At 48.0% G+C, this 288,358-nt stretch overlaps 2 protein-coding genes and 1 pseudogene across 2 annotated transcripts; 2 read left to right on the forward strand and 1 right to left on the reverse strand.

The window, feature by feature from the left end:
* Nucleotides 1-9,233: 9,233 nt before the first annotated feature.
* Nucleotides 9,234-143,384, reverse strand: SHB (SH2 domain containing adaptor protein B). The gene is given in 7 exon segments (XM_052645214.1): nucleotides 9,234-9,614; nucleotides 30,284-30,403; nucleotides 37,050-37,221; nucleotides 55,813-56,028; nucleotides 93,441-93,561; nucleotides 142,222-143,122; nucleotides 143,124-143,384. Coding segments are annotated over 7 exon segments (1,791 nt in total). The 5' UTR covers nucleotides 143,201-143,384; the 3' UTR covers nucleotides 9,234-9,430.
* A 73-nt stretch (nucleotides 143,385-143,457) lies between these two features.
* On the forward strand, nucleotides 143,458-144,027 carry LOC128052070 (translation initiation factor IF-2-like). Its single transcript, XM_052644533.1, has one exon. The coding sequence runs from the start codon at nucleotides 143,458-143,460 to the stop codon at nucleotides 144,025-144,027; it is 570 nt and encodes a 189-aa protein (XP_052500493.1).
* Nucleotides 144,028-186,160: 42,133 nt separating this feature from the next.
* On the forward strand, nucleotides 186,161-187,892 carry LOC128052543 (high mobility group protein B3-like; annotated as a pseudogene).
* The last annotated feature ends 100,466 nt before the right edge of the window (nucleotides 187,893-288,358 follow it).

A 288,358-nucleotide genomic window follows, 5' to 3' on the forward strand; every position in this document is an offset into this window, starting at 1 on the left:
CCATGGGGTCGCAAAGAGTTGGACACAACTGAACGACTTCACTTTCAGCTTAAAAACTTCTAAGGGCCCCATCTTGTTTCCGCAACAAATCCAAACTCCTTAACTTGGCTCATGGGTTCTTGGTGTCCTGCCCCTTTACTATCTGTCCACCTCATCTCTAGCTTCATTCTGTGCTTCGGCGTTGCGCAGTCTCTCAGTGTGTTGCAAACCCTTGTTTCTTAAACCGTTCTCCCTCTTTCATCATTGACTTTCAGTAGTCAAACATGTTAACCATTTAAGGCCCTCTGCCTTCTCCCGGGAAAAGCATGTCTTATTAACCTGGGCAGACATGGTTGCCCTTGCCCTGCCCATCGCACACAGTTTGGGGCACTTCTAATATCTGTTTATGTGACAATCATTTGTGAAGGTGTCTCCCTTTTCTGCTAGGGCACAGCTGTCTGACGTTTCTGACCCTCCAATTCAGTGCTTGACATAAAGGGTGTTTCCCCAAATGAAATGCTGGTGCAGAGGGTCTGGGTTCTTGGAAAAAGGGCCTTGGGAGTGTTGCCGATGAATCTTTGCTTAAGCACCCTCTACTCCCCCTGCAACCTCCCATTAAAATGCTTTCTATAAACTTGTCTAGTGTGCTTATGGGCCCTTCAGTTCAGTTCAGTTCAGTCGCTCAGTCGTGTCCGACTCTTTGCGACCCCATGAATCGCAGCAAGCCAGGCCTCCCTGTCCATCACCGACTCCCGGAGTTCACTCAGACTCCTGTTCATCGAGTCCGTGATGCCATCCAGCCATCTCATCCTCGGTCATCCCCTTCTTCTCCTGCCCTCAATCCCTCCCCGCATCAGAGTCTTTTCCAATGAGTCAACTCTTCTCATGAGGTGGCCAAAGTACTGGAGTTTCAGCTTTAGCATCATTCCTTCCAAAGAAATCCCAGGGTTGATCTCCTTCAGAATGGACTGGTTGGATCTCCTTGCAGCCCAAGGGACTCTCAAGAGTCTTCTCCAACACCACAGTTCAAAAGCATCAATTCTTTGGCGCTCAGCTTTCTTCACAGTCCAACTCTCACATCCATACATGACTGCTGGAAAAACCATAGCCTTGACTAGTATGTCCACAAAAATGGCTTTATGCAAGCTGTCATCAGTGATGCCTTGGCTACCTGGAGAGGCTCTGCACAGATATGGTGACCAGCTCTGTCCCTAGCAAGGGGTCAGTGACTTTTCTTTCCCTTTCTGGCCACTCCCCTACACATCCCCAGGCTCCAGCCACAGGCCAGCCACTTCTGGGTCCCTTCCCTGAACTTTCACCTCCCTGCATTCTTTGACTTGTCTTAGAACCATGTACATTTTGTCCTTTGCTCCTTAAAGGCTCTGCCTGCTTCATGACAAGGTTGTATTCACCCGTCACTGCTCAGCTTATGCAGAGGCTTCTTGCTGCTCTTTCTGACCTCACTACCTGACATAGAGCTCCCTCACAGGGCTGTCCTTTGTGACTTGTATGCATTTTGCAGATCAAAAAGTTAGATCCTAGCAGATGCACTATGAAATCAGAATTTCCAGGGGAGAGGCTTGTTGGCCTCTCTAGCTCAAACACAAGCCTCAGGTGGTTCTTTTTAGACACGTTAGAGAAACAACAGCTCTAAACTGATATTCTGACCCATAATAGTAACTTAAAGTTTGAAAATTTTAGTAACCTAAAGTTTGAATTCCCCAATGGCAGGGCTCAGGAATGCAGCCCAGAGAGGAAATTGGGGTTTAGTCTTAACAAGAAATGAGCAGGGCTTGAAACAGACATATTGAAACAAACACTGTGAATGTCCATAGAAGAATGAAAATGCCCTAGTTACAATCAGGGAAGGCTACCTGGAAGAGATGACCCACAAAACATAACTAGGACTTAAAACAAGGTGGGCTCCAGAAAAAGCATGGGACAGGAAGGAGTGTGTAAGGAAGGAGACAGCAGGTTTCTCATTCTTCTTGACCTCATCCCTGTCCCCCAGCTTTGCTTTTCTCCCAGTCACATCTCCAAGCAGAGCCTATGGTCCCTGGTAGCCCTCAGAGCTCAGAACATTGTTGACCTTGGGGTGGGATCCTGGGACACCTTACTTTGTATCTAAGTGACACATACTTGTGAAATACAAACACATTTCTATCTGGCAAGGGCTGAGTCAATAAAACAACATCAAACATTTGCACAACAGTCTTCGAGTTTTCCAAGCAGTGACGCGATAGCTATCCCCTCTGGTTTTCATGTAATTTGTGTACGCAGGGAAGTCCTGTGACCTGCTTAAGTTTAGTAGGTATCAAGAGGTGAGGTTGGGCGGCACCACCTCCCACCATCTTTGAGAACAGAAGCACTGTTGAGTAACTTGTGCCTGGCACTTGGGGAAGAATCTATGGATGGTGAGCTGCAGAGCAGCAAGGAGACTGGCCCTTCACCCAGGACACTCTAATCATAAGACACCTGAGTAGCTTGTTACCAACACAGGCTCCTGGTGCCCGTCAAGGCCTACTGGCTCAAACTCTCCCAAAAGAAGGGCTTGCTGCTGCTGCTGCTGCTGCTAAGTCGCTTCAGTTGTGTCCGACTCTGCGACCCCATAGATGGCAGCCCACCAGGCTCCCCCATCCCTGGGATTCTCCAGGCAAGAACACTGGAGTTGATTGCCATTTCCTTCTCCAATGCATGAAAGTGAAAAGTAAAAGTGAAGTCGCTCAGTTGTGTCCGACTCTTAGCGACCCCATGGACTGCAGCCCACACGGCTCCTCCATCCGTGGGATTTTTCAGGCAAGAGTACTGGAGCGGGGTGCCATTGCCTTCTCCAAAAGATGGGCTTAGGAATTTGTAATTTACAAGAAGCCTGAGTGAACTATATGACAAGGCAAAGGTGGGACCCACTGAAGCAGATGTGGCAGGTTGCAAGATCAGCAGACCCAGGTTTGAGTCCTAGACCTACACGCCTACAGACTGGTGTGTGCACAACGTGAAGGGCACACACAGTAAACCCCCCGTATATGGGAAGTTTTATCATTGTTATGTCATTTAACAAATACTTATCAAGCACCTACTATGTGTCAGGAGCTCTCCTCGACCTCTGCTTGTGTGGAGTCCACATTCTAGTGGGTAGAGACAGATAAATAATGGACATGATATATGTTTAATAAACAGTCAAGACACTGCATGGATTTGATACTTAAACAGTAAAGACAATAAATGTGATGTGATAACTATTTAAATGGTAAACACAACAGCTGCTTATTATTTAGATAATATAGTATGGTAGCATTAATTTAAATACACAAAGATGGGACAGCAGAAGATGCAGAGGTAGGGGAATGAAGAGAGCAATTCTGGACTTCAGTCCGGACAAGAAAATGATCTTGAGCACTGATCCTTCGTGATGTTCAGTAGTGCTAGGGCACTTTTAATTTGTAAAGTGGACTCCTCTGTCACCTCCTACAGGAAGCCTTCCTAGAACCCCAGATCCTCTTTCCTTTGAAATTCTGTGGCTGTAGTGAACGCTGCCTTTGCTGAAAACACACCTTGTTCTCAGCTGATGCTGTCTGTAGGTTGACGAAAGCTAAGACATGTGAATGGTGTTTATCCAACATTGCATGTAATATTTGCAGTAACCCCGTGAGGTCACTTCTCATGCCACTTTACAGTGGAGAAAATGGAAGCTTTTTACACCTTGCTCAGGTCACACAGCTGGAAAGCACAAGAGCCTGGGCTTTAGTTTCTGTCTGCGTAACAGGCCAGTCGACTTGGAGCTGCCTTCCCTTCCCGCTGAGACTGGCTGCGATGCTGAAGATAACCACACGAGGGCGCCAAAACCACACTGGTGACATCCTGCCACCCAGCCAGATCATGGTCCCTTCAAAATTGTCCCCCAAAGCCAGAGATGATACTAGTAAATGCAGGCTGGGACGCTCCCACTCAGGAGGGAGCAAGAGAGAAGGAACCGGCTCACAAACTGTCCTAGAAAAACCCCCACCCCTACCCCAGTCTTCCCAGAGCTGCTACACCAGCCAAGGTAACGCTCTGAGCCGGCCACCCTCAAACACTCGTGGCATGTGGAGATGGACTCGCTGTGTGGCTCTGAGTGGCCCCCTATCCCTCTCTGAACCTCAGTCTCTGGCCCTTGATGCTGGTCCCTGTGCAGAGATGCAGGGAGGCAGGCGTCAGTTCGCCCACCATTTCCTGTCGACCAGTTAAGGAACATGTTACCTGCGCTCACCTTGCTCCTGCTCACCAGCTCTTTCCAGGTCCTGTTTTATCCTCAATGTTTGTTAAACTGAACCAAAACAGAAATTTAAAAACTCCCCCAAACATGAAATAGGCATTTAGAAGTGACCACCAGAGACATTTTCTCCTCTCTTCAGGAAATATCCCTGGTTTCAGAGCACTGGGGTTCGCCAGTGTTGGGCCCGGGGACATGCCAGGGCTTTGCCCTCCCTTGAACATGGGCCTCCCACCGCAAGCCCTGCATGTGTGTGGTGGGGAGGGGTGTGCTCTGATGGGCTCAGGAGTTGGACCTGGGGATTGGAATATGGAATCAAGGCCTGAGACCTGGGGGAGCAGTGGTGGAGGAAGCAGCCTGCTAGGGGACAGAGGGCCACACCTTTGGGAGGGAGGGAGAGGTAGGGAGTTCCCGAGGGCCAGGTGGGGGTGGGGCTCCTCTCCAGAGCAGGCTTCCAGGCGAGCTGGGGTGGGAGGTGTGGGGTGGGGAGGTCCCTGGCCTCCTCAGGTGACCTGTGAGGGAGGAAGGAGCTCGGGCTGCAGACCCTCTAGGCCTCCGCGTCTCAGGCTGCGTAAGGACGTCATCACGATCATGACACGGGAACAAACAATGGGAGACTGAATGCCAGTCATGCCCTACCTGCCTCTCCCGGAATGCAAAATGTGTGAGTGCTAGTCGCTCAGTTGTGTCCGACTCTGTGATCCCACGGGTTGTAGCCCGCCAGGCTCCTCTATCCATGAAATCCTCTAAGTGGGAATACCGGAGTGGGTTGCTATTCCCTTTTCCAGGTGATCTTCCTGACCCATGGATCAAACCCAGGTCTCTCGCATTGCAGGCAGGTTCTTGACTGCCCGAGTCACCAGGGAAGCCCTCGGCGGGCCAGCATCTCTCAGTCTTCAGGAAGACCAAGAATGGCTTCCTGCCACGAGCGATGAACGCCCCTCTCCTTGCCTCCACAGGATGAAGCCCTCAGAGGCCCAGAGGCCTCGCCATCTCCTACTATGCAGGCTGCGCTACACTGTGACCCCCACCTGTTACCTCTGCTGGGATTACCAGGCTTTCAGGCTCATCCTCCAAGGCACAACTTTTCCTGACTGCTGCAAACAGACTCAATCGCCCTGCATCTGCCCCCCACCCCCAGCCCACCTCTATTGCATCACGTGTAGTTGCCTGTTTTCCCCCACACGGGACACTTCGTGAGGGCAGGGGTTGGGTTCTGTTCTCCTCTGTAGCCACCAGGCCCAAGGACTCAACAAATGTTTGCTGAACAAATTAATTTGTTTTCACTTAACGAGCTCATTAGGGCTCTAGCTTCCTCCTAATTAGGAAGCAAGAAGTTTCCTTTTTTTCCTGTAACGATCCACCTTTGGGGAATGATGGCAGAACTTCAACTTCGGCAAGAAGAAGGCAATCAGACTAGACCCCCGGCACACGTTTGCATTTGAAAGAAAGAAAACATGCAGGCTCAGGGAGGTACAGTTTAAACAAAACACGTGTGTATTAAAAGGTTCACACTAAATATACATTATCACACAGTTCATCACACAGAATTAGATCTTTACAGGACACTTTCAGCAGGAGGTGGTGGTCACGAGGCTCCCGGCAGTGACACAACAGCTCCGAGGAGAAGGGGAGACGCTGGCGGCTGTCCATGCCCAGGGGGTGCCTGAGTGGGTCTCTGTGGGGTTCTGGAAGGTGCTCCTGCATCTGGGCTCTGGGTTGTGCTGGTTTCACTGGACAACTTGCCCCATTTGTCTCCGTCAGTAATCGCTGGTGGAAGGTAAAAGAACAGGTGTGGCAGCTTGCTGGATGACCATCTGATCCTGCCAGGACCCTTCACGGGCATCGATGGGCCAACTCCAAACGCCAGCCTGCCCTGTCTGCCCGTTTCTGCAGGCACTGTCCTTGGGGTCTGGGAGAGCACATGGTAAGCCTGGCTGTCTGTCCCTGCTGGGCCCTTGATCAAGTGACATCAACTGCTTCCCTGAGTGTGTATTGGAGAGCTGGTCAGAGTTCGGTGTTCTGAATCTTAAAAAGGCAACCTCCGGGGCCTGTGACTGCAGAAGCAGAACATCCACCAAGGGCTCCACCTGTTGATTCCCAGGCCCCCGCTGGAAGATGGCCCTCTGTCTGCCCACCAGAGCCGCTCTGGGAGGGGAGGCACAGCTCAGCTGGGATTGGCCCAGCCTTCTGAAGAGGGGCCTTTTCACCTCTTTCTTTAGAAGGGTGGCTCTGTGAGCCTGTCTCCTAACAGGCAGGTGGGCCCTCTCTCCCCACAAAGCCTCCTTTCTTTCTGGGTCGCCATCTTGCTCTGGAGGGGCTGCCCAAAAGGCCTTGACTCCTCGGGGCTCAAGGACATTACTGCTGAAGTGGTTGGGGCATTATGGTCAATAATGAAGCCAGCAATGGAGGGAAAGAAAAGGGGGAAAAAAGCCCCAACAGTCCTGTGGCTCTGAGCAATGCAGCCTGTTAGGGGTTGGAGGCTGTGCTCTGAGACAAAATGCTGAGGCGGGATATTGTGTGGCAGGGAGCTTTTTTTTTTTTCCCCTCTAAGAAATCCAGCTCATTTTCCCCCTCATTAATTGGCAGCAGATGAAAAAAAAAAAAAAAGCCAAAACAAAACCCAAACCAACGCCAATAACCTGAATGTGAGTGTTTCTGAAAGGGAAAAGCTGTTTCAATTGTTAGATGTCCAAGAAAACATGAATACACGCCGCCAGAGGAAACAGTCACAATTAGAGGAAGAAGAGGGAGAGGTTCATAAAATTAAGGAAAAAAATTCCTTTTAGCAGCTCCCATCCTGTCAACTGGCTCCTCTGCCGACCTCAGTCCCCAAGGGGAGCTGGAGGCTGGGCCTCCCAGGGAAACCTCAGGGAGATGGAGGCAGGGCCCAGGAATCCCTTAAAAGAGTAAAGGCAAGAACAGAGGGTGAAGCAGCCTTTTTTCCCTCAGACCATGCGGTGGAGCCTTTTCTGAGAAGTCTGTTCGGTGAGAATGCTCGTGGGCTCCTGTACTGCCTGACCTGTGGGTCTTAGGAAGGGCCCTGGAGGAAATCTGGATTTGCTGGTGGAGGAGGGGCTGCTGTGAGGTTCATCCCCACGCCCTACTCCGCGGGCTACCTCCCCTGTCTCCAATCTCTAACTGGGTCCTAGGGATCCACTCTCCTTTGGCACCTCTGTTTGGACAAGTGCCAACACTTCACTCATTTTCTCACTCACTAGGGAAAAAAAAAAAGAGGAAAGCGTGAACCACTCTAGGTACTGTAGCCTCAAAGGATGTTTTGGAAAGAGCAAAGGAAAGGTCAGGGTTGAAGTGTTGGAGACTAGGCCCAGGTCACAGGCAATGAGGCAATCATGAGGTGGATGGACCTGTGGGATTTATGGATGGGAGGGGCTGGGGCTGCCTGGACTGAGACAAGGATTCAGGAGACTGACCTGATTGGCTGAACTGGGCGGGAAGCAGGTGCTAAGGGAACAGCTTTGGCCATAGCCTGCTAAAATCCACCAGACACCTAAAGGGACATGGCTGGCTTCTAGTCCTGCTTTGCACTGGCTTAACGGGCAGCCAGGGCAAGTCCTCTCCTCTCATGAGGCCTCCATCTCTTATCTGAACAGTGAGTCAGGAGCATCTCGAAGGCCTGGCAGTGCTGGTGATGTTCAAGCTGAATTCAGCCCCCTCCTACTGGAGACGATGGTGACCAGACTTCCATTCCTCTTAGCCCATTGGCAGGCAGGATGACATGAGCTTGGTGAAGGTGCTGAAACTCGTGATGTATCTGGACCCCTCGCACCTCCTTCAGTAGGTGAGAGCCATGCCTTTCATGCTGTTCCACGAGCTTGTTTCTTCCATTGCTTTTAACTGTGGTATGGGGGTGGGTGGGTCAGAGGAAAAGGAAAGGTAAGAGTAACAGCAACCTCACTGTCTGCTCTGTCTTGAAGGATCTGGCTTCTGTGAAGGGCGGGGGCAAGATGGCGGTGGAGTGTGGGTGTGTGTGAAGATGCTCCTCTGTGTGGAGGTAGTGCAGATGGCCAAGAGGACTCCATGTCCCCAGAGACGTCAGGATTTGCCCTCCTCCAGGAGCAGGGTGACAGCAAGAGACAAAGAACTGGCTCCAGGGCCTCCTCTGCTTGTGGACTGTGAACTTGGACAAAGCACTCTCCTTCTCTGAGCCTCCCTATCCCCTCATGGGGTAGCACTGACCCCAGTTAACGGTGAGAGCACTTTATGAACTGCTGGGTGCTGTGCACCTGTGGGGTTAACACACACTTGCCATCACGGGGTGGCTGTATGCAGAGGGAGCGTGGATGCTGGGTCAACATTGGAGGCTACCACTGCTGGAGCCTGAATGCCCCTTCCTATAGATTGACTCTCAAGGGTGCAAAGAAAACCCCTCTGCCCTGAGCTGGGGGCTCTGCCTCCTTCCCACGTGCCCAGAGGAGTTGCACCTTGCTCTGGGAACGAAACTCACAGGTAAGCACTTAACCCCCCTCAGAGACCCACTGCAATATATTTAAAAAAAAAAAAAAGGGATAAGAATATATATTAAATGACTATTTTATTTACATACCCTATTCATAAATAATTGAATCCTTTTTTGACTGCACAACGATCCCTTGGAGATCTCCTAATGATTACACTGAGTGACTAGAAGTGGATTAGCGGGCTTACATCTGTGTGTGGTCGTGTTCTCCCACCAATGTGCTCACACGCGCGCATACACACACACACACACTGACACACACACACCAGAAGGGAGGTGGGACTCCGGGGCCTTCTGGGCTCTCAAAACATCAGCACTTGGCTCCCAGCACCAGGAGGGGCCCGGTGGGAAAAACGGGGGCCCGGTACACAGGTGTGAATTCCTGATGGCCGGAGAACAAAGAGCCGCGACCTGGAAGTTGCCGCCCCCGCCCCTCGGAGCTGCTCTCCTTTGTTCATCCTGGAAGGCATCTCTTTGGATTTGCAAATATTTTAATTCACAGAAACTCGAGGAGGGGGTTGGGGGGTGGGGGCTGGGGTGGCGCGCTGGCTGTCCTTCAGTCTTTATCCAGGCCTTCTCCAGCCCCCCGCGAGTGGCGACAGCATTCTAAGACATGCAGTGGTGTGCTAGTACCATACACACGACACAAACTGAACACGGCTGGCAATAGCGGCCGGGGGCCACCGGCTCCACGTCTGCGCCCCGGCTCGGTGGGGCGGGGCTCACAGGGTCCGCACAGCCACGGGGTAGAGGAGGGACAAGTGCTCGGCGCCTTTGATGGGCAGCTTCCTGGTGGTGTAGTAGTGGATGACCTCTGGGACACTGTCGAACGGGGGGCTGTTCTGACCCAGGACGTATTTCTCTTTGGTTTTGGCCAGTTTCATGTGCATGAAGCCCTGGTTGCTCCTGTGAACAAAGCGCAGAGGTGGTTAGGATACGCAGAATGAGGAAGTTCCGAGGCCGCCACGCTGCTCGGGGGGAGGGAGGGCCGAGGGTCCCTCAGGAGAGCAGTTCCCTGAACCAGTTTGTTATGAATTCACACTCATTACCCGAGAGGGCTCTCCCTCTGGCCAACCTCCTGTTGAGGTGTGGAAGACTCCTTGCTGCCTGGGACAGACAAGAAACAGCCCTGAGCTGCCCCTCTCCCAGCCAGGAATGGAGCCCAGGCCCAGCTGAAATGTGGCCTCACCCGAGGGCCCCTCAATCCTAGCAACAGACACGGCTGCAGGAGAGTCGTCAAAACTCAGGAGATTTTGAGGGACTTCCTCAGGAAAACAAGCGAACCCCCAAACTTGGCTCCTCTCCCTATTACTGATGCAGAGGAGAATTTAAAAAGCCTTGCCTGGCAAGCACCGTGTCAGGGGTTATCTCTCCCAATTTACAGTGTGGCAGGATGACAGGTGAATTGTTTCCAAAAAACTGATGCTCTCCTTTCAATAATACGAAGTGTCAGCAGGAAGGGGCTGCCCAGCCTGAGACTACATTTCCCAGCCTCCCTTGCACCCACTGCTGTCATGTGACTAGTTGTAGCCAATGGAATGTGGGGAGGTGTGCTCCCCAGCTTTTCCCCAACGCTGGCAATCTCCTCTTGGTGCTTCCTCTCTCTGCTCAGTAAACCCTGCCTGCCTCCTCCAAGGCCCAGCCTGAATGTCTCCTCTGCCAGGAAGTCTTCCAAGTTCCCACTGGCAGAGCTCCTTCCTTCCTCCAATGGCACCGAGGATATAATGCCTCCATCAGCACTTGCCTTCCTGAACTGTAATTACTTATCCATCTTCTCGATTCCCCTGGGAGCTCCAGAGCAGGGTGCAGGCTCTGTGCCCACCATGCTTAGCTTCTGCTGAAACGGGCAGTGGGTGGGTTCCTCGGAGATCAAAGCAGAGCCCTGAGCCCGTGACATGCATGCTGGGTGGGGTGCCACTTCTGCCTGGCCCAAGTGGACCTCTCCTACCTTCCACTGAGGACTCTGCCCACATCGGGTCACTAACCCCCAGTTAACCCACCTTTGCTTAGGCTGCCCTTTCCCTGCTCACTTAGCTCCAAGCCTGGCCTAGCCACCACACCTGTGGATGCCTGGTTTCCAAAACACAGTCCAAATTTACTGAGTCACTTAGTGAGAAAGCTAGGGCTCTGACCTCCTGTGCCTTCTCCAGAGCCCATCCTTTGTGAGCAGCCCTAGGGGCAGGCTTCCAGGAGACCAAGCCCATCCCAGGCGAGGCCAAGAGCGCTGTGTGGACACAGGTGTGCAGCCTGCAGCCCTTCTGAGCTTTGGTTCTCGTTTCAGCTGTTCCCACATCTCTTCCATCCAGGACTGGGTTCTCCTCCCTTACCAGTGCCTGCTCTATTAATGCATCAATTTGGACTCCAGGACCATTTTCAGATGGGGAGAGCAAATGCTTAATGAAGTGCAGGCACTGAGTAATACATCTGCTCATAATAATGTATTTAGAGATGTCACCCTCAGCTTAAAGGAAATCGTTCGGAGAGCAATTATGTTTCAAGAGAGAATAATTCCTGTAAAGAACTGAAATTTAAATCAAGATTTTTTAAGGCTGACAATGTTCTAATTACAGAGCCTGTGGCAAGCTCTGCTCCTCAGTGAAGGGTCATTTCACTGGAGAATTGCCTCATCTGAGAAGCAGGAGGCGCACTTGCTTAAGCCGGTGCGCGCTTTAAAATACAAGCAACTCCCTCTGAGCCCAAGACTCAGCTACCTGCTACCCACCTCCGTGGAGAGACAGCAAATCTGTGCTGGCCTAGAAGAGTCTGTAACTGCTTGAATGCAGGGCTGAAATTGTATGGCTAATAAAACTGGGGACAGTTAAGAAGCCTTGTAGTCTTGGAGGCCACGTGCTCAGTTTTACCTGAAAAAGGGGTGGGTGGGTATGGGGGCAACAGGGCTGGAGCAGAGGTGAGTGACCTGGGTAGGTGGGTGTGGCCTCGGATATGTCATGCCCTCTGCCTGGGTGATATTTTGGGCTTTGCAGCTGGTGCTGCAAAGCACAGGGTGTGTTAGATCTCAACAACTAGCTGTGAGCTGGCCTGAACGCCAAAGCTTTCATGGCATTGTGGGTATGAGGTCGCTAGGGGAACCGATTTACTATCTAAGGAGGTTAAAGAAAATAACTCATATGGGTTAACAGGATATTTTCACACCAGTTGTTCTGAAAACATTCAGTGAGGAAAGTGGGCAGGGATGCTGGCAACAGGACAGAGCCAGAAAAGGAGGCTGAAGCTCCTCTGTTCCCAGATCGAAGGCTCTCAAGTTCACCGCATACTAGGAACTCCACACTCTCAACAGACATGGGCAGGCACTGGGACCTCCCTGCAGTCCTTCCTGACTCTCCAGGCCCACTGGTTTTTCCTCTGATGCTGGTATTTCAATACATACTAGTTTATAACCCTGAGCTGGGCTATGCTGAGGGGTAGGCGGTCACAAAGTTCAGAGCTCAAGGCAGCGAACTCAGGCCTGTGACCCTGGAATCCAGGGCCTGACTGTCCCCGGCAGAGGGAGAAAGGCCCATGAGCTGGCCCTCAGGCTGGAGTCCCTGCAGGAACAGCCCTTCCCCTTGGGCTCATGCACTGCACCCTCTGGTCCTCTGGACCTCAGGCTCTCCTTGGGCCCTGCTGGGCTCTGTCTCTACCCATACTGGACACAAGGGAAGGCTAACTGCATGGCCTCTGAGGGCGCTTCTAGACCTAAGGTCCTACATTCCATGTCTATGAGCATAATCTGCTGCCCATGAGGTGAGGGCTTCCTGCAGGAAGGGATCAAGTCAGCCTCATGCCCCCTCCACTGCTGCTCTTGGCCTCCAGTCCCATTCTCACAGGGCGTTGGCCTGGATGGCTCTCAGGGCTGATGTTTCCTGGGCACTTCCTGTGAGCCAGGCCATGTGCCCAGCACTGAAGCTCCAGACAGGAGGTAGCTGACTGGGGGTCACGCAGCCATCAGCTGCTGCTGCTTCCCTCCCCAGGGGCCTTTCCCAGAACCCATGCTCCTGACCTCAGCACTGTGAGCTCCAGAAGAGGGCCCAACCTAGCCCCCAACACTCCCCGTGAGGCCAGCCAGGGGGCGAGTGAGAGGCATCAGACCCTGAGCAGGTGACTTCTTGACTGCCAGCCTCAGTTCCCATGGCACCCATCCTGCCGGTAACAGTGGATCAGAGCAGCACAGGGGCTGGCAGTAAATGGCCGTCCCGGGGACCGGGGATGGTGTGTCCTGACCAGTCGAGTCCCCAGCCACGGAGGGACCATCATAGAGTTGGTGGGCCTCGAAAGGTGAGCGGGGCTCTCTTTCTGAGACAATCTGTCAAACCCCGACTTAACACAAACGATGGGCAGAGCCTTGTCAACACACACCCAGGAGGTGTGATGCAGTGATATATCCTGATCGGTCACAAGGTCCCCACAAGTGAGATGCCACCTAACGACAGCTGAAGATTTAAAAACAGCTGCCAGGGATGATTTTAATAACTGCCAACTCAGAGGAGGAAATCCAGCACAAGATTGAAATTCTTGGAGGATGGAGGGTACATCGGATGCCCAGCATGCACGGGGATGTGTGGGGCTTTAGGAGCAAGAAGTAGCCTAGGGACCATGCATCCAGGACTGGTTCCAGGCCTGGCCACCTCCCCGTCATGGCTTCTGAGAAGACATGGGTCCCTGGGGAGCTCAGACAGGCTGCCACCTCCTGCCAAGCTCCTGCGTCAGTCCTGTCTCCTTTGATAGGACATCCTGCGAGAGCTAAGTCACAATTAGGGGTGTCTCCAGCGGGTGACCTGTCTAATGAGTCTTGTAAGGCTGGTGGAGGCTGGGGATGCTGGGGCTGTCAGGGTGTTCAGATCGCTCATTACCATCACAAAAAGCACCTCCTTGTAACCGGGATTATCAAACGTGCCTGGCGCGTCAGGCCTAATAACAGGCCCCACCTCGTCTCATAATCATGGGCTTTAATAAAACATCACTCAGCCCGCAGCTGCCGGCCCGAGCAGGGTGCGAGGCCTCACCTCACGCTTTTAGACCTAATTGCTTGATGCATATTTCATGAAGAATCTTGGGTAATAGTTATGTTAAATCGCTTCTTTTCATGATGAAATGACTTAAAAAATACTTGATATAATATTTATGTGGGAGAAGTCGAGGAAATTGTCCTTTGGGATTAGTGTGTAGGACCTGGTTACAGGAATCCACGCTCAGAGGTGTGATCCCAGGGCTACCTCTTTTGAAAGGTAGTTGGCGAGCTGCTCTCTTCATGGAGATGCTCCAGGACATTGTCCCTCAGCTCAAGAGCATCCAGGGGTGTCCTTGGGACCCTGCAGAATAAAGGCTCAACCCCACTGTGCACCGAGCTGCCGCCACAGGCTATCTCATTTAAGCCTGCAGCAAGGCTGACACTTTGCTTGGTGTAACTACCGTTGTTGACAGAGGGGGAAACCAAGGCTGAAGGAGGCTGTGTGCCTCTATGGGCACCTCGGGGCCTACATTACAGGTACTTCCTGAGGCAACGCTGCCTCAGCAAATCTGCTCTCTGACCTCCAGGGAGATGTCTACAGAGAAAAGTGTCTACAGAGAAGACACTTTTCCTCCTCATCACACCTGTGAGCAAGCCTCTCCAGAAACACTCTTGAGTGTCTGCAGAGAAGCATGCTCCACGGAGCTGCTGTGGGAGAAACCACCCAGACCTCCAGTGATGGGGGCCTTCAGGGGAAAGGCACTGGGGTGACATCTCCTGAGGACTTTGCGCGTGCAGGTTGGCCCTGCACAAGCTTTGAACTTCCTGCTTGGGGCCAGGGAGCCTGGCAGAACAAATATGTGCAACGTGATTGTCACTGCCCTTGGTCGGTGACTGGACCAACCTGTGGTTTCACAAAAAAGCTGGGAGGGCTGACATTATCTGCAAGAACACCAAGGGCCAGAGGGAGAAGCAATCTGCCTGAATTGCAGTGAGAGGACACCAGGGCTTTCTGAGTCCTTATAGCCATGTGGTGGGGTTCTCCAGCTGTGCCATGCATGGGGTGGGGGGCATGAAGGCCCCTTCCAGCTGAGACATTCTAGGGGTTGAGGGAGCTGGGGGAAGGGGTTTACGAGGTCACACGCCTTCTGAAATCGCCTTCAGGGGGACAAGCCAAAAACACATGCACCAAGTTATAGAGCACAAACATCTAAATATGAACACCACTGAGCCAAATGACTTGATTTACAACCAAATAATCAGACTTTCAATAAATGCATTGGCAGTGACTAGCCTCCCCAAGAAGCCCAGGCATTTCTCAAGCTCTAAGTTGGCGGCTCAGGGTGAGATCTTCAGTAAATCACGATGAAAAGCCATCTCCAGGGGGAAGGAGAGCCAGCCGGTGCCTTTTGCAGCAAGGGTTGTTTTGTGCCACAAAATGCAACAGGTGGGTCAGAATGAACCCATCGGGGGCAATTTTCTCAAGAGTAGACTAATAAAGTGTTAGACAGGAAGACTGCAATGATCCAGACAGCTGAGGAAGTGAGCCTCCCATCGCTGGAGGTGTGTGACTGGGAGGGTAATGATGTTTGGATGACTTTTGTAATTCCTCTGGTTGGTGTCCCTACATAGGCTTCAGCAAGAGCACACGAAAACTACAAGGGGAGATGTGGATGCAGAGCGAAGGGTGACATGTGAAATGTTTCAGAGCTTTAGGAAGAGGAAAGAGGACTTTCCTAGGGATACGAACACCCTTTAGTGTTTGAAGCACATCGGGTTGATGGTGATGGCTGGACTGAAGTCAGATGCCTGGGTTCAAACTCTGATCCCACTTATGTCATTGGCTGGGCAGGTCCGCTCTCCCTGGGCCTCAGCATGCTTGTCTGGAAAAGGTAGAGGGGGGTTCCTCCAGCGCGGAAGTTCTCAAGCCAGTGAGAGACGTCACAGGGGCGTGGGGAGCTGCACCAGCGCTGCCAGTGGCACTGGTATACTCACACAGGGATAGCCAGTTTCCGGGCTTGGGGAGAGCACAGTGGCAAAAGCAGGCTTCTTAGCATCTGTGCCAATGGGATGGACAGAAAGCATTCAGGCCTGGGGGAATGGGGTGGGGGGTGTCTCCTTCTACAGGACAAGCCCCTCTCTACCCATACTCTCCCTGGGGCACTGGTTGTCAATGGGGCAAGTTTACCTCCTTCCTGGGGGCACTTGACAATGTCTGGAGACAGGGGAGCCGCTGGCATCCCTAGGTGGAGGTCAAGGACGGTGCAGAGGACAGAGCCACAGCATAGAATAACCCAGCCCAAACTTCAACAGCGGCAACTCATGGGTCACCAGTGCCTCAAATCCTTCATCTGTGAAGTGGGGCTAACAAGAACAGATGCGAGGGAGAAGCGAGAATGTGTCTGTGAAGGAAGCAAGAACACCTGACAGAGGTTAGTCGTCCGGCTCCTCATTCAAGGGCTGAAGACGTGGCACAGAATTTGCCAAAGGGATGCAGAGGCTCCAGGCTGTCTCCAAGGACAAAGCCCGCACCGTCACTCCAACCAGCAGGTGCGGGGGAACACGAAGCACCTGAAGGCGGGTCCAGAACAGGGGTCGGGCAGGTGCTGGGCAAAGGCAGTTGTTGAGGCAAGCACCAGCTGCTGCGGAGAGGACTTGGAGGGCGCAGTGGTTTTCATAGGCAAAAGGGGAGCTGGAAACCTGAGGCTGAGCCAGGTGATGCTGAGGAGATGAGGGGAGCACTCCAGGGTGAGGAAGGTCAGACGAGGGCAAAGGGATCACTGCCTGCAGGTCCAGACGGACCCAGACCTGGGCTGAGTCTCCCAGATTGCCACTTCTGAGCTGTGCCTCTCTTGGAGCCTCAGTTTCCTCACTGGAGCTTTCACTGCCCACCCGGAAGGACTGTCCTGAGGTCCCAGCTGGGTGGGGCATGGCTTTGTTTGCACCCACACACTGCAGGAGCCCTCGTAGAAGGTGCTGCCCCGGCTGAGTGTGCCAAGTGTGCCCCGCCCTCTGCCTGGTCTGCCGTTTGTGGCCGTGTTGCCAGCGGGCCCACCTCCTCCAGCGGGGCAGCCTGCCTGGCTGAAGTGGGAGGCCTGGCTTCTGGCCCCAGCTCTGTCACCAGATGACAATGGGCATGGCGTTTACATCCCCGAGATCAATTTTCCCAAACATCGAGTGGTATTTCTCAACACTCTCAAAAGCACATTGTTACACACCAGGGTCCATATGAAAACAGAATGGGAATGATGAGGAAAAGAGCCCTCTCTGCTTAAAAAATCCTGGTCTAAGGCAGTACTGTGGGGATTGCTTTGCAGTCAACATTTCTGATGGACACAAGACACCAAGCAGAGGCTTTTGAGGCCATGTCTTTCCCTGACTTTATTTTACAGATGACATGAGACCCAGAAAGGGGTGGAGGATTGCTCCCATTCTCCAGTGAACCCAATATGGCCCCCACTTTGTGCCATCAGCCACAGGGCACTGTCCATCGCCTCTGCATGCCCTGCGAAGGCAGTGATGCTCTACAAGGTGCAGCGTGGAGGTAGGCATGCAGGGAGGGGGGGAGGCAGCAATCCACCTGAACCCCAGTTCTCACCTTTGTCCTTAAAGCACAGTGCTTACCCTCATTATCCTACAGACCCACCTCCTTTCCTGGTGGGGCTTTCCTTGCTAACTGAGCAACTGATTCATTAGCACAGCAAAGAAGGGGACGCCCACAAAGCATCTGATCCAACTCACAGTTTTACTTAAAAAAACAAGTAAAGAAGGAAAATCCAGAAAGGTCTTTAAAAACTGCAGACTAAAACAGATCTATTTGCTCAGCAGCCCTGCCTCTAACCTGAGGATCCAATCTTTCTCCCTGGAATTTCAAAGGCACACACTTGACTCTAAACCAAAGTGGCCCTGGCCAAAGGCCTTTTGCAAATCATGTGAAAGACAGTTATTGGTGGTTTTCAGTGGAAAAGCTCCCAATAAGCCTTGGGGATCTGGGCCACAGTCTCTTCATCTGTGAAATGGGGAGATCTTTATGACATTCCCTAACCTCACTGAAAGCAAGGGAAAAGAGTCCTGAGCAGGAAGTCGAGACCTGGTCCCACCCCTGGTTCCTGCCCTCTTGGGCCTTGGTTTTCCCATCTACACAACAGAGGGAGAGGCCAAGGTGATCACTGAGGTCCCACAAACTTCTAAACCTTTGAAACTTAGCACATAGAAGATGCTCACACCATGCGATCAGGAAAGAATGACTTCAGATATTAAACAAAACGATTGACCTTCACTGCAGATGCCCCAGAGTTCCAGGGCTGGAAGAGAAGTACAGGTTTCTCAAACACAGAGTTTCTTCAAACAAGCCCCGGAATGCCTACATCAAGGTCCCCGGGGATTTGCTAAGCCTGTGGCTTCCTGGACTTCTCTGGAACTAGACCACAGCCTTTAACATGCTCTTCAAGAGATTCTGATGCCCATTCAAGTCTGAGAACCACCATTCTAGTTCTTATCTGGTGAGGCAAAGTCCACCTTCACATTTCACGTCCAGCATTTTCTTTTTGCTCACCCACAGCGCTAGGCTAGCTCACTCCTTACAGGGACAACCTTTTTCGACCTTTGATGGCTCTCCCCATGAGAAAGTCCTTCTACGTTCTGAGCTGAACTGTGACTTAGCACAGTCCTGCAGGCCACGGCTGCTCCACCTGCCCTGGGAAGGCCCGCCTGAAGAGCAGGGCACACAGCAGGTAGAGACCCGAGGCTGCTCCTCTCTCCAGAGGTCCTCAGAGGGCAGAAGCTCCCATCCTTTCCCATTCTGGTCCCCCCTGCTGCTCACAATCTCTCATATGCTGGCGCTGCAACTGGACAGTGTCTCCCATGGGTCTATCCCACTTGGCTATTAGTCCAGCTGTCTGGACATGACTCCATCACCAAGTGCACACCCCAAGCCTTCGCTGAACTTCTTTCTGGTGTCTGCTGACCTCCAGAGTCCACTCTGTCTTCCTCCTCCTCCTGATCCCAAAGGATAGGATCTCATTGGCTTTAGAGTGTTAGTGGGTCAGACAACACGCACCTCTTGACCCAAACCAAAAAGGGCACCAGCCCAAGAACAAGAAGAAGCAAAAGCCCACTGGCTATAGCCACACTTGGAAGGTTTGCAAATGTAATTTTAAAAGGTCACTGTCAGCCCTTCGTAATTTGGGCTCTGGAGGACAAATCCTCTCATGTCGGGCATCCATTCTGGCAGCTTCTTGACAACCTCTGTCCACAGGGTAGAGCGTTCTCTCAAAATTAAATCGCTGGCTCTTTGCTCCCTAATGAAATTGATTTCGGCCTTGATACACAACAGAGCTTTCATTTTATTATTTGGCTAGGGTTTGACCACATTAATTACAGTTTTTTTTCAGCATGGCTGCAAGTAATTGAGTTCCAAAAAGTTACTGACTATTGGAACTGATGGCTTTTTAAAAGCATAACTACCACAGAAGTGAAACGGTCAACTCTCATTTTGTCACAGAAGATTTCTGGGGGGTAAGATTGGAACAATTCAGGACAGGAAGAAGCATTTTTCTGGTTTGAAAATCTGAACTCAAAATGGGATTGTGCTCATGTTTGGAGCCTGTTTGTGAAATGTGGGTGTGCCCGGCACACACTGCCTCACGCACCTGCCGCCCCAGTGGCTTGGTCATCACCTGTGTCAGAACGCACAAACTGCCCCAAGCTTTTAATCATTGTTATTGGCACAAGTCTACCTACCTTAGAGGACACGCTGTGGAAGCCTCTTCAAATCAGTTTCTAACACCAGGTACCAGGGATTGCAAAGTGCCTACCTGGCACTGTGTAAATGTGTTTTCCCCTGGGAGGCTGTGTTCAGCCAGGGCGGGCTATACACCTTAGTGTCAGGTGGAAATGATGGGCACACAACTACTCTGAGCAAGTTGGGGGGTGGGGAAGAATTGTGCAAGAGAGAAAGGGCCAGAAATGCAGAAAGCTGTGGGGAGAGAGAAAGAGAGCTGACCAGGACTTCAGAGTTTATAAGGCACAGCTTTGTCCACCTGGGCCAAATGTTTAGTCACCTTGACCAAGGGGGGGCTGATATGGTGGCACCACAGGGAGAGGGGACACTGCAGGGACCTCTCCTCTAATGCCAAACCTAATCGTCCTTCTACCTTGCTGTTACTTCACAATACATTATTATCCTTCTAGGCCCTGCTCACACGCCACCTCCTCCAGGAAGCCTTCCAAGATGCCACCAGTCAGACTCACTTTCTTCTTCCCTTATTTATTCCCTGCCACACTTCCCTCCACCACACCCCTCACCTATTCTTGTCCCTCTGTCTCCCTATCCAGCTGGAGGCCTGGTGCCCAGCGGGAATGCAGCAGTGACACCTAGGCAGCTGACCTGTCACCCCTGCCCTGAATGTCTGTGCTGAGAATGTGACAGGCTGATCCCCAAACCGTCTGGAGCTGTGAGCAGCATGTGGATTTTCAAAAGGAAAATAGCGGAAAAAAAAAAAAGTTCTAATTAAAGCATTTCTAATAAGCCAGCTTTGCCAAAACCAATTGTTTCTTATATTCCTCCTGGGTGAAGCAATCTTTTTTTAAAAAGGCATTAAAAGTGGCAGAAAGCACCCTAGGCTGGAAGGAGGTCGGCGGCTGCTCACTGTTGGGGGGTGGGGCGCGCTCAGCAAAGGGCGGGTTTGAGGCACAAAATGTGTGCATGTGTGAGTGTGACACACACTCAGACACAGCAAAACATCATTTTTATAGCTTTAGAATTTGAACTGTGGGAGCAAAGACGAGGGCTATAAAATCTGACATCCGATTTTATAAATCTGCCGCAAATACCAAGAACGTTTATGCAGAAAATGAGAGAAGAAAATATAGTGCTACGGGGCTTCAGAAGGGTAATAACCCTGGGATGGGAGTCGAGACATCTGGGCTCCGCCAGCAACTTGCTGCGGGACCTCGGGAAGGTCCTTTTCCCTTCCTGTGCCTGTTTCTCTCATCCGAAAGCCAGGGTCTTGACCTGGATGATTCAAGACTCTTCTGGTTGCAAGGGCCTGAGGATGTGGGGAATAGGAAACCTTGAGATTTTACTGAATGAAGCTGGGTGCTTCAAGCCCCACCAAATGCCTCAATAAGGGGGCTGGTTATATTTCCTCTGGGGACCATCCAGTTATTTACTTAGCTATTAGCAAAATAAGACCCCCAATACTTCCCTGGGGAAGGCACAAGTCTCTATAAATAACCCCACCTGCATTTATACAGCCACTCGGGGTTTACAAGATCTCCCTTCCGCTGTGTCCCTGAGCCTCAGGGGTGAGGCTCAGAGACGTGAAATAATTCGCTGAGTGACCCCCACAGCCGGTGGAAGCAGTGGGATTCAGGCCCTGGTCCCCTGGCCCCTGACTGCGTCCCTTCTCTGTCCCTTCTCTGATGGCAGGTACGAGGTCTGTTATCTGTCAACACGGCCTGGGCCTGCAGTACCCACGTGCCCTCCCAAGTTCCCAAACAAACCATTCACAGATGGCTTTTGCAAAAATATTGTTAAATAAATCCTATTAACAAGATGTTACAAATGTGACTGGAAAGAAATGTTTTTCACCATTTTGAGACCAGTGCCTCAGAAAGGAAACTGTCCCAGGGCATGAGAGGCTTCCTGGCGATGGAAGGGCAGTTGGAATGGCCCCCCCCACCCCCCGCTACAACCCCGCTCCCCCTCTGCCACCCGGCAGGCGAGCCACACGGCAGATTTATGTAGCTGATACAAGATAATTAAAAACCAGCTGGAAATGTAATCAGGGTGGCTCAGACACTGGAGATGACTAGGGAGCTCTCGGGGGAGTAAAGGGCAACGCTGTGTGCCTGGCTCGGAGGGGAGATGCGGCAGGTCAGAAAGGGAAACCCCAGCCCATCAGTGGGCACCTTGGGCGCTGCCAGGCTGGCAGGTGCTCTGGACAACGGGCTGGCAGTGTGAGTGCAGGCACCTCTTGCCTCTGGGTTTGGGGCAGCAATTGGGGCAGGGATGAAAACTCGTCCTGAGTTAGGATGAGTTTCCTGCGTTTTTCAAAACTGACAGTTCCAGGTCTGTGTTGCAGCTGACAGAGCCACCACTCACCCCCCCGTTCAGAAATCGGAACAAGGCCCCAGGCTCCTTGCTCTTTCTCATCCTCTTCAGTTCTACCAAGACACGACCTCTGTTTACTCCCACTGCCTGAGTCCTTCGCTGAACTGTTGCAGCCTCCTCGGCAGCCAGCCCTCCACCCCGACCTACCTTCCAGATTCAGCCACTGTCAGATGGGGCTTCTGAAAACCTCTATCTCTAAAGTTCACTGTTTTCATTTCGTCTCCTGCACAGAATGTTTGAGGAGCCTCTTGTTTTGCCTACAGCAGTAGCTCCTAATTGCACCATTTCCTTTAAACCTTGTAGAGAAGGCGAAAACACGCTGTCCACTAATTGAGCAGAAAGTTCATTTTCGCTCCATCACCCCTGAAAGGATGTGAAACCCTCCGTGTAGCAAGAGCAGAGATGCAGATATCCCCGTCCCCTGCTTGCTCTTTGTCTCAGGCTGACACAAATGCTGCCAAAACACAGGGCCTGGCTGAGAAGCTAGGAGGCAGACAAGCTTCTTCCTCTCTCTGGCCTTAGTTCTGCATGCCTGTTAAGGTGGCCATCATCTTCAGGAGCTGATGAGAAACTGGCAGATCAGAGAGGTAAGTGACCTACTCAAGGTCACACAGTCATCAAGAGGGCAGCCTGGATTTAGCATGGGCTCTCAGCTCTCAGTGACTTGTCTCAGTCACAGCAATGCAGGATTTTCTCAAGTGGCAGCCTGTATGAACTCTAAGATCCTATCACCATAAAGGGGAGTGGATGTGGGCATGGACAGTCAGGTAATTCTCAAGGTACTGAACCACACCAAGCTCTTTTCTCAATAACCCATAGCTGTAGCAAAGTCTGTAACAAAGACAGTGAGCTACCACTAACTTACTGCCTGCTGGGCACAGGCCAAGCACTTCACGTATATCATCTCTTAATGAGTATCTCTGTAAAACCCATTTTATAGGTGAGGAAACCGAGGCTCAGAGATGTTAAGTCCCTTTGTCCAAGACCATCCTGCTAGTAAGTGGCAGAGCTGCGGTTCAAAAGCCCGTGCCAGATTGATCCAGAGCTCACGTCTTCTGCTACACCAAGCTGTCTATTCTGGGGAGATGGGGGGGACGTTAGTGATTGGATCGACTGAAAACTGGGTTGGAAAGTAGGCAGCTTCTCTCCTGGTCTGCTGTTTCCTCAGCATGGGCAGCTCCTCACCCTACCCATCCCCAACTGTCTCAGCCCTCCTCATTCCCCAAGGCCCAGGTCAAAATCCTTCCTTGCCCCACCCTCTCCTGCCATCACTGCCTGCCTGGAATCAGCCAGCTACCTCTGTGCCAGTTTGTCTGACCCCTGCCTCTCTTTCTTTGGTATCCCCCTCTTCCAGCCCCCACACCCACCTGGCAGCTCACAGAGGTACAGAGTAAGGGGGTCGTGGGGGCAAACAGCCAGGAAACTAGGGCCCCGGTCATCAGAGCTGGGCAGTGCCCTGGGCGGTACATACCTGCCTTCCTTGAAGCCCTCAGGGGTAGGCTAGGGAGGAGGGCATGTGGTGACAGAGTCCCACATTCTGGGGCAGGAGGTCATGCTGGGTAGGGAAGCCCACAGTGGCTGGGAAGCCTCCACTGTGGTCTGGGACACCACCCTGGGGGGTGAGACTACCCTGGGGGCTCGCCCAGGGGAGCAGCCACTGTGGGGCTAAGAGAATGAAGCCTCAGACGCCCACTCAACCAGGGGTGCTCAGACGGCAGAAGGAAGTGACGTCCGTGCTCCCTCTGATGATCGAAGGGTGAGCAGTCTTTCCGCGTTCCCCCACCTCTCCCCACCCCACAAACTGTTATTATTTCTTGCTCCTGGCTGTCAGCAGCAACAAACTAAGATTAATCACTTGCCTGCCTGCCTAGACCCAGACATGCCTACTGTTTGAAAACTCTCTCCTTTACCATATAAATCAATGAGGGGAGAGAAGAAAGAAAAACAACCCTAACAGAAATGCGCCCCCAGCATCCCTGGAACATAGCCCATCACCTCCTCTGGCCCCGCCACACGCACCGCCCTCCCGGGGAGCATCTGTTGGATGAAGACTGGCTGCCCAGCGGTCAGCACAACCTCCCAGCTCCAGGCAGGAACCTGAAGGGCCTCGTTTGGCAATCAGACCAGGAGGCATTTTCTTGATAAATCGTCCCGCCCCCTCCTCCCCACCTGAAGAAGGAGGTGGGGCCTTCCCACTGTCCTTAGGACAGAGCAGAAAGAGAAAAGCTTGTCCTGACCATGAAGAGAGACCTTGACCTGGACGCAAATTTACGAATCAAACGCTGGACCCTCTTTCTATGGGCACTGGGGGTGGGGACAAAGACACCGGCGCAAGTCATCCAGAGGCAGCTACAGCCCAGACACACCCCCAGGGTGTGTGACCCGGTGCACCCTTGTCACCATGCTGGCTCCGTGGCCATTCCTAAAGGCTCTGGGAAGGCTGGGAGGAGTGGAGACCGGCATATGCCGAGTACTTGCTGTGGGCCGGACCTGCTGGGCTGTGTTAATTTTTACAAGAACGTCACGAGAGTGGCCTACACAGCTTTCCAAGTGATGATCAGGGAGGTAAATTCATGTGGCTAGAACCACAGAGAAGTTAAGAGTGGAGCAAGGATTCGAACCCACGTATCTCACTGGTTGCAGAGCCCACGCTTTTCACTCTACATCTTCACTTTTTTAAAAAAGCAAATCTTGGCCACACTATGCAGCATGTGCGGAGAAGGCAGTGGCGCCCCCTCCAGGACTCTTGCCTGGAGAATCCCATGGGCGGAGGAGCCTGGTGGGCTGCAGTCCATGGGGTCGCTAAGAGTCAGACATGACTGAGCGACTCCACTTTCACTTTTCACTTTCATGCACTGCAGAAGGAAATGGCAACCCACTCCAGTGCTCTTGCCTGGAGAATCCCAGGGACAGGGGAGCCTGGTGGGCTGCCGTCTATGGGGTCGCACAGAGTCGGACACGACTGAAGTGACTTAGCAAGCAGCAGCAGCAGCAGCAGCAGCAGCAGCAGCAGCAGCAGCATGCAACATGTGGGATCTTAGTTTCTGACCAGGGATTGAACCCGAGCCCCTTGCATTGGGAGTGCAGAATCTTAACCATTGGACTGCTGGGAAGTCCCTCCCTCTACATCTTTAAAAGTGACCTCCCCCGGGACTCCCACCCACTTCTTGGACTGTGCTAGCTTTGGTGGCATGTCTGTGGACATGCGAGGGCACAGGGAGGCAGTGATGCTCCACTCGACACGCGGTTCATGAATGGTTCTAGAGCACGGCTCTGGGGACATGACTGCAACCCTGCTCAAAACCCTCAGGAATGTTCCCTGATGCACAGGATAGAGCCCCAATTCCTCAGCTGGATGATCAGTGCCGCCTTTCTCCTTGGCTCCCGCCAATGTTACTTGCTATTCTTACCAAGCTCTGCATTTTCCTGTCTCTGTGCCATCTTCTCTGCCTGGCTATCTTCTCCGCCCTGTCCACAGTCTAAGACCTGCCCAGCCTTCCAACACCCCCTCTTCTTGTTCCTTCCCTCTTGCACGGACCTGAGCACTTTCTGCCTTGAAAAGTGAAAAAGTGAAAGTGTTAGTCACTCAGTTGTGTCTGACTCTTTGCAACCTTATGGACTGTAGCCCGCCAAGCTCCTCTGCCCATGGAATTCTTCAGGCAAGAATACTGGAGTGGGTAGCCGTTCCCTTCTCCAGGGGGTCTTCCAGACCCAGGGATTAAGCCCGGGTCTCCTACCGTCTGAGCCATCAGGGGAAGCCCACTTTCTGCCTTAGGTAGCCTTAAACATGTTCTGTGAGTATTTGAGTTACCAGTGTAAATGCCACTTCTTCCCCACTTGGGCTATGAACTCCTGGAGACTAGAGCCCAGTAATTGACAAGAAGCTGAAGGGACAGAGCTTATGGGCCGAGGAAGACTCTTGAGAGATCGGGGCTGAGTTGCAATCTGATGGAAAGGTCAGAAATGTCTCTTGAGAACGGAATCTGGGCCACATTTGCAAGGTTGTTGTGCAGTTTGCCTGTGGGGATTTGAAAGCTGAAGGCACCTTTCGAGGCCTCCCTGGGGCTGTGTACCCTACTGGGGATGGCAGCTCAGGGCCTAAAGAGAGCTGGGCTGGGCCCAGGTCAAAGCAGCAGGGGCATCTCTGTGAGGCCAGGAGGGTCACTCTGTCTGTCCCCTTCCCAAGCATACGAGGAGGCCCTGGTGCTCTCCCTACCTCCCAGCTGAAAACCCTCCAGTCTTTGAAGTCCTGTTTCCCTCATCTTGTCCAGATTCCTTTCCAAAAACTCATGAAACTAGAACTTGCAAAGAGTCATTCATAGTCCAAAGTGCCTAAAGAACCTTTTTAATGAGTTTTTTTTTTTTAATCCCTTTCTCCCACTGCTTGCCTTTCCAGACAGGAAACTGTGTAAGAGGGTGATGTTTTCTTGCCAGCTTCTAAGAGCTCAACCTTTTGCTTTCCTGAGGCTACAGTGAGTGTACCAGGGGTCAATGGTGTGTGCTGGGGGGTCAATGGTGTGTGCTGGCGGCCAATGGCCCAGTGCCCTGCTGGGTCAGGCTGGAGATGGGAAGACGGAGAGTTCTGCAGAAGGGGTTGAGGACAGTGTTGAAAAGTGACGAGGCAGGACCTCTGTGAGACTGCTTCATGGTGGGGGCTGCTGCTGTGGAGGGATGTGAGAAAATGAGGCAGGCACCGTCTTGGATTACCATGGGTGCAGGGAAAGGTTTTTGGTGAAGGGACAGGTGGGTGGCTGCTTGGCCTGGTCCAGGGATCTGACTGGTCCCCACAATGGGATGCAGACACCATCTCTATTGACTGTGTGGTCACTTGTAGCTGGGTAGCTGGGTTGGTCGTGAGTCCCCTCCGGGTCTCAGCCTCCCTGGCCACAAAGCCAAGGGACTGGACCAGCTGGGCATCTAAGGTCACTAGAGGTTCGACATTGATGACGAGGGTGGTGATATCTACCCTGACCACCCCGTGGGGCTGTCCTGACATCAACCTGCAGGTTTTCTAAATTGTGAAGTACTGCGAGTACTCAGGGTGGAAGTGAGGTTTAAGCATACAGATGGATGCCTGAGGGTGGCCCCATCACTAAGAACTGAGTATCAGCTCCTCTGTGGGGCTTGAGCCCTGCCTAGGCTCTTCTGCATCTCCAGGGCTTTGCCTAGAGTGTCCCTTCTACCTGAGATGCCCACCAACTGTCCCTTCCTAGGGAATACCTACCCTCTCCTTAAGGTTCAATGTACCTCTGCCCTGCGGCTTCTCCAGACCCTCCCACCCTTATGCCAGCTCCGGGCCCCAAGCCCTTTGCCAGCAACAAGGCCCAGACTGGGAGCTCTGCTGCTTGGGCCAGACTGTCCTCACCTCTGCTGCCCCCTCTGCCCAGCCTCGTGCCTGGTACCCAGGGCTCTGATAAGTATCTGCCAAAGGACGGATGGATGAGCCCTGTCCTCTGGGGTGGAGAGCCCTGTCCCCTGGGGCCACACTCCCCCAAACTCTCTCTCTTCCCCAGAACACCCTCGCAGCAGGGCCCAAGGCTCACATGATAACATAGCCAGAATTCCAATGTCAATATGCACCGCAATCCTGATAATGGCACTCCCCACCCCACCCCTGCGAGGCAGCCTTCGGCATCAGAGACCCCAAACCTCCATGGTGGCTGGCAAAGCTGGCACCTGCCCCAAGCAGCTGGGACATTCAGTACCAGGGCAGTTCCATTTGGGGTTGAGGTGATGAATGCCAGGTGTCTCTCCCTGGATGGCAGCCTGGCTGGCTACTGGGGTTGCTCTGGAAAACAAGCCCAACTCCCCTTAGTAGGTTGCCTTGATCAGCCATGGACCGCCCAACCCTCCTCCCTACTTCTGGCCTCCTTTGAGGGAAAGCTGACCAGGTAAGACCACCCCTCTGGCGTTTGGGATCTAATGGCTCTAGACAAGCATGCAGAACTGAACCCTCTACCTCAGCACCCGTGGGCAGAGACCAGTCATCCAGACTGCACTTCCTGATAATGAGGACAGACAGGACGGGTGCAGGAAGACAAACCCGGGCCTGCTGGCAGAGTGCTCTGGTCGAGGTCCCAGCACAGGCCCCCCTGAACTGCGCCCCCCACCTTCTCCCCTTGCCCGGGAGGTGCAAGGGATCTGGCCACAGCAAGCCAGGGGAAATCCGGAGAGCCAGGGACACTGAGGGGCCTCTCCGTCTATATGGAGAACAGCATTGCCTCTCGTGCACAGGGGAGGACACAGGCTCAGAAAGCTGACACAGCTGCCGAGGCCACAAGGTCGGGGAGTGGGAAAGCCCGGCCCCTGGACTGTAAGCCTGTGACAGAGCAGGAGGGTCCGGGGAAGGGAGCAAACCCGGGACAAAAAGGGAACTACGCCCTTAGAACCGCGACACACACACTCTTCTGAAGTGTGAGCCAGCATTTGCATCTGTCCGCATGACGGATGTCATGGGCTCAGGGTGCTGGGGAACGGACCCTGCGGGCCCTGCTGTTGTGAGTCGTTCCCACCCCTGGTTCAAGGTTCCTCCTGTGCTCCCAGTGAATAAACAGTGAATAAACGGAGGCGCGATGGGCCCCTGCCATGCACAGGAATGACTGGGCTGGAGTGGGGTGCCCCACCCGCTCTTCTGTGCCTTCAATCAGTCCTCTAGGGAAGATGCCTCTGGCCCAGTCCCAGATGACGGAATCCCAGGAGGAATGAAATACACTGCGGAGCTCAGAGACGGCCAGTGTGATGAGTGTGAGGAAGACCAGGGAGTAGGCAGTCTATCCAGGTCAGCAAGGAAGGACGGATGGTGACTTAGAGTCCCATCTCTGAGGTCACTCACCTCTCCCACCTCCTGCAGCCCAGAAAGGCACAGTTCACCTTGAGGCAGGCAGGTGAAGATCTGGAAGCATCATTCATGGGCACCCGGGTTGCTAGGTTACCTCGAACAGTGGGGGCGGGAAGGGGCGGCATGGAGCAGTGGGGAGTTCCAGACCCCTGACCCTGGCAGCACAGCAGTGGTGTGCCCCTCTCCCCGCTGTTGCCCTCTCCCCTAGGCAGAGACAGCCCTTTGACTTTGGCTGCCACCAGCCCAGCTACAGTTTAGCGTACTGAATTCTCCTTGGCTGCAATAAAACCTGCCTGATTCTAAGCTGTCAGGCCTGATGGTGGACAATGAAGTGTCCATGTGCCGCTTGCTCTGAGTGCCCTCCCAGAGGCTCAGAAATCCCCTCGATGTCCTCCCTGGCAAGGCAGCTGTCCAGCTCCTGGTTGCACATCCCCAGTGATCAGACACTCACTACCTTCTGAGGCAGCTCTGATTCCTGATAGGCTTGAAGGGTTAGAGAACCGCACCTCTCGCTGACCTGGAATCCACATGCCCATAATGCCCCATCTACCACTTCTGCCCTGATGTCCTTGAGAGATCTGTGGTTCCTCCATGTCGCCACACATCCTCCCTTCTCCAGGCAGACTTCCAGTGCCTCTGTTTCCTGCCCAGGCTCTGCTCTGCAGTTTGTCACAGTCCCTTGCAGGTGGGGTCAGTCGTGAGCAGAGAGCCCAGGCCAGTCTCTGCTTGTGTGCACCGACCCCACTGACTTCACGGCTGGCCTGCACAGGGCTCTTCTGATGTGTCCTAGCAGTTCTCTCTGTATCACCTGGCCTTGAGTAACAGCAAGCTGAGTAGAAAGAAAGCAGGCAGTTGCTTGCTTTCTGGTGGTCTGTGCTGGCTGAAGGACCTGGGTTTATATCTCAGTTCTGTCATTAAGTCTTTAAATCCCTTCTCTCTCTGAGCCTCACTTTTCCTATCTGTAAAATGGGTTTTAATCAATCTGTTGGGTTCCATCCTGCAACAGCATTGAAGGATGAAACCCTCAATCAAAAAACCCTTTTCTTATTTCAGGGGCACCTATCCTGAAAGCAATACAAAGCAGCTGTAGGCGATCATGTCAGCAAGATTCTTCCTGGCTCTCCGTGGGGTTCCTTACAACCTTCGTGCGACACATAAAAGGGAGACTTTCCGAAACAGTAGCCAAGAACATAAGGAAAGGGTGGTTCTCACGGGGGCAGTAGGAGCAGTGGGGCATCAAACACCCGGCCTCGAGTGCTGACCCAACCCCTCGGGTCAGCCCTGGCCCCTCTCGGAGCCTCAGTTTCCTCATCTGCACAACGGGGACAAGATGTTTCTCCTCGAAGGGCTGTTGTGAGGTTTGAAGGAGGGACAAGACACGCTAAGTGCTTCTATAGTCCCTGGCTCACGGGAGATGTGGAAGCTATTCTTGGATATTTAATATAAATCCTAGGAAAATGCCCCTCCTCTTCAAGGGAGGCAGAAATGGAGAATATAAAAACTCCTCTGTGTCCCAGGAGAATTAGATCAAATTGGAAAAGCAAGGCTTAAAATAACTCATGCTGGCAAGTTTCCCCAGGGGGACACTGGTGGGTCTTTCTGCCTCAGAGAGCCGGGCCAGGTTGCACATCGCGGGAGGCTGCCGAGGGCCAGGGGTGGCCGAGGTTACTCACTTCAGGGAGAGGGAGTAGTCGTGCCTGCTGGTCTGGCTGTTCCGGACAAGGTAGCTACACTCCTTACAGAGGCGCAGCAGGTTCTCAGCGTCGCCCCTGCTGATGGCTCCGTGATACCATCTGCGGAGAAGAGATGGGGTCAGAGTTCAGCAGGGATAGACCCCTACCATTGACATCCCGAATCCCATCTGCCCTGAGGAGGCTCAGCCCCACTGGAGGGCAGCTGTGGGCATCCTGGGCCTCCTTGTCACTAGGCAGCGTCCCTGTGCGTGCAGATGTCACGTGTGCCTGTGCGCGCGTGTGTGTGTTCAGTCATTCATTAGATATCGACAGAGCGCCTGCTGCATGCAGGTCTTGGGGAGAGTATGGTGAGCAAACCTGGCCTCCACACCGTGAAGCAGAGTCTAGTGTGGGTGCCACGAAGGACACGGAGCAGGGTCGCCTGGCTTGGAGCTGGCAGGAGGGACTGCTGTCTTAAGCAGCAGCAAGGGAAGCCTTCTGCAGGGCGTGACGTTTCAGTATGGACCTGAAGGAGCTGAGGGAAGATGCCACAAAGGAAGATGCTGGAAAACAGCCTATTTGGCAGAAGAAAGGCAGCCAAAGCAGGATGCCTGGCATGTTTTGGAAACAACAAGAAGGCCAGTGATGGCTAGATTGAGGCAAGGGGGCAGTGTGGGGGCTGAGGCCTAAGAGGCCCCGTGGCAGGGCTGCGCTGGGGGCCTTGCACACAAGGTGATGCGAGGACTCTGGTTTCTCTGAGAGACACGGAAGCCATCAGAGGGCGCTGACAGGCGGGACACATGCTGGCTCTGCGACATCTGCAGGACAGAGGGCGGTGCTCATCACTCAGGAAAGCAAGTGGTGGGGTGGGGTGGCCAAAGCAGTGCTCCCGCCAAGTGCATCTGGCATCGACCGGGCACGTGGGAAGCCCAGCAGTTCTGCTTCCGGGCAGCGCGTGGTGAGCGGCAGAATCACATGGGAGGGGTGCCGTGGCAGATGCCTGGCTAAGGCCCCGAGTGCAAGACAAAAGGGGGACGTGAGTTTTCAAGATTTGAAGAGTTGAAGGTAAAATTTCTGCAGCAGAGTGAAGACCTTGGATGCTGGTCAGTAGGTGTACTCAGAACAGGTCACTGCTTCCTTCCATTACGGTCTCTGAGGGATCGGATTAGTGGGAAGATGGCCAGAGATGTGGTTAGGAAGGGAACCAGAGGTGCCAGTGGTCAAGGACAGATCATGCTTTATCCGCGGAGGCACAGACCTGGCTCTGCCACTGGCCGGCTGGGAGTCTGGGGCAAGAAGCTAAATCTGGGTACATCTCAGTTTGCTAAGTTAGGGTCACTCTATTCCTGTTTTGGGGTTGTGAGGATTAAACAGAATGATGCATTGAAGGGCTGATGGAGAGCCTGCAATGGGGTGAGTTTCAGCATCAGCCAAAAGAGAAGTGAACTTGCAGACAGCCAAAGGTCACTTCCCCAACTACCAGTATTTCAGGCTGCTGCTGTGTAGACTGCATTTTAATTTTATACCTCCCGCAGGTGTATGGAGGAGCCTGCCTCCGGAACCTGGGCCAGGAGTGCCCTGTGAATAGTACCCGTGAGAGTTCTGATACAGACATCCTGCATGGAGAAAAGCATCACACTGCCTTTCTCTGCACGTTCTGCTATTTTATAAGGCAGTGTTCTAAACAGTTCGCAGCAGTGAAGATGACATAATTATAACCTAAAAAAAACCCCCAACTCAACCAGCTCTAGGAAAGCAAAGACTACAGAGTGAGAGAGATGTGAGTATCCCTGTCCATTGAGCTTGCGACAGAGTCACTGATGGCCCAAGGGGTGACCGCCCACACGTCAGACCCGGGGCTGGACATCTGGAGGGGGACTCGCTGAGGGAAAAGGCGAGGGGAAGTGTACACTGCAGACCCACCTTCCTGTCTATACTTACACAGAAACTAAGAGGATGTGACGCTGGGAATTGCATGGATTGCCATAATTACAACACTCCCAGAGATGTGACGGGCCAGTGTGTGTTTAAGAAAAGACACGTGAGTGTAACTGGGAGACGTGGTTAGACAAGGATGGAGCTGACTTTAGAGATGAGAGTTAACAGTTTGGCCAAGGTTGTTTTCCAGGAAATTTCACCTGCGTAACACAGCCCCAGTGAGCTGACAAAATGCTGTCTTATTAGCCAAGCAAATTTCAGCTATTTGAAGCAGAGCTGTCCTCAGGGAAGGCCAAGAAGTAGTCTCCAGGGAGGCGCTGCCTGAGCCCAACTCCCAGAGCACAGGACAAGTGGCTCTAAGGGAGGCGGTGGCAGATGGGTCTCGGGGGTTCTGGATCCTCGTTAAGGGTGATCCCTGGTGGGTAAATAGGATAAGCTGCTGGTTCCTTCCCCAGCTGCTCCAGCCATTCCACATGCAGAGAAAGGCAGGGGACTCGGGGTCGAAGATCAAAGGAAAAACAGGAGGAATTGGGGAGAGAAGAGGCAAAGGACACTCAACTGGGGGACGGGGAGAGGGCAGACTGTCAGGATGAGGATGGCTACCAGGAGACAGGATGGGCCTGGCTGGCAACCCCTGGGCCCAAGGAGGACCTGCCTGAACTGAAAGAATCCAGGCAGCAGGCCATCTTGGGGATGCACTGGACTTTGTAGAGCTGGCCACTCAGGCCTGAACCGTGGGAATTAAGAAGACTCCACCATCACCACCCAGTCCATCCAACACCCATGAGATCATGCAGTTATTTACTCACCACTTACTATATCCTTGTTCTCAAAGGGCTGATGCAGGCAGATAGAGAGTCAACCAACAGATTCAGGAAACAATTTCAGATAGTGACAACTGCTATATAGGAGTACTGGGTTTGTGATAAGGCAGTGACTGGGGTGGGGGAGGTGCCTACTATGGAATGAATGGACAAGGGGGCAACCCCGAGGAGATGACATTTGACCTGAGAATCTGCACGGAGAAGGAGCCAATCATGTGAAGAGCCAAAGAAAACACGTTCACCACAGAGGCGGCACCAAGTGCAAAGCTCCAGAAGCAGGAATGAGCGTGGGGTGTTCATGGAGCAAAAAGGCAGCAAGAATGGTTCAGTGCTGTGACTGCGGGAAGTGGGACAGGATGCGGGTGAACAGGAGGCGGGGCCCCGTTCCCCGAGGCCCTGTGGGCCACAGGAAGAAGTCTGATTTCATTGTAAGCATAGGGAAGGCAATGAGAGTTTTAAATATAGATGTTAAGAGATACTTGCTCTGGACGATTTTACAAAAGGAGAATGGCCAGAGGGGAAGTGAAGCAGGAGACAGGCGAGGAGGCTTCTGCAGGGGTCCAGATGGGAGGACCTGAGATGACAGGAATGGATGGAATCGGGATGTGTTTTGGATGGAAAACTGGCAGTTAGTAACGCACTAGATGCTGGTGTGACACCAACAAAGGAATCCAGATGATTTCAGGGCTGTGGCTTGAGCAATGTGGTAGATGTGATGCTGTTGGGTGGGGTGGGGAAGGCGGGCAAACTGGGGAGGAGCGGGTGTTCAGGAGATCAGGAGTCCAGTTTTGAACGTGTTAAATTTAAGATGCCCATTCGTCAGCTAAGTGGAGATGCCAAGAAGGCAGCTGGCCGTAGGAGTTAGGAGTTCTGGGAGAGGTGTGGGTTGGGGATGCGAACTGGTGACTCACCACCAGCATCCTGAGGAGACTACCCAGGGAGGGCACGTAGCTGGAAACCGAGCCCTGGACAGAATAACCTTCGGGTCAGCTTGAGGTGAGCAGCCGGCGGGGGAGGCAGAGGAAAGCCGGGAGCAGAGAGCGTTTTAGAAGGAGGGAGCCGTCTAATGTGCTGGCTCCCACAGGGGTCAGAAGAGGTCAGCTGGTTACCCGGGCAGAAAAGGGTAGCAGATTGGGGTGGATGAGAGAATGGGAGGTAATGGGAGGGAGAGCGAATGCGTTGACAGCTCTTTGGGGACTCTGTTCACCAAGGGGACAGCTACCTATTCACTGAGCACCTATTATGTGCCAGGCACCAATCTAGGCACTGGGCACACAATGGTGACCTCATGGAGGTTACGTTCCCAACAGGGGCTAGAGTCAGATGGGGATGTCTAGTCGAGATTTATTTATTTGTTTGTTTTAAGAAGTTCATAAAGAAGGCTGAGTGCCTAAGAATTGATGTTTTAGAACTGTGGTGCTGGAGAAGACGCTTGAAAGCCCCGCAGAGAGCAAGGAGATCAAACCACTCAATCCTAAAGGAAATCAAGCCTGAATATTCACTGGAAGGACTGATGTTGAAACTGAAGCCCCAAAACTTTGGCCACCTGATGCAAAGAGCTGACTCACTGGAAAAAACCCTGATGCTGGGAAAGACTGAGGGTAGGAGGAGGGGGTGACAGAGGATGAGATGGTTGGATGGCATTGATTCAGTGGACAGAGTTTGAGCAAGCTCCAGGAAATGGAAAGGGCAGGGAACCCTGGAGTGCTGCAGTCCATGGGGTCACAAAGAGTTGGACGTGACTGAGCGACTGAACACCACCAAGAAATTCATCACTAGGATATGTTTATGTGCTGACGGTAATAATAATGCAGAATGGAGCTGGTGGTGGGCTGCCTCTAGGAGGCTGGGGAGCAGTCGCCCCTTAGTACCTGAACAGCCTTTCCAGTGTCCCAGGAGGGCCAGCAAGTAGTTTGGGTGCCTGGGCAGAAGTGTGACTACCCATCCCTGACAACCCTCTAAGACTGCGGCACCTGCTCAGTGTGCCCACCTTCCCTCTCCCCTGCACTAGGGTGGGGAGAAGTCGAAAATTGGAAGCGCATACTAAATTCTGAGGCAGCATCAGCCCGGGTGGGATATAGTGAACCTCTCGGGCTGGTTCCTGGGTCCTAGGTCCTCAGGCTCTGCTGGAAGTGGAATCTTACCTAAGCCCACCACCCTACCTCTTGGGTGATTAGGCAGGCCTCTAGCAGGCTGGAATAATCCCAGGGAGATGAGATGATGGGGAGGAAAAGCCAGCCACGACTCTGGATTTGGCTGAGGGCCTTTCGGGTGGGAACAGGAAAGGAAAGGCAGACCTGCCCTCACAGGGCTCATGAAGTCCATCCGGGTGTGGGCAGAGGGGAGGCTGGGCCGCTGAGCCCAGGCAGACCTGGGTCAGGATGCACGCTGAATAGCTCCCAGGCTTCTCTGGATTATATTTTGTTTGTTGATTAAAAAGCACACAGTCTGATCAGAAATAAGCAAAACCTGCCACCCAATCTGTGTGGCTGTGAGACGTAAGAGATTAACACGACACCTGCTGGGAGCCTCCCCCACCCCCTCCCCCCATGTGCTCTGTGCAGCAGGCGCAGGGCTGTCACAAAGGAGGCTGCGGCACACGCTTAAAAAAGGGCACACAAGCACATGACATCATTCGGAAAACTCTGCACCCTGCTCAGCAAGGGAGCATTTCCTGTGAGGGATGCACTGCCGGCCGGGCGAGACCAGAATTCCCTGGGTGGAGGCTAATATAATACGTGATGCACTCGACGAGGTCTCACAAGGAACCTGCTGGGTGTCTGCTAATCTCCTGGCCTTACTGAGTGCCTACTCTGTGCTGGCCATGTGCTAAGGGTGAGGGAGAATTACATACAAGAGGGAAGTGAGAGGAAGGTGTGGGGTCGAGTCACAGCATTCGTATCCTGCCTCAGCACTCTGAGCCAGGAGATCCTAGCCAAGGCTCCACATCTCTTGGGGTCCCGATTTTCTCATTTTGCAATAAGATAACCCCACTGATCCCACATTCACTTGTGAAGAGGGCGATGCCCCTGATGGTATGAGCATGGGATCCAGGATGTGCTTTGTTAAGTTCCCGGAGAAACTTACTCTAGGGCAGGTATGTGGAACAATTCACAGAGTGAGTGGCAATTTTGGGAGGTGGGATTTTATCCTGGAGGCCATGGGGAGCCATGGAAGGTTTCAGAGCAGAGCAGGGACCCCAGACCCCAGCGGAGAAAGGAGACGACCATCTTGCTCGAGGGGATGGAGACAACACTGACCGGAGTGTTGTGGAGAAGCAGGGGGCAAGGGGCAGCAGGGATGGGACTTGGATGCTGATTAAAGCTGGGAACTCTCTGGGGGAAACCCAAATCAAGAGTGCCAAGGTCTTGCCCAACTAAGATCAAGCAGATGTGGGGCAAAAAGATCACTCCTACTATAAATAAAGCTAATAGGCAGCAGGATTTAGCATGTGTATGTGTTGGTCAGTCGTGTCCGACTCTTAGTGACCCCATGGACTGTAGCCTGCCAGGCTCCTCTGTCCATGGAATTCTCCAGGCCAGAGTACTGGAGTGGGGAGCTATTCTCTTCACCAGGGGATCTTCCCAATCCAGGGACCGAACCCGGGTGCTGTATGGCAGGCAGATTCTTTACTATCTGAGCTTCCAGGGATGTGGGGCAAAAACATCACTCCTACTATAAAATAAAACTAATATGCAATCACGCAGGAGGGTTTAATATACATTTAGCTTTTTAAAAGCTCACTTGCTGCATGATGAAACTAGAAAGGAGGATACAGAAGTAAGGAGAACACCATGTGGATGATCTCACTGTCCTTCCTACTAGCCATCCGAAGGCGGGCAGGTGATACGGAGGAGGGAGAGGAAGCATAGGGCCAGGAATCAGGAGAGGTATGCTTTAACCCCGACGGGGCAGACTCGGCCGTGGCCTTGGCCTTCTGTGAGCGTCGACAGTGACTCCGCGAACTGGCTGCTGAGACTGAGCTCTGCTCCCAGAGGACTCACATTTGCTTCTCCAGTGGCACAGCAGGGTCCACTCTCTCTCCCAGGATCCCACAGAACTCAGGGCTCCCATGTTTGATGGGCTTGAAGCCTCCTCCGGGAGCTCGAAGCTGGCGCCGCCGGTCCCGGGAAGGCGAGGGGGATGACTGCCGCTTCTCACTGCCATTAAACTGGGCTGTGGGGGAGAGAGAAAGAGCACAGTTACCCAGTTACCCAGAGCTCAGCCCAACAAGTTACTGGCGGCACATACTGGGGCCAGGAAATCAGCATGGTTGGTTGATGATTTATAATCTGCAGGCAGAAGAGCTCCAGGCAATGAACAAACATAGCTCAAAAGTTGTGGGCTTTCCAAACCAGGATGTGAGGTGCCGTCACAATCAGATGGTGCAATCGAGGGGCTGGTTGAATCTCCAGAGGACACTGAACTCAGCCTTATCCCCAAAGGAACCCTCCCGCAACCTCCATCAAAGAGGACATGGTACTCCCAGTGGGGGCTCTGCTCCCTAGACAGTTATCAGGGGCAAAGTTTTTCTTTATTTTGTGCCAAAAACCTGCCTCCAAGTGGCTCCTCTCCTCCTCCATTCTCTTACCCTCCCCCGAGCCCAGGGCTGCACTGGCCACATCTGTCCCCTTTCTCCTGGGACAACCAGAGAGATCCAGTCGAGGGGTGTGTTGCATCACAGCCGTCTGTTCCTCTATACTCACCCCACCGCGTGGGCCCTCCACACAGCCAGCCCCGTCCTGGATTAGCCCCCAGGTGAGGCTGGAGCAGTGCCCACCACAGTGGGATGAGCCCTACAATGTGCCTTCCTTCCAGCCCTGGACCTGCAGGAGCATCCTTCACCCATGGGCTGGGGAGGTACCTTTGGAGGGCAGGACCCTGGAGACACCCCACAAAGAGTGGAAAATACTGAGCTCAAACTGGAGTTCCCAGGACATCCCTGGTGGTCCAGTGGTTAAGAATTCACCTTCCAGTGCAGGGGATGCAGGTTTGATCCCTAGGCAGGGAACTAAGTTTCCCACATTCCTCGGGGCAACTAAGCCTGCATTCTGCAACTACTGAGCCCATGTGCTCTGGAGCCCTTGTGCCACAATGAAAGATCCTGCAGGCCGCAACTAAATACATAAGTATTTTAAAAACAAACAAAACTGGAGTTGCCAGAAGTGTTGGCAGAGACCAGTAGTCCACCTGCAAGTCATGTCTCTGGGCTTCCGGTTGCCTCATCTGAAAACTAGGGATGACGACTGTACCCAACTTTTGGGGCTGTTGTGAGGAGTCTGCCAGGGGGTTGACAGCCGTCTCGGCAGAGCGCCTGGCGTGCTCGGTAAATGCTATTATAAAGGTTTGCCTTCGTTACTCTGATCATGCCTACTCAATGTGGACACGTACTAAGTACTTCACAGAAGCCTCCGAACTGCCCTGAGTCCCACTCTGAAGTTGGCCATGACCAGCTGTGCACCTTGGCTAAGCCACTCCACTTCTCCGAAGCCCTATTTCTTATCATACCGACTGCTGTGGGAATCAGATGAGGGACTACAGTTGATTGGCCCAGCATATACTAAGGGCTGAGTAAACTGGGCCAGGGCCTGAGGAACCATGTACCACGTCCAGCTACAGGCCCACAGACACACAATGGTAGAAATCTCCCCAGCCCTAGCCAGTAAGCATGGATGTGGCGAGCCGTCCTCTGACCCCAGATACACAGCAATCAACCTCATGCTCACAGAAGGTGGTGGGAAACTCCTGCCCTGACGGTGGTGATGTGTGGTCTATGGACCACCGAGGATGGTGAATGAACTCGTGCGTCTCAGCTACGGAGCCAGATCATCCATCAGGGTGGTGGAGCATTTCCATCCCTCTGAGACAGGCTTCTCTAATAATCACTACAGAAAACAGCGGGGAGCGGGGTTCCTGCCAACGGAAGGCTCGAGACAGGTTGGATCCACGTGTCTGGTCACTCTCATGACTGCAGCAGGGTCTGGCAGGCTCTCCCTTCTAGCCTTTCGTCCATGTGGGCCAGGCATGGTTCACGGTTGGGGAAACAGCACTGAGCAAAACAGAAATCCCCACTTCAGGAGTTCAGGGTCTGAGAGACAACAAGTAAAGTCAGTCAGATCCACAGCACACCAGCTGGGGTAGCGCTCTGGAGAAAAGGAAAGCAGGACAAGGCAGGCCTCTCAAAGGACAGCATCTGAATAAACGCCTGGAGGAAGGGGGGCGAGCAGCGTGGACGTCTGGGGGAAGGACATTCTGGGGAGAAGGAAGAACAGATTGAAGGCCCTTGACTTTAGGAACGGGCTGAGGGTGACTGAGAAACAACACAGCCCAGGGCAACCGGAGTGGATTGAATTGGGTGGGATTTGAGGCCCAGGGGAGTGGGAGGGAGCAGGGCCGTGTGGCTGGGGGTTTTGTGGACCCTGGGAAGGACTTTGGTTTTATTCTGAGAGAAACGAAGAGCAATTCTGACTTCTGATGGGGAAAGCTTTCGACCTGGTACTCTTTAACAGGACTGCTGGGCTGAAAAGGGATGGAGGATGTGGGTCTATGGGAACTCTCCATAATTTCATCTCAGTTTTGCTGTGAACCTAAGACTATTCTTAAAAAACCAAAAGTTTGTTAATTAAAAAGAGAGAGAGAGTGAGATGGACGAGGCAAGCTCCTGTAGGACGGGCTGGCATTGGAGAGGTGGATGGAAGTGACTGAGAATCGGACTTGTGTATGTCTTCAGGATGGAGGGAGAGACAGAGGGTCAAGGTCACTACCGGCTTTCGGCCTGAGCACTGGAGGACAGGGCTGACAAGTCCAGGTGAAGAAGACTCACAGAAAACCCCAAGCTCCGTGAGAACACACGACAGAGGCCAAGCCCCAACCTCCAGACACCCACAGCCTATGATGCCAGGACTGGGGCAGAGTGAGGACCCTCCTGGGGGCTCCCTGCCCTCTTCTCTGGCTACAGTTCTGTCCTGTGTCCAGCCACGGGGACAGACAGCCAGGTGGCAATGACCTCAAGGCCCTTCTAGGGGACAGGTCCTGGGGTTGAATGTCTGAGAAACAAACATCCTCCACCATCTGGCTGACGCGCTGAGCTTTCACAGTGGTGATAAAAGGGTGATGTTTAGAGCAGGGGGCCCCCACACATATGTCCTTTCCCTGGATTCCCAGCAGCCCAGCTCCCCAGTCAAAGCTCGCAGGGAACCACACCAGCCCTCAGGGCAACCAATCAAATGGGGTACATGTCCTGGGAGGGGGTGTCAGGGAGAGGTGAAGCAGGTTCTGACCTGAGCCATCTAGCTTGCAAAGCCCTGGATGGGTGACGTTGGGCAGGGGCAAGCACTGGGATCAGGTAGACAGGTGAGGGCCTGCTCACCTTTCTAAAGAGCTGGGACTTGATGTTATGCATGGGTTGAATCAAGGAATGCCATCCTTCAGACTGGGCCTTAAAGACCTCTCTGACTGCTGATGGAGAGAGGGTTTAGGGGTGACCCTGGAGGCAGAGAGGTAGGGAAGGTGATGGAGGCTGAATCCCTCAGTGATGACAGGGATATGGGAGGTGCCTCCAACAGGACTTGACTACTTGCGGGGCAAGTCAGGGGAAGACTCCTGTGCAGTACTGCACTGCGATGGAGATCGGGGCACAGTGGGAGGTGGGGTCAGGGAGAACGGGACCAGTGTGCACTTTCCCACGCAGCCTCCTGTCTGCTGACTTTCTGGTTTTGGGGAATGGAGAGAATGGAGACAGGACAGTGCAGCAGGCCTCTGGCCCAAGTGGTGACTGGTGCCCCAGGGGTAGCAGAGTCGGGGTGTGGGAAGGGGTAGGTGGGAGACGAGGTTCTAGACTTAGTTCTGCCACAGGCAGATAAGAGTCAGAGACCAGATGAACTGTAAGGCAATTTCACCTCGGACAATCTGGGTGCTCCACTGGCTAAATCGGAATCTGGGAATTTCTGCCAGTATAAAATCCTACTGCACACCTCCTGGCCCAGAAGGTGAGAAGAGAGGCATGGAGCATGCAACACGATCATGGAAGGCATGCAGGTTCTCAAGACCAACCACCTGGCAACCTACCTAGTCTCAGGTCTCACCATGCCACCTTCCAGGCTGTGTTCTTTGTGTGACTCATCAGGACTCTTGCCTTTCTCCTCATCCACCTGACTGACTCCACTTGTTCCTTAGGAGTCACCTCTTCCAGGAAGCCCTGGCTTCACCCTCTTCCCAGATTCACCTTGATCTCAGCCTCAGTTCAGTTCAGTCACTCAGTTGTGTCTGACTCTTTGTGACCCCATGGACTGCAGCAGGCCAGGCTTCCCTATCTATCACCAACTCCTGGAGCTTACTCAAACTCATGTCCATTGAGTCAGTGATGCCATCCAACCATCTCATCCTCTATCGACCCCTTCTCTGGCCTTCAATTTTTCCCAGCATCAGGGTCTTTTCCAATGAGTCAGTTCTTTACATCAGGTGGCCAAAGTATTGGAGTTTCAGCTTCAGCATCAGTGCTTCCAACGAATGTTCAGGACTGATTTCCTTTAGGATCAACTGGTTGGATCTCCTTGCAGTACAAGAGACTCTGAAGAGTCTTTTCCAACACCACAATTCAAAAGCATCAATTCTTCGGTGCTCAGCTTTCTTTATAGTCCAACTCTCACATCCATACATGACTACTGGAAAAACCATAGCTTTGACTAGATGGACGTTTGTTGGCAAAGCAATGTCTCTGATTTTTAATACGCTGTCTAGGTTGGTCATAGTTTTTCTTCCAAGGAAAAAGTGTCTTTTAATTTCACGTCTGTGATTTTGGAGCCCAAGAAAATGAAGTCTCTCACTGCTTCCATTGTTTCCCCATCTATTTGCCATAAAGTGATGGGATCGAATGCCATGATCTTAGTTTTCTGATCTCAGCCTATGGTATCCTAATGGCCAGTTTCTTTGTTTGGCTCCCCATGAGCCCCTCAAGAGCAGAGGCTACACCTATTTGCCCCCATTCCCCCATCCTTAGTACATGACCACAACATAATAGGTGCTCAAAGAATGACTAAATGAAGAAACTTAATGAGCTGCTGTTTCATTTTACTGGGGGAAAATATCAGTTTTCAAACCAGATAAATTGGATAAAACCTAATAATGTTCCAGTCAACACTGCAATTCCCCACTGAATTAATTTATACATTCGCTTGCAAGCTTAATAATATAGGCATATATTTTAGAGGGAACAGGTGGTGATGAATGACAGGCTTAATTAGGCAAATCATTCCACCTAAAATAAGAATATACAAACTCCAAGTGAGTGATTCAGCAGCACAAGGGAAAAAAAAATGCTAAGAACAAAAGCTCCAAACACAACTGTTTTCATTCCTTCTAATTAAGTTTCTCTTTAATCTGCAATTTTAAAAGGCAATTCTTTTAGTGATTTTCTGTAAAAGATAATGGAAGACACAGCCCTCAAAAGAATATCTGCATTTAGAGAAAAAACATACCATCCCTGCGAGTTGTTAGAATGACAGTATCTAATTAATTCCACCTATAGGCAATTACAAACAGAAGTCAGGGTTCTGCTGGAGGGAGGGGAGACTCAGGCAGGCAGGGCCAGGCCTCTGGAGCCCTTCATCTTTGGTGCGATGACGGGACCAGAGCCCTGGTGGCAGTCGGAGAGGTGGTCCAGTTAGCGGCTCCACCAGCCTCTGTCTCCAAGGCAGGTGCGGTGACCCTTCGCGATGCCCTAAATGTCCTTCCACAGCTCTGATCTGATGAGATCTTTAAGACCCAGCTCAGATCTCCTGGGAGGCCTTTCCTCCATCCAGGTTAGCATTTGCTGTTGCTGGTCCCCTTCCTACTTGTATTATAGATTTCATATCAATTAGGCCTGAAGTTGGGTCAGTGTTAACAAGCACCCATGCTAGCTCTAACCCTCAAGACAACCCTGCCACCCTGTGAGTGAAGGGAGGGGGTTACCATCTGGATCTCAGAGCTAAGTGACAGGGCCGGCCAGGCAGGCATTGCATCTCCTTTATTTAGTCTTTGCAATGACCACCAACCGTATGATGTCTAGAAGCTGCCAAGGTCTGGCACAAAAGCCTGCCTTCCACAAAACCTCCCCATCCCCCCTTCTGAGAACTCCCCTCCTCCAGTATAGCTCACAGCACTCCACCCTTCTCTTGTATGTAGCTCAGCAAGCCCCCAGCCACTCCTCCCCTGACAGCCCATGGGGTTCTCTGGGGGACAGTACCTAGGACTTATTTTCCTCTCCAATATCTTGTCAGCCCCTAAACTGACTACAGTGCTTGGCATAGAGGAGGTGCTTAGTAAATGTTTGCTTAGATGAAATAAATGTGTTCCTTCTAGATCTGGCTCCTTCCTGTTTATCATTCAGGGCTAGCCAAAGAGATCAGGTTCCCAAATTCCCATAAGCCTCTAAAGCACAGCTCTCTGGGTCCAGAAACCCTTGCCAGCTCCTAGGTCCCCAGGACAGGAAAGGACAGAGAACTCACTCTGGTGCTTGACGCCCTCGGTGACTTGGTGACAACCCTTCTGGGTTGCACACCCACCCCTCGGCTCCAGTCACAAAGAATAGCTGGTCTCCCATCCCTCATCTCCCTGCTTCCAGGCCTCTGCTCTGCTGTGTCTGCCCTGGAGAATCCCTTTCTTCACTATCAATGGGTGCAAAAATCCTAGCCATTTTTCAAAGTTCAGCTTTCATGCTGCCTCCTGGGGGCAACTTTGGTCAAGACCACCCAAGGTGGAAGGCTTCCCAGGTGGCGCTAGTGGTAAAGAACCTGCCTGCCAATGAAGGAGACAAAAGCAGCATGGGTTGGATCCCTGGGTGGGGAAGATCCCCTGGAGGAGGGCATGGCAACCCACTCCAGCATTCTTGCCTGGAGAATCCCATGGACAGAGGAGCCTGGTGGGCTACAGTCCATGGGGTCACAAAGAGTCAGACACAACTGAAGCAACTTACACGTACACAGGGCCCAGAAGAAAGGACTTCCTTCCTCCCTTCCGGAACCCCGCCTCCCCTGTCTACGGCATTGTCTGACCCCACCGCAGTCCACAGGATAGTGCAGGGTACACTGGTGTCTTCTCAGAACCAGGTGGAGATGAGGCCTCATGCCTTAGCCTCTCCTGGAGTTCTCTGTGCCTGACACACAGTCCATGGGCTGCAACAAGGCCAGACAACAGAATTGCAGCGGCTCAGCTTCGTGGAGAGGGTATGGACTCTGGAGTTAGGAAGAGCCAGGTTTGAATCTTGCCTCTGCCACTACTGTGTGACTTTGGGTAAGTTTTTAAACCTCTCTGAGCCTTAGCTGCCACTTCTATAAAACAGGGCTGACAAGGCCTAAACCATAAAGGATTATGGAGGTGATTAGTAAGAGAGGACATACCAAAGTCCAGGCAGGGCCCTTCTCCCCATGGCCACATCCATGCTCAGAGCAGCTCCTTTTCTTTTACTCAGGAGGATTAAGTGCCTTGTATCAGAAACCACCTTCTCCAGCCTGAGCTGAAATTCCTAAGACTCCAAGAAGACAAGACATATTCTGTTTTTTTCAAAGCTGAATTCTCAGTGCCTAGGATAGTGCCTGATATCAGTGCTTAGACTCTATTGAGTGAATGAATCTCCACCCAAATTTATGGTCAGCAGGTCCAAAAAAAGACTCATTCATCAATCAAGAAAGGAAACTTAGGAGCTGGACTCCCCCTTCAAATCATTTTAAAATAGTTTTGAAAAATGACTTAACCTTTACTGAGTGCTTCCTGTTCACAGGTGGGCATATGTGAGGACCCAATGTGACATTCTCTGACACAACAAACTGAGGAGGTTGGTGGGACTTTATGTTTTTATGAGTGGGGCCTGGACCGGGCAAGTAGACTGCCCAGCAGAGAGGAGCAGGCCGTCACGCCAGGCAGGGGGCCCCAGCCCCCTGCCCCTGACCCTCTGCTTTGGGATGAAAGCCTGGGCAGCCTCCCCTTACCTAGGGGTGCTCTAGGAGTGCCTTTCTCTAGCCCAGGCAGGGAGAGAAGACTTGACAGTCTGCCAAACATCCCTGAGTCCTCCGGGCTGACCACGAGTATGGATGTTGGCCCCTAAGGATGGTTCATAGGGAATCGGAAGGAAGTGAAGGGGACCTAGGGCCTTGGGTCCCCAGGTGGAGCCTGTGGATCAGTGGCTGCATCTTTCTGGCTGGCCTCCAGCCTCCCCAGTTCTCCAGCACAGGACAGAGTCCCTTACGCAGGGGCAACAAGGATTAGAGAACTGAAAACAAAACCCTGTGCACAGAGCTTTCAGGTGCTGAAGAGGCCTTTTAAGGCCCCATGTGGATGAGGCGGGAACAAATATGGGGCTGACAGGAGGGGCCTGCAGTGTTCCAGGTCTGGTGTTTGTTCATGGACATCCTATTACTTTGAAAACACAAGGGCAGAGAGACCAGAACGAAGGTGCCCACAGCACCCTTTCTGCACAGTCTAGGGTGCTGATTCCTGCACACTGCTGGCCTTGACTCTGGCCGGTTTTTGGTAGAGGGGACAGGAGTGGAGTGGGGAGGGCAGGGGTGGAGAGGCATATAAGGGGCTGCAGCCCAGGTAGTCATGAGCCCCCAAGAGGGGGCAAGGAGGGAGACTGTGCACTGATTTGGGAGGGGGGCCCCCATGACCCAGAGTCTATGGAAGCTTTCATGACAATGCGCAAGCACTCCTACTTGACTAAAACTCTGTTCCCAACAATGGTACTCTGCTGCTTCAACTTTCTAAACATGCCTTCTGCATCATCTCGCTTGTTCCTCATAGACAAGCATTAGAATTTCCATTTTACAGGTGGAGAAACCAAGGCCCAGAGAGGTGAAGCCCCCTTCTCCCCTGCAGTTCAAGAGCAGGCCTCATTCTCTCCTCTCCCCAGGGAGTGAAGGCTGTACCTGCAGATAGGTTTTAAGACAATGGGCAGCTCAGCACATGTTTGGCTGGCTCTTTTAGGATCACCAACAACAGACCTCTGTGTTCCCCTCACAGGCACACGCAGGCCCCAGGACACCATGCTGCCATATCTCAAGGGCAGTGCCTGAGAACAGAAGTTCCTCATTATAAGAGGGGGTAGTGGTGACTTCCAGAGAAGCAGGGCACGGGGAAGCCTGTGAAGTGGGCGCCTAGAGGCCGCCTGGGCTCTAGGAATGCCATCTGGGTTCCAGGAATGCTGTCCATGCATGTACACCCAAGCCTGGACTGGGGAAGGAGGGGCTGGCATGAGTGAGCATGATGTGGCTGCCTGGTGCAAAGACCCCACCCCGAGGGCTGCTGCTTGGCTGCAGGAAAAGTAGGGATAAATCCTGATGAAAATGATAAAATGACCTAAATGCAGAGGCCTTTACAGCTGCCAAAGCAAGCCATCTCCACCATCATTACTCATTTTAGAAATGAGAAATGACCAGCTGCGAAAGGGACTGTCCCATGTCGACAGCTAGACTTGAACTTGAACCCATATCTTCTGAATCCCAGGGGCCTCTAACAAGTTCAGCACAAATCCTATCTACAGTGCAACAAGTTCTCAAAAACAGTAGTGATGATAAAGATACCAAAAGCTAGCATCCACTGAACACTCACTGTGCCCCCGACTTCTGGCACCGATTCCAATTACCACCTGGTTTTACAGATGAGGAAACAGGCCGTTTGACCCAGGTCACCCTGCTAGCAAGTGACAGCCCAGGGGTTTAAATCTAGACCCTGCAGCTCTGCTAGCTCTGGGCTGGGCTCCTGTCAGATGGAGAATGCCCACTCAGATCTAATGCAGTGTGTCTCCCAACACTTTCACCTGCAGATACCCACAGACACTTAGAATCAGTCCTAGGGCCTGGGAGAGGGACTTCCCTCATCCACAAGCCTCAGAGGATGTGCAGGAAGCAGGCTGGGCACTTGTAGAAATGAGTCTTCCCTCCCAGGAAGCCCCAAACCTCACCCAGCTGCTCATTGTTTCTGCTGCTGCCCATGCATAGATGGAATTACAGGAGAGGAATGACAGGATGGGACAGGTGCCTGGCTCTCAGGGCCCTGCTTGTCACCTACTGGCACACAGTCTCCCCACCCACAACCTGGCAGGCGGATTCATGGGCCAGTCCTCAAACATCCAGGGACACGCTCTCGGCTTCTAGTTCAGACCAATGGCAGCAACCGCAGCCATCGCCAGCCACTCACAAACGCCCCTCTTCCTCATTTGAAGAGAAGACAGGTGTACAGCTTGAAAAAGTGATGTGAAAACATACCATCTCTGTGTGAGCAGGCTATGTGATACCCCTCAAGAGAACTTGGGGTTGGTTTTCCTGAGACCTAATTTACTCAATAATTTAATAAATACTTGCGTGTTCATTACATGCCAGGCACTGATCGAAGGTGGGGACCTAGGTGTCAACAAGGCCCGCTGAGTCTCTGACCTCACAGAAATTAAAACCTCTATCCACACGAAGACCTCTGCCTTGTCTCATTCTACTAAACCTTTGGGTTTTTTTCCACACAGGAAACAAAGGCACTTGAAGAAGAAACATTTCTATCAACATAATTAGCAGGCAAGCCAAAGCTAAGAAACACCAGTGTTTTTCTTTTCTTTTTTTTTAAGGTTACTAAATGAATTCATTCATATGTCAAACAGAAAAACCAACTGGAAAAACCTGTCCCTCAGTAACATATCAGCCAAAGGAAGCAAGTGATCCCAGTTCTCTCGTTTAAACCCTCCCCCTCCTCTCTGCAGACCTGCTGTTCACACGTGTTAAACATTAATTACAACTGTTACTCATTACATAGCAAAAAGCTCCGAGTACCAACACAATTGTTAATTTCCTCCCAGGCCCAAGGCATTCTGGGAAGCTGAGCAGGGGGCAGGAAGCATGCTGGAGCCCCACTGGGGCCAATGGTGAGGAGGTGGCACGCGCAGGGTGAAGGTGATGGTGGCAGACTCCCCGTGGACTCTTCTGCCGAGGCTGAGCCTGTTTATTCTAAGCACACAGGCATGAGTCACAGGCTTGGTGGGAATAGCGAGCCTGGAGCAGGCGCTGACGCACTCAGTGTCAGCACCACCACCTTCAGAGCACTTGCGTTTCACGGTGACAAGTTGCCAGCTCAGTACGGAGTGGGCGCAGCGGCTTCTGCCTTAAGAAAAGCCACCTTGTAAAGTAATTAGCCTCCAATTAAAATAAATAAATTTATATTTAAAAAAAAGAAAAGAAAAGCCACCTTACCCCAGCACAGGTAAAGGGAAGGTTCAGACCTGCCCGAGCCATACTCACAATGTCAATGCAGCAGTGGGGAGAGCGCCTGACTCGACTTCATCAGCTGTGTGACTGTGGACAGGCTGCTCACCGTCTCTGAGCCCGAGTGGTGCCATCTGTGTGATGGCAGTGAAACCACACCATCCCTTGCAGGACTTCATAGGGTCAACCCACGCCAGCCTCATAACTGGGCCTCACTGTCTATTAACTTCCTGCCCCTCCTCCATCACCCCCTCACCTTCATGGGATTATCTTAAATTAGCCAACTGAGCTGGCTCAGGGACGACTCACAGATGTTTAGGAAATAGACATACCTGGGACCTCACTTTACCCTTCCTCTGCCCTTTGAGCCTCACTTGATGAGGCTGGGAAAATGTCAAAACTCAAGAGGGTGCCTGCCAAAGGGGTGACCAACACAGCAATAGCACCCCTTCAGCTGACAGTGACAAGGGAGTATCTGGCTGTTCCAGAATAAACCAATGCACATCCGCAGGGGATGTGGGGGGAGCACAGAGGGGCCCCAGCCCAAACTAGGACGGGGGTAGGGAAGGGAGTCATGTCAAGGGAGGCTTCCTGGAGGAGGTGGCACTGACACCCCCGAGCCAAGGTGTGATACCCCTTCCCTACCTCCTCCCTGGCCCCAGCATCTAACATATAGTAAGTACCGAGTATGCTGTAGGTTCGCAAAGTGGGGTCCCCAGATCAGCAGCCTCAGCAACACCTGGGATCCTGTTTGAGATGCAGATTCTCCAGCCTCATCTCTGGAACCTACTGAATCAGGAGCTCTGGGGGTGGGACCCTGTAATCTGTTTGACGCTTCTTGCAGGTGACTCTGCCACATGCTCTGAGCAAACCAACCAACAAACGAACATGTCACAGGTAGAATTGAGAGGGGTTTGGGGGAGATTGGCAGTGGAGACCCTCTCACACCTGGGGACCAGTGGCCTGGTCCTCGGGAGGGACTGAATAAAGGATGGAAGAACTGGGTGGTTCATGGTGAGAACTGTTGCTGGAATCGAGATGGGAGTATCTCCTACAGAAGTATTGTTTTCCACACTATCCATACCTCTCATTGCCTGCAGTAACTGGGAATGAATTTCATAAATGGGCCCTCTGTGCCCCCAAAGTAGCTTTTTATGCAGTACTGTTTTAATATATAAAATTAAATTTTATTGAATACAGCAAGCCTTCCCTGAGCACCAGTAACCATTCTCTCAGGCATGACCCTTTAGAGTTTATGAAGTCTTTTTTCAGTCTTCTCCCTTGATCACCACAGAGATCCAGTGTGATACAGTCTGTGACAATCCCTGTTTTACAGACAGGAAAACTGAAGCTCAGGAGGCTGAGAGCCTGAGACCCCACAGCTGGTGAGTGGTGGGGCTAGCGTGTGCACTTGGGCTTGTCTGATGCCAACTACTACCCAGTGGCGCCTGACACCAAGACACTGTGCTGAGCTTTCAAGGGCAGAGAAAGTGGCCGAGGAGCTTAGTAAGGAAGACAGATAAGTACTCAAAATAAGTATATTCAGCATTGAGTCATGTCTGTCTACTCTTTTCGCTAGAAGGCAGGCCCATTGCTGGCTGAACCCAGGACACTGCTTTAAAAGTAACTTCAATGGGGACAAATCTCCAGACAGTGAGTCAAAAACAAAATGACTTTGTTTCTCTGAAAAAATCTTTTTTTTTTAAAATTTGACCATGCCAGGTCTTAGTTGTAGTACGTGGATCTTTGATTTTCATTGCGGCATGCAAAATCTTTAGTTGTGGCATATGGGATCTAGTACCCTGACCAGGGATCAAACTTGGGCTTCCTGAATTGGGAGCAGGAAGTTTTACCCACTGGACCACCATGGTAGTCCCTCTCTGAAATATCACCTTCACCCACTCTCTTGCTGCCCGGCACCTTTAGTAAGCACTCTGATCACTTGCTTCTTCTTGGAGGCAACTGCAATCATTAAAAAACGTAGCTTTTAACTCAACCCACTGAATTAAAAAGAAATGTTGATCCATCCTCTGTGTATGGCCCAACTGGCTCTGCCATGAGGTCTCCAGCAGTTCCTGTTCCTTCCCTGGGCCTCAGTTTCCTTGGCTGGACAAGAAGGAGTGGGATGCCATGGTGCAGGGACCCCTCCCTGTGCAGAGCAGGGGCAGAGCATGACCAACCCATGGGATGGCTCTGGTCATCCCTGTGCAGTCACGAGCCTTCCAGAACTTGGGCTGCCATAGGCTCCTCAGCTGGAACCATTTTGAGTGGAAACCTACACCCCAGGCACATATCCTACTCACTGTAGACACAAGGAGAAATTGGTGACATTGCTAACAAGGTCTATCTAGTCAAAGCTATGGTTTCCAGTAGTCATAAATGAATGTGAGAGTTGGACCATTAAAGAAAGCTGAGCGCTGAAGAATTGATGCTTTTGAACTCTGGTGTTGGAGAGACTCTTGAGAGTCCCGTGGACAGCAAGGAGATCCAACCAGTCCATTCTAAAGGAAATCAGTCCTGAATATTCATTGGAAGGACTGATGCTGAAGCTGAAACTCCAAAACTTTGGCCACCTGATGCAAAGAACTGACTCAGTTGAAAAAACCCTGATGCTGGGAAAGATTGAAGGTGGGAGGAGAAGGGGATGACAGAGGATGAGATGGTTGGATGGCATCACCAACTTGATGGACAAGAGTTTGAGCAAACTCCAGGAGATGGTGAAGGACAGGGAAGCCTGGTGTGCTGCAGTCCGTGGGGTTGGAAAGAGTGGGACACAACTGAGCAACTGAACAACAACCCAGGGGCTCTGGGAGGGTGAGGGCTCCAGCACGTTACATGCAGTATCTTGGGTAGTGCCAGAGAATTGAGACATCAACAGGGTAAGGGCTTGGGTTCTAAGCAGGACTTCATAGGTTCAAATTCTGGCTCTGCAGCTGACTAGCTATAGGATCCTGGGCAACTGTTTCTTCTCTTTGGACTTCAATTTCTGTATCTGTAAAAGGACAAAACTAAGATCCCAGGAGGCAGCTGGGAGGATGAAATGAGATAATGCATGCTAAAGAGTTCTGCAAATACCAGCACTACCACTACAGTGTTCTGTAAGCCTCACCAGGACTCTCTGCAGCAGACACATTTCCCCAGAGAGAGCACAGGGGCCCCAGGAGAGGTTCTATCCTGGTCCTTCCAGTGGCCCCCAGAGATGTGGAGACTCCACATCCACACCCCTCCCGCCCCCTGAGCCAAAGTCTGCTTCTCTACGTTACCCACCCAGTCTTCAGCTGCCTCCCCGTGTGGCCACCTCCTGGGTAGGCTCTGTCCAACTTACAAAGCCCAGGGGCCGGTCAGACCCTCTGCACCAAGCTGTGCCACCCGAGACAGCATGGAATCACTCAGGGTACTTCTCTTGCCCCACACTGGGCAGGGGGCTGCATCAGTGAGGGGGTGGACCTGCTGCCAATGAAGTCTCTCGGGGGGTGAGTCAAAGCAGCGGGGGGAACCGAGTCCAGCCAGCTCTGAAGGCAGGTGAGTCTGCCGGGTGGGCAGGGGGCCGACAGCCTGGTCGTAAAACTGATAAGGCATCCGTTTTGGAGGTTGGGATGAACTCAGTCCAGGCATGTGTGCTGAGACTCCACTGCTGGGTGCGTGGGGGTGGGTATCCTGGCTGAGGCTATCAGCAGCTTCCCATAGGGAGGGCAGGCAGGAAACCTCCTTCACCTGCTATAGAACTCTGAGAGAAGGAAAGAATATCATTCCCAGGAAGTGAGGACCACCTCACACCCTGCAATAGCTGTTTTCACGACAACCAGGAAGTGATAATCGAGCCTTCCCGAAAGGCTGCACTGGCTGAGAAGGCCACCTTCTGTGGGGAATGCTGAACCACCCCTTACAAAAGCCTCCTTTCATGAATGCCGTGCAGGACAGCACTGTGAAGGGCAGAAAGCACTTTTGCTTCATAGACTGAATCACAGAGATAGTTCAGAGGGCTCCCCTTCCCCCAGCTTCCGGCCAGCATGCTGGGGTCCTGATGAAATGAAGCATAGAAGGAGCCTTGGAAGTGGGGAGTGGCAGGCTAACCTCCCGCTACAGGGCAAAGCCCTCTTGATACCAATGCTGCCTCACTCAAGCTTCTGCTGGCCAATCTCAGTGACAGGAAGCTCATGATACACTTTCAGGTGTACCACTCACCGGGACCGTATATCCCTATGGCTCCTCCTTGGTAGGTCCACCTCTGCCCTTTGGGGGTCCCCACACCATACACCTTTGGAAATCTGAAAACACTGCCCAGGTTCCTTCATGCGAGCTAAATAGGCAGAATCAGAATATAAGGGGTGGAAAGAGATGATGACAGTTTTGCCCAGTGGATTTTTAGCCCAGCTGCAGATCCTGTCCCCAGGCTCCCGTGGCCCGTCACAGCATCCAAGGGCCCAGAGAACTGGGCAGGGCACTTCAAACAGGTGTTGTGAAAACGAGGACGAGGCCCAGCTCAGCACTGCCTTGCTCCCTGACCACCAATGACGTGCTAAAGCGCCTGCTGCACACTCTACTCGTTCAGGCAGGAGGCGGGAGCCACCTTTGTTCCTGAGCAGCCACCCTTCCTGGTTTACAAACGGGGCTCTGGCAGCACTTCAGCTACCCAAACGAGCTGTTTCCACTCATTCTGGTTACCTGAGAGGTGGTGCATCCACCTCACTCCACCTGCACTCTGGGCTAGGAAACAGGAGGGTGCTCCTCACCTGACAATTTCTGTCCAGATGTGGGGAGAGGATTTGGTCAAAGACTCAAGACTGGTGCTCACAGCATCCCTCCAGCCAAGGGAAACAACTTCCTTATATGCCCCAGAAATCAGAACTGAGCCAAAAGCTTCTTGGAGAAAGCACAATCAGTATCCAGGGCTTCCCTGGGGGCTCAGCAGTAAAGAATCTACCTGCAATGCAGGAGAACTGGGTTTGATCCCTGGGTTGGGAAGATCCCCTGGAGCAGGGCATGGCAACCCACTCTAGTATTCTTGCCTAGAGAATCCCATGGACAGAGGAGCCTGGTGGGCTACAGTCCATGGGATTGCAAAGAGTTGGACACGACTGAGTGCCTTAGCACACACTCATAATGAGTATCCACTCCAGAGCAGGACACATAGTTGATGAGGTAAGTGACTTGATGAGACACAAGTGGGACAGGATTCTGCGTCTGCCTCCTAACAGCAGCCTAAGAAGTTGACCTACAATGACACATGTGACAGCAACTCAGCAACAGAAAACCAAATCCAGAATGGAGACCTGTGGCTCAGAAACTTATGTGGGGACCAGTTCTACCTGAGACCTTGTGATCCTTTGTGAAATGTATAGTAGTTCTAAAACCAGCTTTGGGCAGAATTGGGCAAGTTCTGGCCTGAGAGCCTTCTGAAGAGATGATGCCGTGAGGGGTAAGTGCTTTTCATTTTCACAAGCCTGAGAACCCCCTGGGGGTCTTTAAAACTTATTGACTCTGCAGGTCTGGGGGCTTCCTTCATGACTCAGATGGTAAAGAATGTGCCTCCAATGCAGGAGACCCAGGTTTGATCCCTGGGTTGGGAGGGCCCCCTGGAGAAGCGAATGGCTACCTGCTGCAGTATTCTTTCCTGGAGAATCCCATGAACAGAGGAGCCTGGCAAGCTACAGTCCAAGAGGTTGCCAAGAGTCAGACATGACTGAGCAACTCACACTTTCACTTTCTGCAGGTCTGGTCTGGGGCCCGAGACTCTGCGTTTCTCACCAGTTCCCAGGTGATGTGATGCTGCTGGTCCAGGGACCACATTTCGAGCAGTAAAGCATCAGACTAGACCAGAACATCAAAGGTAACATGACCTGCAAGGTGGTCAGTCCAGGAGAGGGTGAGATGCCACACCTACCTGTAGTGTCATCTCTTGCCATGGCCTCTTGGGATCTAGAACAGTTGTCACACGAAAAGTTTGGCCCTTTAATCAAACTGGTGTTTGCGAAGAGCCACCTCTGGAACAGCATCGGTCCCATTCTAGCTTCTCCCACACCCAGGATCAACCATGCCAGGGGACAGTCCTTGGCTTTCACTGTACCGAGGGTAGGAACGGCTGTGAAATGCACTGGGGAGATGTGAGGTGACCAAGGACCTCTCAGTTACCCAATTACTCTTAGCCCCGGCTCTTGGCTGGCACACACCGCCTGCCAGAAGGGCCCAGCACCTACAGCACTGACTCTACATGGTGAAAGAACTGCCCCACCAGGGCCATGAGCAGGAAGCTCTGCAGGCCTAGAGAGGCAGCAAGGAAGCCCGTGGGACGTGTGGATGTGCCAGGAGGGCTCACAGTGGTGGCAAAGGAAGTGCAGGACTTTCCCAGACAGGACACAGCTAGGAAGGGCACTTAGCAGAAGGCAGAGACTGCACAGAGTGCTGCATCCAGGGAACTGAGACATACATGCTAGAGTAGTCAGAACCTCAACTGAGGGAATCAAGACAAGCCCTGGATACTGATTGTGCTTTCTCCAAGAAGCTTTTGGCTCAGTTCTGATTTCTGGGGCATAGAACGGAGGGCGGAGGAGCCTGATTTCTGGGGCCACATCTGGAGGGCGGAGGCTTCACTTCTGAGCTCCAGAAAGGGAGGAACGGTCTAATTGTGCTTGAAAATGGGAGATTCTAAACAAAATGAATGTTAAAAATAAAAACTCTTCCTTTATGACCTTCAGTGTGATAAGAGTTAGTCACCCCATGTTTCTCTGTTCATATGCCAAAACTCTTAGAAGCATAGAAATTTTTTTGCATCTGACTTTCCCCTCTTAACATTAAACATAAGCATTTCCCGAGGCTGCTATACATAATAAACTCTTTGTCAACGTCACTTTTTAGTGGCTGCTCAATATTCCATTTAATCAATGGCCAATGCCAAACATCCAGGTCATTCCCCATCTCTCATCATGCCTTTTTCTGTGCTTTCGATCATAAGTTTAGATCCTAAGGACTGAGATTAGGATCAAAGGGTGTGAACATAGCTGAAGACAGGGGACACATATGGCACACTGCTTTTCAGAAGGCTGTGGAAGCAGAGAGGCACCTGAGCCATTCAAGGGGCTCCGGGCCAGGGGCGGGTGAGGTCAGCCCCGGAGGTCAGGACGTGCCCACAGCCTGTGCTCTGTGAACAGGCTTGTGCTGAATGAAGCTGGGACAGGAAATGCAGTGGCCCTGGATGCATGCAGGCCGTCGTAGCTGCATGACAGGATGGAGTCACTGGGATCCGCAAGGCCCGATAGGAGCCACTCTGCAGACTGATTTTCTTCTAGTTTTTAAAATTTCCTTCCAAAATCTTGGCTTCAGTGAACTTGAGCATTACCAACAGGACCAAGACAGAGTCAGACAATGAGATCATCTGGGCTGTCTAGATCCTGGCCTCCAGGATCTTCCTCATCTTTGAAGGGCTCATCTGCACTAGAAACCCTGTGGCTTACCTGAGCAGGCAGGGACCCGTGCACTTACTTCCTTTACACAGGCGAGTGCCATGCAGGTGAGCAGCCGCCTCTGAGTGGGGCCGCTGGCTCCTTACCTGCCAGAGCGGGGATAGTGACCCGGTTCCACTCCCATGGCTGATCGTACTCGTCGGCGGGCCTGTCGTCATCCTGGGGCAGCTTGCTCTCCCGCAGCCGGGGGCTGATCGTGCTCTCTGAGTCTGAGTCCACGCTTTGGCCCTCGGGTTCATAAGGGGTGTCGTATAACTGGATGCCTTTGTGCTGCGACCGGACGCTCTCCTGCCTCTGAAATTCTGCAGTCGAAAACGAAGGAAGCAGAGATGTATGTACGCACAGCACATGCCTCCTCACCTGGGACCTGCCGGATGATACCCATGGGAATTCAGAGCCGCCAGCCAGGGAGATGGGGACTGCACAGAACAGACCCCTCGTTGCGTTTAACTGCTGCCCTCCCCTCGAGGGCAGTGTCCATGGCTCAAGGCTTCCTCACAAAGATATCAAGTTCTGGACCAAACAACAGAACCAGAACACTCCCTGTCACCATCCGCTATCTTCAAGGGCAGAGTCCAGACACGAGTGTGATGTCCTGGGTGTGTTCCAACACCAGCCCAGGACACACAGAGCTCTCAGCAACCCCCAGCTTACAGATGGGGGGCGGGTGGTCTTCCCACTAGGGCAGCTCCCTGGTCTCTGGACTTTTAATTCTCCATCTATAAGATGAGGAAAATGAAAGTGAAAGTCGCTCTGTCATGTCTGACTTTTTGAAACCCCATGGACTATACAGTTCATAGGATTCTCCAGGCCAGAATCGTGAAGTGGGTAGCATTTTCCTTCTCCAGGGGATGTTCCCGACCTAGGAACTGAACCAGGGTCTCCTGCATTGCATAGGCGGATTCTTCACCAGCTGAACTACCAGAGGTAAGATGAGGAGACTGGGTCAAACGACCCTCAAGTTTCCACACAGCTCATATATTCATTTTACAGACCTAAGAAGCCAAGAACCACCTCCAGAGAACCCAGGGTCACTGATTTCTCCCCTACAAAGCCCCACGAGTGACCCTTTCCTTGCATTTCTACTTCCCTCAGGGCCTGCCTGTCTCCTAACACGCTGAATACAGCCAAGACACTGGAGAGCAGAGGTCCAGTTTCACTTCTGAATAAGGAAGGAAAGCTCTCAGTCTTCTGGAGAGGATGCCAGGGCCCGGCTCCAGTGTGGGCTGAGCAGCGGCCGCCCATCGAGATGAGGCCCCACACAGGGCACGATCCTGTCAGCGACTGCTCATTCCTGAGAATACAGTGGCGGCTGAATGACAAATACCAAGACACTATACTCAGGCTCTTCCTCATCAGAAAAGGGGGCATTTTTCTGGCTTTGATCATAAACACCCGCTGTGTGCAGGGGGACAGGCAGGGTTGCTGAGGCTGCTCTCAGCAACCTAAATTAGCATAATACTCTTTTCAGGAAGGGGTCTCCTGCAGGGCCCGTGAGGGATGAGGCAGGAGGAGAGATGATATTTGAACTGACAGCTCTGACAAGGGGAGGGATAGGACGAGGGACAGGATTCCCTGTGGTAGGACCAGGGCAAGCCAAGGCAGTACAGCTGGAGAAAAGGTGTTCACGGCCCACTTTCTTGTTTTATTTGTAAGAGATATATATATAGCATTTGCCATTTAACCATTCTTTAGCGTGCAAGTCAGTGACAAGAAGTATGTTCACACTGTCATGCAGCTATCACCACCATCCATCTCCAGAACTTTCTCATCACCCTAAACTGAAACTGTCCCCCACTAACCCCTCCATTTCCCCTCCTCCAGCCCCTGGCAACCACCATTCCCCTTTCAGTCTGTGAATCTGACTACCTAGGTACCTCATACAGTGGAGTCATATAAGGTACTTGGCTGGGGACACTTGGTCTTCTTTGACAGTCTTATTTCACTTACCACAATGACACATTGTAGCATGTGTCAGAAGTCCATTTCCTTTTAAGGCTGAATAATAGTCCATTATATGTATGTTTGGGGCTTCCCAGGGGGCACTAGTGGTAAAGAACCCGCCTGCCAATGTAGGAGACTATGAGAGATGGCGGTTCAATCCCTGGGTCAGGGAGATCCCCTGGAGCGGGGCATGGCAACTCGCTGCAGTATTTTTGCCTGAAGAATCCCATGACAGAGGAGCCTGATGGGCTACAGTCCGTGGGGTTGCTAAGAGTCAGACATGACTAAAGTGACTTAGCATACATGCAAATGTTTATTTACTGCCTACTTCTGCTGGAGCACCAGGTCCAAGGAGGTGGGAAGAAGGGAAATGGGGCTTGACACAGAAGTGGTGAGGGTTTTGAGAGTGAGCCGTTCAAATGGAGTTATGAGGTGTTCTCCAAATCAGAATTCCAGCACCACAGAGATACAATAGGAACCCATGGGAGTCAGACGTCTTGAAGAGCAGTTGACAAAACACAGAGATGATGTCAGCCCTTCCTAGGAACAGCAGTCTTTAGACTAGGCTTCATGATCCAATACCAGCTCACAGGGCCGACAAAAACTCCACCCTATGCATAGCACCTGATGCAACAGAAACTAACTGATGCTGGGCAGTGACCCTTGGTGTTTTAAATTAAACAGCACTATGGTGATATCTTTCAGTGTCACATCTTTTGGCCTCTTCATACTCATAAAGAAGGCTGAGCACTGGAGAATTGGTGCTTTTGAACTGTGGTGTTGGAGAAAACTCTTGAGAGTCCCTTGGACTGCAAGGAGATCAAACCACTCAATCCTAAAGGAAATCAATCCTGAATATTCATTGGAAGGACTGATGTTGAGGCTGAAGCTCCAATACTTTGGCCACCTGATGGGAAGAGCTGACTCATTGGAAAAGACCCTGATGCTGGGAAAGATTGAAGGCAGGAGGAGAAGGGGGCAATAGAGGATGAGATGGTTGGATGGCATCACCGACTCAATGGTCCTAAGTTTGAGCAAGCTCTGGGAGATGGTGAAGGACAGAGAAGCCTGGTGTGCTGCAGTCCATGGGGTTGCAGAGTTGGACATGACTGAGCAACTGAACAACATCAACACCAGGTGGTATCTCCCAAAGTTCACTGAGTTACACCCCAACTTCATGATTTTGCCGTTTTCTAGTACCACCTGGGTTATTATTTACCACTTTTTCTTGATGTTGCCTCATTTTTTAGAGTAAATAAATCCACTTAAAAAGGAAACTTTTAATTACCACCCCATAAACCATTACCTTTTACCGAAAAACAGATGCTAAACATAAAAAGAACAAACAAGAACAAAACCAGCTAGGTAGGTACATCTCCCAAAGCCCAAGGCTTGCTTTCTCTCTGCTGAAAAGGTGAACAGCAAGCACTGGAGAGCTGATGGGAGGGTGCAAGCAGCAAACCAATTAGCATCTTTGGCAAATAAGAATAACTTTCTCTTTTCAGAAAGAAAGAAAGTGAAGAGTGAAAACCTCACTATGTGGCTACCTAAGATCATGTTTCCTGAGATGTCCCACACTTTGGCAACACATGGCTTTATTGGGTCCCCTGAGTAAAGTGGGATGATTTATTAGTTTTGCGGATGATGCTTTCATTTTTATGGGGGATTAAGAGAGGAAGAGGTTTCCCAGGTGGCGCTAAAGGTAAAGAACTCCCCTGCCAATGCAGGAAACATGAGATCCGGGTTTGTCCCTGGATTGGGAAGATCCCCTGGAGAAGGGAATGGCAACTCACTCCAGTATTCTTGCTGGGAGAATCCCACGGACAGAGGAGCCTGGAGGGCTATGGTCCATGGGGTCACAAAGAGTCGGATATGACTGAGTGACTTAGTACACAAGAGGAGAAGAGAAGAGTTATAAGAGGAAGGACTTGGCCACTTCCAGGCAAAAACCAACTGGAAAGTACTGGAGACAACTCCGTAAATTAGGAAATCTATCAAGCTATTTGAGCAGTGTTTTGTGGGGTTGTCATCAACCGCATCACTGCCGTCCTGGTTCTAAAGACTGCAGTTTTACCTCCTGTTTTTGGAGAATTCCAAGGGCTTGGGACATTGGGAACGCAGCTGACAGGCACTGACCTAGGAAAACCACCTTCCACTTTGTCTTCTTTCACAAGGAGGACTGACAACCAGTAATATGTGCTCTATAGTATCCAAAGAACTTCGCATGAAAATTCGCCATTTAATCCTGGGCTTCAGAGCAACTCAAGGATGCTCTGTGGGCTGCCAGTTATCATGAACATCCTTGCTCATTTTCTATCTTAGAGTGCAGCTGCAAACAGATATTCCATGAACATGGGTGGGATAAATGAACAACAACTGACAGCCAGAAACTCCTCTTTACCCCAAATTCCAGTTAATTTATGAAAGTCTCTGACTGCAGGGTTAAGGTACCTGGAACAACATGAAAAATGAATATAGTCTAGTGTTACACAATATTCAGAAGAGATAGATATTCTGCATAAACACCAGCCTAAAAGGAAAACATGTGCAGGGAACAGGTTAGCTATTAAATCAGAGGGACTCATGCATACACCTCTCAGACAGGATTTATTGTTCTGAAAGCATCTGCGCCTTACCAAAGCTGAGTTAGTAATGGCATGCAGTCAGGGCAGAGGATGTTAGAATGGTAATCATTAAAACGAGCTTCCCCCTGTATTACATGGTGAATTCAAATTTTCATTAAGGCTCCAACAATAGGGAGCAGTTAAGTAAATTATGGCACGCTAACTGGATGGAATATTAAGCAGCCATTAAAATGATAAATCTGAAGATTATGTAGCTACAAGGAAAATCGTGCATGAAATTATGCTAAGTTAAAAAGTGAAATATAAGACTGTTTATGTGTTGAGCAGACCCTATCTTGTGGGCTTTCTAAACAAGTCCTGGGCAATGTGAACAAAGCCCCAAAGGAATTTTACTCCTTGTTTAGGAATTGCTGGATACTGTCATCACACATTTTGCCCATAATATCTAAACTCTGATGACAGCTATGTTGTAAGAACTGATACACATGAATAAAGGGTGGAAAATCTGATATGGGAAGGTAAACAGTTACTGTGTTTAGAGGGAGGAATTATTGCATAATAATTTTTGAAAGTTTTAAATAATGAATAAGGATGCTAGTAAAGAGAAAATGTAATTAAGAGAATCTCACATGAAAGTAAATGTGATTTTAAGCAGGTTGGGTTTATAGGAGCTGTGTGTTTCGGAAGCAGCTGCTTTTGCCTGAGAAAACACCCATTTAGGGAGCATCTCTGCTCCTATTTAGGAAACATCTCCTTTCCTCTTTCCAAGAGTCCCAGGAAATCAAGTGCTGTTGCACCATGCCAGCCCATCACTGTCCCCTGCCTAATGACCAGGTCCATCCTCCTTATAACTCTGACTGATCCATGACGGTCCAGAGACTGATCTAATAGGGAGCTGTAACCATATGTTTGAAGTCATGAGTTATATGGACATCACCATCTATAAACTCATGAAAAATGACCTTTCATATTGGGTGGCAGGCTGTGATTTTATGCCTCTTAGGCAGGGAGCAGAAACATTAAATTGACAGGGCAGGGATTTCTGTTGACCTCTGGAGTAGAAAGGTTTTCAAGCGCACTACACATGGAGGAAGCACACACACCAAGAGCACTTTCTTTTAGAATCAGAGACTGTTGAGGAAGCCACCCTGAGCACATTCACCAAGGGCATAGAGTCCAGAGGGTGAGGCTGGTGTGCTGACTAAGGACTGTAGCCCTGAGAGGCAAGGAGGGCCGGGGGTTCATCTGAGTGAGGAGCCCAGGACAGAGCTCGGTGCAAACCAGGGGCCTCCTAACTGGCTCTGAGAGTTCTGAGTTCCCCAAGTCCACGGGCAACAAGTTACACTTTGCTCTGGTGCTCACCAATTCTGTGCCTCCCCTTCACAGCTTTTTGTTTGTGTGTTTTTATTTTATTTCCTTTGTCTGTCTGTCAGAGTTAATTCTGATGCTTAACCGCAATGGCTCGATTAGCTTAGACATGGGTAGACTCGGGTTCACCTGCCCTTCCTTCTAGTATGTGTATCTTGATATCTATTATAGCAGCCTCATTATATACATTTCTTTGTATTACGCACAGCCTCAAATCTGTATTTTGAAAGCAGGTGGATATACATCTAATGAAAAAGACTAGAAGGGAAAAAACCAAACAAACATTTCTTTATCTCTTGACCTTCCTTTCAGGAACAGATACAAAAGGGCAGGGCTTGACTTCACCTTTCGGGAACAGTCTAAAAAAATCAGCGCACATCGCTGGTGTACCCAGCCTTCTCCAGGAGCATGGGTATCCCCCTGTCCTCACACCCAGTCAGCCATCTACTGAATGCCCAGCACGTGAGCAGATTGAGATGAAGCAGAACAGTCCTGGTCTTCAGGACTTGGTCCTAGGGGACAGAGGGTCAGAGCCCCCAACACAGACACAGGCGGCTTAGTGTCCTCAACAGGGGGCAGATGTGACCCTACAACTTAGTTGGGGGAAATCTGGGAAGGCCTTAATGAATTTAGACATGAGGGCATGCATGGTGGTGTCACAGGGAAAATGGGTGTTTGATGAAGGAAGGACAGAAGCAGGGGCACAGCAGCTGGAATCACGAGGTGAACATGGGGAAGGCAGGCCATCCAGGGGCTCAGGTGGAGAGCAAGCGGAGGCAGGTGGAAGTGGTTCTGGGTGGCCTTGAATGCTGTAGGACGGCACCCCCAGGACTGTCTGAGGAGAGGTGCCCTAGAACCTCTGGGCAGGTAGAGATGGATGGGGAGAGGCCGGCACAGACGTGCAGAAGCTGAGCTGGAAATGACAGATGCTGGCCTGCAGGCCCCTCATCTCTGATTTTGCCAGCTGGTTTGTCTGAGTATCCACACCAGATCCCAAATCATAGGGTAGCAGAGCTCAATAGAAATATGTGGCCAAGGAGGCCTCCATTCCCAGGCCCCACCATCATCTCTCAGCCCAAGAAACCTCTATTCAGACAATGGTGGGCATGCCTGACCTGCAGGCCTCCATGGTCTAGGGCTGTATAATTAGGACAGTGCAACTGCCACTGCCCGGGGCTGCCCCACACCAGCCACCTGGGAGACAAAGTCCAGGCTCCAGATAGTGGACAGGTGTGCTGGCTGAAACCACGGATCCCCCCAGACTGCTGGGGCTCAAGTTCTGACCCCAGTGGGGGACCCAGAGCAGGCTGCCCCAGTTTCCTCATCTCTGAGTGGGGGGCAATAGTATCCAGGATGTTATAAGGATTAAACGAATCCATGCACCTTCAGTGTTTAGGACAGTGCCTGGTCCACAGAAGGTGCTCTGGGAATATTGATTTCATTTCAGTTACCACTACCGGGGCATCTCTGGAATACCATGCCAAGACCCCTCCTTCTCTGAGATCACCCTTCATCCCCCAGAGCCACAGAAGTCCTGCTTACAAACTCTAACAAGCAACCCTGCATTGGAAATGGAAGGGTTTCATCACCTATCTATGAACCTTTCCTTTCTGGATCCACAGCTTCTGATTTTAGCTGCTGCTTTGGCAATCTATTGTTTCCACATGGGAGCTTTGCTCTCAGATCCACTCTTGCCCAGAACACAAAACACACAGGGAAAGGCTCTGTGCCCAGGAGTCTAATGACTACATTTTAAAACATCTTTTTATTTTATATTGGAGTATAGCCAACTAACAATGTTGTGATAGTTTCAGGTGGACAGCAAAAGGACTTGGCAATATATATGCATGTACTCTTTCACACCCAAACTCCTCACCCATTCAGGCTGCCACATAACATTGAGCAGAATTCCCTGTGCTATATAGTAGGTCCTTGGTGGTTATCCATTTTAAATATAGCAGTGTGTAAATGTCCATTCTAAACTCCCTAACTATCCCTTCCTCCCATCCTTCCCTTACCAACAACCACAAGTTCATTCTCCAAGTCTGAGTCTGTTTCGTAAATAAGTTCTTTTTGTATCATTTCTTTTTAGATTCCCCATATAAGGGATGTCATACGCTATTTCTCCTTCTCTAATGACCACAGTTTATAGATGGGGAACCTGAGGCCTGGGAAGGCATGAAGCTCTAGGTCCTCCAATTCCTAGACCAGGCTCTTCTTCCTGCCTTTCAGATGCTTCCTCACACCTCTTTTATCAGACTGTCTTGGCTGTAATCTTCTGAAGGAAGGGGCAACTACCTCGGTCAGGTCTGAGGTGTTAAAAGTCACACCCAGCACCACAGCCTGAGTGAGGCGTTCAACAGGAGGGGCGGGCGGCTGTTCCCAATTAGACACACAGCCCAAACCCAGCCAAGTTCCGGGCACCACATCAAAGGGAAGGAAGGGGATGCTCTCCTCATCTAAACTGTTAAAACATCTGCTAGAGAAAGACCCTCCTTCTAACCAGGGGTCTTCAGGGCTGGGCCTGAATTCAGGGGTCCCCTGGAGACCGAAGTGACAGCATGGGGCAGCAGGGGTCCTCGGGGTGGACGCCACCAGGCAGCAAGGGCAGGGCAGCTGGGAGACGGATCCTGGACGCAAACCCAACCCAACACAGCCAGAGGCCCCGCCCCCTCCTCCATCGAGTCTGGTTTCCGGAGCTGTGGAAAAGCCAGGCGACTGACTAATTGGTGTTCCCTTACCATCTCTTTTCCAGGCATGCACAGAAATACCCCAGAAAAAGGGTGAGCTCTGTGGAGCAGAGGTGTGGAAAAAGAACAATGGTCACAGCAGCGGGAGCAGTGTGGGCCTGTCACTGCCTGGCGGAACCTGCACTGCCCGCTCTTGGACGCTCAGCCCAAGCTTGAGGGGAAAGCTCTGCTCTGAGTCAGGGAGCTGGGTCTGCTCCCTTCCCCTGGTCATCTGTACAGGGATGGGTGTCTCCCCTAAAGGGCCCTGTTCTGGGGTCCCTGGAGGGAGACAGGCTTGCACACCTGGCGACACCGATTGTGCTTTGCTCACAATTTAAAAGGCCATGCAGGCCTCTTTGCAGGGCTCTTGGGAGCTGCCCGCAATTACGGCTGGCCCCTCAGCCCTGCCCGTCACTCTGCACTCTTCCGGTGACTGCCTTCGCGTGCAGAGACCTCTTTGAGCTGTATCGCCATCCCCTGTGGAGACTCACTGAGGTGAACTGGCCACTCCGGGGTCCCGGCTGCTCCGGGGCTCAATGCAGTACGTGAACGAGGCCCCGTATTGAGCAGCAGCCTCCTCAGGAGACAGCTCTCTTGCCTCCATGTCGGCGGAAGATCCACATTCAGAGGCAAGCAGGGAGCCTGTCTGCTTTTCTTCTTCAGACCCATCATCGAGTCCTCACTGGGTGCCAAGGTGGACCCCAGGCCAGTGCTGAGCACTCGCATGGTATGAGACAAGGCCCCTCAACCCCAAAGAACCCATGGCTCAGCAGGAGAACTGGGACACCAGCAACCATAAGCACTGAGTGGAAAACCATGGCAAGTTACAGAACGCCTGCTCGTGCCAGGCACAGTCCTTGGTGCTGGCTGCATGTCCTTCCTCATCCCCATGAGACAGAGAGACATGGGCGACTGGCAGCCTCAGAGCCTCAACAGGGGCCAGCCCAGTTCTAAAGTGGTACAGACGCTAGCAGTCCATGGAGGCAGAAAGCAAAGGCAGTCCCAGGGATTTCAAGAATCCTTAGGGAGGAGGTGGCACTTAAGAGGAGCCCAAGTCCTAGTGCAAAGAGGCCCCTCAAGGGCCACAGAAGCCAAGGGACCTCCCTGGCATCACAGACATTGAATGGGGAACCCAGGGTAGAATGCACGTGTGAGTACTCAGTCGTGTCTGACTCTTTGTGACCCTATGGACTAGAGCCCACCAGGCTCCTCTGTCCGTGGGATTCCCTAGGCAAGAATACTGGAGTGGGTTGCCATGCCCTCCTCCTCGGGGATCTTCCCAACCCAGGGATCGAAACCGCATCTCCTATGGGTCCTACACTGCAGGTGGATTCTCTACCACTGAACCACAGGGGAAGCCCCTCAGGGACGAGTGTGCTAAAGAAAAGGAGAAAGATTCGGACGGGCGAAGACAAGGCCTCAGGAGAAAGGGCAACGGGGGCAGGGTGAACACAGGCCAAGTCATGGATGGAGCAGAGATGGAGAGATTGTGAGGCAGAATCAGAGACTGTGAGCTGTCTGAGCCCAGGGCTCCCGAGGAAAGGATGTGGGGCGTGGCTAGAAAAGGAAACTGGGGCTGGGCTATGGAGGGCCCCGAATGCCAGGAGGAGGGGTAGGAAACTGGAAAATGTGGCCAGCAGTCTTCATCAGGTTTGCGCTTTCAGGGGAGAAAAAAAAAAGCCTTTATAGAAGCTGGCAGGAAACACCAGGGCGTGGTGATCAGCTGCTGATGACCTGAAGGTCTGCCCCTCCGAACAATTAGGGCTCTACCCATTCAAAAAGTGGAGGATGCCCAGGGCTCCAGAAGGAAAAACACACTCCAGTGAACAGTTCCCAAAAGGGGAAAAGCAAGCATTTCCACTGGGCTAACAGGCAGAGGTCGGGGTGGTACAAGCACCTTCAGGTCAACCTTGAGGGGGCGGGCGTCTGCTGATCCCTGTGCTGTGGACAGAGGCTGGGGACCCCCGGGGACTGCCAGGGGCCTCAGACGTTAGCCAGCCGTGATTCAGTCATGATCCAGCCGTGTGTCTTTTGAGTACTGACGGCCTGTACTTAAAGAGAGGGCTTGCCAGCCCCTCTGGCGAGAGATCTTCCAGTCTGCTGGGCATGACGGTGGTCTCAGCTTCTAGAGAGGCCTCAGGCCACAGTCTAATGAGATAAAGCCACGGGGGACAGGCTTTCATGCCAGACCAGCTGGGCTACACCCCTCACCAAGCACCATCATTTACCCTTTCTCAGGGAACCTCCCAGAGTGAGCCTTGGAGGAACCATGACCACACCCAAGCCCCCTCCCTACCTCACTGATGTGAAATCTGCAACTCAGATAGGCTGTGTGGTTCAGCCAAGGTCTGGGAGACTCAGCTCTCAGTAGTATACTTTAAGAGTGCTTAGTGTGTGTGATGTACCAGGGTCTGTGCTAAGTCCAGTGCCTCCAGGTTCTCATTTAATTCTCACACTTCTGTACAGGGGTGATGGCGGTATTACTACTTTAAATTTGGTCACACAGCAAGCCAGTTGATAGAGGCAGCCTGGCTCCAAAGCTCATGCTTTTAACTATGCAGCTGTCTATGCCACCTTTCCAACACTAGTTGGTACTCCCTCCCCTCCACCAGGTACAAAATAATACAAACATGTTTGGGTCTGCAGGGGAAGAAAGCAAGCACTGGAAGAGGCGAGTCCTAGCTCCGGCTAACTTGCTCCTGGCTTCACCATGCTGAGTGATGCCAGGCAAGTTACTTCCTCCTTCTGGTTACCACTTTGCTCTTTAGTCAGGGTAACTCAAGTCATCCTGGGTTTTATCTGACAGGTCAACATACAGGTCCCTAGAAGAATTGTTAGGAAAGCAAAGGGTGATATCAGGAGGAAGAGAGCTGGCCATTGAGGAGGTATTAATAAACACATTCTAGAGCTTTAGAGGGGTGGCCAATGCATGTGGCTGGTCCCAGGCTGGCTGGATCTAAGCAAGTGGTTACAAACTGGCAACGGTTGCAGGGTGCCAGCCTCCCAGGGCAGAACCAGGGCCCCCTACCAAGCATGACCCTTCACTCCATCTGTATCTAACAGCCCCCCTTGCCACGTGTCAGGTTTGCAGCCAAATTGGTCAAACCCCACACGCACCCATCTGGTGGAGGCGGCAGTCCTGGGGCTGGTCATGGCTCATGCTGGGGGGTGTTGCTGGCGTTGTGTCCCATGCCCAGCACAGCTGTCTGGCCGGAAGCAACTTGCTGAGATCTGGCACGCTCTCTGCCCCAGCCTTCCTTGCTTTTGGAACTGCTTCAAGAGAGGAACTAATGTCCCTGGGGACTTGTAGACAACCTCAGCCTTCTGGATGGTGATGATGAGGCTGCTGGCCTGGGACCAGCCTGGCCCTCTGCTCACTGGCTTTGTGACCTAGGTCCGCTGCCTCATCCACTGGGGTCTAAGATTTCTTGCAGGCAAGGCAGAAGCCAGTAAAGGAGATGGTCTTGGAGACCTTTCTGGCTCCAGAGTCCTCAGTCTGACTCTATGAAGACTGGATGCTCACACAGGCTTCTTGCTCCACCGCTGCGGCTCCAGCACGTGAAGGAAGAGGGGACATACACAAGAGCACCCATCCTACAGTGGGCAGGTTCCCTGACCTCGGCATCCTAACCACTCTCCAGCAAACCCTCCCAAATTCAAGCCCAATATGCAGTTAGAATCCTCTGCAGTCAGAAGCTCTACCAACACAAAATTGTATTTTCCTGCCTGTGATTAATTTTAGGTGTCCATTTGAGTGGGCCACAGGGTACCCAGATACCTGGTCAAACATTATTCTGGTTATTCTGGGAAAGGTCTTTTTGAATGAGATTAACATTTAAATCTCTAAGTAAAGCAGATTGCTCTCCCCAACATAGTGGGCCTTGTCTAATCAGTTAATGATCCAAAAAAAAAAAAAAACCCAACCCTCCAATGATAAAGATAATTCTTCCTGCCTGAAAGAATTTGTACTGAGACATCAACTTTTTTTCTGCATTCAGACTCATAACTGAAATACTGGTTCTGCCTGGGTCTCGAGTCTGTTGGCTTTTAAGACTCAGGAACTACACCATCAGCTCTCCTGCTTCTCAGGCCTTCAGACCTGGACTGGAACTAAACCACTGGCGCTACGGGGTCTTCAGCTTGCTCACTCACCTGGGGACTTGCCAGCCTCTATAATCACATGAACCAGCTCCTTGTAATAAACCTCTCCTATTGGCCTGCTTCTCTGGAGAACCCTAACTTACACCTCTATGAAGAGTCCTTTCTCACATGTCTACCATGTGGTCCTAGTGTGGGCTGCTTGTCTGCTCCTTTTCTCAAACAGATCCTGCAAAGACTGTGTATCAAAACAGACAGCCAGGTCCTTATCACAATGCAGAGGGGACTTGCACTTTTCCTGACCCTGAAGAACAAGGGCTGCAGCCAAGCATCAGCTTCCTAAGAGGAAGATGCAGTGCCACGAAATTCCACCCTCAGGAGACCTCACAGTAGCAAAGCCATCACAAGACTGGTGATCTCAGCAGAGATCCCTACTTGGCCCAGGAATGACCACCTGCCAAGAGCCAACCCAAACTTAACAAAAAAGACCAACAGCAAGATTCCCTCGTTCCATATAGAACTTTCTGATCCACAAAGCCCTTTGTGCTATTTGGTTCTTATGACCTTCTGACTATAGACAGATTTTAATGGTCAGAGCCAGCATCCGCATTTAACAGGGCAAACAGGAAACACAGAATCAAAGTGATTTGCCAAAGTCAGAGTGAGAAATCTACAGGATTCCTACTGTACTCGTCTTTCCGACTTTACAATTTCATCTTGTACTTCATGGCACAAAGAAAACCCCAATGAAGTGTTTTTGTTTTGTTTGAAAGAGGAGTAGGGAAGGGGAAAGAGTGTGTGAGGTGCTACACACCAGAATTAGGAACCCGAAAGCTACCACTGTTGAGAACTGCCTTCAAGCGGCTCTTTCCTGTTGAGAGCTATCACAGATTACGCCATCCATACGACCATCTCAAGAATTTTTGGAAGGAAACATCTGGATAATGAATGCTTTCATACTGGGAAACGCATAAACAGCCCCTCCTGGGGCCCTAAAAAGGTGTCCTGAAGAGACTGCATACTGTGTGAAAGTTGCCATCAACACCTGGAACGCGAGAACAGAGGCGCTCTGTGATGCTGAGCGGAGACAGCCTTCTCACTGCTGGTGGCCTTTCCCAACCAGCTCCCCTCTGGAGGCCCCAAGCCCCAGTTCCTAGTTTCTGTTTGGGTTGGGACCCCACATATCAAACACTCACTGCGTGTTAGAGAACCCTTACTGTCCCTAGCACTTCCCTTCAAGGAGCTAGGGAGGTGCTCATCACGCCCACAATGTTATTGGTGAGGGTCCCTCAGCCCTGGGACCCTGAGACCCTACCACAGTTCTAGCCATCTGCATACTCAGCCCTCACTCCCATTCCAGCTTCTGAGGGCCGAGTTCAAGTCCAACCCATCCTGACACAGCCTCTGAGGGTCCTTTAACACAGAAGGAGGTTCTACAGACCCTCTGTAAATACTGGTGGAAAGAACAACATGCAGTCTTTTGCAAATTCAGAATTTAGCAGAGTGAAAAATATTTTTAAAACATCTGTTTACCTTAGTAAGGGAACTAGACTCATAGACTGATGGAGGGAGTATAAACTGGAAATGACCTTTCCAGAGGTAAAATTGGTGAATGTGACAAAAATTAAATACCCTTAGGCCTCCAGTTACACTTCTGAAAATCAATTCTACAGAAATACCCACAAGCAGAAATAAATGCACATGGCTGTTTGCTGCAGAATGTAAGAACAAAATACTTGACACGAGTTAAAAGTATATAAATAGGGGAACAACTGAATACGTTGTGTTACAGTCACATTATAGAACCAGTCAAAAGGTTCTAACCAGTCTAAAAGGTTCAGACTAATGACCTTGGACAAGATCTGTGATGCAAAACGATGTCTAGTAGGATAGCATTTGTGTAGGAAAAGAATTGCTGGTACTATGTAGAGATGTGTATTTTTGTAAGCCAGTGGGAAAAGGGCTAAAGGAATACAAAACAAATTATTGACAATTCTTGTCTCTGAAGAGACAGTTCATTTTTTATTTTCTATATGTTTTTCCTACCAGAGCACATGGTTTCTTTAATAGAATCGTTAAAAAAATCTTTTTAAAGGAAATTTCACGTGCAAACGTGGCACTTTATTATTATTGTTCGTGACAGCACTTGCTGAGGGTCTACTTTGAACCAGGCCTGGTGCCAGCAGCTTTATAGTAATTGCAGGACAGATGGGGAAACTGAGACTGCAACAGGAAGAACAGGTGAGTGAGGTCAGGGGCGGGACTGGGACTTGTCACATGTGCCTTCATCAGAGTCCATGAACGCTGTCCTTCTCGCTCCCTGCTGTTTCCCGGAAGCACCACGTTTGCAGAATTCCTGCATCTCCTACTTAACATTCCCGTGGAACAGGCTTCCAATCAACAGCTTTTGCTTCTGTAACTGTTTTTAAACAATTACCAGTTCGTGTCATGTTTACACATTTGAAGTTTAGGAAATAAGAGTTTAGAGGAGATCATGTTTTGGTTTCTAACACGGAGATGTACATTTTAATTATAACACAGCTCCCAGCTATGCCCTGGTCATCTGGGGAGCCACTCCATGTTTAAAGACACATTAAAGAACTGAGGTTACAGTCTCGGCAACCACAAACAATGAAAGCTTTCCTAAAACACAGCTACAAGGGCAGGCCTGATCACTATTTGGGACCCGTGGTTTCACTGCAAAGGGCCCCCACCCTCTTAGGGGCTTGTTATCTTTTCTTCCAAGTGATGAGTCAAGGTGATAATTCCCTTCAACCAACACTGCTCGGCAAGTGTTGGACCAAAATCAACCTGGGATGTGTGATAGCAAGCAGGCTGCCCTTTTTGGGGGAACAGATACTCAGGGAAGCAGGTCTAGACCTCGACGCCCAGCTGCAAAAAGAGGGTGCCTTCTGAAAGATGGCTCCTTGCCAAAGGTATCAGAAGGGATTACAAGCAGCCTGACAAGTTCTTATCCAGAGGAGTGACACAGGATTCTGGCTCCTCCAACACAAGAAAGGTGCTTCGGGAAGGGGAGTGAGATCCTGACACCATAAATCCACACGGCAAGTGGGCGAGGGTGAAGGTCTGGACACAACAACCTGCTTCACTGGTTCATTCTTTCACTTGCTCGCTCTCCCTACAGAGCCCCTGTATCATTGGTTTATACAGAAATACTGATCAGTCAAGCCCGGTCCTTGTCCTAAAGAAGCTCACAACCTAAAATACAGTCTTCTCTGGGGTTCTGTGTGTCACCTGCTTGAGTACCACCCAGGCGAAGAGGAGAGGCAACAGGGAGCCATCGAAGCCTTCTGAGGAGGCTAAGAGGTGAGCAGAGCCTCAGGTCTGCCCCACCTCACCTTATCCTGTGCCAGGAGGCTGGGCTAGTCAGCCCAGCGGTGTCATTTCCTCAAGTGTTAGATTGCGTTCTCACTGCTGCCTTGCCACTGCATGCAGGGGGGCATGAACTAAACAATGACAACATATTGTATCAACCATGGGTCCTACTGCAAGTGTCATCTGCGGGGTGCCCATGAGCCAGAATCAAATGCTACAGGTGCCAGAGATGGAGACAGGGTCTGGGGAGCACTGTGTGTGTACTTACATGTACAAATATCCACGCATACACATACATGTACACACACATGCACAGTCATGTGCTCACATGCGAGGCCCTCTAGCAGTCTGGCAGTCCCCCACGCCACTCTGGCCAGTAGGTTTTCTCTGCAGAGGTGGGGTGGGGGTGGAGTGCAGAGGTCCAGAGTATTTCCTATCAAGGGCACACGGGGTGAGTGATAGGTGAAGAGACTCTCAATAAAATGACAGGCAGCAGCCCATGTGACAAGAGATATTCTAGGCTTGCTGAAGACTCTTCTTCCTTTTTCCTGGAACAAAATAAGGCTTAGCACTTGCCTTTGGATTAAGTCTTAGGACCCAGTAAATGAGAGCTGGAGTTGGGGGGTGGAGTCAGAAAGAAAGCCTATTTGAGTGTGTAATAAATTCGAAGAAAAAAGAAATTACAGGAAGAAAAATGAACCAAGTTAAAAATAAGGTAGCTCCAACGTTATTGCTAGACAGAAAATATAACCCCTGTTAGGCAGGGAAGCCAAAGTGGTACGAAAGAGAAAATATAAAGTTCCCACCTAAAAATAACTGGCGGACTAACACAGACTCACCGTTGAGAAATATGGAATTTCTGAAATGAGCCCGAGATTGCAGTCTCACTTGGTAGGGAGGGGTTGCCACCATCTGGAATTTAAAGTTCTCTTCCAACTATGAAGCTGGCAATAGAGGACGGAGATCAGCTCGAGAGCATTCCTATCTGTTGGCTCAAAGACTCGCAGAAAACTCAGATAAGCCGGTGGGCAAGAGGCAGAACTTGGGCTGAAGGTCAAAAGCCTGGCAGAGCTCATGGCCAGTTAGACCCTGGGCTCCTTGCAGCTTCCACATCTGTAAAGTGACTCAACACTAGGTGCTGACTGGCCTCGCTTGTTCATTTGTTTACTAAATCACCCCTTTCCATACTGTTCCTTCCTTTCCACATTTTATACTTACATATGGTTGTATAATAGCAACCCAGTATCACAGAGAATAGAAAGCGTCTATGGGATCTGGATGTGACTCTTATATTCAGGCCACTTCCAAGCTGTGTGCCCTGGTGAGTCTTCCAACCTCTCTGAGCCTCCAGCTCCTCAAGAGCCAGAAGATGTCACTCAACCCAATGAGTTACAAGGGAAGAGTACTGCGCATGAAAACAGTATTGTCTTCTGCCTTCCCTGTCTTCTAGTGTGCTTCAAACCTCGACACTCCTGGAATCAATGCAAATGATTAGCCTTCCACTTCCCCCAATAATGCAGGTGTGTGGTGCACGCATGCTCAGTAGTGTCCGACCCTTTGTGATCCCATAGACTGTAGCTCGCCAGCCTTCTCTGTCCATGGGATTTTCCCAGAAAGAATACTGGAATGGGTTGCCATTCCCTTCTCCAGGGGATCTTCCTGACCCAGGGCTCGAACTTTCATCTCCTACATTTCAGGCAGATTCTTTACTGTCTGAGCCACCGAGGAAGCCCAATAATGCAGGTACTAAACTTCATGAGACCGACCAGTTGTACCATTTTGGAACCAGACTCAGCAGTCTTAGGTTCAAGACCTGGTTCTGCCATTTATCAGCTCACAGCCTTTTGGGCTCAACTTGCCCCAGTAGAGCCTCGGCATGCTCTGTTGTGGAGCACGGGAAATATTAATATCAATTCCACGAGCTGCTACAAAATAAAACCAGACAAAGGATATAAAGACAGCCTTATAAACCATAAAACTCTACGCAGACGTTACAGATTAGAGCAGCATATACAGATGTGTGCACACGTACACAGCCTTGTTTCTGCCTGACATCTGGTATAAATGACTCGCCATTCCATCAGTTTACATCCACAAGATGATGTCCCATTTCATTTTTCTTTTGTAATTTCAGCCATGTGCCAGGCCTCTCACTGGTGCTGAACAAACAGAATCAACTTCTACCTCACTATTCAATATTTTCCATTTTTATCCCCCAAAGGAAGACCCCTACCATGTGTGGCAAGATTCTGAAATGACATTATCTGATTCCAGGGTTCGAAACATGACACATATTTTGGCCTGGCACCTATCACCGAACAATTCAGAAACACTCTGGGGAAAGGAGTGCCTTGATGTTACAGAGAAAGGCCCCAGTAACTGGAACCGATGCTTTCTTCCTGAATGTTTCATTAAGTACATCATCTGCTCACGTTTGGCGCTTTTCCACTGGCTAGGAACCTACAAAATCTGATGTGGTATGACAGCTGAGTTGGTGCTGCCAGACAAGCTTCCTCCCTGGCTCGGAAATGGGGGTGGGGGGCGGCGAGAGGGGAAGGAGTTGGGAGGGGTGGGAGTGGCAGCTGTCACGTTACACGCTTGCACTTCAGATTTCTCTCACATCCCGCCAACAGAAGCACCGGCCACATGACCGCTAGGGCTCCACGCTCATCCATCCTGGTGAGACAAAGAGGCCGTGCCTCGCCAGGGATGTCCATGCTCCCGAGGCACTTCTCAACCCTTTCAGGGCAAGCTCTCCTCTGGCGTTTAAACCTGTTGGCCTCTGAGCCCGGTACCTCAACCATCTGCCCACCACTGACTCTGAACAGGCTCTGCAGTTCAGTCTTCCTGTCAACTCAGTGGGCTGGCCACTGCATCCTTCAGCCGGTTTGTAAAAACGCTCCCCTGAAGGCAGTGGTCATGGTGTGTTCTGAGCCTGAGGATCGGCCTCAGCAGGCCTTGGGGATCCTGCTGAGGTGCCTTCAGTTACCTAAGTCCATGTTCTGTCACCCAAGTTCATGAAAATCTCATTCATCCTCAGTCAGAGGAAGATTCCCTCCTCCTGGCCTGCTTTCCTCACTGACAAGGTTGGGGACATTAATAGTGGGAGTGACATTGCGGGGGGGGGGGTGGTGGCAAGGAAGGGGGAACAGAGAAACGGGTGCTTGAATTTTTCTCATCTGCTCTATAAGGAAGGTCGCTGCCATAGGACCCTCCATGGCACTCCCTTACATCTGCCAGAAGGAACAGCTCAAGACCAATTACTCTAAGAGCCAAATCATCATCCCAGACAGACGTTTTCTCAACATCCAACTGGCTCGTGTCCAACAAGTCTATACAATAGGTCAAATCATTCTGTTTCCTGGGGGTTTAATTTGCAACTAATTCCTCTTGCAGGGTTCACCAGAAAGCTCCCACTGTTTGAAACAAGATGTGCCGGGTACTTTATGGAGATTATTCTATGTGGTGGGCAACCTGACATCGCTGTTTTGAAAAATGCCTGAGCTGGAATGACCGCAGCCATTCTGTGTGCCTGCAGCCAGCCATGGTCCACAGGTGGGAGCAGACGCAGGGTGGGCCACCTGTCCACAGGCTTGATTGGCTGGCTCAGTTTTCAGGGGAATCTGAAGCTCACCTCTACTCTCATGCCCTAGAAGAGCTTCCTAGGTTCTTGTCTGCATTGACAGCCTTTGGGCTCAGCTGGGGCTCCCAGCGGAAGTCTGCTAAGGAGGGAGAAGGAACACGTTGGAAGAATAGCCTCGCAGGCTAACTCTGCATGGAGAGTCCCTAACCCAGGCCCCGTGGCCTGGCTGTGTGATTACGTGCATAGGTGCCAAGATGGCAGAAACCTGCTTTAAGGAATTTAATAGTGCAGCAGTTCTTTAAAAAACATACGGCAGGTCAGCTAACACTTAGGTGAGAGTCTGAAACATTCATTTCTACAAACACCAGCTGGCTCCCCATCTTCTGAATGCTGGGCACGTCCAGAATCACAGTTAGCATATGCACTTTGTGTCAGGCCTGCTCCCTACCCCATGCCCCCCACCAATAATCACCTCTCCTTTCAGCTCCCCGAGGCCTTCCAGACCAAGCTGAGCTCATCTTCTTCAAGTGCTGCCCTTGGATACCTCGGGGAGGCATTCTGCCCCTCTGTTGCCTACTCTAGCACTGATGACTCAGCCTATTCACGCGTCAGTCAATCAATGCAAGGCCTCAAGACATTTCTTCCAGTGCTGGTTTTAACTGCCACAGGACTCTGTGTCCCCAACTTCTTATCCTAGACTTAGTTTTCCAACTTGACCTCAGTTTTAGAGCAGAGGCTCAATGGGCTCAATCTGTGTGCCCCAAGGGGCCCACTGACCACCTGGTCCCAGTAGGTGCTCAACTGATACAGGGGAAAGATAAGCTGATGGGTGGGAAGTGGATAAAGGGTGGGTTACAGTTCAGTAACTCCCAACAGTCACTGAGGTAAAGCCCAAACTCCTTTCAGGGGCTCAGAAAGCCTCCTGGGGCCTGGCCATCAAGCACCCGCCAGCTGCCCATCTTCCCACATGCTCTCCACGAGCCTTGAAGCTGCAGCCACACCAGCCACTCGGGACTGCTCTCTTCACTCCCATGGTGGCACAGGCTGTCTCTCCCCCTCCCCCACATAGCACCCACCTCTGAGCTTCCTCAGGGCCCAGCTAAGCACCCATGAAACCACTGGTGGGTCCTCTCCCCCCAGCTGGCTCATCTGTCAAGACTTGGGTCAAGCTTCACCTCTTGGGAAGCCTTTCCTGCCTCTTTCCCTTGGAACCCGAGATATTGTGCCATCTTGGCGAGGACTGCCACCCAATGAAGTGAGGTCCAAGACACGTCGGTGCCTCGCAGGGTCTCATTTATGTCAGTGCTGCAAAATGACTGGTGCAAGGATGAAATGCTCCTGAAGTCCTGCCAGCCCACCCCCACCCCCCGCCACAGCCATCTTTTTATGGCTGACCCTAGAGGCCCAGAGGGCAATGTCTGATGCCACCCTCCTTTGGCCCCTCTAAGGCCCACAACCCCTCAGGATGGTTTCCGCCTGGTATCCATGCACCATAACAAAACCAACAGGGTTAGTAGACAGGGAAGCCATCTTGCCACATTTCGCTGGGGCAGAGCTTTTTTCCCTTGTAAAGTGATGCCCCGCTCACCTGCCTTCTTGTAAAGGGAAACATGTAAAGGGGATTTAGTGTTCCTCTTGCTCTGAGATCTCACCACTATGGTTTCAAGGCACTAGTGACCAGCAGCTGGCTGCTCGGAGGGACGAGGAGGCACAAGGGCCAAGGTCAGACCAGACTGTTACCCCACCAGCCTGGACCTCCAGACCACAAATGGCTCCATAAACTGTAAACTTCCCTGAGCCGCAGACACTCTGGAGACCCGTGATATCTCCCCCGGAGTAAGGCCAACTGTTTTCTGCATCGCCTGTTTTCATATTCAGGAGAATGTGTGCTCCGACAGCCTCAAAATCATTATTTCTCTGCAAATGTTCATTTTTCAGGGACAAACAGGAGCTCTAAGAACCCAACTGATGATTACGTTTGCGGCCATCACACCAACTTCAAAGGCAAGCCTCAGACGCGTGCAGAGGAAAGGCCTGTTTTCGTCCCATTTCGACAAGCTCTTCCCGAGTGCAGGGCCCCATGCTAGACTCTGGGGGACGACTCAGGCCTGGTCCAGGCTGCTGGAGGAAAGAAGGGCTCAGTTGAGACCCAGAGCAAGAACAGGAAAGAGGGAGTAGAAGCACTGTGTGAGTCCTGGCTGGGAGGGGGTGGGGTGGGGGCGGGGCGGCAGGGAGCCAGGGGTGGCTCCTGGGAGAAGGAGATTAAGGTGAGAACTGATGCAGGAGAGCACAGGTGTTGCTTGGAGTCTGGGGTCCCTGGGAGGGGCTGGGTGCAGAGGAAGGCATGGCTTGAGGAAGACCTGGAAAGCCTAGGTCTGTGGGGCTCGGTCAAAGTGTTTTAACAGGGGAGTAACATCATCGGGCCATGTCCAGGAAAATCATCTGGGGACAGCAAGAAGGAGGGATCTGGGAAGGGTGAGCGGGCAGGCTGGCCTGTGGCCCCTCACTTGATCCTCGACAGGTCCCTCCTCTCCCTGAGAGCTCCCCTGATGTGTGCCCTGGGGACACGTGGGACCCAGGAGCTCAAACACTCCTCCACTTTACGGGATGATGTACGTACAAAATGACAACCTTTTAAAATGCATATTTTAAAAGATTTTTTTTTTAAAGTAGGCATGGTGAAATCTGCTCCATTTGGAAGCAGGCCTCTCTGGAAAGACAGCCCCCAGGATCTCTGGTGTGGCTTGAGCTCTGGTTTGCAGGGTGAAACAGGCCGTGCGGAGGTCTGGTGGTGACTGGTGACAGAGAACAAAGGCTGCAGCCCTGCCTGCAGTGCCTGGGAGGGCATCTGTGCGGGGGGTCAAGTGCCGGGGCCAGAGGGCTCTGTGGGATTCCACTGTGTCTTATTGCTGCTACTGCCACCACCAATGGAGATTAGCACTTGAATCTCCTCATGACCAGGTCAGAGCTTTGACTTTAGAGATGGGAAAACTGAGGCCCACAGGGGCAGTGCCTTGCCCATGCTTAAACCAGGAGGCTGTGGAGCTGGAATGAGCTCCAGAGTCCTTCAGCTCACAATCCCCCACCAAACCACAAAATACCCTCTACTCTGGCCCTGTCTAATCCAGTCACTCACAGATTTCTAGCCATAAGGTCACAGCTCTGTGCAACTAACAGGATGAGTCTGCAAGGCTGTTCCCCTGCCACTGACAACTCCCAGAGGAGGGGTTTCTGCTCCTCTCTGCAGCTCCCAGTGCTCAGGACTTGCAAGGAGGGGTGGGGATGTCAGTAAGATGCCAGAATGGATGTCCATGCCCCTGCAGCAGAGGCAGAAAGAGGAGGCAAGAAGTCAAGGCGCACAATGCTGCTGGCAGACCAGACCAGAATGCCAGGAATTGAGACAGACTTCAGGTTAAAGTGAAGCCTCTCAAACCATGGGACCATCTGTCCCAGAGTCATGGAGCCAGCTATTAAAAGGCAGATCCCTGGGTCCCAGAGAGAGCGTATATTGGTGCAAGGCCGGGGAATCTGCATTTGCAACACCCACCTCCCCTGGCTTCCCATGTTGACTATGACACAAACTGACGTTGGAAGGCCCTGAACTCACATCTTCAGGGCGGCCTGCCCCTCATCTTGACCCAGGGTGGCGGGCAGGGTGTTGGACTGACACTCTTCATGTTCCAGAGATCAGCAGAGTTGAGGGGCCTTTTGGCCTCCAGAGGGCATACCTGGGGGCAGAGAGCGTGGGTGGGCGTTCCATGGAGCCTTCCTGTCTCCTGCACGCTCCTGCCCTGGTGGACCTGCTCTGAGGCAAGCAGGATGCTGTCTGCAACATGGGGCTAGCCTGTCATCTGGGGACTCCAGCATGGTTTGTCCTCCAGAGTCACTGCAGGCTGCCCTCATCACACCCCTCTAATGTGCAAGGTACTCTGGACCAGAATGGCTTCTCTTGCCCCCTGAGTGCCCCAGAGCACCAGGGGTGAAGAAGCTCCTGAGAATCACGGAAACTGCACTGTGTGTGCGGAAGCCAGGCTTATGGTCAGGTACCGGCCTCCAGTCCTGGTTTCCTGTGTGTTTTCAGGAAAGTGCCTTAACCTCTCTGAGTATTCATAGCCCCACCTACATAACAGGGATAAACACTACATGTCCTGTCCTGTCTACCTCCCTAGGGTGATATGAGAATCAAAGGAGCAAGGAAATGTTCAGGTCATAAACACAAGGGCTATTGTTATGTGGTTTTTTGCTATTCTTTTTTTAAGCATTAGGAAAAAGGTGTGTTCTTTTCTTCTAATGCTAGAGATCAAGTCAATGCGAGGTAAGTTGGCGTTTTTTTTTTCAGCAGCAGGCTTCCACCTGGCTGGCCACTTTCTCCAGGAAAAGAAGCCAGGGGTCCTTGTAGACAACTCTGAATGAGCCTTTCATAATTCTGAAATCCCAAGTGCGTGTGTGCTGTTTATGTCAGTACTTATAAAGGGAAATGGAACCACCCTTGTCAGGAGAGGAGATAATCGTCCAGTATGTCTCCCTGGCAGAGGCACTGTCGTGTAATTAAAGATGATAATTATAGCTCCGCGTCTAGTGTCAAACCCGGGGCTCTTTCCAGACGCAACTGTGCCTCTCCTCGCGCTGTGTGAGCAAAAACACACAGGCTGTGGATGGGAGGGCCCAGGCAGCCCTGTACCGGAGCCTTGGGCGGCTCCTGTGCAGCCAGTGCTTCAGACGGTGTGACCTGGAAACTTTGTCCAGGACAGCGGGGTCCTCTGCAGTTCAGCCGCACTGCAGGATGAGAACAGGTGTCTGGGGACATGGTCCCCAGACCTAAGAGCAGGAAGGAGGGCCGGCTGGCTCCAGAGGGAACCTGGGTTGGTTCCCTTGGAGGGCACATACTCCCTGGCACACAGAGCTCTCCCCTGGTGTCCACCAACAGAGTCCTCTGAACACTGACTTGAGCACTCAGTCTCCTCCTCTGTCCATGGGATTCTCCAGGCAAGAATACTGTTGTGGGTTCCCATGCCCTGCTCCAGGGATCGAACCTGGGTCTCCTGCATTGCAGGCAGATTATCTGGGCTTCCCAGGTGGTGCTAGTGGTAAAGAACCCGCCCACCAATGCAGGAGACACAGAGACTCAGGTTTGGTTGGTTTAGTTGCATGGAACCTTTGGGCTTCACAGCCTCCCCAGGACCTGGTGCCCACAGCTTGGAGTCCATTGGAAGTAGCGCTTCATCTGAAATCTGCCATCCATTTCTAGCTGACTTTGACCTGAACTCTGTGTGGTGTTATTGGAGACCGAGGTGACTCCTTGGTCTCAGCCTCAGAAAGAGAGTCTGCCCTTCTCCTGGGAATGTTCAGGACTGAGGCAGGGTAAGGGGCTGGGGCCCAGAGGGCAGCCGGGAACTTTCCATTTGCACTGGGAGCTTCGGGATTTACAGCAAATCTTTGTCCAGATGAAAATTAGTTTCAAGTCTAGGGGGTACACAGGCTGCGTGTATTAATAACAAACAAACCCTTCCTCCTAATTTCTGGGTGCAAATTATGAAAATCATAAAAACATCGCCTAGTTTCCTTTGAGGCTCAATTCAACAAGATTCCTTTGCATGAAAGCCTAGGCAAAGCTTTGGTAGAGGTGGGTTGCTGAGCTGGGGTAGAGGTGGGTTGAAGGCGGGGTAGAGGTTGGGGAGCCAAGAGCTGGGGCGACTGCCTTGGGTGGGTGTCTTTCACAATTCAGAGGCCTCCCTGCTGCCTGTGGGTCAGTCCTGCAGCTCCTCCTTCCAGGCCTCCCTGGCGCAGGGCTCAGCCACGTCCCCGCTGCCTCTGCTCCCACCACGCTTCTCAGCCCAGCCACCAGGTAGGGGAGTCTGTCCTAACCCATGCCACCCCCCAGCCCCAGCAGACCAGTCCATGCCCTCCTCTGCAGTCACCAGGAACGCACTTCTATGCCCACATCTGACATCCTCAACCCCTGACGCAGTTCCATGGCACGGGCCACCTCCCCCTGGAATGGTCTTCCAGGGGGCAGGCCCAGGTGCGTCCAAACTGCCAGCACTACAGGAGCTCCACAGGTGCTGGGCAAAACCCTCTCCTCAGCTCTACCCTGAAGGGTGGGGCTGCCCCTGCTCTACTTTATCGGGGCTGACACCACCAGCCCTACCCTCCAACCAACCCTCCCCCTCCCCTCATGAGCAGCTGGGCCGGCACTAACTCTTTTCCTAGCAGACTGTCCGCAGAAGCAGCTCTGAGCTAGGGAGTGGGAATAAAGCCCTGGAAGAGGCCAGGGAAGGCGGGGGCGGGGCTGGGGGGGTGGGGGTTGGAGTCGTCCACTGGCTGTTTTTCAGTTCTGCTCGCTTGCGCGGTTGTGTCTGGAGCACTGCATCTCCCGCTTTCAGCTTTCGGCTCCTTGTCACTGAGCGGGGTGGGAACGGACCCCCACAGATCCATCCAGTCTGACCTGACAACTGTCCATCCCTCTCCATCAGTCTCAGCCCAGGGTCCTCCCCCTGCCCCCCACCCCTGCCTGGCCTCTGGAACACAACTCCCAGGATGCCAGAAATCTCCCTCACGGCCCCTGGTAGTTACTCAAGGTTTTGTTTCTGGGCTTCCTAGCCAGTAAAATGGAAACAGCCCCAGGTACTGCCTCCCTGGGCCTTAGACAGGGTGAGGAGGGTGCTCTGCAGGACAAGGTTCCTGATGGAAGGCTGACCGGTCAGTTCTGAATTAGAAAGAAGCTGGTGGGTGGGATGGGAGGGCTTCAGGGGAGGGCGACCCTGAGCTGGCAGGCTGGGCTGGAGTCAGAAGGTGAGGCAGAGCGTGAGCAAAGCACCGAGTTAGAGTTGGAGCCCAGTGAAGAAAAGACAGACAGGAGCAGACTCTCCCCCACCTGGCACTGTGCCAGGCCCGCTGGCTGGCAGGGTCGGGTGGGTGAGGCCAAAGATGTCCCTGCTTCGGCAAGCAGGATGCTGGTGCTGAAGAAAGGTGTGAGGAAGGCTGGTCATGTGAGGGAAACCAGGGTTCAGACACTTGGGTGCCCAGCTAGACAGGGAGGGAGAGGGGCAGCTGGTGACACCCTGAGCCAAGGGCAGTGCAGACTGAAAGGGCTCCCAATCTGGAGGGCACTGCGGTCGGGGCCTGGGGACACAAGTGTCTGTGCTGGTCCCTGCATGGAGACCCAAGGCCTGGGAGTGAACCCACAGAGGCACAGGCAGTGGGCTGAGCCCGGGACTCAGTGACCAGGACCAAGGGGTGAGCTGGCCAGGGCGTGAGACCCAGCTCTGGACCTGGAAGCCTATAACCTTGGAGGGAGCGTTTACCAATTGTTTCACAACATTCCACGCGAACCAGCACATTCTGACCTGGGGACATTCTTCAACAGAAAGTTCCAGGCCAGTATCTCAAGCACTGGGTGCCAATAGTCTGACAGCAAGGCTTCCAAGCCCTGTGGTCCCTGTGGTCCCTGCCCTCCAGGGGCCCCCAACCCAGCAGATAAATTACAAAGCAATGTGTTAAGCTCTGTATCAGCGAGATTGCACAGAGTGATTGTGGAGCCCACGGAGGGGCTCGGGCCCCGGGAGGTGACCCCTTCTCCAGTACATCACTTTTCAGGCCGCCAGGTACAATTAGAAGCATGCAGTCTGGAAGGGAGGGAAATGAGACATCTTATTTATTTGTGCTCACACTGCCAGTTTCAGAAAAGGACCAAAAAGGAGGCAAAGTACCATGAAAACACACAGACCAAGCTAGGTGAGAGCTGAAAGGCAGGCTTCCCCAGGAGGAGAAGAGTGACGAGGTGGAGGAGGAATAGATCTCAGGCACCTGCCAAGCTGTCCCACAGACAGAAAGGTTGCATCAAAAAAAAATGGAAACCCACTGTTACTCAGCATCCTTCCCTCCAGCGGCCAGGCACTCACCCCGCAGGGAGAGGGGGCCTGGAATTGGGCACAATTCCAGGGAGCTTCCATGACTCAGCTTTCCCATCTGCAAGATGGAAATAATGGCACTGCTTCCTCCCGGGTGCCTTAAGGAGATTCTCGGCATAAACTGTAAAAGAGCCCTTTAAATACAGCACTCTGTCATTGTTACAAACTTGCAGAAAGCCAAGCTGAGCCCTAGTTAGAGGAGGGTATGAATTAATTAGTCAAATAATAGGGTGTCAGGGCAAATCACTAATCTCCCTCTTCAGGCTTCTGGAGGGGCAGAAGCTCCGGTGGGCAGTCTCCTTGGGTAGGCCCTGTCAAGCAGCTCCAAACACATGGAACGCAAAGGTGCCACGTCTGAACCCACCAAATCCTCCCCCGAGAAACTTCCTCCCCTTCTCGGATATGACAGGCCCCATTGGGTAACTGACACGCTCATCCTCCCACTCCCTAGGATCACAGCTCCTCCCTCCCTCTCAGCCACTGCACCCGACGGGCAGGCTCTTCTATCCCATCCACCTGCTCCCACCCACAGTACCCCACAGCTCCCGCCCTGGCTCCGGCCTCAGCCCCCTGGCCTGGATGACTGTCGCAGCCACAGGACCAAAGAACCAGTCGCCCTGCCTCTTGCTTCTCTTTGCTCTAATCCATCCTACACCCCCAGGCGGTGTGACTTCCTAAACAGCTTCCTAACCTGCCCAGGATGGGTGGTGTTTCCCCACAGCCTCCGTGCTCTGCCCACACCCGAGATACGCTGCTGGGTGGATAGGGGATGCAGGAGCTTTGCTGCCAGCTGCCCGGCGTCTACTTCCGGATAGCATTCCCATCAGTCTCCGTGCCTTCAGATCTTTTAATGTCTCTCGGGAATTCAAAAGGGCAAGAGGCAGGGGTGGGGAGGTGAGCTCCTTAATTTCACATTCCCATTCCTTCATTTCCACCTTTGGGAGGATGCCCGTTTCTCTCACAGCTGCCAGGAGACAGAGAGGAATTAGGTGCTGCGTTCCTGGGGTCTGGAACCTCACACCTATGAGGCTGGTGCCAGCACACAGGATGGGGCTTGCTGCTCTGGGAAAATTCATGACATCCCCTAGAGTTTGTGCTCCTGCCCTGAGGCCAAGAAGAGAGAGGAACACAGCAGCCAGCCCCTGAGCCAGACCTGTGCCCTTCTAACCCCAAAGACAGCACTGAGACCATCCTGCCTCCTGAAGGTGGCCAGGGCTCTGGGGACAAGTCTCCATTCTGCCCTTGACTTTGAGAAAGCCATTGAGCTGCAGTGCCCAGAGGCCGCAGAGTGTCTGTGAAACAGACCTCCCAGGACCAGAGTTCCCAGAAATGAGTTTATGGGAATCACGGTTATGTAACACTCCCCTTTGATCCTGCACCCAGAGCGAAAGCTTCACAAGAACAGGGACTCGGCTTGTTCACTGCTCAACCCCTAGAGCACAGAACGGTGCCAACGCATAGTGGATGCCTGCAAACATCCATCCAATGAACACACGCATTGCACATGGCTCCCTGACTCAGCCCTTGTGACTTCAGACAGCGGTTTCTCGGCAAAATAGAAAAAGTTGTTTATAGCAAGTAGCTGTTTACTGTTTGCTTTCTTTTCATTCATTGATTCTTCACCTAGACTTGTTCCTGGGCTCATTCATTCACCTGGCAAATAGGCACCGGGCCCAGAGGAGATGTGAGGATGGCTAACACCCAGTCCTCACCTTGAAAGAGCTCTCAGCCAGGGAGGGAGCAGAGGGAGGAGGCACCACCAGAGACCCCCGGGCGCCCCGCAGCACGGACACAGAACTGATCTCCAGGACAGAACAAGGAACCAAGCGTCTCCTGCCCGACTCCCACCCAAGGTCAAGCCAGCTCCTTCTCTGCCTCCCCACCAACTCAGCAACTGGTTAAACTGGGACTTCCAGATCTGTCACCCTTCAAGGAGGATGTGATGTCTCTGGGCTCCTGAGGGGGCCCCAGCATGTCTGTCACCCAGCCCCTGGTCCCTGGAATTAATTAACAGCCTTACACGTTCAATGACTATTTACTGAGTCCCGACTTTGTGCCACATACAACTTTAGCTACTGAGGTTACAGCAGGAACATAGCGGACATTTCTGCCCTTGTGAAACCCACATCTTAGTGGCAGACAGACTATAAATGGATGAAGTGTGTTAAACAGTGAGCGGAGTTAAGGAACAAAGTCAAGCAGAGAAGGAGAGGCAAGAGATGTTGCAGATGGGTTGAAATTTAAGGTAAGTGGCCAGGGAAGGCCTCAACGGGAAGAGAGTTTCAAGTCAAGATGTCAAATGTGGCTCTGCTTAGCAGCCCCTCGCCGTGCAGCCCACCCTGGTCTTCAGGAGCTCTTCCCACCCCTTCCTCTCTTCTCTTTTCAGTGTTTTCTTTTCAGTACTACAGCACCAGTGTTTGAGTCCTTGTCAAGCTCCCCATGCGACCAGGGGCCCCTGGAGGGCAGGGGCTGGGGTCTGGCACACAGCAGGAACGCCATCAGTGACTGTCGGCTGTCCATGGCCTGTCCCAGTCCTGTCGCAACTTTCCTGAAAAGCTGAACATGCTCAATGTCAAGGGTCGAAAGGGTAAGGGGCACGCAGGGTAAGAGAAGAGGAAGTGACTGCCAGTGTGGGCCTGCTGGTCACCATGGGAACCTGGACTTCCTGCTGTCCTCAGCAGCTCCTCTCCCCACCCGGCCTTCCCAGTCCTGGAGCTCAGCAGGTAAGCACCACTGGGTGTGTGTGAGCTGTGCTGTTTCTCAAGAACATGAAAGTCATTGGGTGACTAATCCAAAATCTATTTACACTTGATTATCTCCTTCCTGTCTGGTAGGTAAGTCATTCGGGTAAATGATAGACCAGCCAGCGAACTCTGCACAGTCCATGACCAAGCCTTCTATCTGTCAGGCAGGAGAGTGCCTGGGCAGGTTTCCAAACATTTCAAAACCAGGGCAGGAGCCCTGTGTTAGAAGTCGGGAGACCTGCTCTGTGGCTTGTGGCTGTGTGACTCTGGCCAGCTTGTGCCCCTCTCTGGGCCCCACGTGGAAAGAGGATGCTCAGCAGAAAGACTGCTCTTTAAGGGCAGCTCCACCTGCCATCCCCCAGCCATTGGAGACCTGTGACCCTCCCCCTCCCCAGGACAGGCTGGAGCCTGAGGCAACTAGGAGAGCAGGCAGGCTGGAAAGGAGCATGGGGCTTGTACAGGGTGAGGGGAATGAAGGGTGTGGAGTCTGTTCGGATAGCTGGGCTGTGGAGGAGGCCAGGTGAGAAGGAGAGACAAGTGCACAGATATCCTGGGAGCGGGGACCACGGGTGCTGCAGAGCTAGGAAGAGCCAGGCTCAGGAGCCCAGACAGAAAGGCCCTTTTCTTGCCCACTACTAAAAGGACAGGAAAATAGTGGCTATTACATAGAGAATAGATAAACAACAAGGTCCTACTGTATAGCGCAGGGAACTGTATTCACTACCTTGTGATAAACCATAATGGAAAAGAATATTTAAAAAAGAATGTATAGGTGTGTATAACTGAATCACTTTGCTGTGCAGCAGAACTTAACACATTGTAAATCAGCTATACTTCAATTAAAAAAAAAAAAAGGATTGCCTCAAGTGAGAGGGCAGGGACAACAGTGAACATATAAGGAGGGCAGAAATCTCGGGCAGGAGGCGGCCCCTCTCTCTGAACGCCAGGCAAGACTTAGAGGGCACCTTCTCTGAGAAGCATTTGCCAGTGTCTGGGGATTTCATTCTGGGATTCAAGAATAGCAGCTCCAGGAATGGCATCTGGAGGTGGCCGTCATGAGGGTGCAGACTTGAAGCTCCTGGGACGGTGCCATGCCAGCTCTTCTTCACAACCTGGCAAGACCTGGGCTGCTGCTAATGAGGGGGGCAGTGGCGGCGGGGTGGGGTGGGGGTGTCAGGCCTGTCCAGAGAAACCCAATGTGACCACAGAGGCAAGAAACCTAAGGGTTTATAACGACCCTCCTCGAGCCCAGGGAAGAAGGCAGAATCTGGTTTTTCAGATGAGGCAACTGAGGCCCAGAGAGGGGAAGCAACCTGCCTCAGGTCACACAGTAGACCAGAGCAGAGCCAGGGCTGGAGTCCACATTCCTGCCTCCTTCCTCCAGAAACAGGCCACCACTGGAACACTGAGACTTGAAAGTGGTACACAACCACCATTCTCTCAGAAAGCACATTGCCAGTAGAGGAGGCAATGCCAGAGGATAAGAAGATATGAAAGGATGCCCCCACCCGCACCTCCACCTTTAAAATCAGTGGCCTCCCTGGCAGTCCCGGGGCCAGACTCCCACACTTCCATGGCAGGGGGCACAGATTCCATCCCTGGTCCGGAATGCCATGGCCCAAAACAACAGCAATCAAATCAAATCAGTAACTGGCTTTACCTGGACAGTGCCCATGAGCACATGGAGTTTAAAAGAGCACAAGGCAAGTCGTGAGCACCAGGGCTCTGTGTGAAATGGTTTTCTTTTAATTTCCTCTTATTATGCTATAAAGTTGATTTTATAATAAAAACATGCTAAGGACTTTTTAATGTATAATTGCTTACATAGTAAAAATTATATGAAATGCTTGCAGCTAATGCTTATATGATTCATCCTGTGAGATGACACTTTGAACAATTTTATATAGGATGGGGGGTGGGTGGGGGGAGTAACAGTTCAAAATGAGGCCTAAGTAACTATAAAATTCCCAGTTATTTTTGCAGACCCTCTGGGAGTCCAGGACAGATGTGAGTGCATTTTAGCTAAAGGCAGGGGCTCTAGGGTGCTGCTTTTCCTGGTTCTGTTGCTTCCTTAACCTTTCTGAGACTTAGTGTTCTCATCTGTAAAATGGGGATGATAGTAGTACTTAAACCTCATAGGTTCCTTGGGAGGGCTAAATGAGCGCATCAGGGAAAGGGTTTGGAGCAGTGCCTGACACAGAGGAAAGCCCTCTAAAAACACAAACTACCACCTTCCTTGTCACCACCATCACCGTGGGCACCTCTGGGAATTCCTGGGGTTGAAGGCCTGGGAGGAAGGATCCCAGGTGAGAAATATTCTGTGCCTTTAGGCTAACAAGGGCCTGATGCTCTGATCCGCCTTTACATGCTCTTGCCCCATGCTTTTCCTATCAGGATCCTATCAGAAGCCTCATCTCCTGCCACTCCTCTCGGGCAGAGAGTTCCCACACCTCCATGCGTTTGTTCAAGCTCTTCCCTCTGCCTGGCTGCCAGGCCCAGCTCCCACACCCACCACTCTCACCTCCCACCCAACTGGGATGGCCCAACCGGAAGCTGCTGTCTCTGCTCTGAACTCCTGGAGGTTTACTGCTCACCTCCACACACCAACCAGCCCCCGGGTCCATGTCTGTCTCCGTGCTTCTCTGATATCCCAGAGGCAGAAGCAGTATTTGCCTAGGCTGCATGGTCCAGATGCCAGCACGGCAGGGCTTGGCAAGGGCTCCGGATACCAAGGGTACTGCCGAGGACCTGGGAACCAGCTGCTCCAGCGTCCTGCTCGTTTGGCCACCCACCTCCAAATGGGTTGGAGTTAGAAATGCAACTTGCTCCAGCATTCTTGCCTGGGAAATCCCATAACAGAGAAGCTTGGCTGGCTACGGTCCATAGCATTGCAGAATCGGACATGACTGAGCAACTGAGTATGCATGCATGCACTCCAAATGGGCAGGACCCCTATGCGGACTGGTCAGAGAATTCAGCAGCACAGAAAACCGCGTGAAGGACCAAACAGGCCCTCTGCCCCCAATATCAACAATCTCAAACACAAGTACGAAGTTTGTTCCTCCACCCAAGACTCACATCAGTGTTACATGCCTTGTTTTACAATGCGACCCCCAACATGCTAAGCACCCTGGCCCACACAGTCACCCCAGTGGGTCTGACTCAGCCCAACAGCCTTCCCTCTGCATCAGTAGGTGTCTCTGTGCATCTGGAGCTCTCAATTCCCAGCATCAAGCCTCAGGGAAGAAGGAGTGAACGGGCTGCAAAGCAGGGCTTTGGAGAGAGGTGGCCTGATTCTACCAGCTCAGTGGGAGCTGGGGGACACTAAAGGGGCAGGATGGACATCAAGAAGTGGTATGATCCTTCCTCTTCTGTGCATGCATGGAAAAGGTCAAAACCAGAACCTGACCTCAAGGGATGGGCCAAGGAAGAAGGAAAGGGGAACCAGGACTGAACAGCTGCTGTGAGTTAGGCTGGCACTGAGAAAGGAAGCTGCCATCCCTAACCAGATCCTCTCCTATTCAGAGCTGGTCTCCAGTGCTCCCTTTGTGGGACTGGTCCAAGGTGTCTAATGACAGGGCAGGGCACAGTGAATCAGGACACCCTGGAGCTCAGGCCTGGCACAGACCTAAGAGTAGCTTGAATCAGCCACACATTTGAGACTTCACTACTTTTGTGTCATCTCCCAGTGCTGGTTGTCTTGCCTCTGCTTGGATGCGTCTAGGGATGGGCAACTCAGTACTCCACAAAGTAGCTTCATATTTAACCAGAATGTTTAAAAAAATCTCAAAAGGACCATGACCTTTTTGAGCTTCAGTTTCCCCACCTATAAAAAGGAAAGCTGGGGCTGGGTCACTAGCTTTCCAACTGGGTTCCATAGAGCCCTAGGTGTTAACTCCTTAACACCTAGGTGTTATCTCCAGAGCTGCTGTTGGGGTGAGAGTGGTGATCAGGACAAAAAGTGAGGTCCAGGCATACATGGGTTCTGAGGCTCCATGGAGACCTGAGCCTCCATTTTGGAGCCACAACCTAAATCCTGTGGATGACACTAAGAGGAGCCAATGGGAGAGAGTAAGCTGAAGCAGACCAGAGGGAAGTGGGTGAGAGGAGCCCCTGGAAAAACTGACATGTTTCTCCACGCACTCCATCCTAGCTACAGCCAATGGGGTGGCCTGAGTTCTCTGTTCACCAAATCATACCTCCCACAAGCTCTCTACCACTTGCTGCACAGTGCCAAGACTGTAGAGAACAAAACCTTGCCAGTTAATCATAGGCCCCCTACTCCACATGGGCCATGATGAGGAGGCTGAAAATCAAGTTGGACAGACCATGGGAAGAAGTCCTATGTAGCTGTTAAACAGGGTGTTGGCAGACAGCACCCCCAACTGACTACCTGGCTATGTTGCCTTGGAGCAATTACTAAATATCTCTATGCCTTAGTTTATCAGGGCAATGGGCACCTACACTTCAAAGAGTAATGGTGAAGATCTGGCGAGAATTCACACCAAGTGCTGTAAACAAGTATGAGAGAGCTTGGCAATGGCCTCCACTGCTGCTGCTGTTATTACTGACCTATCCTTCCTTAAACCGGGAAAAACAAGAGCCACAGAATGTGCTACCCAGGGTCAAAACAGCTAGTTCACAGCCAAAAGCAGCTACAAGTACTACTTACTGTCCACTCTAAGGCACCTGCTTCTCAGTGAGAAACTGAGGCCCACTTGGTGGCAAGTGACCATCCCAGACCTGCTTGACATCAGCCTGGTCTCTTTTCAGACCAGTATAGAGAGGCACGCCATCTCAGGCACAGAGGCCGTGCTCATCCCAGGAGCATTAGTCTTACATACCAAAGAGACCTGCCCCGTTACTAGAAGCTACATGCACTCACACACATAAATGTTACAGCACCAAAAAGAGAAAGGCCACCCTAAAAGGCTGAACGTAAGCTTGTTCTGTGCCGCCCCTTGCTCGGCTGCCCTCCCTGGCACCCACCTCTGTCACCTCCCCTCGCATCCGAGCTTCACGGCAGCTCAGTGAGCTACTTCCTGGAACACTTATGCGGTGCTGGCTAACCCAGCCCCCAGCCCCGCCATCAGTCACTGCGGCGATGGTGATGTTACACACGAAGAATTCCAAGTCAAAGAGAGCCGCTGCAAGGTCATTACACCCAGAAAATGTCCAATTTAATCACCTATTTCCTTAAAAACATAAAAACGTGGGTAAATTTGAGCATAGTCTCCAAGGTACAAAGAAAGCACGGAGCAGAAAATAGAAGGCTGCTCCTTTGGAGAGAGAATGCCTGAGATCTGAACAGGTTTCTGGTAAACTCAAACTGCCCTGCGTTGGGCCTGGCCCCTGTGGGTGTGTCTCATTAAAAAGCCAAAGTCCCTCAGGACAGTTCCACCCGGCAAATCAGCTCCTCACCGCTGCAGTCCACGGCAGCACCCAGGAGGAGCCCGGCTCCACTCCAAAGACGCTGAGCAATTGCAGACTCTCCCCAAAGTCTGGCTCGCCACAGATGCTCCCACCCACCCCTGTCAGCTCCCCGCCCCCATGTTCTGAAGATGCAAGTCTGGATCTGTAATGCCTTCTCCCTTTTTTGCTGGTGGGACCCCAGGGAAGTGACTTGTCCAGAGTTTCCATCACCTGTGAAATGAGACAATACCTCCTTTGCAAGGACATGGTGAGGCTTAATGAGCATGTATGTCAGAGTGCCCACAGAGGCTGCTCTGCCAAGAGAGACCAGGAAGATGGGAGAGGGCCTAAAGGTGGCCCTCAGGAGTCTGACCAGTTGCTTCCTGCCTCAGCCCTTCACAAAGCAGCCAGGTGTTCTGGAGCCTACACAGGTAGCCAGAGTATTGCTTTCTGTGAGCAGGGAAGAACATGAGGCAGAGTCCTGGAAGCAGGGCCTGGACTCATACCCAAACTCTTCAGCAATTATCCTAGAGGGTCTCCGCATCCTGAGAGCAAACATTCAACACAGGCCCAGCGTGTGCTAAGAGCTCAGTAACTGGTGCTTCCTTTCCCTTTCTCCTCCTCCTCCTCCTCCTCCTTCTTCTCTTCAATATGTTCTTTTATTTTTTATTTTACTTTTTGGCCACACCAGATGCAGGATCTTAGTTTCCCAATCAGCAGAAGCACAGAGTCTTAACCATTGGACTGCCAGGGAAGTCCCTCCCTTCCTCCTTTAAATTCAGAAGGAATCAGGAGAACGTGCTCAAAAACATGAACACCAAATAAACAATAAGAGGGTCACAGAAGGAGGTACCTGAACCCCAAACCCTGAGACATACAGGGCACCAACTCAACAGGCTCAGAATTCAAGGCCACCATTCAGGAAGATGATCCAGGCAGGGAAGAACACTTGTGGGTTGGCCTGCTCTGCCCCTGCTCACATCACTGTCTTGCTCAGTCAGAGCAGGCCAACCCACAAGTGTTCTTCCATGCCTGGACCATCCTCCTGAGCAAGGGGGATCCTCATAGAGGGGTTCTCCCCTGCTTGTGATCTCCCTACCACCCACCCATGCCTGGGGTCTGTCAAGATGGCTGCTATCTGATATCTGTTCATTCTTTAAAGATGCTCTGGAGCTTCCCTGGTGATCCAATGGCTATGATTCTGTGCTCCTCAAGGCAGACGGCCGGCCCAGTTCGATCCTTGGTCTGGGAACTAGATCCCACATGCTGCAACTAAGGATCTCGCATACTGCAACAAAGACGGAAGATCCTGCATGCCACAATTAAGACCCAGTGCAGCCAAATAAATTTTTTTTAAGATGTTCCAAGTATTATTCTGGTGAAAACAGACCCCCCAGGATACCACATACCCGGCCACATTCTCCTGGGCCCCACACTGCTGCTCTGACCGGTTTCATCATCAAGGGCCAATAGGAAAACAGTTATAGGAGAAAAGTCTCTGTGTTTCCTATAAACCTGCCACAAAGACCATGGTGCTTTAAGCTGCTTCCTGTCCTAAAACAAAGATTTTCTTGGATGGGGGCAGGGATAACTTTGTCCTTAAAGACCTAGCCTGCCCCCTTCTACTAAGTAATAAAAGCAAGGTAACCCTGCCTGTTTCTCTTATTGCCCTGGTTGCTAGGAAGCTCCAAGCTTTCCATCTCAAAAGCTGTATCTTTTTTTAATTAGAAATTCCTAAGAGAAACTCCCCTCACCTCCCCACTTACTTCTTAGTCCCTCTCTTGATGAACTGAATTTAGTACCCTACTATCTCTGGACAATCACTGTGCCCTGCCGGGTTCTTCCTGAGGTCAGTGAAACCTGAACAGATAATCTGTGGTAAAGATTCAACACACTGCCATCCCCCCAACCACCACCTCCAAAGTACACACCTTCCCCTGCAGAGGCTGCGGATGACCACGTGACCCATCCACCTCCCTGCGGAGTTGCAAGTGCCTGTGCTTACCAGTCATGATCCTCTGGGCCTCATAGGGCTCCATGTAGCCTGTGCTCTCTCCCTTTCCTGCTTTGCTTTTGAGATCATTCTTGGCATCAAAGGGATCCGAGTAGTCATCAGCGATGGTCACCTGTAGGGAAGATGGCAAGGGTGTGAGTCCACTTGGAGCTTTCTACTTCACTTCTGTTCACAGCCAGGCTTTGCTCCAACAAATATAAACTGAGTCTGTGCCAGGTGGGCAAGGAAGGGGAGGTGGAGGCAGGAGTCTGAACTGGTGCCCACCAGCAGGGAGCTCTGATTCTTGCAGGGGTAACAGGGAACCCACGCTGCCGTGCTCCATCCTAAGGGAGGTTCCTGGGCCTGCACAGGCAGGATGGCTGCTCCAGGCACAGTGAAGTGAGAACAGAAGCACAGAGGCAAGAACCTGGAGGGCGTCTTCAGGGGATGTGACTTGCTTAGTGTAATGGAATGAATGGAAAGGGAGGAAAGTTGGAAAGGAGCTCGCAGAAAGCCCAGAAATGCTGACATGCTCCTGGTATTGGCTGAGGCATAGAAGAGTTTGTCTCGAGATAATTATGTCCAGCGTTCCACTTTCCCAAATCTGGAACACAACCATGCCTTGGGTAATCAGACAACAATTCGGTGAGATCAACGCTCTGCAAAGATGACTGAGGCCCCAGCCAGGCCCAGTGGAAAACACAAGAGCAGCTCGGGGATGGCCAGACAGACTGCTAAGGGCAGCAAGGGCCTTGGAAGCCACACATCAGAAGACTCTCCTGTGACAGATGCGGAAACTGAGGTCTAAAGCGGGCGGGGGCTGAACCGAGACCCTTGGCTGGCTCCTCTGCCTCCTTCCTGGACTCCTCATTTGTCTGTATTCCAGAAAACAACAAAAGTTCCACAACAAACAGCAGTCACCTGGGGCTAGGTGGTGGGAGCAGCCAAGGGAGTCCCCTGAGACCATAAAAAAAATCTGAGTTTTGAATACTTCAAAGCTTTCTCTTTTCCCAGGAGAAAGGTAAAAATTCCCAGTTGCAGGCTAAGAGCAAACACAGCAACTTTTCCTCTCATTGGAGGTGCCCCTCGGGGCACCCTCACCAGCGAGGAAAGCACAGGTCCCGTTTCAACGCACCCTCGCTCCACCAAAACTCACTGTGACTTGGGCTCCTTTGGTCCCACATCTGGCAAAGGGGGCAAGTCCTCAGCTTCCCAGCCAGGGCCACCCAGCTGCCTCTTTTGGGAGGAGGGGGGCAGGTTAGCCTGTCTCTCAACCCTTGGGGTTTCATGAATTGTTATTTAAATTGTAGGTTTAATTAGAAACCACAGGAGCCTCCATTCTCACCCAGCTCCTGGAATGTAAGGCATTTGAGGGGCCTATAAACCCAGGGGAAGGGAAAAACCCCCCTTTGTCTGCCGGTTAAGTGGCAGTTTGTGGCAGCAGCCCTGGTCGGGTGAGCAGAGTGACCTCCAGCTGCCCGGAATGTGATGCCCACGTTAGGACCGTGGGCAGCTGCCCTGTCACCAGCGTGCTGCCAGGAGGGCTGGCGGGAGGCATCGCACACAGCAGTCACTGCTCCCTGAACAAGGGCAGGCTTATCCGTGAAAGACCCAGGGCTGGAGCACCGTCTGAGCATGTGCGGCGCCCGCTGCCACCGCTCCGAAGCGGCTGTGGGTCAGGCTGTAGTCCCAGTGGAGGCGCTTCCAGATGCTGACATTGTAATCGTGGCCTTTCTGGGGACTCCCTGAGCTCAAATGACACCCGGCAGGGAGAGATTGGGGAGAGGAGCGGTAGGGCCTTTCATGTCTTCCGTATGATATTTCTACTCTACCATTTGCAGAACACATTAGGGAGAAAATTAGACACGTGAACCACTGTCCCTCAGAACAGCTCAGATGCAGATCTGGGGTGCACAGGGTTTTGTGTCTCAGAGTTCAAGGGGCCAGAAGTCCAATGGAGAAAATGATGAACCTGCTGTGGATGACATGTAATTTCATTTCTCTCGTCCTCGCCTTCCTTGCAGTCTCTTTTCTTCATGAACACCCTCCGACTATTCTGCAACAAGGAAGGGAGCAAATATTTCCCCAAGAGAACAAAATCACTTTGGGGGGATTAGCTGGGGAGGGTGCTGGGCTGCATAATCTAGAAATCAACATTCCAGCTCCTCCCGGAAGTGCTCAGTAATTTGCAAACACGGAAGCAAGCAGGATACAAACCAAATCTTTGTTCGCCCTGGGACGGGAGCTCTGGGAGGCCTTCGGTTCAGCAGGCGCTATCTGTATTTTCTAATTAAAATGAGATCTGAGCTCAGGCTGTCACGGGGGCCCTCAGGCTGCCTGCCCTGCTTGCTTCCGTTTCAATAAGAATTTACAAATCCTGAAACCAGGGAAAGCTCCTGGTCTCTGCTGACATATGGTTCTAGTTATACCTGCTGACAGTTTGAAAATCCTTCCGTTTACAAAAAAACAGTTTAGAATTCTGTTAGTTTAAGAAGCAAATCGGAAGGTTCCTAAAAATGTATAATATTTAATCAATTTCCTTTCAAACTTCAAAGTAAGGTTGGTAGAGGGGAGGGAATTTGAGGTTTAAGCAACGTGAAACTCGGCAAACACTAACTGAGCTGTCTGACCTTTCACAAAATCACGTCCTGGTTTTTGGAGTAAAAATTTAACCAAGAGTTAGGAGAGATGAGTGGGGAGCTTAGCCATGCAATGTGCCACCGGCCTCAAGCGTGGCCACTATCCAAGCTGCCCAGGGACACCGCTTTGCTTTAAAACGCCCCCGTTAGTGGACAAGTACCTTAAATCTAATTAAACAGTTCAAGCAAAAGGGAGCCAACCGGGACCCCTCTGTAGGTCAGGCCACTCAGGTATACGAGAAGCTTTCCTCGATTTTGATCTTGAATTGGCAAACACCCAACAGGGCACTGGACCCTTCAGATGGCCTGCCTGCCTTACACAGGGCAGGTGCAGAGCTGAGAGGGGAACCCAAGCCACTGGGCCCACCACTCCCCCAGGGAGGAGAGCAGCAGAAAGACGGCTGTTGAGTGTGGCTGCCTAACTAGATGTGGCTGCCTAATACATCTTCTTTCACGGTTTTGGCCTCCTGGGATGGGCGTACTGCCTGCCCCTATCTGAGAAAAGAAGCCAGGTATGGCTAAAACCCAGGCAAGCCTTTTCTTGCTTTCAAACAAAATTGGAGATTCCCAGGTTAGCCGGTGGCCCTGAAGGACTTTCATAGGCTTATAAAGCAGTGAAACTGGAGTGGGGTGGGGGCGGGGGGTGGGGGGGGTGCTGTCCTCAAGAGCCCTGTCCCAACCTCCCATTTTTGTACATGGCCTACAGCAGCCCCTGGTGGCTCAGACAGTAAAGAATCTGCCTGGAGTGTGGGAGACCCAGGTTCGATCCCTGGGTAGAGAAGAATCCCTGGGGAAGGAAATGGCAACCCATTCCAGTGTTCTTGTCTGGAAAATCCCATGAACGGAGGAGTCTGGCAGGCTACAGTCCATGGGGTCATGAAGAGTTGGACACGACTGAGTGACTTCACTTTCCTTTCCTTTCCACAGCAGTCCAGAGGATTCTAGAATCCCAGCACACTCAGTGCCTCTCTGACAAGGCTCTGGAGTTAGCTCCACAGGCCTCCTTTCTGCTTTGCACACACTGTTGGGTGGAACTGGTCCATCCCTGACAGCAGTCTGAAGCCTGGGTTTTCTTGAGGATTTAGTTTCATGATGGGAGGTAGTCTTTCAATTCACCCCCAAAGGGAAGCACTAGAGGAAAGTGGGTGTCTCCACTTGGCCACAGGCCCACATGCTTTAACGAGACAGTGGCACCTGTATGGAGAACCGGGTCCTCTCTCTCCACAGGCTCTGGGTGGAAAGGTAAATGGTAGAGCCACCGTGAAGGTTAACTTTGGGCAGAATCCACTAAACTCCAAAAATGCACGTGGTTTGACCCAACAGTCTCACTTCTCTGTATTCATTCCTAAATGTGCACAGAGAGACTTGGGCAAGGACGTTCACTAAAGCAAGTAATAAAGAGAAACTTCAAGAACCTTCTATGTCCATCAATAGGGGGATTGCTAACTGAACCGTGCCAGTTTCTACTAAGGAATATTATGTTTTAGATTAAAAAAAAAAAAGCAGTCACTCTAACGCTATTGCACCAACCCTGTGCTCCATGACATAGCTTTGAATGGAAAGAAAGCTGGTTGTAGAATGATAAATAAAAGATGATACCTGTTTATGAAAGTTAAACAGAAACTTGTATCTCTATTTAATGTAACAAAAATGTCTGGGGAGACAGACTCTTCAAACTGACAGCTCCTCTGGGAGGAGGGAGGGACTGGGATGGGGTGATGAGAGAAAATAAAAGGAGACTTGTCTGTAATATTAATACATTTTTCAAACAAGGAAAACTTATTACTCAATTATATGAGAAACTAAATTTTCCAAAGCACTCCTCTTCACAGGTTATTTTTGGTAGAAGGGATAAACTACTTCTTATACTAGCCTGAAGATAGGCGTGGCCTGGAATCCTTGTTTTATAAAACCCAGATTCTTAGCCCTAATAACTTGTATATTTCATAAGAAACCCAGGTGATTCTTATGAGGAAAGTTTGGGAAATCTTAAGTTAGAGCCAGCCCCCTCGCCCACCAATCTAAAGCTAAGCCTCTCGATATGACTCTGGAATTCCACCTTTCCCTGATGTTTCTCAGCCTTGTTCAATAAAGTGAAGCAAGAAGTCAGTGTAAAATGCAGCTTTCTCTTGCTTTCTTCCCTGTGGGTCAAGAGGAGTAAGAGATGATCCAACATGCCTTGATCCATCTCCAGGATCCAAGACGCGGGAGTGATGGCATCCTCTGTGCAATCCTGAGGGCTGGTCAGATTGAGCAACATGCCTGAGCTAGGGGGAGGCCAGACACTGCCCTGCCCCCTGAGGGGAGCCAGGGCCAAAGCTGGGCCCGGCTGTGAGGATGGGCAACGCTCTCTGTTCAAAGCATAGATCCTATCAGAACAAGACTACTGTTCAAACTCTCCAGGAAGGTTACCTGGCTCCAGGGAGGGCTGGTGGGACTGCGGAGAAGAGCTGAAATGCACAGGTATCCCTGCTAAAAGCACTCAAGCCTGCTGAAAAGAAGGGACACGAGACGGGCAGCTCCACCTTCCAGGAGTGGGTGGCCTGTGCTGTCCCCACTGCCCCACAGGCACCTCCTCCAAGCCATACAGGCACCTCCTATGCTCTGCTGCCTGTGGGAACTGGCAGCATCGGGCTGCCCCAGCTCAGCCACTTGCAGGATGAGGCAAGACCAGTTTCCACCACCCTCTGCTGCTTTCCTCTTCCTGGAAAGTGAGGGGGCGGCAACCCATGAGGCTCTGTGTCCTTTTCAGGCACATGGCTTTTGTCTGCTCTACTCTAAAGCAAACTGCATGTGAACACACCTGGGAATGTTCTACATGGTCCCAGTTGGACCATTCCTTATCAATTAACTGTGCTGGCTTTCTTCATGGTTTGGGCGTCATGGATCTCTTTGGGAATCTGGTAACTGATAAAGTTGTTGCTCCCTCCATCACATTCCTATATGCCTGCAAAGTGTCAGGCACTTCTCAAAAAGGTCAGGAGCCCCAGATTAAATGACTAAGCCTCCCCACTGCATTCGAACCACTTTAAAGAACAACTTAGGGGCTTCCCTGATGGCTCAGTGGTAAAAAAAAAAAATCCGCCTGCCAGCGCAGAAGACATGGGTTCGATCCTTGATCTGGGAAGATCCACATGCAACTAAGTCTGTGCCACAGCTACTAAGTCTGTGTTCTGGAAGCCTGGGGACTGCAACTAATGAGCCCATGAGCTGCAACTACTGAAGTCTGAGTGCCCCGGAGCCCGTGCTCTGCCATAAGAGAAGCCACCGCAATGAGAAGCCAGCTCACTGCAACAAAGAGTAGCCCCAACTCATGGCAATTAAAGAAAAGCCCATGTAGTACAGAAGACCCCCCAAATTAATCAATCAATCAATTTTATTTATTAATAAAGCCAAAAATAAAGAAATAAATAAGAGAGAGAGAATAGCTAAGACAAAAGGAGCTCTCTCTGCCTTAGGGAGGTGATGGGTGCTGACTCTAGCATAATTCAACATCCCTGGCTGAAAATACAGGCCAGTGTGTGACTGGCCTGCCTTTGGACTGTGCAGGGGCAGAGGGGCCATGGACAGCCTGGGGTTCTGAGTCTTGGCTTTCCAGCTTGCAACCCAGGAGCCACACGGGCAACCCGGCCCTCCCCTCTACTCTGGGGGTCAGGAGGGCTCCTTGAAGGTGAGTGAGCAGCATGCACGGCAGCAGCAGCCAGCGGCTCCCTGCTTCTGCCCCCATCAGGGGACTGGCAGGCAGGAGTCCTGGTCTTCCTCTGGGGCCCACCGTGACACAGGCCCTGGCAGGCCTGACATCCTCAAGAGGGAGACTCAGCTGCCATGCTGACCAAGAGATGGCATTAACAGAACAGGGATTTGGGGGTCTGGAGAGGGCTTCCAATGATGAGGGGCTGCCTGGAGAAGAGGAGGTGGACAGATGCTCTACACAGACCCAGACTATACAGGAGTAAGCTCGGTGAGTCAGGAAGGACATCTAACAGCCAGTGAAAGGAACAGCTGCCTGGGAACTGGAGCGCCTGCCACTCGGGTGCCCAAGCAGAGGCACTGGCGGCTGTCTGGTTTGGGTAGAGGTCAGAAAACTGGATACCACCTGTCTGTGCTTTGTTAGTTTGTGCAGTTTCAGCTGTTACACAGCAGAACACCGTCTTCAAGGAATACCCAGCTGGGCGGCTGTCTGCAGAACCCCAACCGTGATGGGTGGTATTTCCAAAGCTCCAGCAGCAGGCCAGAACTGTGCAAAAACACAGAAAAATGAGTGGCTCCATAGAAGGGACCCCACCAAGCAGAAACGTCCCAGACAGAGCGTTCTGGCCAGAAACGACTCTCTTCACCCTTGCTGGGTAACTTTGAGCAAGCTTCTTTTTATCTCTCCAAGCTTCAGCAATTCTTCCATGAAACAGGGCAAAACTATTTGCTTTCTCAACTTTACATGAGTTTCGCGAAGAGCAAATAATGTCATGATGGGGACGTGTCAGTAGTTTATAAAGAATAGGCTATGGTGGCACCTCCTGGGAGCCCGGGATCAAGCTGGGGTCTCTGTCCACGGGAAGCTGAAAATCTATTCAGGAAGACAAAACAAAGACCCAAGAAGAAACCCCAGAAAAGGCCCCAGTGATGATTACAGAGAGAAAATTGGCTGCAATTAGGCATGACAACAGCTGTCACATTTCTCAACCACAAGAAAAATGTGAATGATCCCTTTTTTCACCTTTTATGCTTTGGGGAGGATACACCTAGTCCGGGGACTTGGTTAAGAGGTAGAGAACCTCCAGGCCACCCTCCATGTGCTGACATGGCAGCGTGCTCTGGGTCTATGCCCACGTCCAGGGCTCAGAGGGGTCCACAAAACAGGCTGCAACACACGCAGGACTATGGGGACACCCCGCCCCCATGCGGAGATATAGGCAAGCAGTCCCTGCTCGCCACTCCCTGTCCCTGGCTTTGACCATCATAGACCACCTCTACTTATAGGCACACCAATAAATCATTTATGACATGGTAAGAAAATTAATTTGGGGAAGATTAATTAGCTACATTCAGGCGTTCAGCCGAAACTCCTGGAAATCAGATGGTGGGGAGAGTGCTTTTCTGCACCGACCTAGGACAGATTCCCTTTCTCTCCTCTAAGGTCTGACTCAGCCACGCAGAGTCACCTCGAAGTGCTAGGCCCCTCTTTCACTGATGGAGGTCAAGGGTTCTGCCCATAAGGCTCCAGGGAGCTCACAACCCTACAGTTCGGTCATTCAGGACAGCTGTCACTATCCAAGCAGCCGCCATCCGTTTCTTTGTGCAGACCTTGGGTGTTTTGTGGTTAAATGCTTCTCTACAGACCAGCCAGTTAGCTGGCCCGCATGTCAGGAGGCGGTGGTCTCCACTGGTCTTTCCGGTCCTGCCCCTCCCAAGGCCACAGCTGCTTGCCTAGACACCTGCAGGCTCCAACTTGTCAGAAAAAATGCATTCCAAATTACAGCCTTCGTCAGCGCCTCTCCAGCCCTGCTTGCTCGCCTCCCCCCTCCTCTCACACGCACACCTCACCCTCCTTCAGTTTCACCCCATGAAGAAGGCTGTGGGTCCTAGGTGGGAGGTTGTTGGAGTGGAGCCTGGCCTGGCCCTCTGTTTATTTACCCCAGAACCTTGCTGTTATGTGGTAGGGACCGGATTCTCAGCATCTCTCAAGCAGTGGGAGGTTCTACTGAACTCAGAGATAGCTCAATCCCAGTATTTTTTCATTGCTTTTAGCTAGAACCTATGGACAGAGAATTCAGTGCCTCCCTCCTGAGGACAGAAGCACCTGGGGGTCTGCAGAGTCACTACATGTGGGGTCAGAGTTCAGAGGGCCTCGGGAGACAGTCTAGTCCAGTGGATTTCAAACTTTTATGTGTATAAATTGTGCAAAGGAAATCTCACATGGAACCCCAACATGTTCCACTTTCCATAGCCTGAAAAGCACGAATGCACTGGGGAGCAGGAGGTCTTGGGGAACAGGGAGTGAAGGTCAGTGCCAGAAACAGATAACCAAATGTTTCTTCACTCCCAGGTCCACACGGTTTCTGTGATACCTGGAGGGCTATCTAATTTTTCTCTTAAAGTCTTTTTTAAAATTTTGGGGGCATATTTACCACAATCATGCCCCAGGACAAAACACACTAGCTCCTCTCACAAGAACCTTCATCCATCCCCGCAGACAGCTCCTTGTGGGAGGCAGCCCCAGGCCAGGCTCAGTCCACCTGGGGACACCCACTGGGCATCCCTTTGTCCTCCCCTGAGCTCTGGCTCAGCACGGCCCAGCCCTCCTGCAAACCCCAACCACCCGCACCCACCTTCCCAGATAGTCCTCTCTCCCAAGCTTCCTGCTCAAGAGGGGACAAGTGCCCCTCCTGGGTTTGGGGCCACTGCCTAGAAAGTGCTCTCAGATCAGACCCGGAACAGGAAGGCTAAAATGGGGATTTTCTTCTTCCCTGGCAGGGCTCTCTAGACTGGAAGTGTAGGAGGCGGCATCATCAGGAGCAGGGACAGGGGACGGTTCTGAAAGTCAGTCACCTCTCGGGGCCTTAGGCCCCTCGTCTATAAAATGACAGCGGGCTGGGGATAAAATGATCCCATCTGAGTGATATACTTAGAATGGGGCTGGCACATGGCGAGTCCTGAGAAATATCAGTTCTGATGATCATCATCTCAACCCATCATCCAGCTTGATGGAGTCCCTCCTCTTATTGAGGAGGAAACTGAGGCCTGGGGAGGGAGGGGAAGGGTCTTGCAAGTCACCTGGATGTCCAGTAACAGAATGCTCATTAGCAGAGTGACAGAACCAGACTTCTGGCAAATCCCGGCCGCACGCAAACCTAAGTCATTTGGTGACCTACATACATATTTATAGCCGCCTGCTTCCAAAATGGGTTTTAGATGGCTGAATTGGAGTCATTTTTTGGTCCCATCAGCTGTTTCCTTCCCAAGGAAGGATCAGGCATGCCCGTGGGGCTTTCTCACGGTAACAGGAGGCCATGTCCAATAAGAACAACTTCTCCAGTGGACTCAGAGGAAAAGTATGTAAAGCAAACGCAGTGTGCAAAGGAAAAGTATGTAAAGTAAAGAAGCCAAGGCCTTTCCCGAGGTCTCGGGCCCTTCTGAAAACCCCTGGAAACCAGGCCTCCAAGCTCCACGTAGCGCCCAGGAGAGAGCAGGGGTGGAGAACAAGGGGGCTTCTCCCATCAGCCCGTGCTCTGTGCTCACAGCTGGGTCAAGGGGAGATGGGGCCCAGGCTGGCACAGCGCATTCCAATAATCAGCAACAGTGGTGCAGGACCGTACTAAGTGAAGGGTCATTTTCTCTGAATGCAGCCCATTAGGATGATTCATGCACTTTTCCAACCTGGGAGCAGCAAGGCAGGCCAGGCCCCAGCGCCTCTAAGATGTGAGTACTAAACAGCGGCCCCCACCCCCATCCCCAAGTCACTGCCTGTTTATGGAGGACACGCAGCAGCATCGGCCATAATTACCACCACCATATTTGCAAGTTTCCAATTATATTCAGCTTAATAGTGGGTGCTCAATAAACGGTGATTCACTTTTGAAAACAATGCCATGTTCTCAAATCCTTCAGCAACCAAGCCTCAATTAACTCTTTCTCACATGCAGTCCTCTAAGTTAAGCAGCTGTCTTTGAAGCCCAAAGCACTTTTTCTTACATGTACTTGGCACCCACCCAAGGTACAGGAAAGTTACCAGGGACAGAACATTGCAATGTCATACCTGTCTGTAATGGTGTCAGTGGCTTGTTTAATCAGTTACTCTGTGCTCATGATGTGCTCTTTGCTGAGAGGCAGACTCGGGCAGGTCCTTCCATAAGGCAATCAGCCCCTGGGCACAGCAGGGGCCTCACAAGGTGCGCTGGGCAGGAGCAAGGGTGGGCGGGGATGTATACGGCAGTACTGAATTCAGGGACCTGACCTTCAGTGCTTTCTGGCTTCTCCCCAGGTGTGGCAGTCTGGGCACATCTCTTTCTCTTCTCTGAGCCTGAGCTCTCACCCCTTCACTGTGAAAACATCTTCCTCCAGGGGTGGGAAGAAACTGAGTCAACGGACCGAGGGATAACACCATACTGGCATGGGCGAAAACACTAGAGAACGGGGAAAGGATGTTGTTCCCACCTGAGATGCCACAGGCCAGGTATTTTAGTCTGGGTTCTCCCAGATGCAGAACCGGAAGCCAGGACTCAGGGGCAAGTGGTGTATTTGGGAGCTGACACTTAGGAAGGATGGGGAAATGGGTAGAGAGGGGATAGCAGCAGGAAAGCTGGGTAATCAAGTCAGCTACCAAGGTGGACCACCCAAACTCCACCCAATTTGGAAACTTTTGAACACTGTCTACATAAACCCACTGTTCAGAATCACTTTACCAAGGTGAGAAGGACAGGGGAACGAGACACCAACTAACTCTGGGAGGGCCCTTTGGAAGCTATTCTTGAGCCCTGACTTCTGGGCTGCCTCACGAGTGTGGGAAGGATGATCACCCCATTGCAAGTCCTGCACAAAGCCTCGGGGAGAGATGTAGGTACAAGCTAGCTGGAGGAAGCTGGACTGGTGAGTAGGAAGGATGTGGCGGAGGCTGACAGCATCTGCTGCTGGGGGCCAAGAAGAGCCTCACACCTGGTGAGTTTACCCCCAGCTGCAGCAACAGGAGGGCCCATCAGATGGCCCCAGACTCCTGTGCCACTTGGCCCCTAGCCTGCCCACACCACTGTTCTCCTCAGAATTTCAGGTTCCTCATCCATGCAATGGGAAGAAGGATCTCCAGGTCCCATCTCCTCCAAGGGTTCTGAGCAGATAATAATGGCTTTGAAAAGGTGGTGGAAACTGTACAGACTCATGGAAGCAGGCCATCCCTGGAAACCAGCCTCCCTAACACAAGCAATGTTCCCACACAAAGGCCCTGGGTGATTTTCTCCTGGGCGAGGGCCACTGTTCCAGGGAACAAGTAACCAGCACCTGGACAAAACCAAATGGGGACCCTGATGGGCCACTAGTCCCTTCAGAGGCCTGCAATGTCACCTGGCAGCTTCAGGGAGAGCTGAAGCTCCTGTTCAGTGGGTGGGCTGGTAGAGCACGTGAGCACCTGGAAAGGCCTTGGGGTCCACAGACCCCAGCAGGGTGAGCCTGTGTGCAGAGGGGCCACAGGCCCCCTTGACTGGCTGATGGAGCACCAGACCACTATGGGACCCACACTTCACCCACCCTGTAGCTGAGGACGCTGGCAGCCTGTGCCGGCTCCTGACCCCACAGGCAGAGAAGTGAGTGGCCTGCAGTGACACTGTTCTCAGTAGAGTCTAAAAATGCACCTCCTTGGTGCAGACATCTATGGCTCAGACCATAACCGAACGTGCAGAAGGAGAATATTCTGAACTGGCAGCTGGAGTTCTGACTTGTTCCAGGATTGGGTGAGCTGCCTGAGGACCCCCACTATGCAGCCAACAAAAGAGGGTAACAGAATCTTTTCAAAATTTATTTTTGATTTATTTATTTATTTTGGCTGTACCAGGAGGTCTTAGTGGCAGAATGTGGGATCTTCGATCTTTGTTGCAGCATGCAGAATCCAGTTTCCTGACCACGGAACCAAGGCACCCTGCATTGGGAGTATGGAGTCTTAGCCATCGAATCACCATGGAAGTCCCCAGAATCTTTACTGGTTAAAAAAAAAAAAGCCTTATCCTTGGCACTTCAGCAACTGACAAAAGTCTGATTTCAACATAGAAACTAGGAAGATTCAATTTTTCTAAAATATAACACCAAAAAAAAAAAAAGAGAGAGAGAGAGAGAAAGAAAGACGCATATTTAAGTACAAAAAAAAAAAAAAAAAGGACTGCAGGACTTCCCTGGCTAGTGGTCCAGTGGTTAAGACTCTGAGCTTCCAATGTAAGGAGTACAGGTTCGACCCCTGGTCTGGGAACTAAGATCCTACATTCTGTGTGGATCAGCCCCTGAAAAAAGGGGGGGGGGGACTGGAAGGAAATACAGTAAAATAAGCACACGTGGGCACTGCACACTTGCTCCCTCCATCCCATCACCCATGGCTCTACAAGACTTCTCTCTGATCAGGCCCTCCAGAGCCCGGGGGGTGGACTAGCGGGCTTAGGACCACTGAGTTTTCCAGGCTCGTGGACACACTTCCCCATTCTCTTTGCTCCTGGATCCCCTACCCAGAGGTGCCAGATTTGTAAATAAGTGAGTGATTTCAGGAAGAAGGTACTGCCACCCCACTCCAGTACTCTTGCCTGGAAAATCCCATGGGCAGAGGATCCTGGTGGGCTCTAGTCCATGGGGTTGCGAACAGTCTGACACGACTGAGCGACTTCACTTTCACTTTTCACTCTTGTGCATTGGAGAAGGAAATGGCAACCCACTCCAGTGTTCTTGCCTGGAGAATCCCAGGGACGGGGGAGCCTGGTAGGCTGCCATCTATGGGGTCGCACAGAGTCAGACACAACTGAAGTGACTTAGCAGCAGCAGCAGAGTGATTTCAGACCTGCAGCCTTTGCCCTGAGAACCCCAAGGTGAAGCCACAGTGCCCAAAGCTTTCAACACAGGGTGGTCCTATTGGCTCTGCCCATCTACATCCCAATGCCCAATCCCAGCCTGGCATAAAGGGGGCCAAGTAAATGCTAGATGGGTCAATGAGCTAATGAATCAATGGAGGGTTTGTTGGGCCATTCCTCTCCAGGGGGAAGCCTGAGTTCATGCCTATAAGGGGCCCCTTATGCTTAGGGTACTAGAAACAAGCACATTTTCACTCAAGCACCTGTACACTTTCTGGCTGGGCCATCAACAGGCTGCATGACCTTAGGCAAGCTACACAACTTACACTCTGTCCCAAGTTTCCTCATTTATAAAGTGGGAATACGAAGATTTACCTTAGGAGATTGTTACAAGAATTGTGTCTTAAATATTTGTCAAATGCTTAGAATCATGCAAATAGTACAAGGTAGACATCATTTAAGTGTTTAGTAAATAAAATAAGTAAATATATACACACATGCCTAGCATATGCACCTGCACTTAGACGTGAATGTACAAGCATGTCCATAAAGGCACAACACCCCCAGCCTCCCACATGCTCCAGGAGGCCAAGGACCTCAATTTTTTGGTTTTTTCCAGATAAGCTGTAAGGGTCAGATGTGTGCCCTCTACCACAGCCAATGGTCAAAGAGAGAAGGGCTCTGGTCTGCCCTAAACCAAAAAAAAAAAAAAATCCAACGAGCAAAGTGCAGTTAGGGCACTGACCGACAGCCGTGGCTGTGAACCTTGACCTTTCACGTCAGCTCAGCTATCTGCCTGAGCCAGGCTCCTATGACAGGTGACCTCAGCCCCCCTGGTCCTCAGTGATGTACAGTATCTCTCCCTGGAGATATGGCACCACCAGAACAAACACTAGCAGGTGAGATGGCAGGAAAAGCCCTGATCACCAGTCCACCTGTCCAGCCTTCTTCTTCCAGGTTTATAAGGGGCATTTCAGTTTTTTCAACACTGTTTTAAAAAATCAAGCCCTCCTTTGGATTTCAATGGTCTGGGATACATCCACTACTTAAAGGGGTTCGCTTTTCCTGCAGCTTACTCCAAGGGCACATTCCAGACCACCTAGAACTGGTTTCTATGAAATGCCAACACGGTGCAGGACAGTAACCTCATGAATCAAGCCGGAAGTGGCCTTAATTACTGGTGCACATTGTAAAATCACCTTCCAAACAAGGTCATAAATCCCTAGCCACTAGAAACGTTCTATCCTTAAAGAGAGGCAAAGGTATCTTGAACAGAGTTCCAGACTTATCAATTTCAAAAGAGTAAACTTTGATCCACTGTTGCTGTGTTAATCAAGCGATCACGGAGGCTGAGCGCCTCTCTGACAAGGCACCATCAGGAGACATCCCCAACGTGATATCCCGTCATCAGCTTCCTCGCTTCACACACTTCTCTGCCAGGAAGTGAGACCCTGCTCGACTCCCTGGGACGACCGCCTGGAAATGAGGTCCGCTGGTGCCAGGACCTGAGAACCTTAAACCAGACCCTCCAAGAGCCTGAGGGTGCTCGAGGATGAGAACCGGCAAGAGGCTCAGATGTGATGCTGAGGATGGAGGGAACACCCACTGTCAGGCAAGACTAAGATTTTAACACTGTCTTACTTCATCCTCCTAATTATATTGTTTTCAGAGGAGATAAATCAAAGCCCAGAGAGGTTTCCTAGTTTCTCCAAGGCCTCAGCGCACACGAAGTGTTGCAGGGTTCAACTCTGGCCAGCCTCCCTTCCAGTCTTTGACTCTCTGTGACACCCACAGCCTGCCGCCTGAGTTTCAAAAATCCTGGGTTCCTTCCCGACAGCAGAACGAAATCTCTGAAGGGAGGTTTGAAAGGAAGAAGAGGAAGCTCTGCCAATTTGGCTCAGATACACACCAAGCTGGGCAAGGGCCACCCCGACACTCCCTCATCAGCTGGGTGCTGGATGTCTCCCTTCCTCTTCCTCGGCCTACCCATGACTGGAACACACCTGCAACCTGCCAGGGCCACACCTGGGGAAGCAACCGCTTCTGCCTAGAGCTGTGCTCTGTGGCGGGCTTCTAGCAATTACTTCCCTCCATTGCTTACTGCCTCCTCCATCCTGCCCAGGATCCCACCTCCTCCTACTCCCCACAACCCACCGCCAAAAAATAGTGTAGGCATGTCCTTACACTAGAGGCAATGAGCGCCAGCGTTGTTATAAAGGTATTCACAGCAGCTGTGAGGCAGTAGAAAGATAAGGTCCCACTTCTGCACACAGAAGCATCAGTCAGCACAGGAGGGGGATGAGAGCCAGAAGGTGAACCTGAACACAGGCCCCTGCTTCATTAACAAGAATTAATAACTGGCTGTATTAACTTTGCCAACAAAGGTCCGTCTAGTCAAAGCTATGGTTTTTCCAGTAGTCATGTATGAATGTGAGAGCTGGACTATAAAGAAAGCTGAGTGCTGAAGAATTGATGCTTTTGAACTGTGGTGTTGGAGGAAACTGTTTTAGAGTCCCTTGGACTGCAAGGAGATCAAACCACTCAATCCTAAAGGAAATCACTCCTGCATGTTCACTGGAAGGACTGATGCTGAAGCTGAAATTCCAATACTTTGACCACCTGATGCGAAGAACTGACTCACTAGAAAAGATCCTGATGCTGGGAAAGACTGAAGACGGGAGGAGAAAGGGACGACAGAAGATGAGATGGTTGGATGGCATCACTGACTCAATGGACATGAGTTTGAGCAAGCTCCAGGAGCTGGTGATGGACAGGGAAGCCTAGGATGCTGCAGTCAATGGGGTCACAAAGAGCTGGACACGACTGAGCAACTGAACAATTTGGGGAGAAGGATACGAACCCCAGAAGGATGTACTCCCTGGGGACATTTAAACCATCACCCCAGCCGACCAGCCAATCTGAAGGGGCTCCACTTGAGTGGTGGACCTGAGTGGTCCACCTGAGTGGTCTGGCCCCACTTGCCCTCTCCACAGTTCCGTCATGCCCATCCTCTGATCTGTGAGCAACAGGTCTAAACGGATGGCCCTGAGCTCCCCATCATTCTGGATCCCCAAATTGGAGCTGTCCTGACCTGGCGGCGCTGGCTTAGGGACCAGCTTGAGTGAGCTGCTGCCTCTTTCCCAGCACCTCTGGCCAGCTGTGTCAGCTTGGTGAGTAAGGCAGGGAGGGCCCTCAAAAGCTGCCCACAGCCCCTTCCACCCAAGAAAAAATTAGCTCTAAAATATCGACACCCTCCACAGAACTGCCTCCTGGATTTAAGAAGGGGAGAGGTTGCTTGGCTTTAAAAAGGAAATTGGATTCCCATTCATGAACTTCCCACACCGGGACACCTAACAGGTAAAACGGGTTCTGCCATTGATTAATGAGCTGGGGTAATAATGGGGCTCACCCTTTTGCCATTAAGAATATTAACCTCGTTCCTGGCCCAGGGATGTCATAAACCCAGAGCCCACGAAGCTCTCTCACAACCACACTACACGTCTGCCAGGTGAGGGGGCTGGGTGCATGTCTCTGACCTCCAGAGTAAGCCAGGAAGGGACAGAGCCCTTTGGGAAGCCCACAGACACTCCACCAGGCCAGATGTGGGCAGAAGGAGAAATAATGCCGTAACTTGCCATAGATATGCGAGAACCCAGGGATCTCAGCTGCCTGGGACCTTTATAAAAGTGATGCTGTGCTCGCATGGCCTAATGGCTTCTCAAAAGCCAAGCTGCCCACTGGTGGCATTGACAGTGGTGTGACCTTATGACTTCCACCAGCAAGGAGGGACTGTCTCCCTCCATTCTGCACAAATCCAAGGGATGCTGGAGAATCACGTCCAGCTCTGGGCCCTGCACTTTAATTAAGAGCTGCCACCAGGATGATAAAGAGCCTGGACTCCATGTCTCATGAGCATAATTAAAGAGACTGAGAAGTGTGTATGTTCCAGATAAGATTTAGGGGCATGTGTGCACAGTGCAGGATGGTTAGTTAATTCCTGGAACCAGATGTAGACATGTTCTGTGGGGCCAGAGACAACAGAATGAGGACCAACTGGTGGAGGTTATAGAAAAGATTTCAACTCAAGGTTAGGAAGACTGTTTGATCAAACACAGCTGTTCAAAATAGCACAGGATTATTTTAGGAGGCAGTGAGCTGCCTGTCATAGGGATGTCTGGGCAGAACCTGGGTGAGCCAGCAGAAGGACCTAGACTAAGATCCTCTGCCACTGGGATCTCTGCTCCTTCTGTGATTTTTATGGTACCCCAAAGCAGGGGACTGGGGGTGGCAGAGGCAGCAGCTGGTCCAACCTTTTAGAAGTATAACCCCTTCTCTCACTTCCTCAAGAAGCCCCCCAGCTCTGCAGTACAACTGGCTCATTTCCTAAAAGTAGGTGAGGGTGGGAGACTACACAAGCCTGCCCGCTGAGAGGCAGCGTCACCATCCAGGAAAGAGATGAGACATATCTCCAGATTGGGACCAGGTTACTTAGTGGGGGAGGGTCTCAGCCTAAGCTAATCAGGGCCTCTTCTCCCAATTGATGGGCTGGGACTGACCCAGGCCACTTCTGTTTTGGAATTCAGCAACGCCCATGGTGATCTAGAAGGGGACAGAAGGACAAATAGCTCAGTGTCTGCCCTCAAAGAGGGGAAGAGTCTAGTGAGAGATGTCAGCAAATTTCTTCTGTAAAGAGCCAAACAGTGGATAACATTTTGATTAGCAAGATATACAGTTTCTGTGGCAACAACTCCACTCAATTGTCACTGTAATGCAAAAGCAGCCACATGTACAACTAAATAAATGTGCACAGCTGGGTGCCAATAAGACTTTATTTCAAAAAACAGGCAGCGGTTGGATTTGGCCCAAGGGCTGCAGTGTGCCCACCTCTGGGCTAGTCCTACGGTTCTCAACAAGTTGTGCTTTAGAATCCCTCAGGGAGTTTTCACAAAGCACCAATGCCTAGGTTCTGCCCCAAATAACATTGAAATGGTGTAAGGTGAGGTCTGGGGTCAGTGTTCTCTAAAAGCTCCCCCAGATGATGGTAACATGCAGTCAAGACTGAGAATCACTGATCTCTAGCAGAAGAGAACTACGTGAAATCCCACTATAATCTCACAATAATCCATAGGATTTGACAAACCCAGCCCAGGTGAAGTGACTGGCTCAGGCTCATAAGTGAGTCAAGAGGCAAGGAATCCCAGCCCATGAGCTTCCCCAGCACACAGCAGACAGCATGGGCACACACCCCCAACCCAGTGCTTGGGATGCAGGTGCTTTCTAGCGCATGACCCACAGTTCCAGGAAGACAAGACCCTGCAGACAGAAATCAATACCAAACATGTTCACAAGACACACTCTAATGCATGAAACTGGGCCCTCTCCCCAGACCAACCTCGATGACCTCGGACTAACAGGGGGACAGAAATCCCCAAACAACTTGTTTGTCTGTTTTTGAGAAGCAGCATTTAAACCAAATTTTAAACAGTTTATTAGCATCTGGGAAGAACAAAAGGGGACTATAAAAACTGTGTTTCCTCAATCCTAACAAGCGCAGCCACAGGAAACTCTTTACCAATGACACCACTGAGGACCTGCCAAAACGTGCTGCCTGCCTGGAGCTCTACCCACACAGGACTGGGGCACAAGGAACCCCCAGTTCCTGGGGAATGTTGCAAGAGCTTGGCTGAGGCTGCGCGGCCACTGGCAGCGATGATCTCAGCATCGATAGTGCAAACGCACTTGGTAGATGGGGCAAACCCAGGCATCCCTGGCCTTGCAGCAGCTCTGTGGGTGGCCAGAGAGCCTCTGAGCCCCAGACCTTCCCCTTCCACTGAGTCATGGGGTCAGTCAGGGGCTGGAGACAGCAAGGATGGGACAAGCATGATCATAAGACAATAAATACTGAGAGCAGAGACCAGGGGCTATGTGCAGTTCTTCTCATGTTCCCAACAACTCCTATAGAGCAGATTCACACGTTGTCCCCATTTTGCAGATGGAAAAACTGAGCAAGCGAGTAGTTGAGTAATGTGTCCACAGTCACCATGGCAGCAAGTTAGAGTCAGAATTCAAACCCAGCTCCTCTGTCCCAGATTCTGACTCTCAATGTTATGCTCCAAGGACTTAAAAGAGACTCCACTAAGGCAACTCTTTCCCTGCAGAGGTGATGAAACACAACCAGAGAGAGAAAGGGGCTGGCATGGGGCCACACATGGGGGGCTGGGGCAAAACCAGTTCCATGTACCACCCTTTCTCTCTGTAGAGAAGGGTCCTGCCAGTTTCTCTGAGGATGGGCTCACTAAGTTGCTGAGGGCCTGCAGAACTGGAGAAAAAGTCAGCTTGAGGGCTCCTGTCTGCTAGCCTGTGTGAAGGAAAGCCTGTGAGGAGACCCCACATCTCTCAGGATCTTCTGTTCCACCTGCGTGGCACAGAGGCCTGCTCGTCAGCCCCTCGCTGTCCACCACGGTCCACACTCAACTGCAGGAGTCACCAGCCAGCTTCCCAGTCATGGCTCTCTGCCCACCCAGTGCCCACCAAAGCCGCTCCATTCTCCAGTTACTGCACGTTCAAATTCTACCTAGGCTCCAAGGCACAGTCCTCGAGAACACGAGCTCCAGTTATAACTCCAGTAATAGCTGAGCTCACATCCTAGCTGTGTCACTTTGGGAAACCTGTTCAACCTCTCTGGGCCCCAGTTTCTTCATCTAGGAAGTGAGGATAATAATGGAGCCCACCTCAGGCTTGCAGCAGTAAAGGTTCTACTGTATTATCATCATCATGGTTCAACCTGCACGTACCTTCCTCTGAGAAACTCCCCCTCCATGGTTAGACGTGAGCTCTCCCTCCTCTGAGCCCCTAGTTCTGTCTGTACCCCCATTCAGCCCCCAGGGCTGACTCTGGGGCAGGTCCCATGCTGGGCTCTGGGACAAGCAGAGTGAGACACTACTTCAGTTCTCTAGGAGTTCCCAGACCAGTCTGGGGGACAGACACAGGCTCGCAAAGAGCTGTGAGAGCTAAGAAGTGACATTTCATATCCTGTGACACTCTAACAAGAACTTTTTTTTTTAATCTGGCTCACTTCCCACTGACTAAAGGCAGTTTCGCTAACTCCTGATGAGCTGTGTAAGAGTTTTAAAAAATCAGGTCAAATCACAATTGGAGAATTCCAAATGGCTCCCAGAATTTCCCCCTTCCCTTACTTTACAGTCTGGATTTAGCCATTCAGGTCCCTCCTTCTCCACCTCGGTACCCCCCATATATGTGTGACTAGGCCCAAGCATTCTACACACGCTAGGGCTTGGATGCCACAGAACAGGATGGGTGCATAGGCACCAGGCTTGAAGGGATCTCCAGACTCAAGAGTGGCGTTGTTCTGTTATTAAGACCTCCTAAATTGGGGTTCTAGGTCAAGGTTTACGCCTACTTATCTTTCTGGTATCTGTGTTTAACACAGCACCCAGCACATACTAAGGTGCTCAGTAAGTTAAAAAAAAAAAAAAAAAAATTACAAGTGGGGAACTGGTTCAGAGAGATTAAAAAATTTGCTCAAGGTCACACAGCAAAGGAAAACAGCTGATCTGCCCAAGGGCAAGGAGAAGCTGTGTGTAACAGAGCAGGACAGTGGGCAAGGGGCCATCCACCAGGGGCGGGTGAATGAAAGGTGGGGTGGAAAAAAGCAGATGAAGCTCCAGGAAGGGAGTGTCTGACCAAGAGAGGACAAAGACAAGCCCTGGGAGCAGGATGAGAGGGGCCAGAGGAAGTGAGGGGATGGAAGTTTCTGAGACAGACTGTCAGCCATGAAGAACAAGTTTCTGAACTCCTGAAGCTTATCAGGCAGGCTGGGCTGACGGGAGGGTGTGACAGCCCTGGACAATACAGCACAGGAAAGGGTTCTTTATAGCTGGCTTTATTCTTTTGAAAAATGTGGGTAATTTGTTGTTAGAATGATGAAAAGCTGTCTTAAGATAAAGTGCTCTGTCAAATGCCAGGCCATTTAGACCTCCAATACAGTCCCCAAACCAGGCAACGGGAGTCTTTAAAAACTTCAAAACTATTCCTGGCTTGTCACTGCATCTAAATAAGAAAATGAACAAGCTAGGCTCTTTTACCAAAAAAAAAAAAAAAGGTGCACTTTAAATGAAAAGCCCAAGAGAAAGCCAAGTGCAAGGCTTTATTATAGCCCTGGAATCACTCTGTCATCAGCCTATTTGCGCTACTGCAGATATCAGGGCTTCAAGATCCAGAGAAAGGGGGTCATGGCCCCTGGGCCAAAGACTCCATCCTATTTTTGCGGCCCAGAGGTGTGTGAATAAATGGATTCCATGATTCTTGGCTCAAACCTCCTGATATTACGATCCCCTGTCCCTCCCCCATCTACAGAGCTGAGGTCACAAAGCCACAAGGTTCCCTTGTAATGCTCCTTCCTGTAGATGCCCAGGCTGGCTTTCTGAACAACCTCTTTAATGTGACCATACAACCCGCATTTGTCCAGAAATGACTTTTACAAGAAACATCTCAGGGAAGCTCAGGCACCTCGCGAGTCCGAGACGTCTCTGGCTCGGGGCCTGCCATCAACCACTCGCCCTGGCAGGGGCCATGTCCATCAACTTGGTTCCAACAGCCCAAGAGCCCCACCCCTCCCTTGCCCAACCCCAGGGTAGCTCAGGGCTGACTGGAGCGGGGGCGAGGGAACAGGAGGAGGATTTCTGCCAGTGGCTCCTGACAGAGGATCTGGCCTTGCCCTGCTCTCCACAATCCCTGGGCCACATTCTTATTCTGAGCCAGAAAGGCTGATTGGGGTTCTGAGGTCATGTTCTAATGCTGCACCACAGACGGGAGTGTTGATAGCAGCCTGAGCCTCACAGAGTGATTATTCTCAGAGGACAAGACTTATTATCTATCCTCAGAAATTCCACCCTCTCCTCTCCTCCGAGTTCTCTCCTTGGAGGCTTAGCTCCCTTAGAGAAATGCAAAGAGTGACTGAACTTCCAGGTTCCGAAAGGCAGAGAGAGCCAGGAGAGATTGTGGTTCCCATCTGGGCCGCCGGCTGGCAGTGTGACTGACCTGGGTGAGGCTCAGCTACTTCTCAGGTAAAAGAGAAACCATGGTCACCTGAGGGCTGTCTCAGGCGGGAATGAGACCACGTGTGACGCTACACAATGGTTAGCAAGGCTGTTCTCACCGAAGCCGACTGCAGAAGGGTGGCCTCAGACGTGCATTAGCCCCTACGGAGTGGGAGGAGGGTGGAGATGGGGATGCAGAGAGGGGACCGGCCCACAGGCCCCAGCCACTCTGCTTAAGGAGATGAGACAAGGTCACCAGAGGGAGCGGGCAGGCAGGCGGCACTGGTGGGGGTCAGGTGGCCTCCTGGAGGAGGCGCATCTCCTGTGGGCTCAGGCGGGAATGACTGCACTTGAGGCGGGTGGACCAGTGGTAAGGCATCTGGAGGGGGCGTGGAAGTGAGGGAAGGAAGAGTAGTGATCAGGCTACACTGCTGAAGAGGTTGTACGGCGGGCGAATAACAAAGACATATAGAAATGGAGGTTTGGTGGGGGGTGGATTGAGGGCTCCGCTTTGGGGCTTTACTGTAAACAGAGAACGAGTTAACATTCTGAAGCAGAGAGGTAACCAGCAAGATGAGGGGTGATGGAGTGTGCAGGCTGGGAGGGGAATGCAGCTGTCCCAGGGAAAGGAGACAGTTTGATGTAGAAGATTCCTGCTCCACAGGTGCTTAGGGGGCAGTTAACTTCCAGAGGACTTGGCACTTGGGAGACTGGAACAGATGAGAGCCTATGACATTTATCCTCATTCGAAACCTCTCTTAGAACGTCCAGCTAGAGATGAAAGGCGTAAGTACAGTCACCACCAGGTTCACTGTTTTCTACACAATCAGAAATAAGCCCTTCATGCCTGATACCAAGAAAGCCCTTTTCGCTAACCAGGAACCTTCATCTGCCTTTGCCCACAAAGGCTCTATTTGCCCTGTCTTTCCCCTCACCATGCATACAGGTGAATCCATCACCCAGCCAGGAGCTCGGCACAGGGGAGCGGCAGTCGCAGCACCACACAATTACCTGTGAGGCAAGTCAGGCCATCACAAGCAAGGCCCAGAAGTATGACCCATGGTGGGGGCGGCAGGGTGAGGGAGCAGAATAAAGAGACTGTGTCCATGTTCTGCCAAGAGGCAAGATCTGAGCTGAACCCTGTATTTGCCAGACAGGATGGAGTGGTGGGAGGGAAGATGGGCATGCTAGCCTTGGAATAGCCAGGGGCAAAGCTCAGCGGGGTAAAAATTCAGTGAGTTTAGGTAAGGATGTTCCTGGCATATCAGGAAAAGGACTGGGGGACCACCTTGTAGGAGGCCTTGAATGCCAGGTTAAAGCAACTCCACATTACACCAAAAGGCAATGGGAAGCCACTGGAGGTTCTGAGAAGCCAATGACCAGGTAGGAATCGTGCTTTTACTGGAGTGACATGATGTCAGCTGTCCCCCATAACAGGGTGGTAGGTGGGGCTGGTACGGGATGCACCAAGGACAGCAGAGGAGACAGTTATGGCGGGAGCCAGCTAACTGTCAAAACGGAGGCGGCTGAAGTCGGCTTGCAAACATACTTGTTAAAAATAGCGCTTTGGGCCTTAGTGGAAACAACCTCATTCTATACCTATTTCCTTTCTCGTTCTTGAATATTCTCCGGAGCGTCTGAATATGCATCTCATGAGGAAGTCATTAGCAGAAGTTCAGTCTGTTCTAATTATAAAGCAGGCAAGGAGTCTGCTGAGGCCAATGAGGGGCACATGCCCGTCTGGCCTCACAGAGACACTAGGGCATGGGCTTAGAGCAGGCCCGGGGGTAGCACCATTAGGGCTCAAATGCCATGTCTGTCCTGTGCTGGGTTGTTATGCAAGTTACTCAAATTCCTGTGCCTCAGTTTCTACTCACTGGGGATTAAAAAAAAGTATCTACTGGGAACTTCCCTGGTGGCCCACAGTTAAGAATCCACCTGCCAATGCAGCAGACACAGGTTCTATCCCTAGTCAGGGAACTAGATCCCACATGACGCCAAACAACTCAGCCCACGCTCTGCAACAAGAGAAGACACCGCAACGAGAAGCTTGTGTACGAAGAGTAGCCCCAGCTTGCAGCAACTAGAGAAAGGCCGCTTGCAGCAACTTGAAGAACCAGCGCAGCCAGAAAATTTTTTAAAAGTACCCACTGACAAGGTTTGTCGCAAGAATGAAGCAAAAAAAAAAAAAAAAAAAAAGCTTAACACAGCACCTGGCACACAGTAGGAACTTTTAACATGTATTAAGTGAAGCCAAAAATCCCCCACCATTTTCAGCTGTCTAACTGCAAACCTCATCTCCTAACTGTGCCAATGCCCTTAAATTACTGAGGACTGTGCTGAGTGGTGAGTAATACACTGGGCTGGGAGTGGGGAGGCCCAGCCCTGTTCGGGGTAGGGTGGTTGGGCCTCCCTGACCTTGGGGGCGTGCTTCAAGCAGTTCACTTCCCCATCCCTAAAATGGGAACTGGAAATCCCCACCCCCACCTCCTGTGCTCTCTGCCTCCTGGAGCAGCTGAGGCAATACTAGTGTGAGGGCCCAGGGCAAACCAAGTGCCCGTGTGAGGGTCAGCACTCCCCTGCTCCACGGGAGTGGCCCTTCCGTCCTGCCCATCTGCTGGCTTGCCTCAGAAGTCACTGTGACAGGCTCTCTCAAGGCCAGCCCAAGCAAGCAGATGCCACAGCCAGAACAGCAGGGGCTCATTTCCAGCCTGGCCAAGCACGGGCTTTCCTGGGGTGACCAGGCCCAGCCTAGACGTCCAATTCCTGCTAATTCTCACCATGGGCCAGGCCCTAGGTTTTCCCCATGTCCCTGAGTGACAGAGGGACGCAGCCAGGGGTCCTTCAGACCCATTACTACAATACAGAACCGCCTGGCTAATTCTGCCCAGGCCCTCAGAGCCAATCAGAGGCCCCCATCGGCCAGATAACCCACAGCCCCACCTGTTCCAACTGTGTGCTCCAGCCCCATGACTTTCCCACCAGACGCCAGCTGTACTTGGTGACTTCCACGACTTTGGTCAAGCTGTACCCTCTGCCTATAGTTCTCAATCTTCCTGCAGCCACTTTTCAGGGCCAGACTGGAGCCTCCCTCGCACGCCCCCCAGTATCAATGCCCCTGTGACGCTGATAGTTTTGCTGTGTGGTGGAACGCTCTGTGCCTGTGGTCCTGCCCCCTAGCCTCTCTACCTACTCCACAATGCCCTGCTCTGCATACGTCACCATGCCCACACCAGGGGGCTCACCCAGTACACATGTAGGGACCTGAACCACTGAAACAGCCCCCTGTGAACAAGGTAATGGTTCTGCAGACTTAGATTCCAGGGACTGGTGTCTTTTTTATTTTTTCAGTTGGAGGACAATTGCTTTACAATACTGTGTTGGCCTCTGCCACATATCAACATGAATCAACCACAGGTATACATATGTCCCCTCCCTCCTGAACACCACCCCCCTCATCGGCCTCCCCACCCTACCCTTCTAGGTTGTCACAGAGCACTGGGCTGAGCTCCCTGTGTGTGTCACACAGCAAATTCCCCCTTGCTATCTGTTTTACATATGGTAATGTATGTGTTTCCATGCTCTTCGGTCAAGTCGTCCCACCCTCTCCTTCCCCCAGTGTGTTCACAAGTCTGTTCTTTATGTCTGCAGGACTGATGTCTTAACTGCATTTCCCAAGCTAAAAACAATGAGTTGCATCTTTCCTGGAAAAGTGGTCTCTGGGGGATGAGGGGGTGACAGCACTTAGCCGTGTGGCCAGCTGCCTTCAGAAGGGAGAAGCCCAAGGTGACCCAGCCTGGGAATGCAGAGCTGGACGAGTGGAAAGAAATCAAGAAGCAATGGTACTCCCTGCTCCCCTGCCACAAGAACCATCAACTGAGTCAGCAAGTCCTGGGAAGAGCCGGTCGGCTGCCTTTAATCCTCCCAAAACACGCTAGCAACAGGGAAAGCTCAGAGGGGCAGACCTTGCGTCAGGGCCGCAGCCCCTGTGCTGGAGCCAGCAAGCCAAGGCGGCGACATGGAGAGGCAGGCAAGTCCTGGCTCCACCTGGCAGCCCACTCCAACCTGCCACTACCCATGAATTACAGGGAGGAGGCTGTGGCCAACTGGCTTCAAGGCCGGCCCTACCTCTCTCGGGCACAAGGAAGCACTTTGTGCAGCCCAACACCTCATTATCTGGCATCTCGGCCACACCGGAAAGGGCAAATAATGGGGTAAGCGTGACACATGTTGCACAGGTGCCCCTCCCTGCACAAACCTGTCCTTGAGTCCCCACTGCCTACGGAGCAAGGGCTCAATTAATTCCTTAGTAAGGCATTTGTGGCCCTTCCATCTGGCCACAACAAATCCTTCCAGAAAAACCTCCTTCTAGTCTAATTCACTTATTCATTCAAAAAATATTTGTTGAGCACCTAGGTGCTGGGCACGATGATGAAAGAGCTGAAGGGTCCCTAAATCCTACCGCCCCGAGCCTGTGCAGATCACATGCAGGCCCCCAGCTGAGAGCTCTGCCTATGGAGGGTGCTCAAGGTTGGCTACCTGTTATGATCATCACCCCCACCTGTCCCTGAGGAGGGAGGAAGCTGCTCTTCTCACATGCCCACCTACTTGCCCTCCAGTGTCACCACCACACCAGAAAGGTGGGCACAAAAGTTACTCTGACTGTTGGAGGCCCAGCAGGTGCCATAATTTAGAATGTGCTGGCTGCTCTGGGGCTCACTGGGCTTTGGGGGTTTCCCTGTGCTGGAGTCACAGGAGGTCTGGAGACTCTGAGGGGTTTGGAGCACATTGGGTCCTCAATCAACCTCACTGAGGCCACTCATCTGACATGCATTTCTGGGTTCCTCCAGGTCGGGCCCTGTGTAAGGTGCTCCCACTGAGAAGGATGAAGAAGGTAAAGGTTAAAGGTGCACAACAGGTAAAGGGCATGGAGGTAAAGTCCTGGCAGAAGGCAAGTAGCTTCCAACCAGCTAGCCGGGAATCACGGAACAAGAGGGAAGCTTTCACAGAGGTAAGGGTCAGCTTGAACATCAAGCTATGAGTAAAGACATGGAGGCTATGGAGACTGTTTAAGCCATAACATGTCTGGAGTCACTTCTGAAAGACAGAAGATGAAGGACTCATCTGGGGCTTCCCAGGCAGCGCTAATGGTAAAGAACCCTCCTGCCAATGCAAAAGACATAAAGAGATTTGATCCCTGGGTCGGGACGATCCCTTGGAGAAGGAAATGGCAATCCACTCCAGTATTCTTGGCCTGGAAAAGCCCATGGACAGAAGAGCTTGGCAGGCTACAGTCCACAGGGTCGCAAAGAGTTGGATACAACTGAAGCGACTTAAAACAAAAGAGCGGCCAGAAAAGTCAAGACTCAAGCACTGTGGAATGTCAGGGGTGGAATTTCTCTTCTGACAGCATTTGAGAAACGTGTAAGAGTAAGCATCTGGGCACTCCACCAATTTCTTACATCTTTATAAAGAGCCAGACAATACAAGAGATCTCACATAGGGCTACACAGTTGGAGGTGAAAGTGATGCACTTTTAAAAGACATACTTTTTGACATGAGAATGTGGGCTACTTCTGTGCGACTAAATATTGATGAAAGCTCTCATAGCATGTTTAGGTCAGAGAGAGCTTGCAAGAAATCCATGAGTATGGGGAGGAGCGGTGGGTGGGGAACTTCTATACAATCAGGAGGTCAAAATAAGTATGTACAAAATACAGAAGGAACAAGTCAACATGGGCTGTGATTATGAAGAGATGTGCCTAACATTTTATGCCAGAGGTCCGCAAAGTTTTCTCTTTATTTATTTGTTTGATTATGCTGGGTCTTTGTTGCAGCACATGGAATTTTTTATCTTCACTGCAGCAAGTGGAATCTTTTTTTTTAGTTGTGGCATGGGAGATCTTTTAGTTGAGGCATATGGGATGGGATCTAGTTCCCTCCTGCATGGGGCGGAGGAGGGGGCGGCCACTGGACCACCAGGGAAGTCCCTGCAAAGTTTTGTTTGTATAAATAAAGTTTTATCGAAACACAGCCATGCCCATTCATTTGTATATTCTCTCCGGGCACTTTCTAACAACAAGGAAAAAACTGAGAAGCTGCATGTTGTCCCTCAAGCCTCAAATACTTACCACCTGGCCCTTCACAGAAAGTTTGCTCTGCGTGGGAATGGACACATGCAAGCAAGAACAAGAGCCTTCACCCCTACCCTGGGAGGAACAACCTTGTCCCCAAAGCCCCTCTGGGCTCCTCTCTGAGTAGGGCCCCCGGTGAAGGCCACATACTTCTTTGAACATCTTAGGGTGGTAAATCTTCCATCCTTTAGAGTGTATTTGATTTCTGGAAACTGCCCAAGGCTTTTCAAACCAATTCAGGTGAAAAGGTGGGTGATCACGCCAAGGAATGAAACACGAGAGCTTGCCAAGGGCAGGACGCGTGCCTTAAACACTGGGTGAATTGAAATGGTAGTGAGAAATGTGGTTTCATTATAAAGTTGAGTAACTTTATTTCTTGTGTCTCGTTAATTGGGGACAACAGTCATCTGCTGTTCGGGCCTCAGCCAGATAGTAAAAGACCTCTTACAAGACCAACCGCATTCCACAGGCATCTGCAGTCTGGGATGGCTGTCCTAAGTCTTTAACTTCTGGAAAGACCAAGCCTGGTATCAGAGAACGCCTGGCCATTACAGATGGAGACACTGTTGCCCAGAGAGGAGACGGGACTTGTCCAAGCCACCCAGCCATGGAGCCTCAAGGTTTAATTCATCCAGAATGGTTAGAGTGCTTCAAGCTTTGAGCCATGAGTTAAAAGTTTAAATCAGAAATGTGTACATCTGAACCCCTGGTCTCCAATGAGACAGGAATGTCAATAAAAACATGGAAATTGGACAGCCCTTGGCCATGTTCCCTGACCTGAGTCTGTTCTCTTATACAAAAAATGGACAATAAACTCCTTGTAGAGTTCCTGGAAGGATTACAGTTTAGTGATACACCTAAAACACTCAGCAGAGTACAACATACAGTGGGCTCTCAATACAAAGTAGCTCAGAATCTCTGATGCAAGGGCAAGTGCAATGGCAGCAACATTCCACCATCTTTACCCACAGTGGGTGTGCACACACACCCTCCCATACAGCAAACTCCAAGAGTGCACAGCTTCAGTGGGCCCTGCCCGTGCATGGCCTAGTTTGGCCTGCCTCCAGCAAGGAAGTTTACAGGGGGAAACTGCCATCTGCCTCTGGAGGAGCCATGTTCCTAGCTCGAGGGAACCATCCCCTCTTTCAGGGACTAACTCCCATCAGCAGGACCACAGTTGTAAACACAGCACAGACAAACAGGAATGAAAGCAGAGGAACAGCAGGTAACTCTGGCTTTTGGAGGAGGCCAAGATCGATGTCTTCTGAAGGGGCAAGGGAAAATCCCCACACCTCCCCTGGTGAAATAATGCCAGTGAATCCCTCCACGCTGGCCTCTCTCCTCACGTGTAATAGCCAAACATGCCAGCAGGTGTGCATTGCGGCTTCCGGTGCCTGGCTGCACAGTTCTGATAACAGGACTCTGCCCAGACGAGGGCTGTGACCACAGACACAGACAGACTATGTCCTGATCCGGCACCAAGGGCCAGCGCTGGCACCATCGAGCAAGACTGGTGAGCTTATATAACAAAGGGCTTGTCATCACTTCCTGTGAGCCTCATCGCCCACATTCCAACACAATGAGACGCTCTCTCTGCCCTGGCTTTGAAGTTCAACAGCTCATTCACAAGGCCGGGCAGAGTTCTGCTGGGAGGCAGAGAGCCTGCACTGGCTCACCTTCCCATTCCCCTTGCCTTTGCCATGTCATTAGTTTACTTGGGAAAAAAATGTACCTTTGTGATTAGTGTTTGTTTTTTAAAACTGAAAAATATCCAACCTTATAGTGACAACTACTATTCACACTTGGGTCTATTTACTTCTGGCCCTTTTTCTACCTTTGTAAGTGGGAATGGAGTAGAAGGAGAATACACGTATTTGGTTTTTTAATATCGTACTTTGAAAGTCTTCTGTAGTGAGCCTTTCCTCCACAGAAAGGCCTTTGACCCTTTGCAGTTGAGTTACTCAACCCAGCTTTGGATAGCCGCATTCCTTTCCACCATATGCGTGGGCCTTTCCCACAGCTGGATACTTAGGTGATTTCCGCTCTTTCATTTTTCCAAATGCTGTAGGATACTGGTAGCTAAATCACTGTGACTCTCTTCACTCTCTCCTTAGGATAACTCCTAGTGAGGCCACAGAGTAGCAGCTTCTGTGTGTTATCCCCTCAGTTTCCCATCACTCTTTCTGACCGGGAACCAAGTCTATAACATTTTTGAGGCAACTATGATTTATAAGGTCCTTGTGTGTGTATGCACACAGGCTAAGTTGCTTCAGTCATGTCTGACTCTTCTGGAAGCCCACCAGACTCTTCTGTCCATGGGATACTCCAGGCAAGAATACTGGAGTGAGTTGCCATTTCCTCCTCCAGGGGATTTCCCAACCCAGGGATCACACCTGCATCTCTCACATCTCCTGTACTGGCAGGGCGCTTCTTTACCACGAGTGCCATCCAGGAAGCCCCATGAGGTCCTTTTCAGCTCAGTTCAGTTCAGTCGCTCAGTCGTGTCCGACTCTTTGCGACCCCATGAATCGCAGCACACCAGGCCTCCCTGTCCATCACCAACTCCCAGAGTTCACTCAGACTCGCGTCCATCGAGTCGGTGATGCCATCCAGCCATCTCATCCTCTGTCGTCCCCTTCTCCTGCCCTCAATCCCTCCCAGCATCAGGGTCTTCTCCAATAGTCAACTCTTCACATGAGGTGGCCAAAGTATTGGAGTTTCAGCTTTAGCATCAGTCCTTCCAATGAACACCCAGGACTGATCTCCTTTAGGATGGACTGGTTGGATCTCCTTGCAGTCCAAGGGACTCTCAAGAGTCTTCTCCAACACCACAGTCCTTTTACATTGGGCTTATTGACTTACCTCATGATAGGGATGAACACCCTCATTTAAAAATAGGAAAATGGGCTCAGGGAGGTGAAATGACTTGCCCAAGGTCACAGGCCCTCAACTTGATCCCAGATGAAGCCTGAGCAGCCAGTGCTCCTTCACTGCTCCACACCGCTTCTCTCAGGCCCCCAGGCCAGGGTGACAGCAGGCATGACAGGCGTAGGTTAAAACTGAGTGCACGGTGATCTACAATACACACAGCTTGCTACAAATCCCAGGGTCCACCTGTCTATGCTTGTCAGTCTTGACCATCTAACCACAGACCAAAGAAGGGAAACATCCATAGTTCTTCGACCACAGGGTTCAAGCAGTCTTTTGTTCAGCAATGGGGAAGGTTCGTTTTTACCACTAAAGAACTAATGAGTAGAAAATGGCTACTAGTGGCTGCAGGGATAAACTTGATAATGGCAATCTAACTCACTTCTTCTTGATTTTTAGTTGTGAATGCCAGATGACCTTAGATTTAACATTCAAACAAATCTTTGAAATTCATAAACACAGATCCTCTAAAGAAGCCTGGCTTCTTCCTAGGAGGGATGCCCTGATTTCCCTTCTCAAAATTTTTTAAAGAAAAGTCTGGGGAGCACAAGATGGCATGAATTTATTTCATTTCAGTACCCTTTGCAGATGTAAAATCTCTTTCCTACCTATCAGCAATGTCCCAGACAAAATGATTCTCTGATTGAATGAAGGCATACAACTGATATTTACTTGCAGGATACGAAACATTTGAGCACAGACAGAACTACATCTGCCGAACTTGAAAAAAAATGCAGTGCTCCAAAGTACTTGCTATGTTGTAGAAAAATAGGTAAAACCAGAAGAAACCATCAAAAGCCAAAGGGGTTATGATATTTTCTGGAACAACCATTCCCCAAAGGATCTGACGTGAATTTTAAAAAGGCATTTCTAGGAGAGGAATTAAATAGTTGTGGTGTTGTTTAGTCACTAAGTCATGTCCTACTCTTTTGTGACACCATGGACTGCAGTCCACCAGGCTCCTCTGTCCACAGGATTTACCGGGCAAGAATACTGGAGTGGGTTGTCATTTCCTTCTTCAGGGGATGTTCCCAATCAAGGGATCAAATCCTTGTCTCCTGCATTGGCAGGTGGATTCTTTACCACTGAGCCACCAGGGAAGCCCAGTACTTCCCAACTGGGAAAAAAAAAAAAAAATCAAGAATGTTCCCTCACTCCCATCCACTGATTTCTTACTTCCAAACTCCTTATCCAGGGCTTCTCTGTAAGCTGTCACTATGAGCAATTTCTGCTTTCTCTGGAGGTTTCATGTCTGATCATTTAAAGGACTCTCAACACAAAGCGTTTACCTGGATGGAGAAGAGTTCCTCAGCTTTTTAAAAACCAGGCCCACTTCTGCCTCAGTCTGTGGGTGATAAAGAACCAGAATCAAGGGTGCAGACAAAACTCGACCCCAGACACACATCTAGGGTGGGGCTCTGCACTTTGACAATGCCAGGCCCAAGGCCTGCACGTCTGATCTGGGCCTTGACAGTGTTGTCAGCTGTCCTGCGGGTGATTCGGAAGTGATGACACCGATTCCCACCATCTTGTCACTTTACAGTCACGCCACAGATGGCTTTCAGACGGATCCTGAGCCCTGCAGAAGCTCAGTGAGCAGGAGCCGAGTGACAGCTGAATTCCCCAAGCGTGTGCCCCAAGCATGTGGCAAGAGCCCCCTGAGCTGGCCTGATGGCACATTATTCCTAGATCTTATTTACAAAGCATCTCTTTGGGAATTGGGAAGCATGCTCTGGGCCAGAGGGGCCCTCAGATTCAGCAGTGAATGAGGGAGGAATTGGCCAGGGATCCTCAGGGGGCCCTTCAACTGAGACCAGCAACATCTTCATCTTCAATGAAGCTAATGTTTCTTCCCCCCAGGGACTCAAAGGCTCCTGAGCACTTACTGCTTCTCAGATCTCCTCCCATGGGGGACGTCCTCTGAAGGTCAGCATCCCAGCAGTAGCCAGAGCACTGGCGCTCCCATGTCCCTTTTGCATTCCTTTCTTCTAAAGGCTCCAACTGAACCAGCAGCAACTTTACTGTGGCTCCTTTGACCTGCTACAGTGTTTGCCCGGACATCCTGGGATGCCTCCAGCTACCCCCCAACCCCCCCCCCCCCCAACCCAGTGTTCTCCCATCAGATGAGAGAGCTGAATCTTGGTCTCAAGGTCACGTGACTAGCTCTGCAGTGCCCCAGAACAAACACTGAGCGCTCCCCTACCTCCTTCACCATGCACAACTTCTCTCAACAAGTAGCTGAGGTGCTGTCTGGTTCATACAAGACCTCTACCCACCCAGCTCTCTGGAAAGGCACACATGGAGATGCCCCTCTGTTCCTGACCCAGGCCCTGGGACACACGATCCATCTGACTCTGACAGAACGTGGACGAACACTCTGCTGGCCTGGGTAACTTACAAACTTCACAGAGGGCACATTCCAGCTACTTATGACAGTGATTCAGAGGCTCTATTCCCTAGACTCAGTTGATTTCCTTCCATTGACCATTGTCATCTGAGAGCCCCTTGAAGGGTCAGTCACAGTCGTTCATGGCTGAAGGATGCAGACTGGGGCCAGGCCCTTGCTGCCTCTGCCTAAAGCATTTGATGTCCTCTTAACAGGGCTCCCCACCCTTAGACCCCACACTCACCCTCTCTAATCTGTCCTCTCTAATTCATTTTCTTAAGAAGCGAATGTCACTTCCCTGGCTCGGATGGTAAAGAATCTGTCTGCAATGCAGGAGACCCGGCTTTGATCCCTGGGTCTGGGTTGGGAAGATTCCCTGGAGAAGGGAATGGCTAACCACTCAGTATTCTTGCCTGGAGGATTCCATGGACAGTGGAGCCTGGTGGGCTACAGTCCATGGGGTTGAAAATAGTTAGACACGACTGAGCGACTAACACTTTTCAAGAAGCAGACAGATAGGTCTCCCTAAAGCAGAGATCTGATCTTATGTTCCACCATCTTTCACTACGCACAGAGGACAGACCCAATTCTGCTGCCCGGCCCTTCAGGCTTTCTGACACCTGGCTTCATCTCTCTATTGTGTCTTTTCCGTCTTCTCACAGCCTCTTCTTTATTCACTATGGACCACTCACAAGACCCCTCCCAGGAAGTCCTCACATCCACCAGTCTCTAAATATCCAGATCCTCTGTATCCAAGAAGGCCCGCCTCATGCAGCCCCTCCTCCATGAAGCCTTTCTGATGCTCCTTTGGCAGCATTATCCTGAGAAGACACATGGAGCGTACCTGGTCCAAAGCAGATGCTTTATCACCAGTAGAGAGTTACAGCTTTTAAGTGGCTCTGGCGTTGTGGTTTTGGGACCACCAAATAATACAAGAACTGACCTCTGTCACTGTTTTCTATAACTGTGCAGCACAGAGGTTATGGGCAGACAGAAGCCAAACTAACTTCCTGGGCTGTACACCTCCATCTGCAGCTCTGCCCATTACTAGCTATGCCACCTATGACAAGGTACTTAATAAAACAAACAAACAAACAAACACATCTGTTTGCCCCAGTTCCTCCATCTATAAAATGGGACTCTTAACAGAACTTGCATTCTGGGGTGTGTCACAAAGTTCAGTAAGTTAATATTCGTGAGCACTTAGAACAGAGTGGTAATCCAGGTAGATCCAGGTAGTTATTACTTCTACTGCCCCACTACAGAGAATCATGGATCAACCATAAACTGATTGTCAAGGACAGGGTCACTTTTTGAGGACAACCTCACCAGGCCAGAAAGGGAAGTCCCACTAGCTTGACTGGGGGTGTAGGAACCCCAGAGTTTGAGGCTGGGCTCAGGTCCAGAACAGCCTGTGGCCCGAAGAATTCATAAAGTTCTTTCCACACACCAAGCATTGTGCTTAGCCGTTTAAACAAATAATTTTATTATGACCTTATGTATTGCCCTTGAACCTCATCTCCAGAATGTTACCTCATCTGTAAAAAGGGGATTCTAATGGGACCACCTCAAAGACCAGCCCTGAGGCTCACACACAGAAAGTGTTCCACAGGTGCGAGGCACAGAGTGAGCAGTCAGGAAACACCACCTATTATTATTACACCCACGTCAGGACAAATGGGGCATTCCAGGCCTGAAGAAACTAATCACTTATCCCAAAGTACTAAGCTTCTGAGACCAGGAGCCAGGATTGGAGCCCAGACTTCTGACTCCAAAGCCAGTGCTCATTTCACATCGCCACAGTGGACATCACTAGGGTCCTGCCATGTCTGAATCAACAGCTCTGGGCACTTGTGGTGGGTAATGTCACTGGTGGTTACCTCCACAAAAGGAGAAGAACCTGGACCAATAATACTGGGTCCCCAGCACCACCCCACTCTCAGCTGGGCAGCTGCTGCTCCGCTTGCTGTCTGCTCAACACTGAGGTCCTGACGGCAAGATCCCCCTGGCCCCTGCTCCCCGGGAACACACTCCTGCCTGCTGCTTTCCTGTTCTCTTTGCCTTAAGAACCACCCCCCACCAACCCCCCTGCCCCACTGCCCTGCTCCTAATCCACCTGGGAATCGAATCCAACCATGCTCCACATTTAGTCACACTACGGCATGATTAACTCCTCAGTGTCGACCTCAGCCCACCCACTCAGAACCCGCTCTGCAGCCTGCCACTTCCTGCCCAGGAAGCTCCCGGACTGGGGTCCACCAACGCCTTCCACACTTGTGATGCTAAAGGGTACTGGCCCTCAGCAGTTGGTGTCCTGGCTGGGAATCCGGCTCTGTGGGGAAATAGTACAGCCTGCAGCTTCCGTCTGCCTTTGAAGATACACATCTGAGGGTCGTCATGTGGAAGATGTAAGGTTAGACTGGTTCTGCTTGACCTCAAAGAGCCCAAGTAAAACAATAACAGAATCCACAGAGAGAAACAAGTCAGCCAGCAGAGTGCCCATAAACACCAAGTACTCAACAAACCTGTACTAAATTGGAGGGGATAGCAGAAAAAACTTGAAGGCCCAGCTGTGCAAAGGAGTGTCTGGTTATATGACAAACCCTCTCATCACTGCACATATTCAGGCACGGGTGTAGGAGGGCTGCACCGGGTGATCTCCAAGCTCCCGGGGAACCCCAAACCAAGCCTAAGATAGCAACCTGTAACTTTAGCTCCATGGCAGAATCATTGGGGGACCTCTCAAAACTACTGATGTCCAGGCTCTGTCCCCAGAAACTGCGGTGTCATTAGTCTGGGGTGGAGCCCAAGCAACGAAAACTTTTGAGAAGTGCACTCCCAGTGATTCTAATAGGCTCAGGGCTGGTCTAGGTAGGGCCTGTTGACGTGGTGACACCCAGCATAGTGAATCAGGCAGATACTCTCAGCTCCTTAGAACCATAGGGATGTTATTTGGTGTTCCAAAATCTGCATTTTTTTTCCCCCTGATTTATTCACCATGAACACTCCTGGGTTTAATCTGTTCTGTCAACACTGATACATTAACGTCACAAACCCCATGGCAGACACTGCAGAATGGATTATCCCGACACTGACCTGAGCCAGGAAAAAGAACATGCCACAGAGATTGGGAAAGGCTCTCTCACTAACTGAAGACATAAGGACTTCTGGGTTGAGGGGACAGAAAAGGCTGGGGGTGGGGAAAGAACTCTGTAAATTCATGTTACTTGCACTGGAGTTGGGCGGGTGTGAAAAAAATTTATATGACTAAAATAATATAGTACCCACACGCCACATCTTTAAATTCTCCCCATCCTTCCAGTCTGAGCTCAGCTACTCAAGGTCTATGCTAAAAAATGTCTGCTGCACGAATGACTGAATGGGGTACACTTTCCCCACAAATGTCACCAGTGTGTAAAAGCTGAAACTGACACACTCAAATAAGGCTGCACAGGCAGGGCAGACAGTAAGTGGCTGCCCCAAAATACATCTAGGCAGCCAGCCCCCTGGTCCTGGAGAGGGAAACTGACTCCATCAGAGGTGAGGCGAAGGCTTCCTGGCCTCATCCCAGAAAAGCTCTGGCATCAGATCTGGCATCCAAAGTGAAGTGCTATTACCCAGTTACTCTCCTAAAGTGTGAGGAGTTGAATGTGTAATAAGTGCACGGGTATCTACAGATGAAATGTGTCATTTTATAAACACAGGTGAAATCATCATTATCATAATAGTTGATGAGAACATAACGCAGTCAGGGTGAGACAGAGTCAAAATATTGAAATCTAAAAAGGCACCTGAAGAAATACAGATAGCTGATAGAGCAAGCACAGAGGAGAAGATGTCCAGACATAGACTGGTCATTCAGAAAAATAAAATTACCTACCTTGTACTCTGAAATCAAACCCCAGATTAAAATGTCAACGTTAAAAAAGAGAAAGAAACCGTCCAACTACTAGAAGAAAATACACTGGAGTACAGAAAACTTCTCTAAGCAGCACACTGGTTACCCTTTGTTAAACATCAATAATGATCCAGGAATAGAAAACAAACAATTCAGTGTAAACAACCAAAGCAATCACTGGATACAGGGGGGGACGGCAAATTACAAACTTGTAAAAAATATCCTGCAATCTAAATGGCAGGTAAGGGGCTGCCATCCTTACTCCACAAAGAGCTCGTATAAATCAATAAAATGATAAACCCTATGGCAGAAACGACGGACAGACAGAAATACACAGTTTTGGAAAAGAGACACCAGTGGTAAACATGCATATGCGCTAGTAACCCAAGAAGCTGCAAATTAAACTCAACTGCATTACAGTAAAGCAGGCAAAACTTGTAAGGCCTTTCTAGAACACAATTTGAAAGCCTGTATCAAAATTTGTACCTTCCTACTCAATTCTCCTCTGGGAATCAATCCCAGGGAAATAATCACAGACTTATTTATGCAAAGAATTAAGTTACAAAGATGTTCATTACAGCACTGTTAAATTAGTGAAAACTAGGAAAAGCCTAAATAGGCAAATAGAATACTATACAGACATTAAATTCTTGTTGTTGAATGTTTAAAACAATGTAGACATCTTTCCATGTCATTAAGTGAAAAGTATGTAAATAGATACCTACAATATTGATTTTTGTGAAGGAAAATACATACATACATACAAGCACTGAAAAAGGTTAAATGGAAAAACAGTGAAATGTTAAAGCTGTTTCTTTGAATTGTAGAACTGAAGTTGGTTTCTATTTTAGTTTTGCTTATCTGCATTTTCTATACCAAACCTTGTCTTAGTTTTGTTGAAGGGGGAAGAAAAAAGTTAACACAAAGTTAAAAGAGTTGACATTGGTGGTGGTCTAGTCACTAAGTCATGTCCAACTCTTGCGACCCCAGACTCCTCTATCCATGGGATTTCCCAGGCAAGAATACTGGAGTAGGCTGCCATTTCCTTCTCCAGGGGATCGGTGATCGAACCCACGTTCTCCTGCAATGCAAGCAGATTCTTTACTGCTGAGCCACTGAAATTTATTTTAAAAATCCAAGCTTACTGTTCTGAGGAACTGCCCAGAACACAGGCAGCTGGTATGTGCCCCCAACAGGAGGGCAGGTAGGGACATCATCATTCTGAGAATGCCACGCAGGCCCCAAACCACATGCACGGCTTTGGAATGCACCGGGGGGATTACAAGGCTGTCTGGCTTTCTGAGAGTGCATGTCCCAAAAAGCAAAGCTTCACTTTGAAGAACTTTGGGGACATTTTCATTTTTAGAATTTAGCCTTGGCCTGGAGAAGCCAGGCAAGTTCCATTCCTCCTACTTCTGTTTGCCTCTCCCGCATAGCCCACGTCCTGGTGAGCCCCAGACAAGAAAGAACCTTCCCAGCAATCACAAATACCCTGCATTGAAATGTTCTGCTGAGCAAAACAGGCACGCTCCAGCTTCATATTCATCCTGCCCTAGTGCCGAGCTGAGGCAGACAACACCGCAGGTGGCCTCCTAGTTTAGAGAATTGGGGCAATTTTCAACCAGGAGAGGTGGCCCTTCACACCCAAGCCCCTGCCTCCTTTTATCACGAGCAATTCCACTAGGCAATCTGGAGGCTCTGGCCACACCTGCTTGAACCCAGCAAGGCTCCCTTCCCTATCGCAGTCACTGCAGACGGGACCCCTTCTGTCTGGGATGCCCCATGTGATGACCCAGCTCCCAGATGACTTCTTCTTTCTGGTGGTTCTTCCCAGCCCCTGACAGAGGCTACTATGCTTCAGAGCATTTACGGCTCTTAGTCCCGGACTCACTTGCTGGATCAACTCTAGCTGGACTGTGACTGCACCGCCGGGGTCCTATTCATCTTGGCTAATGGCAATTCATCCTTCTAAATGCTCAAGTTAAAACCTGGAGTCATCGGCGACTCTCCTCCCCCATCAGATCTCATACTTCCTCTGTCAGGAAACCCTTTAGGACGCGTCCTGAATCTGGTCTCCTCTCATCACCTATCACCAGTGCCCCAGTTCCTGTGGCTGAAGGTCACCTTAGTTGGCCCCCCGGCTGGTCTCCTCCCATCTATTCTCCACTAGGCCACCAGAGTGATCCTTTTGAACCCCAAAAGCCAGATCATGTCATTCCTCTGTTTAGAACCTCCACTGACTTTCCATCTCACTTAGAGTTAAAGCAAGAAACCCTTTCAGCACCTCCGAGACCCAAAGCTCTCAGCCTTCCCATCCCAGCTCATCTCAGACCTCTCATCTCCCCACTTCCTCCGCACCTGCTCCACTCAGTCATGCTGATCTCCCTGAAGCAGCCAGGCGTGCTCCTGCCTTGGACTTGTGCCCTGACTGTTCATTCTGCCTGGAATGTACTTCTCTCTGCGAGCCGTGTGAATCACACCATCACACCCTTTAGCAAAGCCCTCTGAGCATCCATCTGAAGCAGTTCTCCACCCCAAACTCAGGCCCACCCCAGTTTTACTCTTCTCTACACTCTACCCGACATACTATATTTGCTTGAATCCTCTCCTGAGAGGGCAAACTCAGGGGAGCATGAATGTTTATGTTTTCTCCACACTGTAGCCCCAGCATCTAAATAGAACAATACCCAGCACGTAACCTACTCTCACGGAGAAGGCAATGGCACCCCACTCCAGTACTCTTGCCTGGAAAATCCCATGGATGGAGAAGCCTGGTAGGCTGCAGTTCATGGGGTCACTAAGAGTCGGACACGACTGAGCAACTTCCCTTTCACTTTTCACTTTCATGCATTGGAGAAGGAAATGGCAACTCACTCTAGTGTTCTTGCCTGGACAATCCCAGGGACAGGGGAGCCTGGTGGGCTGCCGTCTATGGGGTCGCACAGAGTCGGACACGACTGAAGTGACTTAGCAGTAGCAGCAGCAGCAACCTACTCTCAACAATGTCTGTTGAATGAATGAAGAGAAAGGACTTGGCATGGCCTCTCATGGCCCAGCTGAGGACTTGGAGTCCAGCCTGTAAGTGAAGGCCCAGCAGTACACCAGAAGTACCCATCTCCCCGCCAACCCACCCACCTATCAAATCATTTTTCCACTCACTGGCCTTGGGAAACCCCTTTCTGACCATTACTCTAAAGTTTTGCTTGGAAAACTCAGGGCCTGAGTCATTCCCCAGGGCTCTGACTAATTCTCGCTCCATCCCTTGAACCCACCTCCAAGATCCTTCCTCTACAGCATAATGGGAAATCCAGAGAGAGTTCCCCTTGGAGAAAATGGAAAGGAACTGAATGATTTAGAGGAAAATTCAATTCTTCCTAGCTCATCAGTCGAGAAAGCGCAAACTCTCAGGAAGCCAGTGCCTCCGAAAGTGAAACATTAATAGAAATATTACTGGAAAATACCAAACAGGAAGAGAAGGAAAATTCCATTGTGGAAGCAAGGTCCTCTGTCGATGTTCCTTAATGGTCTCAGTTACTTGTTTCAGAATCAAAACACAGAAAGAGCCGGAAATCAATCAGGCTGTCACCCTTCCTCTGGACTGGAGCTTTGGCCAAAACATCTCCACATCACCCCGGCACAAAGGGCATTAGACTCAGAACACAATGTCAACAGCCTAGCCATTGCGTTGGCTAGTACCTGCTATGAGGCAGGGCAAGCTCCATTCCTTCTGGGACTCTCAATATTTCCATCTATAAAATGGGGGTTACAGCACCTTCCTCAAAGAGTAACTCTGACAATTAAATTAATTATGGGTGTGAAAGATTCTTTTAAGCTTTGGAATATTTATGCAAATGTAGGAATCTGTAGATCCTACAATGCTAACAGAGGAGATTTTTATAAGAGTTTAAGTCTAGCCACAAATAAAGCAGAGAAAATTAAGGCATGAGATTGTGCAGCCTGAGGTGGTATGGCACAGTGGTTCAAAACAAAGACCCTAAATCTGGCTTCAAGTCTCACCTCTGCCATTTACTGGCAAGGTGACCTTAGATAAGTTACTTAACCTCTCTGCCTCAGCTCTCTCATATGTAAAAGGGGAATGTCAGTAACATCTACTCAAAGGACTTTGGTGAGCAGTATGACTAATTCCGCTCTTGTGGAAAGCTCCTTCAACTCGAGTGACTACTCTTTCTTGATTCAAGTGCCTCCTCCTCCAAGAAGCCTTCCCTGCTTCTCTCAGTTGAAATGAACCTCCTCCTGACCCTGCTTCTCCTTTAGTTCCATGGAGTCAAGGTTCTGCTCAGGACAGCTTCTGTGCCAGGATGGCTCCCAGCTCACCCACACCACTCTGCTTACAGACAAACTGCCACACAGAGCTGTGTGGTCCCTGTGTCCTCACCAGAAGATAAGCTCCTTTTGGGCAGGCACTACCCCTCCCCTGCTCGTCCCTGTTATCCACACAGCTTCTGACAGTGGCCTGCATATGCAATTTCCCAGTCAACACAAGCCAAGCAAGGTATAAGGCAGGCAGGGTGGCAGATACTGCCGGCAGCCTGTCTCCATCCTGCAGGAACAGCCCCTGCTCAGAATGTGGGCGAGATGCCACCATCAGCCAGCCGGCAATTCAGCTTTCTGCTTCAAAGCCACAAATCCCAATTTATTTTCTAGGGCGCCGCCTGACCTCTCCCTTCACCACAGGCCACTACCACTTGGCTCTCCCATCACAAGAGGAGAAAGTCAACCCCAAGTGAAACTGCCCAAGGGAGCGCCTGACCACAGGCATGTTCAGCTTTGCTTAAATGACCAGAGGAACGCACACCTTTTCAAGTTTGCCTTTTAACCCCTATTTTATGGGTCAGAAATGCTTTGGGGCTGGGGAGAGGATGAGATCAAGGCTTGGGGTTAAGTCTGGGGAGATCAGTTATGTTCTGAGGTGGTCAGATTAGAAGACAGTCATCTGCTCTCCTTCAAGGACACTTAGATTCTTTGTTGACAAGGGCCAAGGTACTGGGTTTTGTTTTGTTTTTTCCTTAAAAAAGCGCACATGCAGGCTCGTCAGTCCTTCAATGAGAAGACACGACAGTTACAAGCCACACGTTTTGTGCAGCTGTCCCTTGGGAAGTGCCAACTCTGTGCCTGGAATTTCTCTATGAAATAACTCGGGTGCTGCATTAACATCTCATTTAGGGAACTCAGAGTGAGATGAGGGAAGGGGAGAGAAAAGCTGGCTCGGGGGCCCCTTTGGGGACCACCAAAGCCCAGACTGAAAGAGATGGGAATTGGGAGGGGGTGGTATAAGAGGAGGAACATTAAGGGGAGGAGGAGACATACAATGCACATTTCAGTAAATATCAGAGCTTTACTATCTCTATCTAAATCACTGAAAGGAGTTGAACAAATCGATAAAAAGCATACAGGCTTGTAATTCAGACTGAACAGCTGTAATTCTGGCCCTGTCACTTAGTAGTTTTGTGACATTAAGCAAATCAATACCTCTAAGCCTCAGTTTCTGTATCTATGAAATGGGGCAATAGTACCCATGGTAGAGGAATAGCACTGAACTCCCTGATTAATGGCCTGCCTGTATCCCTACCCTCTGCCACAGGACTTCACAGCTTCCCCTCTCTCCCTGAATACTGGCTGGCCTTCTAACTTGCTTTGGTCAACAGAATGCAGCAGAAGGAACAGTAGGCCAGTTTCTAACTTCAAGAAACTGTATGGGCTTCTGTAATTTCTTGGAACCCTGCCACCATCATATGAACAAGGCTAACTTGCTGGACGATGAGAGATCACATGGAACAGAGCTGAACTGAGGCAGCCAAGGCCATCCTAAACCAAACAAGTAAGACAGCCCAGCTAGGACTGGCAGGACTGCATACCCACTCTACACTGACCATAGATGCCTGGGTGAGCCAACTGAGGCCAGAAAAACTACTCAGTTGACTGGTGGGTTCATGGATAATAATAAGGACTTACCATTTAAATCAGGGGTTGGAAATTGCAGGCCACAGGCCAGCTGCCTATTTTTATAAATAAAGTTTTACTGGAACACAGCTATACTCTTTAATTTATATACTGTCTGTATGCTTTCAAGCTACAATGGCAGAGTTGAACAGTTGTGATGGGGGCTGTCTGGCCTACAAGCTAAAATTACTCACTAACTGATTCTTTTGCTAACCTCTCGTTTACAATCAACGACTTCGGAGTAACTTGTGATGCAGCGATAGCTAACAGATACAGTACCTAAACCCCTTCTAGGGTGACTGTGAAGATTAAATGATCAATTAAGTGGTCAGCCTGAAGCCTGGAGAATATATTTCTTTTCTGAGGAATTGATGGGAAAAACTGGATCTGATATGCAGCATTTCTCTCACACTACTTTCAACGGACAGGACTTCAAAGTGTTCCAAGAAAACCACAGCTACCAAGCTTGGTCCTTACTTTTTCAATCAATTACTTTCTAAGAACTGGAGAATGTGGCTATTAACCAAATGGAAAATGACTCTCAGCTTATGCTTCCCCCTGGCTTCAATCAAGCTACACATCAATGATTTGATGTGAAAAGGACAAAGAGACCCCAATTCCCAACTCCTCCAAAAGATACATGAGACATTCTCTTGTTTTGCGGCTCCAACCTCTCTCTACAATTCCCCCACCACACCCACCTTTCAGAGCCTCCATCCACTCTCTTGGCACCAGCTTCTACCTGGAGAAGCTCAAATGCCACCACCTCGTGAAAGCCCTCCTTGAATTCATAGACAGAGTTGTGAATTCCTCAGCCCTCTGCATGCACTGCTATTCTGGCATGCCTCACGCTGTGACACTGCTTCACTGCCCGACTGTCTCCCAGACGAGATCTTAAAAAGCTCATGTTCAACTGCAGACTGAGAAGCTTCCCTCTTGGAAAAACTCGCCACCACTTATTTCTCTGTGAGGTTCCCCCTACCTCACATGCTGCTCAGAAACTGTTTGCTGAGTATTAAAAAAAAAAAAGTTGAACGTGATATTATTTATTTCTTTGGAAGCATGTTATTTAACTCAACTCTGTGGATGCTGACAAAATACAAAGTGTTGGTACACATCAGCATGTATTTAAACTTGGGAAACTGATGTCATGGTGCATCTCAACTTTCTCAGTTGCAATGGAAACATTTACTTAATTATGATAAAAGAAACAAGACTTCAGCAGAAAACATAAGTGGATAACACTTGTCTGGCTGCACATAAGGAGACCTACCAAGTTACTGGCCTCTTTGTCATCATTATTTTTTTTTTTTATAAAGACAACCTGAGGGAATAATATTTCTACCTACTAAAGTTTTGTATTTCCTTCCCAGGAGCTCAGGCCCTCCCTGTCTCTCACTGGGACTATATTGTAATTGCCTCCCAACTCCAAACCCATCAACCCCAGATTGCAGTAGCTTATAGACTGGGATGCTCCTCAACCATGGCTCTGAATCTATCCTTTTCCTGATTCAACAGTCTTCCAGGCTTTCCCTGTGGGGCCCAAACTCAGGCCCCCACCTATCTCACACTGTCATCTCTCATTTCCCAAGTGAGGCCCACTGCAAGAAAGCTTTCATTTCCAAAAACACTCTCCCCGTTAAGGTTTTATATATATACATGCACACATACGCCAACACACAGACATACATGCATGCACACACAGATGCATGTACACAGCACATACACCTAAGGGCTCCCATAGGCTGCAGTCAGCCTTTCCTTGCACTGAAATTCCACTTCCAACCCTAAATCCAACTCAAAGCTGCCTCCTAGGTGAAGATCTCACTGAATTCCCAAAGACAAAAACACTGGGAAACAAATAATGAAAAGGTGACGGGTGTCAGCAGCCTTCAGAGGCTTAGGCCAAAAATTCTGCCAAGTCTTTTTGCAGCCTTTATTCCTTCCCCCTAGCTTGTCCTGGTACTGAGAGATCTCTGAGCGCAAAATATGTGCTGGGTAAAAGCTGGTTAAATTGAAAACAGACTCTGTCTTCCATGTGATTCTAAAAGGGAAACTACCCTAAACTGGAGACTGGTTGGTAGCAAGGTATATGTAGCCAGGTGTGTATGTGCCCCGGGATTCACCTAGGAGAACAGGAGGATGCCTAAGTATGTGTCAGAAGGGGGCACAGGTACTGAGGGGGGCAGAAGGGCCCCCAAGATAAAGATGGGTGGGGGTTGGCGATGGAGGCCCTGAAAGGAGGATTTGCGGACACAGCTCCTAGTCCCACGCCACAGTAACTCTCAACATAGGCTGACATTAAAACACAGGTCCCCACACAGCTGGGGCATTCAGCAGCCCTATGGGTACTTGTTCTATTCCCTAACAACTGATAAGAGGAAGCTGGGCCAGAGATTAAGTGGGCTAGGAGTATGTTATCCTGGATCCATGGGTGAGGGGCAGAAGGCGGACTCTAGTGTGTTCAGGGCTGGACCTGCAGTGTCCCTGACTTCCAAAAGCTGTCTGGCTGCAAATAATGTGAAAACCAGGCTACCGCCTGGCGGTTTGACCAGGAATGCAGGGTAGGTATTGGCCGCCAACTAGGTGGCAGCCCCACAGAGGAGAGAGATGAAGAGGGCACCCGGAGTCTCTGTATCCCAAAGCAACTCCAACCAGAAGACCCAGAGGGAGGGTTATGAAGCCACTGTTGCACTGGTGTGGTCCCAGGATCAGCTGCAAAAGATCACCTGAGAATTTGTTAAAGATACACCTTCTCAGGCCCCATGTGTTTTAACCAGTCCTTCAGGTGCTAGTTTGAGAACTACTGCATAGTATGACCCTCTCTGTTTCTTCCTCTTACTCGGAAGAAAGAACATCTGACAGTTGCAATCCCTCTGATTCTGAAGATGGCAACAACCTCTTAAAAGATCAAGGGGCTCAAAGTCACAATCTAGTAAGTGAAGTGCACTCCAGAGAGATATTTTTTAAAGAAACCATATCTGCTCATATGATTCAACAGCTAAATCTCCTCGCTGTGCTTAGGTAACAAGGTTCTCCCCGACCCAGGACCTCCTGCCCCTCTGGGGTCCTGCCCAACTCTAACCTTTCAATTCCTGCGACAAGGCCTTTACCTACAATCCCCTAGAGCACCAGGTTCTCTTCTGCAGCCAACCATAACAGTGGTCCTCCCTGGCCACCTCCCATTAAGCCCTGCCATCACAGCACTCAACATGTACACCGCAGCCTGAACCACAGTAGTCACTGGACCCTACTCCAGGGCCCAGCAGAGGGGAACAAAGAAGAACTGTAAGAAACATCTGGTGGAACAAAGCCAAGTTTTCAACACACTTAACACTCCAGCTATTAAACTTAGTACTCCTCAGTATTTGAAATAGTCCTATTTATAGTTAGGAAAAAACATTTACTAAAGTTTTGAAAACCATAAAGGAAGATTCTAGTGAGTAGGCAGAACCACAAGCAGCAGGAGAGAAAGGAGATTTGCCCACCTGGGAGGTGGTCATGGAATAACAAGGGAATGGTGGGATCTCTCTGGAGAGCTAGGTTAGGCCATCCTTCCATTTCCAGGGACTCCAGGTTCTCCCAGATCAGCACCTAGCCAAGCCTGGGCCACACAGAAGGCAGCAGGGAGCCTCTCTGTTGTTTCCTTTACAGATGGACCACAAACCCATAATCCTGGGGGCTCTCAGAGAAACCTCCTCTGCCCTCAAGGCAGCACCAAGGTGGCCACCCAGCTCCTAGCTCTTGTCATTTAGGTGTGGCACCCCAAGTGCTTAGGAAGCCCAGAGTCTATGCAGATGAGTCCTCAAACTGGCCCCAGAGGGAAGTGGAATCCATAGGTTACCCATGCTGCCTTCAACAGACCCAGCAGGAGGCAGAGGTATGCTAGGGGGACCTGGGACCCTGGGGAGAGGAAGTCAGGCAGAAAAATTCAGGAGGGGCACCGGCTTCCTTCTCCTGCCTGGAAAACAAAAAAGTTCCCTTCCCAAGCACCAGCTGGAAGGTAGGGGCCTGTCTTCCTCCTGTCTGGAAATCCAGTCCTAAAAGAAACTCAGACTCTACCAGTTTCCCCCAGCCCACATCTGGGTGAAAAGTTTACCTTTGGGAGAAAGCAGGGCGGTGCCGGAGAACGAGAGGGACAGCCGTCTGATAGCCATCACAGGGCAGTGGGCCTCAGATGTAATGAAAGCACTGCCTTCCACCAGAAGTAGACAGAACAAGTATTATTTTATGGGGGAAAGGAGGGTGTCACAGGAGTGTGAAGGGGGAGGAGAGGGCCCAGTCTGTAATTAACTAGACTGCTCCAAAGGTCCGGGGGATCAAGATAGTCTGATCTGTTAGGGAGGAGAGTGTACAAAATCGTCCCCCTCATCCTTGGGGCTGTAAAGGGTAAGGTCAGGAAGGAAGATGAGGATGGGAGGGGTGGTCTCCTTCCAGCTGGCCCGGTAGGCGTACCCCTCCCGGGCCGGGCTGGAGGAACTGACCGGTCGAAGTGGAGCGCTCTTGTAGACCAGGGCACTTCAACCGGAAAAGCACGCGTGGGGGTTGGAGGGTGGGGGGCGTGTTTCCCGGTACAGCTCCAGTACAAAAGGCTGCCCCATTTGGAAACCTGGCGCGGGGGGGGTGGGGCAGGGCAGGGCATTTAGAGGGATTTACATATATCCGTTCAGAGACAGCCGGTCTGGATCTGCCATCGAAAATGTGTAATATCCGGCGGGTCCCTTCCCAGCTCTAGACTTCAGTTCCCATCTATAAAGTCAGGGGCGGGAGGAACAGGGGTAGACAAGAATAAACACTCTCCTAAATACTTGGAGAAGGAAATGGCAACCCACTCCAGTATTCTTGCCTGGAAAATCCCATGGACGGAGGAGCCTGGCGGGCTACAGTGCATGGGGTCGCAAAGAGTCAGGCATGACTGAGCCACTTACACTTTAAATACGTAAGGGCTCTGACTCTGACTTTCCTCCTCGAGGGGCTGGTTGGCTGTCTCTTGGACCAGGCTGGGCAGAGAGCTCTCTGGTCAGGATACTTCCAAGAGGGCACCTGGCTGGGAAGCAGCAGCGTTAAGACACTGTCAGGAGGCCAATGATCGGGGACAAAGCGCGTGCAAGGAGGCAGAATTTGGTAGCATCGTGGGAGGCCTGACCTCGGGTCCTAGCCCGAAGTGGACGTAGGAACTCGAAACTAGAGCGGTGCCTCAGTTTCCCCGTGCGCACAGTGGCTCTGGAACCTCTAGTGAGGCCAAGGGCGCCTTACCTTGTCCTTCTTGCCGGCACCGCTCTCCTCCGAGGCTGAGGCGCCGCACTTGTTGAGCAGTTTCTTGCCTCCGCAGGCCGTTGGGCTCCAGGTGCGGCCGCCGGAGCAGGCGCCCCCTGGGGGGTCCCCGGCACAGCCCGCGGCGCTCTCCACCTTAATGAGGCGATGCTTCGGGGAGATGTAGCGCACTTCGGCCGGGGTGGTGGGCCGCCGCTCGCTGCTGCTGCGGTAGAGGTGCGGGGAGCCAGAGGACGAGGACGAGGACGCGGCGGCGCCCGCGCCGGAGGAGGCACAGCAGCAGCCCGCGGCGCCCGACGCGGACGAGGCGGAAAAGGCGCGCTGGCTCCCACCCGGCTCCCCGCCGCCGCAGTAGTCCAGCCGGCACATGGCGCGCAATTTGCGCAGCGACGAGCCGGGCCCGTTGTAGGGGTCCTCAAAGTCGCGCTCCTTCTGTGCGCGGTAGGCGCGGATGAGGTCGCTCGTGCTGCCGCTGTCGTCGGGCAGCGATCCCGACGAGGCCGAGAAGCAGGAGGCGGCGGCGGTACCGCAGGACGCGGAGGCAGCCGCGGGGGCCTGCGGCACGGCCTGGGGGGGCTGCGAGGGCCGCTCGCCTCGGCGCCGCTGCTCGCGGTAGTCGGGCCGCGGCGGTTGCGGGGGGCTCTTGGTCTTGCTGTTGCCCAAGCTGAAGTACTTGTTCAGCCACTTGGCCATGGCGAGAGGCCGCCTAGGGCCGCGGCGCGGGAGCCGGGTCCGCCGCCGCGGCCATTCGGGGGGCAGCGATGCCGCCCAGGTCCCTCGGCGCCCCGGCCCCGGCCCCGGCGAGGGGCGTCCGGGGCGCCCGCTCCCGACGCCAAGTTCAAGTTCTCTCCGCTGCCTCCTGCCGGCCGCTCCCCGGCTCCGTCAGCTGCAGCACCGCCCTCCGCCTCCGCCGCGCGCCGCCCGGGCTTTGGATCTCCTGCCCCTTGAGGGCGCGTCTCATGGGATCCCCGCCGCGGCCCCACGGATAGCAAAAGGCCCGGGCGCCCCCCGGCTCCTCAGACACTCTGGCCGTGCGCTCTGCCACGGAGCGCGCTCCTGTCCCGTCGGAACCGCAGCCTCCGCCTCGGCCGGGATCCGCGGCTGCTGCTGGAACTTGTCGGCGTCCTCAGCGTCCCCGGCCCCGACTTCCTTCCCGAGAGCGCTGGAGCGAGCTCGGCCCCTGGCCGGCGAGCAATCGGGCTGGAGAGCAAGCGAGCGATGGAGGGAGGGAGGCAGCCGGCGCCCGCCCGAGCCCGCGCGCCCGTGCCCGTCCCGGCGGCGCCTGCCGCTGCCGCTGTCGCCGCCTCCCGAACCGCCGCGTGTGTGACACTCGGGCCGCCAGAGCCCGCCCCGCCCCGCGGCCCCGCCCTCCCCGGGCCTGCGAGCGCCCCGCCCCCAGCCCGCCCTCTCAGACCCCGCCCCGCCCACCCCCACGCGCCCTGCAGCCAGACCTCGGCCCTGGCCCCGCCCTCTAGCGCCCCGGTTCTGGACAGCAGCAGCTCTCCCCTTCAGCACGCGCCACCTCCTGCGGACGCCTCGGCGCCAGCCCCTGGGTCGCGCCTGAGGGCGCCGGGGTCCCGCGGCGCAGCCAGCCCCGCCTCGCTTGCCGCCCGCCACCGCCTTGGGCGAGAGATTGCCAGCCTAAACCTGCAGCGTGTAGAGGCCAAACCTTGCTCACCCCGGCACTCGAGCGTTGTGTTCTCCAGGGATCCCCACTTTAGGGGACAAGGGGCATTTTTAGTCTACGGCGTGACCCTCTTAGAGGAAATGCGGTGCCGAGACCCTTAGGAACAGGGTGTCTATTCTCTGCTTAAACGGACGAAGACTTCGGTTCAACTCTCTGCCAGACCATCGGAGGATTCTTTATGCAAATGAGCTCTTTAGCCATCCGGACGACGAATGCGACCTGGATCGTCTGCAGGGGCCTGGCCCCTCACCAATTGGAAAGCCAAGCTAAGGGGAGATCGGAATGTTTGCTTACCTTTTCACCTCTGAGGAAGTCTTGGCTTTTACCCTGATCAGTGTCAACCTGGCAGAGCTAGCTGTGGGAATGTTTAATGCCTAAAATTGTAGGAGCTAGCAACACTCCATTTAATCCAGGGCCCTCATTTTACTGATGGAGAAATTGAGGCTCGGAAGGAGGTCACTCAGGTGGGTCTGGATGTCAGTTTCTGGTCTGGTGGTGCCAAAATTGTGTCATTTCCACTCGTCTCTACTTTGCAATTTAAGATCGTCCTCTGATAATTAAAATGAGGAAACTGAGGCCGAGGGAGGAGCACAGTTTGCTCAGGAAGGCTTTTCCTGAGAGGAGAATATGTTCTGAGGAGACAAAAGAGTTAACTGCCTCTAGAGCCGGTGCTCCTTTGCCGGTGCTCATTTGAATTTGGCTGATCAAGCCCCAGACTATGACATACAGTTAAGGTGTAAGACTGAGAAATTCTCAAAGAATGCTGATTTATTAGGATGATAGTCCAAATCATTATCTCCACTTGCAACCTGCATATTACAAATGGGCTTTGGGGAAATCTGTTTCCTGTATCGTGCAGGAAAAGCAGGACCTTTTAGGGCAGGGAGCAAGGTCAGTGGCTTCTCTGGCCAGGACTGGAGGTGGAGTTCAAAAGAGCAGTTTGAGGCTCTTGGGTAGGTAGGGCCTCTTCCCCTGCCTAAGGCCACAGTGGGGAAGTGGCAAAACCAGGAGTCCAACTGGAATCTTACTCTGAAGCCTGAGCTCTGTCCAGTCAGCCACCCACAGTAATCCAGTGGAACTGACTGCAAACTGTCCCTTTAGGATCAGGCTATTCACTCTTTCCCTCTGGTGAGACAGGACTGTAATCATCTATGAGCCAGTTAAATTTTACAATCCCAATATATGACACACAGCCATATATTACCAACTACACAGCCCCTTCATTGCCTGAGATCTACCTATTTGGAATTTCATAGGAAATAACCTAGGATGTGGGGTGTTTGTGTATGGTGTCTGGGGATGGTGGGAGGACCCAGAAGTTGACCTGGACTAAAATGTTTATTTTAAATGTCCCTGGATTTAACTATCTCAAATTACCCTTTAAATCATTCCTCTACTTTATAAGCACTTAATTCTCCCGCAAGTAAGGGAAGCTCAAATAGAAAACCTGAAAGGTGAGGATATCCTCATTGTGAATCCCACCTTTCAACCAACCACAAATCCTCTCCTACTCCCTCCCTTCCTATCTCTGCTTCCAGGTTTAGGAAGGAGCAATGGTCAGATGCTGGCAACAGACCAGGCCACCCTGGGCAAGACAGGCTTCTCCACCATCTAGAAACTTGTTCCCTGCATGTGGGTTGCACATGGAAGAATTATCTCTGCCTTTTCCAAAAGTTTAGGAAGAGAAGTTATATTTCACAACCTATTTTTTCCATTTCACTTTCAGTGGGCCATGGGGTCAGACCCACTTTTCCATGTGATGTCTCTGCTGGGGTATAATTTGCAAGCCAAAATTATTGTAATGCTATAGTATTATGCCAAAAACTTCCAGAGCACTTGTGTATCTGCTTAGCCCCTACACATTCTGTATATAATTAACCCTCCTCAGCATCCCTACAATCTGGTATTATTCCCAGTTTACAGATGGGGTAACTGGCCTAAAGTAGTATTTATTTCAAGCAGGCAAAAAAACCACATGGGTGTTTTTCTTCGGGAACTAATAGCGACATCTTACAAAACTCAGAGTCAGAAATAATCACTGTGAAAAGAAACAGAAAATTTCCTGAAAGATGATGTTGGAGAAGCACTGTGTCAAATGGCTAGAGGAGAGGGGAACTTGTAAGAAAAGGATCAGAGCACTACAGATGGTTAAGCTAGATTGACTCTTTTTAGAAAGCCAGTGACCCCATTTCACAGGGAGAATCCTGGGACCAATAAAGAGAAGAGATTGATTGAATCAGGAGGCATGACTGGGATTGACACCCAGTCTCTTTGGTATCACAAATTTAACCCTATGCCTGTCATCCTTGGCATTTTTTCCTTCAAATCCCCTTGCCTGCCTCCTTGTCCCCAATTTTCTTCTTGGAGGGGTTGAGTATGCTCCTGTTTCTGTTTCTGCCCTGTTTCAATTTCTCACTTTTCTCTGCACCCTCAATATCTGGAGGTATGCTCTGCCATTGGTAAAGGCCTGGAAAAATGGTGCCACCAACCCAACAGATTCATCTACTTTTTCAGTTCATTTCATCAAATGTTGCTATGTACCAGCCCAGGAGTCTGAGCTAGAAGCATGGATTCCAGAGTCATTAATCCTCAGTGAATATCTGAAACAAATCCCTCAGTCATTCTTGATACCTTTTTTTTACTGCTGCTCCATCCAACCATGAGCAAAGAATATGCAGAATCCTACCATGTTTCACCACCTCCACTGCTTCCATCCTGGTCCAACTCCTAAATCTCTTGACCGAATCATTGCAAGTATCTCTCACCCATTTCCCTGTTTCTCTCTCAGAACAGCAGCTGATAATCCCATTAAAAATGAATCTGGGGAGTTCCCTGGTGGTCCATTGGCTAAGACTCCATACTCCCAATGCAGGGAGCCTGGGTTTGATCCCTGGTCAGGGATCCCACATGCAGCAACTAAAAGATCCTGCATGCTACAACTAAGACTTGGCACAGTCAAATAAGTAAATAAAAATAAATATTTTTTAAATGTATAAAAAATGATTCTGATTATATCTCTCTTCTCTTCAATGAGTAATGAGTTTATGTGCTCAGTCATGTCCAGCTCTTTGCAACTCCATGACTGCAGCCCACCAGGCTCCTCTGTCTGTGGGATTTCCCAGGCAAGAATATTGGAGTGGGTTGCCTTTTCCTTCTCCAGGGGATCTTCCCAACCCAAGGATCAAACCCATGTCTCCTGCATGCAGGCATTCTTGACCTGCTGAGCCATTGGGAAAGTCCTCCGCTCAAATCTCCCATCAAATCCCCATTTCCCTAAGAATAAATGTCAAAATCCTTATAGTGGCCCATAAGACCTCAGATGACATAGTTCTCTTAAATTCCTGACTTCATCTTCTACTGTCCTCTCTCTTGCCCCAAACAGGTAGCCTCTTGGGTATTTCTTGAACATCTCTCGGGTTGGATCTTTGCACTACATCTCTGGCTGGAATGCTTCCTCCAGCTGGCCCCTGGTTCAACATTCATTCCCTTCTGGTCTTTATTTAAATGACAGTTGCTGTGAGACCTCCCCTAGGCACCATATCCAGAGTTGTCCCCACTCAACACTTTCTGTCCTCATCTCTGCTTTATTTTTCTTAGTATCACTCATTCCCTTTTCACATACAATGTATTTGATGTACCTTTCTTGTTTATTCTTTATCTTGCCCCACAATGGGGAAGGGATCTTTGCTTTTTGTTCTCTGTATAACTTCCGTGTCCAGAACAGGGTCTGACACATAGTAGACTTGTGATAAATATTTGCAGAATGAGTGAATGAACGTGAGTGGCTGATTGTGGAAGGTAGAATGGCAGAGGGCTAAAAGTACATCATCTCTCTGCCTCAGTCCTGGTGCTCCTGGCTTGGGCTTTGGTCTGGAGGTGGAAGCATGTCTGATTTGCTGCATTTTTAAAGCAAATGTGCCGGAGTGTTCTGTTCCCAGATGATGTCTCCTCCTTGAAGGAAGCAGAACGAGATTCGTCCCTGTTTTCCCAGCATCTGCAGGGGCCTCCAGGAAGGTTGTGGAGTCTGGGTAGCCTATTCCACACAAGTCCCAGTCATCCTGACACACAAGCCTGTCCGTGGTGTCGCTGAGCCGGCTCTGTTGTTCTCTCCACTTCAGGTACGACTAATCTTAGGAATCTCATTCCTGGTTGAAAGATAATCCTCTGTATCTAGATTAAAGGCTGTGTTTTGACCATTACTGCGCATTGAACATTGAGCCGACAGTTTAATTGAGCTGTTTATGCCGCTGCCTTGATCTCTTCCCAGAGAATTTACAACTAATTCCAAGTGTTTCTGTGAATTAAGTGGGCCTCTCCCAACATTCTCTGCCTGTCGTTTGCCTGTGCCAAATCCCACTTGTCCTTGTGTTACCCAATTATGGTCTGTCGCTCATAGCTGTATCTGGCCGGGACCACTTCCAGGCCGCTTCCTCCCTGAGATGGCCATTAATGACATGCCCTGAGCATGACTATACCCCAGGACAGCCTCTGTGGTATCTGCAGCAGTAGAAAGGGGGGTATAGGTGAGGACTGGGACAGTAGCAGAGAGGACATAAATCAGACTCAACCCTCTGAAGTCACCTCTAGGCGACTGATAATAACCCCCTAACAAGAGAAGGGTGTAAATGTCTTTAGCACAGTTCGGTGTGATGGAAGGAAAAGAATTCTAGATGGAGGTCAAGACTCCTTATTTCTTATCCTGGCTCTCTTCTGACTTCCTATATGACCTCTGGGGCCTTGGTGTTACTGTTTATACAATGGAAGCTGGCAGATCATTGTTTCTCATTCTATGTCATGGAGCATCTAAGGGCAGAGTTGCCAGAATTAGAAAAAAACAAAATAACAATCACAAAAATGGACATCTATGCAATGTTTGGAATATTCCTATAGTAAAATATTATTTGTTGTTTATTCAGAATTAAAATTTAACTGTGAAATGAAAGTCACTCAGTTGTGTCTGAAGACTCTTTGTGATCCCATGGATTGTAACCCACCAGGCTTCTCTGTCCCATGGAATTCTCCAGGCAAGAGTATTGAAGTGGGTTGCCATTCCCTTCTCCAGGGGAGCTTCCTGACCCAGGGATTGAACCTGGGTCTCTGGCATTGCAGGCAGATTCTTTACCATCTGAGCCACAGGGGAAGCCCCAAATTCACCTGAGTGTTCTATATTTTATCTGGTGATCTCAGGTAAGTGTACCCACAGAAGATAAAGGGGGCTCCCCATGCCTAGTGCAGCCTCTAGTGATGAAATGGACCAGAGCAGACTTCTCAACTCACGCTGAATATTAGAATCACCTACAAATCTTATACAGTGCCTAGTGTCCAGTCTCCTGTTGTTTAGTCCCTATGTTGTGTCTGACTCTTTTGCGACCCCATAGACTGTAGCCTGCCAGTCTCCTCTGTCCATGGGATTTTCCAAGCAAAGAATACTGCCGTTTCCTTCTCCAGGAATCTACCCAATTCCTGAATCTACGCTTCTCCTGCTTTACAGGCAAGTTCTTTACCACTGAGCCACCAGGGAACCTCCAGTGACACGTCTATTTCAGACCAGTTAAATCAGAATTCTGAGGGTGGACTCAGGCATTAGTCTATCTTTTTTTTTTTTAACTCCCCAGAGGAGTCCAATGTACAACCGAGTTTGAAAACCACTGAACTAGAGCAAGGATTCTTAAAGTGAGGTCCCTGGAGCTTTCCTTGTGGTCCAGTGGTTAAGAATCCACCTTCCAATGCAGCGGACACATTTTAGATCCCTGGTTAGGGAACTAAGATCCCACATTCCACAAGGCAACTAACCCCATGCACTGCAACCAGAGAAAGCCCATGTGCTGCAATAAAGACCCAGTGCAGCCAAAAAAAAAAAAAAAAAGCTGAGGTCCTTGGACCAGCATCAGCCTCAGCTGAGAACCTATTAGAAATACGAATTCTGATTTGCAGACCTTCAGAATCAGAAACTGGGTGTTGTGGTGCAGCAAGCCCGCCAGGACCTCTGCTGTAACTGAAGTTTTAGAGCCAGTTCAAAAGTTCCTTTGATGACAGTAGGGCACCTGATCAGCAAGTGGGTGCTAGGAAACGGAATTAGTTGAATTGCTTTGCAGTGATGCATCTTAATGGAGAAACTGCCTGAGCTCTGGCAATTGCAGCCTAAATTATGGCGTTTGCAACCTAGCAAGTACAGTGATTGTTTCAGTCTCAAACTTTGGTCTGATGACAGTCTTGGAGGCTACCACACCTGCCAGCATGTCAGACTGGGCCAGGAAATGCCATGAGTGGGCTGGAGAAGTCTGAGGGCATAAAATTCTGGGTCAGGAAGAAGAGGCTTGGAGCCTGTGGACAACGAGGAAGCAAAAAGTGTGACAGAAAAGAACCAGACAGGGTCAGAGAGGCCGGAGGTCAGTCCAGGTCCCAGAGAGGCCTTGAGACACAAGGATAGCTCCAGGGCTGGTTAGACTCAGGCACTACTTCTGCAAGGAGCCAGGGCCAGGGCAGGCCAGAGCTGAGCTCACCCGGAGGAGGTGGGGAAGGACGGCTGGTTTTGCTTTGTGTTAAGAAGCAAGTGATGATTCAGAACAGGGCAGCATTTTTCTGCTGCCGGGGAAGTCTAAAATGTAAGCCCACAAGCCCCGGCAGGCCTTTGTCCCACAGTCCCTGGTTGATCTGTTTTGGGGGTGCCAGGTGTCCAGGACATGTGACTCTCATGCCCTGGAGAGAATTCTGGAGGGCAAGGAACAGGGGCTGTGCGCAATCTATTGCTGCCCACTCCTAGGGTTCGCTGAGCGCCGGGCAAACGTTAGGCCCTGAGTGACTGTGTGTGGAATTGAATCCAATAGAGATTCAACAAAGCGGGGGTCTTAAATATGGATTATCACCTTGTGCCTTAATAAACCACACCGATGAGGAGCCACAGACATCCCACATCCAAAAGGGCACTTGTTACCCCTGGAGTATCATTGCGACTCTCCTCCTGGCTGGCTGCCTGCCTTTCTCCCTTCTCTCTGCTCAGCACCCTTCCTATACGAGGCTCCGCTCCACCACACTGCAGGGAACATTTGAAAAACAAGGCACACAGGCAGCAAACACTGAAACCTCCCAGGTGAAGCTTACCTGGATTCTAATGCCGATGATTTTGTGTGCCAAACTCTAAACCTGAGGTCTTTAATCTGATTCTCCTTATCTCCATAATACACTTTGGAGTTCCTGAAAAGGTACATGCGTGTGTGCGTGCCAAGTCGCTTCAGTCGTGTCCAACTCTTTGCAATCCCATGGACTGTAAAAGGTACAATATTACTTTAAGTCCTACAGTTGGGAAAGGGATTTATTTCTTCAATGTTAAACTGCACACACACACATGTTCTTCTGATGCAATTTCCATCCTTTCACTATGATTGTAATATTTAAAGACAATTTTTAAAAGTCACTTTCTTTCCATGCATAATTTTCTCCTGCTACATTTTATTTTTTTCTGGAATGAAAACGGTTGCCATGCTGCCATGTGAGACTTTTCTAGGGGGTGCATTGTTCTTAGCCAGAGCCAGGAAAGAGTTAAAGTTGTAAAGGACAGTCTGTCTTCTGTCTCAGTTTGAGGGTGGGGTGGGGGTGGAGACTACCCAATTGTCTGTCCTTCTTTTCCCCTCCCTGGGGCTGAGTGCAGGATGTTGAATCTCCCAAAATAACTCGGACCCTGTGAGTAAATGCCTGTCCAGAGCCTGCTTGGAATAGAAGATTCTCAGGGTCAGAGAAGAGCTTTCCCAATTAAATAATATGATCTCCTGGCTGGAAGGGAGAAGGGCCCAGCACCTTCCAAACCAGATGTCCGCTACCAAGTCGTCACTGGACCACAGGAAAACCAGGCGACCGTTGTCAACTGCTTTCCCCCAGGTGGCATCCCATAGAGGACTGTCCCCAAGGAGAGGTCTGCAAGGCCAGTGGGAGAGGTCCCATCAGACCCTGGGCAGAATCTAAGTGAGCCTCTCCATCACTGGAATTCCTGGAGATTTGGGGGTTTACATGATGCTGTAGGATCACCGCTTACTGCACATGCCCAGAAGTGGGAACGATTGGTTTTTGCGGCTTCCCAGAGTCACAGTGAGTGGACAGGCTCCTTCTGCCCAGGCCTTGAGCCCCCTCTGATCCCTCTCATCCCAGAGTTCAGACAGTTATGGACTCAGAACAGCGTTTCATTCATATACTTTGGAGTCTGGAGCTGGCAAAGCCCAGAGAGAAACATTGCTTTCCTTAGTGTCCTGCTTTTATCTTTATGCACAACTCCATTCATATTTCCATTTGTTCCCATTTGTGGACATTTTTGTGGCAGACATAAACATTTTATGTTATTATTAGGCTCTAACCACAAGAATCCACTTCTCCAGTGGACCAATTTAGCTATAAAGTAGCACGTTCACTGTGGCCACGATGTGGGTCAGAGGAGCTTAAACTCTTAAATGTGCCTTAGGGTCAGCTAGAAACTGTCTTAGAATTAGAGTGTGCACTGGCAACACATTGGCAAGAAGCTGACTCAGAGCCTCAGGGGCCCAAGAATCTGCATTTTTACATGAACCACAGCCGATTCTGCTCAGATGGGCCAACTGTCCCACTTTGAGAAGCTCATGGCTCCCACTTTGAGAAGTTCATGGCTAGTCTCTGAGTGCTGATCCATAGTGTAAACCGGCAAGTTGTGGGTAGAGGCATTTTTGACTTTTGTCCCCAAGACGCGATGTTCAGAGGGTTGGACTGCCTGTTTCTCATGCAATAAATGTCCCTGCAGGGTGCCATGTCACCTCAACTGTGCATTCTACAGGACACACAGTTGTTCTTATTTATACTGAGCAAATCTCCCTCAGTGGCCAGTATAATGGATTCTAAGAAGTGGGGCTTAGGCAGGAGGTAGGGAGGAGAACAAATGTGAGCACAGGATACAAGAGGATGCTGTGCCCAGCGGAGGACCTGAGGACTCAGGGGTCACAGGGCCAGTAAGTGCTGGACTCAGGTATGTTTGACTTAAAGCCCTTCTTTTTTCTATTCCTTGGTTGTTGTTGTTGTTGTTTGACTGAAATGGGTGCATTTTCAAACTTTGTCAACTTTTTTTGGGAAAAATTTCAAACTACAGGAAAATTGCAAGAATAGTACAATCAACTCCATAGACCCTTTAATTGTTAAGGTTTTGTTGCATCTGCACTCTCCCTACTGTTGGCAGAAACACAAAAACCAAAACCTCTTGACATGAGAGCTGTAAGTTCTGAAACTGGGGACTTACTGAGGACTATATCCCTGGAGACAGCCTCTCAGATAGCTCTGAGGAACTGCTCTGAAGAGGTTGGTGGTGGGGGTGGAGGGGGGGAGGTCATAGGATTTTGATGAAGGGGGTGCATGCAATTGAGAACACATCTCTACAGAAGGTTGCTGCTGGTCACAAGGAGCAAATGTCTCCATCAAGGATTACAGTGCTTTTCTAGCTATGAGAAGATGTAGGAAATCAGGTTTGTAAAATTTCCTCCTGAAAATATCTCACTCTCTGAAGGCCTGTTCTGCCAGTTTTCCAAGATCAGAGTGTCTCATTCCTGATCTCCATACTGAGCTCCTTTCAGGGTGTGTTAAAGGTCAGTGACTGCCGCAGCTAGTGACTTCATTCTTGTAGAGCCAGATGGTGAGCAACATTTTTCAGTTGTATCTATCCATCCATCTATACATCTGTCTATCAGTTATGCTAATCCATTTGAGAATGACTTGGAAGTATCTGATTTACTCTCAAATATTTCAGCTCATCTCCAAAGAGCAATGGCATTCTTCCACAAAACTACAATAAAATGATCCCACTTGGGAAGTTTAACATTAACACATGATATCTGGTTTACTTTAATAATTGTTTATAAAATGTGCTTTGTAGTATTTTTTTTTTTTAAGCATCCAATTCAGGATCATTCATTGTATTGAGCTGTTGCATTTCTTTAGTATCTTCTCGTCTAGAGCTTGGCTTTCCAGTCATGATTTTTTTGTCTTTTATAACACTGGCATGTTTTAAGAGACCAGGCCAGTTGTTTTGCAGAAATCCCTCCATTTGGATTTGTCACGTTGCTTCCTCATGATTATAATCTTCTTAAGGCTTCATGTCAGAGGGACACAGCCTTTGCCCTTTTGATTATTCTCCACTGCCTCTCACCAGGTGAGGGTCAAAGTTGGCCTTTTGTGCTGTTATAAGGACCAACGTTGGAAGAAAAGCAGCATAGAGTGGTGGAAATGAGTGCAGGCCTCGATGAACAATAGAATTGATGTTCAAGTCCTGGCTCTGGCCTCTAGCTGATTTACCTTGACATATCAGTCAATATTCCTGGCCCTTGGTTTTCTCAGTTGTAAATGTAAATGGTTCCTGCCTTGCAGGGTTTTATCTAACATAAATAAAAAATTTAGCAGATTATCTGATGTATGCTGCTGCTGCTGCTAAGTCGCTTCAGTCGTGTCCGACTTTGTGCGACCCCATAGACGGCAGCCCACCAGGCTCCCCCGTCCCTGGGATTCTCCAGGCAAGAACACTGGAGTGGGTTGCCATGTCCTTCTCCAATGCATGAAATGAAAAGTCAAAGTGAAGTCGCTCAGTCGTGTCCAAATCTTCACAACCCTATGGACTGTAGCCCACCAGGCTCCTCCATCCATGGGATTTTCCAGGCAAGAGTACTGGAGTAGAGTGCCATTGCCTTCTCCGTATCTGATTTATAATTAACTATAATTTTATAAATGGCAGCTATTATTAAGTCCTTAAATGTGACATACCAAAACACCTTATTTCCTTTTCCAGCACATCTTTCAGATGCACCTTTTTTGTGCTTTCACCTCTCTCCCATTTTAGGGCATCTCTGTTGTCACTGTCTCCTTTTGGTGCCCACACCCTGACTTGCCCCATAGATGCCACCACTGCTTGCCCTATAGTGTGGCCCTTGCCCTCATATTCGCCTGACTCCCTGTTTCTTCAGTGCCTGAAATCTGCATGCCTGGCATTCAGTGCCTCCCATCAGCTCACCTCATTCCACCCACCTGAACTTGCCTCCCACCAGTTTTCACAGGGAAATGTGGCTGCTCTTGATTGACTGCTAGCAAATTCTTCCTCTCCTCTGTCATCAGAGTTATAGATCCTATGCTATGCTCCACCCTTGGGGTGTATGCTTGTATTAGTTAGGATATGGTCATAAACAGGAACTCCTCAAGGTATTTTAAGAAGGAAAGGACTTAATAAATGACATTAGGTCCTTAAAAAAATCATTGGAAAGTCTGGACAAAGGTCAAGGAAGGCCACTAGCTTTTACAGATAGGAATTTGAAGGAACTCAGGAAACCAGGAGGAATGATCATAGCTGCCTCCCATCCTGAGGCCCGAGATTTTCAGGAAAATACTTAGAGACCACTGCAAAATGTCATGTCTGCCTAAGCCCAAAGTTTGACAGTGCCAGAGGCGGGATAATCTGGCTTCTGCCTTATTTTGCCTTTCACATCTTGATAACTGCTTCTCCTTGAAGAACTGCTGTCTCTGAAGGCAGGGATTCTGGGACATACCCCTCCCAGGCTTCTAGCCCATTGACAAAGGGAAGAGCATAGAAGGGTCAGGCTTCCCTGGTGGCTCAGCTGGTAAAGAATCCACCTGCAGTGTGGGAGACCTGGGTTTGATCACTGGGTTGGGAAGATCCCCTAGAGAAGGGAACGGCTGCCCACTCCAGTATTCTTGCCTGGAGAATCCCATGGACTGTATATCCATGGGGTCGCAAAGAGTCGGATGGGACTGAGTGGCTTTCAGTTCACTTTATAGAAGGGTTATTGCCTCCATCACCGGCCAGTGGAAGTCTTCCCTGGGGACTCTTCTGATGGAACTAGTGGGGAAGACTTCTAGGGTCACATCTAGAAGTACATGAAACTGGTTACCTTGAAGGCCATCGTCCCTGACTTTTAGAGGAAACCAAGCTATGGTAGAAGAGAATGAGGCCCTCAAAGAGTGGAAAAGGAGTGAAAAGTGAAAAACATAGGTGCAGATGGAGGGAGAGGGAGAACAGGAGGAGAGAGGAGGAAAGAGAGCAATGCTTGTGAAAGCTGATGACACTGGGACACTGTGTCAGCACTGGGTTTGGGCATACCCTTTGCCACTGCTGTCCATGTTCGCCTCAATTATTTCAATTCATACCTTTCGTTTTTGTCTAAGCTCATTTATGTTGCTGTTACTTGCAACCAATAGGGTCCTAATGAATAGCAGAAAAGAGATTAGTAAATATTACAGAGTCTGAGGGCAATGTATGCTCTGCAAAATGGTAGGAAAGTGCTGCTGCTGCTGCTAAGTCACTTCATTCATGTCCAACTCTGTGTGACCCCATAGACGGCAGCCCTCCAGGCTCCCCCATCCCTGGGATTCTCCAGGCAAGAACACTGGAGTGGGTTGCCATTTCCTTCTCCAATGCATGAAAAAGTGAGAAGTGAAAGTGAAGTTGCTCAGTCGTGCCCGACTCTTCACGACCCCATGGACTGCAGCCCACCAGGCTCCTCCATCCATGGGATTTTCCAGGCAAGAGTACTGAAGTGGGGTGCCATTGCCTTCTCCGAGGAAAGTGCTAACAGCGCCCAAAAAAGATAATAAGAGAGTGTATCTCTCTTTAGTCTTTTATCTTGGAAATATTGTTTTAGCCATAATTTTTTTCTTGGCTGTTACTTCGCTCCAGAATACTCTTCTTTTTTTCCTTCTTGTGATGCTATGATTTATAATAAGAAATACATATATATTTGGTCTTTGTCGTGTTCCTGCCACAGAGCTCCTAAATATCTTAAGTGTTATATCTTAAGTGTTAAGAGCACAAAAGTAAGATGGGTATCTTTTGTTATTCTCAAAAAGCTCGTTTCAATCACATCTGAGTTTATGTTAATGAGGTGACTTTTGAAAAGCTCCTCGGGCTGCAGACTGGTTGCCAGACGGACTAACCAGGTGATTAGAGTGTTGAAATTTTCAGCACCCCCTTCCAGAAAGGTGAGAAGAGCTGGAGGTTGAATTAATTATCAATGACAAGAAAATGGCAACCCACTTCAGTATTCTTGCCTGGCTAATCCCATGGGCAGAGGAGCCTGGCTGGCTATAGTACATGGGGTTGCAAAAGAGTAGAACACAATTTATTGGCTAAACAACAACAGCAATATTTAATCAGTCGTGCCTATGTAGTGAAAACTCCTTAAAAACTTGAAAGAATCGGGTTTGGAAAGCTTCTGGGTTAGTGAACACCTTTGCAAAGGCTAGTGACCTGGAGAAGGCATGGAAGCCCTGTGCCCCTTGCCCTATGTCTCTTCCATCTGGCTATTCCTGAGTTATAATATTCTTTTACAATAAACCAGTAATCTAGTAATTCCTGAGTTCTATGTGCTGTTTCTAGCAAATTAATCAAACCTGAGGAGGGGCCGTGGGAACCTCCAAGTTATAACTGGTCTGTCAGAAGCACAAGTAATTGGACTTGCAATTGACCATCTGAAGGGCTGTTCAGTCATTCAGTCTTTGCCACCCCATGGACCATGGCATGCCAGGCTTCCCTGTCCATCTGAAGGGGGAGGGGTACAATTTTGTGGGACTAAGCACTTAATTTATGGGATCTGATGGTGTCTCCTGGTAGAGTCAGAACTGAGTTAAATTGCTGGATACCTAGTTGTTGTCACAGAATTGCCTGATGTTTAGAAAACCCACACATCTGGTGCCAGACGTAGTGCAGTGGTAAAATGAGATTACAGGAGACACATAAGAGTATTTCCCTTTATTTTGTTTTTGGCTGCACTGTGCAGCTTGCAGGGTCTCAGTTCCCCAATCAGGGATTGAACCTGGGCCACGGCAGTGAAAGCCCAGAATCCAAACCATTAGGCCACTGGGAAACTCCCAGGAGTGTTTTTTCTTTACACTTTTGTTTCTGAAATACTTCCTGTCTTCTAAACATTAGTTCAAATCTGCTGTCTCCAGGGAGTCCTCAACTATTTGACCTCAGTTCTGAATTCTTGAAGTTCTTGGCACAGAATAGTTGAACATTAAATTATTAAAAATTTTTTGTGTATTTTGACTCTTTTTATTGATTCTGAACTCCTCAAGGTCATGGGCTACATCTTACATCCATTCTGTAATCCTCCATCTCCAGGCTTATCACCATTGACCTGTGCTCAATTAATACCAGGGAGTTGATGGAGTGATTGGACTGACTGCTCAATGAGGATGCTGAAGTTCCCATGGGCAATAGACTGGAAGAGTGGGCGTGGAGGAGATGAATCCTGTCCAGGTGCCAGCCATCCAGGAATAAAGAAGCGTTTCCAGAAAGAGTAATCAAGCTGACTCAAAAGTACTTGGCACACAGGTGTGGACCTTGAGTCCCAAGCAGCGCACCTCTTGTGGTGACCACAAGGGGGCGGCAGAGGGCACAGTCCAGGTATCAAGCTGTAGATAATGGCACCTGGTCAGCTAACAGCCCTGCTGGGAAGGAGATATTGGTCTATGTGATTTGCACAGGATAAAGTGGGCTTCTTACTAGAAGACCTGAAAGCAAGGTGCCTAGACCAAGGTTGGGAAAGCCAGAGGATGAACGAGTGGTTGGCAGACATCAATAACTAAGAATATGAGCTGGATTCTCCAAAATCAAAGCAGTGAGTGATCTTTAAAGATATCTAGATATTCTGCTGGAGAAGGCAATGGCACCCCACTCCAGTACTCTTGCCTGGAAAATCCCATGGACGGAGGAGCCTGGTAGGCTGCAGTCCATGGGGTCACAAAGAATTGGACACGACTGAGCGACTTCACTTTGACTTTTCACTTTCATGCATTGGAGAAGGAAATGGCAACCCACTCCAGTATTCTTGCCTAGAGAATCCCAGGGATGAGGGAGCCTGGTGGGCTGCCGTCTATGGGGTCGCACAGAGTTGGACATGACTGAAGCGACTTAGCAGTAGCAGCAGCAGCAGATATTCTACTAAGGATACAGGAACTGCCTCAGATTTGGCAAAGGAAAAAGGACATCCAGGCATGTTATCGTGGACAAGAAAAAGTCCAGGGGCGGGGGGAGGTAGTAGAGTCTCATCTCAAAGCCCCTAAGTCCTCAGCACTTGATGAATGCTATTGCTGTGTGACCTATGGGATGATCCACCCCTCTCTGAGCCTCCAGTATCTCTTCCTATACAAAGAAGATTGGTGTCTAGAGATTCAGAGACTGGGCGTGGTTTTACACTGGTTTCCACCACGGCCAGGGATCCTTCTAGCTTAGATGTTCTCTGGATTTACAAGAACAAAGAAGTTCAGTTGGCTACAAAAACTTTTATTACCGTGTCTGTGGCCACTTGTTTTCTTTACACATTTTGATGGGCCCCATGGGACCAAGGCTGTTTTCGTACCTTTGTGGGAGCCAAGCAGTCTAACCTTCAGAGGCACCACCCCATGTCATAGTACATACCAAAATTCCCCCAATATTGCACTATGAATGCAATTATTTTGCTTTAAAATAGTCTTGAGGGCATTTTTAATAATTCTGTTTTCAAGATTATTTTGCCCATTTAATTTTCAGTGACTGTGATTTCTCAGAAATCATTAGGGCAGTTTTAGGGATTCCTTGAAGTGAAATAATCCACTAATTGTTTTCAAATACTGTATAATAACATTTCTACAGATACCAAGTCAGACAATTTAGGGAGTTGACATAATAACTGTATTTCATGGCCATGTATTTAAATTTCCATTTTGGAATTTTCATTTTGTATCTTGGAGTTGATGAGAATGTTTGTGATGTGCAAGGATTTTTCTAGGGCCTTAAAAGGCTTGCATGTCCTCAATCCTGTGTCTGTGGCACCTGATGAATAAAACCCTCCTGCCTGCAGCAGCTGAGACAGGGTTGGGGGCGGGGGTGGCTTCTTTCAGTGATTGTGTTTTGTCTCGTATCTTCTGGCCTGGGAGCCTGAGCAGGCTTTGAGTGCCTTGACGAGAAAAGGACGCCTCCTCCCACTTCCCTTTAAGCTCACTGTTACCACTGTTTCTTTCAGCCGAGTCAGATAGGCAGGCTCCAAGGTGGCAGAGTCTCCCTGCTCGGGGATTTTTGTAGAGCGGCACCTCCCAGTCCTCCCAGACAGACCACATTCAAGCCAAACACCATCCCCATTGTCAGTGCTTCCATAGAAGTAGTTATCTCACAAGGGGCAATATCTCGCCAGAGAATTTGTTTTCTCTTGCTGATAATTTCTCTCCATAAACATTTTTGAGAGAGATGAATAGGTGTACCTTTCTGGAACAGCGGGCAGATGCTGGGGCGTGAAATGACTTTGTGAGGCATGTTTTATGGATGAGGGAGGGGAGAATCCTGAGAACCATCTTTTGTTTCCCCAGCCTCCAACTTGGTTGTGGATGGCCAGGTTCTTCTTCTGCAGGTGGTAATTCTCTTCACTCCACTGCTGCGCACCTGAAGATTTAAAGGCCCAGCTTGGGTGGAAGCTACAGAGAGAGACTCCCAAAGTGTTGGCACAAAAGGCCAGTAACACTCTGGGTCCACCATGGAGCCCTCGGTTCTCTTGGGACATTTCACAGCCAGGCCTATAGTCTTCAGATACTCTGTTATGCTGGTATTTAAAATTTCTTCCTGTCTCTTTTTTTTTTTTCTGTCTCTAACAGCAATGAAGGGGATGAATTCTTTTCCGTCATAGAGTTAATGAATCTCAAATGAAAAAAAAAAGAAGACATGATCTCAGAAAAATAAGGAAACTAACATAAAAACAGCAAACCCTGTGACCTTCAACAAAATGAACAAATGTGGGATTTTTCCATCATCTCTGTCTGGGAGATGGGGAGGGTGATTGTTGTTAACAAAGTGGCACCAAATGATTCACCAACAGCTCACTAGAGTCTCTTTGGAGCCCAGAGTCAAGAATGCCAAGTGACTCAGGAAGGTGGCAGACCACACACGGGTGAGGTGGGGCACAGCGTCCATAGCCCCAGGGCACAGACTTCCAAAGGGTTTATTTTCTCCCCAGGGTCAGGATGCCAGATTCAGCCAAAATAATATATGGCGCCCAGTTATATTTGAAGTTCAGGTAACAAATAGTTTTTAAGTATATTTGTGACATCCTTGTGCTAAAAATTTTTATGTTTATCTGAAATTCAAATTTAACTGAGAGTCCTTAGTTTTCCCTGGCAACCCTACCTCAGGGACACAATACTTCTCTTCATTTCCCAAGTACATACCTATGTCTAGGTTCAAGCTCCACTAGGAAGAGACTCTCTCCAGTCTCAGTGTCTTGAATTTTGTGCTGTCTTACAGGGTTCAGTTCAAAACCACACTTCTATGAAGACTTTCCCCCTAAATCAGCTCCTCCTTTCTCTCTGTCCCTTTGCCACAGAGCATTTTATTTCCTATTTTGGTTTATTTTCAGGTGCTTATAAGTCTGTTTCCCCCACTTGATGGGGAACAACTCAAGGGTACTTGGTCTAGAGTTTTTTTTTCATGGCCTTAGTATAACTTTATATAGTAGGTAGTCTGAATATTTGATGAGTGAACGACCATACCTAACATACTGTGAGTGCTGACCATACGGGCTTGGGTCTCAGCATTTTACATGGACATAAGTCCTTTTCTCTTTGAGTAGTCCTTTGAGGTAGGCATTCTCTTTATTTTCACTTTAGAGATGGTGAAATGGAGGCACAGAGAGGTTAAGTAACTTGCCCATGATCACACAGCTAGAAAGGGGCAAAGCTGGGATCTGAACCTAGATAGTATGACTCCAGAGTCTGTGCTTGTAACCTCTACAATGTCCGGAATGATTAGACGACTAGAGAAGGTGTGGAAGAGCGAGTGAAGGAATGCACGAGCAGAGGCAGCAGACAGGTGTTAAAACTGGAAGACAGAACGGTTGGGGATCAGAGTGGGTGACGAAGAGCAGAGGCTGGAGGGGTCGGAGAGATATCAAGAAACCGCGAAGGAACCGCGATGAATCAGTGACTTGCACTCGGAAGGCAGTGTGCAATCCGCAGTGGACGGGCTGATTTCTTCTGGTTGCTGCTTTGGAAATCAGTTCCTGATCTCTGCAGGGGCCTGACTGTGAGTCTTTTTCTACTGCACAGCCCTCTTCCCAGCGTGGAACCTACAGAAGAGTATTAGGAGGCTCAGCCCAGACAAATTCTGAGGCCAATCCTTTCTCCCCACCCCTCCGGGGCTGTCAGCTGGAAGTCAACAGACTTCATTCTTGGGCTCCAGTCCCTCCGTGTCTGGTGCACCTCTGCCTGGCTCTTGCCGTAAGTGTGGCCTGTGTGTTACACGGAGGAACTGATATGATCCAAGAAGGGTGATGGTGAACTCGAATGAGCGCGCTGCCCAGGTTATTATAGTAATGTAATAACTTTTCCTTGTCAAGTCTGTGGGAACGGTAGATAGTAACTTGCTAATGCCTTCAACCTAGTTATTTACTTATTTTCACAGTGGCTTTTTAAAAATAAAGGTTCTAGTATTTTATTTATCTATTTTTATATATTTTCTTGGCCATGCCACATGGCATGTGGGATCTTTGTTCCCTAACTGGAGATCCACCCCCATGCTCCCAGCTTTGGGACACAGAATCTTAATCACTGGATTTCCAGGCAAGTCCCTAGTCTTTTTGTTTTTAATTGTGGCTAAAAAAACAAACAAACACACATAACATAAAATTTACCATCTTAACCATTTTTAATTGTACAGTTCAGTAGTGTTAAATATGTTCACACTGATATGAAACTGATCTTCCGAACTTTTTCATCTTGTGAAATTGAAACTATACACATTAAATAACTCTCTTTCTCCCTCTCCCCCCAGACCCTGTTAACTACCATTTTATTTCTATGTCTATGAAATTTACTTCTCTACATACCTTTTTTTTTTTTTAAGATGGCCTTTTTTTTTTTTAAAGATTTATTTATTTATTTTTTGGCTGTGGTGGTTCTTCACTGCTGGGAATGCTTTCTCTAGTTGTGGTGAGCGAGGGCTATTTTTCATTGCAGAGCACAGACTTCTCATTGCGGTGGCTCCTCTCGCAGGGGAGCAGGGCTCTAGGACACACAGGCTTCAGTAGTTCCAGCCCACGGGCTCAGCAGTTGCGGTGCACAGGGTTCGTTTCTGCCTGGCATGTGGGACTTTCCTGGGCCGGGGCGATTCTTAACCAGTGGACCATCAGGGAAGCCCTAGATAGCTCTTATAAGTGGAATCGTGCAGAATTTGTCTTTTTGTGACTGGCTTACTTCACTTAGCAGAATGTCCTCAAGGGTCATCCATGTTGTAGCCTGTGTCCAAATTCCCTTTTTTTTGTTGTTGTTTTCAAGGCTGAAGAATATCCCATTGTATGTATAAACCACATTTTGTTTATCCGTATATCTGTTGAAAGGCATTTAGGTTGCTTCTCTATCTTGGCTTTTGTGTATAATAGTGAATAATATGTGTACAAATATTTATTCCAGTCCCTGCTTTCAATTGTTTTAGATATATATCCATAATTTGGATTGCTGGATCATATTCTATTTTTAATTTTTTGAGGAAACTCTATACTGTTTTCCATAGGTGTTGCATGCATCCCATCAACAGGGCTCCAGTTTCTCGAATCTTTATCAACACTTGTTATTTTCTGTTTTGTTTTTTGATAGTAGCCATCTTAATGGGTACGAGGCTGCCTGGAACCCAGTGTTTATTAGGAGGCTGTGTTTCTGAGGTGCCTTAGGACATTATTCACTGGCACTCAGCAACGGGGAAAACAGCACAGAGCTCTGGGCAGACAACCTGATAACCTGCAGATAGAGCATATCATAAATTCGCCAAAGACTTTGTGACTCTGGGAAAGTTATGCAAGCTCTTAATTTCTATCTGCCCACTGGGGACGAGGCTTTCTTGATGACTTAGCCTCCTCCCTCCTTTCCCCAATGTTTGCTCCAGGAAAAGACAGGAAGTGAGAGATGGGAAATGACTCGTAAGATAAGCACCTTCATCTCAGCTGCCGTCACCCTGAGTGGATTTTTTCCTGTCTTTTCATTATAAAAACAAGTCATGATTATTTTTAAAAAATTAGCTCAGAAAAGCCTTAGAATCAAGGAAGTTTTTATCCATCCCTGCATCACTTGGAAGCAACCCCTGATAATATTTCAATCTGTTTCTTGTAGTTTTTTTTTCCTAAATGAGGCAAACTTCTTTAATCTTTGAAAGTCCCTCTTTTCCTAGAGATGAGCACCTCATTTTCACAGCAATCAAAAGCAAAGTTAACTGAGCTCTCAATTTCTGAAATATATCTTTCTTTGTGTTATTTCACGTCTTAAATGTGTCACTTTGAGTGAAAGGCAATTAATTACAGTGGAAACGCTGCTTAGAGATGTCTTATGAAATTGTGTTAATATGTGTAGAGAGAGGGAAAGGAAGGGGAGAGGGAGCTGATGGGCAAAACTAGTTTAGTTAAATGGATAATTTCTCTCCCTTTCAAGTTTCAGAGTGGAGGGTCTCTTTATTAATGAAAGGATCAGAAAGTTATTATGGTTGTCCCAATTTGTCAAAATTAGTAAAACTCCATCGGAAAAGCAAAGTTGATCAACCAGTAAAAAGGTAACAAACAACAAAAAATATTTTAAAAAGAACACTATCAGTTCAGGAAAAAATCTGAAGATACAAAAAAGATGTAGTGTGGGACTTCCCTGGCAGGCCAATGGTTGAGACTCTGCATGTTCAATGCAGGGGATGAGATTTCAGTCCCTGGCCAGGGAACTAAGTTCCCACATGCCATGTGGTGTGGCCAAAAAAGAGGAAAAAAAAAAAAAAGGAAGGAAGGAAAAAGGTGGAATGTGGGAGAGCCTGGAAGGTAAGGCACTTTCTTAGGAATTTTTGACCTCAGGATATTATGCTTGAGGATCTTCTGGGCTGGTGTTGTCTAATGAAATTGGGCTGAGGGACTGTAGGAGACCTAGATGTTTCTGTCTTGGTAGCTTGGCATGACTGGGGCCACTGAGGATCACAGACCTGACTCCTAGGCTGGTAGAATAATGCATGAGAGGAGTTCAGTACCAGGCACAGAGGAAGTACTCAAGAACCGTTCTGTGTAATTGCTGTTATCTGGGGTGGAGGAGGAAGTGAGCTTTTGGATCTTCTTGGCAATGTGCTAGGGGTCAGAAAGTGTCATACTTGGAAGGCAGGCAATGGTGGCGAGTGGCCTGGTCCTTCATCTTCTTTCTGCATGCATGTGTGCTAAGTTGCTTCAGTCATATCATGCTTCAGACTCTTCGCGACCCTATGAAATGTAGTCCACCAGGCTCCTCTGTCCATGGGGATTCTCCAGGCAAGAATACTGGAGTGGGTTGCCATGCCCTCTTCCAGGGGATCTTCCCCACCCAGGAACTGAACCTGCCTCTCTTTTGTCTCCCGCATTGACAGGCAAGTTCTTTACCGCTAGCACCACCTGGGAAGCTCAACTTCTCATTCCTCTTTAATCTAGGCTTCCGGTTCCTGGTTGGGGAATGCACGTGTGCATATATGTGTGTGTGTTGGGCATGTAGGATGAGGAAGTCTCCAGGAAGTGGAAGAGTCAACTGATATAATTAAGCTATACACCAGACACCACATTCTAAGTGTTAAAAAGCCAAAAGACACCAATCTTGCAAGAGAGTTTAGGTAACTTGACTGCACATTTGGACCAGGCTTGTGGCTCAGAGTTTAAAGCATCTGCCTGCAATGTGGGAGACCTGGGTTCGATCCCTGGGTTGGGAAGATTCCCTGGAGAAGGAAATGGCAACCCACTCCAGTATTCTTGCCTGGTGAATCCCATGGACAGAGGAGCCTGGTGGGGTTGCAAAAAGTCGGACACAACTGAGTGACTTCACTTCACTTTGTCTGTCAGAACCTAAAGCTTGAGCAGAGACATTCTCTCCATTTTCCATTTTAGATAGATTTTTCTCCATTAAGTTTCAAGAGTTCAAGTCTAACCTTGCCTTGGGTAAGGTTGCAAGAGGCAGAAGTTTTCCCATTTGGGGAAAATCAGATTTGGGGAAATCAGAGGCTCTCCAGCTTGGGATGTTGAGGTTTTCTGCCAGTGACAAGGAACCACACCATTACTGGCTCCCATTAGCACTGAGGGCCTCTTTTCAAAGGGGCTGAGTGGGCTGTCCTGATATAGGCGTGCCAGAAACCTCCTCCTGGGCCATGTGGGAAACCAGGCAGCCCCTGCCTGGTCTGATGCAAGCCCTGGCTAGAAGGGAAGCAAGCTCCAGACTGCAGGCCAACCCTGGCACACAGTGGGGCAGCGGGCAAACAGCCATCCTTGGCGCCACTGGAGCCAAATTTCTTGCCAAATGGGCTTCAGTTTCAACGCGCTGGTAGAGCACAGGAGCCTAGGAGTGTAATTTTGCCATCGACCCTGATGTTGAGCCAAAGAAGACCCCAGAGAGTTAGCACAGTGGGTGGAAGGTATGGCATGGACACTGGGCTCTCGGGGACCCAGCCCTTCCTTGGGGAGTGTGTTATGCCATCCACCCCCAGGGACCTGCTATGACAGGGGTATGTCACACGCCATCCCAGGGTGGAGGTGGGCTTTCATCACCTGTTCTACCTGTGAAATCTTAGAACTTAGACTAGGAAGTTAATGATCTCCCATTCTTGTTCAGCCTGAATCAGGAAAGGAGGTGAACTATAATTAATAGATCTTTTTTTTTAAGAAAGCAAGACATTTTATAGTGTGCTTTATAAAGATTTACATTCAAAATGATTGTAGTTCTTAATTTATATCCAAACTAATGATAATTTTTAATATTTTGGCCAATGGAAAGCTTCAGTTATCAGCAAATTTCATTTAAGTGGAATGGAGAGTATCAGATTTTGCTGGGTAATGATAAGAGTCACATTGACTGAATGTTTACCATATCTCAGGCCCTATTTTAAGTGCTTTACTTGCATTAACTCCCTTGACCCATGTAACAACCCTATGCAATGGTATACATAGTCTTACTTTTGAAGGAGGAAACTGAAACACAGAGGAGTTTAGTAACTTATTCAAGGTCACACAGCTCATAAGTGGCATACTTGGATTTGAACCCAAGGAGTCTGGCTTATGAACCTATGCTCCTAAAGCACAGTTCTAACGTGTCCCAAATAATGAAGACTTTTCTTTGGATATTTTACTAAGTGATCATTTATGTAAAGTTTTCATGGGAATTTTCACAGCAACAGTTCAGGGGTCAGAACAAATTGGGAAGACTAGAAACTTGACATCTTAATCCCTTCCTGCCTCCCATGCAATATTACAAATGAGAAAATGAAAGCCCAGAGAGGTATTAGTGTAATCTAAGATTACACCATGAAATCTAACTGGAAGTTAGAACTTAACATCCAAGCTGAGTATTTCCCAACATATCATTCTTTGTGATTTTTTTTTTTTTTTGACCCCCCTGACCAGGCACTGAACTCGTGCCCCTTACAGCAGAAGCGTGGAGTCCTAATCACTAAAAGAAGGGAACCAACCAGGGAATTCCTTATCATTCTTTGTTCTGAATGATTTCTATGTCAGTTTCTTAGAGTTTTGAATTCTGCCCCGAGCCCCTCTTTTTCTCTCCTCTCTTTCACAGCCCAAGTTCTTGTCAACCAGAAAGTGTCTACACTTTCCTCTCCTGTACACGTAATCCCTCGTTCCGATTCCATCACAAACACTCCTGGAGTCCCCCATGTTGGTCCTGCCTGTTTTGCAGGGGCTGTGTCTGAAGGAAGAATACAAAGTCTATTTTCCTCTTAAAGTCAGGATCGAAACAGAGTGGCCAGGACAGGAACTTTAAGCAGTAAGGCCCAGACCACATGATTGGGTGATGGACACCAGGGCCTGGCGACAACAGCCACACCCATTACCCCATCAGCTCTTCCCTCAGCTGTTTATCACATCACTAACTCTGCTGAGATGCCACTGACTCAAAAGTACTAAAAGAAACCAAGATTTGAGGGTCATGGCTAGATGCTGGAAATACTGGAAGAGTTCTAGACTAGTAATCAGGAAGCCTGGCTTCCAGGCTTGGCTCTTCCACTAACCAGCGGTGTGGCTTTGGGCAAGTTGACGTGCCTCTCTGGGCTTCTTGTTTCTCATATGTTACATGGGTTAATGAGCTGCTTGTCCAACCTCACAGGATTTCTGTGAAGCTAGACTAAGAGAACAATAGTGCTTTGGAGATGACATTACAGTGTGAAGATGTAAGGAATTATTGTTGCTACACTGAACTAGATCCAAACGGCCCAAGGCCCCGGATTCCCTGCCCTGATGAAAAATAGTGGCATGAAAGACTTTATTCACTCTCATCTACCATATCAGGACTCGTTCCCTGGAAGGGATTTGGGAAGTAGAAAAACAGAGCCCAGTCTGGGGTTGCGTCCAATCCCACGGGTTAGTTCTTTGGAGCACCGTGCCAGGAGTCAGGAGCCGGGGCTCTGGACACCACCTGTGCGCCCCATGAGGCTCTTGGCCTCCCTGTGTCTTGGCTGGTTCTGAAACTCTGATGCTACATTGTCAGTTTGAATTCAGGGAGTTGGATCAACTCTAGGATCTGGGGAAGGAGGAAAATGGAAAAATATGCCTAGTAAGTGCCAGGTCCTTCCCATGTTATCTGTCCCCTTTCATTGACTCACCCCCTGATGGTGCCAGACTCTGTGCTAGAGGCTGGGATCAGCTGTCAGTAATCAAGACAGACCCAGCTTTCTGGCAATTCTGATGAAGCAAAAGAGTCAAGCATAAAGCCAAAGTGCACACAAATATCGAAAGAAAATTGGGAGAAAGGATAAGAAGGAAAATAACTATTGGGGAGACCAAACCAGCCCATTGTGGAGCTGAACTTGACAGAAAACAAGAAGATGGCCAGCTAGAAGGGGACAAAAGAATATGCCAAGGGAACAGGTGTGAAGGTCCTTAGGTTGAAAGGAGCATGGCATGGCCCAGAGACGGAGGGGCACGGCAAGTGTGACCAAGGAGCAGTGAGCGCGGGGTGGACTGTTGTTGGTGTGGATGCTCAGGAGCTGACCAAGCCCTTTCATACAGGCCATGGTCAGAAGCAGAGGTCTTGATCCAATTTTTGAATGTGAGCTCTTCTGACCTAGGTCTTCTGAATACAAGTAGAATTTCTTGTTTTCTGGACAATCTGACCGATCACATTCAACAAATTTAATAAACATTTACTGTCCTGTGCCCTAGAAAGACAGGACAAAAACAGAAGCTTTGTCTCTGTCCCTTGTGTTGCCATCTGGACCTCAGGCTGGGTACAGGGCAGCAGGACAGGACTACTTTATTAAGTAGCCATAAAGCAAGAGAGTCGGAGATGAGTGCCACAAAGGAAGTGCAAGGTCTAAGGTTCAATGAATAGAGCTGATAGGTATAGGAACTTATCATGTTAATGGCCACATCTTTGACATGCTTGTCACACTCATTGGGAGAGTTTCCAGGAAAAAGTATGATTTCAACTGAGCCTTGGACAATGGTAGGACTTAATATTTTTTTTCCAATTTAAAAATAATATATACTTCTTAAGGAAAATTTGAGAAATGCATAGACGAGTGAAGAAGATAATTATAACCACATCTAATCTGGAGAAACCATTGTAAATGTTTTAGTGAGTAAACTTCAAGGCTCCTTACCTGCGTTTTAACAGTGCTGCAAACATCATGTAGCTATAACTTGGCAGCTCTCCCTTTTTTCATTTCATGTGTTAAGTCTTTTCCTATGTCGTTAAATATTCTTCAAAAACATGATATGGAATGGCTGTTCAGTATTCGATTTTTTGGATTTGTGTAGCCAATTCATTATCATCGGATATTTTTGTAGTTTCTAAATTTGTTGCTTCTGTGAATAATGCTGGAGTGAGCATCCTCATACATGAAACCTATGACAGCACCTGGGTATTCCCTTAGGGCAGATCCTGAGAAGTAGAATTCCTGAGGGAAAAGGGTGTGAACATTTCTCTGGCTTTGGATTCACACTCCCACCAGTAACATAAGAGCTCTCCTATCTCACTGCATATTTGCCCAAACTAGTTTCTGATGCAAATCCTTACCATTTTGACGCGAGAAGGAGAGGAGCTGTGTTCTCTTGCTGTTTGAGATGATGCTGACCTTAGCCAGCAGAGGAGAGGGACTCAGGAGGTGGAGAAGAGCACAGAACAGCTTGAGGGAAGTCCTGGTAGGTCTCCTCCCCAAGCCACTCTTCAGAAGTGTCTGGAGTGTAAGGGAATCACACAAAGTTGCCTTGCTGTAACTCCTCCTCAGCTGTCTGTGGCCCATGAATCAGGATATTTCACCCAGAGGACAGGTGACTGCCTGAGACACTGTTTGTCCCAGGATTCACCCAGAAGGAAGTGCATCTTGTCCACACTGCTCCCCTACAGAACAGATCCCTCACCCCAAAATTTCCCCAGCGAGGAGAGAGTCTACTTTCGATCTCCATAAAAAGTGAAATAAGGTGAGGTGGGATGTGGGAGTAAAATTTTTTTGGCAAATGCCCTCAAATTTAGGACTTTATTTATAGACTTCTGCTGCTGCTGCTGCTGCTAAGTCGCTTCAGTCGTGTCCGACTCTGTGTGACCCCATAGACGGCAGCCCACCAGGCTCCCCTGTCCCTGGGATTCTCCAGGCAAGAACACTGGAGTGGGTTGCCATTTCCTTCTTCAATGCTTGAAAGTGAAAAGTGAAAGTGAAGTCACTCAGTCATGTCTGACTCTTTGTGACCCCATGGACTGCAGCCTACCAGGCTCCTCCATCCATGGGATTTTCCAGGCAAGAGTACTGGAGTGGGGTGCCATTGCCTTCTCTGTATAGACTCCTAGAGGAGCATAAATTAGTTCAACTCTTTTGGAGAGCAACTTGGTAATCAAATTGTAAAGTACGAGTACTCTTGAACTCAATAATTTTACTTTAAGAATGTGTCTGAGGAAATAAGGGGCTTCCCTGGTGGCTCAGTAGTAAAGAATCTGCCTGAGAATGCAGGAGACATGAGTTTAATACCTGAGTTGGGAAGATTCCCTGGAGAAGGAAAAGGCTGCCCACTCCAGTATTCTTGCCTGGAGAACCCCATGAACAGAGGAGCATGTCAGGCTATAGTCCACAGCGTTGCGAAAGACTCATATCAGTTCAGTTCAGTTTAGTTGCTCCATTGTGTCTGACTCTTCGCGACCCCATGGACTGCAGCATGTCAGGTCTCCCTGTCCAGCACCAACTCCTGGAGTTTACTCAAACTCATGTCCATTGAGTCAGTGATGCCATCCAGCCATCTCATCCTTGGTCGTCCCCTTCTCTCCTGCCCCCAGTCCCTCCCAGCATCAGGGTCTTTTTCAATGAGTTAGCTCTTTGCATCAGGTGGCCAAAGTACTGGAGTTTCAGCTTCAGCATCAGTCCTTCCAATGAGCACTCAGGGCTCATCTCCTTTAGGATGGACTGGTTGGATCTCCTTGCAGTCCAAGGGACTCTCAAGAGCCTTCTCCAACACTGCAGTTCAAAAGCATCCATTTTTTGGTACTCAGCTTTCTCTATAGTCCAACTCTCATATCCATACATGACTACTGGAAAAACCATAGCTTTGACTAAATGGATCTTTGTTGGCAAAGTAACGTCTCTGCTTTTTAATATGCCATCCAGCTTGGTCATAACTTTTCTTCCAAGGAACAAGTGTCTTTTAATTTCATGGCTGCAGTCACCATCTGCAGTGATTTTGGAGCCCCCCAAAATAAAGTCTCTCACTGTTTTCACTGTTTCCCCGTCTATTTGCCATGAAGTGATGGGACTGGATGCCATGTTCTTAGTTTTCTGAATGTTGAATTTTAAGCCAACTTTTTCACTCTCCACTTTCACTTTCATCAAGAGGCTCTTTAGTTCTTTTTTGCTTTCTGCCATAAGGGTGGTGTCATCCTCATATCTGAGGTTATTGATATTTCTCCCAGCAATCTTGATTCCAGCTTGTGCTTCCTCCAGCCCAGCATTTCTCATGATGTTCTCTGCATATAAATTAAATAAGCAGGATGACAATATACAGCCTTGACATACTCCTTTCCCTATTTGGAAGCAGTCTGTTGTTCCATGTCCAGTTCTAACTGTTGCTTCTTGAGCTGCATACAGATTTCTCAGGAGGCAGGTCAGGTGGTCCAGTATTCCCATCTCTTTAACCATTTTCCACAGTTTTTTGTGATTCACACAGTCAAAGGCTTTGGCACAGTCAATAAAGCAGATGTTTTTCTGGAACTCTTTTGCTTTTTTGGTGATCCAGTGGGTGTTGGCAATTTGATCTCTGATTCCTCTGCCCTTTTAAAATCCAGCTTGAACATCTGGAAGTTCATGGTTCACATACTGTTGAAGCCTGGCTTGGAGAATTCTGAGCATTACTTTGCTAGCATAAATTGTGTGGTAGTTTGAGCATTCTTTGGCATTGCCTTTCTTAAGGATTGGAATGAACACTGACCTTTTCTAGTCCTGTGGCCACTGCTGAGTTTTCCAAATATGCTGGCATATTGAGTACAGCACTTTCACAGCATCATCTTTCAGGATTTGTAATAAGTCAACTGGAATTCCATCACCTCCACTAGCTTTGTTCATAGTGATGCTTCCTAAGACCCACTTGACTTTGAATTCCAGGATGTCTGGCTCTAGGTGAGTGATCAGGCCATCGTGATTATCTGGGTTGTGAAGATCTATTTTGTATAGTTCTTCTGTGTATTCTTGCCACCTCTTCTTAATAGCTTCTGCTTCTGTTAGGTCCATACCATTTCTGTTCTTTATTGTGCCCATCTTTGCATGAAATGTTCCCTTGATATCTCTAATTTTCTTGAAGAGATCTCTAGTCTTTCCGATTCTGTTGTTTTCCTCTATTTCTTTGCATTGATCACTGAGGAATACTTACTTATCTCTCCTTGCTCTTCTTTGGAACTCTGCCTTCAAATGGGTATATCTTTCCTTTTCTCCTTTGCCTTTTGCTTCTCTTCTTTTCACAGCTATTTGTAAGGCTTCCTCAGGCAACCATTTTGCCTTTTTGCATGTCTTTTTCTTAGGGATGGTCTTGATCACTGCCTCCTGTACAATGTCACGAACCTCTGTCCGTAGTTCTTCAGGCATTCGATCAGATCTAATCCCTTGAATCTATTTGTCACTTCCACTGTATAATTGTAAGGGATTTGTTTAGGTTTTACCTGAAGGGAATGGCAAACCACTTCAGTTATCTTGCCTTGAGAACCCCATGAACAGTATGAAAAGAGTTGTATATGGTTTAGCAACTAAACAACAACAGCAACAACTGAGAAAACAAATAAATAAGAATTCAAAAACGAGTGCAGAGGGTTGGGCAGAGAAGGAGGTACTGTCGGTATTCATGAAAACAACCTGAGTGGGTATCTTCTCCATGCCTAAGAAATAGAGACATTTACATGAGAAATTTCATGGGAGTCTGAGTTGAGGAAGGGGCTGATGCCAGCTAAGAAAAAACATATCTGGAGACTATCTGCAGGATCCCCTGCCCAACGCCCAAGAGGTGTCCCTCCTCCCAGCATGGCACCTAATACGGTAGTCACACAATTCGGGAAGGGTACCAGGCTGGCTCACTTCGATCTGTGTCCATAAACAGGGAGAATAAGTCATTCTGCCAGGAAGGTGAGGGTCCTGTCAGGCTACAGTCCCTCCTGGTGCCTCTCAAGCTGCTGACATGGCCAATAGGAGAGCAGTTCATTCATCCTGAACTGAGATTCCAATAGGGAGTGGAATACCCCCTTATCAGGTGTCTTTCATGAGGTTAAAAACAATCCTAATCAGGGGATCAATTAGACTAAATGTCTTTTCTGGAAAGAGATACATCACAAAGAATAAAAGAAAAAAAATATTTAACTTCAAATGACAGCAAGCTTTGAGAGGACATCATTTATTCATTACAAAAAGTATGCAGGGACCCCCACCCTGTGCCATAGTCAACAAAGCAGGCACAGTCCCTGTCCTCATGGAGTTTCCTTCTAGGGGGGCAGTAGGTAACAAACGAGGAAGCAAGACATACGTGGTGGCTATGTGGAGTGCATGAACGGAGACCTGATGAGACCTGATTGAGAGTGCGCAGCCCTGTAGGCAAGGGTGCTCCAAGCAGAGGGCACGAGTCTTGGGACAAAACAGGGGCCAGTGTGGCTTCTGTGCGGGGCAGGGAGAGTAGTGTGGGCTGGGGGTGGGGTAGGGTGGGTCACAAAATGTCTGATTCAATCTGAAAGCAACTGGCAATTATTTGTTCAGCCGCTCAGTCATGTCCAACTCTTTTCGACCCCATGGACTGTAGCACACCAGGCTTCCTTGTCCTTCACTATCTCCCTGAGTTTGCTCAAACTCATGTCCAAGGAATCAGTAATACCATCTAACCATCTCATCCTCTGTCACCCCCTTCTCCTGCCCTCAATCTTTTCTAGCATCAGGGTCTTTTCCAATGAGTCAGCTCTTTGAATCAGGTGGCCACAGTATTGGAGCTTCAGCTTCAGAATCAGTCCTTCCAATGAATATTCAGGATTGATTTCCTTTCGGATTGACTGGTTTGACCTCCTTGCTCTCCAGGGGACTCTCAAGAGTCTTCCCCAGCACCACAGTTTGAAAGTATCAATTCTTCGGCGCTCAGCCTTCTTTATGGTCCAACATTCATATCTGTACATGACAACTGGAAAAACCATAGCTTTGACTATACAGACTTTTGCTGGCAAAGTAATGTCTCTGCTTTTTAAGATGCTGTGTAGTTTTAAATAGGAGAAGGAACAGATGACATTTTTTGCTGACCCTTTCCAACTGGCCAACAACAAGGGTCCTCCTCTCTGGTGTCATTCAAGCCCATAGAATGAGAGGAAGTTCAGTTCAGATGCAAAATTTTATTCTTTTCTTTTTCAAATTTATCCTTTAATTGAAGGAAAATTGCTTTACAATGTTGTGGTAGTTTCTGCCATACAACAATGCTATTCAGCCGTAATTATACATATATCACCGCCCTCCCCGCTGCAGCCCCTCTAGGTCTTCACACAGCTCCAGGCTGAGCTCCCTGTGTTATATAGCAACTTCTCGCCAGCTATTTGTTCTAGTCAAGTAATGCACAGCTGCAAGCCTATACTCTAGAGAACATGCTTCCCCAACAGGCTGAAAGATGTCCAGGGGGCTCTATCAGGTTATCAGTCAGTGGCGAGGGGGTGGAGTTCTCCTGAGGCAAGAGCAGCTGTACTGCTCACGCTCCAGGTCTGAGTGCTGGGTGCAGCGTCTCTGCACATGGCTCGCTGCCTCCATTTTGAATTGAGTGTCCTGTGCAGCTTCTGCATGTGGTCCTCCAAGCTGAGGTGTTGGCAGAGCCATTTTGTCCTTGGAACTTTGTTTTGAGGCATCAGGCGCAAGGTCTCTGCTGTTGTCCTATGAGCAAGTGAAACTAGACAAAGAACAAAGGAAAAAGAGGTTAGACTTTTTATCCAAATTCTAGGGTTTTTTTTGGACTGTGTTGCTCTGCATATGGGATCTTTGTTCCCCTGCTGCTGCTGCTGCTAAGTTGCTTCAGTTGTATCCGACTCTGTGACCCCATAGACAGCAGCCCACCAGGTTCCCCCATCCCTGGGATTCTCCAGGCAAGAACACTGGAGTGGGTTGCCATTTCCTTCTCCAATGCATGAAAGTGAAACGTGAAAGGGAAGTCGCTCAGTCATGTCCAACTCTTAGCGATGCCATGGAATGCAGCCCACCAGGCTCCTCCATCCATGGGATTTTCCAGGCAAGAGAACTGGAGTGTCTTGCCATTGCCTTCTCCTCAGTTCAGTTCAGTTCATTTCAGTCACTCAGTCATGTTCAGCTCTTTGTGATCCCATGAATTGCAGCACGCCAGGCGTCCCTGTCCATTACCAACTCCCGGAGTGCACTCAAACTCATGTCCAATGAGTCGGTGATGCCATCCAGCCATCTCATCCTCTGTCATCCCCTTCCCCTCCTGCCCCCAATGACTACTGGAAAAGCCATAGCCTTAACTAGATGGACCTTTGTTGGCAGTGTAATGTCTCTGCTTTTGAATATGTCATCTAGGTTGGTCATAACTTTCCTTCCAAGGAGTAAGCGTCTTTTAATTTCATGGCTGCAATAACCATCTGCAGTGATTTTGGTGCCCCCCAAAATAAAGTTTGACACTGTTTCCACTGTTCCTCCATCTATTTCCCATGAAGTGATGGGACCAGATGCCATGATCTTCGTTTTCTGAATGTTGAGCTTTAAGCCAACTTTTTCACTCTCCACTTTCACTTTCATCAAGAGGCTTTTTAGTTCTTCTTCGCTTTCTGCCATAAGGGTGGTGTCATCTGCATATCTGAGGTTATTGATATTTCTCCCGGCAATCTTGATTCCAGCTTGTGCTTCTTCCAGTCCAGCGTTCCTCATGATGTACTCTGCATATAAGTTAAATAAGAAGGGTGACAATATACAGCCTTGACGTACCAGTGGTCATGTATGGATGTGAGAGTTGGACTGTGAAGAAAGCTGAGCACCAAGGAATTGATGCTTTTGAACTGTGGTGTTGGAGAAGACTCTTGAGAGTCCCTTGGACTGCAAGGAGATCCAACCAGTCCATTCTGAAGGAGATCAGCCCTGGGATTTCTTTGGAGGGAATGATGGTGAAGCTGAAACTCCAGTACTTTGGCCACCTCATGCAGAGTTGACTCTTTGGAAAAGACTCTGATGCTGGGAGGGACTGGGAGCAGGAGGAGAAGGGGACGACAGAGGATGAGATGGCTCGATGGCATCACTGACTCAATGGCCGTGAGTCTGAGTGAACTCCAGGAGTTGGTGATGGACAGGGAGTTCTGGCGTGCTGCGATTCATGGGGTCGCAAAGAGTCGGACATGACTGAGTGACTGAACTGAACTGAACTGAACTGAACTGAGATACAATCTATTATATACATTTAGAATGCATAAGCAACACGGTCCTCCTGTATAGCACAGGGAATGGTATCCTTTCTCCTGGGATAAACCATAATAGTAAAGAAAAAAAATTTTTTTAAGAATGTATATACATATATATATATGTATAATAACTGAGTTACTTTGCTGTACACCAGAAATTAGCACAACATTGTAAATCAACTATACATCAATAACAATTTTAAAAAATTCACGCTTTAAAAGTGTGCAAGTCAGATGTTTCTATTGTATCACATATTTGTGCAGCCATCCCCATTGTCTATTTCTAGCACATTTTCACCACCCTAAAAAGAAACTTCATATCCAGTCACATAACTCTCAATTTCCCACTCCTGTCAGTCCTTAGCAAACACTAGTCTACATTTTATCCCTAGGAATTTACCTATTCTGAATATTTCCCAGAAACAGAATGATACAGTATGTGGCTTTTCTGACTGGCTTCTTCCATTTAACATGATTCCAAGTTCATCCATGTTGTAGCTCGTATCAGTACTTCATTCCTTTTTATGGCCAAATAATACTGTAGTGTATATAGACATACCACATTTCTCCTTTTCTCAATTGATGGATATTTGAGTTGTTTCCACATTTGGGCAATTATGAAGAATGCTGCTATGAGCATCATGTATGAGTCTTTGAATGAAGAACATACGAACATATGGTTTCCCTGAATAAGTGTTCCTTGGATTGCTGCAAGACTTTGATTAATTTTCAGAGTTCAGAAAAAGTAGATTTTGACAATTTTTGCCAGTTTTGACAATTCTCACTGCATGTATGGAGAGGATTTTTGGAGATCCTTACTCTGCCATTTTGCCAATGTCACTCTGAATCACTTCATTTTAAACCCTATATTACTATTTGATGAATCAAAATAAACTGAATTTTAAAGGTAAGTGACCCCAAAGGTTGTCTTCTAAGACCTGCCTCTGTTTTTAAATTTATTGTTTCTGATGGGCCAAATGTTGAGTGAAATAAGGGGCCAACTAAGCGAGTTAGACCTTCAGTCAGCCTCTGGGTAGGGCTTCAGGGCTGGGAACAGTGCAATTGTGTTTCTTGAAGAGATGGCCGGGTTCCCGCAGAGCAAGCTGCTGCATGCTCCACTCTGGGAAGGCCAAGGATTTCCAAGTTTTTATGGCAGCTCTTCAGGACTCTTGGTTGTTATGGGGACTCTTGGTTGCACGTGAGGACAATTTTGCACATCATAACTTCTGTAGAATTTCCTGTTCAGATAGGCTGGGGGTGTTGTCTGGCGGCAGCAGGATGTGTAAGTTGACCTCTGTTGTTCCCTGGGGATGGGGTATCGTCACTTCGCTTGGGTTGGCAGGAAAGCAGATATTCATGCCCATATGGAAGATGGAGGAGCTGAGGCCAGAGCAGGGCCAGACTATTTCAGCTGCCCCTCACTTGCCTCTAAGTCCTCAAAGGGGCTTGGCTGGAGCTCTTCGTGTTCCACTTTCCAACTGGTTAGTCCTGTAGATGGCCCCATGGCAGGGTGGAGTTTATCCAGGTCAATATCAAGTCTTACGCTTGGAGATAAAAATCCAATTGCAGAATTCTGGCTCAACAGAGGTAAATGAGAGACGGGCTAGGTGATGGAGTTGATGTGCTAATGAAATAATGTCTAGAAGGAGGGATGTTAAATTTCTACATACTCTGGGTTGCGTCAGACTTTCCTGGGGTTTTGTGTCCTGGAGTATGTCTAAGGTAGGGAGGGCAGCCTGGGAACTATATTGTGTTAGAACAAGTGAAGGATTAAAAACTGTCTAGCTGAAGAGGGACAGATTCAAGGGACATGGTCTACAGATCTCTAATGGGCTGTCCTGGGGCAGAGAAAGCCAATTAGAGAGAACCCTCTGAAGGCCAAGTTGGGTTCAGTGGGGGAAGTCGTAGGGAGGTAGCCTTAAGCTCAGCATTGAAAAGACCTCTGTAACAGGTTGAGTGTCCACATAGGCAAGCGTGGGTTCAAGTCTGTAGGCAGTAATCCCCCAGTCAGCCCTAAGGGGCCAGAACAAGAGAGTTCTAGAAAGTGTTCCGTACCACATCTGAAACAATATTCTCTTAAAAACATGTTGAAGCTGGGCGAGGTCATTGTACCTTCAGATCTAGCCTTCCTACATTCCAATCTCCAAAGGGATGTCCCTAACCCCTCCCCGCCACCCCCCATCCCCCACCAGTGTAGCATCGATCAGAAACCAGGCATTCTCTTAGACTGCTCCCCTTCTCCCACTCACGTCAATAGATCAGTCAGTCACCAGATTCTGATGGAGACAACCTCAGGATAGCTCTTTAACTCAGATTTTTATCATTTCTTGTCCTGTCCTTTGTTACAGATTCATGTCTGTTCAGGGGTAATCTTAACTGATGATCCTTAAATGCAGTCTGATCATTTTAGCACTTTGAAATATTTACCATCTCTCCATACTCTTAGGATAAAGCATAAACAGTTTAACATGATATTCAACCCACCTTTCTGGGACCACTCTTCTCCAGGTGCTTCATGCTCCAGCCACAGGTCATGACCACCCGGCCTTTGTTTATGCCGGCTTTTTGTATAAAATTCTCTTTCCTGGCTTTTTTTTTTTTTTTTTTGCTTGTTTGTTTTTTAGGTTTTCAGAAAGATTGATCAGAAAGTGCCAAGTTCTCACACACACACAACCCCCTCCAATTTCCCCTGTTATTTACATCTTGTGTTAGTGTAATATATTTTCCCGCAACTAATGAGCCAATGTTGATACATTATTATTAAGTCCATAGTTTACATTAGGGTTCACTCTGTGCTGTACATTCTGACAAATGCATGATGACATGTTTCCGCTATTACTGTATCATAGAAAAATTTCACTGCCCTAAAAAGCCCCTGTACTCTTCCCTCTAATCCCTCAAAACCAGATCAAAATCTATCCATCTTATAGGATCTTATGTAGATACTACCTCCTCCAGGAAACTTTCACTAATTCTATCAATTGAAAATATTTACTCTCTTCTCTTAATAATCAATAGCATATATGGCACATCTTTTCAGTCCTGGGTGCTATACCAATCCTCTCTCTCTCTTCCATATACCAACGCTGCTGGATAGATTCTAACTTCCATATGAAGACACAGAGGCTCCTTATTGAAATGACTTGCTTAAAACCTTACAACTAGCAAGTACGAAGACTGAGATGTGAACCCAGGTCTGTTTGCCTCCAAACCTGCCAAGAGGCCTTTTCAGTCCTTGACCTCATTCACTGTTTGGTTTCCACCCTGGACTGAGAACTTGAGTTCAGGTGCCATCTCTGGGTCCTTAGAATCCAGCACAGAGCCTAAAACAGATCAAGGTTTTAAGGTAAATGTGAACAGATTGAAAAGTATTGTGTTCATGGGAATTCTGATAAACTATTAGCTGGAAGTGCCAGAGGAAAAAACCCGAAGTCTTTGGTCTGTCTGCAGGAAAAATTTGCCCCATTCCCTCCAGCAAATGCTCTGGGCTGAGCCTCTTGAGTGAACCTGTTAATTCCAGTGACAATGACCTGAAGTTGTGTGTGAGTCTGTTAGTGTGGGAGATCCCTCTCCCGCACTCCTAGCACACTCTTAGGAGGGAAATGGACTCCTTTCATCTCAGCGTGGAGAGGGCTGGAGAGGCCCAGCCTTCCCGCTGGGCTCTGCTGGATATGGGCCAGGCCCCGAGTGTGCTCACGTGTGTGCACTTGAACTCCAGCATCTTCTCTTCTTCGAGATCACACCACCAGAAGCGTAGTTCTCTCTGCTAATGCAATTTATATGTCTGAACATGAACGGAGGATTTGTGAGCCTTCAAGGCTGGGGCTTTGGAAATTACCTCAGCAGGCCAGGGCTGCTGGGTAGAGACCTAGGGTTTTAGGAGACTTTGGGGGAATTATTTTTAAAGGTGCTGAGGCTCCTCCTGGTGGGAGGAAGGGCCATCCCCATTCCTAGGGTCCGTTTTGAAACAAACCCAATAAGACTTTCTGGTTTAACAGTGATCACAAGGGAGCTACACAACGTGGCAGAACAAAGGCTCATTTAACAGGTCAGCTGGGCAGGGAGTGAGGGGAAACGGGAGCGGGTTGAGCTTGGGCTCTCATCCAGCATTGGGCACTCACCAGCTGGAAGCGTCAGTAAAGTTTTAAATCTCTGCCTCAGCTCCTACCTGAGGAAGTTGAGAGGGATAAATAATGTACACCAGGAGGCTGTCTCATTTCGCAAAAAGATTCAGGCTTTTGTATTGGAAAAATTTGTGTGGTCTCAGGCAAGCTATTTCACCTCTCAGAGTCTCTTTTCTGTTATTTGTAAATTTGGAAATAATAATGGTAATAATAATGGTAATAATAATAATAATGCAGGATTTTTTTTTATTATTATTGTATTTAATTTTTCGGCTGCAGCACATGGGATCCTAGTTCCCTGACCAGGAATCACACCTGCACCCCTTGCAGTGTACGTGCAGAGTCTTAACCACTGGACCACCAAGGCGGTCCAGTGCAGCATTGCTTTGAGGGACTAAATGAGATAGTATGTAGGAAGTGCCCAGAGTAGCGCTGGTACCCAGTAAGGGTTCAGCATCAGCTGCCTTCTCTCTCTTTGGCATGTCAGTCGTGCTCTCCTACCCACTGCAGGGCCTCAGCCACCACCTCCGTCTGAAGTGCTTCTCACTCACCTCACACAGTGCTCCAACCCCCATCATCTCTCTTGACTGACAATCCTGAGTCTGTCGATTTTCTCCCCACTTGCAGGGACTTTATTGCCTTCTGTTCTGCCTACAAAAGGCTCTCTCTGAACCGTTTTGACCATGTCTTTTTCCTGCTTATAAAACCTCTTATGACTTCCCTTTGCCCTCACAATGAAACCTAACCTCCTTTCCACCTTTCACCTTTCCAGTCTTACTTTATCTCCCTTTAAGTAGATGTCATACTGCTGTATCAGGTCCAGTGACTGTGGCTCCCTGTGTTAAGCATCTGTTATCCCTGTTCCTTGGGTGTCATTGATCTTTCTCCCTCCCAAGTTGAGGATGGTTTCTGTACTGAATTTTGAAGATGATGATTGCTTGATCTAGTTTAAGAAAGTATTCTATGGAAAAACAAAACAGCAATTTTTTTCTTTATACCTCAGAAGCCACCTGAGTTTTGCCATGGATTTACTCACTGTTTTCCTATGAGCCAGCTGTAGAAAGATCAGGACATCCCATTTCTTTGTAATTTCCCTGTGCTGAGCTGCAGGCCTGGAAAATGATAGATGCCTAAAATTGATCAGGGTAATCGATGCTACGTGAAGTATTTACACATGATGGATGTATCATCTGCCAGATGTGAGTCTTGGCAATGGCTTGCTTGTTTATAAACCCCCTGAGATCTCATTTGTATTAGTGACTAATGTTTGCACATGGAGCTGTTTGCAGTGTTTTAGAAATGACTATTTATTCGACATGCCCACCTTTCTCCTTTACTTTCCCATTTATCACAAGCCTTGCTGCTCTTTCCTACATAACAAAATTAGGGTTTTCTTCAACCTTCTTTCTCCTTGACCTTGCTGATATATGGGGGTGTTTTTACTTTGCATTTCCAATTGGGCTTCCATTTCCCCTCTCCCTCTAATTAAAAACTTATGTGTTGTTGGTATTATCTCCTGAGGCTCTGACTACTCATTACCCATTGCTGTACCTACAAATAAACTCCAACACCCCTCATGTGGCATTTAGAATCCTCCCTAACCTGGCCTCTGCTGATCTTTCCAGCTGTATGTCTTACTGAGGATCCCAGCATTGGACAGGGATATTCCTATAAGTGACAGAAACGCAGCCTGCCCGACCAGCTTATACCCACAGAAGTATTTATTGAAAGATCCCCATCTATGAGGAAAAATCTGCCTGAATGAGCGCAGTTCTGGGAATCTCAAAGATAGGAACCAGGGTCTCCAAGACTGTCATTAACTACCGTAACCCCATTTCTGCTTCCTCTCGTTTTTGCTTGTCCTGTGTGTCATTCTCTCCTGCAGATAGGTTTTCCTGTACCTGGCAAGCAATAAGGCCACTGTCAGCTGAACTCCTCAGCTGGGAAAGTATACCTTTACCCAGTTGCCCTGGGGGAGGAACTCTGAATGGCCTGGCTTGGGCCCCCTATATTCCTGGGTGAGTCTCACTGTCTGGGGCATAGGGAGTGATAACTGGCCCAGCCCGCATTGCTGGCCTGACTCTGTGGCCAGGAGGGCAGTGCTGGCTCCTAGACAAAAGGGTGGGAGGGCACACTGGGCACACAGAACTCCAAGGCTACCATTCCTATTTCCTGGACTAGCTACAGCATGTAGTAACGACCATTCAGTAACGACCAGCGCTCTGCGCCAGGTGCCCAGCCCTTCTGTACCCTGAGCTCACAGTCTGGTGGAGGAAACAAATACTCAACAGGTCATTACAAGGTAGAGTGTAGTGTGTGGCGATGGAGACAGACTGAGAACGCTGTCAGAGCACAGGCGGGAGGCCTTGAACTCAACCTGTCTCAGGCAAGGAGAATTCTTTTGGAAGTGACAGGAACCTGAGAATACCAGATTCTTATAGAACAGCAAGAGGGTTGAGGTAATGAGGGAGGGAAGGGCATTCCAGGTGAACAGCTGCGTGAAGGCCTGAAATGGCAGACTGGTGCCCAGAAGTATAAGGGATTCAGGAAGGAGGAGCTGTGGTTATGGTGATGGGGGTGGAGGTTGGGAAAAGCGGGTAAGGCTCTCAAATGCTCACTTCTGGCTTTGTCTCCCCTCCTCCCCCTGAACTGAACTCCAACTTTCGCCTTAAAGATGAACTGCTAAAGCTGTCCTGTCTTTGAATCTGGAGACAGTGAACTACAGCTTATCCCAGCTTCCTTGGGGACTCTGCAGTGTCTCAGGCCCCTCTCTGCTAGGCTTCTGTTCTGCCTCCTTTCAGTTATTTATTTACATATCTGAGGTCCTTTACCACATCAAAAGACCCTTGGATGCAGTAACCCTGCCCTAAACGTCCTTCTCTCACACACAGCATGGCTTAGCACAGGTCCTTGTTCATTATCCAAAAAATAATTCTTGAATTGTGATCACTTGGCTAATTGGGCATTTTCCCCCTTGGGATCAACTAGCAAAATGCTATTGGCTTCATGTGAGTAGAAAGAATCTTTAAAATAATCTATCAACAGTTTCTCAGCATAGCCAGTTTTTTTTTCTTCTGCCAAAAAGAGCTTTATATATTTTAGTGATTATAAAGTTGATACATATGCATATATAATGTAAGTAATACATAAAAGCATTAGAATAAATTAAAAACTACACAAGATACCATCTCCCAAAGGCAACCACTGTTGATATTTCAGATAACAACTTTCCAGACATTTCTCTATAAATCCAGCTGTAATTAACATATCACTTCGTAAGAAGGTAGTGCAAAATACAACGTAAGCCGAAGTTTCAGAGTTATAAGTTTAAAATAATTTAATAGTTGAGTAAAATGTTTTTTTCTAGATTATCTAAATGAATTCTTGATGTTCTCTGAGGGATTAAGCAACCACTGAATATTTGTTTTGGAAAGTTCTACCTGTTCTTTCTCATTGAAGTATAATTTACATACCATAACATTCACCCTTTTAAAGTGTATAATTCAGTGGATTTTAGTAGGCTCACAGACTGTACAACTCTCACCAGAACATTTCATCATCCCCTATACCCTTTAGGCAATCACTCTCCATTCATCTCTCTCTTTCGCCCCTGGCAGCCACTAGTCTCTCTGTCTCTATGGATTTGCCTAGTTTGGACATGTCATAGAAATGGAATCCTATAATGTGCTGCACTTGGTGTCTAGTTTCTTTCATGTAGCATAAGTGTTCAAGGTTCATTGCGTTCTAACAAGAGTCAGTAGTTCAGCCCTTTTTAAGGCTGAACAATATCATATTGTATGGATATACCACATTTTGCTTATCCATTCATCAGTTGATGGACATTGGAGTTGTTTCTACTCTTCGGCTATTATGAATAACATTGTAGTGAACATTCATGCAAAAGTTTTTATCTGAACATATGTTTTCACTTCTCTTGGTGGTATACTTTTACATTTTACATTTTAGGAGTAGAGTATGTGGTCATATGGTAACTCTTCGCATAATGTTTTAAGAAACCGCCAAACTATTTTCTAAGGCAGTTGTATCCTTTTACATTCCCACTATCTATGTATAAGTTTATGATTTCTCTACACCCTCAACAACAGTTGTTATTGTCTGTCTTTTCTATTATGACCATTCTAGTGGTCATAATAGAAAAGACAGTGGGTATGAGGGGGCTTCTCCAGTGGCTCAGCTGGTAAAGAACCTGCCTGCTAATGCAGGAGATACAAGAGATGTGGGTTTGATTCCTGTGTCAGGAAGATCCCTTGGAGAAGGAAATAGCAACCCACTTCAGTATTCTTGGGGGCTTCCCTGGTGGCTCAGTTGGTAAAGAATCTGCCTGCAGTACAGAAGACCTGGGTTCAGTCCAGGGGTGGGGAAGATCCCGTGGAGAAAGGAACGGCAATACACTCCACTATTCTTGCCTGGGAAATCCCCTGGACAGAGGGGCTTGGCAGGCTACAATCCATGGGGTCGCAAAGAGTCAACATGACTGAGCCACTAACACCTTCACTTTGGGGGTACTCTGGGGGCTCAGATGGTAAAGAATTTGCCTGCAATGTGGGAGACCCAGGTTTGATCCCTGGGTTGGAAAAATCCCCTGGGGAAGGAATGGAAACCCACTCCAGTATTCTTGCCTTGAGAATTTCGTGGACAGAGGAGTCTAGTGGGCTACAGTCCATGGGATTGCAGAGTCGGACACGACTGAGTAGCTAACACACTCAGTATTCTTGCCTGGAAAATTCCATAAACCAGAGCAGCCTGGCAGGCTACATTCCACGAGCCCACAAAGAGTAGGACACAACTGAATGCACATGCGTGCACACACACACACACACACACACACAGAGTGAGTATGAAGTAGTATTTCCCTGTAGTGTTGATTTGCATTTCCCTAAGAATTAATAATATTCATGTGTTTATTGGCAATTTATATATCTTCTTTAGAGAAAAGTTTATTTCTTCAAGTCCTTTATCCGCTTTTTGTTTGGGATATTTATCTTTTTATTGGTGAGTTTTAAAAGTTCTTTAAATGTTCTGGATACTAGACCTTTATCAGATACAGGATTTGCAAATATTTTCTCCCATTCTGTGGCTTATCTCTTTAGTTTCTTGATACTGTCCTTTGAGAAGCAAACATTTTTAAGTTTGATGAATTCTAATTTGTTATTTTTCTTTTGTGGCTTGTGTTTTAAGTGCCATTCTAAGAAATCACTATCTAATACAAGGTCATGAAGATATACACCCATATTTTATTATAATTGTCTCACAGATTTCGCTTTTACATTTAGATATTTAGTCCATTATGAGTTAATTTTTGTATGTGGTATGAGAGAGAGGTCCAACTTCATTCTTTTACATATGGAGATCTTGTTCAAGGACCATTTGTTGGAAAGCTATTTTTTCCCCATTGAACTGTCTTGAGGAAAATCAGTTGATTATAAATATATGGGTTTATATCTGAACTCTCAATTCTACTGATCTATAGGTCTACCCTTATACTAGATCCAAGTCATCTTGATTAGTATAGCTTTGTCATAAATTTTAAAATTAGGAAGTATAAGTCCTCTCACATTTTTCTTCCTTTGCAAGATTGTTTTGTCTGTTCTGGATCTCTTACATTTCTCTATGAATTTAAGGATTAGATAGTTTCTTAAAAACAAACAAACAATCCAGCTAGATTTTGGCAGGGATTGAGCTGAATCTACAGATTAATTTTAAGAATATTGCTATTTTAAGTTCATGAACATGAGATTCTTTGTATTTATTTAGCTCTTAATTTCTTTTAATGATGTTTTAGAATTTCAGTGCATGGATCTTAAATTTCTGTCTTGAATTTATTCCTAAATGGTTTATTCTTTCAGTACAACTGCACATGGAGTTGTTTTCTGAATTTCATTTTTGGATTCTTCATTGCTAGTATACAGAAACGGAACAGTATTTTGTATATTGATCTTGTATCCCACAATCTTGTGGAATATATTAGTCTAAAATTGTGTGTCTGTGAATTTCTTAAGATTTCCTTTATATAAGACTAACCATCTGATAGTTTTACTTCTTTCTTTCCAGTCTGAATGTCTTTTATTTCATTTTCTTGCCTAATTGCCCTGGCTAAAAACTCCATTACAATGCTGTGAAGTATTAAGAGAAAATCCGGATCTTGGGAGAAGGCTTTCAGGCTCTCACCATGAAGACTTTTTCTCATTTTAATGTTTGGCAATTTCTTCAGATAAAAATCCTATTTCCTAAAAGTTTTCAGATTATCTGCATTTCAAATGTCTGGAGAGGCGGCTCCTGTGGAGGCAGCTAGCGCAAGGCTGTGGAGCACTGACCACGGGTTGTGCCCTGCGCTGCCCAGACTAGAAAACAATACAGTCAAGATGGCTAAAGGTGATCCCAAGAAACCAAAGGCAAGATGTCTGCTTATGCCTTCTTTGTGCAGACATGCAGAGAGGGACATAAGAAGAAAAACCCAGAGGTCCCTGTCAATTTTGCTGAATTTTCCAAGAAATGCTCTGAGAGGTGGAAGACCATGTCCGGGAAACAGAAGTAGAAATTCGATGAAATGGCAAAGGCGGATAAAGTGCACTATGATCAGGAAATGAAGGGTTACGGATCAGCTAAGGGAGGCAAGAAGAAGAAGGACCCTAATGCCCCCAAGAGACCACCGTCTGGATTCTTCCTATTCTGCTCTGAATTCCACCCCAAGATCAAGTCTACAAACCCTGGCGTCTCTTTTGGAGATGTGGCGAAGAAGCTGGGCGAGATGCGGAATAACTTAAGTGACAGTGAGAAGCAGCCATACATCAACAAGGCAGTGGAAGCTGATGAAGTATGAGAAGGATGTCGGAGACTCTAAGTCTAAAGGGAAGTTTGATGGCGCCAAGGGTCCTGCTAAAGTTGCCTGGAAAAAGGTGGAAGAGGAAGATGAAGAGGAGGAGGAGGGAGAGGGTGAATTAAAACAAAAAACTGTTGATCTGTCTCCTTGTGAATACCTTAGAATAGGGAGTGCCTTGATTGACACACCTCTCACCCAAGAGGTGTCTGTTGCCCTCATTATGTTTAATTACCCAGTTGGATCATGATCATATCCTAGTCTCTCAAAGTGCTCCAGCAACTGTCAGTGGTTTACGTTAAGTGGCCATGGGTGTCCAGAACACCTGGAAACTGTTTCCGAGTTGTACATATTTCCAAACGTTTTTAAAGTGAAAAGGCTTTCGTGTTCTCCTCACTCTGTGCACTTTGCTGTTGGTGTGACAAGGCATTTAAAGGTGTTTCTGGCTTTTTTTTTTTTTTCCTAAGGTGGTGTGTTAATTCTATGGTCATTGGCTAGAAATCCCGGGTTCTCAACTGTACGTATCTATAGTCTGTAAAAAGAACAAAGCAACCGAGACACACTCTTGATGCTCCTTGCTTGGTATGGAGGCTGTGGGGGCAATGCCTTCTGGAGGGGCCGTAGCTCAGGGCATGCACTGTGGGGCTGGACCTGTGGACACTGCAGCGGGTATCCATTTAGCTTCAGATTGTCTTGTTTTTATATACGGTGACATAGCATGTTGTCATTCTTAGCTGTATAAAAGGTGGGGGGCGGGAGGGGCGGTGGTCAGCAGGCATGAGAAGTGTTTTGGATCCTTCTTAGTTGAAGTGCGGTAGTTTTAAACATTTTTGTTTTTTTAAACAAACTGTAGAACTGTTCTTTGTCAGCAAAGCCAAGAGCCATTGCACCAGTGAAAGTTCAAGAACCTTCTGTACTAAGCACGATCTGCAACGTTGGTTTGTTTTTTTTTTTTTGTATGTTTAGAATGTTGAAGTGTTTTTGAAGTTAAATAAACAGTATTACATTGAAAAATAAATAAATAAACTGTCTGGAATCTTGAGGCTATAGCCTTGGTACTGCTGCCGCTCTCACTCCAGGGTCTGCTTGGTGACTGCCTCCTGCAAACAGTGCCGCTCCCCCCGCCCCTACACCCGCCGCCTGTCCTTGATGCTGTTCTCTAACTCAATCTGCTGCAGCTCGCTACTGAATCGACTCAAATACCTTTCAATTAATTCACAAGCATCTCTCTGAATATCCCGCTTTTTTGAGGTTCAAGATGATTTTGAAACCACCGCAGTTTTTCACCAATAAGGTTGAGATGCAACACCTTTTCATTCTTCAGTTTTCCCTTTTTTTCTTGTTTGTGGGCCTCTTAATTTGAGTTGCTTTTTTTACTGTATGTATGGATGACTTTTACCGTGTCAATGCAGGGACACGGTAAAAATACCTGCTCCAGGAAGATTCCACAGGCCTCGGGGCAACTAAGCCCACAAGTGGCAACTATTTAAGCCCCTGGACCCAGAGCCTGTGCTCGTGATAAAGTCCTCATGGTGAGGGACCTCTAGATCTCCGACTCACACGCCTGCACTCACCTTCGGTGGCAGCGGCAGTTCACAAGGTGACTCGCTCTTTTTAAACTCACTTTAAAAGAAATTTCTCTTCTTCAGTTGAATCATCTCAATTGACCTAACTGCAAGTTTGCTGATTCTTACTTCTGCCTGCTCAATTCCGCTGTTGAGTTCCTTCAGCAAATGTTTTTATTTTGGTTATAGTGTTAATACTTTTCAACCTCAAATTTCTATTTGTTTTGTCTTTATAATTTCTATCTCTTTATCGTTATTCTCTATTTGCTGAGACATTATTCTCATTATTTTATTTAATTCTTTAGATATGGTTTCTTTGCCTTCTTTGAACCTAATTGTGTGTGTGTGTGTTAGTTGCTTAGTTGTGTCCGACTCTTTGCAACCCCATAGACTATAGCCCACCAGGCCCCTCCGTCCATGGGATTCTCCAGGCAAGAACACTGGAGTGGGTTGCCATTTCTTTCTCCAAAAGAAACTATAGAAAGAAAGAAAGTCAAGTTGCTCAGCTGTGTCCGACTCTTTGCGATCCCATAAACTGCAGCCTACCAGGCTCCTCCATCCATGGAATTTTCCAGGCAAGAGTACTGGAGTGGGTTGCCATTTCCTTCTCCATGAACATAATTAAAAGAGCTAATTTAAAATAGCTGGGTTTCCTCAGGTAGAGTTTCTATTGATTGCTTTTCAATTGAAGCATATCATGTCATATGCTTCACTATATAACACAGTCTCTCTTTTTCTTTGCATATCTTCTATTTTTTTGTTGTTATTGAAAACTGGACATACCTAATAATTAAAACAGCGACTCTGGAAATCAGATTTTCCCCCCATCCTCAGACTTTGTTTCTGCTATTCCCTGGAGTGTGTCAGGGCACGTTTCCTGATAAGCCTTTGTATAGCTGATTGTTTGAGCCCTGCCCTAACTAGAGCTCTCATCTGCATTCTGACTCTCCCTTCTGAGTCTTGCAGGCAACCCAGGCACCGACAAATATTGGGATTTCTTGTTACCCAAGGTTCCTCTGTGGTTACAGCACATTTTCACACAAGACACTTTGGATTGACTTCAAGATTTGTCTTGACATTGGGCTGAAAACTGCCTCCAGCTTTGGCTTCTGTGACAAAGACTATTTACTCTCCCTCTACTTCTTTCCGCTCCTCTTTGAGTCTTTACTGGGCTCATGGTCTTGCTTGGGGTTTGCCATGCTCTCACTTTCCTCTTTCTCCTCTCTCCCAGTGTACCTAGTCTTCTTCAACTCTCTCCTCTCTGTAGCTCTTCCATGATGAAGCTGGAATGCAGTACTAATGAGAGTAAGCTTTGGAGTCAGCCAGACCTGGGTTTGATATCTGGCTTGGACATTTACAAGCTGGGGAATCTTGACAAATTTATTGACAGCTCCATTTCTCAGTTTCTCATCTATCCAATAAGGATAATAATTATACTGCCTCAAGGAGTTTCATGAGGCTTGAAACTTTCATGTGCTCATGATAGAGTAAGTGCTTCAAAAATTAGCTTTGGGGATCTACCGTCACTTAGACTCAGTCTATCCAAACCAAGCTCATAATTTCACTCCAAATAAACCCTTCTGTTTTCCATGCTCTCCAGCCCTCTAGTCTCCTCACTTTGTGAGTCACCTGTAATCTGGGCTTGTTCACTAAGGATGATGACTTCCCACATGGATCTAATATCACCAGAGCTTTTGAATGCCCAGTTTTTTGTTTTCTTTATTCTTGAAGCATCATTCACTTAATCCTGCTAACTTTTCCTTCAAACTATCCCTCTCCCCATCTTTTCTTTCTACCTTCACTGACTTTGCCCTAGCTCCACCCTCATTGAACTCTGAGTGGAGTGACACTCCCTGATACCACAGCTTCCTATCTGCCTCACAGGAGCTAGATTCCAGGCAGCTTCCTGTGGTCACTGTGGCTCTTGTCCTTTCTTCTGGCAAGGTGGAGCCACACACTAGCCAGCGAAACTATGGGAGGGGGTTAACTGTGGAATTTGAAGGCAGGAGTTCTTGATTCTAGACGAAGCTCTGCCATGGATTTACTAGAGAACCCAGGCAAGCCCTTCATGTTCTTTGGGTCTTGGTTTCCCCATCCATGCAGTGGGGATGCAGAATTGAACTGTTTTGAGTGCTCCTGCCAGCTCTGATGTATGCTGATTTATCACATGTGATTTCTTTCACATGCCAGGCTCATTCATGGGGCTTCTGGGATGTTGTTCTTCCTTCATTCTCTCTCTACTTTGATAGACTTGTCTTCTAAGGCAAATTCTCCTTTGCCAAGTTTTATTCAGACCTTGTTTCCTGCCCCTGACTCACTCTTGGCTTCTTCCTCTACCCTGCAGCCTAGGGTGTGTATGCTGATACACAAATTTACTCTGATTGTTGGCGCAGCTTCTACTTCTGTTGTCACTTGTCTTTCCAGAGAATCTCTGCAGTATGCCTCTCCTTTTCCATCCAGCTGCTACACTGATACATATCAGACTTCATATCTGATACATATCTGATACATATCAGCCACATATCTGGTGGCTCAGATGGTAAAGTGTCTGCCTGGAGTGCGGGAGACCTGGGTTCGATCCCTGGTTTGGAAGGATCCCCTGGAGAAGGGAATGGCAACCCACCCCAGTATTCTTGCCTGGAGAATTCCATGGACAGTGAAGGCTGGAGGGCTACAGTCCATGAGGTCACAAAGAGTAGGAGACGACTGAACAACTAAGCACACACACACTTGGCAGATAGGTGGTGCTCAGTAAACATTTGTTGAAAAACTGAATAATTTTTCTCAGGTTATCTGGCTTTAGACTCACTCCCCAACCAGGCTACTTGAGAGGCCACCTCCAATTCATCTATCATAGAAAGATCTTCCCAAAGGGCAGCTTGGTTTATCTGCTGCCGAACCCAACTCCTGTTCATCTACATTTAAACAAAGGAACAGGAAGAAGCAAGGATTAGTGCAAGATCCTCATCACTGAGTGCAGAGACACCTACTAGCATGGGGAACTCTGGTGGAATTCCCTGCCAGTGTGCACAAAAGCAAGTGGTTGATGATGTCCACAGCCAGGATATGCATTGGTTGAGCTGGGGAATCTGAACGTTTGGATCCTTCCAAATACTAGGTTGTCAGAGCTGGAGCTGGCCTTCGAGATCACCATGTCCAAATAGATGCAGAAGCTAAAGTCCCATGAAGGCTTCCCTAGGTCACACAGCAGGTTGGAGCAGGGCTGAGAAAGAAACCCAGGGCTCTCACTCCTAGGACTGAGCTCCTCACTCTCCACTAGGCTGTGAAGTTTTATAAGAATTGTTGTAACTCCTGAATGTCTTATTTCATGAACAGGGATTTTCCTAGAGCTGGATTAATATGACCTTGAAATTGGCACCAGTGCTTTAAATTGCAAGAGCAAAAACACTCATGGATGAGAGAGGGAGAGGGAGAGAGAGAGAGAGAGGAAGGGTGGGAGAGAAGAGAGAAGAGGCAGACAGAGAGAAATACAGAGGGAATGAGACATGGACAAAGAAAGAGACAGAGGCAGAAAGAGAGATGAAAATGATCAATGATCCACAGGCAAAGAGGCCAAAAGAGAGTCAGACAGAGACAGTGTGTGTGAGACAGAGGAAGCAGAGATGGAGGAAGGCTATGCAAACAGAGGCCTCCCTCTATTCTTCCTATCTCCTCCCTCTACCCAGCCCTGGGAAATGCTTCAAAGGTCAATACAGCTGTTTACACTTTGGGTTCTCTGAGACTTATAGGATGACATGGCCCCAGACATCCTAAGACTTCTTTATTGGGAGCTGTAGCTTCAGCTCTTTGGGTGGCATATGCATATGAGGTGAGGATTCAAGAAAAGTGTTGGGGTTTATCCAGTAGCTTCTTCCAGGTTTCCTGGGGCTGCAGAAAGAGCTCAGTGGAGCAGGGACGTCAAGAACTCTGGCTCTGGTTTGAGTTTGGCACTGGCTGGCTGGGTGTCTTGAGGTTTTCAACCCAGGCTTTGGACCAGCTGATCCCTGAGGCCTTCTAGTTATAAAATTCATGACTGAGCCTTTGGATTTAAAGATAAATGGTTCTAGCTCTTCTTGGATGCTCAGCCATTACTTTGGAATTGTGTTTGCCATCAAGGATGTGAAAAGAGAGGGATTATACATCCAAGGAGACAGACTCCACATGTTGATAGCTCCAACAACAACAACAACAAAATCTGCTTGGTAGAAATGTTAAGTTACAGACCATCAGAGCTGGAGAGCACCAGACACATCTTTACTCATTGCTCAGATGGGAGAGAGAGACACAGAAAGCTATTGTCAAAGTAGAAGCTAGAATTTAGATCTACTGGCTCCCAGCCATGTCCCAGGTGTCAGACTATATGTTGAGTGGCAGGGGGTGGGGGAGTTGGGAGAACACAACTTGGCAATGAGAATAGCCAAGGTGCCAGAAACATCCCCAGATTTTGGGTTGGGCAGCACTTCTTTACCCTTCCCACTACACACTTAAATTATGTTGCTATTCAGAGCTGGTTGTGTAGTCCCACATCATTGCTCTAGTAGCTGAGAGGCAACTGGCTGCACACTTACCCTTCATTCACAAAGAACTTGACTTGCAGCTCCTGTGTCTCAAAGCCTTGCCAACTGTTTCAGCACTATCTTGGAGGAGGTTGCTTCAAGCTTTGGAGAGTGCTTGACAGTGGTTGAAGAAGGTAGCAGATGGGATAGTTGGGAAGGTGAAAGGGATGTTAAAAAGATGAGGGCCAGTAAAAACTGATTTACATTACACACCACAAATCACCACGTGATGGAACTGACTTCCAAAGGCATGCTGGGGCTAACTTTTTCTTCATTCCCTTACTTAGTCATATACTTATTCATTCATTCATGTAACAAACCAGCCAGTCATTATTGATGTACATGCCCAGGAGTGTTGATGGTGGTGGAGATGGGTGGCACTGGTGGTGGTTGGTAGTGGTAGGGGGTGCTTTTACCGGTGGGTGGTATTGTTGGATGTTAGTAATTGTGGAGGTACTGATGTTGTGGTGGTAGTGGGTGGTAGTGATAGGTTGGTAGTGTTGGTAATGGTGGGTCCTGGTGATGAGAGAGGGGTGTTATTTGTGGGGGTATATTGATGGGCAGCGGTGATTGCAGTGTTGTTGATGGGCTAACAGTGGTGGTGCCGAATGGGTTGTGGTGGTGGTGAGGGGGTAGTAGTGACAGGTGTTGTTTTAGGATAAGGGTGTTTTTAATGGGGGTAATGGTAACTGATTTGTTGTTTATGATGATCATGGTTTTGGAGACGGTGATTGTGATGGTGTTTTTAAAACTAATTTTAAAACTGTGTTTATTTTGGCTGTGCTGGGTCTTCACTGCTGGGCAGGCTTTGCTCTGGTTGTGGTGAGCAGGGCCTACTCTCCAGTTGCCGAGCTCAGGCTTCTCATCACGGTGGCTTCTCTTGCTGCTGAGCATGGGCTCTCGGGCATGCAGGCTTCTGCCTTTGTGATTCCCAGGCTCTAGAGCACAGGCCCAATGGCTGTGGCATATGGACTTACCTGCTTCTCAGCATGTGGGGTCTTCCTGGACCAAGGATTGAACCTGTGTCTCCTGAACTGGCAGGTGGAGTCTTTACTACTAGCAGAGAAGCTGCCAGAGAAGCCTTGTGATGGTGTTTTTAATGATGATAACGGGGTGCTGTTTTGAGGGGTAGTGATGGTGGGCGAGTGGTTGTGACTGTGGCAGTATTGTGATGGAGGTTGTATTCTCTACTGCTGTCACAAGTTACCACAAATTTAGTGGCTCAAAGCAGCACAGAAGTATTGCCATATAGTTCTGTAGGTCAGAAATCCAATGCAGGGCTCCATAGGTTAAATGAAGGTGTCAGCCAACTGAGTTCCTCTCTGGGGGCTCTAAGGGAGAATCTGTTTCTGGCCTTTTCCAGCTCTTAGAGAACACCCGCATTCCTTGTCTCATGGCCCCCTACTTCCCTCTTCAAGGCCAGCAATATCACAGCTCTCCGACTCTCCTTTTATTGTCAATCTCTCTAACCACAGCCAGGAAAGAGTCTCTGTTTTTATGTACTCAATGGTTAGATTGAACCCACACAGATAACCCAGGATAAATTCCCCATTTCTAGGTCCTTGTCCTTAATCGCACCTACAAAGTTCTTTTGCTATGTAGGGTAATATATTTATAGGTCCCAGGGATTAGGCTGTGGAGCTCTTTGGTGAGTGACTGTTCTATCCTAGGGCTTATAGTCATGGGGGTGGTGATGGTGGTAGTGGTGATGATGGTGGTGGTAGTAACTCTGGTGGTTTTTGTTGACTGAGGTGTCAGTGATAGTGAGTGTCGTAATGGGGGTGGGTCACAGTGGTTGTAGTGATGGGGAAGAGGTGATGGTGATGATGGTCGCGGGCAGTGGGTGTGATACTGTGGGCAGGTGGTGGATGCGAGAGCGTATTTTTGAAAAGGGGAATGGTGGTGGTAGCAATGGAGATATTGGAGGTGGTGAGCTGGGCAGTGGAGATGAATCACCCAGTTTGGTTCTCAGTGCACTGGTAGTCTGGTTGGGAAGAGGGTGTGACCTGGCTGCAACACCATAACTGCAGATGTACAATGCTCAGGGATGTGGAGGGGGAAATGAAGAGCTTTGGGGGCTTGGGAGAAGTAGACGTTTTTGCTGTTTAGGGCTTAGGAACTTATTCTTGGATCCTGAAGTGTAAGTAGCCATAATTAAAGAAAAAACCCACATAAAAATAATAGTTTTCTTGCTTTTATGTTTGTAATGACTGCTAATTCAACAGAAACAAGATGTATAGAAAAGTACAAATGAGAAAAATTTTAAATTAACCCGAGTCTCACTTCCTAGACATGATGATGCGGGAGACAGGTCATTTTCACATTCGGAAATGGAGGTTTAGAGGTTCTGGACTCAGGACATTCCCTTCCAGATGGAAGAAGCAGTATGAGTGATGGCCTGAAAGTGCCAGAAGGTAGGGGTTTTTCCAGAGCAGCTGTGCCCATCATCAGGCGTGAGGATCCTGCCTTCCGCTGGGGAAGAAAGGGCACATGGGGCGATGAAAGTGGAGATGCTGCTGACAGAGTTGGACGGGGTGCTGGGGTAAGAGTGGAGCAGAATGCGCTCTCCCTCTCCCTGTCCTTTGTCCTGTGACCCGCCTGGGTGAGCAGATAAGCTTCGCGGACCATTGCGTTCTGTGTGTCACTCCTCAGGAGCGTATTGAAGTGTATCGAAGCAGGTTGCTGCAGCATCTCAATGAGCAAGGGAGATGTGGAAAGAAATAAGATCATAGTCCTTTTCTCTGCTCCGTTTGCACCAACCCCTCCCATTTTGTGCCCATAAACAGAGCCTCCCAGAATCCCTGACATTTCTGTTTATCTGTGGATCTGTATGATGTCAAAGGAACATGCTAAGCAATGACCTTGGGGAAAAAGATCTCTTTGGGTCCTACTGAGATTTAGGGTTACTTGGAAGTTTTCAGTGTGGTTTGAGAGAAAAAATGTGTCAGAATTTTAAGAGCCTTTAAAAAAATTATACATTTTTTAAAAATTGAGAGGACAGCATCATGTGGCATGTGGGACCTTAGTTCTCTGGCCAGGGATCAAACCCACTTCTCCTGCAGAGTCTTAACCACTGGACCCCAAGGAAGTCCCTTAAGAGCCTTTTAAGGGTGATCAAGACCAGATCTTTCCAGCCCTTCCATCCTTGTTATAAGTTGTGACAACCTTTTGTCAAGCAATATCTTCAGTGAAAATCCAACATGGAGAAGCCTCCAACAAAAAGGAGGCTTCTCTGGTTGAAGCAAAGGAAGAATTTCTTGCCTAGCTGAATCCTCGATCAACTCAACCCCAGCCAAGGATTGAAGTGTGAGATGGGGATGATCACATTTGTCTTTCAGGGCTGTAGGAGGATAGAATGTGATAATGCATGTAAAGCTCCCAGGATGATGTATGTAGAGCTCCTTGGCACTGTTCTAAGGCTTCCACATGATATCTCATTTGGTGCTCCAAAAACAAACTCTTCCAAGGCAATATTATTATCCTACCATTTTATACACGAGGAAAATATATCACAGAGAGGGTATGATTTGCCCAAGGTCACGCAGGTCCCAAGTAGCAGAGCTGGCATTTGATGTAGGCACCATTGCGCTAAGACCCACAACCAACAGGGCCTTCTCCATTCCGGAAATCTCAGTTGTCGCATCTCACTCCCTGGCTACAGCTCCCCTCTGCCCTTGCTCTTCCACTTTAGAGACACTTATAGGTGCTTTTGTATCCTTTCCCATTTCACCCCCTTCTATTAGCCCTTCTTATCTTCGCTTTATCATCTCAAATGCTTAGATTCATACTGGCAAACTCATCGGCTCTCTGAGCCCCAGACTTACTACCACGTCTGATGAAAATTTGACTTTGCCTATCTGGAATGAGACAAAAATCTCTTGTTTGATAGCTGGCTACTTTGGAACCTTCTAGAAGGACTGTCAAAGTCTTCTTCCAGGTAAAATTGCTCCTTTGCTCAGAGAAGCTCTTTTAAGAGCCTTTGGGTGAGACACAGGGGGTGGGTGGAGCTGGGGCTGTTGGGGGAGGTTACTCTCAGGTCATGACTTGTGTACCTCTAGGGGCCTACTCACAGTGCTTCTACTTAAACGGGACTCAGCACACTGTGGAGCATGTCCTGCTCCCTCCCGCCACCTGCACCCAGAAGAGCCTTAGCGGGAGAGATCACAAAGGGTGCTTTTCAACACTACCTCTGGAGTATGAGAGGAAGTTACACTCTTATTTTAAAATCCTCAACCATCTGTAAAATGGATTCCAGTGTCCTTACTTTGGACTCAAGGCCCTCCAAATCAGGTCCCTGCCTATCTCATAGGATCACACAGCTCTACCCACACCAACTTCCCATCTCCCCTCAAACACCAAGCATAAGACAGCCTCAGCCTCTGCCTTTGCACCTGTGTCCCCTCTGCTGGGCCACAGACCCCTAGATACCCAAATAGCCTGCTCCTTGATTTCATTGTCTTTGCTCAAATGTCACCTCCTCAGAAAGGCCTCCCCTGACCTGCCTAGCTAAAATTGCATGCTGTCACTTTCTAACTCCTCACTCTGCTTATATGTCCCTCAAGCCCTGATCATTATCTGATGTCAAAGTATAATTTCCAAAGAATCAAAAACATGACTTTCACACAAGCATCCAGTGGGATGTGCCAGTGATTTATTTAACTCACAGTGAGGGTATCGACAGGATGACAAAATTGATTCAGAGAAAGTATGAGAAACTGATATATGTGATCAATGGAGAAAGAGAGCTGGAATAAGATTGCAAAGTTAAGATACTAAGTTGGTTCATGTCTGATAACACAATGAAACTGCAACCTTTGGGGTTATCCTTTCCTCCAGACAGAGGAAAGGATACTTTCCCCAAGACAGAGGAAAGGATACTTTCCCTTTGCTTCTCTGCTGGACAAAAATCACTTGCTGCTTATCAATCTTCTTTAAGTTAGCATCATACTTCTTAGAGTCTGGGACCTAATCAATAGTAAATAGTAAGTCAAACAAAAGTTACTTTCCTAGAGCAGTGCTGTCCAAAAGGACTTTCTATTATGAAGGAAACATTCTGTTCAATATAGCTATGCCACCCAATATGATAGCCCCTCATGGGACTAGTCAGTTCTTGAAATGTGGTTGGTATGACTGAGAAATAGAATTTTAATATTTAATTAAGTTAAATGAAGTCTCAGTAAATTTAATTGATACATTAAATAAACCTTATGTCTTTGTATATACCAATGCACCCTGCTTATTTAACTTATATACAGAGTACATCATGAGAAACGCTGGGCTGGAAGAAGCACAAGCTGGAATCAAGATTGCCGGGAGAAATATCAATAACCTCAGATATGCAGATGATACCACCCTTATGGCAGAAAGTGAAGAGGAACTGAAGAGCCTCTTGATGAAAGTGAAAGAGGAGAGTGAAAAAGTTGGCTTAAAGCTCAACATTCAGAAAACGAAGATCATGGCATCTGGTCCCATCACTTCATGGGAAATAGATGGGGAAACAGTGGAAACAGCATCAGAATTTATATTTGGGGGCTCCAAAATCACTGCAGATGGTGACTGCAGCCATGAAATTAAAAGACATTTACTCCTTGGAAGGAAAGTTATGACCAACCTAGATAGCATATTGAAAAGCAGAGACATTACTTTGCCAACAAAGATCCGTCTAGTCAAGGCTATGGTTTTTCCTGTGGTCATGTATGGATGTGAGAGTTGGACTGTGAAGAAAGCTGAGTGCTGAAGAATTGATGGTTTTGAACTGTGGTGTTGGAGAAGACTCTTGAGAGTCCCTTGGACTCAAGGAGATCCAACCAGTCCATCCTGAAGGAGATCAGCCCTGGGATTTCTTTGGAAGGAATGATGCTAAAGCTGAAACTCCAGTACTTTGGCCACCTCATGCGAAGAGTTGACTCATTGGAAAAGACTCTGATGCTGGGAGGGATTGGGGGCAGGAGGAGAAGGGGATGACAGAGGATGAGATGGCTAGATGGCATCACTGACTCGATGGCTGTGAGTCTGAGTGAACTCCGGAAGTTGGTGATGGACAGGTAGGCCTGGCGTGCTGTGATTCATGGGGTTGCAAAGAGTCGGACATGACTGAGTGACTGAACTGAACTGAATTGAACTGAATGTAACATATAATAATGCAATATAAATATAATATGATATAAATAATTTAATATGATATAAATAAAATTACATGTAAATATATAATTTATTATATTAAATATATTCTATTAATTAATATAAAGTTAACAAGTTAAAATTAAATTTAGATGTCCACCATAAATTTTAGTGGCTACCCTATTGCCTAATTGTACAGCACATCCCTGGAAAGTCAGATGACAGCTTGTTAGACAATGTTGTAGCTGAAAGGGAGTTATTTTTGTATTATGAATAATTTTTCTTAACTTTGACATCATATATTTGCTTTTGTCTTCTGTCCCTACTAGAAAGTAAGTTTCAAAATAGTGGGCACTTAGTGCTGTTTTCTACATGTCCCCAGTACATAGGAGGGGTGCCCAGAGCATAGAAGTCAAGTCAATAAGTAAATGTAAGGAGGCTGGAGTCTTACCAGAAGCTGAAACAATAAGGGACTCCCCATGGTATGTTTGGCTGATAAACTTTAGCAAGAGTGATGCCTGATGTTTAATTTTAAATGATTTTCTTACTCCATAAAGTAATATTCTTCCATGACCCTCAGACCTTCAGCGAACTTACATGGCTCTAATAGTTAAAGGTTTTGGGTGGAGGTGGGGATAAGGGCTGTGGGGAGAGGGCCAGGCCTGGAGGCAGGTGATGACATGCTGGGGATAAGGAGGTGGTTGATTTGGGTGCAGACAGTAGCACTAGAGTGGACAGAGGACTCCCCAGAGAAATGGGAGTGCCTCCTGGGGATCCTAAAAATACCAAGGGGAACCTCAGGCACCATGAAGTTAAAGAAAGATGAATCTAGTTACTTACTTTGCATGATGTATTAATATTAAAGTGAGTGACCTGTAGTAAGAAATGTCTTACAATCACAGTGATTGAACATCAGCGAGGTCTCAGGACAGGGTCCAGATCTTAGAGGACAAGGTCTAGTGGGAGTCAAACTAGACCTTGTAGTAGATTTACACAGAGTGAAGGTGTGGTTCATAAAATTCACAAATCACTTTTTCCATCTTTGGGCTGCCTTGGGGCCTATGTCTAAATGGGGAAGTGTTTACTTAGAGAGTTTACATGCGGTCTGCCAGGAAGTTCTGATGCTCTGGGTGCAGAGAAGCTGGGAGACCACAGCTCCCCTTTCTTGTGCCTCCCCTTTCTTGATCCCATGCATTCTTCCACTTTTGGCCAACCTGAGACCACACAGCTGACTCTTAGATCAGCTGAGTTGCCTGCTCTGCTGGCTTCCCTTCTCTGCCCAAACTCCTCTTGCCCCACTTTTCTGAGCCACCTAAAAGATGTGGCCTGTCTCCTGAGGGTGGGAATGGTGGCAGGGTTGGCATGGGGAGTGGCACAGGTCTCATCTGTAAGGCACCCTGGCTGCCCATGGATGGCTAAAGTTTATAAATGAAATGAAAAGGACTGTTTCTCTCTCCTATTCAGTATGGTCATCAAATGCACTGGTAAATGTGATTATGAAGTTATCAAGCTGCACCATCCCTTTAAGAATGAGACCTGGAATCATTACTGGAGTGCCTCCCGGAAAGACAGAATGTCAGATATGGAGGGTTCTCACCTCTCATTGTACAGAGACCTGGGCCTGGAGAGGGGACGGGACTGCAGGGGGGCCCACAGCAAACAGGGCAGAACTGGGCCATGAACCAGGGTCTCCTGTCTCCCAGCCAAGCACTTGTACTCTCTCCCCTAATCTCAAACCCTCCCTCAAATGTGCCTGTTTTATGGACTTGTCCCCTGGTCCTCCCTGCCCTTCTCCCTACCATCAAAAGGGCCAAGATGAAGTGGGATAGGAGACACAGTAGAATGCAGGGAAATGCCTTTTTAGGCTGCAGGGGCTTCCATTCTGGGACTGGAGCTGAGAACTTGTTTATGAGGGCCTTATCTCTGGATATAGGCCCCCCCACCCCACCCCATGTCACTCTTCTGTCTGGACTGAGGGGCTTGGGTGGGGTGGCAAGTACTGGTCGCAGGCTGTGCCTGGGACTGGGATCCCAGCCTGCCACGTGACTCCACATCCCTGATATCTGTGCTCTATACTCTCCTCCCTGCCTGGGAATTCTCTGTTACCTCTCCCTTTCCATGTAACAGGGAAATCCACAAACATCAGAGTTAGAAAGGCCCTTAGAAATCTTCCAGCCCCGCTCATTTTGCAGCTGGAGAGAGAGGGGAAGGGGCTTCTGCTTGGCTACATGGCCAGTCAGGGCAAAGCTGGGACTAGAGCCTGAGGTTTCTGAACCAGCCTAGAGTTTTCTGGTGCTTTATGTTGCCTCCTGCTGATTATCTTGTCTTGTCTCATCTTGTCTCATCTCATTAAGGATGAGGGGCTAGAGAGGCAGCACTGAGATGGGATCCTTAAATTGACTTTTGAAAGCTCTTGGCTTGTATAGTGAGTGTATCATCTGAGACAAACCCATCCCATGCCCCTTACCCAGACTCCCTCCTGGTGGCTTCTCCGCTGGCCAGGCTGCCTGTGTGGGGTTTCAGGACAAAGGCCACACAGGGGAGGAGTGAGTAATAGTGAGCATGGTACTCCTCTGGGCTTGTGCTCTTGGAACGAAGGAGGATGGACAGGCAGCCCCGGTTAGGATAGGTCCTTTGGGATTTCATGGAATTCTGTAGAAGGGAAATTAGAGCAGGTGAAGAAGCAGCAGAGATGTGGTTTAGCCCTCTTGTTGCCCCAGCCAGTTGAGGGGTTTAATGGCACCTCTTCCTATAGGAATCTCTCCAAGCTTGACTTCTGGATTCCTTAGGAGAGAGGCAAAACACAGAATGTGCTTGGTTTACTCTGTCAGGATGCTCTTGGTTATCACAGAAACCCGGTTCACATAAGTGTAGGACAAGGGGGAGAGGAGGTTATTGGGAAGAAGCTGGACTTTCCCATGCCACTAAATCGTGAAAGTCCTTTCTCACCTTTACAGGTTCACTTCAGGGACACGGGAACTTGAATGCAGCCCAGCCCCTCCTCCCATCTTTCATCTCCACTTATCTGTATGTCAGCCCTGTTCTCTAGCAGCTTCTTCCATGTTAGGGGACACAGCACTGACCATTCTCCAGGGTCCCATGACTCAGAGCTTTGCTATGAGGGACAGACGACTCCTCTGCCTTTGGGTCCGGTTGGGGGAATCTCCAGGGGGACTTAAACCATCCTGGGGTCAGGGGAGAATCCATCCACAGCCTGAACCATTATGGTGCTGGGATCTGTCTTCAGAGAACAGAAACCATGGTGAGCGAAGGGAACCTCCTTCCAGGAGCCTATACCAGTTGATTTCTTCTGAATGCTTCTTGATGTTTCCTATAAGCCATACTCAGGTGGGGCTGAGCTGTGAGCAGCCTCATTCAGGGCCATTGCAGTTGAACCCAGTAACAAAGCAGAAGGCAGAAAGTGCTCCAGGGCTAAAAGAGACAGAGGTGGTGCTCTGGGTTGAGAGCAGTTTTAGAATGAGAGAGAGCAGAATACATAAAAACTTGGAGGAACCAGGAGCCTCTAGTGTTGGGGCAGGTAGCATGAGATGAGGCTACAGAGTTCCAGATTTGACCTGGAGGCAAGTGGAGACTACAGAGGACGGGAAAGTGACAGGGTCAGACTTGTGTGACTGCCTGATGTGGATTAGCGATCTGTCTGGCATAGGGTTGCTGAGTGGCCTGTTTTGGGAACTCGCTTTCAGTGATGTGTAGAAAGAAGGGACTGAGGTTGAAATCAGAAGAGGGGATGGGTTGCAGCCATGGGCTTCTCCTAGGATGGCCTCAGCACTCCTGTACCATTATGGAAAAACTGTATTAGCATAATTGAGCACCTTTGTTCTGTGTGGCTGTTTCTCCGAGGAAAGGGAAAAGGAATTGCTCTGTGAAACTTAATTAATCAACCAAAGAAACTGCTTTTGGTCAGATTCTAACATCTCACTTAACTTTCCTTCCCTGGCCTTGGCTCTGCCATCAGCTTGTTGAGGGAGGCAGAGTTAGGTTCCGTCCTTTAGGGGCTGGAGTAATCTGAAGTTTTGGCCAGTCACTGTAGTGAGGGGGGAAATCTTGGCAGCTTGGTTGGGTGACAGGAGAGCATCTGAGGCTCTGGGGATTGGGGGAGGGCAGGGAAGGGTCAGACACATGGCCTCCCCTCATAGGGATTCAGGTGTCTGGGAGTCCCTCCTGGGTCAGAATAAACAGAGCACCTTCTTAGAGCATCAATTGTCATCAGAGATTTTAGAAGAGAAAAATCATGTATCATTTTTATATTAAAGTCAGATGGATATATTATGGAGTAAAATGCACATTTTGAATACTTAAAAAATTTTTTTGGTAAAATACATGTAACATAAAATTGACTACCTTAACCATTTTTAGATATACAGTTCAGTAGTATTAAGCATATTCACATTGTTGTGCAACCAACCTCTAGAACTCTTTTCATTTTGCAAAGATGAAACTCTGTACCCATTAAATTAAAACTTCTCATCCTTCCCTCCCTGCAGCTCCTGGAAATCACTTCTACTTGCTGCCTCTATGAGTCTGACTACTCTAGATACTCTATACAAGTGGAATCATACAGTAATTGCCTTTTTGTAAATGGCTTACTTCATTTAGCATAATATCCTCAAGTTCCCTCTGTGTTATAGCATGTGACAAGATTTCCTTCCTTTTAAGGCTGAATAACCTCCCATTGTGGGTTTCCCTGATGGCTCAGTGGTAAAGAATCTGCCTGCCAATGCAGGAGACATGGCTTTGATTCCAGGGTGGGGAAGACCCCCTGCAGAAGGAAATGGCAAATCACTCCAGTATTCTTCCCTGGGAAATCCCATGGACAGAGGAGTATGGTGGGCTACAGTCCATGGGGTATCAAAGGAGTCCAGCACGACTTAGTGACTAAACAACAAGAACAATAACATCCCATAATATGAACAGGCCACACTTTGTTTATCCATTCTTCATCTGTGGAATACATGGGTTGCTTCTACCTTTTGTGAATATGCTACTATGAACACGGCTGTGCAAATATTTGAGATCTTTCTTTCAATTCTTTTGAGTATATTCCCCAAAGTGGAACTGCTAAATCATATAGTAGTTCTATTTTCAATTTTTTGAGGAACTACCATACTGGTTTGCACACTGGCCGTATCATTTTACATTCTCATCACAGTGCATAGGTCAGTTTCTCCACATCCCAGTTAACCCTTGTTATTTCTGTTTTCTTTTACATAGTAGCCATCCTAATGGGTGTAAAGTGGTACCTTCTTATGGTTTTGTGCAGACATTTTTAAAAGGAAAAGAAACATCTTGCCTCTGATGGCTACTTTGAGCCTCACGCTCAGGGCCTGGGACTAGTGCATTCCAGCTCCTCAGCCCTCAGGAGCTTTCAGATCAGAGGCAGAGAGAGCATCCAGGCCTGGACTCAGCATGCTGTGTGGGTCTGCAGGAGTCGCTGCCGCACTTCCTCCTTCCCGCCTGCTGTCCATCTTGCTCTCGTAGCTTAGAGGGCAGGATAGACCGTACGTAACTGTGATGTCCAGCAGGATGAATCCCTTTTGAGGAGAGTCAAAGCATTAGGCTCAGAGGAGAATCCCTCAATCCCTCCCCTCTGGTGATATCCAGGGAACAGCTTTATGGGGAGGTGATATCAAGCTGAAGGTAGAGAGGATTTTGCAGGTGGAAGAAAGTGGCATTACAGAGTTTCTCCTTTTGTTAGTTACAGGAGCAGGTTTGAAGGATTTCAGTGTCTCCACAATTTCTTGCCCTCCCCATCCCTCCTGGCCAAACTGCCCCTCCTGTAGGTCAGGGGAGCCAGTGTCTTCAGGCTCCTTCTCCAGCCCTCTCCTCCAATGTGGCATGTAGCCCTGCAGATCACTCTCTTTTTCTTGAAACTCTCTCCTTGGTTCCTCAACACCTGGCTCTTTTGATTTTTCTCCTCTTCTCAGACTGCTCCTCTCTGTCTTCTCTGATATTTCTTCTAGCTCCTGAAGTGTTTCTAAGGGCGAAGCCTTGGCAGCTTTCAGTGTGATGGGCTTGTGCAAACCTGCCATCAGGATCCCAGAGCAGGGGCTGTCAGTGGTTGAAGGGGTGACCAGGCTGTGCATTTAGCCTTGATTCCTGGTGTCCCTGGAGGAGTCCCACTGTGTCCTGTTGCCTCTCCTGCCCTAGATAAAGTAGCAGCAGCAGCTCCTTTCTGGTTGAGTTCAATTGATTTAAGCTCCCACAGGCACCTGGGCATCTGGTTAGGGGGACAACAGTAGAGGACACCAGGCAGAAGCTTCAGGGGTCATTCTTGCATCTAGTCTTGTCATGAAGACATAGATGAATCTTCCTGGCCCTGCCCTATAAGAGGAGAGCCGGATTTGGTAAAAGGCAATGGCAGTCACTGTGATAGGCGGTGTGAGAGAGAGGTGCCCCATTTTAGTGGGAGCTGGAGGAAGAAGACATCCATCCAGCTTCAGGCAAGGCTTCAAGTGGACTTGACTGCCTCCCTGGAGAGATAAGCTGTGTGAACACCCAGTAAAAAGGCAGTATGTTCTCAGAGGCATTAGAGAAACAAATGAATACTTTGAGTTTGGGGATAAGAAGACATTTACCCCAATTTGGGCATGAAGTTGTCACAAAGGCATCCTGATGAGACAGAGATTGAGCCACACCCTGGGAGAATGGAAGCAGAGAAGAGGTGGTAATAGAAGGATGAGGGACAAGAGTCAGAAAGGCCCCAGGGGCAGGAACCTGTGCATTATGTCCAGGAAATGGCATGAATCTTGCATGACGGGAGCATTTTGGTGACGGAGTTGCACAGATTCTAGAAGAGAGGTGGGAGGGGTTGGGAAGTGTGCAGTGATTAGCAAGTCACTTCTAATGACAGAGTTGAGACTGCCATTAGCTAAAGTATCAGGTTTGAGAAAAGTGAAATCCAATCTGTGTGGACTCATTAGCAATGATTTCTAGGCCAGTGAAGTGGGAGCAAGTCTAACCTTTTGGAAAGCAGTTGCTTGAGGCATCAACGCACAGCTCCTGTTCAGCAGATCCTCAGTCTTTCTAAGGATGCCATTTTAACCTAGTTTCCTGGAGCTTGTACAACTGAATATTTGATGTTTTAACAATTGAATCAGAAAACCTCAAACAGGTTTAAAAGGGCTGTCATTTTAAGCTTCCTGTTGGCTCAGTTTTTGCCTGGGTGTCTCTCGGCTGGAGAGGCTGAGAAAAGAGACACAGATGGAGGAGCAGGTCTGCTGGGGGAGCGGAAGGCATGCTTAGTTCTGGCCTGAGGTGCACAGTGACTCCCAGGTGGGGATTTCCAGCAGATTGTTGTGTTTATGAATGTGACGTCTCGGGTATAGATTTGGAAGTGTATTAGACAGGGTATTTCTAGTTGTGAGAGACATAATCCTAATTTTAACTACATGAAGCCAAAAAGGCTTTTTTTTTTGGCTCATGTAAGTGGAAAGTACAAAGGATGGTTGCCCCTGTTAGATGTGGCTGCATTTAGGGGTTCAACAATGTTGTTAGAGCTTTGTCTGTCTGTCCACATTCTCAGTTCTGCTGTCCCAGCCTTGTTCTGCAGGGAGCTTCTCTCTATCAGACAGGTTTTAGTATCACCAGTGGAAAGAGGCTAATTTTTTCCAGCAGCAAAGTCCTTTGGCTAGGACAGATATGAATAAGGGTACTAAGCACTGGGGAAGAGGGAGAAGTGATATTATGATTGGTATTTCCACTCTGGTCATGTGGAATAGGGAGAGAGGAATTCTCCAAAGCAGACGTGGGGCGCTGTTGCTGGGGACGCACTTGGGCCAACGAAAGCCATGGCATCCATGGGCTCTGTCTGGGCAGCTTCATTGCACAGGTGGTAATTCTGAAGCTAGAGGAGTGGATGAGATCATCTTGGGAGACTGTGAATAGACGAGAGAAAAGAACTAAGGCTCAACCTGCCCAAGTTCAGGGTAACGTTAGAGGCAGAAGATTGGCCCTTAAGAGTCTTCCAGGAGCCAAGACAGGCAGTAAGGGTCTAGATCAACGCAAACCCCAAGAGGAGACATTTCAAGCAGGAAACAAGGATGGGATTCACTGCAGATACCTCCAGCAAATCAGCAGTGGAAAAGTGTCCATGATTTAGCAATTAAGCCACAGATGAGCTTGGAAAAAAGCTAGGGAGGGGTGGGGTTGAGCTTGGGGCTATGAAAGGAACTAGAGAGTGAGGGAACCAGAGAGGTTGGTGCATTTTTCTTTTGTTTTTGTCTTAATGAGGAGACATTGATCTTGTGTTAGTGCTTAAGGGAGGGGTTAAAGTTTGGGGACAGGGAGGAGATGCTGGAGGAGATGGGCAGGGCTGGAACTAAGGACAGAGGCAGCAGGATTATCTTTGTCTTCAAAAGACCTGCATACAGCCGTGCTACATGAGTGCACTATTTATCTTACTTTTTAAAACTGTTTTAGGGATAATATTATATCATATGAATTTCCCATTTGCCTTACAGTACTGATACTTATGTTTTAAAATTAATTTTTTAATTGCAAAGATAACATTTGTGTATGATAAAACAGAATTTAAATAATTCAGAAAGAAATAAAGACATAAAATAAAAGTCTTCTTCATTTTCCTTCAGGCTGCCTTCCTCAAGGTAACTGCTTTTTAAAGTTTTCTCAGGAATTCTTCCAAAAACTTTTCATGCATATGTAAGTGTATATGTGCATATATTTAAAAATAGACACGTGGGATCCTACAGTGCATTTTGTTCTGCCCCTCGCTTTTTTCACCCAGTGATGTGTCTTAAAGATACTTCCTCACTAGCATATACTGAGATCACTCATTTTGTTCCAGAAGCAGGATGGTGTTCTGTTGTGGAGTGGAGCAGGGTCTGTTCAATCAGTTTTCCACCACATGAATTTACTGTTGTTTTCAATCTATCGCCATTAGAAATAATATTTCAGTGTACATTTTTACTACAGGTATCTGCACACTGAAAGAACTATATTTGTCCATTAAATTCCTAGGAAATGAATTACTGGAGTATACACACTAGTGGTAAAGACCTCACCTGTCACAGGAGACACAGGTTCAATCCTTGGGTTGGGATGATCCCCTGGAGGAGGGCATGGCAACCCACTCCAGTATTCTTGCCTGGAGAATCCCATGGACAGAGGAGCCTGGTGGGCCACAGTCCACAGGGTCACAAAGAGTCGGACACAACTGAAGCGATTTAGCAGGCATGTAGCAGGCAGGCAGCACACAGGCATAACAACATATACATTTAAAGAGAATATATCTTATTAAATGGAATTTTTGGAGTACACACGAGAATATACTTTTAAAAGAGTGACAAGGCCTCCCTGGTGGCTTGGCAGTAAAGAGTCCACCGCCAGTATAGGAGACACGGGTTCAACCCCTAGTCCAGGAGGATCCCACATGCCTCGGAGGAACTGGGCCCCTGCGCCACGACTATTGAGCCTGTGCTCTAGAGCCCAGGAACTGCAACTATTGAGCCCACGTGCTGCCACTGCTGAAGCCTGTGTGCCCTGGAGCCCATGCTCCACAGTAAGAGAGGCCACCACAATGAGAAGCCTGAGCACCACAGCTTGGGAATGGCCCCTTCTCGCTGCAACTTGAGAAAAACCCATGCAACAATGAGGACCCAGCACAGCCAAAAATAAATGAATAAATTTAAAAAATTAAAAAGAATGATAATGACAAATTGCAATTCAAAGAAATTCTATAGATTAAAAAAAATTTATTTTTGGCTGTGCTGGGCCTTTGTTGCCACGTGGGCTACTCTCTAGGTGCGGTGCTTGGGCTTCTCGTCGTGGTGGCTTCTTTTGTTGCTGAGCACGGGCTCTAGGGCGTGTGGGCTTCAGAAGCTGTGCCACATACGCTCAGTAGTTGTGGCTTCCTGGCTCTAAGGCACAGGCTCAATATTGTGACGCATGGGCTTAGCTGCTCGGTAGCATGTGGGATCTTCCCGGACTAGGGATTGAACCCTTGTCTCCTACATTCACAGGTGGACTCTCCACCACTGAGCCACACCGGGAAGCCCTACAGATGTTAATATTTCAAAAGGTGAGTCAAAGATATACAGATGTTTATTATATTCCTGTCCGTACTTTTCTGTGTGTTTGGACAGTGTACAAACACACACACACACACAATTATTTATACTCCCATGAACAGTAAATGAGTATGCTTCCATTTTCTCAAGAGGACATTAACAAAAATTTTAATCTTTGCCAGTCTGAAAAATGAAAAATGGTCTATCTCTATTGCTTTAATTGCATTTATTTAATAACTAGGGTGGCTGATCATTTTTCAATGAATTGCTTTTCCATTTCTAATGAGTCACATTCCTTTAAGGCCTACAGAATATTTCATTGCATGTGTCCTAATTTACTTAGCTATATTCTTATGAGTTATTTATGTTGTTTCCAAATGACTGTCAACATCTTTGTATATAAAGTTTTTTCTCTTATTTTCTAGACTTTTTTCTTTAGTGTACCATTTCAGAAGATGAATTGCTGGGTCGATAATGTGGACATTTTTATGCTTCATAACATACTGTCAAATTGCTTTCTCAAGGGACAATACAATACATAGTACCCCCAATTTCATTATACTCTTATCAGATTGGGTTTGTTAATAAAAATTAATTTTTGCTAATTTTATAGGTAAAAATAGGGTCTTAATTTCATTTGTATTTTATATTACCAATGAAGTTTAATGTTTTCTTTATGTTTGTTAATTAAATGAATTTCACTTCTCCAAACAATCTGTCCTTTTTCTCGCTTCACTTGATGGATAGCACATCCTTGTACAAAGAAAATAAAATTATGTGTTATCAGGGAAACCCGTATTTCCTCAGATTATCAAGTTCGCCTCTTGCATGGGAACACAGGGAAGGCAGTGGTTGAAAAGCCTTGGACTAGGGACGGGGGAGCCTGGTGGGCTGCCGTCTATGGGGTCACAGAGAGTTGGACACGACTGAAGTGACTTAGCAGCAGCAGTAGCAGTGTGGCCTGAGCACTGCATGGCCAGGACTCTAGGTATAGTGGTTGCAGAGAGAGAGGTGAGAAGGAGTTTGTCAGTTAGGATAAGAGTTCATGGTCAGCACAGAGAACATGCTAGACTTCGTGTTCTTCACCTCTGAGCTTCCCGGTGGAACTCTGGGTGGACTGGGTAGCCATGCCTGTGTTTCAGAATTCCAACCAGGTCATTGTTTCTGCTTCTTGAGGCCTTCTCCCAAGGCCAGTGCTGCAGAGTAGTTAAAAGATTGGAATAAGGGAGATTATTGTTACTGTTATCAGTTATTGCGTGCCCTCCCCCAGCTTTATCCAGATAGTTATTTACTTATTTACACATATATATTTTTTAGAAATTTATTTTATTTTGAACTATAGTTGATTTATAATGTTGTATTAGTTTCAGATCAGACAGCTATTTATTGCTAGTTTCACCATTATTGAATAATCTTTGTCAATTAATTTAATGTCTAGAGTTGTTTTAATTCTTATTTCTTTTATACTACTTTTATATATAGAGATATTTTTATCAGCTTTCATATTTAGGTATATATATATATATATAAATTATATTTATATATCCATACCATTTTATTACTTCTTTTCATATCTGTGTGTGTGTGTGTAGTCTCTCCAAAAGAGAGACTGTTCATATTCACTTTATTTTCCTTTTAGGATGTTAATTTTATTTATTTCCAAGTAATCTTTATATATTAAAGTTATGAGATTGTCATTTTTAACTAACATTATTTCTAATTTTTTATCTTCCAATTTTATTTTTTTCACTTTTTACTACTGAGATGCACAGAGTATGTTATGTTTGATGAGTTTTGACAAACGCATATACCCTTGTAACCCACATTTCTATCAAAGTATAGAATATTTCTATTACCCCAGAAGGTTTCCCGGTGACCCTTCCCAGTCAACGCTCAGCCCCCGCCTGCTCTGCCAAGCGCAACCACTATCACCATATATCAGTCCTGCTTGTGCTAGCCTTTCATGTGAAGGGAGTAAGAAGTGTGTACTTTTCTGTCTGGCTCTTTTCACTCAACTTGAAATTCAGCCATGTTGTTCCTGTTGGTACACTCTGCTCCTTTTTATTGCCTAGTGGTATTCCTTTGTATGCGTGGAGCACGGTTTATTCATTCTCCTGTCCCCTGACATTTGGGTTGTTTTTAATATTTAGCTGTTATGAAGAATGCGCCAATGAACATTCTTGTACCAGTCTTTTTGTAGACATATGTTTTTATTTTTCCTGGATAAATATCCAAGAATGGAGTTGCTGGATTATATAATATGTATGTTTAACTTTTTTAGAAACTGCCAAACTATTTTTCCAAAGTGATTATACCATTTTACATTCCTATCAGCAATACTTGAGGTTCTAGTTTCTCCACATCCTTGCCAATATTTGCTGTTGTAAGTCTTTAGTGGGTTAGTGGTGTCTTATAGTAATAATAAGTTTCACTTCCCTAATGACTTAGGTTATTGAACACTTTTTCATGAGCTTATTAGCCATCATATAATAATAAATTTGACTTAGAGACTTAAAATTTAATGTAGGCAGGTTCATTAATTATTTTATGAATTTTAAAGCTTTTACATTCAGAAATTCTTTAAAAAAATACCAAATATTTTTACTTATATATCCTTCTACTACTTTATTGATGAAATGCCTAAATGTTAAACTCTTTTTAATATACCTATAATTTTTTTAAGTTGAAAGGAAAGTATTTGTCCTCATATAATTAACCAACTGAACTATACATTAAATAATCACTTCCTTCTTTATCACCTTATTTGATTTAATATATTTATCTTAAACCAATCTTTAAATATACTTGGATATATTTCTATGCTACTGTGTTACAGGTACTTTTTCTACTCATTGTATACTTTCAACAATTGGAGTTTTAGAGTTTAATTACCAAGTGAGCAAGTTTACTTTCATTCCTCTTTATTTCATCAAAAGTTTCTTAGCAATTCCAATTCATTTATTTGTCTAATCTAACCGTCTAGTCAAGGCTATGGTTTTTCCTGTAGTCATGTATGGACATGAGAGTTGGACTGTGAAGAAGGCTGAGAGCTGAAGAATTGATGCTTTTGAACTGTGGTGTTGGAGAAGACTCTTGAGAGGCCCTTGGACTGCAAGGAGATCCAACCGGTCCATTCTGAAGGAGATCAGCCCTGGGATTTCTTTGGAAGGAATGATGCTGAAGCTGAAGCTCAAGCTCCAGTACTTTGGCCACCTCATGCAAAGAGTTGACTCATTGGAAAAGACTCTGATGCTGGGAGGGACTGGGGGCAGGAGGAGAAGGGGACGACCGAGGATGAGATGGCTGGATGGCATCACTTGCTCGATGGATGTGAGTCTGAGTGAACTCCGGGAGATGGTGATGGACAGGGAGGCCTGGCGTGTGGCCATTCATGGGGTCACAAAGAGTCGGACACGACTGATCGACTGAACTGGACTGAACTGAACTGTGTTGTTGTTTAGTCACTAAGTAATGTCCAACTCTTTTTCGACCTCATGGACTGTAGCCTGTCAGGCTCCTCTGTCCATGGGATTTCCCAAGGAAGAATACTGGAGTGGGTTGCTGTTTTCCTTCTCCAGAGGATCTTCCCTACCCAGGGATCGAATCTACAGTTCCTGCATTGTAGGTGGCTTCTTTACCACTGAGCCACCAGGAAAGCCCCTGAATCTAACTATAGCAGACTGAATAACAGCCTCTCAAAGATGTCTGTGTCCTAATCTTTGCAACCTGTGAATGTTACCCTACATGGCAAAGGGGATTTTGCAGATGTGATTGATTTAATGACCTTTCTATGGGAAGATTATCTTGGATTATCCAAATGGACCCAGTATGATCGCAAGGCTTCTTATAAGAGGGAGACAGGAGTAGTGGAGAGAGAAGATGATGGGGACACAAGCCAAGAAATGTAGGCAGTCTCTAGAAACTGGAAGAGCTAAGGAGCAGATTATCTCTTGGAGCCTTCAGAAGAAACAAGCCCTGCCAACATCTTGATTTTATTCCTTAAGCGATACACTAACTTAACATTCCTTTTAAAAACTAAGTTCTAATTGTTCTTAGATTTGACTGGATTGTGTTTTTGTTTGGATTATATTAAGCAGAGACTTTAGTTTGGGAAGGACTGACATGTTTATACTATTCAGACCTGCTCTGCAGACTGCTCCAGAAAGGTGCCCCCACAATTTCTACCCATTGACTGCTATCTTTGTTTGGGTTCCCCAGAGGTAGACATGAATGCAAGGAGTAGGGAGAAGGGAAGGCAGGGGAGGGAAGGCAGCCAATAGAGATTCGTCATCAAGCATGCACCTCTGGGTTCCCTAAATCTTTTTTATTTAATTAAATTAGTTTATTTAATTTGTTTTTTGATTGCGCTGAGTCTTCATTTCTGTGTGAGGGCTTTTTCTAGCTGTGGTAAGCAGAGGCTGTTCTCAAGTTGGTGTGTGGGCTTCTCATTGTGGTGGCTTCTCTCGTTGCCGAGCACAGGCTCCAGAATGTGCAGGCTTAGTTGACCTGCAGCATGTGGAATCTTCCAGGAGCAGGGATTGAACCCATGCCCCCTGCATTGGCAGGTGGGTTCTTAACCACTGCACCACCAGGGAAGTCACCCCAAATCTCCTTGAGACGGCAAATGTATCACCTCAGCCTTGGGAATGGAGGGATATCAGGGTGAAGAAAGACCTTCAGACCTGGTGACAGCAGCAGATGGAGACTGTCATCATTGTTGTTGTTCCGTCGTTCAGTCGTGTCCAGCTCCTTGCGACCCCATGAACTGCAGCTCGCCAGGCTTCCCTGTCCTTCACTATCTCCCAGAGTTTGCTCAAACTCATGTCCATAGTGACTGGCTATTAAGGCACTCACTTTTTTCCCTGGGGCCCAGCGTCCACACATTCCCTGCTCCCTCACATGGAGGCAAGGTTACAAAAGGGATCAAGCTGGCCTAACTCTGCACAGGACATGATAGCCAGGCAGCTTCCCAGGGGAGGTGAGCTGCTTGCCAAGTGCCTAGCAAATAATCCCTTCACCCTTCCCATTGCGATGAACATCTGGTTTCCAGTGTCAGCATCTGCATCTCTTTTCCCAGGGGCTTATCCTGCTGGCCAGAGGCCATGGGAGATCAGAAGTGCCAGAGAACTAAATTTCCTTGCCAGCAGCTTCCAACCAATGACAAGGGGGGTAGAGAACTCTGATCCCCAGGATGCCCCAGCGAGTTGACACTGGACCATGCCCACTTACTGGCTGCCTTTCCCTCCCTGCCTTCAAAAGGTGCTTCCTGGGTTCATCTCCCAATATGTATTTATGCCTGAATTCTTGTCTCATGGTCAACATCTGGGAAAATTCAAGTAGCACAGAAGGCAATGGACCTAAGTGGCCAGAGGGGTGAGATGGAGGCATTCCAGGTGTGGGAGTCAAAGGCAAGCCCCTTATAGCTGAGACATAGAGATTCTGAGTCTAGGGAGGCAGCTGAGAGGATTTTGACCTTCTTTACACTTGATGTTTTTATGGCTTCCCTGACATGATATTTTTATGGCTCCATCATTATGGTGCTTGGCTGGTTAGTCACTATGGCTGCTCTTTGGGGGTCTGGCCTGAGACTGGGATCCTAACAGTGGTTCTGGCTACTGGGCTAGCCCATTTGAAGGGTAAGAGTGTATGGAAAGTCATTCAGTTTCATTGAGGCAGCAGGACCCACAGGCCACCTAGACTTCATTTTGGCAGGAGAGCTGAAAACAAAGGCTTCTGGTAGAAAGAACTCTCCATTCTGGAGGATTTAATGCATTCCCAGGAGGGGAAAAACATAAGTGGAGAGTGAGCTAGTGCTCCAAGGAAGACGTTCCGCTAGGCCCTCCCTGGTAACCATGGGGATGGAGGAGAGTGGGAGCCAGGCAGGATCCATATCCCATAAAAATGTTGGCGGCTGGATTGCAAGATGAAGGGCCTGCAGATACCCTCTGACACCATATAATTTATGGGGTAATCAGAAGTCCTCCTGAAGGGCTGTGAGGGAAGAGGAGCTGTGATTCAGAGCCTTCGGGCCTTGAACATTTAATGAGGCACTGAGAGCCCATAAAGATTAAGATCAGAATGATTTGCCCCTTTAGGGTGCTGATTTTATCTTAGCATTGCCCCTGAAGGATACCACATCTTCTCTGAAATGCCTGGAAGTCTGAATGTGGAAATCAACAGCCCAGAATTTGCGGGGTATCTTGTAAGGATATGGTTGGGGGATGCTGAACTCCTGGAATTTCTGGATGCGGAAACTCTTCATTTTGACACTGGAAGCTGCCTACTGCCAAGAAATTGAGAGAACCTAAGAATCTCAAGCTGGAAACGCCCTTACAGAAAAGGATGTGGAAGTCCAGAGAGGTCAGGTGACTGGTTTAAAATCACACAGTACACCAGGAACTGTTGGTACCAGCTATAATATCAGGTGGAAGAAAAAAGAACCTTCAGTCCGTATAAGGGAAGTAGCTGGCATGATTCCTTTTTAGAAGGCAAAGAGCAGTCTACAATGTGCAAAAGGCACAAATAGTATCTTTTGGGGCTTTAAACCTCGAACATTTAAATTGGTTTCCTAAGTGCAAAATATGTATTACAACATTTTCAGAATCTCTAATGGTTGGTTGAGCAATTAAGAGACAGCTTATTAATATACAGTGACTGACTCATGAAATTGATTTAAAATGGCATCTGTGTGTCTTTAAGCTGAGATGTTTCCAATGTCTGGAGACATAAGGGCCTGAAAAAAGATGCTGCAGGAATATTCACTGAATCAAAGGATAAATGTGACTTGGCCCTCTGAAGGGGACCTGGCCCTGGTCAGGGAATCTTAATCTTTTTCCCTTTCTGATTCTAAAGTTTATTGTAGAAAATTTGAAAAATACAGAAAAATATGTAGAAGGAAAAAAAATCACCTATTAACCAGCCCCTTCAAGTATTTCCAGAAATAACATTCTTAACATTATGATATGTTTCCAACAAGCATTTTTTTGGGTATACATTTATTTTTAAAAATTGTATTTAAAAATCTCAGCTTTAAGAGATTTGCATTTTGCCTTGATTCTAACTTACCGTTTAACAGTCTCCAAAGAGATTAATTTAGGTAGCTGCATTATATTCCATTGAAAGGTTGTGGTATAATTTATTAACCTGTTTCTAGGTCATTTCCAATTTTTCAATATTATAAATAACACAATGATAAACATCCTGGTGCATAAATCTTGGATGCCACCTCTGACTGTACTCAGAGTCCATTTCCAGTGATGGGAACTATCGGATAATCCTCACTCTCCCTGGATGTCTGGCCCCAGGGTCTTTAACTCCAGTAGGGGAGAGACAGGGTTCCATGAAGGCACAGCTGACTGTATTGTACTAAGCTTGATACCATTAAGCACCTACTTTTTATTATATTAATTATTTACATGCTTGGTAAGGTAGCTTCTGCATTAGTTGCATTGCCCCAGGCTCTGTCCCTCCTAGGAACAGCCCTGCCTTTTAGGAATAGCCCTGCCTGGTTGCACCATGTCTAGTGACCCCTGAGCTCTGGGGTAGCTCCTCAGAGCCCCAAGGCCCTGCAGACCCAGTCTGAAACCTGTGGCCTCTATCCGTTCCAGGGACACCACTGTCGACACCACTCATGCTGCTGTTACTTCTGCCAGCCGCTCTTGTCCCCTGAGTTCTCCCTGCTCACCAGGTACCATGCTCAGTGCTTTCTGTGTGTTAACTCACTCAGTCCTCACAGCCTTTTGGAGGTGGTGCCTGTCATCATCCCCATCTTACAGATGGGAAAACTGAGGTTCAAGGGTGTTAAGCTCCTTACCCGAGGTTATAGTCCATTTGCCTCCAGAGCCCATGCTCCTATCAACCACACATACTGCCTCTGCAAGCTCCCTTTGATGCCTCAACACACGGCAAGACCCTCCCACTATTGGCTTGTGCCCAGCCCTCTGCAACCCATTATCACATCCACTTGCACTGCAAAGAAGACTGAGAATGGGGCCTGTTTAGGTGATGATGCTCATTCCATGTGGGGCAGCCATGGGTCTGAATGACTGGATCTGAACAACAGTATGAGTCAATAGCTGAGAGACGCAGATCGCCCGAGTCTACCTGGAATCCCTGACCCACCCTGAGCCCTGCTTGATGCTCGCACTACCCCCCCCCCCCCCCCCCTTGTGGCAGAAAGCTATTGGCAGCTTTCTCCTTTCCTGCCATCTCAACCCAGGATCACAATGGACCTCAAAATAATTCCTGGCAAAGACTAACCAGGAATTGAATCTAGGGTTCTCAGAGAACTCTGGCCAGGGAGATCTGGGTCCAGCTCCACCACCTACTGCTTCTTGAGCCCAAGCTTCCTTGTCTATGAAACGTGAGGCTGACTACCCTCCTCCTCTTTGTCAGGACTTTGGGGCTCAGAGAGATGCCCGATGAGAACATGTTTTGTGAACCTGGAGTCTTGCACTTGTAGAAGGAAGCCTGGCTGAGGCTAATGGAATGAAGCTACAGGAAACGGTGTTCACAAATAGACGGAGTCCCACAGATCCTTAGGGTAATGCCAAGCCGCCCCCTTTGGGCTTGCAGAGCTTGGTGATTGGCCAGCGGTGACCCCTGTAGCCCCTCTTTGACTTTAAGTCTCCTTATCTGGAAAATGGAGTCATCCCACCCACCCCAGACGAAAGTCATGAGGATGAATGGAGACAACAGGCAAAGAAGGTCTTAGCACTAGCCCAGAACCTAGCAGGTACGCAGCAAGTGGGAGTCCCGACCTCTTCCTCCCCTTCCCTAAGATTCGTTCCCAGATGGAAATGCCCGAGCAGGTGACAAGCCCCTGGGGCTGTGGGAACAGGTGTGAAGGTCAGCGGCCAGGTCCCCAGGCAGGCCCTGGTTTAGGCTGGGTGTAAGAGCAGTGGCTACACCAGGGCTGTGGCTACTGTCCAGTGGGCCTGGGGGTGGGGGGTGGGTGTCAGGAATGGGAGCCTGGAGCTCTTTTGTCTGTTGCTCCCCAAATCTCAGGAACCCTAAGAGATCAGGTATTAATCTTCAAGATTTCTGCCTTCTAAACAAGGGAGAGGGGTGGGATGTGAAAAGGGAGAGAACACTTGGTTTCCTGTCCTGGTTCTGCCACAGACTGTGTGACCATGGGCAAGCTCTCCCTTCTTTGGTTCACAATTTCTGTATCTGTGAAACAGGTTTGGTTAAATGTGTGTTTAGCAGTTGCGACTCACAAATCTGTCTCCCCTACCTGGCTCCTGGAGATGCTCTGCCAGTGTCTGAGTCTTGGGTGTTAGTGGGGAAGGGATGGGCCTGAAGCTCACGGGTGCCCACTGGCCTGTGAGATCCCCAAGGATAGAGACTGTGTCTGATCCATCTCGTCCATGCCCTCCAGGGCCCTGGGGCTGCTCAGTCGTGTCTGGCTGATGAGGGAAGAAAAGCCTCCTGTGGTGGAGTGGAGGGGGGCTGGCCACCCAGTGTTGCCATCTGCCTGCCCTCCCCCATGACCAGTCAGGGTCCAAGTCTGGGGGTGGGGGTGGTAACTGTCGAGGGGACAGGCAGGTTTTATATGATTTTATTATTATTTCCCCGCGTAGTGGGGTTTGTCTGGATAACACTAGATAAAGCACCCAGGGTTTCTGTTATCAGCTTACAGATCTGTCTGCTTGGCCAGGCTGGGTTTCCAGAGGTCAGGGGCCTGTTGGATTCCTCTCTGCATCCACAGTGTCTGCACAGGGTCTGGTACAGAGGTGGTGCCCAGTGAATAGTCAGAGAACCTACTTCATGGCTGGACTCCCTCTGACTCCATTTAAACCTTCATTTGATAGCCCCTTACTAACTGTCAACAAGAGCCAAGTCCATGGTCAGGCTGTCCCGTGGGGGGACAGAGGTAAACCTGACTCCTGATCCTCAAGGCACTCCCAGTGTAACTACGAAGAACTAAGTGAGCAATGTGCAGGAGGGGTCATGTTGGACAACCCAGGGCTCTGTGAGCACAGAGGAGAGAGAGCACATGGCCTGGCACCTGAAGCAAGCTTCTGAAACCACAAGCCCCGGAGCCAGCCTGTGTGTTCACATCCCAGGTCTGTCCTCTCTCAGCTCTGCAGCCTTGAACGAGCCATTTCATCTCTCTGGGTCTCAGTTTCCTCATCTGCCAAACAAGTACCGTAACTGGTGCCTTAGAACAGTGCTTGGCAGATAGTGAGTAGTCAATAAATATCAGCCAAAGGAAGACAACCAGCAGCCAGCACTTCTTAGGGCAGGAGAGGGACTCAACCTTCTCCCTACAGTTACGAGGACTGTATGCTCCCTGGGTGTCTCTTCACAATTCTGCCACCCAGTTTTAACACTGCTGATGTAGGAGGAGACAGGCCCAGAGAGGGGCAAGGACTTGCCCTGGTGGCTCAGCAGTAAAGAATCTGCCTGCGGTGCAGGAGAGCAGGGTTTGATCCCTGGGTCGGGAAGACCCCCTGGAGGAGGGCATGGCAACCCACTCCAGTATTCTTGCCTGGAGAATCCCCACAGACAGAGGAGCCTGGCGGGCTGCAGTCCATGGGGTCGTACAGAGTTGAACACAACTGAGTGACTCAGCAGCAGCAGTAGCATATAGCCAGTGGCAGAGCCATGACTGAACTCATGAGCTCCTGCCTCCCAGCCTGAAGGATCGTCCTCTTTTGCAGGTCACTTCCCTTGTAAAAACCCCATATCTACACGCTTGGATTGATCCCTTAAGGCCCATGTGAAATGCAGCTGGATGCTCTTCAAAATTTGGCTCAAAAGGGAGTGTACAAGCTGGCTTTCACTTATCATTGGACCAGCCAGAATCTTGCTGGTCTTCTAGGAATTTAAAAGAATTTCTCTTTTTAAAAAAGTGAAGTATTTTGGTTGGCTTTTGCCATTTAAAAACATATTCAGGGAGGAGTAATCCAATGGCTTCTTTTTCGTATATATGTCATCTGAATAAGATGGAACCTTTCTTTTTGAAAATTACCTGCTCTCCTTCTGCGTCCCTTCTGTTCATGTTCTCTGCCAGATTTAAGGCCTTTGTGAGCATCTCTCCACCTGACTGCTCTTCCAGGATCCATTCATCTTTCTCTCTTTCAGGTGTTACTGTATAACCACCTTTTTCCTGTATCCTGGCATATGGTTTTGTACTTCCCACTTCCTTCTCTACTGAACTGAGGTGTATTTTTAAAAATCTACTTATATCATTTTCCCTATTCTAAACCTATGGCTTCCCAGAATCTTCAGGAAAAGGGCCATAGTTGTCATTTAAGGTCTTTTGTGATCGGGCCTCAGTTTACCTATTCAATTTCATTTCCCTTCTTCCTAGACACAAATTCTTTATCCCCTATAGATAAGTCATGCATGCATGCTAAGTTGTTTCCATCGTATCCAACTCTATACGACCCTACAGACTGGACTGTAGCCTGCCAGGCTCCTCTTTCCATGGAATTCTCCAGGTAAGAATACTGGAGTAGGTTGCCATGCCCTCCTCCAGGGGATCTTCTCAACCCAGGGGTTGAACTTGCGTCTCTTGCATTGGCAGGTGGGTTCTTTACCACTAGCACCGCTTGGGAAGCCCCATAGATAAGTCAGGGAAAAACTAATTACCCAAACCTCTGAGGCTAAGAAGATTGCTGTCACTGAGGTCAGGTTTCTGGCAATCAGGGCTTGTCTTAGTTTCCTGTGGCTGCCATGACAAATTACCTCAAATTTAGTAGCTTAAGAAACAGAAAATTATGCTCTTAGAGTCCTAGAGTTAGAAATCTCACTTGCATCTCATCAGACTAACCCCCACTCTCTCAGGACGCTGGACGCTCCACGTCCATGCCTCTTCCAGCTGCTGGTGGCTGTGGGCATTCCTGGGCTTGCGGCTGTGTCACTCCAAACTCTGCCTCCAAGTTCACGTTGCCTTTTCCTGGTCAAACATCAAATCTTCCTCTGCTTCCGTCTCAGGAGCTTCCTTATGATCACATTTAGGGCCCACCTGGATAATCTTCTCAACTCAGCATCCTTAACTTAATCACATCTGTGAAGCCCCTGTACCATATCAGGTGACATTCCCAGACTCTAGGATGAGGGCCTGGATATCTCTAGGCTCATTCCTCAGCCAACCACAGAGCTCAGAGGGAACCAGGCTGCATCTCAACAATTTTCCCATGTATGAGACAGACTTTTTTTCTGCCACTCTGAAGATTGTTACTTACTTGCTGTGTGCAGCTTTCTCTCCTTTTAGCTTGGATTTTATGGGATGGGAGAGATAAGAATTACTTCTTTAAAGTGCACTGGATTGGATTTTGGCTACCACTGGATATGCAACGATGGAATTATTGAGAAATTAATTGGTGTCTTGTTTTGTTGACTCTTGTGGGCTTTGCAGAAGGAATGAAAGTATTTTCTCCCCAGGCTCTATCATAACTCTGCGTATCTCTACCCAGGGAGGAAATGGTCTGTTTTTCCAAAGGTCTGGGCCTTTTCTTTCTTTAATCATTCACTGGGGAAGGAAGCAGGTTTCCGGGTGTTCTCTGGTCGGAGTGGAAAACTGGCCTCATGGAGGTTAGCTGAGGATCTCCTTGAATGGGGATGGTTAGCCTGGGGCATCCGAGGACAAGGTATGAGGTTTTGTGCGCTGGGAGTTAGGTTACACTGTCTGCCTGTTTCCCTTCCTCCGTTCTCTACCCTAGGAAGGGTGGTGGCGTGGTGGGTTCCTAATGGCATGAAGAAGCCTGAATCTTACCACAACCTGGCTCCTAGGGGTATGGCCTGGGGTGGAGATGTCCGCATGGAAGCCAGGAAACCCAGAAGCCTCAGCATAGACTGTCTCTCCACCCTGATGGGTTTTCTTGGGGCAGAGAGGAGTAGGATGACCAGCAGAGTGACCTGACTTTGGAGGGCCACACAGGCCTGAGCAAAAACACAGGCAGCCGTGACCATGAGGGGCAGCAGCCCCAAGACCAGGACTAGTAAACCTGGGGGCTTCCTGTACCATCCAAGGGAGGAGGAGGGACTTCTTGTTGACCATGGACATGTGTAGGCAAATGGGCTTCATTATAGAAAGTATGACATAGTCCCTGACCCCGTGAGTCATGGAGCAAACCTCAGGCCTGTTATCCATGTGGGAGGTGAATGGGGCTAGCACGCTCCCTTTGAAGCGGAGTGGTGATTCGTGCCGGTGCAGCAAACTAGAGGCAGATGCTGTCAGGGGCAGCTGTGCTCTCCAGGGCCTCTCCGTTGGCTGGGGCAGATGCAAACAGCTGTGAAGCCATGGTGCAGACTAGGACAAAGAGCTGGAGTGGGGGTGAGGGGTGGAGAGGCATGGGGCAAGGGCATGGTTATATCCCCAGCTGCTAAAATCAGAGAAGGCTTCCTGGAGGAGGGCCCATTTCTGCTGAACCTCAATGGAAGAGAATTTTGGCCCAGGAGAGACAGAGTTGGGAAAATGATGTCCCAGAAAGGGGATGGGAGTGGGGTGGGAGCCAGAGGGACTATCCAGAGCATGAGCCACGTTACAGGGTGACATGAGGGAGAAGTCAGGACAGGAGGTGGGAGTTGGCTTTGGAGGGAATTGGATGCCAAGCCAAGGAGGTAACAAGGGGAAGGCAAGAGTGTTGTGACCAGTTCCAGCGATGACTAATGCTAAAGCTGGAAATAGCCTGGCCAGGTGTTGCTTTCAGGAGTGTGGCACTTGGAAAGTCACCCTCTAAGGCATAGCTGTGGTTACCTGCCTGTACGGCCTTCCTCACCCTTGCTGTCATCTCTGAGGGACTCTCTTTTTCTAGATTCTGTGCTATATACAAGTATCATTTCCTGCAATCTTCACAAAAATCCTATGAGACAGATACTAGTTCCATCCTCATTTAACATTTGAGGGAACTAAGCAGAAAGAAGTCAAGTAACTTGTCCAAAGTCTCCCAGATCATTTCGGCAGGATGGTCGAGCTACCAGTGGAGCTTGGCATCAAGGTGCCAGGTCAGTCAACAGCACTAAGAACAAAGATTCTGAGCAAGTACCTGCTCTGACCACATTTGCACAAATGGAGAAACTGAGGCTAGGGGGAGGCTGACCAAAGTCACCCAGTAATTAGAGGCAGAGCTGGAAACCCAGGGGCCCTGGCTTCTGGGCCAGAGGTCTCCCTCAGGAGTGCCCATGCTTGAGGATGCAGCAAACAGATAGGATGCCTGGACGTGGTGCTGGATGGAAGTGGATCTATCCAGTGGAAGATGTTCTATCCACTCCTGGCCCTCAGCCACAGACATGTTTGTGAGCAGAGCCCACAGAGACTGCCTGAGGACACTATTTGTTGGTCATAAGCTAGTTTGTGATTCAATTTTTCAAGATATTTATTGTGTAATTATATGTATATATATGTCTATACACACAGAAAGAAACCAGTATTTGTGATGTATATGTTCATGGCAAAGCATAATGGTAAGATTAGCACCTGTGACCCACTACCTGCATTCAAAATCAGAAGCTTCCTGGCATTCTTGCATGTGTCTGGATGCATCTTCCCTGTCTTACCTCCTTGCTACCCCAGGTGAGACCATGACCCAGATTTTGGTGTTTGTCATTTCCTTCCTATTTTGTAGTAGTTTTAGCACATGTGTATAGATTCCAAAGCCATATGTTATTTACTTTTGCTGGCATTGAACTTCATAAAAGTAGTATTATAATCTATATTGTTGTTTAGTTGTTAAGTCATGTCTAACTCTTTTGCGACACCATGGACTGTAGCCTGCCAGGCTCTTCTGTCCATGGAATTTCCCAGGCAAGAATACTGGGATGGGTTGCTATTTCCTCCTCCAGGGGATCTTCTCGACCCAGGGGTTGAACCTACCACTCCTGTATTGGCAAGTAGACTCTTTACCACCAGGGAACCTCTAGGCTACCAGGCTTCTCCATCCATGGGATTCTCCAGGCAAGAATACTGGAGTGGGTTACCATCTCCTTCTCCAGGGGATCTTCCCAACCCAGGGATCGAACCCGGGTCTGCCGCATTGGAGGCAGACGCTTTAACCTCTGAGCCACCAGGGAAGCCCCTGATAAGCTATATTACCTTCTAGGAATTCTTTTCTAAACTCAATGTTTTTTCTAAAATCCATCTATATTGATGCACGTAGCTATAGTTAGCTCATTTTCCCCACTGTATAGTATTCTGTTTTATGGAATGCTGCATATTATTGATCTATTCTTTTACTGTTGGGTATTTAGTTTTATTCTAGTAGTTTGCTATCATGAATAATGCTGCTATGACCATTCTTGGACATGTCTCCCAGGGCACATGGAAGAGTTTCTAAAAGACATACCTTGGAGTGGGACTTCTGGATATATATAGTATGTGAACAGTTAACCCTATTAGCTAAAGCGAAATCAGCAAATGCTCCTGTCTGCCCGGTGTGCTTCCCTTTCTCTTTTACCTTGTGGTCTCCCTCTAGTGCCCCCTATTGGCAGAAGCTAAAAAGGTTCCAAATGGCCAAGCCCTGCAAAAACGGAGTCCCAGGTCCGGCATTACAATGCAGGATTTAGAGGAGTAGGGTTAGAGATGAAAGGCATAGCAACTAATTTAGAGATGTGTGATCATTGTGTTTACCAGATAAAAAACAACAAGGCCAATGTGGCCCAAAGGTCGTCCGTTTAAAACCTCTTCAATGTAACCTGATCTTTGCTCCGTCTTTCTGCCCTTGCCAAAAGGAATGGCTAATCTTTCCCCAAACATGATGCCCTTCCACCTCCACGCTTTTATTTCTATTTCTTTCCATCTCAGTTTCCTTCTTTGCCTGGATATCTTGCTCCTTGTTCTTCTTGGTGCTAAAAGCCCATATCAAATGCTGTGTCCTGCATGGCTTTTTCTCTAATCTCTCCAGTGGAGGTAATAAAAATATCCTTCCCTTGGGTTCCATGGCCTGGTATCAGCCCTCTGTCTGGGCAACAAGCACCGTTTCCCTCAGCATCACAGTTGTTTGGTCTGTGAGTCATCTCCGTACTCAGAATTTTTCTTAACATTAAGAAAAGCAAGGCAGCATATGATAATAGAGAAAATAATCACTGAATATTCTACTGCTGGCACGGTTTTTACCACTTTTGTGTATCCCTTGCTTGTTTTTCTGTCTGCGTGCTTTGAATAGGTAGCACACTTGTAACATCGTAGCGGACTTCTTTTTTATCCTTGTTAGGTCGAAAAGCTTCTCTCCTTTGTTTCTATAGTCCTCATCACAGTTTCTAATAGCTGTGCATCATTCCAATGTATGTTAATAACCTTTTGGCTCTAAGAGACAGAAACTCAGTCTAAATGAGCTTCAGCAGAAAGGGGATCTTCATGCAGAGTATACTGGGATCTCACAGTAACCAAGGGTAGCCTTCTGGCTGGACCTTGGGGACTCCCAGAAGAGGTGTTGTCCTACATCTGTGTCAACTTCATTCTTTCTTCCTTCCCCAGCTGATCTGCTCTCTCTGATTTTCCTCCACATGGAAGAAAACATCCACACACCAGGCCCCAGCTTTACCTGTGATAGTCCAGCCAGGTCTTTGAGACTGGTCCTTCTTTCTCAGGGGCAGACTCCGCTTGTATAGCAGCTGCTGCCGCCGCTAAGTAGCTTCAGTCGTGTCCGACTCTGTGCAACCCCATAAACAGCAGCCCACCAGGCTCCCCCGTCCCTGGGATTCTCCAGGCAAGAATACTGGAGTGGGTTGCCATTTCCTTCTCCAATGCATGAAAGTGAAAGTGAAGTCGTTCAGCCGTGTCCAACTCTCAGCGACCCCATGGACTGCAGCCTACTAGGCTGCTTGTATAGATAGGGACACATTTTACCAAGGTCAGTCATACTTGAACAACCAGGTGGCTTGTGTAGAAAAGGGATCCTGGTAAGAGAATCCTATGGTGAGATTTTTATATTTCCTCCAGATAATTGCTACAGTAGTCATTGCATGTATTAGCATATACATTTTTCCTTATTTTGAATTATTTTCTTTGGTCCAATTCTTAGAAGTGAGATGACCAGATCATAAAGTTCATACATTTTTATATATGATATTATTACCAATGGGATTTCAAAGAGTTATTCAATTTCACTCCTATTGTGTGAGAGAGCCATTTCTTTGTACCATCGAGAAAATTGGGCATTATGACTGGAAATGGATTTTTTACTATTTTAATAATGATAAAAAGATATCTCTGTAATTTTTATTAGCATTTTTCTGGCTACTAGTGAGACTGAAGTTTTCCCCGTATATTTATTTTATTAGAGTATATTCCCTTTTGTAAATTATCTTTTCCTAGTTTTGCCCGTTTATCTAGTGGCATGTTAATCCTGTTCAAATTTAATTGCTTCTTTCTTTTGTGTGTGCATTTCACTTCTTCTACCTTTTTCTACCTTTATGCATGGTCTAGCTTGTATTATAGTTACTTGTCTGATCTTTCTTATTAGACAATGAGCTCCTGGTGGACAGAGCCAGCCCTGAGCACTAGCCTAGCATGGAATCCTAGTAAAGCCCTCAATGATGGCTAATTGGATAAAATAAGCCTACAGTTATGGTCTCCATGAGCTTCTCTAGTGGCTCAGAGGGTAAAGCGTCTGCCTGCAGTGCAGGTAGACCTGGGTTCAATCCCTGGGTCAGGAAGACCCTCTGGAGGAGGAAATGGCAACCCACTCTAGTACCTTTGCCCGGAAAATCCCATGGACAGAGGAGCCTGGTAGGCTACAGTCCATGGGGTTGCAAAGAGTCGGGCACAACTGAGCAACTTCACTTTCCCTTTCCTTTCACTTTATGGTCTCCATTATGCAGAAGTAATTGTTCAGCCTGAGTGGTGAGCATATAGGTTACAAGGATGCAAGAAACATACACTTCATTCATTTAGACTGAAGATCTGCTACATGCCAGGATCTAGGATGCCTTGGAGTCACAAGACAGTGGAGAAGAGAGAATTAAACATCAATTACAGAGCTGTGAGAAATCCTACTTATCCTACAGAATTCCAGAGAGTTCTATGAGCTTTAATACGGAAGGAACATAGATCCAACATTAAAGCAGAAATCAGCAAACCTTCTGTAAAGAGCTAGATAGTTTTAAAATTCATTTTATTTTTTTGGCTGTGCCTGGTCTTAGTTGTGACATGCGGAATCTTTTATTAATAGTTGTGTCATGCAAACCCTTAGTGGCAGCACCTGGGATCTATTTCCCTTACCAGGGAATGAACCCAGGCCCCCTGCATTGGAAGCACGGAGTTTTAGCCACTAGACCACCAGAGAAGTCCCTAGATAGTTTATTTAAGGTCTTTTAGACCATATACCGGAGAAGGCAAGGGCACCCCACTCCAGTACTCTTGCCTGGAGAATCCCATGGATGGAGGAGCCTGATGGGCTGCCGTCTATGGGGTCGCACAGAGTCGGACACGACTGAAGCGACTTAGCAGCAGCAGCAGCAGCAGCAGCAGCAGGCCATATACGGGCTTCCCAGGTGGCACAGTGATAAGGAATCTGCCTGCCAATGCAGGAGCCACAGGAGATGTGGGTTGGATCCCTGAGTCAGGAAGATCCCCTGGAGTAGGAAATGACAAACCACTGCAGTATTCTTGCCTGGGAAATCCCATGGACCGAGGAGTCTGGCAGGCTACAGTCCATGGGGTCACAGAGAGTCGGACACGACTGAGGACACATGCATGTACAACGCCATATACAGTTTCTGTTACGTGGCCTTCCTTGTGATTTTCTTTCTTGCAGACACAGCTATAGGTTTGATTTGGTCTTCAGGCAATTGCCAACCAGGTCCAGACTCCAGAGTTAAACAGTACAATAGCTTCCTCATTACTATACAGATGGGGAAACTGAGTCACAGAGGGCCCAGTGCCTGCCTGTGGTGAGATGGGCAGCTAAGGGCTTTGCTTGGACTTTGGCAAGGTCCTCTCTGGCTGTCTTCTGGGATAACCTGCTCCCTTCCCTACTTTTGTGCTGGGGCTGGTACTGTCCCGGGAGGTTAGAGGGCAGTCTGTTAACAGAGTACCCCTCCCTGAGGGATATCTCCTGTCCCTCCTGCCATGGGATTCTTTGACCCTATGTTTTCCCATTGAATTGGGGTTGAGGGTGACAGAAAAGATGAAATGGCAGCATGATTAATTAATGCATGTGTATCCTGAGGCTGAGAATTTTGTTGAGTATAAAAGTATGTCCCTTATTACAATTGATTTTTACAGGGAAGGTGACATTCTTTTCTCAACTGAATCATGTATGGGGCAGAAAATGCTAAATAAAATTGCTTCTTCTCTCCCGAGATAACTCTCCTGATCAAGTACACATAGTGACAGATGGGACCTGAAGCTGCTGGCTCAGTCTCCAGAGGTTTCAGCAGGCTGAAGGCCTCATTGGCCTCAGAGTTGGAGGGGCTGTGGGGCTGTGGGGCTGTGGGGCCTTCCCCCACCCTCCCCTCACTATGCAAAGGGAGACAGACCACAGGGGCATCCTCCTGGAATTGTACCTGGGTGTTATGTTACTCTAGGGCCACAGGCCTGGGCATTTGAGGTGTGCACTGCCTGAAAGGGCAGGCCTTGTGGGAACCAGCACCTGTTCAGCCACACATCTCTCCTGGGCTCCCATCTCTGCTATCAATGGGCTGTTTCCTGCAAGTAACAGCTACCACCCTCCCAACCCTGTGCTTTTACCATTCTACATAGGAACATCTTGATACCCCAGTTTGGGATGGATAGAACTTGCAAGCAGCAAGGAATGATTCGATTTGATAATCAGATCATGAGTTAAGGGGCTAAGGTTCTGGTGTTCACACTGCTTCTGCCAGCAACATGACCTTGGGTGAATCTTAGCCTCTCTCTGGGTCTCAGTTTCCCCTTTGGTGCTAAGAGAGGACTGACTTTGTTTTTCTTTTTTACACTATTCCTGGCAGCCTTGTGATGAGGCTGACTTAGGATCAAATTCAGCCCTGAGGACCACCAGAGTGCTCCTGGGACCGAGGCTGCCCTTCCCCCATGTTGCCCTTCTCCTGCCTCCATGGTGTCTTTGGGCTTTTCTTCTGACTCCTCTCCTCCTACATTTCTGCCCGACTCATGATCCAGCAGGGCTCTCTCCCCTCCTGGCTTTTGCCCTCTTCCTAAAATGCCCTTCCTCCCCCTTCATAGGATAGCTCCTGCCAGCCTTGCTGGGGTATGCCCTCCTCTGGAAAGGAGCCTCCACCAAGTTATTGCTCCTCCTCCCATGCTGGGTTGCGGTTATGGGTATTGAGGGGAGGTTACTACCAAGGTTCTCCAAGCCAGGCTTCAGCAATACGTGAACCGTGAACTTCCAGATGTTCAAGTTGGTTTTAGAAAAGGTAGAGGAACCAGAGATCAAATTGCCAACATTCGCTGGATCATTGAAAAAGCAAGAGAGTTCCAGAAAAACATCTATTTCTGCTTTATCGACTATGCCAAAGCCTTTGACTGTGTGGATCACAATAAACTGTGGAAATTTATGAAAGAGATGGGAATACCAGACCACCTGATCTGCCTCTTTGAGAAACCTGTATGCAGGTCAGGAAGCAACAGTTAGAACTGGACATGGAACATCAGACTGGTTCCAAATAGGAAAAGGAATACGTCAAGGCTGTATATTGTCACCCTGCTTATTTAACTTCTATGCAGAGTACATCATGAGAAATGCTGGGCTGGAAGAAGCACAAGCTGGAATCAAGATTGCTGGGAGAAATATCAGTAACCTCAGATATGCAGATGACACCACCCTTATGGCAGAAAGTGAAGAGGAGCTAAAAAGCCTCTTGATGAAAGTGAAAGAGGAGAGTGAAGAAGTTGGCTTAAAGCTCAACATTCAGAAAATGAAGATCATGGCATCCGGTCCCATCACTTCATGGGAGATAGGTGGGGAAACAGTGGAAACAGTGTCAGACTTTATTTTGGGGGGCTCCAAAATCACTGCAGATGGTTATTGCAGCCATGAAATTAAAAGACGCTTACTCCTTGGAAGAAAAGTTATGACCAACCCAGATAGTCTATTCAAAAGCAGAGACATTACTTTGCCAACAAAGATCCGTCTAGTCAAGGCTATGGTTTTTCCTGTGGTCATGCATGGATGTGAGAGTTGGACTGTGAAGAAAGCTGAGTGCTGAAGAATTGATGCTTTTGAACTGTGGTGTTGGAGAAGACTCTTGAGAGTCCCTTGGAGATCCAACCAGTTCATTCTGAAGGAGATCAGCTCTGGGATTTCTTCGGAGGGAATGATGCTGAAGCAGAAACTCCAGTACTTTGGCCACCTCATGAGAAGAATTGACTCATTGGAAAAGACTCTGATGCTGGGAAGAATTGGGGGCAGGAGGAGAAGGGGATGACAGAGGATGAGATGGCTGGATGGCATCACTGACTCGATGGCCATGAGTCTGAGTGAACTCTGGGAGTTGGTGATGGACAGGGAGGCCTGGTGTGCTGCGATTCATGGAGTCACAAAGAGTCGGACACGACTGAGCAACTGAACTGAACTGAACTGAACTGAACTGAACCGCCTCCCCGGGTTGCCAGTCCCCAGCTCTGACTCCTCTTGGTGCCCTTGTCATGGGTCTGGACACCAGGCAGGGAGAAAGGGTAGACTTGATGGGGCAGAGCAGGCACAGGGTGTTCACGGAATGACTGAACTCTATTATATTTTCTAGAGAAAGGAGGTGCTGGAGCTCTGTCTGCCTCCTTGCCTGCCTCTCTGCCTGCTCCTTCTCCCTGAGCTCCAGGGACCTGGGAATGTGGCTCATTCGAGGAACCTGCATGCGGACATGAGAGCAATGGGAGGGGGCCTCTCACAGGCTGGACAGCAGTACCTCTGGCCCCTCTTGACTGTGGTCAGCAGGTCACTGGGCACTCCTGACCACTCATAGCTGTGATTGTGTGCTGTTTCCCCCAACTTTTCCAGGAGGACCCAGCAGTAGGATCAGGACTCCAGTGCGAGAGAAGGGATTCTTTTGGGGGCCATGAGACAGAACGAGCCCTGGCCCTAGAGTTAGGGTTCAAGTTCAGCTCTGCCTTTGCTGGGTGACTTGGGCAAATCCTACCCCTCTCTGGGCCTCAGTCTCCCTTCTACACATCGAGGAGGTCAGAAGGGATGATCTCTTAAGACACCTTTCAACTAAAAAGGATGCAACTCACATCCTGCGAAGGAGGGTAGAGGCGGAAGGTACTCAGTGGCAAGATGACAAGCACCCGGGTGATTCACTTATCCCGAGGCTGTTCTGGGAATGAGTTGCCACAGATGAGCAGGAAGGCACAGCATAATTCCAGCAATCTGAATGGAAAGATGTGGAGATAGCCACGTACTGGCCATGATAGCAACACGTGGCATTATCATGCCTGGAAATGAACTTCCGACCACTGCTGACATGGCATATCCATGACTGTCACTCAGGAGATGGGGCAGATGTAGTATTCAGGGCGTGGGTGTACATGTGGGTGCTTGTGAGTATGTATGTGTTGGTGAGTGGGTTGGTGTGCCTGTGATGGTGGCCCTCTGTGTGGACCTAGGCCACTGCTTGTGCATGAGAACTTGTGTGCATGAATGAATGTGAACTGAGTGTGCGTGTGTATATTGAGGACAAAGCCTTTCAATTAGCTTGGCTCTATCCAGACACATCAAGATCTACCGTTTCTTTGTTTATTTTCACATGCCTGTGTGCATGCACATATACACATAGCACACCACACACACACACACACACACACACACACACACACACACACACACACACAGCTTCAAGGGGTCAGCTTCAGCTGGAACAGACAAATCCCCAAATGCCTATCTCAGAGTGGTAAGTCACTTTTGACATGAACCCATTTGCAGTCTAGGTTTTGAAATGCACATCTCCTGAGATGGCCAGTTTAATCAAATGATTGATGTGAAACAAACCACATGTTAACAGATTATTTGTCAGCCTGACCACTTATTCAAGACAGTAGCCAATAAACAGAGCTGATGTTAGAATTCTCTAGCTCATCTTTATCTTCTTTGCCTGCATTTTTTGGTTCTATTCTCTTCTTCCCTCCTTAAATATCTATCAAACTCCATATCATAAAGGGAATTGAATGGGGTGATTAAAAGTTTCTACTTAATTTTGTGGTTCACAAGAAACCCCTGGAGTTTTCTAGATGAGTGAGTAAAGGGTTCAGGGCTTTGGGCCCTTGCTGTTCAGTGGTTTGGATCTTGGCCTTGAGGAGATGGCGATTGGCCTCCTTGAGACCTTTTTTAAGGTGATGGCCATGGTGACGGTGAGAATTGCTGACACTTACGGGGCTCCTGTGAGCTGGGCATCAGTTCAGTTGTTTCGAATCCATGAACTCCTTTACCCTTCACAGCCCTCAGTGATAACTGCTGTTATTATTCACTCTTCCTGGATGTGAAAACTGAGGTCCAGAGCAGTTAGAAGACTTGCCCTTGGCCACACAGCTACTAAATCAAGCCAAGACTGGCATCAGGCAGTTGAGCTTCATAATGCACACCCTTTGCCATATACTCTCCTGTCTCTTAGGGTTCAGGGGGAACAGAGGGAAGAAATTGGGGGGCCTGAATAGGACTTATGACTGCTGGGGTGTGTGGGTAAGGGAGAGGGCAATTCTGACACACTCCCAGCTTTCTGGTTTGGGCTACAGAGGACGATGGGATGATTTGCTTCAGTCTCCGAGGTTTCAGGGCCTGCCTTGGCTTTGGCCTAGAGCCGTGGACCTCAACTCCATTAAAGATAGAGTGTCCGGACATCATTATACCCTTTGTAGTTCCTGGAAAAACTCAACACATTTAATTTTATCATGCAAATGAGAAGCAGAAGCAGTTTACCTGTAGGAAGCATGGCTCTGTTCTATGTGTGCAAAAACCGTAGTAAAAACCATACGCTCATGGAAAAGTTGTTGAATTTGCAATTTTATTCTGTTTCCCATTAATATTCATTACTCTGTTTGCCATTTGTTCACTTGTTTTTGTTGAAAAAAATCTTTGCTCAAAAGTAGACAAGTAGTTGCAAGCCCTAGTTTTAGGAAAAAATGTATCAAATGAAAACTTTTAATTCAGAAAAATTTCCCCATGAACTTAATGTTATTATCATTATTTAGAAATCATTGAGGAGATGACCCTTTCCAACACCCAGAACACTGAAGTTAGAAAACTGTGTCTAACTGTCTTATTTTCTGTAGAGAATGAACCCCTGGAAACAATCTCCTTAATTCCCTGGTCCTAACTCACTGTAGGTGCAAAGAAAGTTACATTAACACTAACAATTTAAATTCTGCTGGTTCTTCAGTCTACCTCTTAAATTCTCTCTAGGTTTTTCCCTGAATGTGTCTCACCTGTGTTCCCACAATGGGATATAAATAAAGATGGTATATAAACCTTAAAGAAGTCCTTTCAAAGTAGGAAGATTGCTCTCCTTTATTACTTTTTGCTTGCTGGAAGGTAGGTGTAATGGCTGGAGGTCTAGCAGTCACATAGGATCATGAGTCAACTTTGGGAATACAGTGTAGAGTAACAAGATGGAAGGAACATGGGTTCTTGATCCTGCGGCATGCCATACTAGCTCAGTATTTCTTATTGCTGGACTTCTCAAAAGCAAGATAAATGTTTATCTTGTATAAGACACTAACTTTAGGGTTTTTCTTTTCTGCAAAGCTGAACTTTAACTCAACCAATACTGATGCCAAAATGGAACTTGTTCTTCTCAGTCCTCCTGACCAGAACCTCTCTGTGTCCATGTTGGAGGGAGGTAGTATGTCTCTTCCCAGATCTGCTGCTTACTGTCTTACTTGGGCTCCACAGCAAAAGGTCTTTAGCTCCCCAGAGTAGCCCTTCTCCTTACCTTCTTTTTCTCCCCTTGCAATGTGTTATTCTAGGCTTCTCATACTTCAGGGTATGTGGATCACCTGGGGACCTGTTAAAATGCAGATTCTGATTCAGTAGGTCTAGAGGTGGGGCCAGACAGCCTGCGTTTCTAACACGTTTTCAGTTGGCATTGCAGCTATTGGTCCAGACCAGGATTTGAGTACTAGAGCTGTTAGAATGCTCGGCTGTGAGCTGCTTGCAGGCGTGGACACCATGTGGAATCTCACCTGTTTCTGTATCAATAACCTCAGATATGCAGATGACATGACCCTTATGGCAGAAAGTGAAGAGGAACTAAAAAGCCTCTTGATGAAAGTGAAAGTGGAGAGTGAAAAGTTGGCTTAAAGCTCAACAGTCAGAAAACGAAGATCACAGCATCTGGTCCCATCACTTCATGGGAAATAGATGGGGAAACAGTGGAAACAATATCAGTCTTTATTTTTGGGGGCTCCAAAATCACTGCAGATGGTTATTGCAGCCATGAAATTGAAAGACACTCCTTGGACGAAAAGTTATGACCAACCTAGATAGCATATTGAAAAGCAGAGACATTACTTTGCCAACAAAGATCCGTCTAGTCAAGGCTATGGTTTTTCCAGTGGTCATGTATGGATGTGAGAGTTGGACTGTGAAGAAAGCTGAGCGCTGAGGAATTGATGCTTTTGAACTGTTGGAGAAGACTCTTGAGGGTCCCTTGGACTGCAAGGAGATCCAACCAGTCCACTCTGAAGGAGATCAGCCCTGGGATTTCTTTGGAAGGAATGATGCTAAAGCTGAAACTCCAGTACTTTGGCCACCTCATGCAAAGGGTTGACTCATTGGAAAAGGCTCTGATGCTGGGAAGAATTGGGGGCAGGAGGAGAAGGGGATGACAGAGGATGAGATGGCTGGATGGCATCACTGGCTCGATGGCTGTGAGTCTGAGTGAACTCTGGGAGTTGGTGATGGACAGGGAGGCCTGGCGTGCTGTGATTCATGGGGTTGCAAAGAGACGGATGTGACTGAGCGACTGAACTGAACTGAACTGGTGCAAAGTAGATGCTCAGTGTGTTTAGAATGACTGACAATAATAGGCCATTAGTATGCAAGATGCCAAGAAATACTGTGGAAAGGAAATTGACTCTCTGTTTACTATGCATATCTCAAATTTATTTTCACTGCAACCCTATTTTCAAAAATACCTATTGACATCCCATGGAAATAGTGCTCTGAGAAACCCACTTTGACTGATCCTGTAGCTAGAGTGAGGCAATTTCCATATGGGACCCTTGTATCCAGGATTCTATTTGGGTGTCTGCTTCAGCAATTAGGAGAAACTGTTTCAGCTCAGACTCCCTGTATCCCTGAGGGCCTGCAAACTCCTAGCGGGGACATATTTGAATCCATTAAAGCATAGGTGCCTGGTGTTATTGCCAAAGTGTTCATTTTTTTCTCTTCCCCTGGCAGTGCCCAAAAGGCCTATAATCCCCTCAGGGCAATGGAGAGCTTGAGTTGTTTGCCAATTAGCATGTTCCTGTGGATTTGTACAAATGTCTTTGTTCCCAGGCTGAGGCACGGGGGAAGTGCTGGGGAGAAAACTGAAGGAGTTTGAAGGTGGGGAAATGGCTGAGTTTCCCTCCAGGGATGATGTTGACTAGGTGAAGCCCTAGAGCTTTTTCCTGTAAAAGAACTGTCCTGGGCTCTGGCAGGTCTGTGTTGCCAGCTTCAAGGGAAAGAAGGAAGCTAGGAGGTGGGGCTTTGTCATCCCTCTGTGGGAGCTTTCTCAGAGATGCAGGCCTGGCTGCCCAGGAGCCCCAGGAATAGTCCTGCAGCCCCCAAGGAGAGATTCACAGGAGCAAGTTGTGGGGTCTACAGAGCTGCACCCCCTGAACTCGGGCACCCAGCGTTTCACCCTCATTTTGGATCTTAACATCAACTCTGGAGCAATAAGGAAAAGCCTATTCAATGTCCTGTTACCTATGTCAAAAGATATGTCCCCTATGAAATAAAGTCATAGGAATAGAGAGACAGACATTCTTTAAAAACCGCAGAAGGACAATTAAAAAAAAAAAATTAAATGAAAAAGGAATTAATGAGAAAAGGAAACTCTGTGATAGAAACTAAAAATGTAATCACAGAATTAAAACTCACTATTAATCCCTTGGTGAGATTAAAGAACAGAGCTGGTGCCATGAAATATTAAATCAGTGCTGTAGGGGTCAAGGTTGAAAACTCTCATCAAAAATTCAGGGGTAAAGATAAAGAAATTAAAATGACTAGAGGAAAGTTTATAGGTATGGAGACCGGAGAATAAAGCAGTGCCAAGCAGACATTCCATGTTTGTGTGGATGAGACTGGAGAGAAGCAATCATCCAACATACAAGAGATCACCACACGAATCCTGAGTGTGCAGCTCAGAAGAGATCAACGTGTGCCAGGCAAACATCACTGGAGATGGAACAATACCTAGACATCTCACAAAATGTTTGAAGGAGCAGGATTTTAAAAATCCTACAAGCATATGCACAGAATAAAGAAGAACCTATGAAGGAAGAAAAATCAGACAGGCGTCAGACTATTGTTGCCATCAATTTCAATGGAGTACCTCTATACAGGTTTTTAGAATAATAAAGAAAAAGATTGCAATACAGTTATTTGATACCCCACCATGGTTGTTTAATGTTTGACGTCTCAATAAAGATACTCTCAAACAGAGAACTTGAAAAAGTATTAAAAATTGTCAAGAGATGAAGCAAATTTAAGAGCTGAGAGTGGTGAAGCCACTCCCTTGTACAAGCTACTCTCTTGTACTCCCTGTACAAAAGGACAGCGAACAAGTGCCTACTTAACAAAGAAAAAATACAAGTTGTGAAAGTGGCACGAAGCAATGAAGGTTAAAATTACTCTCAAAAAGAGGCAAAGAGGACTCGGGAAGTACAGATTTACTCTTGTTTAATATTTAGGAAAAATGTGGATTAAAGAATAGTTTAAAAAAATTAAAAAGTTGAGTTATAGACAGAAGATATATTTCATATATATTCATAAACATAATAGAAAATATATTAAAATGTATAATAATGAGATGTAATGTAATATGTACATATGTTTACACACACGCACACACACACACTCCCCCTCTCTCTCTGAAAGACGAAAAACAAAGGATACATGGTCCACACCAAAGAGCAAGGAAGTATTACAATAATTTAGGTATTTCAAGATCTACTCTCTCTGTAACTTTCAAACAATCCAGTATTATTAATTATAGTAACTGTGCTGCACATTGCATGCAGTGACTTACTTATTTTATAACTAGAAGGTTGTGACTTTTGACAAGGAGAGTAAATCTTAAAAGGTCTTATCAGAAAAAAGAGATTTTAATCATCTTTAGGTGATGAATATGATATACTAAATAAATGTTACAACAATTAATGTAAAGGCATTACATTTCTGTAAGATAAAACTTTTTATGCTATCTACAAGAAAAACTTTCAAAACAAAGTGAAACAGGAATTAAAAAGCAAATGGAATCCAAAATCCTTGGTATGTACCTAAAAGCTGGAAGCATGAACTAAGACTTGTGTGCCAGTGTTCACAATAGTGAATGCTGGGTGGGAGGAACCCAAGTGTCCATCAACAGATGAATGAATAAACAACATGTGGTGTATAAATATGAAAGAATATTATTTCTACTATAAAAAGCAATAAAGTTGGGATATATGCTACAACATGGATGAGGCTTGAATTCATTATGCAAACTGGAAGAAGCCAGACATAGAAGAACAAATACTGTATTATTCCATTTACATGTGTTACCTAGAATAAGCAAATTCGTAGAGACAGAAGGTAGATTAGATGTTGGCCAGTAGATTTGGTGTTCATAGTGCCTTTAAGCTGGTTCCTGTGCCTCCATCATTCTTTGAATACTTTCTTACTTTCAAGCATGACAAGATGTTCTAGGCTCATTTGTACTTTCCCTTTCTAAACCCTGGACATTTCTCCAAGGAGACCTTGTTCCTTTCAGTGGAGGCTAGTATTAAGAAGTCAAGATGTGAGTACTGGGTATGCTTATTGCTATTGGAGTGTTGCAGCTCCCAGGGCTTTCTTTGGAATTAGGAAATTAGCCTGGCCTCTCAACAGTGGGGTCCCAATGGCTCTCGCTTGGTTGAATGCACTAGAAAAGGGGGGGCATGCACCAAATGAGCTTTTTTCTCAACTTGTCTCTATAAATGGAACAGTTCTGACAAAAGCTTCCATTTGAGGCACCCTCCACCCAGGAGAAGAATAAAACCTCCTAGATCACTGTCGGCTATTGACAACTCCGCTTACCTATCCTACGCCTCTTAAGCTCCGTCAGGGCCCTTACGCTTGCCTTGCCTAAACTCTTTTCTCTTCTAGTTGATGTTCACAGAGCTAAGGCACAGCAGGACCCAGACCTCTTCCCAGAGGGAGTGGGATGTGGGGCAAGGGTGAGGGTCATCAGGGAGCTCATGTCCCTCGGCATGTCTTCATTCCAACCAGAGGCGAAGAAAGGAAAGACATTCCAACTCTGGAGTTTCTGCTGCTCGCCCCCAGTGCAGGGAAGCTGCTGGCATATGGGTGCCTGCAGCACAGCCAGGGCTGGGAAGAAGCTCAGATATTGCAAATCCAGAGGGAAACATGACTTCAGAGTTCTTTTCTAAGAAGCAGCCCTTTTGCTACCACAGGGAAGTACCTGCAGACAAAAATTATTATCTTTCATAGAAATAGTCCTTCTCAATCTCCCTTTCTTATCCCCAGAAAGAACCGAGTGATTCCCAGAGAGGGGAGGGCAGGAAGAGGAGTCCTGTGAACTGCGGGGCAGGGGATACCCTTAAGCCTGAGTGCCCTAGCAGTCATGGTCCCCTTCCTCCCATACTTCTGAGGTCTTGGATGTGCTCTATGCCATGTCATCATTGATTTGAACCTTCCCAATTGTGCCATTGCATGGGTCAGATGGTCACTGAGAATTTAGACATCTCACACCTCGACAGGGACCTACTGTGCCTTAACAAACTGCTTTTCCTATATGCTGTAGCTGGGAGGGTCCCTCTCTCTCTCTCAATAACTTTATTAAAAGATAATTTGCATACCATTCAATTCACCTCTTAAAAGTGATTTGAGAGAATAGCACTGAAACATGTACATTACCATATGTGAAATAGATAACCAGTCCAAGTTCAGTGCATGAAACAGGGCATTCAAAGCCGGTGCACTGGGACAACCCAGAAGAATGGGATGGGGAGGGAGGTGGGGGTAGTTCGGGACAGGGGGACACATGTACGCCCGTGGCTGATTCATGTCAATGTATGGTAAAAACCACCACAATATTGTAAATATCCAATTAAAATAAATAAATTAATTCTTTTAAAAAATGTGTACAATTCAATGGTTTTTCAGTACATTCATAAATATGTATAACTATTGCCATAGTCAATATTAGAATATTTTCATCATCTTAAAATAGAGAAATCCTGTACCCATTAGCTATCGCCCCTCTATCCTCCTATCCCCTGCCCCAGCCCTAAGAAACCACTAATCTACTCTGTTGCTGTAGATTTCCCTAGCATGGACTTTCAGATAAATGGAATCTTATAGCACACACAGTCTTTTGTGACTGGTTTCTTTCACTTAGTATGAGGTTTCCAAGGATTGTCCATGTTGAAGCCCGTATCAGTGCTTCATTTCTTCCACATTCCTCTTGAGAGTAATGAGCAGGCCAAGTGTGGATCCATGGAATAGGGGACTGTCTCCAGAGGCCCCCACTTTCAGACTTGTGGTGAATGTGGCTCATTTCAGAGCACTTCATTTGCTTCCTTCTTAGGCTGTTGGTGGGTCAAAGACCCTTAGCTTCTCCCAGAAACAGCCTGTCATTCTGGTGCAGATTGTCTTTGTACTCAAGGCTACCATGGTTACCACCTTTATTTTGCCAAAGGACATTGTCTGGTTCCAGGTGTTTTGAATGTCCTCAGCCTGCTGTAACTCACACTGGTAATGAAGAGAATCAAATAGTATTTTAGGTGCCTGCACACTTCTGAAGCTCTTCTGTGGGGTTCCAAGTCTTAAATTTTTCTTGGCAATCATAGGTAAGGAAACATTCTTGACAGGCTTGGATTTGAACATAGGCTGCCCACACTGTAACAGAGGTTTTAAACTTGTAATAGGTTGGCCTGGACTTTTTAAAACTAGAAGTAACCAGAAAGCCACATGATCTGTTCAAATGTCAATATGGGGCAGAAAGAAGAGATCAGGCAGAATCTGTTTGAAAGTTAGTGAACTGACAGAAATGTTTATGCCCTGTTGACTTCAAACTGTTTGATAAACTGGTTCCAAACTAAAGATCCTAGAGGCAGAAATCCCAAATGAAATAGTGGTCAATCCAGTGGTATGTTAGAAGAGTAGTATCTTATAGTTAATCAGTTTTATTTTAAGAATGTAAAGATGACTCAGATTGGGAAGTGCATTGATTCAACTGATCACAACAGGTCAAAAGTCTTGGCAGTAGTTTGAAAACCTGTTCATACAAGGCATTTTTATTCCTCTAGCACAAGTGCCAAACAGAAGCCAATGGACAAAGGTGATGTCTGTTTGCCGCTGTGATAACCTCAAAGACGCCATTTGATTTTTGGGGTGATGACAAAGGTGTTTCATGCGACTAAAAAGCCACCTTGCTTCATTCTGTAGCAGCAGAGGAAGTTCAGTTGCGGGTGAATGATTTCTTGAGCGTGGAAGAAAGTCCCAAAGTTAAGGTGACAAGAATTGCACTTGAAAAATTCTTCAGGCTCCATCTATAATTCTCAGTGGAGTTTTACAAAGGTGCTTCCAAGACCAGGAAAGGGAAATTGCTGAATACTGTAAACAGCAATACACACACACACACACACACACACACACACACACACATATATATATTTACTGCAATATATATATAAAATCCAGCGAATGTGAGGCCAGAGTTTATCAGGGCCAACACGGACATGGCTTCTAGACATCTCAAGGCCACAAGTGATTTTGTTGCTTGATTTATAGACAGTTCTATTGTGATATAATTTACATACAATATCACCAGTTTTAAGTGCAGAATTCAATGGGTTTTTGACAAATATTTACAGTTGTGTAATCATGACCATGATCAAGGTATAAAACTTTTCTGTCACCCCCTAAACTTTTCTGGCATTTCTTTACAGTCAGTTGCCTTTGCACAACTTCAGTCATGAGCAGCCACTGATGTACTTTCTAGTACATCTGCTATGGGTCTCCGGACCTCCCTCGGAACATCTCTGCCATCTTCAGCATTCTATACTGCAGATTCTAAGTGCCTCCACCTCCTTGAACTCTGATCTGTTCTTCAACTCAATAGGTTTGCTGGTCTCAGTTTGGATCCCCCTCCCTGTGCTGCGGCTTGGAAATTCCCTCTGGGCAGACAGCTAGGACAGCTGTAGCCCCATAAGTAGTTTTTCCTGAGACCAAAATCACAGTCCTGTATCCTGTGTGATATGTGTATGAGATATTTTTGCCTGGTTTTTAGTTGTTTAGGCTAGGATGGCAATTTCTGAAGCTGTTTATTCTTCATGAGCAGAAGGGGAACTGCTCTGACTCAGAGTTTACTGTTTGCGTAATGATCTCATGTTACCTGGAGTCACCAGAAGGTACATTCAGGCTGAAGGCCACTCCCTTGTGGCAGGTGTACAGTTTCAGCTAAAATGGAAAAATTGTGTTTCCAGTTTAGAATCCATTCCCTCCTCAAGGCATGAAGAAGTATACAGATATGTTTTCAGTTAAGTTCAGTCACTCAGTCGTGTCCGACTCTTTGTGACTCCATGAATCGCAGCATGCCAGGCCTCCCTGTCCATCCCCATTTCTCGGAGTTCATTCAAACTCACATCCATTGAGTCAGTGATGCCATCCATCCATCTCATTCTCTGTCATCCCCTTTTCCTCCTGCCCCCAATCCCTCCCAGCATCAGAGTCTTTTCCAATGAGTCAACTCTTTGCATGAGGTGGCCAAAGTACTGGAGTTTCAGCTTTAGCATCATTCCTTCCAAAGAACACCCAGGGCTGATCTCCTTTAGGATGGACTGGTTGGATCTCCTTGCAGTCCAAGGGACTCTCAAGAGTCTTCTCCAACACCATAGCTCAAAAGCATCAATTCTTCGGCGCTCAGCTTCTTTCACAGTCCAACTCTCACATCCATACATGACCACTGGAAAAACCATAGCCTTGACTAGATGGACCTTTGTTGGCAAAGTAATGTCTCTGCTTTTCAATATGCTATCTAGGTTGGTCATAACTTTTCTTCCAAGGAGCAAGTGTCTTTTAATTTCATGGCTGCAGTCACCATCTGCAGTGATTTTGGAGCCCCCAAAAATAAAGTCTGACCCTGTTTCCACTGTTTCCCCATCTATTTCCCATGAAGTGATGGGACCATATGTTTTAACTTTGCCCTAAAAAATAACAACAATAGAATAATAGCTGTCATCCAGTGAGCATTTATTATGTGCCAGGCACCATGCTAAACATGTTTCATATCATAATTTAATCCTCAAACATTGTGAATTAGCTACCACTTTTATTCTCTTTCACAGACGAGGAAACTGAGTATGTGTGGTAACGATTTGGGACACACTGGGTGCCACCTGGGGCTTTCCAGTTGGTGGTAGTGGTAAAGAACCCGCCTGCCAATGCAGGAGACTCAACAGACGTGAGTTCAATCCCTGGGTCAGGCAGATCCCCTGGAGAAGGGAATGGCAGCCCACTCCAGTATTCTTGCCTGGAGAATCCCACGGACAGAGGAGCCTGGCAGGCTACCGCCCATAGTGTCGCAAAGAGTCAGACATGACTGAAGCGACTTAGCACACATGCAAATGCCACCTATTCAGTCTTCTTGACTAAAATACATTTCCAATTATTGGCCCTCAAAACTGTAAAAGACATTATATAAAGAAGAATTAAGAGAACTAAATAGAAGTGGTTTGAATTTCTCCCTTGTATCTCAAAGAATTCTGTTTTTGGCAACTAATGACCCAGAGGTCCCATTGGATTGCTTTAGTAGATAATACTCCTTCAAATCTGCAGACAGTTAAAGATTGGGTCAAAGATATTTATTTAAAGCCAGCAAAGTTGTCAAAAATAAACCCCACTAAAGCTTATTACTTTACTAATGTTTAGGTCAGGTCCTAAAAGGAAAATAAAAGGTAAAGACTAAAAATGTCAACCTAGCCGTTGCCTTCTGGAAACTTGCCAATGCAGGGACCAACCCCAAAGAGACTTAGGCTACTGTCTCTATGTACAAAGAGACACCCTATCACAGACATTATTAAAATACGAGAACTGATGGAGCAATTTTGATGTTGGCAAAAAATTATGACACTAAAAATATTTTCAAATATCCTTGTGAAAGGGACCATAATTTTCTCATGAATTAATTATAAATTAAGCACTGTCTATCAGTCTCTGTCTCAATGCTTAATGAGTATTTTTTATCTGAGTTCATTTTTATTGAATCTCCCATGGGAGAAGAATGCTGGATTTACAGATATTTCACTAGGGCCCATTTATCATGGGCCATTTGCTGCGGCCATAAATTTTGTGGTTGAATGACAACAAGTGACGAAGGAGTAGAGCAAGAAGTGGATTGAGGTTGAGAAATAGGATGGGATTGAAGGTGGGTTTACACAGAAAACAGTTTTTACATTTTGATACAGCTCAAAATGACCTAGTAAAAGTACCATGTTGAAATGTCGTTTGAATGAAAATAGCAACATTAAAATGGACTGCTTCACTTATATGCTCATCCAAACCCTCACCTCAGCTCAGAAGATTCACAAGCATAACACACATTGTTTTGGCTTTTGCTGAAAACCCTAAAAGCTGTGATTGGAATCCTGGGTTGTGAGACCAATGTGCTGAACCAAGATCCTGAGCTAGTGAGTGAACCTAGATGACTCCTGGGCACTTAATTCCCACTGAGGTTTTGATGTCCTCAATTTATCACTTAGGGAATGACTCTACCTAAGTGATACACACTTTGTTTTGTTTTGGGCTTGTTATATGTGTATTTGTGCCCATGTATGTAATAAATGGAGATAAACAAAACCTTATTGAAATCTGCAAAAGGCAACTGATTAGTAACGGTGATACGGAACAAATGAGAACAGTAAATACTGGTGTCATGTTGGAAATGTGATTCCAGAAATCATGAGCCTACATATCTGAGTTCATTATTTTGGTGATTCAGAAGTATTTTGGAAAGTGTGGCATAATGACTGATTTTTCTTTCTTGTATATGATAGACTGTTGTTTAGTCGCTAAGTTGTTTCCGACTCTTTTGCAACCCCATGCACTGTAGCCCGCCAGGCTCCTCTGTCCATGGCATTTCCCAGGCAAGAATGCTAGAGTGGGTTGCCATTTCCTTCTCCAGGGGATCTTCCTGACCCAGTGAATCAAACCTGTGTCTCCTGAATTGGCAGGTGGATTCTTTACCACACAGCCACCTGGGAAGCCCATATAGCAGATAGCTGCGTTTTTGCTGAGTGCATGGCTTCCCAGAAGAAAGACTGCATTTCCCAGACTTCTCCACAGATAGTTAAGAGTTAATAAAGCTTTGTAACAAAGTTCTCTCTATGGGATGTAAGTCATGTATGCAACTTGGAGGTTGTGCCGTTGAAGGGAAGAGGCATGTTCTCCCCTGGCCCTTCTAGCTGGCTGGAATATGGACACATGGTGGGTCATTTTGAACCAGGTGAATGAGGAAACCCCAGAATGACAGAGCAACAGGAGAGAGGAAGCCTGGCTCCTGACAGCTTCACAGCCAGGACTGCCATCCTGCTCAGGTTTATGATTTCTGGCCGATTTCTTAACTAACACTGTAGTAAGTCAAGAATCCATTGTAATTGTTTCATGCTTGTCTCCATTACCAGGTTGTGAACTCCTTATGAAGATCTCTCCCCATATTTCCAGTTCCGCACTGTAGCCCCAGAACTACTCTGGGTCCTGGCACAGAAAAGGCCCTTGTGAATGTTTATTGAATGAATGAACGTTCTGTGGCATATACCAGCTTGTGACGGAAGTCGTGACAGCTGCATCAGAAGAACTGTGGAGGAAGAGCCATCTCCCATTTGAAATGTGTGTCTAGGAAATTTCTGTTTGGCTGCTTATAACAGAAAACCCAGATAACAGTGACCTACAGCATGGTCATTCATTTTCTTCCCATGGTGAGGGTTTGGGAGTGGGTGATTTCTAAACTGGGTCTAGTGCTATCAGGCCTGAGTTTCTGCCGATCACTTTGCCTCTTCCTCATGGTGCCAATATCGTAGCCAAACTCCAACCATCACGTCTATTTTCCAGAAAAGCAGGACTATCAAATGGTGAAAAGGAAAGCCAGCAAGCCTGTCCCCTCCTAAAGGGCTCATGCTCTTCCAGATATTTGCAGGGACCAGGACAAGAGTATGAAGGGAGACCCAGCTACTATATGTTTATCTATTTAAAAGTTGTTAATTCAAGTCAGCAGACTATTAAATAGCATATCTTCATCTTCTTGCTTTGACAAAAATACCTTCAAAATGACAAAATCTAGAATATATGTCAAGCTATAATTTCTATATGACTGAAAATCAACAAAATACCAAAGATGAATTTAATTATGACTGAATATATCTGTGTATTCTTTTGATGAGTTGGCAAAGTCCGAATGAATAATAAAATCAAGGTACACATAATTCATAAGTTATATATATTTATTCCATATTTTTTTGCTTTCATCTCAACAAAATTAAATAATTATCAAAGTTTTCACAAATTTGTATTCTACTAACAATAATGATATAATGATCTAAAGCAGAAGTTGGCAAAATATGATCTGCAGGTCTGTTGCCTGTTTTTGTAAATAAAGTTTTATTGGCATTCAGCCAGACTCATTTTTTCATGTGTTGTCCATGGCTGTTTTCATGTTAGAATGTCAGAGCTGGGTCTTTTAAGAAAAAGTTTGCCAACTTTTGATCTAAAGGATTAAAACAGAAAATGTAATTGTAGTGAAAATATACAGAATTTGAACACATTTTTATCAAAAAGTGTCAAAAGTAAGTGAACGTAGGGAATTCCCTGGCAGTCCAGTACTCAGGATTCTGTGCTTTCACTGCCAAGGGCCCAGATTCAATCCTTGGTAGAGGAACTAAGATCCTGCAAGTTGCAAGGTGTAGCAAAAGAAAAAGATGATGGCAATTAAAAACAAATGACCATAAAAGCCAAATAATTAAGATCATTTTTCATATACATGTTCTAGAGAAGTTTTTTCTAAAGAAGTCATAATTATTTAAAATTAAAAGGTAAAATATAAATTATAATTCATGTATAAGAGCAGTATTATTTAAATGCATTTATTTTATTTTTAAAAATTTAGCTGAACAAATCTTATTAAACATCTCTATATTTCTATAAAGATAAAACTTGGCACTCTGTCATTCAATAGCCACATGATTGCTGAGGTTAACACCTCATATCATGTTTTGTGTCTAGACCTACACATATACAAATTTGAGAGTAATATGAATTGTTGAGTATGGCAAAATATTCTTAAGCTGCTATATACAACTGCTGTGAACAGTGAGCAGTAATAGTAATAGTGAACTGCTAATAGTGAGGACCCCCAGGAAGGGGACTGAAACTGGGAAAGGAGCAAGAAAATGGATGCATGGCACTACAGGGAAATGGGATACTTTGGTCTGTTAGGATATGATATTCATGCCATGTACTGGGAAGGAATTAACCATTTTTCCTTTTACCTAAGCTCTTCTGCCGTTTGATCCTTCCTGATTTTGGAAGCAGCTTCATCTGCAGGGTCATCAGGCACAGGCACAAAATTTCCAGACTCAGGATCACTTCAGGGAAACAGGCAGGGGATGTGGAAGTGTATTTCCCTGGGGCCTGAGTGGTGTTTGTAATGGGAACAGATGTCCAGGGCATGGATCTCTTGTGTCAGTGTTAAGCATGTGATCTCAAATGATAGAGAACATCTTGGTGTTCATTAAGAAAAGTGTGTGCTTATACATGCCTGTGGAGAAGGCAATGGCACCCCACTCCAGTACTCTTGCCTGGAAAGTCCCATGGACGGAGGAGCCTGGTAGGCTGCAGTCCATGGGGTCGTGAACAGTCGGACACAACTGAGCGACTTCACTTTCACTTTTCACTTTCATGCACTGGAGAAGGAAATGGCAACCCACTCCAGTGTTCTTGCCTGGAGAATCCTAGGGATGGCAGAGCCTGGTGGGCTGCCATCTATGGGGTCGCACAGAGTCGGACACAACTGAAGCGACTTAGCAGCAGCAGGCATGCCTGTGCATGTGTGCGTAATATGCAAGGCCCACTAAGTCATGGGGCCCAGAGTGGGGTCTGAGGACAGACAATACTAAAAAAGCTTTCTTGGAAATCCACCCAAATGACTTCTGCTTACATTTTATTGGCTGTGACGATATGCTTTGTCCATTGATGGCTGCAGTGAAGCCTGGGCACGTTGTAAGCTGGAAAACCAGGGAGAAGGGGAAAAACTATAAAGTTGCCTGTGAGTAGTCTCCGCTACACTGCCCTCTCCTCTCTGCTCTTTCTATCTGGCCTTGACCTTCTCCTCCAACATCTTTTCCCTGCCCCCATACACAGGTCTTCCCTGGAGTACCTCTGTCTCTATGTCACTCAGCTCAAGCTCCCTGCTTGAGGGAGCTTCACTCCCAGCCAGGACTGAAATGCTCTGGACAAAGAAACTGAGAGTGGGAAACCCCAGGGGGCTCCTCAGTTCTCCCCCAAGCACATCATCTGAGCCCCTCTAGAAGCACGTCATTGTCTGTGAGTTGTCACAGAGCCAGCTGGCATGAGCAGTGCAGGGTCCAGGTGCCACCTGCCTCCCTGCTACCTCTTCGCCCAGGTGTGGAAGGACCTTATCACCAACTGGTTATGGGCTATTGTCCTCTGAAGAGCTGCCGGAGGGTTTTGCTGCATTCCTGTACATCAGTGAGCTGTGTCTCTGCAGGAAGATGAGGGCCCCACTCAGGCCAACCACAGGGATCCAGCTCCAGCTGGGGGGTAGGGGTGGGGACCTCAGTTAGGGGACCTCTCCTCCCCTCTGGAACCCTGCCCCTTTCAATGTTAATGTAATAAAGAGAAGGAGATTTTGGGGAGCATGACTCAAGTCTGGGAAGGAAAGAAATATCTTTTTACATAATTTGTTACTGGAGGTATGCCAACAAGAATCACCTTTTGTGGGTGCAGAAGTATGCCAGACTTTAGGTATTTTACCTGAGGCTAGATCACAGTGATCTCACCTTGCTCCCCTTTACCCTTGAGACTCGGAGCATCCATTACTCCACTGAGTGGCAGAACTCAAGCAAAGTAAGTGGTGACTGACAGCTGAATCTGGAGGCTTGGATTTAGAATGAAGTAGGAACTCTGGTGGAAGAAGTGGAGCTCAGAGGAGCCAGGAACTGTGGGGGAGAGAGTGGGCATGTGTGGGAGGTTGGCTGCGGATAACCCACGTGTATTTGCCTGCCGAGGCAGTGGCCAGGCCACTTATTCCCTTGTAACTTCCTTGTTTTTTGGGGACCTGCAATCCTTGCGATACACATGTGGGCAGGGCAGTGAATTTCCTGGGTGTCTTGATAGGCAGCCTTTTCAGAAATATTAATAGATCTGTGTGTGTGTATATGTAAATGTGTGTAAACCCATGTTGATGGGCATGTCCAAGAATGAGTGTGCGAGTACCTGTGGGTGCCTGGGTGCAGTCAAACCCTCCTGCCTTCTTTGTGACTGCCCTCTATCAATTTCATCTTTCGCTCTGAATGCACAGGTGGAAGAGCTGAGGTCCCTAAACTGCCGCCACTCAAAAAAATAAATGTACAGAGCAGCAACTCAAGCCAAAGCCTCAGGGAAGCAGATTTGCAAGCTGAACACCCTGCAGAAAAATAAGCCAAAGAGCTCGTGCCAGTGAGTGGCTGGTTTTCACTTCGCACCGGGAAGACCTGCCAGGTTTCACTGATGAATATTAGTGGAGCACAGAGTGGCCGCAGACCTTGAGGGGCTAGGGTGGAGGTAAAATGAGCTGGTTGGAAAAATAAAACAGGGAGACTTTTCTTGTGACTTCCTGGCTACATCTTGTGCAGAGGAGCCAACAAAGGTCTTGTTATTTCTGTAGGAAAATTGTGTTGTGTGTATAGGTTTAGGTACGTGTGGTATCAGTGTAAGTATGCACGTGTGCACACAGAGTATGTGTGCAAGTATAGGCACATGCATGCATGTGCACACAGGAGTGCATGAGTTTGTTTGTGTGCATGAGTGTATGTGTACACACATGTGCATGTAGATACTCAGTGGTCATAAAGGGTCAGGTCAGTTCATTTCAGTTGCTCAGTCGTGTCCGACTCTTTGCGACCCCATGAATCGCAGCACGCCAGGCCTCCCTGTCCATCACCAACTCCCGGAGTTCACTCAGACTCATGGCCATTGAGTCAGTGATGCCATCCAGCCATCTCATCCTTGGTCGTCCCCTTCTCTCCTGCCCCCAGTCCCTCCCAGCATCAGAGTCTTTTCCAATGAATCAACTCTTCGCATGAGGTGGCCAAAGTACTGGACTTTCAGTTTCAACATCAGTCCTTCCAATGAACTCTCAGGACTGATTTCCTTTAGGATGGACTGGTTGGATCTCCTTGCAGTCCAAGGGACTCTCAAGAGTCTTCTCCAACACCACAATTCAAAAGCATCAATTCTTCGGCGCTCAGCTTTCTTTACAGTCCAACTCTCACATCCATACATGACCACAGGAAAAACCATAGCCTTGACTAGATGGACCTTTACTGGCAAAGGAATGTCTCTGCTTTTCAATATGCTATCTAGATTGGTCATAATTTCTTCCAAGGAGTAAATGTCTTTTAATTTCATGGCTGCAGTCACCATCTGCAGTGATTTTGGAGCCCCCCAAAATAAAGTCTGACAGTTTCTACTGTTTCCCCATCTATTTCCCATGAAGTGATGGGACCAGATGCCATGATCTTCGTTGTCATAAAGGGTGGGGGACCCATATTATGCTTTTAGCTCGAGAGTTCATACCAGTGTCCATGCTTGTGAATCCCCTGAGGTTACATGCAAAAATGTGTTTTTTGTGTGTGTGTTTCTTCAAACAAAGCCCTGGTTTCCCTTAGGTTCTCCAGCTTCCCAGATGATGTAGGACTGTGATAGGCAGAATAATGAGCTCCAACATCCTAATCTCCAGAACCTGTGAATATGCTATGTTATGTGGCAAAGGAGAATTAAGATTGCAGATGGAATTAAAGGTGCTAATCAGTTGACTTTGAGATAGAGAGAGCGTCTGGACATCCAGGTATGCCAAATATAGTCACAAGAGTCCTTCTAAGTGAAAGACAGAAGCAGAAGAGGCATGCGAGAGTAGCAACATATGAAAAAGACCCAACCAACCATCATTGGCTTTGAAGAAGGAAGGGGACCATGATCTGAGGAATGTAAACAGCCCCTAGAAACTAAAAAAGCCAGAAAACAGATTCTCCCCTAGAGCCTCCAGAAAGGAAGGCAGCCTGCCCACATCTTGATTTTAGTCGAGTGAGACTCATTTCGGAGTTCTGACCTCAGAGCTACAAGAAATTAGTGTTGTTTTAAGCCGCTCAGCACAGAGTCGAGTCAGACACAACTGAAGTGAGTTAGCAGCAGCAGCAGCAGCAGCAGCAGCAGTTCAGTTCAGTCCAGTCACTCAGTTGTGTCCGACTCTTTGTGACCCTATTGAATGCAGCACACCTGGCTTCCCGGTCCTTCACCAACTCCAGAGCTTGCTCAGACTCATGTTCATCAAGTCAGTGATGCCATCCAACCATCCCATCTTCTGTTGCCCCCTTCTCCTCGTGCCCTCAATCTTTCCCAGCGTCAGGGGCTTTTCAAATGAGTCAGCCCTTCACATCAGGTGGCCAAAGTATTGGAGTTTCAGCTTCAACATCAGTCCTTCCAATGAACACTCAGGACTGATCTCCTTTAGGATGGACTGGGTGGAACTTCTTGCAGTCCAAGGGACTCTCAAGAATCTTCTCCAACACCACAGTTCAAAAGCATCAATTCTTCGGTGCTCAGCTTTCTTTATAGTCCAACTCACATCCATCCATGACTACTGGAAAAACCATACCTTTGACTAGACAGACCTTTGTTGGCAAAGAAATGTCTCTGCTTTTTAATATAGTGTCTAGGTTGGTCATAGCTTTTCTTCCAAGGAGCAAGTGTCTTTTAATTTCATGGCTGCAGTCACCATCTGCAGTGATTTTGGAGTCCTCAAAAATAAAGTCTGTCACTGTTTCCATTGTTTCCCCGTCAATTTGCCGTGAAGTATGGGACCGGATGCCATGATCTTAGTTTTCTGAATGTTGAGCTTTAAGCCAACTTTTTCACTGTTCTCTTTCACTATTATCAAGAGTCTCTTTAGATCTTCTTCACTTTCTGCCATAAGGTTGGTGTCATCTGCGTATCTGAGTCTATTGATATTTCTCCCGGCAATCTTGATTCTAGCTTGTGTTTCATCCAGCTCAGCATTTCGCATGATGTACTCTGCCTATGAGTTAAACAAGCCAGGTGACAATATACAGTCCTGACAAACTCCTTTCCCGATTTGGAACCAGTTTGTTGTTCCAAGTCCAGTTCTAACTGTTGCTTCTTGAACTGCATACAGATTTCTCAGGAGGCCACTCAGTTTGTGGTAATTTGTCACAGCAGTAGCAAAGAGCTAATACAAAGACTGTTTCTTTACTTAATCTTGTTACTTCACACTTCCAGGCCCTGTGCTGGCCTCCCTAGTCCTCCTCACGACTCTGGGGATGGGCCTGACTCCTCCCCTTAGAGCAGGAAGGAAACTGGCTCAGTTAGGTGAAGTGGCTTGCTGAAACTCATTCAGATGTTAAGTAGGGAAGGTCCCTTACATACCCAAGGTTGACAAGGGGTGGATTTAGCCAAGAGGCAGTGTGGAGCGGTGGGCAGAGCTGCACTGGTAATGGGGAGACCTGTGTCTTAGCCTAGGCTCCATCCTAACTTGTTGTAGGACTTAAGGCAAGTCACCCACCCCTCTCTGGGCCTCAGTTTCCCCATCTTTAAAGTGAGAGAATTGTAACAGAGAACTCTCAATCCTGAGGCTCAGTGACTCCAGGCAAGAAGATATATGTGTATATATAAATACGTATACGTATGTATATATGTACTAAAGTGGCTTATTAAGACTCTAGGAACAACCAGAAGGAAGGAGGTGCTGCCCTTTCCCACCCTTCACATCTTATTGCCTGGGGCCAAAGCAGCTGGATGGGGCCCAGGAGTGGTGGTAGTGATCCTGCTGAGGACAGAAGAGAGTGGAGTAATCGGTTGTGTGTGTTAGTGGCTAAGTCGTGTCAACTCTTTTGCGATACCATGGACTGTAACCTGCCAGGCTCCTTTGTCCATGAGATTTCCCAGGCAAGAATACTGGAGTGGGTTGCCATTTCCTTCCAGGGGATATTCCCATCGCAGGGATCGAATGGGTGTATCCTGCTTGGCAGGCTAATTCCTTACCACTGAGCCACCAGGGAAACCTGAAGTAATTCGTTAGGGTATGAAATTAGAGCATGAGAAAGAGCAAGCAAAGGGAAGAACCCCAGGTGTGTCCCCACCTCCAAAGTTCCTGAGATGCCACCTGGGATTATTCTGGTTCTGCGGTTTTGATGGTGAGGTTGCTTTCATGAGCAGTCATATGTACTTAGGAAATGACTTGATTTCCCAGAGATTCTCTGTGGCCCAGAGAGTAAAGAATCTCCTACAATGTGGAAGATCGAGATTCAATCCTTGGCTTGGGGAGATCCCCTGGAAAAGGGAACGGCAACCTCTCCAGTATTCTTGCCTGGAGAATCCCATGGACAGAGAAGCCTGGAGGGCTACAGTCCACGGGATCATAGAGATCGGACGACTGGCACTTTCACTTTCACCTGCCCCCAGGGTTTGGTGGTCCCAGTATCAGACAGACAAAGAGCCTGGACTTAGGGTCAGGAGGCCTGAATCTACCAACCTGCCTGGTCACTGCCTCTGTGGGCTGTAGGGAGGACCTGTGAGCTGCGGAGGTGAGAATGATTTGGCCTTATGGGAACCTATTGTTCCTGAGCTCTTTCCCTCATTCTGGAGAACCATAGCGCCCCATGTATTTTACTCATCAAGTGGCAAAGAAGACAGCATGCCGCTTATATAGTGTCCATCCACCCTCGGACCTGGGCCTAGCACTCCAGTCCCTTGCTACTCCCAGGGTGGTTTGCGGCCAGCAGCATCTGCATCCCCTGGGAGTGTTTTATTTTGTTTCATTTTTCAATAAATGCAGGGTCTCCTGATCCATGTGCACACACGTGTGAAAAGCCCTCCTGCAGAGACTATAGCTCTGCTCCCCTGGTCCTCCCCACAGGTGATGAGGACCACCCAGAACCCAGGCCCTTTCTGGGCCTCATTCTGGCACTCTCCATCCTGGAATGTCCTGCCCGAACGGACCAAGCCTGCATGCAGGACTGGTACTGCCCTCTTCTGCAAGGCTGTTGTACCTCTAGCCCCAAGGGATGGTCAAAGAGTGACTGTGGGAGTAGAAAAGGGGTTATGGGGGTGTAGGGTGGATCTTTGGCATGAGGGTTTAAACAAGAACCTTACATGTACACAAGATCCTAACTGTTCAGGATGGAGTAAGGCAGGAGGGTAGAAAGAGGGGAGCAGGCACTGTGGGCTGCAAGATTCCTCTTTTGCAGTCCTGGGTTCTTAAACTGTCAAGAGTGGGCCTGTGCAACTTTAAAATAATTGTCCTAGCAACGGATAGGGTACATATCTGTCTATGACAGTCAATGAGTTGACTTTTAAGGTGGGGGTAATTAAAAGATTTCTTCTAAGAAAGGGCGTTAGAGCTCGGCTTTGACAGGTAAGTAGGAGTTCAGTTGGTTGAGACTGAGGGAGATAGAACTATGTGAGCAAAGATGTGGAAGTAGGGAAGGATGAGGCATTTGTGGGGAAAGATGAACTTTACGCTGCAGTATTTTTACTTTGGGACCAAATCATGTAGGAGAGGAGTCTGGGGACTCCTTGAGGATTATGAGCTGGGAAACTGCAAGGTAACGACAGCATTTTAGGGGAAGTTTTGGGTGGAAGCATGGGGAGTTTGCGGGAGGGATATGAGCACCAAGGGGCTTCACTGGTAGCTCAGCTGGGAAAGAATCTGCCTGCAATGCTGGAGACCTGGGTTCGATCCCTGTTTGGAAAGGTCCTCTAATGAAGGGAATAGCTACCCACTCCACTATTCTTGCCTCGAGAATTCCATGGACAGAGGAGCCTGGCAGGCTACAGTCCATGGGGTCGCAGAGTCAGACACGACTGAGCGACTGAGCGACTTTCCCTTCACCAGCAGCAAAACGCTGAAATGTTCTCCTGTGGCTCCTCCTTCTAAATTTCTTCCTGCTAAGTGGACAGGATAACATGGATCACAGATCAAAGTGTGAAGATTTGCAGACCCCACACCTACTTTCTGATCCTTAATCCAGATCCAGGAAATAGGCTGAGAAAATCAGAGGAATGGCTGGGTCATCACCAGACCCTCAAAGCATCTTTGAGGACTGTTGCAGATTGCTCTGTCTGTATTGGAATATTAATGCAAGGGGAGAGGTCACATTTGTAATTAATCAAGCAATAGCGAGAGCAAGTGCAGGGAGCTTGCACTGATTCCGAAAACATCCAACAAAATGGCGCCCAGCAGCCAGCGATAGCAGCCTTGGAGAGGCTGGTCAAATTGGATTAGCAGACCAAATGTCTGTTCTAATGCCTGAGAGATGGACGAGGCACTTATTAAATGGTCCATAGGCGGGCATGTTTCGAGTACTTAATCAACCCTTCATTTCCCTCCTCCAGGGATGGGGGAAGCCTCAGTGCCACCCATGGTGAAAAATTACCCATCCCTGCAGGATCTCTCCCTGCCATTTCCACTGTACAATGTACATGAATTATAGAAAGAGTTCAGGGAAGACAGTGTAAGGCCAGCTGGCAATGGAAAATGCATAGGTCTGGGATCAGGAGACCTGGGTGCGGTTCCTGTCTCTCCCACCAGCTTACTATGCGGCTGTGGGTCTGTCATTCCCCTTTCTGGGCCTCAGTGCTCCCTTCAAGGCCTCCTTGCTTTTATGAGCTTGAAACAGTTCTCTGAGGATGCTTACAGGAGGCAGCAGGCAAAGTGGCTTATGGATTTTCTGGGGTGAAGATTTGCTCTGGGTGCCCTTGGGTTTTCTTTTTGTGACTTGAATTCAACCTCAGCTTACAGGGTAGAAAGCCGCTCCCATCCTCTCATCACCTCCCCCTCCTCTTTTCTCAATTAAGAGACTTAAATTTTAGAGCCAGAGAGCACCAGAGAAGCCTTCAGGGCCCCTCTGTCAGAGTCCCTGAGTCACCCTTTCTATTCTCTGTTAAGATTGCCCCCAGGGTGGCTTTTGAGGTGGGATCCCCCTTCCCTGGCCCCACTGCTCTTGCCTAATGATGAAACCCTTGATTAAGCTCATTTTCCTTCTCAAAGGAAAAACAAAAGGTAGGGGGAGATGGTCCCTTGTTAGACTCTGCATCAAGGCCCATTACTGCCAGCTACATGGTGACCTTGACTTCAGTGGCCCAGGCCTATCCTTTTATGGTTCGAGAAACTGAGGCCCAGACATGGGAATGGCTTTACCCAAGATCCCAGGGTGAGTTTGCGTTTGCTGTGGAGCCAGGGCCGGTCCTCTCCGGTGCATTCTTTCCTCCCCTTCCACATAGACCTGCCCTAAGCCAGGGGTGGGGCCCCCACTGGGCCTGGTTGGCAGAGGACATAGTCACAGTGGAGCCCATCATGCTTACTTGGAATGTCTTTCTCTCAGTCCTGAGGCCTGAGATCCTTTCTTGGTCACATGGATGTTCCCTTTGCAGGCTTCGTGTGCACCAGGAGAGTACAGTTTATTCCTTTCCTCCCAGAAGCATTTCCTACAATTAGAGTAAGTGTTCTCACCCCCACTCCACCCCACTGGGACCCACCAGGTTCTAGGTGGGTCTACTTTACTGCAAGGAAGCTTAGTAAGCCTTCTCATAACTATCCTTATTAAGAGCCAAATATAAACATTAAAGAAAGCAAAATAAAATCTGGGGGAAAATTCCAACAATTAAATCCCACAAACTTCTAGTGAAAATTTGGGCTCCGTCACTCTAATTCTACTACCCATCAGTGGGCTTCCTTGGCAGCTCAGATGGTAAAGAATCCGTCTGCAATGCAATGGATGAAGCTCCAATACTTTGGCCACCGGATGTGAAGAGCTAGCTCATTAGAAAAGACCCCGATGCTGGGAAAGATCGAAGGTAGGAGGAGAAGTGGACGACAGAAGACGAGACGGTTGGATGGTACCACTGGCTCAAAAGACACGAGTTTGAGTAAGCTCTGGGAGATGGTGAAGGACAGGGGAGCCTGGCGTGCTGCATGCAGTTCATGGGGTCGCAAAGAGTCGGACACAGCTGAGCGACTGAACAGCAACAATCCGTCAGTGCTGAACCTCATCCCACTATCATCACCGCAGTTCAGTAGAATGCTCCTTTCAAGCTGGCCAGAACGTTTTTTTCAGGCAGAGTCAGACATTTTTACCTTGATGATCCTGGTAGCAGTAAGGATGGGATACTTAATCTCTACTGATGGAGTACCAGACATGACCTCCACCATCAAGCCTCTCTGACTCCACAAGAATGATGGACAAAGCAGTTGGATAGGGGAGTGAGACAGCATCCCCCTTGGTCTCTAGCCACCCCTCCTTCCGCCTTTAAAGGATCAAATGGAGGGATGAGTTATTGCCTCAGCAGGTTGGGGTGGCCCTGCCCCTTGTCCCTTCCGGTAGGAGCCGATTTCTTAACTGATTTATTTACCTCCCTGGCCCTTTCTTCATCTGTCTGATTAATAGTTTAGTTGGGGGTTCTGGGAAATTTACATTCAATCGTTACCATAGCAACCAGCTCTCTTGCACAGGATCCCATAGAAAATGCATTTTGGGCCTTCTGAAGGAGCTGGGTTTATAAGGATCTCAGCATATACCAAAGCAGAGTGGGAACGATGATGTTCTACAGATATGAGCAAAAATTATGAGCAAGGATATGAAATGGTCTCACCATACCATAAATTGGGTGCCTTCCCTCTCCCCTTTTCTTGTCTCTCTTTCACTGGACAACCCTCCTCCCCAATGTTCTCTTCTAGGTCCCCAGAAGGTTAGTTCCCCATGGGACAAAGGCAGGACTAGTACATGGAGATCATGGGGAGGCTCATCTTTAATGGAAGAATTTGTAGCAGGCAGAACCATCTAAAGGTCCACTTGGCCGCCTTGGGAGGGAGTGCTCTCCCCATCGCTGGAGGTGTGTGAACATGACTTGATGCGGGGTTCTAGGGAAGCTTGCACGGCATGAGGGGTGGCATGTGTGGAATCTCTGGGTCCCCTCCGCCCTGGGATGGGAGAGTTGACTTGAGCCTGCTTGTGAGTCCAGCTCTCACCTTCCCCCAAGCTAAGCAGAATGTCAAGCTTGAGCATTTTAGCTCCTTGGGCACCTGGGGTGTCTTCTGGGTCCTCATAAACTCAATGTCTAGCACCTTGCCTAGCCCATGGGTGAATGAATGAATTCCTTAGGGTTTTAGTAAGTGTATGGGCAGAATCTACTGACTGTTTTTGTGTTCTTTAATTATGATAATACAAATCTACACTTTAAAGAATGGCCAAATAACAACTTGAACTGGAAACAAAAGAAAAATGACATTGCTTGTAAAACTCCATCTCTTATGCTGGAGTCATTCTCTGAATTACAGTTGAGGCATGAAAGTCTTTGTCCTCTGCAACCATGTGGAAATGAGGAAGCTATGTGGTGTGGGGAAAAGCTCTGCCCAAAGGGACAGGAAAACCCTCTTTGGACAAGTCCCTTACCCTCCCTGTGCCTCCATTTTCTCCTCTATGAATTGGGAGGAATGGAAACCATCAGGACTGACCAGCTGCTTTTCACTTATGGCTGACTCTGACTAATGGGTAGAGGCTGCCCATGGTGCTGTGTACTGGAGTATTCAGCTGTTTCTCAGCTTAGCCAAAGAGTGTGCGGTAATAGATTAGCAATGTCTGCCCTGGTCACCAGATGGGAGGGGGGCAGTCTGTGTGTAATATATTTTCCACCCCTGAAATAGGTGATCCCAGAAGGCCCTGGTGGCTTCAGATGCCAAGACTTAATGGTTCTAAGTCACTTCCATCATTTCTCTGCCTTCAAGCCAAACTTCTTGGCCCTTCTCTACTTTTGAGTTTGTAAAATTATGAGAAAGTTGAGTGTCTACTGCTGCAAAACTTTGTTACATTTTTTGTTCTAAATAGACTAGTCTGTGGAAGACCTCAGAATTAGTTTGTAAATGATGCAGATTTGTGGAGAAATGCAGGAATTAGATTCCCAAGAAACACTCAGTTTACAGCAGCTTGCAGGAGAGCCATCTGCAGTGGGGGGACAGTTGAAGTCTTTGGGAAAGAGGACAGTGGATGGGCTACTGCAAGCAGTGGATGGAATCAGGTCTGTGAGCATTTATTCTGGGTGCACAGCTGTGTTCCCAGACTGAGACTTCTTGGTAACAAGTGGCCATAACCTGCAAGAGATTGAGACCTGGCTGCCTTGTTGGGTAAAATACCCTCCACTATTTTTCCCCAGTATCCTCTATGGCCTCATCTACCTCCTCTCTCTCCAACGCCCACCCCTTCCCCCAACCCTGGGCTCCAGTTACACTGTCCTCTGCACCATTCCCACTTTTAATGTCTTTTCTTAACTCCATACTTTTGCCAGCGCTGTTTCTGGCACCTGGCATGTTTCCCTCCACCCAGCAGACTCCTAATGTTAATAGGAGTTAACATTCAGCCTTAATATTCTCTCTGAGATGCCTCTCAGCCTTCTGGACCATGTAGAGCCCCTGCATCCCCATCCCTGTCTCTGTGTTTAGACTGGCAATGTTGATTCTGGCTTCTTGGCAAATCCCTACTTTGTTTGGTTCTGGGTAAGCCTGAACATAATGGCATGAAACATCTAATGAAATCATTTTGTGATAGAAAATAAAGATGGCTTAAGTCTCTGATGACAGCAGGAAATTCAGTTTCTGTAAGAGCTCTCCCTGGAAGTTCACCCCTCAGCCAAGGGCTGCTTGAGGGTATAGGATGGATTCCTTTGGCCCTTGCACAGACCTCTCCTGAGGGCTAGGCTATGTTGGGGGATGGCAGGGGGGCCCCATGGCTGGGTTGATGTCATGAAAGCTTTCATATTTCATCTTTTGATGCTATCTCCAAGGCAGGTTATGTGGGTTATATATCCCATCACAGGGGTAACTTGACCTGATGAAAGCAGAAAATACTCAGCCAACAAAGTAATATTTGCATCTCATTATCAAACCATACCACTTGTGGTTTACTATAAATTAATATGCTTTTAAAATAAATGTGTGATTATCTTGTGATCAGCAATTATACTGCATTGCCTTTTTCTTTGATATTAAAAGTGATAACTTAATACATGTAAAAATTTAAAATATGTCACCATTTGTGTAATTGTTTCTTGATATCTTCATTTACTAGTATATAAAGCACCTCAAAAACTGGAAGTGGCCCAGGACACTTCTAGCCTCTAAGAAACCCCACTTGTCTTAGGTTAAGAAAACAAAAGCGGCGGAGACACCTTCATCCTGGGACACGGGGTGCAGCTGAAAAGGTGGCCGCCCCTCATCCGTCACATACCACACTTTCATGGGGAACCTGGTGCTAAACCATTCGTAGACAACCTGCTTCTGGGTCGGGGTTTACTGTGATCTACTGAAAGTCAGTCCTCGACATAAGGGTTTAAAAATAAACAAAAACTAAAAATGTAAAAAAATAATAAGAAATTAATAATAATTAAAAAGATGAGAAAACAATAGCTGTGTGACTTTGGGCAAGTTGCATAAACTATCTTCATAGCCTCAGATTCCTCATCTGCTCCACTTGCAAAATGATGAAAATAACTCTGCCTTGCTGAGTTTCGATGGTAAGATAACACTGCACGGAATCCATGAAGTAGCCAGCGAAGTTTCAGATACACAAAGTTCCCAATAGACAATAGGTACTCAGTGATTGGTAGTGGTGATCATGTTTTTATGGAAGCTTATTTCCAGCTGCTTTGATGCAGAATACTCCTGTATCTGTTATCTATTTCTGTGTAACAAATCACTTCACAAATTTGTGGTTTAAATTAACAGCCATCTATTAACCTCAAGATTCTGTAGGTTGGCAGTTTAGGTTGGGCTCAGACAGCAGGTTTCCTGGATTCAGCTGGCATTCCTCCTGCTTCTGGGGTCAGCCATGCTGGCTTTGCTGACTTTGACTGAGCTCTTCACATGTTTGCGGACCTCTGCTGGGACAACTGAGCTGACTCATTAATCTACAGAAGCCTCACGTGGACTTGTTCACATGGCAGGGACGAGTCTTAAGAGAGTGGCAAAGATTAAGGCCTCTTGAGGCTAAGGCTTCAAATTAGTACAATGTCATCTCTGCTACAGTCCATTGGTCAGAGCTAATCAGTCTCATTTGGTGAAGAAACAGGCTCCATGACTTCTTGATGGGAAGAGCCACAAAGTCACATCTCCAAAGCAGCACAGATACAAAAAGGAAAATAATATGGGGGTCACTTTTTCAAACAATCTACCATAACTCCCCCCTTTTTAAACAAAAACCAGAGCCTTGAGCTTATTCCCCATGTGCTCAAGTGAGCAAGTGGGAATGATTTCTGTTCTTTTCCACTGTCTGATTCAAGCCTATTTTTAGATCTAGTCTAACAAAATGAATTTCACACCTGGGTTACTCACCCACCAACAAACACTCAGTTGTTATCAGTGCTTGGGAGAAACACCTAGGCAGCTGGGATTTGTAGTTCCATTAGCTCCAAGCACAATAATTGTTAATTACTTGCTTTATTTGGTTCTGTTGCATTTGCCAATAGTCAATTATGTTAGGGTTTCTTGTGATCAGTGGGGCTTATCGAATATTGCAGCTCAGCTCTGTTTTTGTCTCAGAGATGTCTTTCCAAGAGGGTTAAAGAAAACTCTTGTTCACTAGTTTATTGAATATTAGCCTTTATCTGCTTATTTCAAAGGCTCCTTATTCACTGCTGAAAGTACCAAAGTGCTCAGGCTGAGCTCTTAGAATTGAACAAAAGACTAAAGATAAGCCTCCCCTTTGCCTGATCTGGCTAAATCCTGGTACATGGAATAGAGGAGAGAGCGAATCATGGGATCCTGGGGCACTCATTTAGCTCAAGCCTGAATCTCTGAAACTGCTGTATCCCCAGGCGAAAAGGGAGATATGGAGGCAGGAGAAGTAACTGGACCCAGATGTTGCAAGGTTTCACCTAGATTTTATGCTTCAAGGTACAGGAGACCAGTGTTGGGGTTTAACCATGAGAATGATGAATCAGCTTTTGTCACATAATAAACCACCCCAAATTGCAGTGACTTAACAATTAGTATTCATGACTTACCCATCTGGAGTTAACTGGGGGTGGCTGGTTCTGGCTGGACCTAGAATCCAAATCCTAGTTTGGATTCAAAGGTATGCACCTGCAACACCCTTCACACTGTGGCGAGGAGATCTAACACAGAGATCCGATCATATTGCTTGTGTTAGAGTGCATTGATGGACGCTATTCCTCAGTGCTCCCTACGCTCATGACTTGCCTCATACAGTTTTGCAAGTGCATACCTTTGAATCCAAACTAGGTCATGTGATGTCCTCTGGGCAACAGAGTGAGGTGGAGGTGACAAGTGCCAGTCTGAGCCTAGACCTCAAGATGCCTTGCGTATCTCCTTTTGCATTCTTCTGCCCCTGCCATTGCCATGAGCAAGACATGCCAACGCTGGCCTCATGGTCCCAGGAGGAAGATAAGAGGCTCACGAAGAACTGAACCAGATCATCAAGGCCCAGCCAGAACCAGCCACCCCCAGTTGACTCCAGATGGGTAAGTCATGATTACTAATTATTCAGTTCAGTTCAGTCACTCAGTCGTGTCCGACTCTTTGTGACTCCATGAATCACAGCACGCCAGGCCTCCCTGTCCATCACCAACACCCAGAGTTCACTCAAACTCATGTCCATCGAGTCGGTGATGCCATCCAGCCATCTCATCCTCTGTCGTCCCCTTCTCCTCCTGCCCCCAATCCCTCCCAGCATCAGAGTCTTTTCCAATGAGTCAACTCTTCCCATGAGGTGGCCAAAGTACTGGACTTTCAGCTTTAGCATCAGTCCTTCCAATGAACACCCAGGACTGATCTCCTTTAGGATGGACTGGTTGGATCTCCTTGCAGTCCAAAGGACTCTCAAAGTCTTCTCCAACACCACAGTTCAAGAGCATCAATTCCTCGGTGCTCAGCTTTCTTCACAGTCCAACTCTCACATCCATACATGACCACTGGAAAAACCATAGCCTTGACTAGACGGACATTTGTTGGCAAAGTAATGTCTCTGCTTTTCAATATGCTGTCTAGGTTGGTCATAACTTTCCTTCCAAGGAGTAAATGTCTTTTAATTTCATGGCTGCAGTCATCATCTGCAGTGATTTTGGAGCCCCCCAAAATAAAGTCTGACAATGTTTCCACTGTTTCCCCACATATTTCCCATGAAGTGATGGGACCAGATGCCATGATCTTCGTTTTCTGAATGTTGAGCTTTAAGCCAACTTTTTCCCTCTCCACTTTCACTTTCATCAAGAGGCTCTTTAGTTCCTCTTCACTTTCTGCCATAAGGGTGGTATCATCTGCATATCTGAGGTTATTGATATTTCTCCCAGCAATCTTGATTACAGCCTGTGCTTCTTCCAGCCCAGCATTTCTCATGATACACTCTGCATATAAGTTAAATAAGCAGGGTGAGAATATATAGCCTTGATGTACTCCTTTTCCTATTTGGAAACAGTCTGTTGTTCCATGTCCAGTTCTAACTGTTGCTTCCTGACCTGCATATAGGTTTCTCAAGAGGCAGATCAGGTGGTCTGGTATTCCCATCTCTTTCAGAATTTTCCACAGTTTCTTGTGATCCACACAGTCAAAGGCTTTGACATAGTCAATAAAACAGAAATAGATGTTTTTCTGGAACTCTCTTGCTTTTTCGATGATCCAGCGGATGTTGGCAATTTGATCTCTGGTTCCTCTGCCTTTTCTAAAACCAGCTTGAACATCTGGGAGTTCACGGTTCACGTATTGCTGAAGCCTGGCTTGGAGAATTTTGAGCATTACTTTACTAGCATGTGAGATGAGTGCAATTGTGCAGTAGTTTGAGCATTCTTTGGCATTGCCTTTCTTTGGGATTGGAATGAAAACTGACCTTTTCCAGTCCTGTGGTCACTGCTGGGTTTTCCAAATTTGCTGGCATATCGAGTGCAGCACTTTTCACAGCATCATCTTTCAGGATTTGAAATAGCTCAACTGGAATTCCATCACCTCCACTAGCTTTGTTCATAGTGATGCTTTCTAAGGCCCACTTGACTTCACATTCCAGGATGTCTGAGTCTACTAATTGTTAAGTCACTGCAATTTGGGGTGGTTTATTATGTGGCAAAAGCTGATTCATCATTCTCGTGGTTAAACCCCAACACTGGTCTCCTGTAGCTTGAAGCATACAGTCTAGCTGCAACCTTGCAATATCTGGGTCCAGTTACTCCTCCTGCCTCCATACCTCCCTTCTCACTTTACACTTTAGTAGTGACTCCCAAACGGCTTGCAGTTCTTCAGATTCATCATGCTGGTTTCCACGCCTTTGCGCCTCATTTGCCCATGCCTGGAATGCTCTTCTCCTCTCCTTTGTCTGCTGGGAAACCTCCTATTCAGCTGTCAAAACCCAGCTCAGGAATTGTGTTTTCTAACAAATCTCACTGTACTCTCCTCTGTGGTAAATCATCTGCACTTCTGCAAGAGGTTTGGACTCAAATTTGCTACCATGTGACATAGTATTATGATATGGTCTTTTATTTTGTCTTTGCACATTTTTGCCATCTATTAGACTGATTCACTTGAGGACTAGGGTGACCCTCATTCATCATTGTATCTTGGTGCTTAAAGCACTGTCTGGTTCCAACAATGCTTGATGACTAAAGGAGATGTTAGGATCCCTCCTAGCTGGGGGAATTGCCCACAATGGGAAGATGGTTATTTCTCGCTTCCTTCCCACCTACCCCCAATCTCACATGGTGGAATTTACCTATATTGTCTCTGCACGGAGGTTCTGACTCCACTGTAGGGGGTGCTCAAGTGCTTGGTGAACAAATGAGTCCTTGGTCCTGTGGGGTCCCTCCCGACTAGGCTATGAGCTATGAGTTCTGTGAGCTGCTGTTAGGTGATGACCAAGATAGACACAGCTTTCCCACCTCCAGGCATCTCAGTTGGGGAGACAGGAAAAAGAATAAATGATTTCGTTAAATATGTTCCCGTGGCTGTAGGACTTTTCTTTGCATTTGGAGGTTATTGGTGAGTAGTGTCCAACTTAAAAAATTAGCCATTTGTGAATAGCGCTTGGGATGCTGAAGGGCATCTCAAAGAGAGAGCAGTTAGTTGCTCTCCAGAAGAGTGAGCTCTGAGATACAGCTAGAGGTCAGCGACGGCTGACGCTACTTCAATGGCCAGGGTGCACCATGAACAGAGAAGGGGTGATGGTGTGGGGGGAGGCCGCGAATATGAGCCCCTGTGCCGAATGGCTCTAGGGCACATTCCAAATCGCAAGTGCTGATTTGCAATCGGGCTGTTTTTCACTTGGACAACTTTATATATTGTGCTCCAGGGTGAGCAGTAACGGCGATGTATTTACTTAATGATGTGGGGGAGGCCAACCAGTAAATAAAATAATTACAAACTGTGACAAGCACTTTATAAAGGAGTCTGAGATGAAGTTTCAGGAGAGGCAAAGGCCAGATTACGTGGAGCCTTGAGACTGTGGTGAGGGCTTTGGATTTTAATACAAGTGCATCAGAGGGAAGGGGAGAGATAGGATCTGACTCATGTTTAAAGAATATCACTTCTGCTGCCGTGTGGAGTAAATTTTTGTTTAATCAATTGTTTCTGGAGAGCATCCCAACAAATTGGCTTCTAGTTCTTGAAGCCATCACCTCCCCTTGCTGAATTTCACTACCTCATAGAACTTGGGACACTAATTTTTGAAGGAGACAAACACTCAATTTCTGCTTTGGATTTGCATTAGAAAGAGACCTTAATTACTCTGATCTCTAACACCTCTGAGAAGCTGATTTGAGCTTTTCAGATGCAAAGAGTGTTAATTGGCTGAGGGGCCCAGCTGAGCGGAAACCCTCTGCCACCAAGTGGGTAGGGAGAATGAGGCTGGGAGATGGGGAGGGGACAGAAGGGGGTGCCTCACATTTGTCAAGTTGCCTTGAGGTCTGCAGAGGGGAATAAGGGGAATCAACACACAGCAGTTTTCTCCTTGTCCTTCAAGATCCAACTCACTCCCACTTACTCCAACAAGTTCCCCGACCCCGTCACTGTTTCCCTTGCCCCCAACTGCTTCCTGGGTGGCCAGTGCCTCCCTGGGATCCTGGTTTCTAATCACAGCACTCCCACTTGTATTGGATGGTCGGCTAATAGGGCAGCTCTTCCATTTAGAGGACAAAGACCCATCTCATGCAGCTCTGCATCCGTGCATAGCTCCCAGTGGGTGCTCAGGAAGTGTGAAATGAATGAATAGAACAAATAATAATAATAATGTTAATAATAACATAATAATAGAAACCATCATTTATACAGGGCTTCCAGTTTCTATGGTGCTTCCCTGATGGCTCAGACAGTAAAGAATCCACCCGTAATACAGGAAACCTGGATTCCATCCCTGGGTCAGGAAGATCCCCTGGACAGGGGAATGGCTACCCACTCCAGTATTCTTGCCTGGTGAGTCCCATGGACAGAGGAGCCTGGTTGGCTACAGTCCATCAGGTCGCCAAGAGTTGGACACGACTGAGCAACTATCACTTTCACAGTTTCCAGTTTTTATGCCATTAGTCTCAGAGTTAGAAGACATTTAATCCTGTTCTCCAGTTTCTGCCAGAGTACATGTCCTGTATGAATCACTATTGATGATTGTAGATTTGTGGGGTCATTTAATACTTACCACCTCATGAGAACAAGATGCCATTCTTCTTTATTCACCGCTTGATCCGCAGTGCCCAGGCCAGCATCTGCCATATAGAAGCTCAATAAATATTGCTGGATGAGTGAAAGCTTGCATACCTCAAATGTCAGGGAGCTCACTATCTCTTGATAGTCTTGTGCACCTTTGGCACCTTTCCCTGTTATTGTTCCTTTTATGGAAGCTACGTTTGTTCCCTGGAGCATCTGTCTATCTAGTCCTGGCTCCTGGACTCTCCCAAAGACAGCTTCCCCTTCCTCCCTGAGGCTGGAAGGCTATGACCTATACATGTCTCTTCTTAACCCCCTCTGCTCTTCCCTGGGTATAGCACAGCCATTTCCTCCCTCATATTACTCACCATCCAGTAACAGCATTGTCATGCTCATCCAGTCTCGACACAGTCCAGATTGTCCTGCTGCCTCTCGCAGTAATGAGGTGTATGTAAAGATGGGAGTCTCATTTCCTAACTTCTGAGAATTACGTTTTTATTACTGCAACCTTTTCAATGTGTTTACCTCTACCCTATTTAAATCAAGAGACAAGGCATCTGATATGGAAGGTGGGTTGACCAAATGAAGTCTTCTTATTCCTTTCTATATGAATAGAAACCGTTGATGGTAGACATACGGTGTTCCCTAAAAAACTCTTTTGACTTTTTGGTATGTTTGACATTTTTCATAATAAAATGTTGGAAAGAGGAAAAAATTCAACAGAGTAATTAAAATGGAATACTAAAGATACTTTAACTTCAAAGAAGATAAAAGAAAACACAGAAAAAGAAAATAGTACAAATAGAAAGTAAACAATAAAGTGGCTATTCTAAAGGTGGCCATATAAAAAATAACACTATATGTAGAACTAAATATTTCATTTAAAGGCACAGGTTTTCAAACTGGTTAAAAGAAAAATAGTTAATTAACTGCTGTTTACAGGTATCTGCTTTCTGTGGACATTGCTGTCTACAAGTGAGAGAAAGATAGAAAGTAAAAGGATAAACAAAGATGTACTATACAAAAGCACTAGTTACAAGAAGGCTGGAGTAGCTGTATTAAAATCAGACAATACAGATGTCGAAGCAAGAGGTTTTATCAGAGATAAAGAAGGAAACTTCCTAAAGAAAAGTTGGTCAATTCCTCAGGAAGACAAAAGAATTTAATTATGAATATGGGCAAAAACAGACTTTCAAAATACATGAAGCAAAAATTGATGGAGAAAAAGATAAATCTACAATCATAGTTTTTCCTCTCCTGGTAATTGGTACAGTTACTAGAACAATAATGGGATATAAAAGATCTCAACAACATTATCAAGCACTTTGACGTTCAACAAGGTAGAATACTTATTTTTGTCAAGTGCCCATGGAGCATTCATCAGGATAGACCATATGCTGGATCAGAAAATATCAACAAGTGTTGATAAATTAAAAAAAATCAAAAACATATAGAGTATGTTCTTAGATTACAAATAGTGATGAATAAAAAGGTATAGATTAAGAAGCTCAAGGAACTCCAAGAATAAGAAAAATGAAGAAAATGACATCAAAGCATAGCTGATATAATTGCTCAAAAGCATTGATAAGGAGAAACTTTAAAGAGCAACAAGAGAAAAAAAGACATGTACAGAGAGGTAAGATGAGGACAATAGCAGATTTCTTATCAGAAACAGTATAAGCAACAGTGCCTTTGCATTCTGTATGATTAAAAAAAAAATCTGTCAACCCAGAGTTTCATATTCAGCAAAAATATTATTAAAACCATTGGCAAAACAAAGACTTTTAAAGACATATAAATGCTGAGGGAATTAATCATTAGTACACCCACACTAAAAAACATTCCTAAAAGAAGTTGATTAGACAGAAGAAAAATGACACAAGATGGAATTTTGAATCCACAGAGAGTAATGAATAGTGTTCAAAATAGTAACTATATGGTAAGTATATGCAATATATATTTGTATTATTTAAAATTCTCTTAATGATATTTTGCTGTTAATATGAAAATAACTACAATGTAATGTGAGATTTTTAATATATGTAAATGTAAAGTACATAAAACAGTAGCTCAAATGTTGGCAGTAGAGAAACGGATGTATACTATTATAAAAATCTTTTAAATTAAATTATATATTACTTGAAGGGAACTGTGATAAATTAAAGATGTATTCCATAAACCCTAAAGCAACTACTAAAATGATAAAAGACAAACGTTATAGCTAATAAATCAACAGAGGTGACAAATGGAATCATAAAATATTTCATTAATGAAGAAGAGGCAGGAAAGGAAGAAAAAGGGAATAAAGAACAGCTGAGTAAAATAGAAAAATATCTAGATGATAGATTTAAATCTGACCACATCAATAAGCACATTAATATAATAGGTCTAAATGCCTAAACTAAAGGGAAGAGATTACTAAGTTGCATAAAAAAGCAAGCCCCAAGTATATGTTGCCTTTGAGGAAAACATTTAGGGAATTCCATGGCAACCCACTCCAGTATTCTTGCCTGGAGAATCCCGTGGACAGAGGATCCTGGTGGGCTACAGTCCGTGAGGTAGCAAAGAGTTGGACACGACTGAGCGACTAATGATATGCAGATGACACCACCCTTATGGCAGAAGGTGAGGAAGAACTAAAAAGCCTCTTGTTGAAAGTGAAGGAGAAGAGGGAAAAAGTTGGCTTAAAGCTCAACAACATTCAGAAAACTAAGATCATGGCATCCAGTTCCATCACTTCATGGCAAATAGATGGGGAAACAGTGGAAACAGTGGCTGACTATTTTTTGGGGCTCCCAAATCACTGCAGATGGTGACTGCAGCCATGAAATTAAAAGACGCTTACTCCTTGGAAGGAAAGTTATGACCAACCTAGATAGCATATTGAAAAGCAGAGACATTACTTTTCCAACAAAGGTCCATCTAGTCAAGGCTATGGTTTTTCCAGTAATCATGTATGGATGTGAGAGTTGGACTGTGAAGAAAGCTGAGCGCCGAAGAATTGATGCTTTTGAACTGCGGTGTTGGAGACTCTTGAGAGTCCCTTGGACTGCAAGGAGTTCCACCCTGTCTATCCTAAAGGATATCAGTCCTGAGTGTTCATTGGAAAGACTGATGTTGAAGCTGAAATTCTAATACTTTGGCCACCTGATGCAAAGGGCTGACTCATTTGAAAAAACCCTGATGCTGGGAAAGATTGAGGGCAGGAGGAGAAGGGGGAGACAGAGGATGAGATGGTTGGATGGCATCACCGACTCAATGGAAATGAGTTTGGGTGAACTCCAGGAGTTGGTGATGGACAGGGAGTCCTGGCGTGCTGCAGTTCATGGGGTTGCAAAGAGTCGGACACGACTGAGTGACTGAACGGACTGACTGACTGAGCGACTAACACTTTTACTTTCACTGTAGTTTGCCATCCCTAGTTTAGATTTTTTTCGCAATATTTGTGCTAATTTTCAGCTCAGTCATGGTTGAGGAGCAGCAGTCCCACAGAGCTGCCTTCTAGTCTTTTATTTTGCAATGAATGAATGAGATCAATGAATGAAGCAGAGAAAGATGGTGTGGCTGGTGGGGTAAGGTTGGGGGCGGGCACAAGGAATGGGCCTCCCCCCATCATAGGGCTGATCACACAGAGCAATTTCAACGCTTAGGGTCACTACACAATGTTCAGACACGTCTTTAGTTGGAGGAATGCTACTGGACCTGGTGAATGAAGGGCAGAGATGCTGCTCAACATCTCTCAATGTGCAGGATGGCCTCCACTACAAAGAAGTGATCTGGCTCCAAACATCAACAGTGCTGAGGTTGAGATACCATAACTTAAACATAAGCATGACAATTTAGAAAGCCTGTTTAGGGACTTTCCAGTGGCTAAGACTCCATGTTCCCAATGCAGGGATCCCAAGTTCAGTCCCTGGTCAGGCAACTAAATCTCACATGACTCAATGCAGGAGACCCAGGTTTGATCCCTTGGTTGGGGAGATCCCCTGGAGAAGGAAATAGCAACCCACTCCAGTTTTATTGCCTGGAGAATCCCATGGACAGAGGAGACTCGTGGGCTATAGTCCCTGGGATTGCAAAGAGCTGGACACGACTGAGCAACTAACACCAGTGGTTAGGACCCTGCACTCTCGCTGTGAGGGCCCAGGTCTGATCCCTGGTCAGGGAACTAGATGGTCCCACAAGCCATGGTGTGGTCCAAAAAAAAATTTTTTTAAAAATATAAAGACACAAATAGGTTAAAAGTAGATTGATGGGGGGAAAGTCTATGCTAATGCTAGTCAAAAGAAAGCTAGAGAGACTATGCTAATATCAAAGTATATTTCAGAGCAAAAATTATTGCCAGTGATAAAAAGGTCATTTTACGATTATAAGAGAGAATCAATTAATCAAGATAATATAATCCTGAATATTGCTGCTGCTGCTAAGCTGCTTCAGTCGTGTCTAACTCTGTGCGACCCCAGAGACGGCAGCCCACCAGGTTCCCCCGTCCCTGGGATTCTCCAGGCAAGAACACTGGAGTGGGTTGCCATTTCCTTCTCCAGTGTGTGAAAGTGAAAAGTGAAAGTGAAGTCGCTCAGTTGTGTCCGACTCCTATCGACCCCATGGACTGCAGCCTACCAGGCTCCTTCATCCATGGGATTTTCCAGGCAAGAGTACTGGAGTGGGTTGCCATTGCCTTCTCCAAATCCTGAATGTTAGGTGTGTAATAATAAAGCCTGAAAATACATAAAGCAAAAGTAATAGAACTAAAAGGAGAAATATAAAAATAAAAAATTATTGGAGATTTAAATAAGCAATCTCAAAAACTGATAGAATGGGTAGACAGAAAATCAGTGGGAATATAGACAAACTTGAGCAACACTATTAAGCAACTTAATCCAAATGACATTGATCGACTCCTCCTAGTAACAGCAATAGAAAAGGGAGAGCAAATGAAACCCAAATAAACTAGACAAAGCAAAAAGTGACAGTGGCTCAGTTGCGTCCAACTCTTTGCAACCCTGTGGACTATACATTCCATGGAATTCTCCAGGCCAGGATACAGAACGTAGAAAAGCAGCAGAGAATCAATGAAACGAAAAGCTGTTTCTTTGAGAATATCAGTAAGAATGATAAGCCTCTAGTTAGATTGGCCAGGGAAAATAGAGCAAAGATACGTATTTCTAACATCATGAATAATAGGTGGTATCACTATAGATTCTCCAGATAATAAAAGGATAAGAGTACATTTTAAACAACTTTATGCTGATACATCCAACTTAGATGAACTGGACAAATTCCCTGTAGGACACAAATTTGCCAAAGCTTACTCAAGGAGAAATAGTTAACCTGAAAAACCATCTGTCTATTGAAGAAATTGAATGTACAAGTTATAAAAACTTTCTCATGGTGGTGAATTCTACAAAACATTCATGAAAGACAAAATAACAATTTAACACAAATTCTTCCAAAAAGTTTTAAGAGTAGGGAAAAAAGGGGACGAAAAATTTTCCAATTCATTCCATGAAACCAGCTTTACTCTGATGCCAAAAACTGGCAAAGGCATTATAAAAAAAGAGAACAACAGTTCAATAATTCCCTATGAACACGGATTGAATCCAACAATAGATTAAAAGGATAATCTATTAAGAGCAAGTAAGCTTTCCCCCAGAAATGCATGGTTGGTTTAATTTTTAGAAGTTAATCAATGTGATTCACCATGTTAACAAACTGAAAAAAAAAAACCACATGATTATCTCATAAATACTGAAAATGCATTTGACTAAGTCTAACATCCATTCTTGATCCAAAAAAACAAAAAACAAAAAACAAAAAACTGTCAGCAAACAAGTAATGAAAGGACTTGCTTACCCTGATTAAGGACAGACATTTATAAAATCTCAATAGATTTTTAACACTGTACTTAATCGTGAAAGACAATGCTTTCTCACTAAGATCAGGAATAAGGCAGAAATATCCTTTCTTGCCACTTCTGTTAAACATTGTACTGGAGTTTTAGCCAGTGCAATCAGGCAAAGAAAAGAAATGAAACATCCAGATTGGGAATGTATAACTGTTCACACAGAATATAATCATCTATACAGAAAATCTACTGGAATCTACAAAAAAGCTACTAATAGTAATAAATAAGTTTAGCAAAGTTGCAGGATACTGGATCAACTTATAAAATTAAAAGATGCTCACTCCTTGGAAGAAAAACTATGACAAACATAGACAGCGTATTAAAAGCAGAAACATCACAAAAGTCTATATAGTCAAAGCTATGTAGTAGCTTTTTCCAGTAGTCCTGTTCAAATGTGAGAGTTGGACCATAAAGAAGGCTGAGCACTAAAAAATTCAGGCTTTTAAACTATGGTGCTAGAGAAGTCTCTTGAGAGTCCCTTGGACAGCAAGGAGATCAAACCAGTCAATCCTAAAGAAAATCAATCCTGAATGTTCACTGGAAGGATGGATGCTGAAGCTGAAGTTCCAATACTTTGGCCACCTGAAGAGTTGACTTATTGGAAAAGACCCCGATGCTGGGAAAAATTCAGGGTTGGAAGGGAAGGAAGCAACGGAGGATGAGATGGTTGGATGGCATCACCGACTCAATGGACATGAGTCTGAGCAAACTGAGGGAGATAGTGAAGAGCGAGGAAGCTTGGATTGCTGCAGTCCATGGAGTGGCAAAGAGTTGGACATAGCTTAGCAACTGAACAGCAACAATGTGTTTTATAATACACATGAGCAACAAACAGTTGGAAAAAGAAAATTTAAAACTTACCACTTAACTGTAGTATCAAAAGATATAAAATACTTAGGAATGAGTCTGAGGAAAGTTGTGAAAGACCTGTACCCTGGAAATTATAAAATATTGCTGAGAGAAATTAAAGAAAACCTAAAAAACAAAAGTTGAAAGAACCAGTTTTGTTCAGAAGTCAGTTCTCTCCAAATTGTGGTCTATAAATGCAACATACCCCCAATCAAATTCCCAACAGGACTTTTTGGCAGAAATTGATATGTTGATTCTAATATTCATACTAAAATGCAGAGTCCATAATAGCTAAAATAATTTTTGAAAAAGAAGGAAAAAACTGGAAGGCTCACTCTACATGAAAGCAAGACTTAAATAGTACTAAAAATCATGATTTTGACATCAAAGTAAATAGATAAATGAGACAGAATAAAGAATCAGAATAGAGTCCAGAAATAAAAGTATACTGACAACTGATTTTTGACAAAGGTACAAAGAAAATGCTGTGGAGAAATGGTAAATTTAACAAAGGCTAGAAAAACTGGATACCCATTTTTTTTTAAAACAAGGCCAAAACCCCAAAGATGGATTTATATTTTATACTATACAAAAATTAATTTGGTGGATCATAGAACTAAGTGTAAAATCTAAAACTATAATTTTTAGAAGGAGGCATAAGACAAAATCTTTATGACCTTGGATTAGGCAAATATTTCTTAAATATGTCACCAAAAGCACAATTCACAGAAGCAAATTTGATAAATAGGACTTGATCAAGTTATTGTTATGAGAACAAAAAGGTAAACAGACTAGAAAAAATATTTGTAATTCATATCTGACAAAGGACCTATATCCAGAATGTAGAACCCTCAAAACTCAGTAATATGAAAATTAGGAATCCAGCTTAAAAATGGACAAAAGAGTTGAACAAATGCTCAATCCAAGAAGATACAGGGGTGGCAAATAAAAACATAAAAAGATGCTCATCATCAGTGCTTATCAAGGAGATGCAAATTAAAAACTACAGTGAGATACTGCTCATTGGTGTTGAATATAATACCTTCTGGTTTGCATATAAAATGGTACTACTATTTTGGAAAATAATTTGGCATTTCTTCGCATTTTTTAAAAACTATTTATTTTTGGCTGTTCTGGGTTTTCATTGCTGCTCAGGCTTTTGTTTACTTGTGGCGAGCGGGTGCTACTCTCTAATTGCTGTGTGGGGCTTCTCGCTGGAGTGACTTCTCTTGTGGAGCACGGCCTCTAGGGCATGTCAGCTTCAGTAACTGTGGCCCCCAGGCTCGAGAGCACAGGCCCAATAGTTGTGTTTACCGGCTTAGCTGCTCTGAAGCTCGTGGGATCTTCCCAGATCAGGAATCCAACCCATGTCTCCTGCATTGGCAGGAAGATTCTTTCCTACTCAGTTATCAGGGAAGCCCAATTGGGCATTTCTTAAAAAGTTACACTTATACTACCATATGATTCAGCCATCCTACTCCTAGGTAGTTACCCAGTACAAATGAAAGCATATGCCTATTAAGACTTGAACACAAATATTCACAGCAATGTTATTTATCATCAACTGGTAAATGGTTAAATAAAATATGGAACACTATTGGAACACTATTCTAAAATAAAAAGGAATGAATTATTTCTACAAACACATCTATCTCAAAATGAATCTTAGAATAATTATGCTGAGTGAAAGAAGCTAAACAAAAAAAGTATATTTATTATATGCCATTTATAAAATCTTAAAGAAATGCAATGACAGCAAATCAGTGAGGATGGGGTTGGGAAGGAGGGATTTTGAAGAATATGATGAAACCTTTGTGAACAATGAATGTACTCTCTCTTTTGACTGTGGCAGTTTCATGTGTGTTGTGTATCTTAGACCTTATCAAATTTATACTTAAAATATGTACAGTTTATTGTATGCCAATTATATTTAATAAAACTGTTTAAGTACATTTGAGCCTTAGTAAGATATGCATACACACACACACAAAATCCCTGAGTCCTGCCCTAGGTCTACTGATAATGTGAGCAGGAGGCCTATGATCAGTTTTGCAGTTCTGTGCACACGACTGAGGCCCCATCAGGCTGAAAGTAATTCCTGTGGCCTGCGAGGTTCCCCTCTGCTTCTCACTGCCTCCTGTGAGAGCCTCACCTCTCCTACTCCCCGTCTCATTCTCTGACCTCCAGCCAACCCAGCTATCTGAGGTTCCCTAATGGGTACATGCATTTATGACCTTGAGCTCTTGCAGACACTTTCCTACCTGGAATACCCTTGTGCTCTTCTTCAGTAGACTAATTCCTACTTGTGTTTCAAAACCCTACTCAGGAGGCACCTCCTCTGGGAAGCCTTCCTAGCCACCGCACTGTCTGTCTGAGGGTCCCCCACATATGCATTTTCCCCTGGGGACCTCTCTGAACTTTCTTTTCTTGATCTGTAAGACAAGCTTAAGAATAATACTTATCTTGAAGAGTTGTTTCTAACTCGATGAGCTAACAGAAAAACTATTTCGTATACCTCTTGGTGTATATTCAGTTCAGTTCAGTTCGGTCGCTCAGTCGTGTCTGACTCTTTGCCACCTCATGAATCACAGCACGCCAGGCCTCCCTGTCCATCACCATCCCATGGAGTTCACTCAAACTCACATCCATCGAGTCGGTGATGCCATCCAGCCATCTCATCCTCGGTCGTCCCCTTCTCCTCCTGCCCCCAATTCCTCCCAGCATCAGAGTCTTTTCCAATGAGTCAACTCTTTGCATGAGGTGGCCAAAGTACTGGAGTTTCAGCTCAGACTTCACCAAATAGTGGGCGCTGTGGTCATAACCATTACTGGTATTTCTCATCCAGAGTCCTTGGAGCCTGTGCTGCTTCCTTCCCAACAGCTTGGTGACTGCTGCTTGACCTTCTACCTCTGGATGGTGACTTCCCTGAGTGTGTTACAGATGTTCACTTAGTTCAGCCCACAAGGATTTGTTGAGCACCCTCCGGGTGTCAGATCCTATCACAGGTGCTGGGGACAAAGATTAGGAGGAAGAGAATGGACAGCATAAGTGAAGGCAAAAGGGAAGTGCCAGAGGAGAGTGTGAGGGGCACAGACTTCTGAATCATCTGCTCTGTTACATGTAGCTGTGTGATCTCGGGCAAGTTTGTTAACCTCTCTGTTCTTATTTCCTCAGCTGTAAAATGGGGATGAAAGATTACCTATCTTACTAGGTTGACGTATCATTTTACTGTAACAACACATACATAGTTTTGCTCAAATGAGCTGATATGTATAAAACTCTCAAAACAAAGGCACTGGAATTGGCCGTTAGCAGGGCATCGCAGGTGCGGAGAGAGCTGCTTTAGAGAAGGTAGTAACCCAAGTGCGGAAGTGGAAGAGTGAGTGGCCTGAAAGGGTGACAGGGAAGTGGGGAGAGCTCCTGAGAGCTATTTGATAGGAACGGGAGGAGAAGAGGGAGTGGTAGAGGGTGTGCAAGGGTACCGAGAGGAGTGTTATCAAGTTGAGGAGAAGGTTCCAGCAGGAGGGAAGTGACTGCAGATCCAAGGAGGACAGAAGGACAGAGCAAGGAGGAGGGACTGCGTGCATGTACCGTGGGAGGTAAGGAGTGGTCGCTGGTGCTCCTGCCCTGCATGGTCTCATCCCAGTGGAGGAAACTTGGCGGTGGAGGGGAGGCGGGTGGTGGAGGGAGGGTGTTTGGGAGGGCGGGAGAAGTGTGAAACAGCTCTCGAGAGTGTGGGGGAGGGTTACACAAGACTGACAGGCAGTGCTAAGCAGAGACCAGAATTTGGATGACTGCCAGTCTACGGGGACTGGGGAAGGGAGGCTGATTCACCTGCAGCTGCAGCCACTGGGTGGAGGACAGAGAAGGTGGAGGGAAGCGTTGCTTTAGGACTGGGCTAGAACACTGGTCAGAGGGCCAGCTTGTCTCTGCTTACTTGGGACTGTCCTGGTTTTAAAACTGAAAGCCCTACATTCCAGAAACTCCCCCAGGGTGGTTGGGCACCCAACCAGGCAGGCAGAGTGGTGACAGCACGGGTAGCCAGGCGCTATGAAGTTGCTGGTTTCCGGGATTAGTGCCTGGATGGAGGGCTGTGCAAGGGACGGAAACATAACCTGGACACTCAGGATATGGCGTGGGGGGTTGGGAGGGAGGGTAAGGGCCTAGAGGTGTTACTCACCTGTCTTCCCAGGGCCTGAATAGTGCCTGGTTCACTGCTGAGACTCGAAATACTTCTCCAGAGACTGCAAAAGCAGACATTCACATGCTACTTTTAATTTTTGCCGTCGCCACACAACTTCTGCATTAACTTAATATTTTTCAAAATCAGCTCCCTAGCAAACATGTCTTAAAAGGAAACAATTTCTACCCTACATGGATTAAAAACAAACCACACACACTGCCACCGAACAAGTGTTGGATTCTATCTGGATCTGCTGCCTGACAGAGGATCTGGGTGTGAGAATGCTCCTTCTCAGATAACCTGGGAGGGGTACCAGCATTAGGGAGGCATTTAAGATGTGTTGTGCCAGACAGATAGTTCTGCTCAGGGGGATGGAAGACTCCAGAGGGACTCCGCACTCCTGGGGCACTCAAGTCTGTGTCCCTTTTCTACCTAGAATCATCTTGCCTACCTCACTTTGAAGAATGCTGTGGTGAAGCAGTGAGACTGTTGACCCTCTAGATAGCCTTGAGAGTCAACAATAGCTGTGCATTTAAATACCGAGATGTCACTTTGGTGACATTTCCCATGTATAGATTCGGAGAACGTCGCGGCTGAAAATGTCCAAGAGGACTGAGCTGATCTGATGCCCCTGTCTCATCCCCACCTGCATTTTTTCCCCTCAGGGGTAGAAACTGAAGCCCCAAGAGAACAAAGACTTAACCAGGGCCGTGCAATTGGAACGAGGACTCACCCCCGCCCTCCCAACTCAGCCATCACCCCAAGTTGGCTGCTTTTCCCAATCCTTCCCCATTTTGCCTTCAGAGACAATTTTGTTTCTTAATTTCTGACTTCTTGTCAGCTGTGATTAATGAGGAAGCCTCCCACATACACGATTTTCAGCTGTACCCAGTTTACGACAAAGATCAGACCATTTAAGTCAGAATAATGCTATTTAGCAAAACTGGATTTACAGCTGGCAGAAATTAAGAAGATTAATTTAAAGGTAAAAAAAAGGGAGGGTGGCAATCATAGATCAACACCTGAAAAATCTCACTGCCTGTACACATCCCTAATTGAGAAGTATGTGGAAGATTCCATCCGTGAAATTCAATTATCATGCAAGCCAGAGGAAGCAGCTTCCCTGGGGAAGAAACGAGGCAGCCCAAATCAAAACGACTCCACCTGTCTGTTTTCATGTCAAAAAAGTGAGAAAAACCTGCCTTGGTGAAGGTGAAATACTGACAGTATGCATCAACATTAATCAAAATTTCCAGGGTCCCTTTCTGTAATGGGATTACCTCCCTAGCTCTTCCTTCAGAGGTCAGCCCAGAAAAACCTCCAAGGCTCCACAAAGTCTCTGGATACCATACCAAGGACAGAAAGGGTGCCACGGGCACCCCTTTCCTGTCATCCCCCTTCCCCCCAGCTTCCAGGCAAGACTGGATGGGGGCCGCAGACAAAAGGCGCTCTCAAGCCCCCACACCTCTTCCACTGATTACGGGCTTCTTAACACAAGCAATCAGCAGAGAAAACTCGAGACAACTATAATGATTACAAATAAGCCAATGGTAATTGACCCGCCTTTTAACTGCAGGGAGAGGGGGTGGGGTGGCAGATTCGACAGCACTTGCTTTGTCTCTCCAATGGCTAAGATGCACCCGGGAGCACACTGCAACCCTGATCTGTAAAAGGGCTGGACTGAATTCCTTTTCTGTTAACTGTTTTGAGTGGTCGGGGTACTGTGCTTAGAGTTTTGCGGTTTAAAAAGTGCTTTCACATTCATCAACTCAGGAAACCCTGAGGTACTGTCTCCCATTATACAGATGAGACCAAGGTTAAGTGACTAACTTCAGCTGCTTTAAAGATCGTGATTGGAGTCCAGTCTCACATATGTTTGGTGCTACGCTGGTTAATACAGAGGAAGGCGCAGTCTGTTTAGAAGCTCATGATTTGGAGGGAAGGACTAGACACAGACTGGGGAGATCATCACTGAAGGTCAAATGTGATATGATCATCAGAGCCAGTACTCAGGGAGAGGTCAAGGATGGAAGAGACGGCATAATGAAGAGAACATCCCCAGGGACAGGGGTCAAGTCTGTCTTTATTACCGCTGTAGCTCCAGTGTCTAGTCATAAATATACTCACAAAGTAGGTTTCAAAATTATGTTTTGAATGAATGAATGAATGATGGTGATGCCTCTTGAGAGGGATATAAAGAATTTGAGGGATTTGGAGGTGAGCAAGTGTGATGTGAAGTTATTGATCAGGGGAACGAAACATACAAATTGTAGGATATAAAAATTACGATAATACTGGGTTTGATGAATCTGTGCCGCATACAGACAAACTAGCTGATAGCAATGTGGTTTTGCTAATCTATTGAAATCAACAAATCTTTGCAGCATTATCTCATGGAGGGTGACAGGCAGGTCTCTGGTTCGTGTGTATCCTCTTCTTTCAAAGTCACTGAGAACATTGCTTCAAGGATCACCTGTGCCTCTTCCAGTGACTTAGAGCTTCCAAGTTAGTAGTTCTCTCTAGGGATGATTTTGAATTCCAGTGGCTGGTCCCAGACTAGAGCAGGACTTAGGGGAGAGGAGAAAATTCAACGGGAAGGGGAAAGGTCTGTGTTTAATTGGAGACTCGTGTTATTTTCAGTGTAATGAAAATCCATGAAGACTGCTGTTTCTGTTGACTCTCTTTCAAGTCCTCAGAACACTTATAAAGGGAATGTCTAGTGTCAGGGCAGACCCTGGTGCCACCCAGGATAAGCTCATTGACCTGGAGGGGATGGCGAACGTAGTCTCCAACCTGAACAATGATCTTCACATTTGTCTGAGATAAGGGGGCCCAAGGGGCTCTGGGTCAATGTGAGAGTCAACAACTTTCTAGAAGCATGAGGCAGTGAAGCAATGTGCTTGCTCCTGACTTTCAGGTTCTCATTTCCGCCTCTAAACTATAAATAATAATGGGTTTGTCAAGCTCTGATCAGGAGGGTTTTGTGGGAGAAATCTGATGTTTCTTCCCCATTGCAATTCCCCTTCATTTCCAGCCTCTGACCTCCATGGAATATACTGTCTCCTTTGCCTTCAGCATCTGGTTAGATTCAGTCTAGGGAGGCAGAACAGGAGATGGGAGGGTGGAAGACAGGAGAGGTTAGGTATTTCTTGCCCACTCCTGTCCTGCTCTGGCATCATCTCCGTGGCAGGGTCTGGGTCCTTCCATGACTGCTTCGAGCAGGTAACTTCAGCTTCTGCTCTTATGAGACTCTGCGAATACCATTTCTCCTCTCCACCCGTCCAGGCCCTGGGGTGGAATGACTCCTACTGTCATGAGTCTCTGGGTCCTTCACCATCCTGCTCACATCTCTGCACATGGTCTCTTTGCCAGAGTCTCTTCAGGGAAGGGATTTAGGGATCTTGCTGCCAAGATCCTGACTGAGAGGAGATTTCAGGCTGGAGGTCAGGGTTCCTGCCTTGTTCACCTCTGGACTCCTCTGGTCTGATTGCAGAGCCTGGTCTTAGCACCCTCAGGAAATAGATGCAGAAGTCTTTATTCTTCAGGAACCTATACGGTTTGAGAGAATCCCTGTCCCCCACCTTCTCCCTCATCTCTCAGACTGTGAGGATGGCCCTTCTTCTGGGCTGCTTTGTAACAGGGAGCCTGGGCACGTCAGGATGGGAAATGCTCACACCTCCAGGGCCCTCGGCTTAAGGTCTTGGCTGCTGGTCCGAGTGTGTGGTGCCTCTATGTTTCACCCCCTGAAGCCCTGCCGTAGGGACTCCAGAAATGACGGGTACATCACGTGGCTCACGTGGGGCAGGTGAGGAAAACTACAGGGTCAGTGAGAAGAAATTCCTCATTCTACCTTTAAGAATAGATGGGAAAACAGTAGAAACAGTGCCAGACTTTATTTTTGGGGGCTCCAAAATCACTGCAGATGGTGACTGCAGCCATGAAATTAAAAGACTCTTACTCTTTGGAAAAAGTTATGACCAACCTAGATAGCATATTGAAAAGCAGAGACATTCCTTTGCCGAATAAGGTCTGTCTAGTCAAGGCTATGGTTTTTCCAGTGGTCATGCATGGATGTGAGAGTTGGACTGTGAAGAAGGCTGAGTGCTGAAGAATTCATGCTTTTGAATTGTGGTGTTGGAGAAGACTCTTGAGAGTCCCTTGGACTGCAAGGAGATCCAACCAGTCCATTCTGAAGGAGATCAGCCCTGGGATTTCTTTGGAAGTAATGATGCTAGAGCTGAAACTCCAGTACTTTGGCCACCTCATGAGAAGAGTTGACTCATTGGAAAAGACTCTGATGCTGGGAGGAATTGGGGGCAGGAGGAGAAGGGGACGACAGAGGATGAGATGGCTGGATGGCATCACTGATTTGATGGATGTGAGTTTGAGTGAATTCCTGGAGTTGGTGATGGACAGGGAGGCCTGGCGTGCTGCGATTCATGGGGTCGCAAAGAGTAGGACACAACTGAGCGACTGAACTGAACTGAACCTTTAAGAATATCACGTCCAAGAGGAACCTGGTTTCCAAGAGAAGAAACAGCTGACTTTTAGGATTGGCTAGACTTGAGTTTGAATCCTGGATTCTCCTGTTTTACACACTGGATGGCTGTGGGCAAGTCACTTCGTTGCTGAGTCCCTTTCCTCATATGTAAAATGAGAGTGAGAATAGCCGCCAGGCTCCAAGGTTCCCATGAGGATTGCACATGGTATAGATGGGAAGGGCTGGGGTGTGGGTTGGTCCTATGACCCATTGTGCTCATCCTCAGATCCTCTCCACTTGACTCCAGTGCTCCTGGAGAAAGCAGTTTCCCTATTTCCACCTTTCACTCTCTCTCCTACAAAATGAACTTCATAATTCTGTGCTGCCAATACAGCCTTTTACGTTATGATCAATTCAAACCCCCAACCCCTAATTCTGAGGGGGATCCAATGGTCCCTGAGATTTCTCTAAGTTCTGAGGGGACTTCTTTAACCACGGTCACCTTTAGCTCTGAGTTAATCTGATTTCTGGATCATCCTTTTCTCTCCCTATGTTGTTTCTTTCCTGCACTGTTATTGAGATGTAACCCTTTCCACAAGTGTTGCAAAATCAGACTTCCCCAGAAAAGAAAAAAAAGCTTGCACTTTGCTAGTGCAGGCTCTGGGCTTCAACTCCTCAGTCTGTGTCCTTTGCTCTCCCCTTCTTCCTGATTGTCCTGGGGAGCTCCAAATTCTCACTGTTGTGCTGAGCTCCACAATCTGGGGTAGCCCCTGCTCCCCAGTTCTGCTCAGCCGCCTGTCCTGCCTGAATCTCTCCAGTTTACGCAGGAGAACAGAAGGGTATTTTATCATATGCTCCCCTCCCCTTTGAGTAGCCGCCCATGTACACAGTACTGTTTTCCATCTGTGACTTAAGCAGGGTGGGGTGCTGCGAGATCTAAAACCTCTGCCACCAGAAAGACCCCCTGTTGTCTCTTTCTTCTACCTGTGCACCTCCTCAGGGTGCAGGGACAGAGATGGAGGGGAGCTGCCCTTCGCAAACCCCCAGTCCTGGACTGGAGCCACTGTCATTCATGTGCTGGGGACCTTGGGATGTTCTAGGCATGAAACACTCTTTTGAAAGCCTGCCTGGAGAACCGTTAGCATAGGCAAGCCTGGGCAGAAGGTAGACTTCTGTAAGAACGTGCGGTGAGATTGGGGCAGAGGGGAAAGCCCTGGGAGCCAGTCCACAGGCACCACCCATCATGTGTACACGTACACGTACATCATGTGTACACGATGGGTGAACGTACACATTCACTGCGTGGAGTCAGGTGCCCTTTGAGCGCATGACCTGGTGACCGTCTCTGGGCCTCAGTGTCCTCACTGTCAGGTGACACTATGGGGCTAGGCCAACTGGAGCCCCAGCCCAGCACCCTGAGCCTGGCGAGCTGGCCGGAGTACTGATGTCCTGGCACAGGAGCCCGTGCACACATGCTTTCACGTGGAGCCTGTGTTTTCTCTTGATCGTGCTTTCTCTCACCTTGTCCTTGTGTCACTGGATAGGATCCCATCTGTCACACTGAGCCATCTGCTTCCTCTCCTGCCATCTCTCCTGCCCAACTCTAAGTAAATTAAAAAACAAAGAGGCAGGAAGCCGCTGACAGCCGCATTTATCCTCATTTGTACGCCTGGCAATGGGAGCCGAAGGGCCGGCTTTATGGGTCTGAATTAAAGATTAGTTCAGGCTGGTGAGAAGGGAACAGTCCCACGGTTGTGACATCCTGACCTGGGACAGCACCACAGGTGGCATGAACGTGGGCTGGGGCTGAGGAGGAAGAGATTGAGGTCAGATGAGGGCAGTGGCAGGACACGAGCTTCGGAGTCAGGCAAAACTGGTTTGGTGCTCAACACTGGAGTTTGGAGAGCTCCCGTTCCAGCTCTGCTTTATAAGTTACTGACCTCACAGGGAGACTAAGCGAGCATCACATGGATTGATAGCAGGCATACACCAGTGTTCCAAAGAGAGCAGGTATTTCTGGAGACTCAGGGTAGGCAAGAGTGAGGATGGGGTAGGCAGGGAGCCCCTTGTCTAGAAAAGGCATTAGGGAGGAGTTGGTGATCTGAGGCTCCTTTGTGGGCCTCAGTCTCCACATCTATAAAATGGGACTAGGACTGCTGGGCCAAACCCTGGGGAAAGTTTAAAGGAGCAAGAGAAATGGGACAAACCTGGAGGATGTGTAGGTCAGAGGAGCAGGAGACCCAGCCTGGGGACTGCTGCTGTGGCTTCTGATGGGATGGCTCTGTGGCAAATTGTGTAACTGTTTCCCTTGTTTACTGCTCTTCTTGTGAGATCACGATTGCCCCACCTCACTGACATCTGATTTGGCCATATGACTTGCTTTGGCCACTGAAACTGAGGGGAAATGCCATATGCCAGTTCTAATAGCAGCTTTAAGAGCTGTCAGATACTTCTGTTATTGTTCTTTCCCTTCTTCCATGGGACTAAAGTAAGGTGTTCTCAACTAGTCTGGGCCTTAAAATGAAGATGGGATGGAAAAGAGCCAGAGCTGACCCACAGTGGACACGTATGTGAGCCAGAAATAAATATTTGTGGTGAGTCAATGACATTTCAGAGCTGTTGGCAAAAGTTGACTGATTTAGCCCCTTTCAAATGCAAGTTGGTCCCAAACCCCATCTTGGAAAAGGGATGCCGCCTGCTCCTGCCTGGGCTCCTGCAGTCTCTAGTTTTCACTATCTATGCCTCTCTCTGGGTCTCAGTAATTTTGCCTGAGTAATGATCGGTTGTGAACAGTTGGGAGTCAACCAAGGAGGGGGAGAATGGAGGGCAACGCAGCTGTGTCATCCCAGCTAGAGACTGTTTCTTCCGCTTGCCGGTAGGAGTCCTGATACTTACATCACCTCCAGAGAAGGCAGAGTAGCATCTAGTCCCAGACCAAGCAAGCTGCCAGGGGAACACTTTCCAGGCATGCATGGCTCTATCTTGAGGAACAGTCTGGGGATAATTTTACTTATACCTCCAGGAATGTTTTAGTGCCCCTTATAAATTACCGCCCAGAGAGCTGGTTTATGCCTTATTCTGGTTCAGAGCATGGCTGGCCCCATTCTCAGGAGGAAGGCATTTTGGGGTGGAATATAGATGTGGTTTGAAGTGGATCCAGTCACACAAAAAAGCCAGCTCCCATTCTGGGCATTGGATTGGGGGGGGGGGGGCATCTGTCACAGCTTTACAGGTGTCAGTCCCAGAGGCCCCCTTGAGATGATATCCTTGCTTTTGAAGATCGGTCAGGTAATCTTCAATATGGTGCTGGTAAACCAACTGTATCAGGATCACTTGAGAAGTCTGCTGAAAATGCATGTTCTAGCATCCCATCTACTGAACCAGTGAAGCCTGAGGATCTTCATTCTGATGTTCTAATCCAACACCTCAACGTCATCAGATGAGGAAAGAAGAAGCTGAGTGTTGTGACCCTCAGGTACTCACTAGCCCCTCTGCAGCCCTTGAAATAGATCCCACCCCTCCTATGCAGGAAAGCATGATCCAGGTGGACTGTCAGCAAGTCCAACCTGATGGGGAGGGGATGCTGCTTCTGGAATAACACTGTGGTGAGTATGGAATTTATAATCTGGCTATTTCAGCAAATATTTGTGTACTTTGCTGAAAGCTGCACTTTCAGATCAATTCTGCCTGCGTCTCTTTCAAGTTATTATTGTAAGCTTGCAAAATTGAATTTATTACTGATGTAAAAATAATAAGCTCAGGAATCCTTCATTACTTTACTTTCTACTCTCAGGAGTCAGCTCAGTTTCTGAAAAGTCAGGAAGGTCCACAATAACCCCAGGTTTCCTAAGTAAGTGACCTGGGGTGAAGTAGGAACTCAGTAGAGGGACAGATTTGGGGGACATGGGACATATTGATTTTGTGGTGCACGTGGAATCACCATAGGCATATTGGTAGGCAAAGGCCGAGCAGGTCTAGAGCTTAGGAGAGCGGACTGGTTTGAAAGCAAAAAGTTAAAAGTTTTAGCATAGGTGAGATGGTTCAGAGACATTGTTTTCTGAGATAAATGAGATCAGGCATCCTCAGCCCCTTTGTCTGTTAACAGAAAATAGGGGTTGGGTAAGGAAGGAACGGGCTTCCCAGGTGGCTCAGAGGTAAAGAATCCACCTGCCAATGCAGGAGACTCAGTATCCCTAAGTCTGAAGGGTCCCCTGGAGAAGGAAAAGGCAACTCTCTCCAGTATTCTTGCCTGGGAAAGCCCATGGACAGAGGAGCCTGGTGGGCTGCATACAGTCTATGGGGTCGCAGAGTCAGACATGACTTAACAACTAAACAACAACAGGAACAGGGAAGGAAGGGTGAGTGGTGAGAGGCTGGGACAGATGGTTTATAAATTTCATCAGCACCAACAGTCTGCTGCTCTGTGCCATCAACATTTGTGAATTTAATTCAACAGACCCAGTCACTGTGCTAAGCACAACTCGATCCATCCACTATTTACAGATACCCTTATCTGGCTGCCCAGTCACAACAAATGAGCCCCAGGTCCCAAAAAACTAGATTGTTTCACAAGGCTTTATCTTTGGACATGCTGTTCACTCTTCCTGGAATTTCACCCTAGGCTTTCTCCCCTGAGAAATTTCTCCCTAACCTTCGTTTTAGCTTTAATGTCACTTCCTCCAGGTGCTGCCTGAGTTGTGCCTGCATCAAATCTAGCCCTTCCATCTAATAAACAGAGACACACTGCGCTGTCATCACTGACCCACAAGTGTCTTCCTCGATAGGTTGTGAATTCCTTGGGGCAGAGTCTGTGTCTGGTTTATATGAGGACCTGGGACACAATATGTGCTCAACAAGTACTAAATTGCTGAAGCAGTTAGCAAAGGCCCCAGTGTTCACAGGAGAGCTCAACTGGAGGGATTATTATTCAGAGGTGTTATTATTCAGAGGAGTTATTATTCAGAAAGGTTATTCCTCATAGTCCCTGCCTCCCTGCTCCCAGGTGAGGACCCTGTCTGCCATAGAGAGTCCTCAGAGAATCAGCGCGTCATCACTTCAACACTACTAAGTATACAGCGGCCAGTGCCACCACCAAGAAATGCCTCTGTCCTCAGAGAGTTTCCTGGATCCTAGGCCTTTTCCAATTCATCTCATTTTCACAAGCCTGCTGTGTGTTGGGCTTGACTCCTAGGAAGCTGAAATAGAGCAGATCTATTTCTTGCTCTGGAGAGTTCACATTCTGGTCAGGAGTTAGGCTCAAATGACTTGTCAACAGAGCCCTGGAGGTTTGATGGAGGGAGGTCCCCACAGTGGAGGATGTCGTTAGGCAGGGTCAGGGCAGGGAAGGTATCCAAAGCAGAAGGAGCAGCTTGAGCAATGGTATAGGGAATGGTTATTTGGCTGGAGGGGAACCATGTGAAGCAAGAGGCTTCAAAGGTAGAATGGGGCCAGCTTATAGCAGGAAGGGCCATCAATGCTAAGAAAATACATTGTCCACGGGGCTCCCATGTATGGTTATTCAGATGTGTACTGTACAAAGCTGTCATGTCTTAGGGTGCCACTTGTCTTGCAAGCAGCTTCATTGTTCTGAAATTAGAAAATATTGTAAATTTTTTCACTCTAAATATGAGTAGCATAAATATTTTCATGACAATTTTCTGGCAGATGGGAGTAAAATATCTTGTTCTAACCAGGTTGATACCTATTGTTCCAATCCTACTTTTGAAGAAGAAATGTGTTTTATAATCAAAAAGCCTAGTTTGTAACAATTAGACTGCAGAATGCAAACTCAGACATACTCTAAAAATACCCACTTTTCATTTTCTTAATACCAATTTG

The sequence above is a fragment of the Budorcas taxicolor genome, chromosome 8 (assembly GCF_023091745.1).
Source record: "Budorcas taxicolor isolate Tak-1 chromosome 8, Takin1.1, whole genome shotgun sequence".
Classification (NCBI taxonomy): Eukaryota; Metazoa; Chordata; class Mammalia; order Artiodactyla; family Bovidae; genus Budorcas; species Budorcas taxicolor.

Excerpts from the sequence above, each read along its gene's own strand:
- LOC128052070 (XM_052644533.1), top strand. The coding sequence starts at position 143,458 with ATGGAGGGAGGGAGGCAGCCGGCGCCCGCCCGAGCCCGCGCGCCCGTG.